Source organism: Dermacentor variabilis, chromosome 2, assembly GCF_050947875.1.
Source record: "Dermacentor variabilis isolate Ectoservices chromosome 2, ASM5094787v1, whole genome shotgun sequence".
Classification (NCBI taxonomy): domain Eukaryota; kingdom Metazoa; phylum Arthropoda; class Arachnida; order Ixodida; family Ixodidae; genus Dermacentor; species Dermacentor variabilis.
In genome coordinates this window covers 150,864,065-151,115,667 of record NC_134569.1, presented here as the reverse complement: position 1 = coordinate 151,115,667, position 251,603 = coordinate 150,864,065, and the positions used below count along the sequence as shown (strand labels likewise).

At 46.9% G+C, this 251,603-nt stretch overlaps 11 protein-coding genes and 1 long non-coding RNA gene across 12 annotated transcripts; 4 read left to right on the top strand and 8 right to left on the bottom strand.

Moving 5' to 3' along the window:
- Nucleotides 1–1,270: 1,270 nt before the first annotated feature.
- LOC142571027 (uncharacterized) lies at nt 1,271–3,561 on the bottom strand. Its single transcript, XM_075679327.1, has 2 exons — nt 3,357–3,561; nt 1,271–1,741 (listed from the first exon to the last, which is right to left on the bottom strand). Exons 1-2 carry the CDS (start codon nt 3,516–3,518, stop codon nt 1,445–1,447), a joined length of 459 nt encoding a protein of 152 aa, XP_075535442.1. The 5' UTR covers nt 3,519–3,561; the 3' UTR covers nt 1,271–1,444.
- A 19,094-nt stretch (nt 3,562–22,655) lies between these two features.
- On the top strand, nt 22,656–24,404 carry LOC142570500 (solute carrier family 22 member 6-like). Its single transcript, XM_075678882.1, has one exon. The coding sequence runs from the start codon at nt 22,656–22,658 to the stop codon at nt 24,402–24,404; it is 1,749 nt and encodes a 582-aa protein (XP_075534997.1).
- Nucleotides 24,405–56,062: 31,658 nt separating this feature from the next.
- LOC142570499 (solute carrier family 22 member 6-like) lies at nt 56,063–57,688 on the top strand. The gene has a single exon (XM_075678881.1). The coding sequence runs from the start codon at nt 56,063–56,065 to the stop codon at nt 57,686–57,688; it is 1,626 nt and encodes a 541-aa protein (XP_075534996.1).
- A 5,274-nt stretch (nt 57,689–62,962) lies between these two features.
- LOC142570498 (uncharacterized) lies at nt 62,963–109,313 on the bottom strand. Its single transcript, XM_075678880.1, has 6 exons — nt 109,137–109,313; nt 106,491–106,649; nt 105,580–105,761; nt 100,763–100,936; nt 99,124–99,346; nt 62,963–63,193 (listed from the first exon to the last, which is right to left on the bottom strand). Exons 1-6 carry the CDS (start codon nt 109,311–109,313, stop codon nt 62,963–62,965), a joined length of 1,146 nt encoding a protein of 381 aa, XP_075534995.1.
- Nucleotides 68,702–69,824, bottom strand: LOC142572855 (uncharacterized). Its single transcript, XR_012826149.1, has 3 exons — nt 69,519–69,824; nt 68,878–68,961; nt 68,702–68,784 (listed from the first exon to the last, which is right to left on the bottom strand). It is a non-coding gene; the product is annotated as an uncharacterized LOC142572855 (long non-coding RNA).
- On the bottom strand, nt 71,224–75,056 carry LOC142573349 (BEN domain-containing protein 5-like). The gene is made up of 4 exons (XM_075683002.1): nt 73,839–75,056; nt 71,837–71,967; nt 71,574–71,741; nt 71,224–71,262 (listed from the first exon to the last, which is right to left on the bottom strand). The coding sequence occupies exons 1-4, from the start codon at nt 74,029–74,031 to the stop codon at nt 71,224–71,226; spliced, it is 531 nt and encodes a 176-aa protein (XP_075539117.1). The 5' UTR covers nt 74,032–75,056.
- Nucleotides 109,314–110,942: 1,629 nt separating the features above from the next.
- On the top strand, nt 110,943–112,694 carry LOC142570497 (solute carrier family 22 member 6-like). The gene has a single exon (XM_075678879.1). The coding sequence runs from the start codon at nt 110,943–110,945 to the stop codon at nt 112,692–112,694; it is 1,752 nt and encodes a 583-aa protein (XP_075534994.1).
- A 3,206-nt stretch (nt 112,695–115,900) lies between these two features.
- On the bottom strand, nt 115,901–144,344 carry LOC142570496 (uncharacterized). Its single transcript, XM_075678877.1, has 6 exons — nt 144,168–144,344; nt 141,516–141,674; nt 140,605–140,786; nt 135,791–135,964; nt 134,129–134,351; nt 115,901–116,194 (listed from the first exon to the last, which is right to left on the bottom strand). The coding sequence occupies exons 1-6, from the start codon at nt 144,342–144,344 to the stop codon at nt 115,964–115,966; spliced, it is 1,146 nt and encodes a 381-aa protein (XP_075534992.1). The 3' UTR covers nt 115,901–115,963.
- A 1,631-nt stretch (nt 144,345–145,975) lies between these two features.
- On the top strand, nt 145,976–147,727 carry LOC142570495 (solute carrier family 22 member 6-like). The gene has a single exon (XM_075678876.1). The coding sequence runs from the start codon at nt 145,976–145,978 to the stop codon at nt 147,725–147,727; it is 1,752 nt and encodes a 583-aa protein (XP_075534991.1).
- A 3,213-nt stretch (nt 147,728–150,940) lies between these two features.
- LOC142570494 (uncharacterized) lies at nt 150,941–166,172 on the bottom strand. The gene is made up of 3 exons (XM_075678875.1): nt 166,002–166,172; nt 164,344–164,566; nt 150,941–151,171 (listed from the first exon to the last, which is right to left on the bottom strand). Exons 1-3 carry the CDS (start codon nt 166,136–166,138, stop codon nt 150,941–150,943), a joined length of 591 nt encoding a protein of 196 aa, XP_075534990.1. The 5' UTR covers nt 166,139–166,172.
- Nucleotides 166,173–170,696: 4,524 nt separating this feature from the next.
- On the bottom strand, nt 170,697–207,947 carry LOC142570492 (uncharacterized). The gene is made up of 6 exons (XM_075678874.1): nt 207,912–207,947; nt 204,458–204,639; nt 199,697–199,870; nt 198,039–198,261; nt 171,660–171,818; nt 170,697–170,930 (listed from the first exon to the last, which is right to left on the bottom strand). The coding sequence occupies exons 1-6, from the start codon at nt 207,945–207,947 to the stop codon at nt 170,697–170,699; spliced, it is 1,008 nt and encodes a 335-aa protein (XP_075534989.1).
- Nucleotides 207,948–209,316: 1,369 nt separating this feature from the next.
- On the bottom strand, nt 209,317–249,358 carry LOC142570491 (phospholipid-transporting ATPase ABCA3-like). Its single transcript, XM_075678873.1, has 8 exons — nt 249,349–249,358; nt 241,226–241,380; nt 239,434–239,589; nt 236,412–236,584; nt 233,470–233,683; nt 231,718–231,877; nt 215,551–215,808; nt 209,317–210,010 (listed from the first exon to the last, which is right to left on the bottom strand). Exons 1-8 carry the CDS (start codon nt 249,356–249,358, stop codon nt 209,613–209,615), a joined length of 1,524 nt encoding a protein of 507 aa, XP_075534988.1. The 3' UTR covers nt 209,317–209,612.
- Nucleotides 249,359–251,603: the final 2,245 nt, after the last annotated feature.

Sequence of the window (251,603 nt, the reverse complement as noted above, 5' to 3'; positions counted from 1 at the left end):
AATGGGAGAAGTCGAGCGAGCGCTGAGCTAAATAAAGCGCGGTAACTGAGCGGACCAAACCTGCCAGGCTCGAGAAACCCAGCAGGCGTCAATCGCCCTCGCTCTTCGCAAAACAACCCACCATAGTCGGAATATATAGCCTTGTCAGACCTTGGCCGCAAGGGCAAAAAGGAAAGTTTCCACGCATTTACTACTCGTCTGTGAGCAGATGCTGAGCGCTTCGCCGCGAATGTTCCCCCACTTGCCTTGCAAACCTGCCTCCAGCGTACGGCGTAGGAGGCAGATTCCGCGTACGAGGCAAACCTCTACAGCGGTGATCAAGGCAATGGCTGGCGTTCAAGGAAGTAAGAAAAAAAAAGAAACGTGTATTTTCTACTCACATTGAGCGTCAGAAGGAGGCATTTTGTCTCCACATTAGAATACGCCATCTCTCTCTCTCTCTTCTTTTTTCGCAATTCACAGAGCCGTTTGAAACACAGGTTTAATTATTCACACAGGTTTAGCGGCGATGCTGGACGTGCCGGAATGAGCGCGAGTACCGCGGTCATAGAATCACTTACGACCTCCACGCGGACCGCTACAAACAGTAACAAAAAGGCTTATTCAAAATCCTATCAACGAAGACTATTCTGGAAAAACTGAAATATCATGGCACAGAGCAATCTGTAATGACGAATTCGATTGACTTTTGTTTTTCAATTTGCAATCCCCTTGCCTCCCCTGTTCCCATTTTCGCAAGCCGTGTCGAACCTCTTTGCCGTGGTAGCTCGATCAGTGACTAGTGTAATGTTTCTGAGCACGCGGTCGCGGCTTCGATCACGGCTGCGGCTGATGCATTGAAATGGAGGTTGAAACCAAAAGAAGGTCGTGTATCCTGCATTGGGTGCACAATAAAGAAATCAAGGGGGTGAGAATTACTGCGAAGCCCCCCCGCTACAGCTGCCTCGTAACTCACTGCGCAGCTTCTATCCATTTAGTTAGTTTGTAACGAGTCAGCGCACAAAAATTTTCACGTCAGGCGTAAGTACTCTCGCAAATTCATGATGTCAAATGGGGAGACGCAACCCTCACGTGTTTAAACAAAAGACGCGTGAACTTTACACATGGTTTTACGTGTATAAAAAGGAGGAGATTGGTTTTTGGCGCTGATCGACGATGTGCCCTGACTGACTGATGCGGTGGCCACTTTAATGACTGCCAATTTTCGTGTGGTCGTCGCCGCGAGCAAGAAGCCAGTAGTAAATGAAAGCACTCGAGCAGAATTGCCGATTTCATAAACTTTACTACTATTTTGACAAACAAATTATTTCGAAGAAAAAGAAAAAATCCGAGACACCTGACCGCTGATGGCGCGCAAGCTCGCGTAGGCCAAGCCTTTTTAACCATCTTGACCATGGCAGGTCGCGTCGCGCCAGCAGCCGCGGCGGCGGTCCCCTGCTGCATCCTAGTAGGTGCCGTTCCCGCGCCGAGGCATCGCTCTACCGTCCAGGCGGGAACCCCTGATTCCGTAGGCGGCCATCGCCAGCGTGAGCCCGATCACCAGGCTGAAGACGAAGACCAGCAGGGGGCGCCAGCAGCCCGGGGATCGAGCGAGCGCCAGAATCTCCGCGCGCAAGCGCTGGCGGTCACTGTTGGTCCTCCGCCTCCTGCGGCCGCCATTGTCGCCGCCGTAGCCGGACGATGCGAGTGCGCGGCCGGGCGTTGCGTACTCTACCGACGGTGGCGACGATGGCGCCAAGGCCTGAAAAAAATTGGAAATGACTGTCGTGCAACGGCGAGACGTTTGTTTCGCTTTATGGGATATCGATTTGCCGATTCGCATGTTCTAAAGACAAGTGAAGCAGGAAAATAGCTCATTTATACGCGTGTTCACGGAGTGCGCGCATAGCCTCAAATGTTTTGATGTGCTACTTTGATTAATTTTTTTACCCGTCAAAAATTATTACCGTTTTTCGTGTACAGAATTTCTTCCTTCTTGTTCAGAGATTGTTTAGGTAGTTCTTACACTTTTCATGAACTCATTCACGCAATCATGCACATACAAATAAAAACCTAGCCAAACAATATTAGCCTGCATGATGTTTGTAGACAACACCAACACAGCTCCGTAATCTATGAAAGGTGAACGTGCCATGCAAGCACGTGCCAAGTGCTCCTTACATTCTCAAAAGCACTTTCAGGCTAAGTGAGGACACAGCCTGAGGAGCGGGATAGAAGGAAAGCTGTTAACTACCGGGGGATCCAACCTTGCAAAGAAATGCCGGTAATTGGTCCACCCGAGTGCTTGATTTTAACGTGATAGCGTGAAATGCCCCATGTCACAGAACACCCGGCGTGCGGCGTTCAGCGTCGGATGTCGTTTCGACAAAATGATTTTCGAACCACTCATACCCAGGCCCTTCATGTGGCGCAAGGAAACTGCTACACTAATTGAATTTCTCAAGCTAAAATACCTAGAAAAATCGAAAAGTACGACTGACGCACAACATACAGATATGATAGCGTTGGATTGTAATTTGACTATACGAGAAAACATAATTCTGTTACGCGAAACGTCAAATAAACCCCTTTTCCAGCGTTTCAGCCATACATAGACCGGCCACAGCGTCCGTCATTAGCGCGCGCCGGCGCGTGAGTATTTTGGAGGCCACGGAGCGACGAGCCCGGTTCCTTGCTATACCTCAAGATGGCACTCACCTCCGCCGCATAGCGGCCCACGCAAGAGGACGCGTTTCTAGCAGAAAGCCCGCCTTCGTGTACAGCGTTCGCGGCCAGCGTTTCCCGGTAAACATTATGGTTACGCACGCTAGCGTTACCGGGAAGCATGAGAAACAGTCAGGTATCTTGGTATACTATCGCGTTCCGCTCTTTAAGGCGAAGTTTAGGCGCCCCCAATCTTCTCACTTCTGTGAGATAAATACGCCACAGAGTTACGTGTGGCGTATCATGACACTTATAGCTAGCTAGCATTGTTAAAAGAAGAAGGCGGCCAAACGGAGCAAAAGTAGGCGATGCCGAGGCCTCTCGACATTGGAGTTCTATTGAAAGCATGCATGCCCTAGCCGAATGATCACCTGCTCCCAGAACAATTGAAGGGGCCACGTAATCTGAATTATATCGGATCTGGGCACAGCTTCTAGCTAGAAGGTGAAAACGCGTCCGAGTGCTCCAGGGTAAAACGCAGCGCTCTGAATGAATTAGGGTAATGTCTTCCGATCGTTCGATTTCGACAAGTGGAATGCAAACCGCAGCACGAGAGCGTCCTACAGCGACCGAAAACTAACAGTCGAATGTATCATTACATTCCGCCCTTACACCATGCAGTGTTGTGCTCGAGAACAGCATCGAAAACTTACGACCAGCGCGCTGCTGTACAGCACTGGTTGCACTGTCACCGGAGGACCTTGGGGCTTCTGGCGGCGCCCAGTCGGTGCGGCAGCAGGTGGCGCAGTGCTGCCGATGGAAGCCGCGGCATCTGCGTCGCCTGTTCGTAGAGGGGATTCAACCTCGAAGGACATCGTGAACGGGCTCGTGAACGATTCAATGACTCGCAGGCGACACTGTTCTTCGTCTTCCTTTTCTTTTCGCTTAGGATCTACATCTACATCTCTTTCAGGTAGGAAATGCTCAGATGGACTTTATATAGCTTGTGCATAAAAGAACCCACAATCACTAATTAGAAATCAGACCCAGATAATAGGCAGATGATGCTAAGGTAAGTAAGCATTGTTATTTTTAAACAATCGTGCATCTTCTTGGATGCGAGCTGCACTTGCGAGAAGCTCCTTGCGCGAAGCACGCGCAACTTTCATGTGGAAAACAAATCCAGTAAACGTCTGTGCAAGTGCTGGAAATTTTGAAGAAAATGTTAGAAATAGAGAGAGAGGGAGAGAAAGAAACAAGTGGTTGAATTAGCAATGCAAACTCGCGGATACAAGCAATATTTTGAGGCAACAAGAAGAACATCGACACTGTGACGCAGTTTTCTGGCATAGATCCGCCTGCAGCGCCGTTTACTATGTCACCTGGCAAAAAGGATCGCACCTTAAAGAGGCCCTGAAGCGATTCTCCAACTAATCGTAGAATGGCGTCACTATAAAACTACTTGTCGCACGGACATTATGCGGCAGGAAACTTTCAAATCCTTCATCTATAAGTGGAGTTATCGCACATACACCCGACTTTGTCTCTCGTTTCACCTCCGCTAACGCGCTGGAAACTACACAGCGGAAAAGCTAAGAGGGCCAAGCCCCGGCCAGAAGCTGAGTGTCGCAGCGGTGAGTGGGCTCGTGGCGACCGCGGTAGACTACGCCACGCCGCATGCCACTGCCACTTCCCAGGTAATGCGCAGAATACGGAGCTACGCGCAGCGCAGAGATGAAATAATTTATTTCTTTTTGAGATCGCAGACATATATTTCTCATTTATTGATTTTTTTTCATTTTTCATATATTATTCAAGCCCGAGCGTGGTCTCTGAAACAAATCGCCTGCAGGTGGGCGCGAACGCCGCGAAACGCGCCATGCGGCAACCGGACTCCTCTCTCGCACTTCTTTCTGGGCACACTGCGCCATCTAGTGGCGCTGCCGAGAAGTCCGTGTGTGGCCTCCGAGACGAGAAGCATGGCGCGCCGGTGACTGCGAACGCTGAGGATTGTTCATTCGCTTCCCGCACACTCAGGGACACACATTGAGCGACCCACGTCGGCGAGAGGTTCGTTGTGCACATCTGTACACATTGCCTCGTACTCAGTGACCCAATTTGGCCAGATAGGCGGTGTTGAACTTTGTTCCCTCAACACAGCAACCATATGCGCTACCGATTCCACCATGGTGACCACGTAGGCAGGAAAACGAATTAGATACGTATATACATAGATGTCGATAGTTGGGCTCCCGAAAGTGCGTGCAGCGCCCTATAAGAATGCTAACGCATCAAAACATTGCGGTATTCCAGGTTGATCTTTGTTGTAGAGAAGCTATAGAATAAGGACGAGAATTTTCGTATTCATTGTATATGCGGTGTTTGAAGAAAAGGCGTGCTTTTTTATTGAGTTGGGAAGATAGCATTTCAGCCTGGAGGTTATACATCAAGAAGGTAGCTAAGACGTTGGCATGAGGTGACAGGAACACAGTCGCAAGTACGCTTTCAACCAGCAGCTATGGAACATTTTGTACCAGCGCTCCGTCGAGTGATCACAACAGACGAAGAAAGTGAAAAACCCCAACGCACCAACTAGAACATAAGTTTGCGAAGACATGTAGAATAAGTTGTGACTCCTATTGCTGAGTGCATAATAACCATGTTCTGTTCCGGCGCGTAGCTGAAGCGAACTAAAACTGGTATTTACCTACTTTGGTGGCTCAGTGGCTATTTTTTCATGCTATGCACGAGGTCGCGGGCTTGATTTCACGATGGACGCAATTTGCTGGAGGCGAAATGTGAAAGCGATCGTGTACTTACACTTAGGTGCAAGTTAAAGACCCCCAGGCGGTCAAAATTATCCAGGAGTCCTCCACTACGACGTCTCTCACAGACCTGGGACGTTAACAACCGTGAATCGGTCAATTAGAGTTGTATTTTACATTAGTAAGGTGGTTACCCTTAAAGGGTCCCTGAAACGGTATGGACAAATTTTGTGGACGCGTAGGGTACAGCTACAGTAAAACTTTGGAGCCACAATTTAGGCGAAACAACTTATATTAAAACAGCTACGGACGATTACATGTTACCCTCCTTCCTAGCCACGGTTTTTCTCCTCGACTCGTTCGTCGAGTCGAGGGCTAAGCTACGCCTTCACTGGTTCTGCGTCATGACGTGACGTCGTGTCGGCTGCTTCCGGTCGTCTTGGAGCCAACGCGCGAAGCCTGTCAACCTCTCCACTAGCCGCCTAGCTGGCCGTCAATCCCCCGCGACAGCTATCCAAGCAGTGTGCGTTGTGACATTCGGTCGGACCGTTCACTTGGTTACTGCTATATTAGCTGTGTATTTGTCTGGTTGAGCTATATGCCACCAGGTGGCTACACCAAGGAGGCCGTTCACGTTTGCGCCTCCGCTCACCCGGTCATCACGAATAAAATTAATTCGGACTGCGGGGTTTCAGTCTATTGTAGTAAGTGTGGGGGTTTGCTGGATTTAGAACACATGCTCTGGCGCTGCTTGGCGTTGGCCGGTGATGGTTCTCGAAGTGAAAAGTGGTGGCAGCGCATGCTGCACAGTGAAGTGCTGGCGGACCAACTCAGGGCTGTCCAGAGGGCCCGTGTGACGGCAGAGGGGCTCGGCCTCTCTGTACCGACGTGGGAACGGCCCGCATCAGCCCCAGACTGATCCCTCAGGACCTAAATAAAGTTCTTCATACCATACCATACCATACCATACTATACCCGGTAAAAAGCCGAGTCCGCTTGAGCTAACGTTTACCCGAATACCGGACACGCTAAAACTTTCTATTGGGGTAGTAATCCTCCGGCTTGAAGTGGCGGCCGCGAACGCGTAGATGATGGCGCCGATCGCATACCGACACAGCGATGCGCTGTAGCCACTCCGCTCGTCTGCAGCCTTGCAGAGGGACACGATGTGGCAGCTTTACATGTCGCCGATCGCTACGTTCGCAGCCCCCAACGCAACGAGGGCGTACCATGGTGCTCGAAAAAAGAAAGCTCGAGACCAACACTTATCGCACAGCACGCGTCAACGGGCCACACGTTGTAACACGAGCAGACGACACTTGCTGTGTGCCGGAAGTGCTTGAGCGTAGTGATAAATTGTCGTTGTGTACTCTCTTTCTGTTACTTTTTTATAGAAACAAATTAGCCAGCATTCCAACTATTGCGAACAACACTTGTTCACCATGGAGTTGGAAAAATTATCGATGACGCGACCTGGCTAGCCAATCGGAAAGCTCGTCCAATTGACGTCAGTTGAACCGAACGCGTGAATTGGGGTGGGACGGCTGAAAATTCAGGGGAGCGGCGCCACTGCGATCGCCAGCGGTGCACATATGTTCAAAAGCTTGTGATAAGTTACACGCTTTACGCGGAGTGCTTAAATGTGTCACTTAATGATAAGAATCCCGTACCCTAATGACCATGTGCGTCTGTATAACATAATCAAAATCATTTCAGGGTCCCTTTAGCTATTTTAGTGTTTCTTGTTAACCTTGACGTCAGGCTGAGAAAAATGTATCAAGGATGAATACGAACTTTTGGGGCTCTATGTACATGGCTCTGGTGCACAGGTTGTTTATGCTTAACTTTTTTTATATGCTTGTCATATTCGCCTGCAAGAGTCATTTGAGTCGTGCAAGGAATACTGTAAAGGAAAGAAGAAGGAAAAATCGTCTGCCCTAAATGTCAGAGTGTCGGGCTGTTCGGCTGTGAAACGTCAGTTCGATCCCGTTCGGAAAATTTTGTTGCCATTTTGCAGAGGCCCTAAAGAAAGCGAGAAAGGAACCTACCATTTATACCTTTGTTTGCCTGGCACCAGGCTTCGCATTAAAAACGTATTGGACATTACCTGGTCCGTATATCCCATGACCTACATGCCAATGCCAAGAGGGCTAACCCTTTTTCGGTGGCTTCACTGCAGCACAAAGGGAAATTTACTCCTAGACGGTTATGGAGTTATTGCTCCCGACTAGAAGTATTTTGTGCGTGTGATAGATAAAGTACCTCGAAACACTGTTATGCTTTGCTCCATCAACACAAAACAGTTCTAGAAGAATAAAGTCCGAAATTGCATTATTCAAGATAAATTGTGTAAGCCCCGTAGGGTGTGAAATTTATTACTACTGAAACACAAGGTAAGCTCTGAAGAGTGTGAAACTTTGTGCTTTTGAAGCAAAAAATTTTGCACCTTTCAGGACTTTTCGCTTAAGAGGCGCAATATCTCTTGAGTGCATTTACTTTCTTCAGCGCTGTGTGCCTAGTACTTTTTGATGAAGAATGCAACGGGCACGTTATCGTGACATAGCGTTCTTGATAGAAAAGTAGCGCGCGGATAAGTTAATAAAGGAAGCTTGTACTTGATGAATATTATCGAGTGAAACGCCGTAAACCCCTAGCGATGTAATTTTTTGTTCACAGTGTAAATACAATTCTTTTGGAGTAAGAGCGGCAACTCACCCTACGGTATGGCATGGTATGGTATGGTATGGTATGGTATGGTATGGTATGGTATGGTATCATGAACTTCATTTAATGTCCTGAAAATCAACCTTTAGATTGACGCAGGCGGCTCCCACGTCGGGACAGTCAGGTTTAACCTTACCGCCGTATCATGGGCTTTCTGGACGGCCTGTACTTGATCGAAAAGAACTCCACTGGGTAGGACTCGCCGCCACCAATCTCTCTCCTTGTCACAGTCTGTGAAAGTCACAGGACACTGCCAAAGCATGTGATCCAGAGTAATGATGCCATTGCACTTCTCGCAATTGATTGGTATCTATCTTTCAGGATATATCTTGTTTATAAAGTTTGGACTTGGATAAGTTCCTGTTTGCAACAACCTCAGAGTCACCGCTTGAGCTCTATTGAGCTTAGCGTGTGGCACTGGGAATTCCCTTCTGTTCATGTAGTAATGCTTCGTGATTTCATTATATGTAAGTAATTGGTCCCTGTTCTCCTCCTGTATATTATTAAGGTCCTGGTCGCGTAGTGCACGGATAGTAAGTCCTCGTGCAGCTGCGTTAGCCATCTCGTTTAAATTCTTCCGAGATGGATCGACTGACCCCATGTGCGCAGGAAACCAGCGGATTTCGATCTCTTGGCTGTCCAACTCACCGATCAGCTGGGCAGCCCTTTTGGTTACAAAGCCATTGATAAAGTGTCTAATAGCCATCTTAGAGTCACTGTAAATCTTCGTCCACTTATTATTCCTTAAAGCCAATGCTATCGCTACTTGTTCCGCGACTATAGTGTCTTTAGTCATGATTGTAATAGCATCCCGAGTGAGACCATCTGCATCTACTACTACTGCCGTAAAGGCTTTCTTTCCTCTGACCCACGCAGCATCTACAAAAGCCGCATGTTCTCTGTCGTGTTCTATCTCTTGCAGGAGAGCTTTGGCCCTTGCCTTTCGTCTTTCCAGGTTGTCCACCGGGTGCATATTTCTGGGGAAAGGAGTCATCTTGACTATCTCTCTTATGCTATCTTTTAGTTCTACTGTGCCTTCACCTGAAATTTTGGATTCGGTTGGGCACCACTCTACCTCTTCTAGTATTGCTCTATCTGGTCTTGTTCCAGAGAGCCTCTCTCTATGGGCAATTTGCTGAGCTTCAATTATCTCGGCTATTGTGTTGTGGATCCCCATTTTCATTAATTTGTTATCCGGCGTTTTAATCGGTAACCCCACTGTTGTTTTGACTAGCCTTTTAATTAATCTGTTCAACTTGTTTAGCTCTGTCTGTGTCCAACTGAGCATCCCAGCTACATGTGAGAAGTGACACAAGGCGAAAGCATGGACCAGTCTCATGGCGCTCTCCTCTCCCAGTCCTCTGTGTCTGTTAGTGATTCTCCTTAGCAGTCTTATTACCTCCACAGACTTGCTTGTGATGTGTCGTCTTGTTCTTCCGTTTGCCCCGTTTGCCTCCCGGAATAACCCTAAGACTCTAATGGATTCTACTTGCTTAATAGGTTCGCCTGCCTTCGTGGTTAGCACTAACCAGGGTTCTTCCTCGGGAACGTATAACCTCGGTTTTCTACCCCTTCTTCTGTTCTTGGGTACAAGGAGTTCAGACTAATTAGCAGAGAATTTGAGTCCCATGTCTTCTAAAATAGACTCAACCTCATAAATGCTCTTCTGAAGTCTGTTTTCCGCATGTCCCATTTCCTTGAGCGGTCCATGTAGTCACATCGTCTGCATAAATGGTAAAGTGAATGTACTCTATCCCTTTTAATCCCTTTGCCACTTTTGACATGGCCAGGCTGAAAAGCATAGGTGACAAGACCGACCCTTGTGGCGTCCCTCTGTCACCGAAATCCATCTTCTTTGATTTAATATCCCCGAATCTAAGGTGAGCTGAACGATTGCCAAGAAAGGTTTTGACCACTTCATAAAGTTTTCTCCCCAATCCCAGTTTGGAAATCACTTCAAGTATTGCTCTATGCTTAATTCTGTCAAAAGCTTTTTCGACATCCAACCCCAAGAGAGCTCGAGTGTTTTTTGGTTTAGCTAATAGCAGTTGATGCTTGATTAACAACATTGCATCTTGTGTGCACAAGCCTGATCTGAAACCAATCAGATTGTACGGTAGGATGTCATTGTCCTCCACATATTTCGTTAACCTGGTCTATATGACATGCTCCATTGCCTTCCCTAAACATGATGTTAACGAAACCGGCCTCAGATTATCCAAGTTGCGTTGCTTGCCCGGCTTTGGTATTAAGACAACATTGGCCGTCCTCCATTCTTCTGGATATAGCCCATCTTTCCATAGTGCAATAATGTTTGTGGTCAGATATTTTATTGATTCGTCGTCCAAATTCTTAAGCAATCTGTTAGTGATGCCATCCGGGCCAGCTGATGACCTACTATTCAGATCATACAGTGCCGTGCGTACCTCACTTTCGGTGAATTCCTGATCCATATATTTCCATTCTACCTCTAAGTAATCGGAATAACTCACATCCTGATCCTATTTCCTGAGAGGCAAGTATTTAGTAGCCAATCGCTCTATTATGTTCTCTGCGCTTGCAGTCTGACTTTCCTGGTGTACGAGTTTCACCACTGCCGTACGCCTATTCGATTTAGTGCCTTTTTCGTTGAGCAGACACTTGCGCAGACTCCAATTCCCTCCACGTTTTATCCTTCCGTCTACACATTTACACACCTCATCCCATTTTTGTACTTGCAAATATCGTGCGTGTTCCTCTATATTCTTATTGAGCTCACAGTAGCTATTTCATTTTTAAACTTGCAGGTACCTCGTTCATTTCGGCTGATCAATGCCACGTGCCACATGCCCTACTCGTGCATACTAGCTTGCGCGCACGCGGTCACAATCGAAGAAGAAGCAAGCTTCAAGGATGGCCGCACACCACGGCCAACGGGCCACGACTCCATTATCTGTGCCCGGCGAATCAGCCATGGCGAAGCAAGCGCCAAAGCGGTTAGGGAAGGAGCTGCCGTATGGGTACGGCGCCTACCAAATGATACACGCATTCGGCGCAGTCATCACACTCTACAACTACGGGCTGCACTACGAGAGCTTCAGGCTAACAGCTGGCGTAATGGATCACTGGTGCAGGCGGCCCGATTCCATGAAGAACCTCAGCGTGGACGAGTGGAAACAGCTGGCCATACCGGTGGACGAGAAAGGCGAGCACAGCCACTGTACAATGCGCGACCCCCCGGACGGTGGCCATGCGGCTCGCATCGTGCCTTGCGCATCGTGGGAGTTCAACCTCGACCAGTACGGGAACAACATCGTCAGCCACTGGAACCTAGTGTGCGACAGGCGCTGGCTCATCGACGTCGCGAGGCTCGTGTACGCGGCTGCCAGCATGGCCACACTGCCCGCAGTCGGAGCGCTCGCGGACAGCGTCGGTCGCAAGGCGGTGCTCTTCTTCACCGTACCCGTAGTCCTCATATCGGGCACCGCTAGTGCCGTGCCGAATGACTTCCAGTTCTTCGTGGGTGTGCGTGCCGTCGTGTCAGCCTCCACGAGTGCCCTCGTGGCACCTATGTACGGGCTGATTTATGAAGTGTCACCGATTGAAAAATATCCTGATTACATAATCGTGATCGCGCTATCTGCATTGATGCTATCACCGATCACGCTGTTTACCGCTCAACTAGTGAAGGCAGGATGGGCGACGCTGCAGCTGATACTGATGGTTCCAACGTGCCTTCTACTGCTACTTTATTACACCGTCGATGAGTCACCCAGCTGGCTTTTGGAGACCGGCAACGTCAAAGAAGCCGAGCGGATCGCTTTGCGTGCGGCAAGTATAAACAAGGTCTCCCCAGAGCACTGCCGAGATCTCATGGCAGCTCAGGCAGCGGCGATTAAGGCTCGTAGTCGGGAGGCTATAAATAGCAGCGGTATCTGCAGCCCACGGTTCAGAACTTGCACCATTACCATGTGTTATATGTGGACTGCGATAAGCTACGCCTTCGACACCTTCGTAATTAAAGACGGTGTTCCCGTCGGGGAAATCACAACCACGCTGAGTTTCATCGTGTCCTCATTGTGCTCGTCGTCTCGGCGCCGTTCGTTGCTACATTCGGCTTCAGGAAAACCGTGAGCACCTCCGCACTCATCTTTGCCGTAACACTGACCATCCTGGCCACTGACCTACAGAAGCAGACTGCGATGTGTGATTCGCTCGTAATTATAATGCGCGCAACTGGAACCACCTGCTTTACGTTCTATCTCATCATAGCCGTAGTCGCGTACCCGGCCATGACCCGCTGCCTTAGTGTCTCCGTGGGTCTCGCCTTCAGACGATTGGGCGATACCTTGGCCCAGATGAGTCCAGCGCTGCTTGGTGGCCACCGTACAACGTTGCAGCTTGCCATTGCTGCAGCCTTTATGTCACTTTTCGTGGTGGGTGCCGAACTTGTGCCCTGTCACATTGACGTTAGGCAGCAATACCAATTAGCGCCCAGCAAGAGCCCCGGCCTCGTGACAAGCGAGGATAGGAAGCGCGCCATGCAAGAGACACTGGTGCGTCTACCAAGGGAGCCCGTGAAGCGCCGGGGAGCCCCCATGATGGACAGAGCAACATCAAGCGACTTACCAATACGAACAACTCCCGAAAAGACATACTAGAACTTTCTGCGCGCACATGAGATACATATCCCTTGTACACCACGCCATCGTTTCTGTGGCATTTAGGAGTTCAGAATTTTGCCACAGTTTGTCACACGTTCGCGTTACTAGACGTTCAAATAGAGTATTTCTGGTATATTAGCTTTGTAGAACTTTGTCTTGTTCCGCTGCTGCAACTGTTTGAACTTGCAGAGACGGCCGGTTCACTTGGAGTGTCTGTTTCTATGTCCCAGCCGTTCCAGTTTTCTACGTTGTACCTCGGCCGGCCTCGCGTTCGCGACGACGCGATTCCATTGATACTGCCAGAAACTTTTTTCTCCTCTACGTTTTCTTTTATTTTTCTTAGACCTAAATGTCCAGGTAAGCGAAGCGCCAGGATTTCGCGCCGTGCTGTCACTCGGTCTCTATTCGGAGAAAAGAGTGCAATGGCCAACTGAACAAGACGCTTCGTATGGACCGACTTTGTGACACCTGTGTACGTGCACTCGTGAAAGGTGTTGCCGATTGGAAGAGTATGCGTAACGTTACTCAAAAATATTGGTGACGTATTTATAACACGTAAAATATATATGACTGTCTTGCAACTGTAGGCGTGATTACCCATAAGTAGTTCTTAAAGCGCAGCTTTCTTTTCAACCCCTCTCAGGATTTCTTGGCCGTTATAGGTGCTTCTGCTGCTGCAGTCCGGAAGCACTAAAAAAAAAAAATTCTTGGGTATTACGTGCCACCATATTATTTTTGGCCGCCTCGGGTTCTTGTTGCGGCTCGAGGTGGCGTTTGGACCAGGAATACACCAAGCCCAGCGACGAATACGTCCATCAGCAGGCATGAAGGAAAAACGGTTTGTTTTACATCATTTACGCTGGCTCCAGATACGGGAGCCCACTCCATGCAGGAGCATATTAAACGTCCGAGTTAACATCAGAGCACGTCAGCACCTCTCACTGTACCAATGGTCTCCGTTTTAATACCTTCGTCTTCTCTAGGTGTCTGGACCAGGGAATCTGATGACGGCGTCGCGGCCAACCGCAATCGTCGAATTGGTAGCCATATCCCGCCCATGATATCGTACCATTCCGCCAAGCTCCGCCTTCGATGTTGTACCTTCGTCCCCGCATATTTAGCAACATCGGAATCCGAGAGCAAAGCTGTTCCCACGGTAATATTCGATGTTGGTAGTTTTCACCAGTTAGTTCAGGTTGTCAGGTTCAGATGGAGGGATCGTTTGTTGACCTGTCAACAGGCGGCGTCAACGCTGTGTGCATTTCTCGATAGGCGCTGATGAATGCGTGGGTTTGCTTCGTGGTAAACGTTGAATTAATACCCATGGCCATGATGAGACGTAACACTTTATAACGTGCAACGTGCCGCGGCCAGGAGTCTCGTCCAATATATATATATATATATATATATATATATATATATATATATATATATATATATATATATATATATACGGGCATATCTAAAACACACGGATCTGGTTATAGAATGGCTAATTATATTTCAAGCATTCTTCAATTTACTTTCTTTGATGTGGTCATTCGGCATGTGCCACTGGGGGTGTGCAAATTCTTAGCCAATGCTTCAGAACTGTCCCACTCCGGCACAAGAGGCAAAACAGAATCCGTTAAAATGTTGCTTGCTACGTGTCGTGCTTCTTTGTGCACACGCCTGTCATCACTAAATTGTACTTTACTTGAGCTTCCCTTATCATTGATTCCAGCATGAGCGTTGCAAGTGCATTCATCTTTTACTCTTAGTGCACCAAGCACGTTAACAGTAGGAAACTGGTCATCGCCATTTCCAGTGCACCCATCATATTACAAGTGGAAAAGAAGTCGCCCTTTTTCATGGATGGGTGAGTCCGCTACCCTTGGATGTTTTCGCATGCAATGGCACTGTTGTGAAGGTGCGGTAGCGAAGAAACCATGCTGGAATATTATTTAACTAGTCTGGTTTGTACACAGCTCTTTTGAACGTCTGAACTGTAAAAAACAAAGGACTAAGGAAGACAGACAAGGACTCTCAACAGCGACGTGATTATTTGTCTTCCTTAGTACTTTGTTTTTTGTTTGCAGATATGCGGTTCTAAACTCAGCTTGGCCGAGCTGGCTGCGAGCACTAGCACTGAGGTAACCATGAAGCATGTCCTTACATGTTGTTAGGAGCTTTATATTAGGTGGTGCTGTTATGTAATGTCGAATGAAGCAACACTCCTTTCTGTGGCTCAAATGGTTTATCTAAGTATCGGGCGGCCATAGACGTCCTTATTCTTGATTTTGGTTTCCGTGTTTTTGTCAATGTGAGTATTACAGCCTGAGGGTGATGTCTAAAACTACACGGGCAGGGCTTTTTTGCTAAATCTTTGGACAGTATCTATTCCCTCTCACAACCTACTTTTGCAACTTTTGGGAAATAATGGAAAGCTGTCGCAGGGATGAGGGCTCATCAGTTCTAAGGATTTCATTATTTGAAAGCAGTTCTGTTGAATTGTTATTACATTGTTAGTTTCCAGCCATTTGATTTGTCCCTTTCATTACCAAATTTTTCCTGCTCTTTCTTTGTCAAAACTAAGTGAACTTTTTTCCAGTATCACCCGAATCTTGGTGGATCCCGCATTGTGGATATGTGCCATCATCAAATAGAAAATAAATACGGCCGCTCTTGTCTTTTCAAGGCCGCTTACGCAGCGGTGATGCGCCTGCGTAAGTTGCTTGGGCCCGAAGCTGCTGAAGCTGACGTGGCTTCTTCAAGTCGCTTTGCCAACACCCGTCGCGGTGGCTTAGCGGCTATGGTTTTGCGCTGCTAAGCACGCAGTCGCGGGATCGAATCCCGGCTTTGGCGGCCGCATTTCGACGGGGGCGAAATGCGATAATGCCGGCGTCACATGCATGGGGGCACGTTACTAATCCTCTGGCGGTGAAAATTAACCCGGAGTCCCACACTACGGTGGGCCTCATAATAAACTCGTGGTTTCCGCACGTGAAACTCCAGAATTTAATTCAGCTTATCAGCACTGACGAGACCAGAGCGCATCACACTGCTGCCAGAGAACTGTTTACAGCTGAGCGATCAAAAGGGTCCCGCAGAATTCGCAAAAGTCCGAGAACTCAGTAAAGAACGCTGATGAACACGCACACCGGCGTTAGTACTGAAATGATGGTAACACATATTGAACTCGTACGCTGTTTACTACACAGATCTGAAATCGAATTCCAAGCGTAGAGGCAATCTTCGACTTGTGGTGCGCCTTTGCCTTGACCGCCTTAGCTGCTGCCTCGCTGGCCTCTTTCCGCGTCACGCTGAGGAAGATCTGCTCCAGCGACGTGTCCGTGTTGAAGAAGTCTTGCAGCTTGAAGCGCTTCTTCACCCGAGCCATGTTCGTGAACATTTCGCTCCACAGCATTTGCACGCGAGACATTCGAAACTCGAGCAGGCCCTGCACGAGTGACCAGTGTGCAGGACTTCAACAGCGGTGCCGTTATTACGCAAGAAAGACAGACGAGTCGACCGCGGCGGTTGACATCGAAAGAAGACAAGGATCTATGAGCCGCATTAGTGGACCATCTGCGGTGTTGTCCCATGTTTTTCCATGTTGGCAATACGAAAGGGAAGAGAGGCTACCCCGGAATATTTTTTTCTTTCATGTCAACCGCTGTTGAGCCACCTTGACGTCACCTCTGTCACCTCAACGAGATTTATTACCATATTACTCTTACATAAAGTCCTTTACTAAACGTTTACATTACTTTATTTTTATAACACCAGCATCGTCCCACAGTTATTATTTAGTAACGACAAACCTTTAAAAAGCGCGTCAGTGTTTCGTTCGGGAATTTTTTCGCTATGTACGCCTTAATTATTGCGACTCAGTACATAATCTTACGCTAATTTGTGGCGTATTATTAGTTCCAAGATTCATTTTGACTTTTCTGGCGATGTTTATTTTTATCTCGGGATTCTGGCCTTTGAATGTGAAATCAGTGCGCATCCAACGCCATAATTGCTCATGAATTTCTCGGAACGCAAACGCTCTAGAAGTAATATAAAAACGTTGCCCTCTAATTCTAGTGTCTTCAATTTAGTATATACAAGTATATTAACTACCTATAAATTAACCATAAACATATTAGGTAATATATACTATATATACATACAACAATCGCGGAATGTAACATGGCACATGACACACGTCGCTGTACAATCAAGCGAGGGATCGCGTTTGTTTATAGAGCAGTTTATTTAGGCACATAGGGATGACTCATCAAAAGCTGCAACCTTCCGCTGTCTCAGCCGTAGAGAAATATAGGTTTCGTAATTACCGTTTGGCCGCAATTGGTGTGAAAAGAAAAAAACATAGATACGAAACGAAAACGAAAAACTTGCAGTATAAAGGAAATGTTGCTGGTCTGTGGGAAGAGATGCAAGGCGCTATTTCTTACCCCAATGCTATTCCTAAAAGTGCAGTGGCCGCAAAACCGGTTTACGGTATCTTAGATACCGATCCTGCGGTTTCTTCGAAAAAGGATGCAGCAACATAACTGTTCAGGTGCTCTGTTCCAACACAGGTGCTCTTTTCCAACACAGCTTCCCCTTCCTCTGCCAGTGCCGCTGAAAACCCTCCACAAACACAATTACCTCCATCTCCATCTTTTTCACTTCACTACCGTTTCTTTCTCGGTCTCTGCGGACTCGCCATCTACATCCCATCGCGCTGTCGACAGCCACACACACGGAAATCACTATTTAACGCCGTATATGCAGAATATCCCTTAGAAAATTTGCACAAAGTTCTGTGGAAGTGATTCTTTATAACGTCTGTGCAACCGTGTGCACCATGCTTGCAAGATGGGCTAATGAACCGGTCGCCTCCTTACCTGAGACAGGTCGCGAAATATGGAGAATCCATCAATGAAAGCGTCGCCGCCATGCGGAAATATTTCTGCGGTCAGAATCTTAAACGTGGTAGTCTTTCCCGCCCCGTTGACGCCAAGGAGACCGAAGCACTCGCCAGACGGCACAGTGAAGCTCAGGCCCTACATCGCCATCAGCGATAAATGATATTAGCGTCGTACGCCGTCACCCTGAACATGCAATTCTGGATGCCCCGCGTACGGCGTAAGGTGAAACAAAAAGCAGACCGGCAAAACGTAAACAGCGTAGAATAGTTGTACACAAAGAAACACTGCAGAGTATTGGGGCGCACTCGTGACAGAACTTACTCTAGAGCAGTTAAAGATGACATTATCTGAAAGTAGTGGAGCCACTGTGCCAGCATGTTGCACACGAAGACACTTTCGAGATCCGGTTCCGGGGTACGTTGTTATGACTCGGGCGCCTCGCAGAGGGTAGCTTGTCGACGCCGCCGGAGCGTCAAAGCCATGGTAGCTGGCCTGCGCTGTACTGGGGCGTCGCACTCAGCTAGGCGAACTCACGCCGTCGTCCGCCTCAATCGCCGAGAGTTCCTTGTTGGTGAGAGCATGAGAGGGAGCTTGAAGGAAACGCATCGGTTCATTTTACATATTTACAACTCACTACTGGCTCCATGCAAATAGGAGCACACGTTCTGTCGGAGCAATTTACATGTCTGATCCCACTAAGTGTCTCGGCAGGCTACACAAAGCATCCACAATCCACTTTTTAAGCCGTCTTTCCCACGTCACTTGACGAGGGAATGCCATTACTTTCTCCCCGCCAATCAGAAGGGTCGAAGTGTTCGCGGCATTCTGCCCACGATGTTGCACCAATTTCGCGACTCCACCCCTGTTGTTACGCAAGCAATGACTGGACAGTCGGAAATCGGGGATCAACGCTGTTCCCACGCCAGTCGTCGACGTCGGCTCCTTGCATTAAAAAGGCGCTTCGCGACAATCAGTATGTAGCGATTTGAGGAACCTGGCATTGGCAGCTGCTACTGCTTTCAGAGAATGCGGCGGTTGGTGTCACCCCGAAGGGAGCGTCCCCTCCGTGGAAATCAGCGTGCGCACGCTGTAGCCCGAGCTCATGCCTCCCGGGCGCCACAAGAGAGGGATACGGCCGCCTCCATGGAGCCTGTACCTTTACAATCCAACGCCATACTACAACACCACAGATTGAACAGACGACAATAACCGCCTCCACACAAGACCCTCTCACGTGAAGACGCCGTAACATGGCGAATACTACAAACCAACACATACCCCCATCTAAGCAGACTACACGCAATACACCCTACACTATATTCATACAAATGTACCCTTTGTAATGATTACGCCTCCCTATATCACACCACATGGGCGTGCCCCAACGTGAAGGCGGCCCCGCAAATACCCAACCCCACACCCGAGCAGTGGGAGGCCGTGCTGACTAGTTCGGACCCTCGTAACCAGCAGCAACTGGTGCGGCGGGCCCGGTAGACAGCAAGAGCCGCAGGAGCCCTGGACTAAGGGCGCCTCCCGCACAAGCAGAAAGACACCTGCTTGTCCTTTCTTTTTAATAAATGTTTCTCCTCCTCCTCCTCCTCCTCCTCCTTTCTTTTTCTTTTTAATAGTGAGCGCCGGATGCCGTCGTCGTCTACGCGGGTGCTGGTGAAGTGCTCGCTTCGTGGAAAGCATACAAAAAATGCCCTCACGGTTTTGAGACGGAACAGTGCATATTCAGCAGCACGGACAGACTGGGGTCAATTTCTGGTCCAGCTAGATGTTATGAGCTATGACCTCTATTCTTTCGAGAAACACTGATACACTGACAGGTCGAAACTCCGACTTGAACCGCAAAATGCCAACCTAAAAAATTTCTGGATGTGAAAAAAACTGGATGCTACTCTTCGCAAACGCCCCATGACGGGTTTTGCATTGTTTTCGACACTGTTCACAAAATGGAATTGAGCAGGATTGCGGCTTGCGCTTGTTGGTGTGTCGTCATGAAGAAGTTCGGTGCAGCGCCCCTACTACATGGACACAGAAAGAACAGGGCACTCAGAGTGCCGTGTGGGCGTTCTCCTCTTACTCCATCTGTATCCGATGTTCGCGTAGCAGTTAAACTAAACTGAACATCTTCGGAACGAAATGAACCAAAAGTGCGCGGCACGGCATGCTTTTCATGTCGTATAAAAGCGTCATTGGGCCGGTAATCACCATGGCGAACGCAGTAGTCGAACAGGGTGATGTGCGAAAGTGCATGCATCCTCGCGAGTATTTCAAGTACTGAAGGCCACACTGTGCCACGCGTAATGCTGTAACTTTCAACTTACTTTCCTTTATTATTATTTTTGAGCAGTCATAGACTGTTCTTTAAACGTTCTCTAAACGTTCTATAACTATTCCTAGTTCGGAACACTTTTATCGTCTCTCGTTATTTCTTTGAACATCGACTGTTTGTTTTATATTTGAGCTGAGAACTATGAACACTGCCACCATGTAATATGCAAAAAAAGAATACATCATCAAGTTATATATAACACGCTAGCTCTAGCTCTCTTGTACCGCATATTTATACACGCTATTTATTTGACGCTTAGCAGTGGACGTCAAGTAAGCCGATTCTTTGCAGCCAATTCTCTACCGAAGCATCGTTGTCTGCAAAATTCATATATTTAATGCCTTAATTCTTTAAAAATGCCGATATACAGTAAATGGGTTCCTAAAGTAATATCCATGTCTTTGTATTCACGCGACCGCTGTGTTAAATTCCTGAGTACAAGAAGTTACAATCATGAAGAAACAGACAATGAAGCCAGGAAAAGCATAAAAGAGAATAATTACGTTTAACTGAAATCTAGAATAAGGACAACAGATATGACAGTAAATAAAGAGACAATTTCATTGTTACGCGTGCGGTGCTTTACGAATTAAGCTACAACAGAGGGCATCCTCCCCTAAACCTTCTCGTGTATTTGTGTAGTATATGCAAAGCTCAGCACTACGAGTGTTCCAGTTCCCCTCACCTCATTGGCGGTGTGAGGTGCAACATCTGCCGCCATTTCATATGTGTTTATTTTTTAATTCACCTGACTAACGAAAAAAAATCGAGGCCCTGGAATTTCCTTATCGTTCTCACTGTGCAGAGAAAAGTACCGTGACGACAGAGACTTGCCCGCAACACTACGTTGGTGTCCGTATAGCCGTATGCTTTTTGCAGGCGGCAAACCATCAAGGCTGGCTTGACTTCCTGAGGTGGTTGCTGGTAGATTAGACTGTTCACCAGTTTGTCCTCGTTTACCACATCGGTGTCCTCGTACTTAGCGGCCTGCAAACGTCGGCATGTTCTCATATTTCAGTGTGTATTTTCCTCGCCTCGAGTGGTTTTTATTATTTCATATTCAGTCGACGAAACATTGTGCTTAACTAAGTCAGAGAATTCGAGCTGGCCAGTCGTGTAACAGGACGTAGAAGAAGCTTCAAAAGTGTGATCCTCTAGGTTTTCATTTTGTCAATAATTTCACTGTTCAATGATTGCCCGCTTCGCGCAGTAGCTTATTTTCGCACATGTAGCTTTATGTATTTAAAGACACTACTGACACGGATCATGTTCTCACAATGATGTGCCATAACTAACAATGGCGTTTGTTATTATGCAACTGCAGATCAGTTGCTGGGGAGACGAGAGAGTGATTTACCATAGCTATGTTGAGAAACTGTTGTGTTAAAGTTTGTTACGGTCAGGCTACATGTGTTCTTCAGTGTTCTCTTAGAGATAGTTTATAATGTTTGTTCGCACAACATCATCGCGTCGTACGCTTTCATGTGTCGCAGCGTACTTTATTATGCAGCATGCAAGTGGGATTTGTCATGCGCTTGAAGAAGCTGACGTTAGCTTGCAGCGTGTTCACTTGTCTCGCACTCAGGAACCGCCACTGAGGCAGCTCGGTATTAGTGTTTTTTTTTCATATAGCTGTTGACATTGATTTGCTATATTGTCACAAGCTGTCATGAACCACGTCTGCCGCGCAGACAACCAGAAGAAAGAAGAGAACGACGTTGGCCAAGCTGCCGCGAGACCGCTCTTCAACAACCGCGCCTATCAACCAGATTCATCTGGTTCTGCGTTAAACACCTCGTGTGTAGCAATATGAAGGCACACCGAATGCGTATAAAATAAATGACGTGCTAATAAAGCACACGGCGCCGACCGAGGTACAGTATATTGCGTCTACAGGGCACGAGATCAACTAGGATGACGTGTATATCATCTCCACCGAAACAAAAAAGATTTCACGCTTGCACGTGGTATCTTTAATCATTTTTAACTATGCGCACACGCTTAATAGAAATACTGGTACTCCCCCTCCCCGTATATGCGCGATACCTGCAGCACGCGATAACACGTACTTAAACGAGTGTACTTCGCCGTTTGCTGTTCTTGTGAACTAGGCTCCCATGCGAGAGCCGAAACGTCTTTTATTTTAATATACTGTACCCTGGTAGGCGCCGTCTGTTTTATTGACTATGATCTTCCCCGACTAGAGGGGTTTCCGTAAGACCCTTGATTTTATAAAATATGCCATTTTCGCAGAGAAAAGAGTCCTCAGCTCCGCAAAATCAAAACGCGTCATTTGCGAGGGTCACTTCATCTCCGCTCTGTAGCTGACGCTCAGAGGCACATTAAACCATTTGATGCTCAATCTGATGCTTTGATGCTCATTTGGATGCTCTTTTGTCTGTCTCCCTTGATGAAGGATATTATCGAGTGGAACGCCGTAAAGCGATCTAATATTTTTGTAGTGTAAATGCAATTATTTTGATGTAAGAGCGGCAACTTAGCCTACAGTAGCTTTCTCATTTCTTAAAGTGCAGGTACCTCGTTCATTTCGGCTGATCCATGCCACGTGCCACATGCCCTTGGTCGTGCATACTAGCTTGCGCGCACGCGGTCACAATCGAAGAAGAAGCAAGCTTCAAGGATGGCCGCACGCCACGACCGACGGGCCACGACTCCACTATTTGTGCCCGGCGAATCATCCCTGGCGAAGCCAGCGCCGAAGCGGTTAGGGAAGCAGGTGCCGTATGGGTACGGCGCCTACCAAATGCTACACATATTCGGCGCAGTCATCGCACTCTACAACTACGGGCTGAACTACGAGAGCTTCAGGCTAACAGCTGGCGTAATGGATCACTGGTGCAGGCGGCCCGATCCCATGAAGAACCTCAGCGTGGACGAGTGGAAACAGCTGGCCATACCGGTGAACGAGAAAGGCGAGCACAGCCACTGTACAATGCGTGACCCCCAGGACGGTGGCCATGCGGCTCGCATCGTGTCTTGCGCATCGTGGGAGTTCGACCTCGACCAGTACGGGAACAACATCGTCAGCCACTGGAACCTAGTGTGCGACAGGCGCTGGCTCATCAACGTCGCGAGGCTCGTGTACGCGGCTGCCAGCATGGCCACGCTGCCCGCAGTCGGAGCGCTCGCGGACAGCGTCGGTCGCAAGGCGGTACTCTTCTTCACCGTACCCGTAGTCCTCATATCGGGCACCGCTAGTGCCGTGCCGAATGACTTCCAGTCCTTCGTGGGTGTGCGTGCCGTCGTGTCAGCCTCCCCGAGTGCCCTGGTGGCACCTATGTACGGGCTGATTTATGAAGTGTCGCCGATTGAAAAATATCCTGATTACATAATCGTCATCGCGCTATCTGCATTGATGCTATCACCGATCACGCTGTTTACCGCTCAACTCGTGAAGGCAGGATGGGCGACGCTGCAGCTGATACTGATGGTTCCAACGTGCCTTCTACTGCTACTTTATTACACCGTCGATGAGTCACCCAGCTGGCTTTTGGAGACCGGCAACGTCAAAGAAGCCGAGCGCATCGCTTTGCGTGCGGCAAGTATAAACAAGGTCTCCCCAGAGCACTGCCGAGATCTCATGGCAGCTCAGGCAGCGGCGATTAAGGCTCGTAGTCGGGAGGCTATAAATAGCAGCGGTATCTGCAGCCCACGGTTCAGAGCTTGCACCATTACCACGTGTTATATGTGGACTGCGATAAGCTACGCCTTCGACGCCTTCGTCATTAACGACGGTGTACCCGTCGGGGAAATCACAACCACGCTGAGTTTCATCGTGTCCTTCATTGTGCTCGTGGTCTCGGCGCCGTTCATTGCTACCTTCGGCTTCAGGAACACCGTGAGCACCTCCGCATTCGTCTTTGCCGTAACACTGACCATCCGGGCCACTGACCTACAGAAGCAGACTGCGATGCGTGATTCGCTCGTAATTATAATGCGCGCAACTGGAACCACCTGCTTTACGTTCTATCTCATCATAGCCGTCGTCGCGTACCCGGCCATGACCCGCTGCCTTAGTGAATCCGTGGGTCTCGCCTTCAGCCGACTGGGTGATACCTTGGCCCAGATGAGTCCAGCGCTGCTTGGTGGCCGCCGTACAACGTTGCAGCTTGCCATTGCTGCAGCCTTCATGTCACTTTTCGTGGTGGGCGCCGAACTTGTGCCCTGTCACATTGACGTTAGGCAGCAATGCCAATTAGCGCCCAGCAAGAGCCCCGGCCTCGTGACAAGCGAGGATAGGAAGCGCGCCATGCAAGAGACACTGGTGCGTATGCCAAGGGAGCCCGTGAAGCGCCGGGGCGCCCCCATGATGGACAGAGCAACATCAAGCGACTTACCAATACGAACAACTCCCGAAAACACATACTAGAACTTTCTGCGCGCACATGAGATCCATATCACTTGTACACCACGGCATCGTTTCTGTGCCATCTAGGAGTTCAGAATTCTGCCACAGTTTGTCACACGTTCGCGTTACTAGACGTTCAAATAGAGTATTTCTTGTATATTAGCTTTGTAGAACTTTGTCTTGTTCCGCTGCTGCAACTGTTTGAACTTGCAGAGACGGCCGCGTCACTTGGAGTGTCTGTTTCTATGTACCAGCCCGTACCAGTTTTCTACGTTGTACCTCGGCCTGCCTCGCGTTCGCGACGACGATATTGCATTGATACTGCCAGAAACTTTTTTTCCTATACGTTCTTTTTTAATTTTTCTTAGACCTAAATGTCCAGGTAAGCGAAGCGCCAGGATTTCGCGCCGTGCTGTCACTCGGTCTCTATTCGGAGAAAAGAGTGCAATGGCAAACTGAACAAGACTCTTCGTATGGTGCGACTTTGTGACACCTGTGTACGTGGACTCGTGAACGGTGTTGCCGATTGGAAGAGTATGCGTAACGTTAGTCAAAAATATTGGTGACGTATTTATAACACGTAAAATATACATGACTGTCTTGCAACTGTAGGCGTGATTACCCATAAGTTCTTCTTAAAGCGCAGCTTTCTTTTCAACCCCTCTCAGGATTTCTTAGCCGTTATAGGTGCTTGTGCTGCTGCAGTCCGGAAGCATTAAAAAAATAAAATTCTTGGGTATTACGTGCCACCATATTATTTTTGGCCGCCTCGTGTTCTTGTTGCGGCTCGAGGTGGCGTTTGGATCAGGAATACACCAAGCCCAGCGACGAATACGTCCATCAGCAGGCATGAAGGAAAAAGGGTTTATTTTACATCATTTACGCTGGCTCCAGATACGGGAGCCCACTCCATGCATGAGCATATTAAACGTCCGAGTTAACATCAGAACAAGTCAGCACCTCTCACTGTACCAATGGTCTCCGTTTTAATACCTTCGTCTTCCCTAGGTGTCTGGACCAGGGAATCTGATGACTGCGTCGCGGCCAACCGCAATCGTCGAATTGGTAGCCATATCCAGCCCATGGTATCGTACAATTCCGCCAAGCTCCGCCTTCGATGTTGTACCTTCGTCCCCGCATATTTAGCAATATCGGAATCCGAGAGCAAAGCTGTTCCCGCGGTAACATTCGATGTTGGTCCTTTTCACCAATTAGTTCAGGTTGTCAGGTTCAGATGGAGGGATCGTTTGTTGACCTGTCAACAAGCGGCGTTAACGCTGCGTGGTAAACGTTGAATTAATACCCATGGCATGATGAGACGTAACACTTTATAACGTGCCGCGGCCAGGAGCCTCGTCCAATATATATATATATATATATATATATATATATATATATATATATATATATATATATATATATATATATATATATATATATATTACAGACCATTGAATGCTTTACATGTATGTCGAGTTCTGTACTGCGTAATAAAATAACATCCCTCTACATAAAATCTGGACGTGTAATGTTGGCTCACGGGCATATCTAAAACACACGGATCTGGTGATATGATGGCTAATTATATTTCAAGAATTCTTCAATTTACTTTCTTTGATGTGGTCATTCGGCATGTGCCACTGGGGGTGTGCCCATTCTTAGCCAATGCTTCAGAACTGTCCCACTCCGGCACAAGACGTAAAACAGAATCCGTTAAAATGTTGCTTGCGACGTGTCGTGCTTCTTTGTGCACACGCCTGTCATCACTAAATTGTACTTTACTTGAGCGTCCCTTATCATTGATTCCAGCATGAGCGTTGCAAGTGCGTTCATCTTTTACTCTTGCTGCACCAAGCACGTTAACAGTAGGAAACTGGTCATCGCCATTTCCAGTGCACCAACCATGTTACAAGTGGAAATTATGTCGCCCTTTTTCATGACTGGGCGACTCCGCTACCCTCGGATGTGTTCGCATGCAATGGCACTGTTGTGATGGTGCGGCAGCGAAGAAACCATGCTGGAGTAGTATTTAACTAATCTGGTTTGTACACAGCTCTTTTGAACGTCTGAACTGTAAAAAACAAAGGACTAAGGAAGACAGACAAGGACTCTCAATCGCGACGTGCTTGTCTGTCTTCCTTAGTCCTTTGTTTTTCGTTTGCAGATATGCGGTTCTAAACTAGCACTAGCACTGAGGTAACGATGAAGCATGTCCTTACATGTTGTTAGGAGCTTTATTTTAGGTGGTGCTGTTATGTAATGTCGAATGAAGCAACACTCCTTTCTGTGGCTCAAATGGTTTATCTAAGTATGGGGCGGCCATAGACGTCCTTATTCTTGATTTTGGTTTCCGTGTTTTTGTCAAGGTGAGTGTTTGAGCCTGAGGGTGATATCTAAAACTACACGGGCAGGGCATTTTTGATAAATCTTTGGACAGCATCTATTCCCTCTCACAACCTACCTTTGCAACTTTTGGGAAACAATGGAAAGCTGTCGCAGGGATGAGGGCTCAGCAGTTCTAAGGATTTCATTATTTGAAAGCAGTTCTGTTGAATTGTTATTACATTGTTAGTTTCGAGTCATTTGATTTGTCCCTTTCATTACCAAATTTTTCCTGCTCTTTCTTTGTCAAAACTAAGTGCATTTTTTGTAGTATCACCCGAATCTTGGTGGGTCCCGCATTGTGGATATGTGCCATCATCAAATAGAAAATAAATACTGCCGCTCCTGTCTTTTCAAGGCCGCTTACACAGCGGTGATGCGCCTTCGTAAGTTGCTTGGGCCCGAAGCTGGTGAAGCTGACGTGGCTTCTTCACGTCGCTTTGCCAACACCCGTCGCGGTGGCTTAGCGGCTATGGTTTTGCGCTGCTAAGCACGCAGTCGCGAGATCGAATCCCGGCTTTGCCGGCCGCATTTCGACGGGGGCGAAATGCGATAATGCCGGCGTCACATGCATGGGGACACGTTACTAATCCTCTGGCGGTCAAAATTAACCCGGAGTCCCACACTACGGTGCGCCTCGTAATCAACTCGTGGTTTCGGCACGTGAAACTCCAGAATTTAATTCAGCTTATCAACACTGACGAGACCAGAGCGCATCACACTGCTGCCAGAGAACTGTTTACAGCTGAGCGATCAAAAGGGTCCCGTAGAATTCGCAAGAGTCCGAGAACTCAGTAAAGAACGCTGATGAACACGCACACCGGCGTTAGTACTGAAATGATGGTAACACATATTGAACTCGTACACGGTGTACTACACAGATCTGAAATCAAAGTCCAAGCCTAGAGGCGATCTTCGACTTGTAGTGCGCCTTTGCCTTGACCGCCTTAGCTGCTGCCTCGCTGGCCTCTTTCCGCGTCACGCTGAGGAAGATCTGCTCCAGCGACGTGGCCGTGATGAAGAAGTCGTGCAGCTTGAAGCGCTTCTTCACCCGAGCCATGTTCGTGAACATTTCGCTCCACAGCATTTGCACGCGAGACATTCGAAACTCGAGCAGGCCCTGCACAAGTGACCAGTGTGCAGGACTTCAACAGCGGTGCCGTTATTACGCAAGAAAGACAGACGAGTCGACCGCGGCGCTTGACATCGAAAGAAGACAAAGATCTATGAGCCGCATTAGTGGACCATGTGCGGTGTTGTCCCGTGTTTTCCATGTTGGCAATACGAAAGGGAAGAGGGGCTACCCCGGAATATTTTTCTTTCATGTCAACCGCTGTTGAGCCACGTTGACGTCACCTCTGTCACCTCAACGAGATTTATTACCATATTACTTTTACATAAGGTCCTTTACTAAACGTTTACATTACTTTATTTTTATAACACCAGCATCGTCCCACAGTTATTGTTTAGTAACGCCAACCTTTAAAAAGCGCGTCAGTGTTTCGTTCGGGAATTTTTTCGCTAGGTACGCCTTAATTATTGCGACTCAGTACATAACCTTACGCTAATTTGTGGCGTATTATTAGTTCCAAGCTTCATTTTGACTTTTTTGGCGATGTTTATTTTTATGTCGGGACTCTGGCCTTAGAATATGAAATCAGTGCGCATTCAACGCCATAATTGCTCATGAATTTCTCGGAACGCAAACGCTCTAGAAGTAATATAAAAACGTTGCCCTCTAATTCTAGTGTCTTCAAATTAGTTATACAAGTGTATTAACTACCTATAAATTTCCCATAAACATATTAGGTAACATATACTATATATACATACAACAATGGCGGTATGTAACATGGTAGAGAGAGAGAGAAATAAACTTTATTATGAGACCAGGCTTCTTGAGCCCAAAAGTGGGTGGCCTCCTCTGTCCAGGTATTTGTCAATGCAGTATTTGCGTAGTTAGCATAGTGCTTTTTAATAATACTATTTATTTATTTATTTATTTATTTATTTATTTATTTATTTTCACATACTGTTAGCCCTTCCGGGTTGTTACAGGGTGGAAGCTTAACGTTGAGTACCCTGCATATGAATTGAAGCAATCGCGGCAAAGGTTCAGGGTTGCCAGTTGTGTAATTTTATTATTTAGAGCCTTTATGTAGCACCTCCGCAGATGACACCTACACCTGGTAATTCACGGACGGGACGCAAATGCCGCCATGATGGTTTCTGTGCTAAAACCACTACACGAGGTTTCCGAGCTTTTCAACGCTTAGCCGGGGCCACCTAAGCCTAATATTGGAGAGTCAAGTTGAGGAGCAGTGTTGGACCCATATATATTAACAAAAAAAAATGTAGGCTAGAATTGTTTCTAAGGAAGCATTCCAGCCAATCGTGAAGCATTAGCGATAGCGGCTGACCAGTAGCAAACATCACTTAGGAGCAACAAGTTTAGCGAATTCGTCCGCTGCATGTCCGCGTCTTGTGGTATATTTGAAATGAGTGCGGAACTATGATGGTAACACTAGGAGGAGGATAACAGGACAAGCGCTGTTTTCTCGGTTGAAGGTTTATCCTTCAGGGTCGTACGTTACTTCAGGAGAATGGTAATGGCGGCGTTTTCTGTTTTTACAGCGAAGCTGCATGTGGCTAGGCCATTACCGTCGCCCCCGAACAACCCGCGAACTAGCTCGTTGGAGCACCTCGGCGCAATCGCGCGAACGCGCTCGTGCCACTGCTGACGCGTTCATCGTCGTCGTCTCCTTCCACACTGGCTCCGTTGCCGCTCAGTGCTTAAAGGGACACTAAAGCCAAATATTAAGTCAAGATACAGTGATGGATTACTGCACGAGAATCTCTAAGGCGTCATTATTATCGCGAACAGAGCCTCAACAGCCCACAAATTGATGTAAATGCAGGTCGTGATTAGAGACTCCCACAGGACATTCAAGTACTCGCCCGATGACGAAAGCACTCCTCAGTTAAATTCTGTCCCTAGAACTGAACCACCCGTTGCAAAAGCCACCCTTGTATTGTACTATCAGACGACATAAAATGCTACTTGACCAGTTCTATTTCACATTCAGGGGTGCTATGCAGGATGCGCCGAGTTTGGCGAAACTCGGGATCTTCACGAGCTCTGGCGACACCCCAAGATGAAAGCACGAATGGTACCGAGACACATTTTATCTTTCGACAAGCCTCCAGTTTCATTGGTTTATCTAGATTCACTCTGGCTGGCTATCATTCCTTGGGCGTTGCCTTCTGGGCGGTCGACAAACTGGGGCTCACGTGATCATACCGTCGGTGCATGGTCTTGCCTTCTTTCACTTGTTTGTCGTTCCACCGAGTGCATTACATGCACAAGCGAGTTATAAAACAAACGCATTTAGTACAATATTATTAGTTAGTTTAACGTGGTTTAGAAGCATTTTAAAGCTTACAACATGTACACTGAATGTGCATTAGACTAATTTGTAATTTAGTACGCTTCGCATTATACCACGAGGGAACGCTGTGGTGGCGTCATCACATCCATTCACCGGGCGAGCATGGCGGCTAAACATCGAAGAGGCCCAGTGTAAACAAACTCGAGCTTGCAGTGCGCGACTTAGTGATCAGGCTCGACGATGACCACTATTTCTTGGATAGTTCTGTTCCTCCGTCAGCAATCTTTCCGTGCACCCCGTAAGACTCCCAATAGCTTCGGCGATTTTACAGATCGCAACGCGCACCTACTGTTCACGACGCAGTGCTGAAGAAACAACTTGTCCGGTGTTGCTTCTGCGAGTGCGCAGAGTTCCTCCAATCTGCGTGACCGCGAGCGTCACGAACATTACATAGTGTGGGCAAAAGGCAGACAGCCTATATAGCTACGATGCGACAAGGAGGTGGTAGCGACGATAGATCTCGCTACCAACACAGTGAAGGAGACATCGACAAACTGCAGATAAGTATATTTCTACTGTTTCATATTTAGCATAATAAGAGTGCACGGATTAAGTCACTTTCGTAGTAACGAACTGAATGTCCAGCAGTTTAAAGAAGGCAGTGAGCACCAATGAGTGTTCGTGCTTTTACATGCAAGTGGGCCCGCGAAAATATGGAAAAGATGAAGGTAACCTTCACTAACTTGGTGAGACAACAGAAATTCATGAGTGACATTAAGCCCGCAAAATTTATGAAAGAGCATCTTTATCCAGGTGAAATATCAATAGCAGGTACTGATATAAAGCAGGAAACTTATACAAATCGTGACTGCCACGTTACCGATATCCTTGAAAAAAGTTTAGAATCATTGCATTCTACCGGTTATGCAATATGGGACATAAACCCGGAGGTTAACAAAGAAACTTGAGATGTCAAGGACTCTGCAGAAAGCGAAGTAACAAAAATTGTTGGAGATAGCATTAAGGCGGGAAGACAGTGGCGTAGTAAACCGTGGCAACTGATATGCTAGCTGAGATAAGGAAAAAAGAAAAAGGAATCGGCAGGCAGGCCATGCACGTATTCGATCACTTGTTGCCAATTCATAACAGGTGATTACATAAGCATGACAGAATGGATGTCAAGGAGAGAGAACTACAGCCGAGGATGGCAGAAAATTGCGTAATGGGACAAAAATATGATGTTTGTAGGCATAGGATGCAATCATCTCGTATAAGACGGGATTGTAGGGTGAGGCATTTGTTCTGCAGCGAACAAAAATAGGTTTGTGGTGCCGACAGCAGAGACTCGTGAAGGTGCGGGGCCACCTCAGCTGCTGGCACACTAATCGACATGACAATTGGCTCTGAAAAATAAAACCCCAGTGATGAAAAATAAAGCAATGTTGTCCCGACACATTGTTTTATTATAAATACTACATAAAGGTTTCCACAGTTAAGGGCACTTAGTACTAATAGTGCAATGAGCACTTTTCTTTGTAAATAATGGTTTGTATGCGGCTGATTCATTCCAATACACTTTTTTTGCAGCAAAACATTCTGCTGCTGGAGGCACTCAACTGCCTGGTGGCAGTAGGCGAGCGCCAGGCACGTGCTCATGAGTGTGTGGCAGAGGTCCAAAGGGCTGCTCTGCAACAGTAGTATCGGTGCCCTCACTGCTCTCCTGTTGAAACCACAAAAGGCACCTTATAAAGGAGCTTTCAGTTTAATATTTTGCTTATTATTCAAGAACAAGAATAAAATTATTGCAGTAAACATTGTGCTGTGCATATTAGGAGACTTGTAACATGCACTTGGTGTCCCTTCAAAATAGGCAAAAGCATAAGACAACCTGTGCCACTCTTGGACCATGTAAATAAAAAATACACTAATGCAGCATACACATTGTGCTGTTTGTTCTTTCTATGTGCAAGAATACAGTGTGTGTTGATTAGCCACAAGATGAACGGTGCGTGTAATTCACAATGAAGCCAGGAAACGGCAGGAGCTTAATAATGCTATCACCTATAGACTGTGCATATGACTGCAACACTCCCCGATTCAAATGTGCCATTACATGCATGTTCGATACCACATATTCTTTAACATTGTCTTATAATTGCATGTACTATATTTCACACATCTTAAGCCCTTCCATAGCACACTTCTGATGTATCCATTTCATAGGCCAAATAATTGTACACTTTGTCCTTTTGTGTTGTATGAAAAGCAGCATCCTTTACAGTCGGATAAAACTTCAGAAGACAAGAGAGGCCCCGCCCAGATGACCAAAGCGCAGCAGCTGATTGCCTCCACATCTAAAGAAATAGTCCCTCTCCAACGAGCAGGTATTAGTCTGTCCGGCGACACGATGTCAGTCTAGACTGCGTGCCCATTGGTGCAAGCTTGTGTTCACCTGCCTTAAAGTGCAGATTCCGCAGCCTCCTAAAGTTGTATCCGACTATAGAAACACGTAATGCCTTGCACCAGTTGCATAGACTTCTGCAACTTGATAGCACACAATGATCAGGAGCAGAAATCTATAAAGGCATCCCAGCAAAGCTGGCTGGCCACACTTTCATTATGAGGGGCTGTAAAAAGGTCTTGCCAAATATTACCATGACGTCCTTGAAAAAGAGGTGGTGTTTGACACTTCTTTAGAATCAAAAACAGATTACAGTGAATGTTGTGTAGCACGTCAAAACAAACTGAGCTTGGTTATCTGCACAGCATGTAATGGGAGGTTGTGCTTCACATAGGATACAAACTGCTCTGTCCAGTACAATTTTGAGGCCGGTATGGCACCTATTATGTCAACAGCGTCAATATACAAAATTACACTTTTCACAGGCCATTGATTTCACCATTATTTTTGTATGATGGTTCTTTCAATCAGTGCTTGTATTGCATGAGCAGGTGGATTTGAAAGCAAAGCTTTGTTTGCAAACCTTCCGACTTCCATAATTGTGTGGCAAGGCACTGGCATGTTATCGAATAGCTCACACTTCCTCGGTCCTGCACCAAAGAAGCCAAATGCTATATTTGAAGTTGGATCGCACAATAATTCAACGGCACACAAAGAAGAGTAACACACACAGCAGAGCATTCTGCTGTGCACTTTTCTTCTTTGTGTCCCATCGAATTGTTGTGCAATTAAACTTCAAGCTTCCATACCAATACACCCAGTCTTCAACCTCACCAATGCTCTAGTTATTAGGCCACAATGGTGCACATCTTTGAAATTTCCTAACACAAATTAGCTCTCCAAAAAATCACAAGTGTTAAATTTTGCAGCACAGGTGTATGTACGCACGTGTCATATTCTTTACCACTAAACTCACAGGAATCAAAGGGGCAAGCATTAACCAGCCTTGCTGCTGCCATTACCATTATCATCATGACACCAATGGAAAGACAGTGCCACGTTTCAGTAAAGGGAGTGCGAAGGGAAAGGTGTGACAGCGAGGGCTTACAATAAAAATAACGGTTACGAGACATGTTCAATGCCAATATATGCTGCATGTCGCTCATCCTAGTGTGGCACTGCGGTGAGCATTTACTCGTTTGAGCATATCACGTTTTGTGTAATCATTGCTCTAAAGCTGTACAAATGGTCTATTTGCTCTGCAATTTTTATATTTATCATGGTGGGTTAAAGACCCACTTTTCATTGGCATCTGCACCACATTTCTCCCGATATGTAATTTTGCCTTGGTGGTTAATGACATCTTCACGTACAGAGAGTTCTGCAGAGCATTGGATGTGCGTTGCTCTACTGCTTAAGAACTAGAGCCCCAGTATGAGACGAAAATATACAATTTATCCATCCAGAATAATGCCGCCCCCCCAAAAAAAAGAATATACACTGAACCTCTGGCACATGCATCGACAGTGAACAGAGCAAACAATCTGAAGTATTCTCTTCATGCAAGCCAACACACTAAGATTCTCAATGCATTTTCATTTTGCCACACATGCATAGGCACAACCGGCTTGGTGCAACATCCACATCTCGCGCTGCAACAAATTGTGCAATGCCTCGTTGTTTCATAGTGCGGCTGATAGATTACGCATAACCAAAATTCAGCATTGTGCATACTAAGTAATTTCACCAATGAAGAACCCCAAGTTCTTTATGAGATTAGGGTTCATAGGTTACTTCACACAATTTGTGATATCCATTTATCTATTTGTACTTAATTAACCTCTTTCCCAAGAAAATGAGCCATTTGGAAGGCACCCTGACAGACAAGTAGTACAATCGGCAAAAAGTCACCAGCGAAAAAGTTAATATCATAAGCAGCCGCATGTGAGATGTCGCTAACACAAAATTTAAGTCGGCTACACAGAACTGACAAATTTGGCAATATGGCGTGTCTAAACATTGCTTGAATGTTAATCACAGTAACGCTGACACTGAAGGCGCCTTAATTCCTACGTACGTTCCGTCGACACACCCGACTACGTTCGTAATGTTCCCACGAAGTAGGAAGCATTCTTTTATATATGCCCGCTCAGCCGCAGTATTCTGGAAAGCTAGCCACCGCTTACGCACTGCCGCATCGATAAGCGCGTCAGACACATCTCTGACACAGTGGCTAACAGTAGTTTGATGGTGTCCAATGCAACGCTCGGCGCCGACGCTTCCCTGAAAACTCGCAGTCCCGTAGAAACGGAGGGCACAGATGACTTGCTCTACGACGGTGAGCGAATGAAGCCCGTGTTTGGATCTGACTGCTGGTACGATCTGTTGGGAACTCGGCGCTGACGCCCGTGGTTGTACCTGGGTCGCAAGCCCCAAGGGTAGCGTTGGCCTGGCGGCCTGGGGTACAACTGGAAGCATCCGAAGGTCCCGGCAAAGCATGAGTCGACTGGTAACAACGAAACAACTTGTTTATTTTAACATCGCAAAGAGTTGGCGGTCAGGTTTGACCGAAGTAGAGAGACGGGAGAGCACTTCACTCAACAGAAGAAATCGGAGCCCTCCTCTTGGCGTCCGGGGGCAGCTGTTTTTATACTCTCGCAGTTGAGGGCAAGAAGGAACCCCTCAAAAGACGAGCACGTGAATGTACAATGGGCTAATGGTGACGCACACTGTCGTGGCGCTGCGCACGATCTCGTAGCACCTGGTCGTGGCGCTGCGCACGATCTCGTAGCACCTGGTCGTGGCGCTGCGCACGATCTCGTAGCACCTGGTCGTGGCGCTGCCGGTCGGACACAATGACTGTAACGAGAAGATGGTCCCTGCTTTGGCATCGCCTGTTTCGGGCACAATGACTGGAACGAGATCCCTGCTTTGGCATCGCCTGTTTCGGGCCCAATAACTGGAATGAGATCCCTGCTTTGGCATCGCCTGTTTCGGGCACAATGACTGGAACGAGATCCCTAGGCGGTCGCATCGCCGCAGACGCGCCTGGAAACACCTGGCGATGAGTGTTGCGGCGACGACGATCGGGCCAAAATGTCTGCCGCCCCGCCGCAGTCGCGCCGGCAAAACCACGTGTCGCAGGCGAAACGCAACAGACCGCCCCGCCGGGGGAAGGAGATCCCGATGGACAGGGGACTGCATCCGCTGTCCGGAGGGATGTCGCTCGATGATGCTCATAACCGAAGTCGGGCGTCCCTCGACGTTTCTTGAGCGCAGCGCACAGAGAAAGCCTCGTTCTCTTGTTCAGGTTCGCACGGGGCACTGCAAAGTGACTTCGGGAGAGTTCACATTTTTGTTCTCGTTCCCGGCAAGCGTTAGAACTACGCTGAAAACTCAACCGCTCAGTCAGCAAGCACGGCACAACCCTCACTAAGCCCTGCCAGGCTCTTTCCGTTCTTTACGTTCACGCTCTTCTTTTTCTTTTGCAGTCTCCCTCTCTTCAATAGTCTCAAGGCATTCCGACAGCTCGTCATCCTCAGCCTCCAACTCAAGAATAGCCTTTAGCAGTTCTGGTTTTCTGAGTTTGTCCGAGACATCCAGACCCAACTCTCTTGCAAGCTCCAACAATTTCGGTTTGCGCAACGACTTCAAATCCATGGCTGCTCTGAATGCTGCTTTCTCTACTGCTTACTATTGTCTTGCCGCAAACTAACCCGGCAGCAACGACAACCACAATTACCAGCTCTGTTTCTGACACTAACAAAAGCCTGGCAAAGCTCAGAAGAAGAAAGTCCCGCACTCACCAAACCTCGCAGGCAGGAATTCCGCGCAGTCGTTCCGCTGCAGGCAACCAGTCGTCACACAGGGCTCGTTGCACTGCTCCCGGATCGTCGTTGAGCTGCTCAGCATACTGTCAACTGCATCTCTTTGCTGCTGGCCTCCGTTGTCGCGATCTCGCCGCTGGCAGACCGTTGTTTGAAGTCGTAGGCGATCTCACCGCTGCCAACCAGATGTTTGGATCTGACTGCTGGTACGATCTGTTGGGAACTCGGCGCTGACGCCCGTGGTTGTACCTGGGTCGCAAGCCCCAAGGGTAGCGTTGGCCTGGCGGCCTGGGGTACAACTGGAAGCATCCGAAGGTCCCGGCAAAGCATGAGTCGACTGGTAACAACGAAACAACTTGTTTATTTTAACATCGCAAAGAGTTGGCGGTCAGGTTTGACCGAAGTAGAGAGACGGGAGAGCACTTCACTCAACAGAAGAAATCGGAGCCCTCCTCTTGGCGTCCGGGGGCAGCTGTTTTTATACTCTCGCAGTTGAGGGCAAGAAGGAACCCCTCAAAAGACGAGCACGTGAATGTACAATGGGCTAATGGTGACGCACACTGTCGTGGCGCTGCGCACGATCTCGTAGCACCTGGTCGTGGCGCTGCGCACGATCTCGTAGCACCTGGTCGTGGCGCTGCGCACGATCTCGTAGCACCTGGTCGTGGCGCTGCCGGTCGGACACAATGACTGTAACGAGAAGATGGTCCCTGCTTTGGCATCGCCTGTTTCGGGCACAATGACTGGAACGAGATCCCTGCTTTGGCATCGCCTGTTTCGGGCCCAATAACTGGAATGAGATCCCTGCTTTGGCATCGCCTGTTTCGGGCACAATGACTGGAACGAGATCCCTAGGCGGTCGCATCGCCGCAGACGCGCCTGGAAACACCTGGCGATGAGTGTTGCGGCGACGACGATCGGGCCAAAATGTCTGCCGCCCCGCCGCAGTCGCGCCGGCAAAACCACGTGTCGCAGGCGAAACGCAACACCCGCCACGCTGTCTCCGCAGACGAGAGTCTTCGCCTTGCTCGTCACACAGCCAGCGCACTGATGTCTTCGACAGGCGAAAATGACGCTGAAACTCCCCGTCGGTCATGTAGGTGAACGGGTCCGGACGGTCATACTGCCGCTTGCTGCCGCTGGATGCAATGAAACAGGCTGCTGCTGCCGCCGCCATGTTCCCGAGTTGAACTCGGTGGGGGTTTCGCGATGTACGAGTTTAGCACGAGTTCGCCTGTCAATGAAAACCAGAGGTCACGCCCCGCGCGAGGCGTGTAACTCTTGTGCGCGCACCCACTACAGTTGGGCCACGCCCAACTTATCTTCCGGCAACAGCGACGCGGTGTCGAGCTGAGAGGCATCAACAATCTTGACCGCCGACATAAAACACGCACAACGCATTGTCATCGGTGATGTACTGAGCACCATTATCAAAAACAAAGCGTTGACTGTCGCTGGCTTAAGCATACATCTTCTCGGGCTGAGATGGCCCCACAACACGGTTTCATTGCCTGCATTGTGGCGCGTAGCACACACTAAATAATTATCGGCACGTCACTGTAGCTGCTTGCAAGGCGTCGATGCGCCGAGGGGGACGACGATGCTGAGGAGTGCGTATTGCAGCAGTCGTTTGAGATGGCTGGGTGATGAAACGGAGCCACAGCGTCGTAAACACGATCAGCGTCCGAGAATCACTCGCTCTCCTAGACCCAGTGCAATGGCATTTCTTCATCACAAGCACTGCGCACACAACAGTTCCAACACCTTTCTCCGTTCGAAGTCTGATTTCATAACTGCACACAAGAGCCCTCACCTGCCAAAATGCGAGTGCTGCGGTGTCGTTACGATATCCATCTGCGATCGCTGCTGGCTCCAGCAGAGGTATTCCGCAAGCACCTTCGACTGCACAACACACTCATATACTGCGTACATGCGCTCAGAGGCACCTTCACTGGGCAAGCGATGACAAGCGATGAATTGTGTCGCTGGGAAGCACGCACTTGTCGCAAAGTATCGCAGAGGCTTCGCGCACAACGATAAACTGGTACATTTTCACTGAACTGCGTCACTACGCACTCTAAAATAACATGCCGCCATTTTGCAGCGGCAGCCGTTGTGTCGTTTTTAGTCGGTAAAGCGGGGGCCTTAATAGCGTAGTGAAGCGCCTGCGATGAACAGCCGCACCGCGGCGCTGCGTGTCTGTTCCCCTAATAGAGAAAGAGTGGCCATGACCCTCCATGGATCATGAACGACTTTATTGAGAATAGCACTGCAGCGCCCCTAGGCGACTTATCCCCGTATGAACGCCCTCGTGCGTGCGACCTGCTTCAATGTACCGCTTCTAAGCTTTCGCCTCACTGTCGCCACTCGCGGCAAGAAGTGCAAAATTTAATAATTAGCTCGATCTCCATTTGTCATCACAAATTTCTAGCATTGAAAACGAAAAACAGATACCTAAAGAAATAAAAATGTTCGTTACTTAATTTGTTGTATTTTAACGTATTCGTTTGAGCGGAAGTGTAGGTGGAAAAATGCACCGCATGTACCCTGTTCGCATTCGAGAGAGGAAAGAAAGATAGCACCAGAAAGAGGAGGCACGCCCTTGACGCGCCCGGGAAAGGCGTGGCAAGCGGCTCACGGCAAGTGTGCAGACATACAGCGGGACAGTCACGGAATCGCTAAGTTGCGATAATCCGTTGATAACAATACGCGGCGCTGGCGCGTTTCGTTGTGCAGCCTTCTGCGCTTGAAACGTGGAAGCAGTGTGCCGCGCAGGGTGCGCTCATAGTGTCATACGCGGCTTTTTGTCTACATATTTTTTTGCCTGCAGCTTCGGCGCGTTTCACGCTATCTCCGTTCACTGACTGCCGTCGAGCAAACTCGGGTAAAACTCGGGTGAACGAGAAACTCGGCGCATCCTGCATAGCACCCCAGGAAGCAAGAATTTATCGAAATTACCCTTGACAACGACGCGGTCGCTCGAAAGATTTCGTTTTCGCTCGACTACGCGCCGCCCACGGTTTCGCGTTTCATTATTTTCGTTATCGCGTAATGCTGTGCTGGTTTTGCTGGCTCGCGAAACTCGCACAAATGGCAAGTAGCAGAGAATTCAACTTCCATGGGATTTCGCGGGATGCTCGAACGGTCTACGCAACTTTATCAAATAGCAGCTGCTGCGGCGAATCCACCGCTCTTCTTGGCTCGGTACCGCCGTCTCTCGGATGCCGTTTGACTCACTGACGGCAGGAAAGGGTGGTGATGGCGTATGCAACGTCACCACTCCCCCGATTGGGTGGCGGGAGATTTCAAATCCGAAAAAGCTATTCGGACCATTAAGATGCAATTTTCTCGTGAACCAAGTCTTTTCTTGGCACGTAACAAGCGTAGCGAGGTTTCTGGAATGGTGGTTAAACAGTCCACGTCGGCTTAGCATTTACATTTAGTGTCGCGTTAAAGGGGCATGAGCCATTCATTGGCAAGAGGAAGCTATCGTCGTCATCATCACCAACAATCATCGCTCGAGCATCGGCGTCTTTTTTCACAGCTGCCTCCGTTGCCGCTCACCACCTGGAATCAAACGAAATTCTACGCTTCCTGCGTAGAATTTAATTTCTCTTCTGTTGTCGTAATAGGCAGGCTGGGTTAATTTTTTTTTATTTACGGTGGTATGAACCATTCCTCAAATGGCCATGAAACAGTTCCGCAAAATTTTATAGACGTGTAGGATACAGCTAACATTATTCGTTCGCACCACAGTTTGTGTGAAGCGTTTCATATTAGGAGAGCTACGGACGATCACAAGTTACCCTCCTCCATACCATGCATTTTCTCATCAACTAGTTCGCCGAGTGATCGGGATAAGTTCCGCCTTCACTGGTTCTGCGTCATGATGGCACGTCGTGTCGTCTACTTCCGGTTCTCTTCGAGCGAGCACGCTAAGCTTCTCCAACCTCTCCGCCAGCTGCTTGGCAGTCGACCCCAAGCGACAGCTATGAAGCAGGGTGCGTTGCGAGCAATCTGTCGTAGCGCGAAAAGTGTCTGGTATTCCGGTAACCATAGGCGAGCTGGGCATTTCGACGGATGGCTGGAAGCATAAACTCAAGCTGATGAAGGAACGTTAGCGCAGGCGTACGTGAGCTGCCTGGTCGGTCTGCACGATCCAGCCACCCGTTGGCGCAGAGCTTAACCAGCCAAATAAATAGCTAATATTGCTCTAACCAAGTGTAAATCATTTTAAACATTTACAAAACAACGTTTTAACGACTATGCTCCTGCAAAAAAGTTACACCAGCAGCTAAGAATACACTTCGTTACTGCTACGGTGTTTGGTTGAGCTCTCTGCCACCAGGTGGCTGCACCATGCAGCCCTTTCATGTTTCTGCTTCTGCTCATCCCGTGAAACGGCAGGGTCAAACGGCCAGGCCCTGTCCCCTTGCGCTTGCGTTTACCCCAATGCTGGGCTCGCAAAACAATGTTGTGGTAGTAATCTTCCGGTGTAAAATGACTGGGGGTGGGGGGGGGAGCAAAACGCGCCAATCCTGAGGTCAATCGGATAGTGACAACCCGATGCGCTGCAGCCACTCCGCTCGTCTGCTGCCTTGCAGAGGGACATGATGTCACAACGCAACAAATTCGAATCATAGTGCTCGCGAAATGGCTGAGACCGACTCTGACTGCAGAGCTCTCGTCAAAATGGAGCACGTTGTAACACAAGCAGATGACGCTTGCTGGGAGCCGGAAGTACTTAAGTGTAGTGCGAAATTATTATTGTGCATTCTCTTTCTGTTACTTTCTTTTTATAGGAACAAATTAACTAATATTCCAACTATTGTGAACAACATTTGTTCACCATAAGGATGGAAAGATTATTGAGTACGCGCCCTCGCAGGCGGTCGGATAACTAGCCCTACTAACGTCATTGGGGCAAATGACGCCAAATTGGTAGGGGCGGCTTAATATTCAGCCGAGCGATGTGATGCGATCGGCAGTGATGTACATATTTAAAACCTCATAATAAATTACTCGTTTTACGCGGAGCACTTAGATGGGCCAAATAATGATCAGAAGCACCTACTCTAAGGACTCGGTACGTTTCTACAAATGTTCAAAATCGTTTCAGGGTCCCTTTAAGGGGGGTATGAGCCATTCATTGTCTTATGTAACGGACGAATTTAATAACAGATCTGACGCAAGAAGTGACGGTAGAGAGCATCTGTGTTTTCGGCTGTTCCACTTTTCTGTAGCTTTTTAATTTTGTGTGTACACAGTGATCGCGTCGTCCTTCGGGATGGCGGGCACACGTCCCATGCAGCTTCCCGTCGACGCAGTTGACCCAGCTGCTGCTCGGCCGGTTGGTGCCCTCTGTGCTACGGCCGTCACCGACGTGGAGCTTCCAGATTCGGCAGATGACTCCAGGGTGACTGCGATGGATTCCGACAGTAGCAGCTTCACGCCTGTGGAATCGCGCCGCCTGAAAAGGAAGTTGCGCCGGACATCAACAGCTGGTGAGTCGACTACAAAGACTGTTGACAAACTTGGCGCGTTACGCCGGACACCAGCAGCGAGGGAGTTGCCTGCAGAGAACGTTGACGCACCTGACGGGTGCTCTGTGGCTTTCGTATCCACAACGGAGACGGCTAATTTGAATACCATCAACAGACAGCGGCTGTCCCAATTCTTCGACCAGCTGATTCCGGGACAAGTCCAAGAGGTCAGAATCAACGCTTGGAAGAATGTCCTTACGGTAGATGTGAAATCTCGGGCGTCCGTGGACAAACTGAAAGAAATTGGAGTGTTAGGCGGTATGCCGGTCCGCCCCTATCTCTCTCACGGAAAACGGACTTCCGCTGGAGTTATTACAGACGTAGACCCTGAAATAACGGACAGCGACATGCGGACACTCATCAAATCTACGGCCAAGATAGTCGACATTCATCGTTTCGGCCGATCACAGTGTGTTAAAGTAGTTTTTGAAGCCGACTCTATCCCATCCCACGTCAAGGTGGGCTATGTGCGGCATCCTGTCCGTCTGTATGTTCCCAAGCCTGTTCAATGCCACAAATGCAACAGGATTGGCCATGTGAGTGCTGTTTGCAGAAACGAAATATCCTGCCGTCGATGCGGCGGATCACACCAGCATGACACTTGGAAGACGGAGACAGTCAAGTGTACCAACTGCTTCGGCGCTCATGAGGCGACGGCTAAAGACTGTCCTAGGATGAAGAACGAGAGGCTTATCCTGAAGAAGATGGTAAAAGACAACTCAAGTCACCAAGAAGCGGCCGCGTCTATTCGTTGCCGCAAACGTCGTTCCCGACACCGACGCCCAGAGTCTCACGTCACTAGTCTGTCTCAGCCGCCGTCACAGCAACTCTCAGCTCCGTTGCCTCAACGTATTGAGCCGCAGAATGATAAGACGCCGCCTGCTGCAGCACCCCATATTACCACGGTGGTTCAGAAAGATGCGGGTACATTATCCACCTCCTCTGATGTGGAATGGCCTGCTCTGTCATCCAAAGTCGTCGAACCAACGCGTCCATCATTCTGTGCCGGTCCAGCGGACAATAAGGACAAGCCGGAAGGCCAGCAGGTGAACGTTCTTCTGAAACAACTTTTACATTCCATGCGCACGCTGCTTTCAGGCCTCAATACGCCAACAGCAAGGGTTGTTGTTCAGTTTTTGGATGCAATTGAGCCGCTCTTGGCGGCACTGCAGTGATTCATTATGGCGCTACCACACAACCCATCCTCTGTGTCGATGCACATACGTCGCAGTGTAGTGATGCAGTGGAATGCCCGAGGCCTGCGTGGTCGCCTAAGTGACTTCCGACAGCGCGTCCAGAAATGCCGCTTCCCCGTGATTGTTATATGTGAGCCCAACATGCCTTCTGCTTTCCGCCTTTCTGGATATGTATTGCTGTGGTCTCGAGAAGCTGATGAAACCAGCAAGGTATTAATGTGCATACGCCGAGATATTCCACACTACCGCCTTGTCCTCCAGCACCATAACACGAACCACTACATTTGCTTGACGTTAACGCTTAAATGGCCGGGTCTTCTCGATACTCGGCGGCTATATTCCACCCAGAGATCCCATTGATTTCTCGTACCTGTCCTCAGCAATCCAGAGTTGCACAGCTCCCCATATTATTGTGGGCGACTTCAATGCTCATCACCCCCAATGGGGAAGTACAGTAATGAATAGCCGAGGCAAAGCCTTGTCCGACTTTATGCACTCACAGGATTTCGTCAATATTAACGATGGCGCTCCTACGTTTCTGCTTGGCACGTCCTATAGTAGCTGCTTGGACCTGACGTTTGTTTCCTCACGACTACAGTCTTCTATTAGCTGATTCAGTGATGTGGAAACACATGGCAGTGATCACATACCAACGTATATCTGCGTCAAGTGGTTCGCACCTACCACTTCGTCTCATGTGCGGTGCACTGACTGGCCCACATTTAAGACATTCGTGGAGAATTCCAATGCGAATCTCGAGTCACCACCGCAAATAGAAGACTTGATCACGTCCGCCCTCGGTGAGGCCACGCGGACCATATGTGCACCTTCACCGGGGTCTCCTATCGACGTGGAATTCGAGAGGTTGCGCGCAGTCCGACGGCGTGCTGAAAGGAAATATAGAAGGACGAAATGCACGTACGATCTCGCCCTTTGTCGCCGAGCTCAACGACAAATAAAGCGCCATCTCGAGAAATTAGGAAGGAAGCGCTGGAGAAAGTTCTGCTCATCACTAGATCCTCGCAAGCCGCTGTCACGTATTTGGCATGTAGTCAGGAGCCTACGTTTTCCCCCACAAGAAAGGTACCCTTTCAGTGCTCTGGCCCTTTACCAACGCCGCAATAATGTAGAGGTAGCGGACGATTTCTGCAAAATGATTGTGGGCACAACTCAACCAGCCTCAATCCAATTCGAAGTTTTTGCGCCACCTTCCTCAAGTGACCACTACGACTTGCTCTTTACGATGCCCGAATTAGAGGCTGCTCTTGCGTCGTGTCGGCATTCATCTGCTCCTGGCCCTGACGGGATCTCGTACTCGTCTCTGTCTCACCTTGGCAGGGCTGGTCGCACTGCACTGCTCAATTATTACAACGACACATGGGTCTCCGGTATTGCTCCGCAGCAGTGGAAGATCAGCCGCCTGGTTGCTCTCTTGAAGCCTGGAAAGACTCCTTATGAGCTTACCTCATACCGCCCAGTTGCATTAGCCAGCTGTGTTGGCAAAGTTATGGAACGAATGGTCCTGGCGAGGCTCGAATGGTTTCTGGAAAGAAATGATCTTTATCCGAACATGATGACCGGTTTTCGGCGGGGTCGTTCTTCAATTGACAGCGTCATTGACCTCGTTACTACAGTGGAACATGAAAAACATCAACGCCGACTCGTCGCCGCTGTTTTCTTAGATATCAAAGGGGCCTACGACAACATCCTTCATGAAGCCATTCTCGATGCCCTAGATGACTTGGGTATTGGCGGCCGGCTCTACCTGTGGCTTGTGAGCTACCTCAGCGGCCGTTTCGTTTATATGTCCACGCCTGACGGAGACACTAACCGTCATCAGGTATGCCGTGGAGTTCCTCAGGGAGGAGTTCTCAGCCCAACATTATTTAATGTGGCACTAATTGGCTTGGTGAGCGAGCTTCCACCTCACATCCACATCAGTGCATATGCAGATGACATCTGCATCTGGGCTTCTGGTACAACACGCCCACAACTACGTGCGAAATTACAACGGGCTGTGTCATCTACTTCACGATACATACGGCTTCAGGGTTTGCGCTTAGCTGCCGAAAAATGTGCTGTGGTTGCATTCACGCGCAAATCCGTCTGCCGCTACCCGATCTCCATTAACGGTGTCATAATACCTTATGTCTCTCACCACAGATTCTTGGGCATTATCATCGACCGCGATTTGTCATGGACGAGGCATGCTAATATGTTGCAGCAAAAACTTAATCTGTTTTGCCATGTTCTTTGCTTCGCAACAGGCATGAAATGGGGCCCCACGGAAGGCTCATTACTAAGACTTTATCAATCTCTTTTCGTAGGCTACATTCGATACAGCCTTCCGATACTCTCAAACTTGAGCATTTCCTGCTTACGGACATTAGAGAGCGTCCAAGCGCAGGCACTCAAAATATGCCTCGGGTTGCCACGGCGTGCCTCCAACAAAGGCACAATTGAGGAAGCCCACGTATGCCCATTACCGATATACCTGTCCCACGAACCACTTCGTGTGTATTTACGCTTACTGACACGACACCATTGCCATCCATTGACGTCGGTTCTACATGAGCGACCGGGCAGCAGTTTCACAAGTGCACTCCGCTGCCATCTACCCCACATAACATCAGGCTATGCCCTTCCACATCGCCCCGTCAAACCACCATGGGTGATGGTTCCACCTTCCGTATGCGTACATGTCCCCGGCATACTAAAGAGATCATTGGTTCCCGTCAGTGGACTACAACAGCTTGCTCTCGCGTACATCTGGTCAGAATACCAGACATATGTTCATGTTTACACAGACGGCTCCGCGTCACCTAAGGCATCGACAGCAGCTGTGGTGATACCAGCCCAACAGATGACTCGTGCTTTCATACTAGACCCTAATTCAACATCAACCGCTGCAGAGCTTGTGGCTATTCGGGAAGCGATTCGCCACATTTGCGGGGAAAGACCTCAAGAGTGGTGCATTTTTACGGACTCAAAACCCGCGCTGCAAATTTTGGGATGCTTCCTGCGCCACACCGCATATCAGGTTCTGGTCCTGCATATCACCGAGCTACTTTCATACGCTCAAGAAAAACACCACCGCATAGTGTTCCAATGGATCCCGGGACACTGTGGGCTCAACGGTAATGAGATGGCCGATGCTGCAGCAAGGCGCGCCCTCAGCAATGGCCTGCGAACTGTAGTGCCATTCTCCAGACCGGACATAACATGCCTCCTGTCAGAATTATTGAGGAGTGCGACGAGAAGATACTGGGCCCAGCCAGACGCTCGTCATGTCCGCCTAAAAAGCCTGGATCCCGATATGAAATTTCCCATTCTGCGTGGAATTCCACGCCCTCATACATGCCTGATACACAGACTGCGATTAGGCGTCGCCTTCACGCGCAAATATTTGCACATTATTGGACGGACAGACTCCCCGGACTGTTCAGTGTGTGGCGCTGTAGAGACTATAGAACATGTGCTCGTGGTGTGCCCTGAGTATGCGCTAGAAAGACTGACATTGGCAGATACATTGAGACATTTACACAATGGACCACTGTCGGAGGACCTCTTGCTAGGCGCGTGGCCACAGAGTTGGCAGACGACAGAGACAATGCGTGCACTTTCACGTTTCCTAGGTGACACGGGCTTGGACGCACGCCTGTGATACCAGTTGTGTAATGTGTCATTCACCTCGTTCCTCCCATTATCATCCCCCATTGTGACCCTTTTTCTTCCCCTCTTCCCCTTCCCTTACGTAGAGTAGCAGGCCAGATGCTCCATTATCCGGCCGACCTCTCTACATTTTCCAATCATTAAACTACTCCCTCCTCCTGCGAGAATGTGTGTGAATACCTACCATCACGATCACCAATGATCAGGACAATAAATATGTTCGTACCTTTGTTCAAAATTCTATGTCATGCCTGTGCCGTGAGCTAAAGAGCTTCACTGGTTATCAACATTCACAAAGTGGAACGGCTCATTTTTTTTTCAATTTGGCATCAGACGATTATTCTTACGAGCTTTTCGTCACGTAGGCGGTCGTATACATCACTGCGTAATGCTTTGCAAACTGGTTGATCTACAGCTCTAATCTACAGGATCTGAAATTAGGCATTTTAAGAAGCCTAAATGCCATTGTCATTGGTGTGTAAACGTATATCTATATTTCTTGTCAATGCTGACTGAGTCTGTTTCATTGTAGTTTATTTGGCTTTAAACTAAGCTCTAACGTGGGCAATGGTTCTGGCGTTCATCAGGCACTCCAGATTTGACAGAGCGTCCTCACTCGAAAAACCATGTAGCCCACTAAAATAAAATTTCTCAGTTTACGCCGAGAGGTGAAGCATCGATTGCAGTAGGAAATTATTAGACAGCAATACTATGTAACGATAATATGTTTCTTGGCCGTATAACGTTGTAAACATTCGTTTTCCTGCAATAAGCATGGTGTCATGCGCGCACATTGCAGACATGAACACATCTCACTCAATGACGTCAAACGCTCGCTCTCAAAACGCTGGCGTGAGGAAGAGCGGCAGCAACAGCGAGCGAATTGCCCTTCGCGTTGCATCTCGCTTCAACAACTAAGCGGCGAGAACACAAGCTACACAATGCCATCAGCCCTCGACGCGCCTAGACTCTGTACCTACCGTAGACCGCTTTCAAGATCGAGGCCACGCGGCCAAATCCAGCCGTGCCGTATACAGCCGCCGCCGGAGTTGAACGATTCCCTGCGACCTTGCCCGCGATGGAAGACGGCACGCTTCCTCCGCGCCTTCCTCCCTCGCGCGTGCGACATCGAGCCCCCAGGCTTTTCCGTTTACCATCGCACGCTTTCACTTGTAAACACAGCATGCGGCATGCTGCCGTTATCGCACTTGGGCTTTATACGGAATATCATTTAGGCGGCGACAGCGACGCCTACGGCGAAAATTCCCTTGGAGTGTACATATAAATCATATCGCAAAGCAAAAAAAAAAAAAACTTTCATTCTATATATCAGCCTGCATTCGACGGCGTCTCAGATTTCAACTGTAATCGCTTCTCAGGTGTTACTGTGGCAAAGTGCGCATATATAAGGGCTGGAAATCTGACGACTGGGCGTTGTGCCCAAGGTGGCCTCTATTTTGGTAATAAAGTTGGTTGGGACCTTGCCACACAACCAAACAGACACCGTCACCTAAACCTATTTTGTCACTGTAGACGGAGAATTTACGTGGCCGTTCTGAGCAAGCCATCGATTCGAGAACTGGGCCGCGGTTTCTGTAGCCTAACACCCAGCTATCGCTATTTCACGAACTGATGCATAAGTGGAGCAAAATACACGACAATCATTTGCAGAATGCTACAGGTACGTTCGCCGATTCCAAGATGCGCTACGTAGCTCTTTAACAGACACGCACGAAGAAAGACGCACATACAGACAGGATGATTCTCGAGCTAACAGTTCTAATCTAAGTTGGTAGTTTGCGCACCATCTCGCTTAGTTCATAGAACACACCGCAGGCGTCTCACATAACGCATGATAACAGGGAGAAAACGACGGCTAAGTGATTATTTCTAAAGCTCGTAATTATTCAAGGAAAGTTAACGTTTTGCTACACATGGCACATGACACGCCCCCAATTTTCACCAAGTATGAACACTGCGTATGGTAGTGTTCTCGGGACATTGGGAAACATACAGGAGACAGGCGCATAACGGTTCGAGCACTACATAACTTACAAGGGCTATAATCATAAAGGCTGTAATTGATGAAGATACATTTAACTATGCATGCACCTTTGCTATAACGTACCCCCGTACTCCTCCTTTATATTAAATTTTGTCTCGATTTCAGCTATTGGAAGGGAGACTAAACTAAATGTTGCGCCACTCGCAAAACACACTTATCAAGTTCCGGAGTACTTGCACACGTAAATGACTCGAAAGGGCGCAATGACCCACCTACTCTGAACTTTGCGGACACATTGCACATTCCCTTCCCCCCTTATTAAGAAGTCCGTCATTTAGTTCACCGAGGTCACCAGGGTGCATATCGTTCCTCGCGGAACGCATGAAAATACGGAGGAAACAACCGAGTATTGCGAAATTACTTGCAATGATTGTAATTAGGCCAGAAAAGTTTTTAGAAAATTTTATACACAGAGTCTAATATGGGCCCCCATTTCCATTGTATAAGAATTTGATGGGACGTACAATTATCCTAAGAACATGGGAAACAGCGAAGAACTGCTTACTATGGCTTTCAAGCTCCCGCTGAAGCAATTTTTTACAATGGCTAGAATTTAACAGCAGGCGTTTACCTTCGGATGTTGAGTGGCCATAACCTCCACCCCCTCGCCACCACCACCCCCGCCCCTTTCAAAAACCGTTCGTGTTGGCAGTTGCAGTTCCCACGGTACAGTGAGCTAAATTTTGCTCCATTCGTTAAACATCCCTGAAGCGTTCCGGAGCACTTGGATACGTAAGTTATTGCAAAGACTGTAATTAACACATATAGTCTGTACTTCGCCTACACATTAACCGTAGCATTCCCCTTATTTTGACGACGTTTACACATGTTATGCTTCAATTCATTCCTCGAAAAACACCGGAGAGACCGACAACGAACCTCGTATAAGACGTGAAGATATGGATAAATTGAGGGTTTAGTATCTATTTCCTCATGTTAATAGTTACAGAAGAAACGCTAACGTTTCACCACACATTAAACTTTATATGCCCTCATGTTTTTATCAACTATAAACTGTGACGCAGATTTCTCCGGGACACGCGGAAACATATATCTGATAACGGCCATATAACGCCTTCGAGGACCTTTTTCGAGTCGTTTTTCGTGAATCCCATATAATAAACTGACGCTCTCATAACATCACCCACGAATCAGGCATACTGCGCCCCTTATTCGCTCAGAATGTCAAATTGTGGAACGTTGAGCTCCTTCAGGACACTGGGCAAACTTCCAGCGAGCTTCATAAAATGTGCTTCTGAAGCTTTCGGTATACACCCCACAATTCTCTGCCAATTCTCTCCGAATATAGAATTCATACCGCGAGTAGTTTTTTCGAGGCAGCGCGAAAACACAGTGAGAGTTTTAATAACGTGTCTGCACAGGCATAACACGAAACTTTATTACGTGTTATTTATACCTTAATTACGCAACACGCTTTAAAACCTTTCTATGCATCGCTGCTAACATTTCTCGTTTTCCCTCGAAATATAGCTTAGTTAAAAGTAGCGCACTTGAAGAAAACACGGAAACGCACACGCACTCACACAAAAAGGAAGCACTGAATAAATTTGGCACTTGCTGCATGCCCTGATCTTTATTTTTTTGTCCACGATTTCTTTAAGTGCGCCGCTAAATAATCAAGTCATTAATTATCAACTAGCCCATCAGTGCAGCTTAATAAAGGGAACCACTATAGAGAAACAGTAAATAAGATTATATAGATAAATTATACAGGAATAAGTTTATTTTCGTTATTTTGCGCCAGTAACCCAGGGCCGGTATATCTGTGCTACGTCGTGGTTGTAAATGTGTTATCTGAATTGCGCCGTTTTCGTCGAACCGAAAATTCTCGAAACTTGCAAAGATCTGTTTTTGGCACATTTAGGATACAATTGAGTCCGTGTTTAGTGATAAAAATTTAACTAGCCCTGAGCAGACGCTGTCGAAATCCTTGACGTTACGGACCAGTTGGTTGGGGAGTGCTGCCGCGTAAGCGGCCGATTTCAATATGCCGTTTCGTCTGCGAAGCAGCTCCTTCCTGCTGCTGCCGGCAGGTGGCAACACAAGTCTGTGCCAGGGCCGGCTTTTCCGATGTAATTCTTCCCTTAGGGGAAAACAGTTTCTCATATTTGTATTAAAAAACAGGCGACTAATCGTGCCAAGCCTTATAATAAACGATGTCGACAACAAAATGCGATCGTTCTGCGAAATTTGAGCAAGAACAGTGCAGCGGTGAGTACAAAATCTTTTTTTGAACACGCGCAGCGGAATATTCAGGATCATGTATAGAAACCATGCATCATCTAGTTATCTCAGTGTTATCTATTCGATAGCCCCTGTGTGAAGATTGCTTTTGTTTTTCCAAACAGTGGGCGTAAATCCGCATGCGCTGCAATGCAGGGCTAACAATCCTTATTTTCCATTCTTAACATTATTCGCATGTTTACGGAGACAATCGTCCAGACAGCTGCCTGCCTGACCCACGCTGTATGCGTTAGATTTCAAGGGGTTTCCATACACAACTACCTGCACACAAAAGTAATCTTCACAAACAGGGACGATCGAACGCGCGTAATCATTGAATCGGCTAGATGGCACGTGAAGCTTGGATGACTTACTTATGCCCATGCATAAGTAAGCCATCCCTGGCCTTATAACGAAGGGAGTTGGCATTCTTGGGCGATGGCAACGTGACCAGTGAGCAGTGATGACCTCCTTGTTATATACATATATAGGGTATATATATATATACCCCATAGGGAGCGCGTTTTTTTTTTAGCAGTCATCGCCGGATCCCGTCGTAGTCTAGGCGGGTGCTGGTGAAGTGCTCGCTTCGTGGGAAGCATACAACAAATGCCCTCACCGTTTTTAGACGGAACAGTGTATATTCAGCAGCACAGACAGACTGGGGTCAATTTCTGGTCCAGCGAGATGTTATGAGCTATGACTTCTATTCTTTCGAGAAACAATCTTATCCGTCAGAGAAAAAATTACCGACGATTACGTTACTTCCTAATGCGAAATTTGAGCGCAGCAAATAAGCTGTTTCACCTTTTGGATAGATTGAGGCAAAGAAATCGAGCAACACATGTATGCGCTATCACATAATTTTTTTTTATTTTTCACACCTATTCCTTTAACAAAGACTCCACTAACAGTTCTTGGCAGTCATGAAGGAAGCTTTGTGGTCGGAGAAATAGACTGATATATGTTCGACTTGGTACACCAATGCTTGATTCTCAAAGACGAGATCTATACAAGTGCCTCGCGAGGTTGTCACAGCCGTGGGGGAAGCAGAGGCTAAGCGCCGCCGCCGAGAAGACCCTGCAGTTCGCGCCGCCGAAGCGGAGGCTCATCGCCGCCGTCGAGAGCAACCAGCAGTAAGCGGAAGCGGAGGGGGGCGGCGTGTACACCCAGCGGCAAACGATGGGGGCAGAAGCGCGCGCAGCAAGCGGACAACACGATAAAGGGAGGAGGGAAGAGATAGCAGCGACTGACTGATGCCGCTGACGGCGATAGTGAGTCAACCCCAGCTATCCGCCACACAAGAACAGGGGGGGGGGGGGGGGACCCTTTCCTCCTCTTTCTGCATGGCGGCGACGGTGTTCTATGCAGTCACGTTATCTTGACTCTCTAGCGGCGTCAGCGGCATCCAGCGGTATCAGTCGGTCGCTGCTAGCGCTGGGGGGATGAAAGGGGGGCGGAGCTGGTTACGAGGCCGACGACGACGCCGACGACGACGACGACGACGACGCGAAACCCAGGAACGGACGCCAAAGAGCTGCGCTCTAAAAAAAGCAAAAGAAAACTTCTGCCGATGGGCATGTTGCTGTTTCAGAGCGATACACTGACAGGTCGAAAATATGCTATAACTGGCCTACGACTACGCTCGATATTTGTAAACTCCGACTTGAAGCGCAAAATGCGAACGTAAAGAAATTTCTGGATGTGATAAAAAATTGAAGCTACTGTTCGCAAATGCCCCCACGACGGGTTTCCCATTTTTTTTCGACACTGTTCACAAAATGGAATCGATCAGGATTGTGGGTTGGGCTTGTTCGTATGTCGTCATGAAGAAGTTCGGTGCAGCGCCGCTACTACATGGACACGGAAAGAACAGGACACTCACAGTGCCGCGTGTGTGTTCTGCTCTTACTCCATCTGTATCCGGTGTTCGCGTAGCAGTTGGGCTAAACTGAACATCTTCGGGACGAAATGAATCAAAAGTGCGTCGCACGGCATGCTTTTCGTGTCGTGTAAAAGCGTCATTGGGCCTGTAATCACCATGGCGAACACAGCAGTCGAACAAGGTGATCTGCGAAAGTGCATGCATCGTCGCGAGTATATCAAGTACTGAAGGCCACACTGTGTCACGCGTAATGCTGGAACTTTCAACTTACTTTCGTTTATTATTATTTTTGAGCAGTCATAGACTGTTCTTTGAACGTTCTCTAAACGTTCTTCTATAACTATTCCTAGTTCTGAACACTTTTATCGTTTCTCGTTATTTCTTTGAACATCGACTGTTTGTTTTATATTTGAGCTGAAAACTATGGACGCTGCCAGCATGTAATATGCAAAAAAAGAATACATCATCAAGTTATATATAACACGCTAGCTCTAGCTCTCTTGTACCACATATTTATACACGCTGTTTATTTGACGCTTAGCAGTGGACGTCAAGTAAGCCGATTCTTTGCAGCCAATTCTCTACCGAAGCATCGTTGTCTGCAAAATTCATATATTTAATGCCTTAATTCTTTAAAAATGCCCATATACAGTAAATGGGTTCCTAAAGTAATATCAATGTCTTGGTATTCACGCGACCACTGTGTTAAATTCCTGAGTACAAGAAGTTGCAATCATGAAGAAACAGACAATGAAGCCAGGAAAAGCATAAAAGAAAATAATTACGTTTAACTGAAATCTAGAATAAGGACAACAGATATGGAAGTAAATAAAGAGACAATTTCATTGTTACGCGTGCGCTGCTTTACGAGTTAAGCTACAACAGAGGCCATCCTCCCCTAAACCTTGTCGTGTATTTGTGTAGTATATGTAAAGCTCAGCCCTAGGAGTGTTCCAGTTCCCCTCATCTCATTGGCGGTGTGAGGTGCAACATCTGCCGCCATTTCATATGTGTTTATTGTTTTAATCACCTGACTAACGAAAAAAAATCGAGGCCCTGGAATTTCCTTATCGTTCTCACTGTGCAGAGGAAAGTACCGTGACGACAGAGACTTGCCCGCAACACTACGTTGGGGTCGATATAGCCGTACGCTTTTTGCAGGCGGCAAACCATCAAGGCTGGCTTCACTTCCTGAGGTGGATGCTGGTAGATTAGACCGTTCACCAGTTTGTCTTCGTTAACCACATCGGTGTCCTCGTACTTAGCGGCCTGCAAACGTCGGCATGTTCTCATATTTCAGTGTGTATTTTCCTCGCCTCGAGTGGTTTTCATTATTTCATATTCAGTCGATGAAACATTGTGCTTAACTCAGGCAAACAGAGAATGCGAGCTGGCCAGTCGTGCGGAAGAAACATCAAAAGCGCGATCCTCTAGGGTTTCATTTTGTCAAAAATTTCACTGTTCAATGATTGCCTGCTTCGCGCCGTAGCTTATTTTCGCACGTGTAGTTTTCTGCATTTAAAGACACTACTGACACGGATCATGTTCCCACAATGATGTGCCGTAACTATACAACCAGTTTTATTACGCAACTGCAGATCAGTTGGTAGGGAGACGAGAGCGATTTTTCATAGCTACGTTGAGAAACTGATGTGTTAAAGTTTTTTACGCACACCCTACATAGGTTCTTCAGTGTTCTCCGGCAGGTAGTTTCTGACGTTTGTTCCAATAGCATCATCGCCTAATACGTTTTCAATGGCGCAGCGTATTTTCTTATGCAGTGTGCAATTGGGATTCAGTCAGGCGCTTGAAGAAGCTGACGTTATCTCGCACCGTGTTCGCTTGGCTCGCACTCAGGAACGGCCCCTGAGGCAGCTTGGTATTAGTGTTTTTTTTTATATATATAGCTGTTGACATTAATTTGCTATATGAAGGCACACCGAATGCGTAAAAAATAAATGACATGTGTCAATAAAGCACACGGCGCCGACCGAGGTACACTATATTGCGTCTACTGGGCACGAGATCAACTAGGATGACGTGTATATTATCTCCACCGAAACAAAAAAGATTTCACGCTTGCACTTGGTATCTTTCATCATTTTTAACTATGCGCACACGCTTAATAGAAGTACTGGTACTCCCCCTCCCCGTATATGCGCGATACCTGCAGCACGCGATAACACGTACTTAAACGAGTGTACTTCGCCGTTTGCTGTTCTTGTGAACTAGGCTCCCATGCGAGAGCCGAAACGTCTTTTATTTTTATATACTGTACCTTGGTAGGCGCCGTCTGTTTTATTGACTATGATCTTTCCCGACTAGATGGGTTTCCGTAAGACCTTTGATTTTATAAAATATGCCATTTTCACAGAGAAAAGAGTCCTCAGCTCTGCAAAGTCAAAACGCGTCATTTGCGGTGGTCACTTCATCTCCGCTCTGTAGCTGATGCTCAGAGGCACATTAAACCATTTGATGCTCAATCTGATGCTTTGATGCTCATTTGGATGCTCTTTTGTCTGTCTCGCTTTATTTTACACTTGATGAAGGATATTATCGAGTGGAACGCCGTAAAGCGATCTAATTTTTTTGTAGTGTAAATGCAATTATTTTGATGTAAGAGCGATGATGATGATGATGTCCTTGATGAGTTTGGCGCTTACCCACTCGCGGGAATTGGCCAAGAGTCGGGCAGACTTTGCTTAAGTGTTCAGAAAATGGAGGTAACACGGCAACTTAGCCCACAGTAGCTTTCTGATTTATTAAAGTGCAGGTACCTCATTCATTTCGGCTGATCCATGCCACGTGCCACATGCCCTTGCTCGTGCATACTAGCTTGCGCGCACGCGGTCATAATCGAAGAAGAAGCAAGCTTCAAGGATGGCCGCACGCCACGACCGGCTTGGCCAATCCCCCATCGTGGGTAGGAGCCACACGCATCACAGGCCACAACAACAACAACAACAACAACGACGGGCCACGACTCCACTATTTGTGCCCGGCGAATCATCCCTGGCGAAGCCAGCGCCGAAGCGGTTAGGGAAGCAGGTGCTGTATGGGTACGGCGCCTACCAAATGCTACACATATTCGGCGCTGTCATCGCAGTCTACAACTACGGGCTGCACTACGAGAGCTTCAGGCTAACAGCTCGCGTAATGGATCACTGGTGCAGGCGGCCCGATTCCATGAAGAACCTCAGCGTGGACGAGTGGAAACAGCTGGCCATACCGGTGGACGAGAAAGGCGAGCACAGCCACTGTACAATGCGCGACCCCCCGGACGGTGGCCATGCGGCTCGCATCGTGCCTTGCGCATCGTGGGAGTTCGACCTCGACCAGTACGGGAACAACATCGTCAGCCACTGGAACATAGTGTGCGACAGGCGCTGGCTCATCGACGTCGCGAGGCTCGTGTACGCGGCTGCCAGCATGGCCACGCTGCCCGCAGTCGGAGCGCTCGCGGACAGCGTCGGTCGCAAGGCGGTACTCTTCTTCACCGTACCCGTAGTCCTCATATCGGGCACCGCTAGTGCCGTGCCGAATGACTTCCAGTTCTTCGTGGGTGTGCGTGCCGTCGTGTCAGCCTCCACGAGTGCCCTCGTGGCACCTATGTACGGGCTGATTTATGAAGTGTCGCCGATTGAAAAATATCCTGATTACATAATCATGATCGCGCTATCTGCATTGATGCTATTACCGATCACGCTGTTTACCGCTCAACTCGTGAAGGCAGGATGGGCGACGCTGCAGCTGATACTGATGGTTCCAACGTGCCTTCTACTGCTACTTTATTACACCGTCGATGAGTCACCCAGCTGGCTTTTGGAGACCGGCAACGTCAAAGAAGCCGAGCGCATCGCTTTGCGTGCGGCAAGTATAAACAAGGTCTCCCCAGAGCACTGCCGAGATCTCATGGCAGCTCAGGCAGCGGAGATTAATGCTCGTAGTCGGGAGGCTATAAATAGCAGCGGTATCTGCAGCCCACGGTTCAGAGCTTGCACCATTACCACGTGTTATATGTGGACTGCGATAAGCTACGGCTTCGACGCCTTCGTCATTAACGACGGTGTACCCGTCGGGGAAATCACAACCACGCTGAGTTTCATCGTGTCCTTCATTGTGCTCGTGGTCTCGGCGCCGTTCATTGCTACCTTCGGCTTCAGGAACACCGTGAGCACCTCCGGATTCGTCTTTGCCGTAAAACTGACCATCCTGGCCACTGACCTACAGGAGCAGACTGCGATGCATGATTCGCTCGTAATTATAATGCGCGCAACTGGAACCACCTGCTTTACGTTCTATCTCATCATAGCCGTCGTCGCGTACCCGGCGATGACCCGCTGCCTTAGTGTATCCGTGGGTCTCGCCTTCAGCCGATTGGGCGATACCTTGGCCCAGATGAGTCCAGCGCTGCTTGGTGGCCGCCGTACAACTTTGCAGCTTGCCATTGCTGCAGCCTTTATGTCACTTCTCGTGGTGGGCGCCGAACTTGTGCCCTGTCACATTGACGTTAGGCAGCAACCCCAATTAGCGCCCAACAAGAGCCCCGGCCTCGTGACAAGCGAGGATAGGAAGCGCGCCATGCAAGAGACACTGGTGCGTATGCCAAGGGAGCCCGTGAAGCGCCGGGGCGCCCCTATGATGGACAGAGCAACATCAAGCGACTTACCAATACGAACAACTCCCGAAAACACATACTAGAACTTTCTGCGCGCACATGAGATCCATATCACTTGTACACCACGGCATCGTTTCTGTGCCATCTAGGAGTTCAGAATTCTGCCACAGTTTGTCACACGTTCGCGTTACTAGACGTTCAAATAGAGTATTTCTTGTATATTAGCTTTGTAGAACTTTGTCTTGTTACGTTGCTGCAACTGTTTGAACTTGCAGAGACGGCCGCGTCACTTGGAGTGTCTGTTTCTATGTCCCAGCCCGTTCCAGTTTTCTACGTTGTACCTCGGCCTGCCTCGCGTTCGCGACGACGATATTGCATTGATACTGCCAGAAACTTTTTTTCCTATACGTTCTTCTTTAATTTTTCTTAGACCTAAATGTCCAGGTAAGCGAAGCACCAGGATTTCGCGCCGTGCTGTCACTCGGTCTCTATTCGGAGAAAAGAGTGCAATGGCAAACTGAACAAGACGCTTCGTATGGACCGACTTTGTGACACCTGTGTACGTGCACTCGTGAACGGTGTTGCCGATTGGAAGAGTATGCGTAACGTTACTCAAAAATATTGGTGACATATTTATAACACGTAAAATATACATGACTGTCTTGCAACTGTAGGCGTGATTACCCATAAGTTCTTCTTAAAGCGCAGCTTTCTTTTCAACCCCTCTCAGGATGTCTTGGCCGTTATACGTGCTTCTGCTGCTGCAGTCCAGAAGCATTAAAAAAAATAAAATTCTTGGGTATTACGTGCCACCATATTATTTTTGGCCGCCTTCGGTTCTTGTTGCGGCTCCAGGTGGCGTTTGGACCAGGAATACACCAAGCCCAGCGACGAATACGTCCATCAGCAGGCATGAAGGAAAAAGGGTTTATTTTACATCATTTACGCTGGCTCCAGATACGGGAGCCCACTCCATGCAGGAGCATATTAAACGTCCGAGTTAACATCAGAGCACGTCAGCACCTCTCTCTGTACCAATGGTCTCCGTGTTAATACCTTCGTCTTCCCTAGGTGTCTGGACCAGGGAATCTGATGACTGCGTCGCGGCCAACCGCAATCGTCGAATTGGTAGCCATATCCCGCCCATGATATCGTACCATTCCGCCAAGCTCCGCCTTCGATGTTGTACCTTCGTCCCCGCATATTTAGCAACATCGGAATCCGAGAGCAAAGCTGTTCCCACGGTAACATTCGATGTTGGTCCTTTTCACCAATTAGTTCAGGTTGTCAGGTTCAGATAGAGGGATCGTTTGTTGACCTGTCAACAGGCGGCGTCAACGCTGTGTGGATTTCGTGATAGGCGCTGATGTATGAGTGGGTTTGCTTCGTGGTAAACGTTGAATTAATACCCATGGTCATGATGAGACGTAACACTTTATAACGTGCGACGTGCCGCGGCCAGGAGTCTCGTCCGATATATATATATATATATATATATATATATATATATATATATATATATATATATATATATATATATAGATATATATATATACATATATATATATATATATATGTATATATATATATATATATAACATCGAATGCTTGACATGTATGTCCAGTTCTGTTCTGCGTAATAAAATAATATCTCCCTACATAAAACCTGGACGTGCAATGATTATTATTATTATTATTATTTGTTTTGAACACATATACACATATATACAGTTAACAGGAAAGGGAAGGCGAGGAGCAGGCTGGCAACTGCCACCGGAAGGGGCACAACGCCTGCCAACTCTTCTGAAGGGAGGTGACAGCAACACAGAAATGGAAGATAGGAAGGAAGGGAGGAAAGAGGAAAGGAAGAGCAACAGGACAAATCTAAAGACTAAAGTAGAACACAGTACACTAGCTCGTTGTTCCGCCGAGTTTCGACTCTGCAGCCGGAATTAAAGTGACGCCGCATCGAACAGCCTCCACAATTATCAATCACATCCATGGCTAGTTTGCTAAGCGGCTAATTGTGCGCTCCACGATGAGACGCCATGTATAGCTGCACGCAATCACCGTTTCACTGGTAGTCGGTTCACAATATACACTACAAGGTGTTTAAACCCGCCACTTCCCATCTTCGAAGGAAGAAGCGTTAGGACACAGTACAGATCACACACAGTAGGGCCGGTCACTGACGGTCACGCTACTACAGAATGTTGAACGTTCACGCTACAAACGTGAACTTAAGTTAGTTAGCTCCAGAAAGGTTAGTAGGGCGCGATGGGCCTGATCGCGTTTAGATGCACAACCACTGGGGTATAAGCATTCCTCGAGTGTCGCACACCGCAGGCCAAGGAGGTGATAGTTTCTCACTAGCGACATGCGCTGCGCACTGAAAGCGGGACACTCAAGTATGAGGTGCTGAAGTGTCTCGTAGCAGCCACAAGACGCACAGAATGGACTTGCCACACGCCCTTGTCTGTATAAACGTTCGTGCACGTTCACGCAACCAACCCTCAGCTTGAGCAGTTGTGCTCTAGCGCGACGAGGCAAGCCTCGACCACGAACACGGGGCGGGAACGTTCCATTTGCGACACGCTGATCTGGATGCTGCTTAAGTAGGTGGCGACGTATCAGGAGACGAGCGTCATCAAGCTTGCACAGAATTTCTGGGCAGTCACAGTTGTTATGAGCGCAACTTGAATCGAGCCGATCAGCTTCTTCATTTCCGGCGATTCCTACGTGTGAAGGTATCCATTGAGCGACGACAGATACCTCACGTGATGTAATTTTGCTCGCAGAGTCAGTAATGCTGCGCACAAGTGGGCAATCAGGCTCACTGCGTTGTAACCTGCTAAGGGCAGCACGGGAGTCCGTAAAGATGACAACCTTCGATGTAATTAACTCCTCTTGCACGTATTTCAATGCAACATTAATCGCTGCTAGTTCTGCAGTTGTTGACGAAACTGGATGAGGTATTTGAAATATACGTCGTACTTTAGTTGAAGGGCAGAAAAAAGCTGCAGAGGCGCCTTGACCGTCGTTGTGTACAGATGCATCTGTGAAAACTTGAAGACAATCTGGAAACTTTTCGAACATGTGAGACTGAGCCAATTGGAATATTGCCGAAACAGACATATCAGACTTTTTGTGCATGTCAGGGATTGTGAGGTAAATGGGAAGTACGTGTTTCGTGATACCTTTTGGAGGCGGAGACGTATCTGAAGCAGCATGTTCAGAAATGGTAGTGATATTCATAAATAAAGCCGCCATTTTTCCCATGCGAGATAACGGGCGGTTAATGAGACGATCAAGGAGCGATTGACCATTCGATGCGCGGTGCAGACGCTCAATATGATACAGAGCTCTCTGATCTGCTTGCAGCCTCAGGGGTAACTGATGCGCTTCAGTGAGTAATGCAATAGATTGCGCCTCACGAGGTAATCCAAGCATTAGTCGAAGGGCAACGCGATGATCTCGCTCCAGTTGGGACATCAAACTATGTGGTATGTTCAAAATTGGTAATGCGTACAGCATGCCTGAGAGTACAGATGACTGGTACACCTGAAGAGCCGTTGTTTGGTCGCAGCCAGCACAATGATGGCTCACAGGCATATCTAAAACACACGGATCTGGTTATAGAATGGTTAATTATATTTCAAGAATTCTTCAATTTACTTTCTTTGATGTGGTCATTCGGCGTGTGCCACTGGGGGTTGTGCCCATACTTAGCCAATGCTTCAGAACTGTTCCACTCCGGCACAAGAGGTAAAACAGAATCCGTTAAAATGTTGCTTGCTACGTGTCGTGCTTCTTTGTGAACACGCCTGTCATCACTAAATTGTACTTTACTTAAGCTTCCTTTATCATTGATTCCAGCATGAGCGTTGCAAGTGCATTCATCTTTTACTCTTGCTGCACCAAGCACGTTAACAGTAGGAAACTGGTCATCGCCATTTCCAGTGCAACCATCATGTTACAAGTGGAAAAGAAGTCGCCCTTTTTCATGACTGGGCGAGTCCGCTACCCTTGGATGTGTTCGCATGCAATGGCACTCTTGTGATGGTGCGGCAGCGAACAAACAATGCTGGAGTAGTATTTAACTAATCTGGTTTGTACACAGCTCTTTTGAACGTCTGAACTGTAAAAAACAAAGGACTAAGGAAGACAGACAAGGACTCTCAACAGCGACGTGCTTGTCTGTCTTCCTTAGTCCTTTGTTTTTTGTTTGCAGATATGCGGTTCTAAACTCAGCTTGGCCGAGCTGGCTGCGAGCACTAGCACTGAGGTAACCATGAAGCACGTCCTTACATGTTGTTAGGAGCTTTATATTAGGTGGTAGGTGGTGCTGTTATGTAATGTCGAATGAAGCAACACTTCTTTCTGTGGCTCAAATGGTTCATCTAAGTATCGGGCGGCCATAGACGTCCTTATTCTTGATTTTGGTTTCCGTGTTTTTGTCAAAGTGAGTGTTTCAGCCTGAGGGTGATATCTAAAACTCCACGGGCAGGGCTTTTTTGCTAAATCTTTGGACAGCATCTATTCCCTCTAACAACCTACCTTTGCAACTTTTGGGAAACAATGGAAAGCTGTCGCAGGGATGAGGGCTCAGCAGTTCTAAGGATTTCATTATTTGAAAGCAGTTCTATTGAATTGTTATTACATTGTTAGTTTCGAGTGATTTGATTTGTCCCTTTCATTACCAAATTTTTCCTGCTCTTTCTTTCTCAAAACTAAGTGCATTTTTTTCTAGTATCACCCGAATCTTGGTGGGTCCCGTATTGTGGATATGTGCCATCATCAAATAGAAAATAAATACTGCCGCTCCTGTCTTTTCAAGGCCGCTTACACAGCGGTGATGCGCCTGCGTAAGTTGCTTGGGCCCGAAGCTGCTGAAGCTGACGTGGCTTCTTGACGTCGCTTTGCCAACGGGCTTAGCGGCTATGGTTTTGCGCTGCTAAGCACGCAGTCGCGGGATCAAATCCCGGCTTCGGCGGTCGCATTTCGACGGGGGCGAAATGCGATAACGCCGACGTCACATGCATGGGGGCACGTTACTAATCCTCTGGCGGTCAAAATTAACCCGAAGTCCCACACTACGGTGCGCCTCGTAATCAACTCGTGGTTTCGGCACGTGAAACTCCAGATTTTAATTCAGCTTATCAACACTGACGAGATCAGAGCGCATCACACTGCTGCCAGAGAACTGTTTAGAGCTGAGCGATCAAAAGGGTCCCGCAGAATTCGCAAGAGTCCGAGAACTCATTAAAGAACGCTGATGAACACGCACACCGGCGTTAGTACTGAAATGATGGTAACACATATTGAACTCGTACGCTGTTTACTACACAGATCTGAAATCAAAGTCCAAGCCTAGAGGCGATCTTCGACTTGTGGTGCGCCTTTGCCTTGACCGCCTTAGCTGCTGCCTCGCTGGCCTCCTTCCGCGTCACGCTGAGGAAGATCTGCTCCAGCGACGTGTCCGTGATGAAGAAGTCGTGCAGCTTGAAGCGCTTCTTCACCCGAGCCATGTTCGTGAACATTTCGCTCCACAGCATTTGCACGCGAGACATTCGAAACTTGAGCAGGCCCTGCACGAGTGACCAGTGTGCAGGACTTCAACAGCGGTGCCGTTATTACGCAAGAAAACAGACGAGTCGACCGCGGCGGTTGACATCGAAAGAAGACAAGGATCTATGAGCCGCATTAGTGGACCATGTGCGGTGTTGTCCCATGTTTTTCCATGTTGGCTATACGAAAGGGAAGAGAGGCTACCCCGGAATATTTTTTTCTTTCATGTCAACCACTGTTGAGCCACGTTGACGTCACCTCTGTCACCTCAACTAGATTTATTACCATGATACTTTTACATAAAGTCCTTTACTAAACGTTTACATTACTTTATTTTTATAACACCAGCATCGTCCCACAGTTATTCTTTAGTAACGCCAACCTTTAAAAAGCGCGTCAGTGTTTCGTTCGGGAATTTTTTCGCCAAGTACGCCTTAATTATTGCGACTCAGTACATAACCTTACGCTAATTTGTGGCGTATTATTAGTTCCAAGCTTCATTTTGACTTTTTGGGCGATGTTTATTTTTATGTCGGGACTCTGGCCTTTGAATGTGAAATCAGTCCGCATTCAACGCCATAATTGCTCATGAATTTCTCGGAACGCAAACGCTCTAGAAGTAATATAAAAACGTTGCCCTCTAATTCTAGTGTGTTCAATTTAGTATATAGAAGTATATTAACTACCTATAAATTAACCATAAACATATTAGGTAATATATACTATATATACATACAACAATGGCGGAATCTAACATGGTAGAGAGAGAGAGAAATAAACTTTATTATTAGACCAGGCTTCTTGAGCCCAAAAGTGGGTGGCCTCCTTTGTCCAGGTATTTGTCAATGCAGTGTTTGCGTAGTTAGCATAGTGCTTTTTAATAATATTATTTATTTATTTATTTATTTATTTATTTTCACATACTGTTAGCCCTTCCAGGTTGTTACAGGGTGGAAGCTTAAGGTTGAGGACCCTGCATATGAATTGAAGCAATCGCGGCAAAGGTTCAGGGTTGCCAGTTGTGTAATTTTATTATTTAGAGCCTTTATGTAGCACCTCCGCAGATGACACCTACACCTGGTAATTCACGGACGGGACGCAAATGCCGCCATGATGGTTTCTGTACTAAAACCACTACACGAGGTTTCCGAGCTTTTCAGCGCTCAGCGGGGGCCACCTAAGCCTAATATTGGAGAGTCAAGTTGAGGAGCAGTGTTGGGCCCACATATATTAACAAAAAAAATTTAGGCCAGAATTGTTTCTAAGGGAGCATTCCAGCCAATCCTGAAGCATCAGCGATAGCGGCTGACCAGTAGCAAATATCACTTAGGAGCAACAAGTTTAGCGAATTCGTCCGCTGCATGTCCGCGTCTTGTGGTATATTTGAAATGAGTGCGGAACTATGATGGGAACACGAGGAGGAGGATAACAGGACAAGCGCTGTTTTCTCGGTTCAAGGTTTATCCTTCAGGGTCGTACGTTACTTCAGGAGAATGGTAATGGCGGCGTTTTGTGTTTCTTTTTTACAGCGAAGCTGCATGTGGCTAGGCCATTACCGTCGCCCGCGAACAACCCGCGAACACGCTCGTGCCACTGCTGACGCGTTCGTCCTCGTCGTCTCCTTCCACACTGGCTCCGTTGCCGCTCAGTGCCTAAAGGGACACTAATGCCAAATCTTAAGTCAAGATACAGTGATGGATTAGTGCACGAGAATCTCTAAGGCGTCATTATTATCGCGAACAGAGCCTCAACAGCCGACAAATTGATGTAAATGCAGGTCATGATTAGAGACTCCTCCGGGAAATTCACGTACTCGCCCGATGACGAAAGCACTCCTCAGCAAAATTCTGTCCCTAGTACTGAACCACCCGTTGCAAAAAACATCCTTGTATTGTACTATAAGACGATATAAAATGCTACTTGCCCAGTTCTATTTCAAATTCAGGAAGCAAGAATTTATCGAAATTACCCTTGACAACGACGCGGTCGCTCGAAAGATATCGTTTTCGCTCGACTACGCGCCGCCCACGGTTTCGCGTTTCAGTATTTTCGTTATCGCGTAGTGCTGTGCTGGTTTTGCTGGCTCGCGAAACTCGTACAAATGGCAAGTAGCAGAGAATTCAACTTCCATGGGATGTCGCGGGATGCTCGAACGGTCTACGCAACTTGATCAAAAAGCAGCTGCTGCGGCGAATCCACCGCTCTTCTTGGCTCGGTACCGCCGTCTCTCGGATGCGGTTTTACTCACTGACGGCAGGAAAGGGTGGTGATGGCGTATGCAACGTCACCACTCCCCCGCTTGGGTGGCGGGTGATTTCAAATCCGAAAAAGCTATTCGGACCGTTCAGATGCAATTCTCACGTGAACCAAGTATTTTCTTGGCACGAAACAAGCGTTGCGAGGTTTCTGGAATGGTGGTTGAACAGTCCATGCAGGCTTAGCATTTATCTTTAGTGTCCCGTTAAAGGCGCATGAGCCATTCATTGGCAAGAGGAAGCTATCGTCGTCATCATCACTAACTATCATCGCTCGAGCATCGGCGTTTTTTTTCACAGCTGGCTCCGTTGCCCCTCACCACCTGAAATAGTCAAACGAAATTCTACGCTTCCTGCGTAGAATTTAATTTCTCTTCTGTCGTCGTAATGGGGAGGCCGCGTTAATGTTTAACGCGACAGCGTTAAGGAGCTCGTGTCGCAGAAAAGCCGGTGTCGTCGGCGTCGGTGGCGTTGGCTGTGAGCGATAAATGCCGGGAGGCACTTCATGAATAAAAAGAACTTTCAAGGTTGGCTGGGTGGAAACAGGGTCTCCGGAGTGTGAGACGGAGACGCTACCACTCAGCCACGAGTTGGATGCTTCAAAGCGGCACAAAAGCGCTTCTAGTGAATGCGGTGTTGCCTTAGAAACGAGCCGTAGAAAGTTATACTGCGGTGTATATCGGTAATTATGAACATGTAAATTACAGAAGTCGCAGTTGCACGAGTAGCGAAGTGCGTTTCCGCCACATTTCTGCTGCGCTTTCCGCACACGCAGAGCCATCTTGCGGCAAACAATGAAGACCCCCTCCTCTCAATGTACGGCGCTGCCCCGACAGGTGGCGCGCCACGCGCGCATAGGGGCTTTGTGGGGACCGGTGCGAAGCGCGTCGCGCCGCGGACTCTCTCTCCCCTGACGACGCTTCGCCCTGCTCCCTCACGGGTTGCAGAATCAAGCGTCCTTCCTTTCTTTAGATCACTCTCTGTCCATCTTTCTGCCCCTGCCGATCACGGCGTTTGGCTGGCGTACATCGTTTCACTCTCCGAGACACCGAGTTCTTCGGTTCGTTCCGCTTGCTCAGGCGTGTGTGTGTAGTGATTTTTAGAAGAAAGGAAGAGAGAAGTGCAGTGCCGTAACTGTCTCTCAAAGGAGGACACCTCAACAGCACTGCACAGGGTAAGGGGAGTGGGGAGAAAAGGATCAGGAAGAGAAGGAAAGAAAGCGGCAAAAAAAAAAGGACAAGGTTGAAGAAGGAGCGATGCGGGGCTTATAGCCGCGCTCTCAGCTGCGTTTCGCAGCAAAAGTCAAGGAGAGCAGCAAGCACTCTTTTGACGATAGAGGCGTGCGCTGCGGGAAACAGAAGGGCTCCCTCCGTGTCGCAAGGCAGACCCACGCGACGATACGAGGCACAAAGCGCAGTGCGCTCAACATCAAAGGATGGGCAATGCAACAGGAGGTGCTCGAGAGTCTCTTCTTCGCCGCATTCCACACATGCGGGGCTGCCAGTTCCGTGCAGTCTGTGCAATCGGGCGGCCGTGCTGTAGCAGCCGACGCGCAACCGCAGGAGAAAGGAGCGGTCCCAGCGGGAGAGGCCGGCGCGGGGGAGGAGTCGAGGGGGAGTCCCCGCAGCAACACGTGAGTCAGAATGATGAGCGCGGAGGGTGCGTAGAATAGCCGTCTTCGCCACGTCGAAGCGAGTGACAGAGGTGGCGAGGGGGAAGCGAGCCGAGAGAGCTTGCTTCGCAAGGGTGTCGGCTGCTTCGTTTCCCGGGAGGCCAATGTGCGCGGGGACCCACTGCAAAACCAAGTCGCAGCCCTGATCTACGACGTGGCGCAGTTTCGATCCCACGCGCTGCACAAGTGGGAGACCGGCGTAGTCTTTCTGCAGCATAGACAGAGCCGCGCGCGAGTCTGTCAGGATCGCAGCAGACGAAGCACCGCACTCGTGAAGAAGGTCAGCCGCGAGGTCGATGGCCGCGAGCTCGGCGACTGTCGATGAGGCAGGGAAACGGAGACGGCACTGCCGGGACGCAGAAATGTCCGGTGCCGTGCACGCGGCAGCAGCGGAACCATCGCTGCCCAGATGGAAAAAATTTCCAGTTCCAGGTGTATTATTGAACCGGAAATCCTTCCCAGCTGGAAAATGTTCCAGTTGGAAACGACTCTTTCCAGCCGGGATTGAAACTTCTGATCCAGCTGGAACTTGCTCCTCTTCCAGCTGGAAATTGCTCCTCTTCCAGCAGGAAATCACTCCTCTTTCCAGCTGGAAAGTGCTCCTATTCCAGCTGGAAAGTGTCCCTGTTCCAGCTAGAGAATTCTCTCAATCTAGCTTGAAAGGGTTCCTGTGATAACTGGAATCGAAGCCGTTTCCAGCTGAAAATGAAGCAATTTCCACTTGGAGTCTCAGCTACCGAGCTGGAAATGTCCTTCTGGTAGACAGAATTAAATCAAGCCGAGTTCTGCACTGGAAAAAAAGTTTAACAGGATCGATTACGTTTCACACTACCATACAGTGCTTTTCTTCCAAGGAGAAGGGCATATAGCTGGTTGTTTTGAGCAACCACTCAGCCATATGCATAGAGGACAAAACTCCAGCAGTCAAAAACACAATGTACATATATCTAAAAATATTTACAGTGGTACTCTAGTACTTGACAGCACTTTCTCAGTGTGGAAGGCGAAGTTTTCTTTTTACATCTTGAATTTTTTCACTGAGGGTCCTTGGCAGAGCACGCTCCGCAGCGCCGATGTCCTGGTGGTGTATCTGACCCCAGTGCCGCAGACAAGCTATAACGAAAATAATGTATCTCAAGAGATGATCACAGTGATCAGCTGGAAAAATGCATACTCTTTAACAAACCTTAAGCAATAAGTACCTACCATAAACAACCTCCACCTTTGCAGGCGTCAGCTGCTTGGATGGCTGCTCGCTGCTGCCACTTTTTGTTGGTGCGAGTCTGCCGCTGACACTTCTTTTTGCCAATAGTTCATTGCCCCAGATCACTTGGGCCGTGTCTCTCACAAGGATGCTTGGCTTTTTATTTCTGAACAGTTTTTCCGCTTGCTCAGGCATGACAAATTCCACCAGACAAGTGGGACTGGAAGAAAGCGAAAAAAAGGTGTTTATTGCTATATACAGCGTCAACTAGTATTACAGCACTAGAGGCAACTGCTGCTTATAACACATCCATGTGAAGAGCTTGAAGAACAAGTTTTATTTGGATTTGGGTGCTAACGATAAATTTGTGGTATAGGTGAGCAACAACCATACTCACACGTCCATCAGATGTGGCCACAAAGTTGCCGTCCTGGCATCCTTTCGTATTGTCTAAGGCGTCTGGCACAGACAAATCTGGTGCTAAAGCAGCAAATGTGAGACAGACAATAAGTATAATTAAAATAGGTTCACATCAAAATTTCGTTCAATTAACAATGTTGCAAGTACATTCACCGTCTTCGATAAAAGCAGCCACTCGTTGAGGCTGCTCTGTAGTAGGTGCCACTAGTGGTGCTTCCAGATTTTGTCGTCTCTCACCTGTACAATAAAAAGTTTGAGATACATATGCATTTGGTCACCATAAATGTGCAATGAGTGGTATTGCTGGTACACTTAGTACTCTTACGGCCAGTGGCCATTTGAGACTAGCTGTTGGACCAGCGGCAATACAACTGCTGTTGCAGTCTGTGCTGGCTCACACCTGTGTAATGAAAACTTTGAGTTGTACGTGCAACCATACACTTGAGTTGCTTTGACCTGCGCTGATGTGCCTGTTTGGAAAAAAACTATGTATTCTTGGTCTTTAGCTTAACTGCTGTTATCCCATACAAATGTCCATGCTGTAATTCCCCATGCAAAGCTTTCTCTTCTCTCTTATCAGAATACTTAACAAAAATAGTTGGCTACACAAACACAATGCATACTGTAGAGAATGCTTGTTAAATACACCTGCAAACTTGCCACAAGACTGCAAATAAGTTGTTTTATTAAATGTTGCAGGAATATAGCTTCAGAAGTGACACTTTGATGAGCACTTGATAATACAGGATATTAGGTACCTTACAGCTGACAGTGCTGCATTTATGACTGCTTACCTTCACATCTCTCGCTTCTCTGCATGTCAAGTATTTGGGCAACTAGGAAAACATGAAAAGTGGTCATTGTTAGACAGCATATAATACACTCAATTACAATAAAAATGAAGTAATGCTTACAGTTGTTCAGCTGTGTTCTAATGTTATTTTCCAAAAACTCTATGTGTTTTTTCAATGATGCATTGTGCTCCCGCTCAATGCGGCACTGCATTTTCCAGTATTTTGCATCTTTTCGTGCAGTTATTAGCTCTTTTGAAGAAACCAGCGATTCATCGTCTGTTGAATCGCTGGTTTCATCATACAGCTTCCTTTTGACCTGTGCAAAAAAAAAATTATGAGGTGCATACACTTTTTCCATGGAACACTCCCACAACAAAATTGGGGTATGCACCAAGATTGTGGTAGTAGCAGCATTTCTGGGGCTCCCTATATTGTATCTCGGTTAGCGCCAAATTTTCTCAAACTGCAGCAACTTTACACCCATGTTTGATCAAAGTGACTAATAAGAAAGATATTTGGCAGAGACGTGGGTGCTAAGCTGGGTAGCAGGGGGACCTTCCACGTAGTTTATTGTGATGCCTTTATCATCCACAAAAAGCATTAGCAACACCATTGTTTTTTTCTGTAGGCCATGGTTTTGTGTCTTCACTCTCAAGCTGATCCTAAAATGCACATCAAGTTTCACACATCACATTCAGTATGCCAAGACGTTTTTGCTATTTGTTGGTGTATTGTTCAACAAAATTGCACTTAAGTGTGCACACTTTAGTGCTGAAATATCCTATTTTAGAAGAACAACTCAAACAGCATGTACTATGTAAAATAAAGAAAGTGTGACTGTCGTGGCACCCCAGAACTCAAAGATGATGTGGTGCAGTGTACAGCATCAGACTACTGCTTATCATAAATTCTTTTGATCTCTGGTTTGCCATGATCTCTGGTTTGCCATTTGGCAATCCCATGGATTGCCAAATGATTTATCGGTGATGCGGGAGATAAATTTCAAATCTTCTATCAAAGTAAGAGTACTGAAACAAGTCTTATTATTTGGTCATGCCATGTGGGTTTGTCTCAAGGGGCACAAATTAATGCTAGCCAAAGCGGAAGGTAACAGAGAACAAGGTTGCCCATACATGAGATCGTTACATGACATTCTTCCAGCCACAGGGAAACAGTGGTAAGCTTAAAGAAGCCAATAAAAATAGTTCTTAATGGTAAAAGTTTGTGCAATGTGCAAATCATTTTCTAGAATAAGAAAGCAGAAAAAGTGTCTTTTTTCTCATCTGTACTTCTTTGTTTCCGTAAAACCATTTTCATGCTGCATAAGATATGACTACGTGCTGCTACCAAGTTGCCCAACGATTTACCCTTATTGGCATTTACAAATTCATGATATCGCAAGTTGACAGCGACTCAATGGTACCTTACAATTATGGTCACATACCAGATACCCATTACAAATGTGAAGACACAAGACTGTGGGCACTTAAATAATTAAGTGGGCAAGAACCTCCAGATACTCGTCATTCCATTTGTTTCCCAAATTTTGCTACATCAGAGAGAAATAGGCTGCCAAAAGGGTATGCAACGTTGTGCCACATACTGACTACCGTACTGGTTTATATGCCAGCTTTTATGCATTAGTAATTGCTCCTCAAAGTGTACCTAAAGTCACCCACCTGTATCTTATACCTTTCTGCATAAGTCAACACTTAACGAAGTCACTTTCTGCTGATGCCTCAACCTACATTTGCAGCATGTATGCAAAAGCATAAATTTGTGCATCTCAGTCAATATGGGGTTTTAATAATGCAGTGCAAACACAACATAAGCAAAATAAGGTGTGAATCAATTTCCTGGCTCATTGCTTTCAGTTTAAAAAAAGACTGCATGCATGACCACTTCTTCCAGCATATCGTGACAAGGTGTTCGCAAGTTAGCATGCCATCAATGCAGTAATACCTCGCAGCACAAGAAAGGCACGTCAGAAGTTAACATTGCACAGCTGTGTTGGTCTTTCAGACACTGCAAGGTACTTGTTTCTTTTCTACATACTTGTGACCCTCGTGACTGTTTGGTGGAGGTGCGAGGTGTGGGCAATGGTGCAGCAGCTTCCTTAGCAACATCAACATTCTTTAGGGCATGTGCCATGTGCTGTCGGAGAACAGCCTCGTACTGCTGCTTTCTTGATGCAGCCTGATTTGCCTGCTTGGCCTTGTCCTGCTATAATGGATGACAATACTGGAAATTAGTGACACTGTTGAAAACTTAGTAGTCTGGTGTTTGCTGTGTATAGACAAAGCAAAATATGCATGTACCTGTCTTATGTTCTTCTTTTTAGCATTCACATCCCCTTCAGAGAGGGGCAAGTCCTCCACATCTGACAGCCTGATCGGTGGAATGGGCACTCTCTTGTTTTTTGTTTCTCTTGCCATCTCTTCCCTTGTGGCTGCAAAGAGTATAAAACAACAGACATGTTTCATTGACTGCATTATATTTGGAAACCTATATATCAAGAAACGCTAGTAACCCTCAATATATTTAGCATAGATACATTTCCGTGGACACATGGCTTTATTGTCAAAAGTGTAATTATCCGAGTCCCGATCAAGCGAGGGCATATTGAGTGGGCAACAGCCATTTCACCGCCGTCAGACTGTGCCGGTATCGTGCAAAGAAGGATCATATTCAAGCGGTAGTAAGTAGCAAGTATAAGCGCACCGTTATTTAACATGCTAGGCAGTTGGTCCATGCCACTGCAAGGTCAGTGGCACAGGCTTGCCGTTCCGCGATGTGCCTTTGGCATGCTCGCTTTTTTTCCCAGGCTTTAGCGGCGCGCGCTCGCCCACCCACCGCTGTCACCAACTTGTAATTTCTGACGGCTTCGTCGAAGCCATAATATTAATGATGAAATAATGCCAATTAATGAGGTCAAAGCGCCGCAAAACGTCCCCTCGCACTGCCTGCCAGTTGCCAGCTGAATTCGAAACATTGCATTTCAAAGCGTAAAGTGTAGGGGAGTGGATGTCGTCGAATGTTCCAGACTAATCGTTCGGACCCGCGTGCCTTCCACAAAGTTCTACACCATTCGCGTCCACTCCCCTACACTTTACACTTTGAAATGCAATGTTTCGAGCAGCATATTAATTTGCCGAGCCCTGAAGAGGAAGCTTTAGCTCGGGTGCTCCTATCTAAATACATGTAAAAGGAGAATTCGTTTTTCTCGGCAACCACAGCACCAAATTTGACGGGGTTTGTTGCACTTAAAAGAAAAACTTAAAATCTAGTGACTGTTGGTTTCGAATTTTCGATTTAGGTCGTCAATTTTTTATTAAAAATTGGCAAAAATCGAAAATTTTTAGAAAACGAAACTATCAAGTTTACAACTCTGTAACTCAGCAAGAATAGGTGATATCGCAATTCTGTGAATTGTACTTAATAGCACATCTAAAGCGGACAAATTTGACATCTTATGCATGAATCTCAAAAAATTTATTAATATGTAATTACAACTTTTGCAGAACCCTCGTAAACAACGTAACAAACTCACGTAAGATGTAAAATGACATACGAAATTTGTCCGCTTTGAATGATCTAATGGGTGCCGTTTACAGAACCGCGATATCTCTTTTTGATGCAGAGCTATTAGTTTGTAAACTTCGTGCTTCTATATTTTCTGAAATTTTGTAAATCTTTTTAACAAAATGCAAGCCCTAAATCAAAATTCCGCTTCCAACAGTCACTAGAATTTAACTTTCTCTCTCAAAAGCAACTAATTTCGTTAAAATCGGTCCAGGGGTTATCTCAGAAAAACGTTTTTGCGTTTTTACATGTATTTGAATAGGCCGCGTCGCAGTTGGGCCCGAGCTAAAGCTTCCTCTTAAATACGTATCTTTAAAACAATATACAAGTATTATAAGTGCGTGCTCAAATTGTTACAAGTTTATGCGCAGCCAGTATCCTTATTCTATTACACTCAACCGACAGGCAGTAATTTCCAGAAAAGTCGGTGCAGCTAACTTTTAGCTCCGGTGCTCCTATCTAAATACATGTAAAAGGAGAATTCGTTTATCTCGACAACCATTGCATCAAAATCTAGGTTTGTTGCACTTAAAAGCAAAACTTAATATCTAGTGAATGTTGGTTTGTAATTTTTTTACTGCGGTTGTCAACTGTTTATTTAAAATTGTCGAAAATTGAAAAGTTGAGAAAACGAAACTATGAAGTTTAGAACTCTAACTCGGCAGTGAAAAACGATATCACAATTCTGTGAACTGCACTTTTTTTTTAACCAGCAGGGCACTCTAACAAAGTATTTACCTGCGAGCTTGAGAATCTGTACGACGTATACGCCACTGTTCTCCTCGTTGTCTTCGTCCCGCCAGTATGCGTCGTAAGGCATCGTATTGTCAAAATCCAATTCATTTTCGGGATGGAAGTTCTTGACATCGGTTACCGGTATAACATATCGTTTGTCTGTCTTGTCTTCAACAAATCGCACAAGAGCAAACATCGCGCTTACTGATACGATGCACGCGTGCGAAACGATCCACAACACAAACGCGGCACCCACCACGAAGCCAAATGACACTCGCACCGCTCGCACCACGCGCTCAGATGCGCGGACTGCGGAGGAACACTATTGGCCTTCTCACGCTCTGGAGCTCTGCGGAGGGTTTGGAACGCCAACATGTAGATCGCGCATGTGCGTAAATTAAATGGTAGTACATTTTTAATAAAGGGTTTTTGTTCATACTTCTTAACATGTATTATTGTATATTATTCATTTATAAACAATATGTCACTCTTTACCAAAATAGTTTGTAAATTGCACGATTGCGGAGCATTTGCGGTGCGGGGTATAGCACAAAAGGTTGTGGTAGATTTTAGTCCATGCGCATGTGGTCCGCGCTCTCGACGCTCTGTTTGTCCGTGGATCAAGAGCTCTATCTCGTTCGCGATTACATAGCTGTACTTGTCTTGGATACCAAATGGCACCGCGAAAAAGGCGTAAAGTCTATCTCGACCCTGGATCAAGCAGCAGCATGCCGAAGTCAACAAAGTGGCTCCTTCACCATCCACTTGGCGCCGCTCCGCGAACACCAAAAGGTCACAAGTCGCCTATGACATCAACGAGATCGCCAACATCGCCAGCAAACTCTCTCGAGGACCAAATCTGTGATGAGTCTACATACACAGACTTAACCCGAGAGAAGGACAGTGATGAAGACTGCAGTGACTTTAGTGATGGTGAACACCCAACTTCCGATGCATCTTTCTCCCAACCGGTGTCCGCGGACGAAGACTGTTTGCCGGGCGAACATAGTGCGTGTCCGAGCGGTGATCCGAAAGATATAGATGCTGATGAACTCTGTGAACCATTCATTGAAGGTGGAACAGTCACCCGAGGAGATGCCTATATGCTGCTGTTGGACTTGGCAATTAAATTTGGCCTATCCTGGGCTGCAATTGAAGAGATTCAGAAGCTTTTCAACAACCTCTTGGAGAAGAAATGTTTTCCGGAAAGCAAATACCTCTTTAAGAATTTTTGTGGAATTGATATGAAGGATGTGATTTTCAATTTTTACTGCGCAGATTGCAAGCATCTGCTTGCTAAAACAACGGGATGCCTAGAGCAGCGTCAAAAACTTGAAGTCAAATGTACAGTCTGCAACACAAAATATGTAGGCCGTGATCTTGTGCGCACAGGCAGCTTTTTTGTAACTTTGCCAATTGAGAAGCAGCTGATGGCAATTCTTTCTAGCAAGACAGCCAACACTGCGCTAGCAGCAAACCTCAGCCGGCCACAGAGCAGTAATGGCTTAATGACTGACATCTTGGATGGCCATCAATACCGCACTGCACGTGAAAAGGTTGGGATGGCTACTCATGATTTAACATTGACTGTGAACAGTGATGGCAGACCTGTGTTCAAGTCGTCAAAGTACAGCATATGGCCTGTGCAAATAATTTTAAATGAATTACTACCCCGGCTGCGTTGGAGCAATCTAATGGCACCACTCCTGTGGTATGGGCATCAGCATCCAAATATGCCAATGCTGCTGCAGGCATTTGTGCATCAACTGGAGCAGCTAAATGCAACTGGTATCACGTGGACACTTGCTGGCACACAAGTACGCTCCAAGGTAAATGATCCCGAACAGAAAATTTTAACACATTTACGACACAACTCTTGAGTATATATTCACATGATATTCCATTATCCTGCAGGTTTTCTGCATATGTTGCTGTGCAGATGCACCTGCCAGAGCTGCAATGCAACAAATGGTCCAGTTCAACGGTTACTTTGGTTGTAGCTGGTGCTACCATCCAGGAACCAATGTACAAGGCAAGTCCTATGCCACTCTTGGCTCTTTTGCTGTGGTCAGAAGCTGGACCAGTTAAAATACATGCTACCACTGCAAAAAAATGTGCCAGTCTATGTGGCTGAGTATTCGGCACATTTTATCTCTAGTATGGATCAGTGTAAAGGGAAGTATGATTCAGTTACCGTAAATTAAACTTGCTGTGTGTATACTTTTGCTTTTTTTAACAGGTACTATCAAATACTGCTTGGATCAGCTCTACCCTGATCGCACTGACGAAGAAACTTTGGTGGACATGAAGGCGGCTTGTCGTACTGGCACTACTGTACATGGAGTCAAGGGCCCATCTCCACTTATTAACTTATCAGGTTTTAGCCCTGCTTGGTCATGGTGCCCAGATTACATGCATTGTGTTCTACTTGGTGTCGCAAGACAGTTGACAGAATTGTGGCTCTCTGATACAGGAGCAGATTATTACTGTGACATGCCCTCTACTGTGAGGGTTATAAATGAACGGCTTGGTGAAATAAGAATGCCTGTATGTGTTAGCCGTCAGCCACGACCGCTGCAGGTTAGAAAATATTGGAAGGCCTCAGAATGGCAGTACTGGTTGCTTTATTACAGTGTACCTTGTCTCACTGGTGTGCTTGAGGACAAGTATGTGACTCACTGGAGCCTTCTTGCATCAGGTGTATTCATCCTGCTAAAGGATTCTATTTCACGTGCAGATGTAGACCTCAGCACACAACTACTTACAGAGTTTGTCGTTGGTGTTGAATTTTTGTACGGCCGGAGCAACATGACGTACAATGTGCACCAGCTTTTACATTTGCCAAAGTCGGTTGTTTTGTTTGGACCTCTGTGGGCACATTCTTGTTTCTCATTTGAAACAAATATGGGCAGGCTCTTGAAGCTAATAACATCTGCCAATGGAGTGGCCTTGCAGATTGCTAACAGGCTTCTCTTGCGCAGCAGTCTGCTAGCCCTGAAAGCACGTGCAAGCAACTATGCACTTTCGCTGATCAAAGAAAGTGCTGCAAAAGAATGCTTGGAAAACATTACTTCTCTAGGCAAACCTGAGACAGTTCATGATGATTTTTCTGCCCATACAGAACTACAGGGAAAGCAAATAGTTGAATTTCGTAGGATGAAGGTTGGGTGCACTGTAATTGCATCAGAGCGGTACAGCAAACATGTCAGAACAAATAGCACTGCTATTGTTTTTCCAGGTGGCACATATGCCAGGGTAAAAAGAATATTCTGCTCCAGAGAACCATCTGGAGAACACTTCTTTATTATTTCCGAAGTATACACTGTTGACTCTGTCCTGCCAAGTGAGCACATTAAGAACGCAAAAAAACGAGGTGATGAATGTCTGCTCAAAATTGGTGCACAGATACGACCATGCATATATTTTTGTTTTAATAACCACGAGTACTTTTGCGATTTAGTTAACTCTTATGAATGGTTTCGATGACCTAATAGCTCACAATAAAAAAATTCTGGCACCAAAGTTTTTAATGTGAAGCATTAGGATTGGCCCCTGGTTTATTCTTGTCCAGCCAGATAGCGTCAAAAATAAAATGTACAGTGGTAGACTTCGAACACTGGTCCATCAGTGCTGCAGTAGGTATAAGGCTCTCTTCATCTTTAGAAAGATGTTGCCATATGCAGAATATTGGTCAGGACAGGGTAACAAATTAAGAAATCCAATTTGATGATCTGCTAGTTAGGCTATAGTAGCATGTGCTGCCAGCAGAGTAAATAACCTCATGAGTTTATTTTTCGCAATCACTAGCTCTTTGAGCTGCTATATGATGTTCAACTAACTTCAGTACCAACCAAGTAGGTTCAAGGTGCAACACCCAGCAGCTGCTGTCAAGTGAAACTAGGAAGGTTTATGAAAACCTTAGCTAGGAAGCTGTCATGAATCAAATAAAAATTAGTCATCTTCAGTAATTCCTTGTGCTTGCAAGTACTCTTGCTTTCTTTGTGTTTTGTTTTGTACTCCTGACGGTGCTTGGCATCTTTTAATTGCAGTCTCCATGATGCATCAACGAAACCACTTGTAAGCAGGTGTTTGAGAGATGAAAAGTTTTCCTTCCTCTGTTTGCCGCATGCATGTGAAGCACTTCCTTATTGTGCTAGTGTATTGTACTTGAGATAGTAATATATCTCTTACTACACGTAGCAGGACATTTTGCATCCAAGTCGTGCTGCATAAGACCAGCTGCTTACAGGGTATCCGTTAGTCTGCTTCTGACAGCCACTTAGCAAGTCAGATGCTTTGCTTTAGCATAGATTCCCACAGCACTTGCGAGGCTTACTTAACTGCCTTTTCTGTATGTTGTGGTTGTTTGATGTTGCAAGAACTTCAATTTTACTCTTCTATTATGAAAATATTGAATATCATGCAGGCTTTGTACCAGCAGGTATGTGAAAATTACTTAAGGTGGCTATATGTATACCAGTGTTATACCTTGGTCTTTTGGCTTGATTACAAAGAACAGATGCACTCATTGGTACTACATTGTGATTCAATACGCCACAACTATGTGTAATAATTTAGGATTGTTTTCATATAAAAGTAATGCTAAGCTATCCAAGCATTCTCCTGCATTGTCAGCAGTTTAAGCAATTTTTATACATTGATGTGTTCGACTCTGAGTCATGTAGTCTTAAAGTGTACGAACTATGCACTTAATACTCTTGCATGTCTCATAAGCTCATGATTCAAGACATTTAGCCACATGTTCAATTCATGTGTGCATGCAGCCTGGTATTACGTGACACATCTTTTTTCCTGCAGTAACCTTACTTTGAAGCATAACAAATACAACTACACAATTAAGTAAACAAGACTAAATGAGTGCAACATGCAGGACGAGCACTCATCCTGTCTGGTTTACCTTTGATGTGTAGTTGTCTTTTTCTTACGATTCGAAGTACCTTCAGGGAACCTTACAACTCACTTAAGTTTTTGTTCTGCTAAACCTTCAATTTACAAACTGCTGACATTATAAAGCTGGATTTTAGTCAATGTGTGATTAAACGTACCTAATTTTGCAAGCACTTCCAGGTTGCCTTCAGCACATTACATGACCACGAGATACTTGCGGAAACTAAGCAGCTAATCTGCTTCTAGTCCTTTTGTAGCAGACAGTGCACATATTTGTTTGAAGCTGTATTTACCTGTTTCTTTATATATATATATAAACGAATAACGATTGTCTGCACTGTGTCTGCTCAATCGAGAAGGTTGCATGTTTAAAAGTTAGTGACTTTTCAGAACTTATGTAAAACATAGTAATGTTCACTGCTATGATACTTGCACTGTCATCAATACTATGCAGCGAAGGGACAGCAGTTTTTCTTATAGTTTGTGGCTTCGTAGATTGCTGCACAAAGAAAACTTTGCAAGGGCATGGCATTGTGTTGTTGTGTTCACTTGTGCTCCTGTGTATACACATTCTCGAGCTACTGTGCAGGTTCTATCCTACAAGTAATCAGCGAATCATTCATGCAGCTGGAAGTAAAGTGATCCCCTAATGTAAATGCTGAAACTGAAAAATGTTGAATATGGTGTAACCAGTGAAACTAGGACAAAGCAAATGCACTAGCTATCATTTTTATTATTGGATCATGCATACCTTGGAAATGAACATTGTACAATATACCGAATGGTTGAAAATAAGCATGTTGGCAAATCTTCAAACTTATAAAATGGAGCGCTGATAGAGGAGTTCAGAAAAAGAACAACACATGGTTCCATCCGTATGTTGTCCTTTTTTGTCCTGCCATTTACTGATCCCCCTAATAAGTTGCAAAATATGTGTCGCAGCCATTCTGTATGCTTTGAACAGACATACTTCAAGCTGTTCGCTAGTTCCATTTATAAGGTGTCATTTCCCACACATATTTTTGCCTGTCAATTGCAATAAAAAAATTGTTCATACGACCGATTTTATTATTTTCTTTCAAGAGATTATATTTTAGGTAGTGTCGCACACTAAAAGCATATATCCACATATGTGCTGAAGGGACATATATTTCTGAAGCACATCATATAGAATGGAGTCAGTCCTGTATCAAATACTAGTGTCTTGAAAATGAATTACAATCTAATTTTGTACCTTAATCATTTCTGTTGCCTATAAGGAAACAGAAAAGCAGGACAGTAAATTATGAGCCTGGAACCAAAAACTTGGTCTCAAATGTTTCACTCTCACAACTCTCGAATTTCCTGTACAAGGCACAACAAGCCCATCAGAACAAAATAATTGTGTATTAGAAAGAAAAAGAAAACTTTCAGGATTTCAGAAAAAGTGCTAAGCCTTGCCTAGCTTTCAAGTTAGTTAACGTGTACTAGGGAATGCAAACATACTCACTTTTTCACAATTCGCTGCAAACTAAAACCAGGCAGTTGTTTTACTTTTTAATGAAACCAACATCATCTGAGCTTTTGATGCTGCATGCCTTCATCTAAATATTGTGCAGCTCTTTGCCATAGTCATTTTAAAAGTAAGAATTCTATTCAGTACATGACTTTCAAGAGCTTCATTTACCCTTTTGCTCAATAGTACAGTCATACTCCTGAAAATTATTTTCCATCCACATTCTGTGATTGAGCATTTCCAGCTGGCAGCTGAACTATCGTCCAGCTGGAAACATTCCTAGCTGTTTCCAGCTTCAGCTGGCAGCCCATCCAGTCTAGCGATCATTTTCCAGCTGGACCATGTCTGGCTGGAAACTGGCCCAGCTGGATAATGTGATTACCAGCCGCATTTGCAGCTGAAAAACTTTCATTCCAGCTGGTATTGAAAAAGCCAGCTGGAAATGAAGCTGGAAAACCCTTTTCCAGCTGGAAATTGACCTCCCATTTTCGTCTGGGTGGAAACGGAGCCGTCAGTGTAGACGAGGAGGCGGTCGCGTAGGTGTTCGTGAATCAATGCAGCCGTCTCCTGCTGCATGGCACAAAGTGCTGTTCGGCGCTTGCTCGTAACGCCCGGGACGCTGATGTTAACGTCAAGCAGCGGGGAAGCGTGCGGCGATGGCGGCAAGGGAAGGAGTTGCGGCAGAGACGCGATGCGGGTGCTGAAGTCGGTGGCATGCTGACCCATGCCCGAGCCCTCGAGGTTGTGGAGGCGGCACACGAGACGCTGGCCCTGTGGCGACCGTTGCAGACGCTCGATGTGGTGAAGGGCCTGTTTCCTCGCACGAAGTGAGGGCGGCCAGTTTCCCGCTTCGGCGAGAGTTGCCCCCACTTGTGAGAAGCGGGGAAGCGCGTACATCTGGCGAACTGCAGTGCGGTGTTCGACGTCGACGGCCCTCCAGTTGGCTGCACTGGCGTTGGTAAGAGGCAGCGCGTAGAGCGCTCGCGAAGTTGCAATCGAGTTATAAACTCGGAGCGCAAGCTGCGGTGTGCAGCCACGGCCACGGGCGAGCAGGGAGCGTGCGGCGCCTGCGACTTTCCTGGCATCCCTGCAGAGCTGTGTGGTTGCCGCATTAAAGTTCAGGCGGCAGTCGATGTGAAGGCCCAGGTAGCGAACTTCTTTCCGCCACGGGAGGGGGCTTCCGCGCAGCGAGAGAGTGGGCACTTCGGAGCGAGCACGGCTAGCACGGGGGTGAATCATTAGCGCCTCGGTTTTTGACGCCGAGAGCTGAAGCCCCACGCTGGTGAGGTATTCGTCCACGGCGTTGATAGCAGACTGCAGTGATTGCCGCACTTGGTAGCCATAGTCCGTGGGCCCGGAAGCGAAAAGAGCGATGTCGTCGGCGTAAATCGCCACACGTACTTCGAAGGCTGTTCGCTTCGGGATGAAATCGGGGAGGCTTGCAAGCGCCAAGTTGAATAGAAAGGGGCTAAGAACACTGCCCTGAGGAACACCAGCGGTCACGCTACGGGGGGTGCTGAGCGCGTCGCCAACACGCACTCTGAGTGTTCGGTCGCTAAGAAAGGCCGACACATAGTCCAGTAGGCGGCCGGTGATGCGCAGCTCGTGAAGCGCTTGGATGATGGTGCCGTGCGGGAGGCCGTCAAACGCGCGTTCAACATCGAGCAGCACCAGGTATGCGGCTTCGTGGCGGCTTGCAGCGTGCTCGAGAGTGGCGACAACGTCCGCGATGGAATCAGCTGTCGAGCGGAATCGGCGGAAGCCACTTTGTTCCGGGGCAAGAGCGTCGAGGGCGGTGGCGATCCATTCGAGTCGGTTCAAAGCCATCGACTCCATCGTTTTGCCGGGTACCGAGGTCAGCGATACTGGGCGATAGGAGCTGATGTTCGAGGCTGGTTTGCCGCGCTTCAAAATGGGAACGACGATCGCCTCTTTCCAGTTGGCGGGGATGATGCCGCTGCGCCAGACGGAGTTGAAAACCTCGAGAAGTGAGGGAAGTTGAGCTGCGTCGATGTTCCTGAGCACTTGATGAGTAACGCCGTCGGAACCGGGAGCGGAGCGGCGTTTGTGCTTGTTCAAGACGATGCGCAACTCGCTGATCGTGAACTCAGCAGAACACAACACTTCTACATGCTCCATAATTGCGCTCGTTGGGAAATAGCGCAAAGGAGCGAGGCGTTCAACCATGTTGTGCGGCGGAAGTTCGACGGCGGCTGTGACAGGGCACACAGACGGCGGGGCGAACGTATCCGCGAACAGTTCGGCCAACTGCTCGGCACTCAAGCCCTGAGCCACAGCGATGGAGAGTGCAGGGCGGCGGGGGATCTTGGGACTGAGCAGGGCGGCGAGGATGCGCCAGGGGCGGGCTTTATCGCGAGTGTCCTCCAAGGAGAGGCAGAGACTTTGCCAGCTCTGATTGCGGCGCTGCCTGGCATGACGACGGCACGCGGCGTCAAGGCGGTTGTAAAGAGTCCAGTGCTCCACCTTGTCGCTTTTGATGGCGCGGCGTTCGGCGCGTCGTCGTACTGCGCGTAAGTTCAAAAGTTTCATGTCGGGCGCCGGCGTTCCAGCGGGCACCGTACATGACCTGGTCGCGGCGGCAACGCAGCTTGAGATGTGCGAAAGGAAGTCAGAGTTGACAGGAGGAGGCGTGGCACACAGCGTCCTGAAGAGAGACCAGTCCGTGATGCGGTAGGTGCGGATCCGGTCGCGGCAGAGGCCGAGAGGATCAAGCGAAATCGGATAATGATCCGATCCTTGCGTGTCAGGGCTGCGTACCCACTCGTAATGGCACCGTTCGCTCACCAGCGATAAGTCTATCACACTCCCGCGCACATTCCGACGCACGAAAGTGGGACTGCCGGTGTTGATGATCAGCAGACCAGAGGAGGTGATAGAGTTCAGCAGGTTCCTGCCGTTAGGCTCACAGCGGCTGCTGCCCCATGCCGTGTGGTGAGAGTTAAAGTCGCCGCACACAACACAGTCACCGTCGATGCGCGCGGTGAGGCTCTCCACGAAAGAGGTATCCCATCGCTGCACGGGCTGGACGTACACGCTGGCGACACAAGTGTCGACCCCCCCAACGCGCACAGTCACAGCCACGCACTCCACGGAGGTGGGAACGATGTCGGACACAGAGACGGCGGCTTGACCAAGGCGCGCACGCACATAAACAGACGCTCGAGAGCGGCCGGGTGGGTGGAGTGGATCGCGGCACGGAACATCGGCACAAGACTGAAGTTCGCACGTGACGGCACTGTGGTAGGCGACGAAGCCCGGAAGGTTGCACTCCCCGTCGCGTACGTGTGTCTCCTGCAACGCGAGCACATCGTACTCGTGCAGGAGAAGAAGCTGGCAAAGCTCCGGGTGCCGGCGGCGCATCGAGCGGACATTCCACTGCAGTATGCGCGGCCGACGTTTCGCTGCTCGGCTAGCCATGACGAGGCAGGGACTGCTGTGCGACCAGGGCCGCGGTGCACATCTGTCGCACGGTGTCGTCCATGTGCGGGGTGGTCTCCATGAGCGCCCGCAGAGCTGCGGCGAGCGCCGCGATCAGGGCGTCCCTCGGGTCGCCAACAGGGGCAACTGCGGGAGGCGGCGTGGTTTCCGGCGCGGCGGGATTGACGCTGCGGCCACGTAAAGCATCGCTGAACGACACGCCAGCTTGTACCGTCGCTGAAGGGCGGGGCACGTTCTGCTGATGCTGACGATGCTCAGGTTGCGCGGCGCGAGCTTTGGCCAGCTCGAGCGCCTTCTTCCGAGTCATGGGCTGCTCGGAGGAGACTAGCAGGATGGCTGCTTTCCTTTCGAGCTGCCAGTGTGGGCAGCGCGGCTCGGTGGCTGCATGGCGGCCTTTGCAGTTTATGCACGCGGGGTGCTGCGCGGCGCAGTCGCTTGTCGCGTGACCACCTCCGCAGCGGAGGCAACGGGCGTCGTAGGAGCAAGTGGCGCCGGCATGGCCGTACACACCGCAGCGGTCGCACTGGAGTGGGCGTGGCAGACGAGGTCGCACGAGCCGTCGTTGCTTGAAGAGAAGTACGTCCGTGGGGACGACGTTGCCGGCAAAGGTGACGCTCACGTTTGCGCCGTTGCGGGAACAGGAGAGAACGGGAACGGGAGCCTCTATGTTGTCCCTCAGTGTGTCGTTGTCAAAGGAGCTGTCAACGCCGAAAAGGACGCCGACGCAAGAGTGCTTGCCGAGAGCTTTCGCCTTCACTGGTATGTCCGCTATGGCCCGTACATCCAGCAAGCGGGACAGGTCCGCACCGGGCACAGAGTCTGCCGCAACCACGTTACGGCGAAAGTTGACGCGCACGCGTTTTTGACGCCATCAATGCGGCAAAGTTGGGCGGCGATAAGGTCACTAGACAGCTTCAAAAAGTTGTTTTTGCGGCCGATGGGACGGAAGAGCACAGTGTCGGCGGCATTGTCAGGGGAGGCATGTGCGTTTTGCGACGCATCCGTGATGAGCTCGGCAAACTGGCGGAAGCGTCGCTTCCTTTTTGGGCCGGGCTTAGACGCGGCTGAACGCCGAGAGAGCACTGCGGCGGCGTTTTCGTCTGCGGCAGCTGGCGTCTGTGACAGTTGGGGTGCAACGACGGTCAGTGGTGCATTAGAGACGACGGCTGTTACACGGGTGGCAGGGCCGGATGGAAGTTGGAGCTCGGAGACGGCGCAGGAGGGAACGCTCGGCGGCTGCTTGCGTGGCCCGGCAGGTTCGTCATCCTCGCTCTCGCGGGCGCGTTTCCGAGAACTGGTCAAGTCCATTTCTTCGTCGTCCGAGAGGGGAAGCGGCATCTCAGCGTGGGTTTCCTGCACGCAAGGGCCGTTCTCGGATGGCGCCGAAGTTGCCGCTGGGGCTGCCGGTGCGGTCGTAGGCACGGGGGGAACTGCAGGGATCTTCAACGAGGGGGCCCGTACACGTATCCACTCGCCCAGCATGCGAGTGGCGCGACGCTCGAGGTCCTCCCTTGCCCGGAGCTCATCGAGGGTCGCGGGGCCGAGTATCACCCGGCTCAAGCTGGCATGGCGTCGATGGCGGACGCGTAGCGGCGGCTCGCCGGGTGGCCGAAACTCCATGCTGTGCTGCCGAGGCCTCTTCTCGCGTGCGGGAAGAAAGCCGAAAGCAGCGAAAAGCGCGGCAACGTGCTCCTAAGCGGGCGCAAACATGGGCGACGCCGAAACACGTGGTGGCAATCGAGGCGAAGTCGTCAGAGCGAGGAGCAACGTGACCTTCTCCGATCGCAGCTCAGACGCGACTGCTTGCTCAGGCGCACGTTTCGCTGCCTCGCCGAACGCTGCGTTACTCGACGCTCACCGCGTGATTGGTGGGTGCAAAGTCCGATGCGGGGCACCTCGTAAGTGATCGCTGCGCCGTAGCGCATTCTCTTACACCCCGTGATGGGTCGACGGGAACGCTGTCGCGTTCCACTCTTGAAGGCGAAGCTTAAGCGTCCTCCAATTTTTTTTTATTTACGGTGGTAGGAACCATTCCTTAAGTGGCCACGAAACAGTTCCGGAAAACTTTATAGACCTCTAGGATACAGCTAATATTAATCGTTTGCACCACAGTTTGTGTGAAGCGTTTCATATTAGGAGAGCTACGGACGATCACAAGTTACCTTCCTCCATACCATGCATTTTCTCATCAACTAGTTCGCCGAGTGATCGGGATAAGTTCCGCCTTCACTGGTTCTGCGTTATGATGGCACGTCGTGTCGTCTACTTCCGGTTCTCTTGGAGCGAGCACGCGAAGCTTCTCCATCCTCTCCGCCAGCTGCTTGGCAGTCGACCCCAAGCGACAGCTATGAAGCAGGGTGCGTTGCGAGCATTCTGTCGTAGCGCCAAAAGTGTCTGGTATACCGGTAACCATAGGCGAGCTGGGCATATCGACGGATGGCTGGAAGCATAAACTCAAGCTGATGAAGGAACGTTAACGCAGGCGCACGTGAGCTGCCTGTTCCGTCTGCACGATCCAGCCACCCGTTGGCGCAGAGCTTAACCAGCCAAACAAAGAGCTAATATTGCTTTAACCAAGTGTAAATCATTTTAAACATTTACAAAACAACGTTTTAACGACTATGCTTCTGCTAAGAAGTTACACCAGCAGCAAAGAATACACTTAGTTACTGCTACGGTGTTTGTTTGAGCTCTCGGCCACGAGGTGGCTGCACCATGCAGAGCTTTCATGTTTCTGCTTCTGCTCATCCCGTGAAACGGCAGGGTCAAACGGCCAGGCCCTGTCCCCTTGCGCTTGCGTTTACCCCAATACTAGGCTCGCGAAACACTGTTGTGGTAGTAATCTTCCGGTGTAACATGACTGGAGGGGGGGCGCAAAACGCGCAGATCCTGAGGCCAATCGAATAGTGACAGTCCGACGCGCTGCAGCCACTCCGCTCGTCGCTGCCTTGCAGAGGGACACGATGTCGCAGCTTTTCTTCTTGCCAGTCCCTACGCTTGTAGTCCACAACGCAACAAAGTCGAATGATAGGGCTCGCGAGAAGGCTAGGACCGACTCTGAATGCGGAGTTCTCGTCAAAATGGAGCTTGTTGTAACACAAGCAGATGACGCTTGTTGTGTGCCGGAAGTACTTAAGTGTAGTGCGAAATTATTATTGTGCATTCTCTTTCTGTTACTTTCTTTTTATAGAAACAAATTAATATTCCAACTATTACCAACAACATTTGTTAACCATTAGGATGGAAAGATTATTGATGACGCGCCCTCGCAGCCAATCGGATAACTCGCTCTACTACCACATTGGGGCAAATGACGTCAAATGGTTAGGGGCGGCTTAAAATTCAGCCGAGCGATGTGCTGCGGTCGGCAGTGACGTACATTTTAAAACCTCATAATAAATTACTCGTTTTGTGCGGAGCACTTAGATGGGCCAAATAGTGATCAGAAGGACCTACTCTAAGGACTCAGTACGTTTGTACAAAATGTTCAAAATCGTTTCAGGGTCCCTTTAAGGAGGTATGAGCCATGCATTGTCTTATGTGACGGACGCATTTAATAACAGAGGTGATACGAGAATGTGTGTGAATACCTATCATCACGATCACCACCGATCAGAACAATAAATATGTTCGTACCTTTGTTCAAAATTCTATGTCATGTCTGTGCCGTGTGCGAAAGAGCTTCGCTGGTTATCCACCTTCACAGAGTGGAACGGCTCATTTCTTTTCTTCAGTTTGGGCATCAGGCGATTATTTTTACGAGCTTTTCGTCATGCAGTCGGTCGTATACATCACTGCGTAATGTTTTGCAAACTGGCTGGTATATATCTACAGGATCTGAAATTAGGCATTTTAGGAAGTAGACATACGTTTACACACCAATGACAATGGCATTTTAGGAAGCCTAAAATGCCATTGTCATTGGTGTGTAAACGTATGTCTACACTTCTTGTCAATGCTGACTGAGTCTGTTTCATTGTAGTTTATTTGGCTTTAAACTAAGCTCTAACGTGGACAATGGTTCAGGCGTTCATCAGGCACTCAACATTTGACAGAGCGTCCTCACTCGAAAAGCCATGTAGCGCATTAAAATAAAATGTCTCAGTTTACGCCGACAGGTGAAGCATCGATTGCAGTAGGAAATTATTAGACAGCTATACTAAGTAACGATGATATGTTTATTGGACGTCTAAAGTTGTAAACATTCGTTTTGCTGTAATAAGCATGGTGTTATGCGCGCACATTGCAGACATGAACACATCTCACTCAATGACGTCAAACGCTCGCTCTCAAAACGCTGGCGTGAGAAAGAGCGGCAGCAACAGTGAGCGAATTTCCCTTCGCGCTGCATCTCGCTTCAACAACTAAGCGGCGAGAACACAAGCTACACGAAGCCATCAGCCCTCGACGCGCCTAGACTCTGTACCTACCGCAGACCGCTTTAAAGTTCGAGGCCACGCGGCCATACCCAGCCGTGCCGTATGCAGCCGCCGCCGGAGTTGAACGCTCCCCTGCAGCCTTGCACGCGATGGAAGACGGCACGCTTCCTCCGCGCCTTTCTCCCTCGCGCGCGCGACATCGAACCGCCATGCTTTTCCGTTTACCATCGCACGCTTTCACTTGTAAACAGAGCATACGGCACGCTGCCGTTATCGCACTTGAACTTTATACGGAAAATCATGTAGGCGGCGACGGCGACGCCTACGGCGTAACATCCCTTCGGTTATTCATATAAATCATATCGCAAAACAAAAAAAAAACGCTCTAGACAAAATTTTCATCCTATATAAGAACCTGGTTTGGACGGCACCTCACATTTCAACTGTAATTGCTTTTCAGGTGTTACTCTGGCAAAGTGCGCTTATATAAGGGCTGGAAATCTCACGACTGGGCGTTGTGCCCAAGGTGGCCTCTCTATTGGTTATAGAGTGGGTTAGGACCTTGCCACACAACCAAACAGACACCGTCACTTAAACTTATTTTGTCACTGTAGACGGAGAAATTAGGTGGCCTTCCTGAGCAAGCCATCGCGATGAGAACTGGGCGGTGGTTTCTGTAGCCTTACACACCTACCCAGCTATCGCTATTTTACAAACATGATGCATAACTGGAACAAAAATTGGAGGACGCTTAAGCTTCGCCTTCAAGAGTGGAACGCGACAGCGTTCCCGTCGACCCGCCAAGGGGTGTAAGACAATGGGCTACGGCGCAGCGACTACGCGCCCCGCATCGGACGCGGTGAGCGTCGAGCAACGCAGCGTTCGGCGCGACAACGAAATGTGCGCCTGAGCAAGCGACGCTCGCCTGAGCCTTAGAAACAGCTCGTTTCTAAGGCAACACCGCGTTCACTAGAGGCGTTTTTGTACCGCGTTGAAGCATCGAACTCGTGGCTCGACTCCGCGTTCGGCTTTCGAGGAGGAAGGACGCGTGTTGGCTCGCTCCGTGCGAGGTTCTTTGGCGGCCGCCTTTGGCCGCGGTGACAGGTTTTCTTCTGCACCCTCGGATTATAGGATGTTGCTGCCAACATTGCCTTCAGGCGAGAGCATGCAGCAGTGCGTTTTTTGCACGGGAACCTGGCAAGAAGACCATATCGGCTGGAAGATTTTCGCGAGCCATTGGAGGACGCTGGTATCATCAAGAACATCACGGGTATTGGAGCCTACCAGATGAATCACGTCTGGCTAGTCAAGTTGCGCAGCAAGGCGGACAAGGATGCTCTGGTGAAAACGGGTGGACTTCAGGTCAAGGGCGGCTTCTGCGCTGTCATTGACCCCGTCCATCAAGACGTCACCGTGAAAGTGCACTGGGTCGACTTTGCTGTCCAAAGTGAGAGCTTTCGGCAAGCGTTGAGCAGCTTTGGTGACGTCCTTGACGTGTCGAACGACAACTGGTCCGTCGCCGGTTTTGAACATGCGACATCCACGACGAGAGTCGTGCGAATGAGACTTAAGGAAGGTGTTGAGCTTGATGACCTGCCTCATCTTTTCAAGTTGGGAAGTGGCACCGTCCTTCTTGTGGCCCCGGGCCGGTCCCCGCTATGTTTGAGGTGCCGCAGGCAAGGACACATTCGACGGGACTGCCAGACGCCACGTTGTGGTGTGTGCCGGGCGTTCGGACACGAAAGTAATGACTGTGCAAGGAGCTACGCCAGAGTAACTAAAACCGTTCTCCCAACAGAAGAAGTACAAGAGAACATAATGGACGCGGAGGAGGCCGAAAGGTCTGCCCCGAACAGCAACACCAAGGAATGCGAAGACAAGGCCCGGGAGACTGACGCCGAGAAAACTGGAAGGACGACACCTGACAGTCGGGACTTGACGAAGGCAACTGAGGAACGTGCCGAAATAAGCTGCACGCAAGAGTCACTGCCCTTAAGTCAAGCAAGTGAAGAGGAAGACATGAGCGACAGCACCGAGATCACTACGGCCGAATATCAAGCAGACGCTACAGGGGCGACCGCGGGACGCGGGAAGCGTCCCAGAACAGGCATTCCGAAGTTGACGGAGGACAGCACCGAACGCAAGGTTAAACGCCTGGAGCGTCAGTGGCACCGCGTTGCTGGCGCCAAGGGTAAAAAATATGTCCCTGAAGTCCGGTCGGCGTCATCGTCGCCGGTTCGGGGTCAGGGACGCGATAAGTAATACCCTGGTATTCCCACTGCAGGGTAGAGCCACGGTTAGCGTTGTACTGGTGGTTCGCGCTTACAATCACCATGATTAGTATACCTGCACCATTACGCGTCGGTACGCTCAACGTACGGGGTCTAGGGGCTAGTCGCAAGCAATATCAAGTTAAACGCATAATGCAAGAAAGAGACCTAGATTTGCTTGCGGTCCAGGAGACGAAGGTTAGCAGAGAGGAGGCGACCGAAGGCTTGGTAGCAAAATTTTCTTTGAGGTACAATGTATGCGTGAGCCATGCGGTGGGAACATCAGCCGGGTGTATGTTGTTTGTTAAAAATTCAATTGGCATTGTCGTTGAAACGGTTACAAGTTGCTTGCAAGGACGCTTTGTTTTGTGCGATCTTTCTTACGGGGAAACGAAATTTAGAATTATTTGTGTCTATGCACCTACAAAGCCGCATGAAAGATTTTTGTTCTTTCGCGAATTGAGTATGTATTTTGATTGTGAGAGGTGTTTGATTGTGTTGGGTGACTACAATTGTGTCCTTAATCAGGAAGACCGTTCAACCACTGCTTGTGTAAATGAAGAAAGTGCTGCGTATCTTAAAGAATGCGTGAGCAAATTCTCTTTAAATGATGTGGCACAGTTCGCAAGAGGTGGAAGTCGCCAGCATTTCACACACTTTCAAGGCACCAGCCATGCACGACTAGATCGAGTGTATGTGTGTTCGGAGATTACGCCTTTGTGTCAGAACTACGATGTTGATGCTGTTTCTTTCAGTGATCATTGTTTAGTGACCTTCGAGATCGGCCAAAAGCAAAAAAGGAAGCTTGAATGGGAAAGATAGAAATTGAATGCCAAGCTTATCAAGGATGACGTGTTCATAGATGAAACAAAAAAAGAAATACATCATTTTTTTTAATGACACACTACGCATTGCCGCAGAGAAATGGGAGTTATTTAAACAAAGGGTAAAATTGAACGCAATAGAAAGAGGTGGGCATATGAAGTATCAGGCTCAAAAACATGAACAGATGCTGCGGCAGGAGCTCGAAGACTTGGTGCGAATCGAAACAGCTAATCCGGGTTTGGTGACGCAAGAACTGCAAGTCATTAAAAGAAAACTAGAAAGCTTAGAGGAGGATAAATACAGAGGTGCAATTATACGAGCACGAGCCGAAAAATATCTCGCGGGGGAAGTACCTACAAAGCGAGCTTTGTCAGATGAAAAGGTGTACGCTCGAGGAAATGAAATACTGGAAATAGAATATAATGTTAGGATATTCAGAGAACAGAAAATTATCATGACGGCATTTGAAAGTTACTATAGAGATTTGTTTGCTTGTCGTGAGCCAAAGGCGCCGGGCTACGAGGATGACTTTCTGGCAGAAATGCCGACGCTAGGCAAAGAGGAAACGAATTTATTAGAAATGAATATTAGTATGGAAGAGATTGAGAGGGCTATTGAGGAACTGAGCTCGGGCAAATCTCCTGGTCCGGATGGGATTACCGCGGCATTTTACAAGGCGTTCAAGACGGACATGGCAACAGCATTGCATGAAGTATTTTCAGAGGCACTCGAGCGGGGGACTTTACCACCATCGTTCAATCGTGCGCACACAGTACTAATCCCAAAAGGCAAAGAAAAATATATGCTACGTAAAGTAACGGGATACAGGCCAATTACGTTGACTAATGTTGACTACAAGGTTTTCATGAAAGTTCTTGCAGCAAGGCTGCAGGGAGTTATATAGAAGTTAGTTGGGCCGCATCAGACATGCGGCATCAGAGGTAGGAAAATATTTACAAATATTCATACAGCTAGAAGCATTTTAGAATATTGCGATAGCGCTCTCCTCAAGGTAGCGATGCTGCAAATAGATCTACCTAAGGCTTTTGATATGGTACCACATAGTGTTCTCTTGTTATTAATTAATTATGTAGGGCTTGGTTCCGTCATGTGTAAAGGCATCAAAATGGCATATCAAAGCTCATGTACCAATTTAATTGTTAATGGTGAACTATCACAACGCATACAAGTACTCTCTTCCGTTCGACAGGGTTGTCCGTTAAGTCCTTTACTTTTTGCTTTATTTTTGGAGCCGCTTTGTAGAAAAATAGTTAATAGTACAGAAATCAGGGGGTTTAAGATACAGTCCTGTGAAGTACGTGTTCTAGCTTATGCCGATGACGTTGCCCTATTTGCTGCAGATAGGGAGAGTGTTAGCTCATTATTAAGAATTACTGAAAGGTTTTGCGAGGAAAGCGGCAGTGAAATCAATAAGCAAAAGAGTATTCGTCTCTGGAATGGCCATTGGAATGCCACGCCCGGTGTTTTTGAAAATATTCGGTGGCTCACGACACCTAGCACTTACCTGGGGGTACCTTTGGATGGGTATCGTGAGAACGAGTCGCTTTGGCTCGAAAAAACGGATCAAATGCGTGCGATGGCCGAAGCATGGGGTGGACGTGAGTTATCGATTTTTGCACGTGCCACTATTTGTAACGTTTTTCTCGTTGCGAAAATTATGTATCTTCTGCAGGCACTGTATTGTACACGTAAGCATATTCAAAAATTTCACCGAATATTTGCCACGTTTATCTGGTGTTCACGTGGGAGCGAACATCAAGGACGAATTTGTTTCGTCAAGTAAAGAAAGGGGGTCTGTCGGTGTGCCACTTGTTTCTTCAGCAAGTTGTATCACGTTTCATATTGATAAGGGACGAAAGAGACCCGTTTCTGTGTTGTTTTTTTCAAACCATGTTAACAGTTTCTATGCCTGATTTTTTTGTTTCTTCAGCCATTGGCCCTCACTACACAATTTCAAGGTTCTTGCGTGAAGTTGTAACGTCCTATCGTTTCCTTAGGGCGAGATTTTCCCTTGAGTACCTCTCCAATGTAAAAAGAAAGTGTCTTATGAAGGATGTCATTGAAAGTGTGTTCCCTGTTCCATTATCTCGGTTAATTTTTCAACATGGGCCTGGACAAGACGTACTTAAAAGGGTAAAAAAAATGTGTATACCGGCGAACGTTAAAACATTCTTTTTCAAGCTTCACACGGGAACCTTGCCTGTTAAAACGTGGCTAGAGGAAAGAGGGATTTATGTGCCATGGGGAAGCAGATGCTTTCTGTGCAACAAAGCTGAAACAATTGAACATGTTTTCATCGAGTGTAATAATGCCATATTCTTTTGGGATATATTACAGAGATCGTTAAAGATAGACCTACCCCTCAATCCACATGGCATTCGTTTTTTACCGCCTGAACGCGATTTTGAACAGATGGATGTCATCTTTTTACTTGGACTGCACGCATTATGGCGTAGTCTGTTGGCATATAGACATTGCGATGTTAAAGGCCGAACTGTGTATGAATATTTTGTGGAAATGGTTGTGAAGGTACGTCACGTGTACAAGATGAATGACTGTGATGAAGCTGTGGTGTCAATGCTTGATACTTTGACACATATAAAACGAGCGTGATCTATGATCACAAACACTTTTGAGGCTTGTAGCCAAGCTGGAAATAAAGAAGAAAAAAAGAACTCGTGGCTCAGTGGTAACGTCTCCGTCTCACACTCCGGAGACCCTGGTTCGATTCCCACCCAGCCCATCTTGCAAGTTGTTTTTTATTCATGAAGTGCCTGCTGGGATTTATCGCTCACGGCCAACGCCGTCGACACAGGCTTTTCTGCGACACGAGCTCCTTAACGCTGTCGTGTTAAAATACACCATACTCATTTGAAGAATGCTACAGGTACGTTCACCGATTCGAAGATGCGCTACGTAGCTCTTTAGCAGACACGCACGAAGAAACACGCACATGCAGACAGGATGATTCTCGAGCTAACAGCTCTAATCTAAATTGAGAGTTTGCGCACCATCTCGCTTAGTTCATCGAACACACCGCAGGCGTCTCACATAACGCATGATAAGAGGTAGAAAACGACGGCTCAGTGATTATTTCTAAAGCTCCTAATTATTCCAGGAACGTTAACGTTTTGCTACACATGACACATGACACGCCCACAATTATCACCAAGTATGAACAGTGCGTGTGGTAGTGTTATCGGGACATTGGCAAACATACCGGAGACAGCCGCATAACGGTTCGAACACTATATAACTTACAACGGCTATAATCATAAAGGCTGTAATTGATGAAGACACATTTAACTATGCATGCACCTTTGCTATAATGTACCCCCGTCCTCCTCCTTTATAATAACTTTCGTCTCGATTTCAGCTATTGGAAGGGAGACTGAACTAAATGTTGCGCCACTCGCAAAACACATTTATCAAGTTCCGGAGTACTTGCACACGTGAATTACTCGAAAGGTCGCAATTGCCCACCTACCCTGAACTTTGCGGACACATTCCACATTCCTTTCCCCCCTTATTATCAAGTCCGTCGTTTAGTTCACCGAGGTCACCAAGGTGCATATCGTTCCTCGCGGAACGCATGAAAATAGGTGGGAAACGATCGAGTATTGAGAAATTACTTGCAATGATTTTAATTAGACCAGAAATGTTTTTAAAAAATTTCATACACAGCGTGTAATATGGGCCCCCATTTTCATTGTATAGGAATTTGATGGCATGTACAATTATTCTAAGACCGTAGGAAACAGCGAATAACTGCTTGCTCCCGCTTTCAAGCTGCCGCTGAAGCATTTTTTTACAATGGCTACAATTCAACAGCAGGCATTTACCTTCATATGTTCAGTGGCTATAACGTCCACCCCTTCGCCACCACCACCGCCACTCCTTTCAAAAATTCGTTCGTGGTGGCAGTTGCAGTTCCCACGGTACAGTGGGCTAAGTTCTGCTCTATTCGTTAAACATTCCTGTGGCCTTCCAGTGCACTTGGATACGTAAGTTATTACAAAGACTGTAATTAACACATATACTCTGTACTTCGGCTACACATTACGCGTAGCATTCGCCTTATTTTGACGACGTTTACACATGTTATGCTTCAATTCATTCCCCGAAAAACACCGGAGAGACCGACAACGAACCTCGTATAACACGTGAAGATATGGATAAATTGAGGGTTTAGTATCTATTTACTCATGTTAATAGTTACAGAAGAAACGCTAAAGTTTCACCACTTAATAAACTTTATATGCCCTCATGTTTTCATCAACTATAAACTGTGACGCAGATTTCTCCGGGACACGCGGAAACATATATCTGATAACGGCCATATAACGCCTTCGAGGACCTTTTTCGAGTCGTTTTTCGTGAATCCCATATAATAAACTTACGCTCTCATAACATCACCCACGAATCAGGCATACTGCGCCCCTTATTCGCTCAGAATGTCAAATTGTGGAACGTTGAGCTCCTTCAGGACACTGGGCAAACTTCCAGCGAGCTTCATAAAATGTGCTTCTGAAGCTTTCGGTATACACCCCACAATTCTCTGCCAATTCTCTCCGAATATAGAATTCATACCGCGAATAGTTTTTTCGAGGCAGCGCGAAAACCTTGTGAGAGTTTTAATAACGCGTCTGCACAGGCATAACACGAAACTTTACTACGTGTTATTTATACCTTAATTACGCAACACGCTTTAAAACCTTTCTATGCATCGCTGCTAACATTTCTCGTTTTCCCTCGAAATATAGCTTAGTTAAAAGTATTGCACTTGAGCAAAACACGGACACGCGCACGCACACACACGCACACACACACACAAAAAGGGAGCACTGAATAAATTTGGCACTTGCTGCATGCCCTGATCTTTATTTTTTTGTCCACGATTTCTTTAAGTGCGCTGCTAAATAACCAAGTCATTAATTATCAACTAGCCCATCAGTGCAGCTTAATTAAGGGAACCACTATAAAGAAACAGTAAATAAGTTTATATAGATAAATTATATTGGAATAAGTTTAGTTTTGTTATTTTGCGCCAGTAACCCAGGGCCTGTACATCTGTGATACGTCGTGGTTGTAAATGTGTTATCTGAATTGAGCCGTTTTCGTCGAAGCGAAAATTCTAGAAACTTGCAAAGATCTGTTTTTGGCACATTTAGGATACAATTGAGTCCGTGTTAACGATAAAAATTTAACTAGGCCTGAGCAGACGCTGTCAAAATCCTTGACGTCACGGACCAGTTGGTTGGGGAAGTGCTGCCGCGTAAGCGGCCGATTTCAAGATGCCGTTTCGTCTGCGAAGCAGCTCCTTCCTGCTGCTGCCGGCAGGTGGCAACACAATTCTGTGCCAGGGCCGGATTTTCAGACGTCATTTTTTCCATAGGCGAAAACAGTCTCTCATATTTGTCATAAAAAACAGGTGACTAATCATGCCAAGCCTTATACTAAACGAAGTCGACAACAAAGTTCGATCGTTCTGCGAAATTTGAGCAAGAAGAGTGCAGCGGTGAGTGCAAAATCTTTTTTTGAATGCGCGCAGCCAAATATTCAGGACGCTGTATAGAAACCATGCATCATCTAGTTATCCCAGAGTCATCTATTCGATCGCCCCTGTGTGAAGATTGCTTTTGTTTTTCCAAACAGTGGGGGTAAATCCGCATGCGCTGCAATGCAGTGCTAACAAAGCTTATTTTCCATTCTTAACATTATTCGCATGTTCACGGAGACAATCGTCCAGACAGCTCCTGTCTGACCCACGTTGCATGCGCCACATTTCAAGGGGTTTCGATACACAACTACCTGCACACAACAGCAATATTCACACACAGGCTCACACACAGGGACGATCGAACGCGCATAATCATTGAATCGGCTAGATGGCTCGTGAAGCTTGGATGGCTTACTTATGCGCATGCATAAGTAAGCATAAGTTAACTAAGCATATATATACATATATATATGTATATATATATATATATATATATATATATATATATATATATATATAATTATCGAGAAGGGAGTTAACAGAAGACAGGCCCAATTTTTATTAATCCTACCATAGGCAGCCAACGAAGACACCGTCGACAACACAGGGGAAATTACTCGTACTTACTGATTGAAAATTATCAATTAATTATAAATTAAAGGAATTGAAAGTGGATGAAAGAAACTTCCCGCTGGTGGGTAATGATCCCACGTCTTCGCATTACGTCTGCGATGATCTATCAATTGAGCTACCGCGGCGCCGTCTTCCCATCCACTTTCGGGGTATATGCATTACGACTAGAACTAATACTGGCAGTGTTAGCCAGCGCCACCACTCACAAACCTTGGTGGTGGATGTGGAACGTCCTTTCTGCCACCGGAGCGACGACTACGTGATCTTTTGGGGTGAAGGCACCTGGTCTATAAACCCGCATGTGCTACCAGAAGGCATCAATGTTGCCGGATTCGAGACCCTGGTTATGTAATGAACGAGAAGGAAAGGGTTTAAGCGAGGAGCCCGATTTTTATTATTCATATCAGACGCGGGATCGTTCCCCACCTGCGCCAAGTTTTTTCATCCACTTTCAGTACCATTGAGGTATAATTTCTTTATTTCAGGAAGTAAATACAAGCAATTTCTCCCGTGTTGTCCACGGTGCCGTTCTCTGTCGGCGTCTTACGATATATATATATATATATATATATATATATATATATATATATATATATATATATATATATATATATATATATATATAATGTCGTTATCCCTCTGTTTCTTCTATATAGCACCTTTTATCACTCACACAAATTTCAGTTGGCACTCAGCGTTTGTCCTCGTTTCTTTCTGTCTCCCCTGTACAGCTAAGTGCTGCACCACGCAGTCTCATGGAAAACCAACCAGCCCAAACCATCACCCTAGTAAGTTAAATGCAAAAGCTTTCTTTTGAATTGAGCTCTACACCAGACTTCATCGAGGTCAGCTAGCAACAACACGGCTTTTCTGAGTTTTAAAAGAAAAGCCCAGATGAAATGAAATTCACATTTCATTGGCATTAACCTGCAACAAACGCCTTATCACGTTTATCGCGTACGAGTCTGGAGGGTCTATGTTAAGAGGAAGCTTTAGCTCCGATGCTCCTATATAAATACATGTTAAATGAAAATTTGTTTTTCTCGGCAACTACAGCACCAAATTTGACGAGGTGTGTGACAATTAAAGGAAAAACTTAAGATCGAGTGACTGTTCGCTTCGAGTTATCGATTTCGGTCGTCAATGTTTTACTAAAAATTGGCGAATTCAAAATTTTTCAGAAAACGAAACTATCAAGTGTACAACTCTGTAACTCAACTTTAAAAAATTATAGCAGAATTCTGCGAACTGCATCTCATAGTACATCTAAAGCGGACAAGATTAATGTGTTACACTAAAATCTGCCAAAATTGAGCAATACGTAAATACAGATTTTGCAGCACCCTTGTAAAGAACGTAAGAAACTCACGTAAGATATAAATTGCTATATCAAAGTTGTCTGCTTTAAGAGATCTAAAGGATACCGTTTACAGAACCGCGATATCTGTTCCTGATGCAAAGCTATGAATTTGTAAACTTTGTGCTTCTATGTTCTTTCGATCTATCGTATTTTTGAAAATTCTTGTAATAAAATTCATTCCCCAAATCGAGATTCCGCTTCCAACAGCCCCTATAAGTTACATTTCTCCCTCAAATGCAAAAAATTTCAGAAAGATCGGCCCAGGGGTTAGCTCATGAAAGCGTTTTTGTGTTTTACATGTTTTCGAATGGGCCGCGTCGCAGTTGGTCCGGAGCTATAGCTTCCTCTTAAGGCTTCTTCTTTTGATTTGGAGCACGGTATTTGACTTACGCACTCCCAAAGCGATGCTTTCACAGTTTTCTTAAAGTAAAGACTCACCTCGTAGCTGTACACGAGCTCCGCCTCGGGGAAGTTTGCACGCACGGCATTAGCGATGGCTTGGTGGTAGGAGAAGTCCAGCTGGCGGTCTGGGTACGTATTTACCGTGATGGTGTAGCCCTTCCCAAACTTATTCTTCAAGTGTGCCAGCGACCCCAGGCACTGCAGCTTGCCGTCCCCCAGGATGGTGATGCGGTTGCACAAGAACTCCACGTCCGATAGGCTGCACATTCCGTAGAATAATGATATGGACAACAATTTGAGTTTTTGTATACATCAACAAACTATGAGCATCGAAGGGCCTTTAAAAATGCTGCAGTTTCACCAGAAAGGTGAAACATCCATTGGGATAGTAAATTATTAGAGAGCTAAACGAAGTAAGGATAGTAGTTTGGCCAGCCATATAAACTTATAAACGTTCGCTTACAAACTAATAACAAGCATGGTGCCATGCGCGCAAGCAAACATGAACACATCTCACTCGATGACCACGGAAACTTGCTCTCAAAACGCTGAAGTGAGGAAGCGTGGCAGCAACAGCGAGCGAATTGACTTTCGTGCTGCAACTCGCGTCCCACTAAGCCGCGAAAACACAGCTCATGAGGGACTCTGTCCCCGTCGCAGATTGCTTTCAATATAGCGCGGCCCGGGCGGGCGCGCGCTGCTTCGCAGCAGCCGCCGCAGTAGCATGCGGCCATACCGTCCCCTTCCTCCGGAGGTGTGAGCGCGGCGGAAGACGGCGGCCTTCCTTCCCGCTTCCCTCCCTTGCTCGTGAGGAGATTGAGCGGCGATCGCCGGCTCACCCTCGCACGCTTTCACTCGCGCAAACAACATAATTCGCGCGGCGACGACTTTATCGCCCTTGAACTTTATGCGGGACCTAGCGGTGACAACGACATTGCGGCAGAAATGCGCCTGGAGTTTCCATATAATGGCAATCGCAATAATATGGCAACTGACTGGCGGTCATTAACTTACCGAGCATCAGCCGTCGAATACAGAGACGCCGTATTCAAGCGGTTTGAAGCTGCAGCTTATTTTTGCCACCTGGGATTCATTACGATGCACTAAATTTATATACATAAGGCCGAGTTCGTATTTTATGTTCTTCGAGTACGGCTTCTGCTGGTGCTAGTCGAAGCCATTTCCACTCCACAGTGACGGAACCATAAAGGTGGTTTCTATCAATATTCTAAAATAGCACTACTACCATTACTCTAATGCCATAAAGCATTACAAACCTCCCTCAGCACTACTAGTGCTGGTTTTCAACAGCTTCGCTGGACACCCGCTTTCGCAACGCCGGGATGACTTTTTTTTTTGTGCGTTTCTATTTGCTGCTTGTGCGCTGTGCATTCACTTCATCGAATACGATCATCTGCTTAAAGGGAGACTAAGTGGAAATATACTAATTTAAGCAAGACTCGCACATTTTCTTGCTCAAAGAGTAATTGTGACGCTTAAAGAGTTATCTCTCGTATAATGCTACAATAGGACAGATAAAGCGTTAATAAAGTAATAGTTACTTTTATACCAATTTTTGTTTCCTTTATCTGAGCATTCAGCTGGACTTGACTTTCTTATAGAGTGTCTACTTAAAGAGAGAGTGGTCGGCGCTGTGAGCATACGGGCCACGCACCTGTGAGAGGTGAGCACGATGGCAATCTTGGCAACATGCTGCAGAGAGTTGATGTATTTGGCGATGCGCTTCCGCGATGTCGTCTCGACACTGTCGTACGGCTCATCCAGCAGCAGCACCTTAGGCATGCCGATCATCGAGATGCATATGGAAAGTTTGCGCCGATTGCCGAAGCTGCGAAACAGTGCCATCCGCGTTACGGCAAAGGAAGCGTGCCGTTTTTCTTGTCAAACGCACGTTTACACGTGATCAAGTATGACTGCGAAATGAACATCTCAGCATACCATTGGCGAATAATTACAGTTGTTATATATATAGAAGAAAGAAAACAGGAGAGGAAAGACATCACGCAGAATAAATACATTGACGAATAACGCTAATGTACGTATTTCAACCGCTAGACAGGCGCTGTTAGGGAACTGTCAGCTCTGACGCCAATGTATCTGGTAGCCCATTTCAAGCACCGGTGTGTGAAAAACGGTGCTTCTAAAGATTTGTGCTAAGCAGACATGGCGTTACCACTGCTCGGCATCAATTTTGAATTTGTAGCATATGTGATAGAGTGCATAACCAAAAAGGTAATTAGTGCGTGTATTCATTTTGTTTTCTAGATACTGCAGTTTCTCCGACGGGTAATGTAGGCCCTTTTTAAAAAAATCAACCTGCAAAGGTTGACCGGCGCTGTTATAGAGTTGGACGGTTTATTTCCGTGCCTACTAACAGCCGAGTGGCCTGCTCGACAGTGCACGATGTCATAAAGAAGTCGCAATCTCGTTTGAAAGGCGAAGCATCGATTGCGATAGCAAATTGGTAGGCGGCTATACGAAGCAATGACATTATCTTTATCTCCTATATCCTTGGAGACATTCGCTTAATAAATAAATGAACAAACGTGGTGTCAGCGTGCACAAGCACACGTAACACATTCCCCTCGGTGACCGCGGACACTCGCTGTCAAATCGCTGGCGTGGAGAATTGCGGCAGCAGGAGCGAGCGACGTGACCTTCGTGCTGTCTATCGCTTCAAGGCAAACTGAGCGGCGATAACTCAGCACACGCAAAGGTTTGAGCCGTCTGCTGATCGTTTTCAAGAGAGGACGCGCGCGGCCCCGTAGTACGCGGCTGCTGCCGCACCAGAACGCCGCCCCCCCCCTTCCCTGCCGCTGCCTCCTCGCTTTCTTTCCTTGCGCGCGCGAGATTAAGCAGCGATCATCGGTTCCCCTTGCGCGCGAAATATGCTATTACTGACGAACAACGCCTCACCCCTCCTCCCTCTCTTCCCAGGCCCCCACGGCCTTTCGCGCGACGGAAGACGGCGCCTTTCCTCTCAGGTTTCTCCTCTCTTTGCGCGCCTGATTGAGTCGTGATCGTCGGCTCCCCTCGCGCGTTTTCACTCGCACACGGAGCACACGGCACGCGGTGATGGTGTTATCGCCCTTGGACATTATACGGAACGACACTGTGACAGCGCCTGCAGTGAAATTGATATCGCAATAATACATTTTAGAGCGTCGCTGTTGTCCGTTGTAACCGAGCGAACGACTACGGGGACGGATCAAGGCGAACGCGGAGCACGGCTGGGGATGAAAGTCGGGGATAGTGAAACGAGCGCCAGGAGCAAAGCGAAGGAAGAGGATGAAAAGCCCAATACCGCGCAAGACGGGCTTTGTGGAGAGAATGCTATGAGATGGCGCTAGAGTAGCGCGCGTCGTTTGTGTGGAAACAAAGCGCTGCATGAGCGGAGGTGTGTCTGCGGCGGCTACTGTGAATCGCACCTACGCGTCACCCACGTGCTGACTCTCGTGATCTCTCGATTAGCGAGGCAGTCGCGCCACACTTCGCTCCTACGTGCCGCACGAGATAGATTGTCCACGAGGTCATGGGATCGAATCCCGGCTATGGCGGCCGCATTTCGATGGGGGCAAAATACGCAAACACCCTTGTACTTAGATTTCGATGCACGTTAAAGAACTCTAGGTGGTCCGAATTTCCACATTCCTCCACTACGGCGTGCCTCAACCAGATCGTGGTTCTGGCACGCAAAACCCTATAATGTAGTTTTAGTTTATTGTCCGAGCCAGCCAGTACATCGCGAAATGAAAATTTCATTTCGCTTTGGGGAATACCGTAGTCATCAGCGAATATTTTTTTTCGCGTAAATTGAAGGGCATGGTGCTTTTTGATTTTAAGCGCCCCTTTTAAGCAGTCAGTAAACATTAAATAGAAAAGAAACACGGTTTCTCAATAATGTCAATTAAATAACTCGTCGGGAAAGTATGATCAATTGTAAGTGTTTTGCAATCTAGTCTTTGCAGAAACGGATATAAAATCCTGGTGGAATGTGTGTTTATACTTGCGCGTATTGCCACACGAAACATGAAAACCTAGCGGTGACCAAAGTACATCACAGCCAAGCGTACCAATCAGTACGTTACGAGAAATTTTATACCACGCGCAAGCCTTCTATCGGACACGTTTCCAAGCTCGAAACTCCTCTAAATACAACTGTAGCTGTAGAACCGTCGGCACCTGATATACCTTCTATATACAATACGTACAAAAGTTCTCTCCTTCAATTAGGTCACTAAACGTGGGAAACAGCGAGCTACGCATCACAGATGCGAACACAAGACATGATCAATGGAGTATCACAACACATTACAGTTTTCGAAGCATTTTTTCGTTATACGTGAATTCCCACCAAGAACACTTGACGCTAGGTTGTGACACATACAAGCGAAAATCCAAACTACAGCTGACGTCAACACCAAGGTCCCATACACGATAAAACCATTGTACATTTCCGCCAGAAAGATAATAGTCAAAAGATTAAGCAAGCAAGCTGTCTGGTGAGCGAAATCACCGAAGTATTTTTCAAGTTCAGTTGAAGTTTATTTGCACACGCACCATTACTCGACTGAGAGGCCGTTGTTCTGCAGTAGCTGACAATCACGCAGGCTTTCAGTATTTGTAATTTTGCGTCTTCAGCAAACCATAATGTCTTTGTGTTTTCTAAGAGTAACGAAAAATAATTAATAATGATTAAATTAGCAGTGGGCCAACGTTAGGACCTTGAGTCATACCTAAAGTTATTTAATCTGTTCAGACAAGGCATAAAAAATTAGTTTTTGTAAAAAACTAGAAAAAATTTGTAAGAAAACTTAGTTTCTACCGATTTTTCAACTCACTCTCCAATCATGCACTGTAAAGTGTACATATTCCGTAATGCTTCAGAGTTAGTATTTGGTGTTTTGGCGTAAGACTTTATCGAAAGCGTTGGGCGTAACGAAATAAACTGCATCTATCTGACTATGGTTAAATTTAAATACTCGGGTTTTCCTTGCCAAGAACCACGATCTGATTATGAGCCACGCCGTATTGACTCCAGGTTAATTTTGACCCCTGCAATTTTTTAACGTGCACGCAATGCACGGTACACGGGCGTTTTTGCATTTCACCGCCACCGAAATGAAGCCGCCACGGCCGGGACTCGATGCCGCGACCTCGTGCTTAGCAACGCCACAACATTGCCGCTAAGCCACCGCTGCGGGTACTGGGGTTAAATGCAATGGGCCTGTTGCACTCATGAAAGGTTTGTTTCCACCGGTCTCCTTTTGACAAAATCATCTTGTGAGGCTGAAATTTCTCGCTTAAAGTAATGATGCAAGCGGTCGCACATTAGCATCTCAAGAACTTAAGAAAAATTAAGAAGGTTTGACGAAGGGTAGCGATTCTTCGTGTCACAAATGATTCCCTGCTTAAATATTGGGAGTACGGTCGCAACTTTTCACTGAGAAGGGAATAATGCATTCATCAAGGACAAATAAAACAAATACGTTAAAAAAGGAACTAGGGCGACAGCGCAGCCTTTGATAACAAAATTATGAATACCATGAAGACTTGTAGATAGTTTCGACCTATGTTCCCATCCCAATCCTGGGTAGCTGGTAAGTGCTGCTAGGAAACGGAAACCCGCGGGTTGAGCAGGCACTGGTCCGTCAGGCCCGCAACATCGCCATGGTCATTGGAGCCCTGGACTAAGGTCTCCAATCCTTCTGGACCTTCTGGACCCCACGATGCAGATAAAAATTATTTCTCTCTGTCTCTTCGCTACCATAATTAAGCAGCTCTTCATCGGCTACTGTTACATATGCTAGACAGTCAGCCTGTTCTGCCAATTATGATAACCGGAAGCACATTGCTCGCTTATAGTTAATTTGTTGATTTGTTCGAGCTAATGAAAATAAAAAATAGAGCTAACGAAAATAAAAAAAAATAATCATGTCGCACATTTTCCACGGCTTCCATTGTGTAATAGCATAGATAGTGTTAGTTTAGAACCCTTCTTCATCTATTTCTCGTTTTTTGTGATTTCGTTGAAAGTTGTTTCTCTTTGCTATCACGTCACATTAGAGGCTGACATGATCGTGTAGATGGATGAAATAACATCGATGTATTGCCTAACCAGGGAAAATACGGGTTGGGACTTGTGCAGCTAGCTGGAGACACTGCGGGTCGCGCCATCTTAATTGTAGCTAGTGCTTCTGCTTATTTGTTTTTTGGTTGGCTTTATTTCCAACGTAAGTTTAGGATAGTTACATAACCGTCACGCAAGTCCTATTCTTCGCAAACAAAAGCTCATTACTGAATGACAGAAACCGAGCAATGCAAGAAAGCAGACGGCCACTCCCCACCGCTGTATCGCCTAATTGCACGCGCTGCTGTTCCACCTCTGTTGCCTGTTGTCGATAAACCATCGCGAGGAGCTAGTGGACGGATCGTATTCTTAGGCTCACTGAAGCGCGTAGCGATGCCAACCTGTAGGTTCCCACGAGCTCATCGCCGATTTCGTCCAGGTGAAATATGTAAAGCAACGTGTTGAGGTACTCGCTGGTAGGCGAGACCCCACGCAGTCGAATGTAGAGCACTAACGTCTCGACGCCTGTCAGCCAATCCAGAAGTCCGCCGCGCTGCGGACAATAGCCCAGGTAGCGATGAATCTGCGAGTCGTCGCCATCCCAGCGGTAATTCGTCAAGACGCACGTCGTTGTACAATCAAACGAGGGATCGCGTTTCTTTATGGAGCAGTTTATTTAGACACATAGAGATGACTCATCAAAAGCTGCAACCTTCCGCTGTCTCAGCCGCAGAGAAATATAGGTTTCGTAATTGCCGTTTGGCCGCTATTGGTGTGAAAAGAAAAAAAGATAGATATGAAACGAAAACGAAAAACGTGCAGTATAAAGGAAATGTTGCTGGTCTGTGGGAAGAGATGCAACGCGCTATTTCTTACCCCAATGCTATTCCTAAAAGTGCAGTGGCTGGAAAACCGGTTTACGGTATCTTAGATACCGATCCTGCGGTTTCTTCTAAAAAGGATGCAGCAGCATAACTGTTCAGGTGCTCTGTTCCAACACAGGTGTTCTTTTCCAACACAGCTTCCCCTTCCTCTGCCAGTGCCGCTGAAAAACCTCCACAAACACAATTGCCTCCATCTCCCTCTTTTTCACTTCGCTACCGTTTCTTTCTCGCTCTCTGCGGACTCGCCATCTACATCCCATCGCGCTGTCGACTGGCACACACACGGAAATCACTACTTAACGCCGTATATGCAGAATATCCCTTAGAACAGTTTGCACAAAGTTCTCTGGAAGTGATTCTTTATAACGTCTGTGCATCCCTATGCACCATGCTTGCAAGATGGGCTAATGAACCGGTGGCCTCCTTACCTGAGACAGGTCGCGAAATATGGAGAATCCATCAATGAAAGCGTCGCCGCCATGCGGAAGTATTTCTCCGGTCAGTATCTTAAACGTGGTAGTCTTTCCCGCCCCGTTGACGCCAAGGAGACCGAAGCACTCGCCAGACGGCACAGTGAAGCTCAGGCCCTACATCGCCATCAGCGATAAATGATGTTAGCGTCGTACGCCGTCACCTTGAACATGCAATTCTGGATGCCCCGCGTACGGCGTAAGGTGAAACAAAGAGCAGACGGGTAAAACGTAAACAGCGTAGAATATTTGTATACAAAGAAACACTGCAGAGTATTGGGGCGCACTCGTGACAGAACTTACTCTAGAGCAGTTAAAGATGACATTATCTGAAAGTAGTGGAGCCACAGTGCCAGCATGTTGCACACGATGACACTTTCGAGATCCGGTTCCGGGGTACGTTGTTATGACTCGGGCGCCTCGCAGAGCGTAGCTTGTCGACGCCGCCGGAGCGTCAAAGACATCGTAGCTGGCCTGCGCTGTACTGGGGCGTCGCACTCAGCTAGGCGAACTCACGCCGTCGTCCGCCTCAATCGCCGAGAATTCCTTGTTGGTGGGAGCATGAGAGGGAGCTTGAAGGAAACGCATCGGTTCATTTTACATATATACAACTCACTACTGGCTCTATGCAAATAGGAGTACACGCTCTGTCGCTGCACTTTACATGTCTGATCCCACTAAGTGTCTGGGTAGAGTACACAAAGCATCCACAATCCCCTTTTTAAGTTCCCCACGTCACATGACGAGGGAATGCGATTAATGTCTCCCCGCCAATCAGAAGGGTCGAAGTGTTCGCGCCGTTCTGCCCACGATGTTGCACCAATTTCGCGACTCCACCCCTGTTGTTGCGCAAGCAATGACTGGGCAGTCGGAAATCGGGGATCAACGCTGTTCCCACGCCAGTCGTCGACGTCGGCTCCTTGCATTAAAAAGGCGCTTCGTGACAATCAGTATGTAGTAATTTGAGGAACCTGGCATTGGCAGCTGCTACTGCTTTCAGAGAATGCGGCGGTGGGTGTCACCCCGAAGGGAGCGTCCTTTCTTTTTTTTTTTTAATAGTGAGCGCCGGATGCCGTCGTCGTCTAGGCGGGTGCTGGTGAAGTGCTCGCTTCGTGGAAAGCATACAAAAAATGCCCTCACGGTTTTGAGACGGAACAGTACATATTCAGCAGCACAGACAGACTGGGGTCAATTTCTGGTCCAGCTAGATGTTATGAGCTATGACTTCTATTCTTTAGAGAAACACTGATACACTGACAGGTCGAAACTCCGATTTGAACCGCAAAATGCCTACCTAAAAAAATTTCTGGATGTGAAAAAAAATTCATGCTACTCTTCGCAAACGCCCCATGACGGGTTTTGCATTGTTTTCGACACTGTTCACAAAATGGAATTGATCAGGATTGTGGCTTGGGCTTGTTGGTGTGTCGTCATGAAGAAGTTCGGTGCAGCGCCCCTACTACATGGACACTGAAAGAACAGGGCACTCACAGTGCCGTGTGGGCGTTCTCCTCTTACTCCATCTCTATCCGATGTTCGCGTAGCAGTTAAAGTAAACTGAACATCTTCGGAACGAAATGAACCAAAAGTGCTCGGCAGGGCATGCTTTTCGTGACGTGTAAAAGCGTCATTGGGACGGTAATCACCATGGCGAACGCAGTAGTCGAACAGGGTGATGTGCGAAAGTGCATGCATCCTCGCGAGTATTTCAAGTACTGAAGGCCACACTGTGCCACGCGTAATGCTGTAACTTTCAACTTACTTTCCTTTATTATTATTTTGAGCAGTCATAGACTGTTCTTTAAACGTTCTCTAAACGTTCTTCTATAACTATTCCTAGTTCTGAACACTTTTATCGTTTCTAGTTATTTCTTTGAACATCGACTCTTTGTTTTATATTTGAGCTGGAAACTATGAACACTGCTACCATGTAATATGAAAAAAGAATACATCATCATGTTACATATAACACGCTAGCTCTAGCTCTCTTGTACCGTATATTTATACACGCTATTTATTTGACGCTTAGCAGTGGACGTCACGTAAGCCGATTCTTTGCAGCCAATTCTCTACCGAAGCATCGTTGTCTGCAAAATTCATATATTTAATGCCTTAATTCTTTAAAAATGCCGATATACAGTAAATGGGTTCCTAAAGTAATATCCATGTCTTTGTATTCACGCGACCGCTGTGTTAAATTCCTGAGTAGAAGAAGTTACAATCATGAAGAAACAGACAATGAAGCCAGGAAAAGTATAAAAGAGAATAATTACGTTTAACTGAAATCTAGAATAAGGACAACAGATATGGCAGTAAATAAAGAGACAATTTCATTGTTACGCGTGCGGTGCTTTACGAATTAAGCTACAACAGAGGGCATCCTCCCCTAAACCTTCTCGTGTATTTGTGTAGTATATGTAAAGCTCAGCCCTAGGAGTGTTCCAGTTCCCCTCATCTCATTGGCGGTGTGAGGTGCAACATCTGCCGCCATTTCATATGTGTTTATTGTTTTAATCACCTGACTAACGAAAAAAAATCGAGGCCCTGGAATTTCCTTATCGTTCTCACTGTGCAGAGGAAAGTACCGTGACGACAGAGACTTGCCCGCAACACTACGTTGGTGTCCATATAGCCGTACGCTTTTTGCAGGCGGCAAACCATCAAGGCTGGCTTCACTTCCTGAGGTGGATGCTGGTAGATTAGACCGTTCACCAGTTTGTCTTCGTTAACCACATCGGTGTCCTCGTACTTAGCGGCCTGAAAACGTCGGCATGTTCTCATATTTCAGTGTGTATTTTCCTCGCCTCGAGTGGTTTTTATTATTTCATATTCAGTCGACGAAACATTGTGCTTAACTAAGTCAGAGAATTCGCGCTGGCCAGTCGTGTAACAGGACGTAGAAGAAGCTTCAAAAGTGTGATCCTCTAGGTTTTCATTTTGTAAATAATTTCAGTGTTCAATGATTCCCCGCTTCGCGCACTAGCTTATTTTCGCACATGTAGCTTTATGTATTTAAAGACACTACTGATACGGATCATGTTCTCACAATGATGTGCCATAACTAACAATGGCGTTTGTTATTATGCAACTGCAGATCAGTTGGTAGGGAGACGAGAGAGTGATTTTTCATAGCTATGTTGAGAAACTGTTGTGTTAAAGTTTGTTACGGTCAGGCTACATGTGTTCTTCAGTGTTCTCTTAGAGATAGTTTATAATGTTTGTTCGCATAACATCATCGCGTCGTGCGCTTTCAATGTCGCAGCGTACTTTATTATGCAGCATGCAAATGGGATTTGTCATGCGCTTGAAGAAGCTGACGTTAGCTTGCAGCGTGTTCACTTGACTCGCACTCAGGAACGGCCCCTGAGGCAGCTCGGTATTAGTGTTTTTTTTCATATAGCTGTATTTTTTCAATTTGCTATATTGTCACAAGCTGTCATGAACCACGCCTGCCGCGCAGACAACCAGAAGAAAGAAGAGAACGAAGTTGGCCAAGCTGCCGCGAGACCGCTCTTCAACAACCGCGCCTATCAACCAGATTCATCTGGTTCTGCGTTAAACACCTCGTGTCTAACAATGTGAAGGCACACCGAATGCGTGTAAAATAAATGACGTGCTAATAAAGCACACGGCGCCGACCGAGGTACAGTATATTGCGTCTACAGGGCACGAGATCAACTAGGATGGCATGTATATCATCTCCACCGAAACCAAAAAGATTTCACGCTTGCACTTGGTATCTTTCATCATTTTTAACTATGCGCACACGCTTAATAGAAATACTGGTACTCCTCCTCCCCGTATATGCGCGATACCTGCAGCACGCGATAACACGTACTTAAACGAGTGTACTTCGCCGTTTGCTGTTCTTGTGAACTAGGCTCCTATGCGAGAGCCGAAACGTCTTTTATTTTTATATACTGTACCTTGGTAGGCGCCGTCTGTTTTATTGACTATAATCTTCCTCGACTAGATGGGTTTCCGTAAGACCCTCGATTTTATAAAATATGCCATTTTCACACAGAAAAGAGTCCTCAGCTCTGCAAAATCAAAACGCGTCATTTGCGAGGTTCACTTCATCTCCGCTCTGTAGCTGACGCTCAGAGGCACATTAAACCATTTGCTGCTCAATCTGATGCTTTGGTGCTCATTTGGATGCTCTTTTGTCTGTCTCGCTTGATGAAGGATATTATCGAGTGGAACGCCGTAAAGTGATATAATATTTTTGTAGTGTAAACGCAATTATTTTGATGTAAGAGCGGCAACTTAGCCCCCAGTAGCTTTCTCATTTTTTTAAGTGCAGGTACCTCGTTGATTTCGGCTGATCCATGCCACGTGCCACATGCCCTTGCTCGTGCATACTAGCTTGCGCGCACGCGGTCACAATCGAAGAAGAAGTAAGCTTCAAGGATGGCGGCACACCACGACCGACGGGCCACGACTCCACTATTTGTGCCCGGCGAATCATCCCTGGCGAAGCCAGCGCCGAAGCGGTTAGGGAAGCAGGTGCCGTATGGGTACGGCGCCTACCAAATGCTACACATATTCGGCGCAGTCATCGCACTCTACAACTACGGGCTGCACTACGAGAGCTTCAGGCTAACAGCTGGCGTAATGGATCACTGGTGCAGGCGGCCCGATTCCATGAAGAACCTCAGCGTGGACGAGTGGAAACAGCTGGCCATACCGGTTAACGAGAAAGGCGAGCACAGCCACTGTACAATGCGCGACCCCCCGGACGGTGGCCATGCGGCTCGCATCGTGCCTTGCGCATCGTGGGAGTTCGACCTCGACCAGTACGGGAACAACATCGTCAGCCACTGGAACCTAGTGTGCGACAGGCGCTGGCTCATCGACGTCGCGAGGCTCGTGTACGCGGCTGCCAGCATGGCCACGCTGCCCGCAGTCGGAGCGCTCGCGGACAGCGTCGGTCGCAAGGCGGTACTCTTCTTCACCGTACCCGTAGTCCTCATATCGGGCACCACTAGTGCCGTGCCGAATGACTTCCAGTTCTTCGTGGGTGTGCGTGCCGTCGTGTCAGCCTCCACGAGTGCCCTCGTGGCACCTATGTACGGGCTGATTTATGAAGTGTCGCCGATTGAAAAATATCCTGATTACATAATCGTGATCGCGCTATCTGCATTGATGCTATCACCGATCACGCTGTTTACCGCTCAACTCGTGAAGGCAGGATGGGCGACGCTGCAGCTGATACTGATGGTTCCAACGTGCCTTCTACTGCTACTTTATTACACCGTCGATGAGTCACCCAGCTGGCTTTTGGAGACCGGCAACGTCAAAGAAGCCGAGCGCATCGCTTTGCGTGCGGCAAGTATAAACAAGGTCTCCCCGGAGCACTGCCGAGATCTCATGGCAGCTCAGGCAGCGGCGATTAAGGCTCGTAGTCGGGAGGCTATAAATAGCAGCGGTATCTGCAGCCCGCGAATCAGAGCTTGCACCATTACCACGTGTTATATGTGGACTGCGATAAGCTACGCCTTCGACGCCTTCGTCATTAACGACGGTCTACCCGTCGGGGAAATCACAGCCACGCTGAGTTTCATCGTGTCCTTCATTGTGCTCGTGGTCTCGGCGCCGTTCATTGCTACCTTCGGCTTCAGGAACACCGTGAGCACCTGCGCACTCGTCTTTGCCGTAACACTGACCATCCTGGCCACTGACCTACAGGAGCAGACTGCGATGCGCGATTCGCTCGTAATTATAATGCGCGCAAGTGGAACCACCTGCTTTACGTTCTATCTCATCATAGCCGTCGTCGCGTTCCCGGCCATGACCCGCTGCCTTTGTGTCTCCGTGGGTCTCGCCTTCAGCCGATTGGGCGATACCTTGGCCCAGATGAGTCCAGCGCTGCTTGGTGGCCACCGTACAACGTTGCAGCTTGCCATTGCTGCAGCCTTCATGTCACTTTTCGTGGTGGGTGCTGAACTTGTGCCCTGTCACATTGACGTTAGGCAGCAATACCAATTAGCGCCCAGCAAGAGCCCCGGCCTCGTGACAAGCGAGGATAGGAAGCGCGCCATGCAAGAGACACTGGTGCATATGCCAAGGGAGCCCGTGAAGCGCCGGGGCGCCCCCATGATGAAGGACAGAGCAACATCAAGCGACTTACCAATACGAACAACTCCCGAAAAGACATACTAGAACTTTCTGCGCGCACATGAGATACATATCTCTTGTACACCACGGCATCGTTTCTGCGGCATCTAGGAGTTCAGAATTTTGCCACAGTTTGTCACACGTTCGCGTTACTAGACGTTCAAATAGAGTATTTCTTGTATATTAGCTTTGTAGAACTTTGTCTTATTCGTTGCTGCAACTGTTTGAACTGATCATTTGGAGTGTCTGTTTCTATGTCCCAGCCCGTTCCAGTTTTCTACGTTGTACCTCGGCCTGCCTCGCGTTCGCGACGACGATATTGCATTGATACTGCCAGAAACGTTTTTCTCCTATAAGTTTTTTTTTTATTTTTCTTAGACCTAAATGTCCAGGTAAGCGAAGCGCCAGGATTTCGCGCCGTGCTGTCACTCGGTCTCTATTCGGAGAAAAGAGTGCAATGGCAAACTGAACAAGACGCTTCGTATGGACCGACTTTGTGACACCTGTGTACGTGCACTCGTGAACGGTGTTGCCGATTGGAAGAGTATGCGTAACGTTACTCAAAAATATTGGTGACGTATTTATAACACGTAAAATATACATGACTGTCTTGCAACTGTAGGCGTTATTGCCCATAAGTTCTTCTTAAAGCGCAGCTTTCTTTTCAACCCCTCTCAGGATTTCTTGGCCGTTATACGTGCTTCTGCTGCTGCAGTCCGGAAGCATTAAAAAAAATAAAATCCTTGGGTATTACGTGCCACCATATTATTTTTGGCCGCCTCGGGTTCTTGTTGCGGCTCGAGGTGGCGTTTGGACCAGGAATACACCAAGCCCAGCGACGAATACGTCCATCAGCAGGCATGAAGAAAAAGGATTTATTTTACATCATTTACGCTGGCTCCAGATACGGGAGCCCACTCCATGCAGGAGCATATTAAACGTCCGAGTTAACATCAGAACACGTCAGCACCTCTCACTGTACCAATGGTCTCCGTTTTATTACCTTCGTCTTCCCTAGGTGTCTGGACCAGGGAATCTGATGACTGCGTCGCGGCCAACCGCAATCGTCGAATTGGTAGCCATATCCCGCCCATGATATCGTACCATTCCGCCAAGCTCCGCCTTCGATGTTGTACCTTCGTCCCCGCATATTTAGCAACATCGGAATCCGAGAGCAAAGTTGTTTCCACGGTAACATTCGATGTTGGTCCTTTTCACCAATTAGTTCAGGTTGTCAGGTTCAGATGGAGGGATCGTTTGTTGACCTGTCAACAGGCGGCGTTAACGCTGCGTGGTAAACGTTGAATTAATACCCATGGCCATGATGAGACGTAACACTTTATAACGTGCAACGTGCCGCGGCCAGGAGCCTCGTCCAATATATATATATATATATATATATACATATATATATATATATATATATATATATATATATATATATATATATATATATATATATATATACAGACCATTGAATGCTTAACATGTATGTCGAGTTCTGTTCTGCGTAATAAAATAAAATCCCTCTACATAAAATCTGGACGTGTAATGTTGGCTCACGGGCATATCTAAAATACACGGATCTGGTTATAGAATGGCTAATTATATTTCATGAATTCTTCAATTTACTTTCTTTGATGTGGTCATTCGGCATGTGCCACTGGGGGTGTGCAAATTCTTAGCCAATGCTTCAGAACTGTCCCACTACGGCACAAGAGGTAAAACAGAATCCGTTAAAATGTTGCTTGCTACGTGTCGTACTTTTTTGTGCACACGCCTGTCATCACTAAATTGTACTTTACTTAAGCTTCCTTTATCATTGATTCCAGCATGAGCGTTGCAAGTGCATTCATCTTTTACTCTTGCTGCACCAAGCACGTTAACAGCAGGAAACTGGTCATCGCCATTTCCAGTGCAACCATCATGTTACAAGTGGAAAAGAAGTCGCCCTTTTTCATGACTGGGCGAGTCCGCTACCCTTGGATGTTTTCGCTTGCAATGGCACTGTTGTGAAGGTGCGGAAGCGAATTAACCATGCTGGAATAGTATTTAACTAGTCTGGTTTGTACACAGCTCTTTTGAACGTCTGAACTGAAAAAAACAAAGGACTAAGGAAGACAGACAAGGACTCTCAACAGCGACGTGCTTGTCTGTCTTCCTTAGTACTTTGTTTTTTGTTTGCAGATATGCGGTTCTAAACTCAGCTTGGCCGAGCTGGCTGCGAGCGCTAGCACTTAGGTAACCGTGAAGCATGTCCTTACATGTTATGAGCTTTATATTAGGTGGTGCTGTTATGTAATGTCGAATGAAGCAACACTCCTTTCGGTGGCTCAAATGGTTTATGTAAGTATCGGGCGGGCATAGACGTCCTTATTCGTGATTTTGGTTTCCGTGTTTTTGTCAATGTGCGTGTTTCAGCCTGAGGGTGATATCTAAAACTACACGGGCAGGGCTTTTTTGCTAAATCTTTGGACAGCATCTATTCCCTCTCACAACCTACCTTTGCAACTTTTGGGAAACAATGGAAAGCTGTGGCAGGGATGAGGGCTCAGCAGTTCTAAGGATTTCATTATTTGAAAGCAATTCTGTTGAATTGTTATTACATTGTTAGTTTCCAGCCATTTGATTTGTCCCTTTCATTACCAAATTTTTCCTACTCTTTCTTTGTCAAAACTAAGTGAATTTTTTTCCAGTATCACCCGAATCTTGGTGGATCCCGCATTGTGGATATGTGCCATCAACAAATGGAAATTAAATACTGCAGCTCCTGTCTTTTCAAGGCCGCTTACACAGCGGTAATGCGCCTGCGTAAGTTCCTTGGGCCCGAAGCTGCTGAAGCTGACGTGGCTTCTTGAAGTCGCTTTGCCAACACCCGTCGCGGTGGCTTAGCGGCTATGGTTTTGCGCTGCTAAACACGCAGTCGCGGGATCAAATCCCGGCTTCGGCGGCCGCATTTCGACGGGGGCGAAATGCGATAACGCCGGCGTCACATGCATGGGGGCACGTTACTAATCCCCTGGCGGTCAAAATTAACCCGGAGTCCCACACTACGGTGCGCCTCGTAATCAACTCGTGGTTTCGGCACGTGAAACTCCAGAATTCAATTCAGCTTATCAACACTAACGAGACCAGAGCGCATCACACTGCTGCCAGAGAACTGTTTACAGCTGAGCGATCAGAAGGGTCCCGCAGAATTCGCAAGAGTCGGAGAAATCAGTAAAGAACGCTGATGAACACGCACACCGGCGTTAGTACTGAAATGATGGTAACACGTATTGAACTCGTACACGGTGTACTACACAGATCTGAAATCAAAGTCCAAGCCTAGAGGCGATCTTCGACTTGTGGTGCGCCTTTGCCTTGACCGCCTTAGCTGCTGCCTCGCTGGCCTCTTTCCGCGTCACGCTGAGGAAGATCTGCTCCAGCGACGTGTCCGTGATGAAGAAGTCGTGCAGCTTGAAGCGCTTCTTCACCCGAGCCATGTTCGTGAACATTTCGCTCCACAGCATTTGCACGGGAGACATTCGAAACTCGAGCAGGCCCTGCACGAGTGACCAGTGTGCAGGACTTCAACAGCGGTGCCGTTATTACGCAAGAAAGACAGGCGAGTCGACCGCGGTGGTTGACATCGAAAGAAGACAAAAATCTATGAACCGCATTAGTGGACCATGTGCGGTTTTGTCCCGTGTTTTTCCATGTTGGCGATACGAAAGGGAAGAGAAGCTACCCCGGAATACTTTTTTTCTTTCATGTCAACCGCTGTTGAGCCACCTTGACGTCACCTCTGTCACCTCAACGAGATTTATTACCATATTACTGTTACATAAAGTCCTTTACTAAACGTTTAAATTACTTTATTTTTGTAACACCAGCATCGTCCCACAGTTATGGTTTAGCAACGCCAACCTTTAAAAGCGCGTCAGTGTTTCGTTCGGGAATTTTTTCGCTAAGTACGCCTTAATTATTGCGACTCAGTACATAACCTTACGCTAATTTGTGGCGTATTATTAGTTCCAAGCTTCATTTTGACTTTTTTGGCGATGTTTATTTTTATGTCGGGACTCTGGCCTTTGAATGTGAAATCAGTGCGCATTCAACGCCATAATTGCTCATGAATTTCTCGGAACGCAAACGCTCTAGAAGTAATATAAAAACGTTGACCTCTAATTCTAGTGTATTCAAATTAGTATATACAAGTATATTAACTACCTATAAATTACCCATAAACATATTAGGTAACATATACTATATATACATACAACAATGGCGGTATGTAACATGGTAGAGAGAGAGAGAAATAAACTTTATTATTAGACCAGGCTTCTTGAGCCCAGTGGGTGGCCTCCTCTGTCCAGGTATTTGTCAATGCAGTATTTGCGTAGTTAGCATAGTGCTTTTTAATAATACTATTTATTTATTTATTTATTTATTTATTTATTTATTTTCACATACTGTTAGCCCTTCCGGGTTGTTACAGGGTGGAAGCTTAACTTTGAGGACCCTGCATATGAATTGAAGCAATCGCGGCTAAGGTTCAGGGTTGGCACTTGTGTAATTTTATTACTTGGAGCCTTTATGTAGCACCTCAGCAGATGACACCTACACCTGGTAATTCACGGACGGGACGCAAATGCCGCCATGATGGTTTCTGTGCTAAAACCACTACACGAGGTTTCCGAGCTTTTCAGCGCTCAGCGGGGGCCACCTAAGCCTAATATTGGAGAGTCAAGTTGAGGAGCAGGGTTGGGCCCATATATATTAACAAAAAAAATTTAGGCGAGAATTGTTTCTAAGGGAGCATTCCAGCCAATCCTGAAAGATTAGCGATAGCGGCTGACCAGTAGCAAACATCACTTAGGAGCAACAAGTTTAGCGAATTCGTCCCCTGCATGTCCGCGTCTTCTGGTATATTTGAAATGAGTGCGGAACTATGATGGTAACACGAGGAGGAGGATAACAGGACAAGCGCTGTTTTCTCGGTTCAAGGTTTATCGTTCAGGGTCCTACGTTACTTCAGGAGAATGGTAATGGGGGCGTTTTCTGTTTGCCGCATTTCGATGCGGGAGAAATGCGAAAACACCCGTGTACTTAGATTTAGGTTCACGTTAAAGAACCGCAGGTGGTCAAAATTTCTGGAGCCCCCCACTACGGCGTGCCTCATAATCAGAAAGTGGTTTTGGCACGTAAAACCCCATATATTATTAATGTTTTTTACAGCGAAGCTGCATGTGGCTAGGCCATTACCGTCGCCCGCGAACAACCCGCGAACTAGCTCGTTGGAGCACCTCGGTGCAATCGCGCGAACACGCTCGTGCTACTGCTGACGCGTTCATCGTCGTCGTCTCCTTCTACACTGGGTCCGTTGCCGCTCAGTGCTTAAAGGGACACTAAAGGCAAATATTAAGTCAAGATACAGTGATGGATTAGTGCACGAGAATCTCTAAGGCGTCATTACTATCGCGAACAGAGCCTCAATAGCCGACAAATTGATGTAAATGCAGGTCATGATTAGAGACTCCCCCGGGACATTCAAGTACTCGCCCGATGACGAAAGCACTCCTCAGTTAAATTCTGTCCCTAGTACTGAACCACCCGTTGCAAAAAACATCCTTGTATTGTACTATAAGACGATATAAACTGCTACTTGCCCAGTTCTATTTCATATTCAGGAAGCAAGAATTTATCGAAATTGCTCTTGACAACGACGCGGTCGGTCGAATGATTTCGTTTTCGCTCGACTATGGGCCGTGCATGGTTTCGCGTTTCAGTATTTTCATTATCGCGTAGTGCTGTGCTGGTTTTACTGGCTCGCGAAAGTCGCACAAATGGCAAGTAGCAGAGAATTCAACTTCCATGGTATGTCGCGGGATGCTCGAACGGTCTACGCAACTTGATCAAAAAGCAGCTGCAGCGGCGAATCCACCGCTCTTCTTGGCTCGGTACCGCCGTCTCTCGGATGCCGTTTTACTCACTGACGGCAGGAAAGGGTGGTGATGGCGTATGCAACGTCACCACTCCCCCGATTGGGTGGCGGGTGATTTCAAATCGGAAAAAGCTATTCGGACCGTTCAGATGCAATTCTCACGTGAACCAAGTCTTCTTGGCACGAAAAAAGCGCTGCGAGGTTTCTGGAATGGTGGTTAAACAGTCCACGTCGGCTTAGCATTTACCTTTAGTGTCCCGTTAAAGGGGCATGAGCCATTCATTGGCAAGAGGAAGCTATCGTCGTCATCATCACTAACTATCATCGCTCGAGCATCGGCGTCTTTTTTCACAGCTGGCTCCGTTGTCGCTCACCACCTGAAATCGTCAAACGAAATTCTACGCTTCCTGCGTAGAATTTAATTTCTCTTCTGTAGTCGTAATGGGGAGGCCGCGTTAATTTTTAACGCGACAACGTTAAGCAGCTCGTGTCGCAGAAAAGCCGGTGTCGTCGGCGTCGGTGGTGTTGGCTGTGAGCGATAAATACCGGGAGGCACTTCACGAATAAAAACAACTTTCAAGGTTGGCTGGGTGGAAACAGGGTCTCCGGAGTGTGAGACGGAGACGCTACCACTCAGCCACGAGTTCGATGCTTCAAAGCGGTACAAAAGCGCTTCTAGTGAATGCGGTGTTGCCTTAGAAACGAGCCGTAGAAAGTTATACTGCGGTGTATATCGGTAATTATGAACATGTAACTTACAGAAGTCGCAGTTAATTGCACGAGTAGCGAAGTGCATTTCCGCTACATTTCTGCTGCGCTTTCCGCACACGCAGAGCCATCTTGCGGCAAACAATGAAGACCCCCTCCTCTCAATGTACGGCGCTGCCCCGACAGGTGGCGCGCCACGCGCGCATAGGGACTTTGTGGGGACCGGTGCGAGGCGCGCGCCGCGGACTCTCTCTCCCCTGACGACGCTTCGCCCTGCTCCCTCACGGGTTGCAGAATCAAGCGTCCTTCCTTTCTTTAGATCACTCTCTGTCTATATCTCTGCAAGTGCCGATCACGGCGTTTGGCTGGCGTACATCGTTTCCCCCTCCGAGACACCGAGTTCTTCGGTTCGTTCCGCTTGCTGAGGCGCACGTTTCGCTGCCTCGCCGAACGCTGCGTTGCTCGACGCTCACCGCGTGATTGGTGGGCGCAAAGTCCGATGCGGGGCACCTAGTAAGTGATCGCTGCGCCGTAGCGCATTGTCTTACACCACGTGGTGGGTCGACGGGAACGCTCTCGCGTTCCACTCTTGAAGGCGAAGCTTAAGAGTCCTCCAATTTTTTGTTATTTACGGTGGTAGGAACCATTCCTTAAGTGGCCTCTAAACAGTCCCGGAAAATTTTATAGACCTGTCGGATACAGCTAATATTAATCGTTTGCACCACAGTTTGTGTGAAGCGTTTCATATTAGGAGAGCTACGGACGATCACAAGTTACCCTCCTCCATACCATGCATTTTCTCATCAACTAGTTCATCGAGTGATCGGGATAAGTTCCGCCTTCACTGGTTCTGCGTCATGATGGCACGTCATGTCGTCTACTTCCGGTTCTCTTGGAGCGAGCACGCGAAGCTTCTCCATCCTCTCCGCCAGCTGCTTGGCAGTCGACCCCAAGCGACAGCTATGAAGCATGGTGCGTTGCGAGCATTCTGTGCAGCGCCAAAGTGTCTGGTATTCTGGTAACCATAGGCGGGCTGGGCATTTCGACGGATGACTGGAAGCATAAACTCAAGCTGATGAAGGAACGTTAACGCAGGTGCACGTGAGCTGCCTGTTCGGTCTGCACGATCCAGCCACCCGTTGGCACAGAGCTTAACCAGCCAAACAAAAAGCTAATATTGCTCTATCCAAGTGTAAATCATTTTAAACATTTAAAAAACAACGTTTTGACAACTATGCTTCTGCGAAAAAGTTACACCAGCAGCAAAGAATACACTTCGTTACTGCTACGGTGTTTGGTTGAGCTCTCTGCCACCAGGTGGCTGCACCATGCAGACCTTTCATGTTTCTGCTTCTGCTCATCCCGTGAAACGGCAGGGTCAAACGGCCAGGCCCTGTCCGCTTGCGCTTGCGTTTACCCCAATTCTAGGCTCGCGAAACACTGTTGTGGTGGTAAACTTCCGGTGTAAAATGACTGGGGGGGGGGGGCGCAAAACGCGCAAATCCTGAGGCTAATCGGATAGTGACAGTCCGATGCGCTGCAGCGACTCCGCTCGTCGCTGCCTTGCAGAGGGACACGATGTCACAACGCAACAAAGTCGAATCATAGTGCTCGCGAAAAGGCTGAGACCGACTCTGACTGCGGAGTTCTGGTCAAAATGGAGCACGTTGTAACAGACGCAGATGACGCTTGCTGTGAGCCGGAAGCACTTAAGTGTAGTGCGAAATTTTTATTGTGCATTCTCTTTTTGTTACTTTCTTTCTATAGAAACAAATTACCTAATATTCCAACTATTAAGAACAACATTTGTTCACCATAAGGATGGAAAGATTATTGATGACGCGCCCTCGCAGCCGATCGGATAACTAGCCCTACTAACGTCATTGGGGCAAGTCACGTCAAATGGGTAGGGGCGGCTTAAAATTCAACCGAGCGATGTGCTGCGATCGGCAGTGATGTACATTTTTAAAACCTCATAATAAATTACTCGTTTTACGCGGAGCACTTAGATGGGCCAAATAGTGATCAGAAGGACCTACTCTAAGGACTCAGTACGTTTGTACAAAATGTTCAAAATCGTTTCTGGGTCCCTTTAACGAGGTATGAGCCATTCATTGTCTTATGTGACGGACGCATTTAATAACAGAGGTGATACGAGAACGTGTGTGAATACCTATCATCACGATCACCACAGAACAGACCAACACGCCCTAACCTACGCTCTTTCAAATAAATATGTACGTACCTTTGTTCAAAATTCTATGTCATGTCTGTGCCATGTGCGAAAGAGCTTCGCTGGTTATCCACCTTCACAAAGTGGAACGGCTCATTTCTTTTCTTCAGTTTGGGAATCAGACGATTATTTTTACGAGCTTTTCGTCATGCAGTCGGTCGTATACATCACTGCGTAATGTTTTGCAATCTGGCTGATATACATCTACAGGATCTGAAATTAGGCATTTTAGGAAGCCTAAAATGTCATTGTCATTGGTGCGTAAACGTATATCTACACTTCTTGTCAATGCTGACTGAGTCTGTTTCATTGTAGTTTATTTGGCTTTAAATTGTGCCCTAAAGTGGACAATGGTTCTGGCGTTCATCAGGCACTCAACATCTGATAGAGCGTCCTCACTCGAAAAACCATGTAGCCCATTAAAATAGAATGTCTCAGTTTACGCCTACAGGTTAAGCATCGATTGCAGTAGGAAATTATTAGACAGCTATACTAAGTAACGGTAATATGTTTATTGGCCGTCTAAGGTTGTAAACATTAGTTTTGCTGTAATAAGCATGGTGTTATGCGCGCACATTGCAGACATGAACACATCTCACTCAATGACGTCAAACGCTCGCTCTCAAAACGCTGGCGTGAGGTAGAGCGGCAGCAACAGTGAGCGAATTTCCCTTCGCGCTGCATCTCGCTTCAGCAACTAAGCGGCGAGAACACAAGCTACACGAAGCCATCATCCCTCGACGCGCCTAGACTCTGTACCTACCACAGACCGCTTTAAAGTTCGAGGCCACGCGGCCATACCCAGCCGTGCCGTATGCAGCCGCCGCCGGAGTTGAACGCTCCCCTGCAGCCTTGCACGCGATGGAAGACGGCACGCTTCCTCCGCGCCTTTCTCCCTCGCGTGCTCGACATCGAACCGCCATGCTTTTCCGTTTATCATCGCACGCTTCCACTTGTAAACACAGCATACGGCACGCTGCCGTTATCGCACTTGGACTTCATACGGAATATCATGTAGGCGGCGACGGCGACGCCTACGGCGAAACTTCCCTTGGATTATACATATAAATCATATCGCAAAGCAAAAAAACACTCTAAACAAAATTTTCATCCTATATATGAACCTGGTTTGGACGGCACCTGACATTTCAACTGTAATTGTTTTTCAGCTGTTACTGTGGCAAAGTGCGTTTATATAAGGGCTCGAAATCTCACGACTGGGCGTTGTGCCCAAGGTGGCCTCTCTATTGGTAATAAAGTGGGTTGGAACCTTGTCACACAACCAAGCAGACACCGTCACTTCAACTTATTTTGTCACTGCAGACGGAGAAATTACGTGGCCGTCCTGAGCAAGCCATCGCGACGAGAACTGGGCCGTGCTTTCTGTAGCCTAACACACCTACCCAGCTATCACTATTTCACAAACATGATGGATAAGTGGAACAAAATACACCATAATCATTTGAAGAATGCTACAGGTACGTTCACCTATTCGAAGATGCGCTATGTAGCTCTTCAACAGACACGCACGAAGAAACACGCACATACAGACAGGATGATTCTCGAGCTAACAGCTCTAATCTAAATTGCTAGTTTGCGCACCATCTCGCTTAGTTCATCGAACACACCGCAGGCGTCTCACATAACGCATGATAACAGGGAGAAAACGACGGCTCAGTGATTATTTCTAAAGCTCCTAATTATTCCAGGAACGTTAATGTTTTGCTATACATGGCACATGACACGCCCCCAATTATCACCAAGTATGAACACTGCGTGTGGTAGTGTTCTCGGAACATTGGGAAACATACCGGAGACAGCCGCATAACAGTTCGAGCACTGGATAACTTACAACGGCTGTAATCATAAAGGCTGTAATTGATGAAGACACATTTAACTATGCATGCACCTTTGCTATAATGTACCCCCGTCCTCCTCCTTTATAAGAAATTTCGTCTCGATGTCAGCTATTGGAAGGTGGACTAAACTAAATGTTGCGCTGTTCGCAAAACACACTTATCAAGTTCCGGGGTACTTGCACACGTGAACTTTGCGGACACATTCCACATTCCCTTCCCCCCTTATTATCAAGTCGGTCGGTTAGTTCACCGAGGTACACCAAGGTGCATATCGTTCCTCGCGGAACGCATGAGAATAGGCGGGCAACGATCGAGTATTGAGAAATTACTTGCAATGATTGTAATTAGACTAGAAATGTTTTTAAAAAGTTTCATACAGAACGTGTAATATGGGCCCCCATTTCCATTGTATAGGAATTTGATGGCATGTACAATTATTCTAAGACCGCGGGAAACAGCGAATAACTGCTTACTCCCGCTTTCAAGCTCCCGCTGAAGCAATTTTTTACAATGGCTAGAATTCAACAACAGGCATTTACCTTCGGATGTTCAGTGGCTATATCGTCCACCCCTTCGCCACCACCACCACCGCTCCTTTCGAAAATTCGTTCGTGGTGGCACTTGCAGTTCCCACGGTACAGTGGGCTAAGTTCTGCTCTATTCGTTAAACATTCCTGTGGCGTTCCGGAGCACTTGGATACGTAAGTTATTACAAAGACTGTAATTAACACATATACTCTGTACTTCGCCTACACATTACCCGTAGCATTCCCCTTATTTGGACGACGTTTACACATGTTATGCTTCAATTCATTCCCCGAAAAACACCGGAGAGACCGACAACGAACCTCGTATAACACGTGAAGATATGGAGAAATTGAGGGTTTAGTATTTATTTCCTAATGTTAATAGTTAAAGAAGAAGCGCTAACGTTTCACCACGCGTTAAACTTTATATACTTCCATGTTTTCACCAACCATGAACTAATTAGTGTGACGCAGAGTTCTCCAGGACACGGGGAATCACATATCTGATAACGACCATATAACGCCATCGAGCACCTTTTTCGAGTCGTTTTTCGTGAATCCCATACAATAAACTGACGCTCTCATAACATCACCCACGAATCAGGCATACTATGCCCCTTATTCGCTCAGAATGTCAAATTGTGGAACGTTGAGCACCTTCAGGACACTGGGCGAACTTCCAGCGAGCTTCATAAAATGTGCTTCTGAAGCTTCCGGTATACACCCCACAATTCTCTGCCAATTCTCTCCGAATATAGAATTCATACCGCGTGTAGTTTTTTCAAGACAGCGCGAAAACATTGTAAAAGCTTTAATAACGCGTCTGCACAGGCATAACACGAAACTTTACTACGTGGTTTTTATGCCTTAATTGCGCAACACGCTTTAAAATCTTTCTATGCATCGCTGCTAACATTTCTCGTTTTCCCTCGAAATATAGCTTAGTTAAAAGTAGCGCACTCTAACAAAACACAGACACGTGCACGCACACACACATATAAAGGAAGCACTAAAGAAATTTGGCACTTGCTGCATGCCCTGATCTTAATTTTTTTGTCCACGATTTTTTAAGTGCGCCGCTAAATAACCAAGTCATTAATTATCACCTAGCCCATTAGTGCAGCTTAATTAAGGGAACCACTATAGAGAAACAGTAAATAAGTTTATATAAATAAATTATACAGGAATAAGTTTAGTTTCGTTAATTTTGCGTGAGTAACCCAGGGCCGGTACATCTGTGCTACGTCGCAGTTGTAAATGTGTAATCTGAATTGAGGCGTTTACGTCGAAGCGAAAATTCTAGAAACTTGCAAAGATCTGTTTTTGGCACATTTAGGATACAATTGAGTCTGTGTTTAGCGATAAAAATTTAACTAGGCCTGAGCAGACGCTGTCAAAATCCTTGACGTCTCGGACCAGTTGGTTGGGGAAGTGCTGCCGCGTAAGCGGCCGATTTCAAGATGCCGTTTCATCTGCGAAGCAGCTCCTTCCTGCTGCTGTCGGCGGGTGGCAACGTAGGTCTGTGCCAGGGCCGGATTTTCAGATGTCATTTTTTCCATAGGCGAAAACAATTTCTCATATTTGTCTTAAAGGGACCCTGAAACGATTTTGACGATTTTCTACAAACGTACTGAATCGTTCGAGTAGGCCATTCTGATCATTAACTGACACATCTAAGTGTTCTGCGTAAAGCGTGTAATTTATTATAAGGTTTTAAAAATGCACATCGCTGCCGATCTCACCCCACTGCTCGGCGGAATTTTAAGCCGCCCCTACCCATATGACCGAAATCACCCATATGACGTCAGTGGGGCGACCTATCCGATTGGCTGACCAGGGCGCGTGATCGATAATTTTTCCAACTTTATGGTAAAGAAATGATGGTCGTAATAGTTAGAATGTTAGTCAATTTGTTTTTATAAAAAGAAATTAACATAGAGAGAATGCACAAGAACAATTTTTCAGTACACTTAAGCACTTCCGGCACACAGCAAGTGTCGTCTGCTTGCGTTACAACGTGCTCCGTTTTTGACGAGAGCTCCGCCGTCAGTATCGGTTTGTCTTTTCGCGAGCGCTTTGATTCTACTTTGTTGCGTTGTGGACTGCAGAAGTAGGGACTGGCAATATGCCAAGCTGCGACATCGTGTCCCTCTGCAAGCCAGTACACGAGCTGACTGGCTGCAGCGCATCCGACTGCCACTATCCGATCGGCGCCAGGATTTGTGCGATTGTGGCCGTCACTTTGCACCAGAAGATTACTAACGCAATAGCGTTTCGCGAGTCCGGTATTAGGGTAAACTCAAGCGCAAGGGGACAGGGCCTGGCCGTGTCCCCTTGCGTGTCGTTTGAGGTGAGGAACAGAAGAGCAAATGTGAATGGTCTGCACGGTGCAGCCACCTGGTGGCATAGAGCTCAACCACACACAGTAGCAGTAACAAAATATATTCTTCTTTGCTGCTGGTGTAAATTTTTCGCAGGAGTGTAATCGTTCACACGTTGTTTTTGTAAGTGTTTAAAATATTTTACACTTGGTTAGAGCAATATTAGCTCTTTCTTTGGCTGGTTAAGCTCTGCGCCAACGGGTGCCTAGACCGTGGAGGCTGGCACCCGTATCCGGCAGCTCACGTACGTCTACGCTAAAGTTCCTTCATCAGCTTGAGTTTATGCCTCCACAGTTCCGTCGAGATATTCAGGTAATGTGTGATTACCGGAATACCAGACACGTTCGGTGCTACGACAGAATGCTTGCAACGCACGCTGCTTCGATAGCTTTCGCTTGGGGTCGACGGCCAACCGGCTAGCGGAGAGGTGTCTCGCGGTCGAGGGCGGGCTCCAAAACAACCGGAAGTGGACGATGTGACGTCGCATCGTGACGCAGAGCCAGTGAAGGCGGAGCTTAGCCCCGATCGCTCGGCGAACGAGTTGAGCAGGAAAAGCATGGCTAGGAAGGAGGGTAACTTGTAATCGCTTGTAGCCCCATTAATACGTAACACTTCACTTAAATTGTGGTGCGCATGTTCTACTTAAGCTGTACCCTACGCGTTCACAAAATTTGTCCGAACCGTTTCAGGGGCCCTTTAAATAACAGGCGACTAATCGTGCCAAGCCTTATACTAAACGAAGTCGACAACAAAATGCGATCGTTCTGCGAAATTTGAGCAAGAACAGTGCAGCGGTGAGTGCAAAATCTTTTTTGAACGCGCGCAGCCAAATATTCAGGACGCTGTATAGAAACCATGCATCATCAAGTTATCTGTGTTACCTATTCGATCGCCCCTGTGTGAAAATTGCTTTTATTTATTTATTTATTTATTTATGGTACCCTCAAGGCCCGAAGGCATTACAGAGAGGAGTGGGAAAACGGGAGGTATAACAATAAAGTACGGTAAATAAACAATACAGTGTGTTAGTAATTACTAATTATACAATACTACGTAATATCTTGCCCAAAATTTGTAAGTACGACACACAATGTAAAAAAAGTAGCATGTTGATAATTCCTGTTATTACAATGTTAATCAGTGTCGACCTTAGTCGCTTGTAAGTACGGCAAGTAAATGAAATAACATGTTAATAATTCCTAATTATACAATGTTAGCTAAAGCCTTACGAAACAGTTTGTTGTCGACAATAGATACAATTTCACAGGGAAGGTGGTTCCACTGCCGTGATGATCTGGGAAAGAAAGATTGACTGAAAGTGTTAGTGTTGCCTGTTTGAAGTCTGACCTTATGGTGATGATCGATGCGGCTCGATAGGTAATGAGGTTGAGAAATGAAGTTACTGTGAAGGGAGGAATGGTAATAAAATTTGTGAAACAGTGTCAAGCGTGCTATTGTTCTACGAGATGCAAGTGATGGAAGAGATAGATTGTCTTTCATTGATGTTACGCTAGCGGTACGGTTATAATTTGAAAATATGAATCGGACTGAGTTATTTTGGACAAGCTCGAGTGAAGAAATGAGGTTTTCATGGTATGGGTCCCACACAGCTGCAGCGTATTCTAATTTAGGACGCACTAACGACTGGTAAAGTAGTAATTTTAAGGATGATGGAGCTTTGGAAAACTTGTGGCGTAAGTAACCGAGCATGCTATTAGCTTTACTTATTATGTACTGAGTGTGAATGTTCCAGGTTAGTTTTGCTGTTATATGAACACCTAAGTATTTGTATGAGTTAACGGGTTCTAGAGGAATATTATCTAGATAGTAAGTAGGAAGAGTACTGGTGTTCCTCTGCACGCGCATAACTTTACATTTATTAATATTAAGTTCCATGAGCCAAGTGTTACACCAATCAATCACATAGTCCAAGTCAGACTGAAGAGCATTAGTGTCGTCGTTAGTAATTATTTCACGATATATCACACAATCGTCGGCAAACAAGTGAATATGAGATGTCAATGAAGAAGGTAGGTCATTAATATAAATCAGGAAAAGTAGGGGCCCTAGTACTGATCCTTGAAGCACACCAGAACGAACCTCAGTCAATGATGAATCATAATTATTCGCAGTAACAAATTGATGACGGTTAGTAAGAAAACACTCAATCCATTTCAGCAGGTTACTGTCAAGGTTTAAAAGACTCAGCTTGAATAGGAGCAGTTTGTGGCAAACCTTGTCGAATGCTTTACTAAAGTCTAAAAATATACAGTCGGCACAGGAGGCGCGGTCTAAAATACAGTGTAATCTATGAGTGAAAGATATTAGTTGGGTTTCACATGAGAATGTTTTGCGAAAACCATGTTGAGCAGAGGTAAAAAATGTGTTCGAGTCAAGAAAGTTAACGAGATTAGTGAATATAACATGTTCAAGAAGTTTGCAACATGTGCTGGTAAGCGAAATCGGGCGGTAATTCAGGGGTGAGTTTTTGTTACCAGACTTATGCAACGGAACCACCTTCCCTATTTTCCATTGAGCAGGCAGAGTACAAGTGTTTATTGATTGCTGGAAAATATTAGCAAGTATTACAGAACAGTATGTGTTAGTGTTTTTCAAAAACTTACTATTAATGGTATCATAACCGGGAGCTGAGTTTAAAGGCAAATCATCAATCAGCCTAGCAATACCTGCAAAGTCAAGAGCTATGGGTTGCATAATGAGATAGTTGTAGTGCTCTGTGTGTGGTTGATCAATGTGCGATGAAGTGGAAAAATTATTTGCAAATGATTCACAGAGAATGTTTGCGCAAGCTTCATTTGGAATAAATTCACCAGACTCATCTTTCAAGGTGATCGAGCTATCAGAAGACGGGTTAATGACGCGCCAAAACTTTCGGATATCTGTCGTAAGCATGTCAGGTAATGTATGGGATAAGTAATGGTCTTTAGCATTTTTTAGCGCAGTTAAGTATAGATGATTGGCAACGTTATAGGTTTTCCAAGTTCTTTTACTTGCAGATGATTTAGCTAAGCGATAGAGACGTTTTTTTCTGTTAGATAGGCGCTTTATATAAGAGTTATACCAAGGAGATTGAGGATTAGAAGTGATGATGCGATTAGGAATGAACTTTTCAGTTAATAGGCGTACTTGGTCTACAAATATATCCCAATTTGACTGGACCGTACGGTTCTCAAAATCAACAAAAAATGTTTGAATAAATGACGATAGTTCATTGTTAATGGCTTCAAAGTTGGCTTTCTTGTAATCGCGTATTACTTTCTTAACTTTTATCCTTTTGGGATAGCAGACTTTTAAACCGAATGTCAGTAAGGTATGGTCGCTAATACCAGGTAGGTATGTTATAGAGGAAGCAATTTCTGGTCGATTAGTTAGGATTAAATCAAGCGTATTAGCGGTTCTGACTGATGATCTGGTAGGCTGAGTCACAAGTTGGGAAAATGAAAATAGGAAACACAGTTCACAGAAATCTTTAGCCTGAACGGAAAAAGGCTTTACGGTGGGTGGATGCGTATTCCATATTAAATCTGGAAAATTAAAATCGCCGAGCAAGAATAACGGTGTTGTAGGAAAACGGGAAAAAATTAGATTAATAGCATCGTGTAGCTGTTCAGTGAAAGTGGCAGATGACGAGGGTGAGCGGTAGCAAACGCCGACGATTATCTTTGTGTGACCGAGAGTTAGGCAAGCCCACGTGGTTTCAAGTTCAGTGTTAATATTTATATGAACTGATGGAATATCTTTAGAAATTGCGAGAAGGACGCCTCCTCCTCGACGTGCAGATCGGTCACAGCGGTAGACAGCGAAATTGCCGGCGCCACAGAAAGTATCATAATCGCGCACATGTTCAGGAAGCCAAGTTTCTGTCAAGGCAATAATTTTTGCATCGCATGTGTCGATTGCCGAAGATAAAGAATGAAATTTATTTACAAGACTTCTTATATTTGTAAAAAGAATAGGCAAGTAAGGTAAAGCTTTTTGTGATGTTAGGCCACTACCCCTTACGCTTCCCTATTGTAATGCACGTAGTGGAACCGAATGATTCTGTAATGTGCCAGATGCACTCTGCGCTCTTTCACGGACGCTATCGGTAGATGCGTCGTAAATATAACATTTATTGTTCAGAAACAATTTATTGTAGCGGAGTTTAAACTTAGGGGAACCGGGTTGACTGGTACCGAACTCGATTAACTTTTTGCGAGCAACGCGGGTGGGAACCGAGAAGTCTTCGCTAATAGTAAGGTTATTTTGTTTGAATTGATCGCGCAGCGCGAACACTTTCTCCCGGGTTTTCGAATGTGAAAACTTTGCAACTATGGGGCGACACTTGTTAGGATCGAAAGGGCCGAGGCGATGTGCGCGATGGAGGGCGTCATCAGGAAATGTATCGAAGAATGATTTAATCGTTGATATTAGCTTGGTCTCGGTTACTTGCCATGATTCTTTTGTGTCAGGGATACCGCGAAATATTAGGTTATCACGGCGCGATCTGTCTTCAATGTCAACGAGGTGTAAGTCAAGCGCTTCCAAGCGACAGGTCGTACTGTTTACCTTGTCATTTACTTCTGAGATTGCTTTGGTTACTTGGTCGACGGTTTTAAATTTTTCTTCAAGTAAATCTAAGCGATTTTGGAGACCGGTAATTTTTGTTTCAATGTTTTTCTGGCCATTTTTGATCGACTTTGCGTCAGCAGCTAGTTCGGCTTGTGTTTGGAATTTTGAAGCGATCGAGTGTGCAGATCCTTAAGCAGTTTGAATAAAACGTTCATTTGTTCTGAAGGATCAGAAGGAAGCGATTCAATATCAAGCAGAGATTCAGAACGTGTGTTAGGTCCAGGGTTAGTCTCGACATCCCCCGAACGTAATAACAGTAGGATAACAGAAAAACATTCGTGCACTGTGTCAAATAACACCTGTGGACACGGGAACAGTACCAGGTAGCGGTTATCAGATTTTTTAGCATGAAGAGAGGCAATTATACGCACCTGCATAGTGAAAACAAGGCGATTGGATTAGGCGTGGTGCCACAAGCGCTGTTCCCGTGTCCACTGAAGTGTAGGTCGATGGGTCGGCAGCTTAAATCAGCCTCTCCTGGTGATGGCTGTGTCGATGTGGCTGGCAGGCCGAAGGAAACGTCGAGCGAATAGGTCGGTATATCGGCTGGCGTATCGCTGAAAAAGGCTTCGTTCATGTCTGAGGCTGGCACAAGTAAATGGGACGGTGCGGGTTCACGGGATAAGCAGGACGACCATCCGAAGATGATAAAAAGCAAGACCTGCATAGTGAAAACAAGGCGATTAGGCGTGGTGCCACAAGCACTGTTCCCGTGTCCACTGAAGTGTAGGTCGATGGGTCGGCAGCTTAAATCAGCCTCTCCTGGTGATGGCTGTGTCGATGTGGCTGGCAGGCCGAAGGAAACGTCGAGCGAATAGGTCGGTATATCGGCTGGCGTATCGCTGAAAAAGGCTTCGTTCATGTCTGAGGCTGGCACAAGTAAATGGGACGGTGCGGGTTCACGGGATAAGCAGGACGACCATCCGAAGATGATAAAAAGCAAGACCTGCATAGTGAAAACAAGGCGATTAGGCGTGGTGCCACAAGCGCTGTTCCCGTGTCCACTTTTGTTTTTCCAACCAGAAGGGTAAATCCGCATGCGCTGCAATGCAGTGCTAACAAACCTTATTTTCCATTCTTAACATTATTCGCATGTTCACGGAGACAATCGACCAGACAGCTCCTGTCTGACCCACGTTGCATGCGCCACATTTCAAGGGGTTTCGATACACAACTACCTGCACACAAAAGTAATCTTCACACACAGGGACGATCGAACGCGCATAATCATTGAATCGGCTAGATGGCTCGTGAAGCTTGGATGGCTTACTTATGCCCATGCATAAGTTAAGTAAGCATATATATATATATATATATATATATATATATATATATATATATATATATATATATATATATATATATATATATATATATATATAATTATCGAGAAGGGAGTTAACAGAAGAGAGGCCCAATTTTTATTAAGCCTATCATAGGCAGCCAACAAGGACACCGTCGACAACACAGGGGAAATTACTCGTACTTACTGATTGAAAATTATAAATTAATTATAAATTAAAGGAATTGAAAGTGGATGAAAGAAACTTCCCGCAGGTGGGTAATGACCCCACGTCTTCGCATTACGTCTGCGATGATCTATCAATTGAGCTACCGCGGCGCCGTCTTCCCATCCACTTTCTGTGGTATATGTATTACTACTAGAACTAATACTGGCAGTGTTAGCCAGCGCCACCACTCACAAACCGTGGTGGTGGATGTGGAACGTCCTTTCTGCCACCGGAGCCACGACTGCGTGATCTTTTGGGGTGAAGGCACCTGGTCAATAAACCCGCATGTGCTACCAGAAGGCATCAATGTTGCCGGATTCGAGACCCTGGTTATGTAATGAACTAGAAGGAAAGGGTTTAAGCGAGGGGCCCGATTTTTATTATTCATATCAGACGTGGGATCGTTCCCCACCTGCGCGAAGTTTTTTCATCCACTTTCAATACCATTGAGTTATAATTTCTTTATTTCAGGTAGTAAATACAAGCAATTTCCCCCGTGTTGTCCACGGTGCCGTTCTCTGTCGGCGTCTTACGATATATATATAATGTCGTTATCCCTCTGTTTCTTCTATATAGCACCTTCTATCACTCACACAAATTTCAGTTGGCACTCAGCGTTTGTCCTCGTTTCTTTCTGTGTCCCCTGTCCGGCTTAGTGCTGCACCACACAGTCTCATGGAAAACCAACTAGCCGAAACCATCACCCTTGTAAGTTAAATGTAAAAGCTTTTTTTCGAATTGAGCTCTACACCAGACTTCATCTAGGTCAGCTAGCACGAACACGGCTTTTCTGAGGTTTAAAAGAAATGCACAGATGAAATGAAATTCACATTTCATTGGCATTAACCTGCAACAAACGCCTTATCACGTTTATCGCGTACGAGTCGGGAGGGTCTATGTTAAGAGGAAGCTTTAGCTCCGATGCTCCTATATAAATACATGTTAAATGAAAATTTGTTTTTCTCGGCAACTACAGCACCAAATTTGACTAGGTTTGTGACAATTAAAGGAAAAACTTAAGACCTAGTGACTGTTCGCTTCGAGTTATCGATTTCGGTCGTCAATGTTTTACTAAAAATTGGCAAAATCAAAATTTTCCAGAAAACGAAACTATCAAGTGTACAACTCTGTAACTCAGCTTGGAGAAATGATAGCAGAATTCTGCGAACTGCTTCTCATAGTACATCTAAAGCGGACGAGATTAATATGTTACACTAAAATCTGCCAAAATTGAGCAATACGCAAATACAGATTTTGCAGCACCCTTGTACAGAACGTAAGAAATTCACGTAAGATATAAATTGACATATCAAAGTTGTCTGCTTTGAGATATCTAAAGGATACCGTTTACAGAACCGCGATATCTGTTCCTGATGCAGAGCTATGAATTTGTGAAAATTTGTGAGCTATGAATTTTTGAAAATTCTTGTAATAAAATTCATTACCAAAATCGAGATTCCGCTTCCAACAGCCACTATAAGTTACATTTCTCCCTCAAATGCAAAAAATTTCAATAAGATCGGCCCAGGGGTTAGCTCATGAAAGCGTTTTTGTGTTTTACATGTATTCGAATGGGCCGCGTCGGAGTTGGGCCGGAGCAAAAGCTTCCTCTTAAGGCTTCTTCTTTTGTTTTGGAGCACGGTATTTGACTTACGCACTCCCAAAGCGATGCTTTCACAGTTTTCTTAAAGTAAAGACTCACCTCGTAGCTGTACACGAGCTCCGCCTCGGGGAAGTTTGCACGCACGGCATTAGCGATGTCTTGGTGGTGGGAGAAGTCCTGCTGGCGGTCTGGGTACGTCTTTACCGTGATGGTGTAGCCCTTCCCAAACTTATTCTTCAAGTGTGCCAGCGACCCCAGGCACTGCAGCTTGCCGTCCCCCAGGATAGTGATGCGGTTGCACAGGAACTCCACGTCCGATAGGCTGAACATACCGTAGAAAAATAATATGGACAACAATTTGAGTTTTTGTGTACATCAACAAACTATGGTGCATCGAAGGGCCTTTAAAAACGCTGCAGTTTCGCCAGAAAGGTGAAACATCCATTGCGATAGTAAATTATTAGAGAGATATACGAAGTGAGGATAGTAGTTTTCCCAGCTATATAAGCTTATAAACATTCGCTTACTAACTAAATTAACAAGCATCGTGCCATGCGCGCAAGCAAACACGAACACATCTCACTCGATGACCACGGAAACTCGCTCTCAGAACGCTGGATTGAGGAAGCGTGGCAGCAGCAGCGAGCGAATTGACATTCGTTCTGCAGCTCGCGTCAACGCTAACTAAGCCGCGAAAACACAGCGCATGAAGGACTCTATCCCCGTCGCAGATTGCTTTCAATATAGCGCAGCCCGGGCGGACGCGCGCTGCTTCGCAGCAGCCGCCTCAGTAGCATGCGGCCATACCCTCCCCTTTCTCCGGAGGTGTGAGCGCGGCGGAAGACGGCGGCCTTCCTTCCCGCTTCCCTCCCTTGCGCGTGAGAGATTGAGCGGCGATCGCCGGCTCACCCTCGCACGCTTTCACTCGTGCAAACAACATAATTCGCGCGGCGACGACTTTATCGCCCTTGAACTTTATGCGGGGCCTAGCGGTGGCAACGACATTGCGGCAGAAATGCTCCGGGAGTTTCCACATAACGGCCATCGCAATAATATGGTAACTGACTGGCGGTCATTAACTTCCCGAGCATCACCCGTCGAATACAGAGACGCCGTATTCAAGCGGTTTGAAGCTGCAGCTTATTTTTGCCACCTGGGATTCTTTACGATGCACCTAAATTTATATACATAAGACCGAGTTCGTATTTTATGTTCTTGGAATACGGCTTCTGCTGCTGCTAGTCGAAGCCGTCTCCTTGCGCTCAGCAGCAGAACTCCACAGTGACGGAACCATAAAGGTGGTTCTTATCAATACTCTAAAATAGCACTACTACCATTACTCTAATGCCCATAAAGCATTAGATACTTCCCTTAGCACTTGTAGTGGTGGTTTCCAACAGCTTCGCTAGACATCCGCTTTCGCAACGCCGGGATGACTTCTTTTTGTGAGTTTCTATTTCCTGCTTGTGCGCTGTGCATTCACTTCATCGAATACGATCATCTGCTTAAAGGGAGACTAACTGGAAATATACTAATTTAAGCAAGACTCGCACATTTTCTTGCTCAAAGAGTAATTGTGATGCTCAAAGAGTTATCTCTCGTATAATGCTACAATAGGGCAAATAAAGGGTTAATAAAGCAGTTGTTACCTTTCTACCAATTTTGTTTCCTTTTTCTGAGCATTCAGCTGGACTTGACTTTCTTATAGAGTGTCTATTTAAACAGAGAGTGGTCGGCGCTGTGAGCATACGGGCCACGCACCTGTGAGAGGTGAGCACGATGGCAATCTTGGCAACATGCTGCAGAGAGTTGATGTATTTGGCGATGCGCTTCCGCGATGTCGTCTCCACACTGTCGTACGGCTCATCCAGCAGCAGCACCTTAGGCATGCCGATCATCGAGATGGATATGGAAAGTTTGCGCCGATTGCCGAAGCTGCGAAACAGTGCCATCCGCGTTACGGCAAAGGAAGCGTGCCGTTTTTCTTGTCAAACGCACGTTTACACGTGATCAAGTATGACTGCGAAATGAACATCTAAGCATACCATTGGCGAATAATTACAGTTGTAATATATATAGAAGAAAGAAAGCAGAAGAGGAAAGACATCACGCAGAATAAATACATTGACGAATAACGCTAATGTATTTCAACCGCTAGACAGGCGCTGTTAGGGAACTGTCAGCCTTAACGCCAACGTATCTGGTAGCTCATTTCAAGGACCGGTGTGTGAAAAATGGCGCTTCTAATGATTTTTGCTAAGCAGACATGGCGTTACCACTGCTCGGCATTAATGTTGAATTTGTCGCATATGTGATAGAGTGCATAACTGAAGAGGTAATTATTGCGTGTATTCATTTTGTTTTCTAGATACTGCAGTTTCTCCTACGGGTAATGTAGGCCTTTTTTTAGAAATCAACCTGCAAAGGTTGACGGGCGCTGTTAGAGAGTTGGACGGTTTATTTCCGTGCCTATTAACAGCCGAGTGGCCTTCTCGACAGTGCCCGATGTCATAAAAAAGTCGCAATCTCGTTTGAAAGGCGAAGCATCGATTGCGATAGCACATTGGTAGGCGGCTATACGAAGCAAGGATATTATCTTTATCTCCTATACCCTTGGAAACATTCGCTTATTAACTAAATGAACAAACTTTGTGTCAGCGTGTTCAAGCACTCGTAACACATTCCACTCGGTGACCGCGGACACTCGCTGTCAAAACGCTGGCGTGAAGAATTGCGGCAGCAGGACCGAGCGAAGTGACCTTCGTGCTGTCTATCGCTTCAAGGCAAACTGAGCGGCGAGAACTCAGCACACCCAAAGGTTTGAGCCGTTTGCTGATCGTTTTCAAGAGAGGACGCGCGCGGCCCCGTAGTACGCTGTTGCTGCCGGACCCGAACGCCGCCCCCCCCCCTTCCCTTTCGCTGTTTCCTCGCTTTCTTCCCTTGCGCGCGCGAGATTAAGCAGCGATCGTCGGTTCCGCTCTCTCACGAAATACGCTGTTACTGTCGAACAACGCCTCACCCCTCCTCCCTCTCTTCCCAGGCCCCCCGGACTTTCGCGAACGGAAGACAGCGCCTTTCCTCTCAGGTTTCTCCTCTCTTTGCGCGCCAGATTGAGTCGTGATCGTCGGCTCCCCTCGCGCGTTTTCACTCGCACACAGTGCACACGGCACGCGGTCACGGTGTTATCGCCCTTGGACATTATACGGAACGACACTGTGACAGCGATGCAGTGAAATTGATATCGCAATAATACATTTTAGAGCGTCGCTGTTGTCCGTTGTAACCGAGCGAACGACTACGGGGACGGATCAAGGCGAACGCGGAGCACGGCTGGGGATGAAAGACGGGGATAGTGAAACGAGCGCCAGGAGCAAAGCGAAGGAAGAGGATGAAAAGCCCAATGCCGCACAAGACGGGCTTTGCGGAGACAATGCTATGAGATGGCGCTAGAGTAGCGCGCGTCGTATGTGTGGAAACAAAGCTTTGCATGAGCGGAGGTGTGTCTGCGGCGGCTACTGTGAATCGCACCTACGCGTCACCCACGTGCTAACTCTCGTGATCTCTCGATTAGCGAGGCAGTCGCGCCATACTTTGCTCCTACGTGCCGCACGAGATAGATTGTCCACGAGGTCATGGGATCGAATCCCGGCTAAGGCGGCCGCATTTCGATGGGGGCAAAATACGCAAACATTCTTGTACTTAGATCTAGATGCACGTTAAAGAACTCTAGGTGGTCCAAATTTCCTCATTCCTCCACTACGGCGTGCCTCAATCAAATCGTGGTTCTGGCACGTAAAACCCTATAATTTAGTTTTCATTGATTGTCCGAGCCAGCCAATATATCGCGAAATGAAAGTTTCATTTCGCATTGGGGAATACCGTAGTCATCAGCGATTGTTTTTTTTTTTCACGTAAATTGAAGGGCATGGTGCTTTTTGATTTTAAGCGCCCTTTTTAAGCAGTCAGTAAACATTAAATATAAAAGAAACACGGTTTCTCAATAATGTCAGTTAAATAAGTTGTCGTGAAAGTATGATCAATTGTAAGTGTTTTGCAATCTCGTCTTTGCACAAACGGATATAATATGCTGGTCGAATGTATGTTTATAGTTGCGCGTATTGCCACACGAAACATGAAAAGCTAGCGATGACAAAAGTACATCACAGCCAAGCGTACCAATCAGTACTATACGAGAAATTTTATACCATGCGCAAGCCTTCTATCGGACACGTTTCCAAACTCGAAACTCCTCTAAATACAACTGTAGCTGTAGAACCGTCCGCACTTGATATACCTTCTATATACAATACGTACAAAAGTTCTCTCCTTCAATTAGGTCACTAAACGTGGGAAACAGCGAGTTACGCATCACAGATGCGAACGCGAGACATGATCAATGGAGTATCACAACACATTACAGTGTTCGAAGCATTTTTTCGTTATACGTGAAATCCCACCAAGAACACTTGACGCTAGGTTGTGACACATACAAGCGAAAATCCAAACTACAGCCGACGTCAACACCAAGGCCCCATACACGATAACCCCACTGTACTTTCCCGCCAGAAAGATAATAGTCAAAAGATTAAGCAAGCAAGCTTTCTGGTGAGCGAGATCACCGAAGTATTTTTCAAGTTCAGTTGAAGTTTATTTGCACACGCACCATTACTCGACTGAGAGGATGTTGTTCTGCAGTAGCTGACAATCATGCAGGCTTTCAGTATTTGTGATTTTGCCTCTTCAGCAAACAATAATGTCTTTGTGTTTTCTAAGAGTAACGAAAAATCATTAATAAAAATTTAATTAGCAGTGGGCCAACGTTAGGACCTTCAGTCATACCTAAAGTTATTTAATCTGTTAAGACAAGGCATAAAAAATTAGTTTTTGTAAAAAACTAGAAAAAATTTGTAAGAAAACTTAGTTTCGACCGATTTTTCAACTCACTCTCCAATCATGCACTGTAAAGTGTACATATTCCGTAATGCTTCAGAGTTACTATTTGGTGTTTTGGCGTAAGACTTTATCGAAAGCGTTGGGCGTAACGAAATAAACTGCATCTATCTGACTATGGTTAAATTTAAATACTCGGGTTTTCCGTGCCAAGAACCACGATCTGATTATGAGCCACGCCGTATTGACTCCGGGTTAATTTTGACCCCTGCAATTTTTTAACGTGCACGCAATGCACGGTACACGGGCGTTTTTGCATTTCACCGCCACCGAAATGAAGCCGCCACGGCCGGGACTCGATGCCGCGACCTCGTGCTTAGCAACGCCACAACATTGCCGCTAAGCCACCGCTGCGGGTACTGGGGTTAAATGCAATGGGCCTGTTGCACTCATTAAAGGTTTGCTTCCACCGGTCTCCTTTTGACAAAATCATCTTGTGGGGCTGAAATTTCTCGCTTAAAGTAATGATGCAAGCGGTCGTACATTAGCATCTCAAGAACTTAAGAAAAATTAAGAAGGTTTGACGAAGGGTAGCGATTCTTCGTGTCACAAATGATTCCCTGCTTAAATATTGGGAGTACGGTCGCAACTTTTCACTGAGAAGGGAATAATGCATTCATGAAGGACAAATAAAACAAATACGTTAAAACAGGAACTAGGGCGACAGCGCAGCCTTTGATAACAAAATTATGAATACCATGAAGACTTGTAGATAGTTTCGACCTATGTTCCCATCCCAATCCTGGGTAGCTGGTAAGTGCTGCTAGGAAACGGAAACCCGCGGGTTGAGCAGGCACTGGTCCGTCAGGCCCGCAACATCGCCATGGTCATTGGAGCCCTGGACTAAGGGCTCCAATCCATCTGGACCTTCTGGACCCCACGATGCAGATAAAATTTATTTCTCTCTATCTCTTCGCGACCAGAATTAAGCAGCTCTTCATCGGCTACTGTTACATATGCTAGACAGTCAGCCTGTTCTGCCAATTATGATAACCGGAAGCACATTGCTCGCTTATAGTTAATTTGTTGATTTGTTCGAGCTAATGAAAATAAAAAAATAGAGCTAACGAAAATAAAAAAAAATAATCATGTCGCACATTTTCCACGGCTTCCATTGTGTAATAGCATAGATAGTGTAAGTTTAGAACCCTTCTTCATCTATTTCTCGTTTTTTGTGATTTCGTTGAAAGTTGTTTCTCTTTGCTATCACGTCACATTAGAGGCTGACATGATCGTGTAGATGGATGAAATAACATCGATGTATTGCCTAACCAGGGAAAATACGGGTTGGGACTTGTGCAGCTAGCTGGAGACACTGCGGGTCGCGCCATCTTAATTGTAGCTAGTGCTTCTGCTCATTTGTTTTTTGGTTGGCTTTATTTCCAACGTAAGTTGAGGATAGTTACATAACCGTCACGCAAGTCCTATTCTTCGCAAACAAAAGCTCATTACTGAATGACAGAAACCGAGCAATGCAAGAAAGCAGACGGCCACTCCCTACCGCTGTCTTGCATAATTGCACGCGCTGCTGTTCCACCTCTGTTGCCTGTTGTCGATAAACCATCGCGAGGAGCTAGTGGACGGATCGTATTCTTAGGCTCACTGAAGCGCGTTGCGATGCCAACCTGTAGGTTCCCACGAGCTCATCGCCGATTTCGTCCAGGTGAAATATGTAAAGCAACGTGTTGAGGTACTCGCTGGTAGGCGAGATCCCACGCAGTCGAATGTAGAGCACTAACGTCTCGACGCCTGTCAGCCAATCCAGAAGTCCGCCGCGCTGCGGACAATAGCCCAGGTAGCGATGAATCTGCGAGTCGTCGCCATCCCAGCGGTAATTCGTCAAGACACACGTCGTTGTACAATCAAACGAGGGATCGCGTTTCTTTATGGAGCAGTTTATTTAGACACATAGAGATGACTCATCAAAAGCTGCAACCTTCCACTGTCTCAGCCGCAGAGAAATATAGGTTTCGTAATTGCCGTTTGGCCGCTATTGGTGTGAAAAGAAAGAAAGATAGAAACGAAACGAAAACGGAAAACGTGCAGTATAAAGGAAATGTTGCTGGTCTGTGGGATGAGATGCAACGCGCTATTTCTTACCCCAATGCTATTCCTAAAAGTGCAGTGGCCGGAAAACCGGTTTACGGTATCTTAGATACCGATCCTGCGGTTTCTTCTAAAAAGGATGCAGCAGCATAACTGTTCAGGTGCTCTGTTCCAACACAGGTGTTCTTTTCCAACACAGCTTCCCCTTCCTCTGCCAGTGCCGCTGAAAAACCTCCACGAACACAATTGCCTCCATCTCCCTCTTTTTCACTTCGCTACCGTTTCTTTCTCGCTCTCTGCGGACTCGCCATCTACATCCCATCGCGCTGTCGACTGCCACACACACGGAAATCACTACTTAACGCCGTATATGCAGCATATCCCTTAGAACAGTTTGCACAAAGTTCTCTGGAAGTGATTTTTTATAACGTCTGTGCATCCCTATGCACCATGCTTGCAAGATGGGCTAATGAACCGGTGGCCTCCTTACCTGAGACAGGTCGCGAAATATGGAGAATCCATCAATGAAAGCGTCGCCGCCATGCGGAAGTATTTCTCTGGTCAGTATCTTAAACGTGGTAGTCTTTCCCGCCCCGTTGACGCCAAGGAGACCGAAGCACTCGCCAGACGGCACAGTGAAGCTCAGGCCCTACATCGCCATCAGCGATAAATGATGTTAGCGTCGTACGCCGTCACCTTGAACATGCAATTCTGGATGCCCCGCGTACGGCGTAAGGTGAAACAAACAGCAGACGGGTAAAACGTAAACAGCGTAGAATATTTGTATACAAAGAAACACTGCAGAGTATTGGGGCGCACTCGTGACAGAACTTACTCTAGAGCAGTTAAAGATGACATTATCTGAAAGTAGTGGAGCCACAGTGCCAGCATGTTGCACACGATGACACTTTCGAGATCCGGTTCCGGGGTACGTTGTTATGACTCGGGCGCCTCGCAGAGGGTAGCTTGTCGACGCCGCCGGAGCGTCAAAGACATCGTAGCTGGCCTGCGCTGTACTGGGGCGTCGCACTCAGCTAGGCGAACTCACGCCGTCGTCCGCCTCAATCGCCGAGAATTCCTTGTTGGTGGGAGCATGAGAGGGAGCTTGAAGGAAACGCATCGGTTCATTTTACATATTTACAACTCACTACTGGCTCCATGCAAATAGGAGCACACGTTCTGTCGGAGCAATTTACATGTCTGATCCCACTAAGTGTCTCGGCAGGCTACACAAAGCCTCCACAATCCACTTTTTAAGCCGTCTTTCCCACGTCACTTGACGAGAGAATGCCATTACTTTCTCCCCGCCACTCAGAAGGGTCGAAGTGTTTCGCACCACTCTGCCCAGATGTTGCACCAATTTCGCGACTTCTCCCCTGTTGTTGCGCAAGCAATGACTGGGCAGTCGGAAATCGGGGATCAACGCTGTTCCCACGCCAGTCGTCCACGTCGGCTCCTTGCATTAAAAAGGCGCTTCGTGACAATCAGTATGTAGCGATTTGAGGAACCTGGCATTGGCAGCTGCTACTGCTTTCAGAGAATGCGGCGGTTGGTGTCACCCCGAAGGGAGCGTCCTTTCTTTTTTTTTTTTAATAGTGAGCGCCGGATGCCGTCGTCGTCTAGGCGGGTGCTGGTGAAGTGCTCGCTTCGTGGAAAGCATACAAAAAATGCCCTCACGGTTTTGAGACGGAACAGTACATATTCAGCAGCACAGACAGACTGGGGTCAATTTCTGGTCCAGCTAGATGTTATGAGCTATGACTTCTATTCTTTCGAGAAACACTGATACACTGACAGGTCGAAACTCCGACTTGAACCGCAAAATGCCTACCTAAAAAAATTTCTGGATGTGAAAAAAAATTGATGCTACTCTTCGCAAACGCCCCATGACGGGTTTTGCATTGTTTTCGACACTGTTCACAAAATGGAATTGATCAGGATTGTGGCTTGGGCTTGTTGGTGTGTCGTCATGAAGAAGTTCGGTGCAGCGCCCCTACTACATGGACACTGAAAGAACAGGGCACTCACAGTGCCGTGTGGGCGTTCTCCTCTTACTCCATCTGTATCCGATGTTCGCGTAGCAGTTAAACTAAACTGAACATCTTCGGAACGAAATGAACCAAAAGTGCTTGGCACGGCATGCTTTTCGTGACGTGTAAAAGCGTCATTGGGCCGGTAATCACCATGGCGAACGCAGTAGTCGAACAGGGTGATGTGCGAAAGTGCATGCATCCTCGCGAGTATTTCAAGTACTGAAGGCCATACTGTGCCACGCGTAATGCTGTAACTTTCAACTTACTTTCCTTTATTATTATTTTTGAGCAGTCACAGACTGTTCTTTAAACGTTCTCTAAACGTTCTTCTATAACTATTCCTAGTTCTGAACACTTTTATCGTTTCTAGTTATTTCTTTGAACATCGACTCTTTGTTTTATATTTGAGCTGAAAACTATGAACACTGCTACCATGTAATATGAAAAAAGAATACATCATCATGTTACATATAACACGCTAGCTCTAGCTCTCTTGTACCGCATATTTATACACGCTATTTATTTGACGCTTAGCAGTGGACGTCAAGTAAGCCGATTCTTTGCAGCCAATTCTCTACCGAAGCATCGTTGTCTGCAAAATTCATATATTTAATGCCTTAATTCTTTAAAAATGCCGATATACAGTAAATGGGTTCCTAAAGTAATATCCATGTCTTTGTATTCACGCGACCGCTGTGTTAAATTCCTGAGTAGAAGAAGTTACAATCATGAAGAAACAGACAATGAAGCCAGGAAAAGCATAAAAGAGAATAATTACGTTTAACTGAAATCTAGAATAAGGACAACAGATATGACAGTAAATAAAGAGACAATTTCATTGTTACGCGTGCGGTGCTTTACGAATTAAGCTACAACAGAGGGCATCCTCCCCTAAACCTTCTCGTGTATTTGTGTAGTATATGTAAAGCTCAGCCCTAGGAGTGTTCCAGTTCCCCTCATCTCATTGGCGGTGTGAGGTGCAATATCTGCCGCCATTTCATAAGTGTTTATTGTTTTAATCACCTGACTAACGAAAAAAAATCGAGGCCCTGGAATTTCCTTATCGTTCTCACTGTGCAGAGGAAAGTACCGTGACGACAGAGACTTGCCCGCAACACTACGTTGGTGTCCATATAGCCGTACGCTTTTTGCAGGCGGCAAACCATCAAGGCTGGCTTCACTTCCTGAGGTGGATGCTGGTAGATTAGACCGTTCACCAGTTTGTCTTCGTTAACCACATCGGTGTCCTCGTACTTAGCGGCCTGAAAACGTCGGCATGTTCTCATATTTCAGTGTGTATTTTCCTCGCCTCGAGTGGTTTTTATTATTTCATATTCAGTCGACGAAACATTGTGCTTAACTAAGTCAGAGAATTCGAGCTGGCCAGTCGTGTAACAGGACGTAGAAGAAGCTTCAAAAGTGTGATCCTCTAGGTTTTCATTTTGTCAATAATTCCAGTGTTCAATGATTCCCCGCTTCGCGCACTAGCTTATTTTCGCACATGTAGCTTTATGTATTTAAAGACACTACTGATACGGATCATGTTCTCACAATGATGTGCCATAACTAACAATGGCGTTTGTTATTATGCAACTGCAGATCAGTTGGTAGGGAGACGAGAGAGTGATTTTTCATAGCTATGTTGAGAAACTGTTGTGTTAAAGTTTGTTACGGTCAGGCTACATGTGTTCTTCAGTGTTCTCTTAGAGATAGTTTATAATGTTTGTTCGCATAACATCATCGCGTCGTGCGCTTTCAATGTCGCAGCGTACTTTATTATGCAGCATGCAAATGGGATTTGTCATGCGCTTGAAGAAGCTGACGTTAGCTTGCAGCGTGTTCACTTGACTCGCACTCAGGAACGGCCCCTGAGGCAGCTCGGTATTAGTGCTTTTTTTTTCATATAGCTGTATTTTTTCAATTTGCTATATTGTCACAAGCTGTCATGAGCCACGCCTGCCGCGCAGACAACCAGAAGAAAGAAGAGAACGAAGTTGGCCAAGCTGCCGCGAGACCGCTCTTCAACAACCGCGCCTATCAACCAGATTCATCTGGTTCTGCGTTAAACACCTCGTGTGTAACAATATGAAGGCACACTGAATGCGTGTAAAATAAATGACGTGCTAATAAAGCACACGGCGCCGACCGAGGTACAGTATATTGCGTCTACAGGGCACGAGATCAACTAGGATGACATGTATATCATCTCCACCGAAACAAAAAAGATTTCACGCTTGCACTTGGTATCTTTCATCATTTTTAACTATGCGCACGCGCTTAATAGAAATACTGGTACTCCTCCTCCCCGTATATGCGCGATACCTGCAGCACGCGATAACACGTACTTAAACGAGTGTACTTCGCCGTTTGCTGTTCTTGTGAACTAGGCTCCTATGCGAGAGCCGAAACGTCTTTTATTTTTATATACTGTACCTTGGTAGGCGCCGTCTGTTTTATTGACTATAATCTTCCCCGGCTAGATGGGTTTCCGTAAGACCCTTGATTTTATAAAGTATGCCATTTTCACACAGAAAAGAGTCCTCAGCTCTGCAAAATCAAAACGCGTCATTTGCGAGAGTCACTTCATCTCCGCTCTGTAGCTGACGCTCAGAGGCACATTAAACCATTTGCTGCTCAATCTGATGCTTTGATGCTCATTTGGATGCTCTTTTGTCTGTCTCGCTTGATGAAGGATATTATCGAGTGGAACGCCGTAAAGCGATATAATATTTTTGTAGTGTAAATGCAATTATTTTGATGTAAGAGCGGCAACTTAGCCCCCAGTAGCTTTCTCATTTTTTTAAGTGCAGGTACCTCGTTGATTTCGGCTGATCCATGCCACGTGCCACATGCCCTTGCTCGTGCATACTAGCTTGCGCGCACGCGGTCACAATCGAAGAAGAAGTAAGCTTCAAGGATGGCGGCACACCACGACCGACGGGCCACGACTCCACTATTTGTGCCCGGCGAATCATCCCTGGCGAAGCCAGCGCCGAAGCGGTTAGGGAAGCAGGTGCCGTATGGGTACGGCGCCTACCAAATGCTACACATATTCGGCGCAGTCATCGCACTGTACAACTACGGGCTGCACTACGAGAGCTTCAGGCTAACAGCTGGCGTAATGGATCACTGGTGCAGGCGGCCCGATTCCATGAAGAACCTCAGCGTGGACGAGTGGAAACAGCTGGCCATACCGGTGGACGAGAAAGGCGAGCACAGCCACTGTACAATGCGCGACCCCCCGGGCGGTGGCCATGCGGCTCGCATCGTGCCTTGCGCATCGTGGGAGTTCGACCTCGACCAGTACGGGAACAACATCGTCAGCCACTGGAACCTAGTGTGCGACAGGCGCTGGCTCATCGATGTCGCGAGGCTCGTGTACGCGGCTGCCAGCATGGCCACGCTGCCCGCAGTCGGAGCGCTCGCGGACAGCGTCGGTCGCAAGGCGGTACTCTTCTTCACCGTACCCGTAGTCCTCATATCGGGCACCGCTAGTGCCGTGCCGAATGACTTCCAGTTCTTCGTGGGTGTGCGTGCCGTCGTGTCAGCCTCCACGAGTGCCCTCGTGGCACCTATGTACGGGCTGATTTATGAAGTGTCGCCGATTGAAAAATATCCTGATTACATAATCGTGATCGCGCTATCTGCATTGATGCTATCACCGATCACGCTGTTTACTGCTCAACTCGTGAAGGCAGGATGGGCGACGCTGCAGCTGATACTGATGGTTCCAACGTGCCTTCTACTGCTACTTTATTACACCGTCGATGAGTCACCCAGCTGGCTTTTGGAGACCGGCAACGTCAAAGAAGCCGAGCGCATCGCTTTGCGTGCGGCAAGTATAAACAAGGTCTCCCCGGAGCACTGCCGAGATCTCATGGCAGCTCAGGCAGCGGCGATTAAGGCTCGTAGTCGGGAGGCTATAAATAGCAGCGGTATCTGCAGCCCACGAATCAGAGCTTGCACCATTACCATGTGTTATATGTGGACTGCGATAAGCTACGCCTTCGACGCCTTCGTCATTAACGACGGTGTACCCGTCGGGGAAATCACAACCACGCTAAGTTTCATCGTGTCCTTCATTGTGCTCGTGGTCTCGGCGCTGTTCATTGCTACCTTCGGCATCAGGAACACCGTGAGCACCTCCGCACTCGTCTTTGCCGTAACACTGACCATGCTGGCCACTGACCTACAGGAGCAGACTGCGATGCGCGATTCGCTCGTAATTATAATGCGCGCAAGTGGAACCACGTCCTTTACGTTCTATCTCATCATAGCCGTCGTCGCGTACCCGGCCATGACCCGCTGCCTTTGTGTCTCCGTGGGTCTCGCCTTCAGCCGATTGGGCGATACCTTGGCCCAGATGAGTCCAGCGCTGCTTGGTGGCCACCGTACAACGTTGCAGCTTGCCATTGCTGCAGCCTTCATGTCACTTTTCGTGGTGGGTGCTGAACTTGTGCCCTGTCACATTGACGTTAGGCAGCAATACCAATTAGCGCCCAGCAAGAGCCCCGGCCTCGTGACAAGCGAGGATAGGAAGCGCGCCATGCAAGAGACACTGGTGCGTATGCCAAGGGAGCCCGTGAAGCGCCGGGGCGCCCCCATGATGAAGGACAGAGCAACATCAAGCGACTTACCAATACGAACAACTCCCGAAAAGACATACTAGAACTTTCTGCGCACACATGAGATACATATCACTTGTACACAACGGCATCTTTTCTGTGGCATCTAGGAGTTCAGAATTTTGCCACAGTTTGTCACACGTTCGCGTTACTAGACGTTCAAATAGAGTATTTCTTGTATATTAGCTTTGTAGAACTTTGTCTTGTTACGTTGCTGCAACTGTTTAAACTGGTCATTTGGAGTGTCTGTTTCTATGTCCCAGCCCGTTCCAGTTTTCTACGTTGTACCTCGGCCTGCCTCGCGTTCGCGACGACGATATTGCATTGATACTACCAGAAACGTTTTTCTCCTATACGTTTTTTTAAACCTAAATGTCCAGGTAAGCGAAGCGCCAGGATTTCGCGCCGTGCTGTCACTCGGTCTCTATCCGGAGAAAAAGAGTGCAATGGCAAACTGAACAAGACGCTTCGTATGGACCGACTTTGTGACACCTGTGTACGTGCACTCGTGAACGGTGTTGCCGATTGGAAGAGTATGCGTAACTTTACTCAAAAATATTGGTGACATATTTATAACACGTAAAATATGCATGACTGTCTTGCAACTGTAGGCGTGATTACCCATAAGTTCTTCTTAAAGCGCAGCTTTCTTTTCAACCCCTCTCAGGATTTCTTGGCCGTTATAGGTGCTTCTGCTGGTGCAGTCCGGAAGCATTAAGAAAAATAAAATTCTTGGGTATTAAGTGCCACCATATTATTTTTGGCCGCCTCGGGTTCTTGTTGCGGCTCGAGGTGGCGTTTGGACCACGAATACACCAAGCCCAGCGACGAATACGTCCATCAGCAGGCATGAAGGAAAAAGGATTTATTTTACATCATTTACGCTGGCTCCAGATACGGGAGCCCACTCCATGCAGGAGCATATTAAACGTCCGAGTTAACATCAGAACACGTCAGCACCTCTCACTGTACCAATGGTCTCCGTTTTAATACCTTCGTCTTCCCTAGGTGTCTGGACCAGGGAATCTGATGACTGCGTCGCGGCCAACCGCAATCGTCGAATTGGTAGCCATATCCCGCCCATGGTATCGTACCATTCCGCCAAGCTCCGCCTTCAATGTTGTACCTTCGTCCCCGCATATTTAGCAACATCGGAATCCGAGAGCAAAGCTGTTCCCACGGTAACATTCGATGTTGGTCCTTTTCACCAATTAGTTCAGGTTGTCAGGTTCAGATGGAGGGATCGTTTGTTGACCTGTCAACAGGCGGCGTTAACGCTGCGTGGTAAACGTTGAATTAATACCCATGGCCATGATGAGACGTAACACTTTATAACGTGCAACGTGCCGCGGCCAGGAGTCTCGTCCAATATATATATATATATATATATATATATGTATATATATATACAGACCATTGAATGCTTAACATGAATGTCGAGTTCTGTTCTGCGTAATAAAATAAAATCCCTCTACATAAAATCTGGACGTGTAATGTTGGCTCACGGGCATATCTAAAACACACGGATCTGGTGATAGAATGGCTAATTATATTTCAAGAATTCTTCAATTTACTTTCTTTCATGTGGTCATTCGGCGTGTGCCACTGGGGGGTGTGCCCATTCTTAGCCAATGCTTCAGAACTGTCCCACTCCGGCACAAGAGGTAAAACAGAATCCGTTAAAATGTTGCTTGCTACGTGTCGTGCTTCTTTGTGCACACGCCTGTCATCACTAAATTGTACTTTACTTAAGCTTCCCTTATCATTGATTCCAGCATGAGCGTTGCAAGTGCATTCATCTTTTACTCTTGGTGCACCAAGCACGTTAACAGTAGGAAACTGGTCATCGCCATTTCCAGTGCACCCATCATGTTACAAGTGGAAAAGAAGTCGCCCTTTTTCATGAATGGGCGAGTCCGCTACCCTTGGATGTTTTCGCATGCAATGGCACTGTTGTGAAGGTGCGGCAGCGAAGAAACCATGCTGGAATAGTATTTAACTAGTCTGGTTTGTACACAGCTCTTTTGAACGTCTGAACTGAAAAAAACAAAGGACTAAGGAAGACAGACAAGGACTCTCAACAGCGACGTGCTTGTCTGTCTTCCTTAGTACTTTGTTTTTTGTTTGCAGATATGCGGTTCTAAACTCAGCTTGGCCGAGCTGGCTGCGAGCGCTAGCACTTAGGTAACCGTGAAGCATGTCCTTACATGTTATGAGCTTTATATTAGGTGGTGCTGTTATGTAATGTCGAATGAAGCAACACTCCTTTCGGTGGCTCAAATGGTTTATCTAAGTATCGGGCGGGCATAGACGTCCTTATTCGTGATTTTGGTTTCCGTGTTTTTGTCAATGTGCGTGTTTCAGCCTGAGGGTGATATCTAAAACTACACGGGCAGGGCTTTTTTGCTAAATCTTTGGACAGCATCTATTCCCTCTCACAACCTACCTTTGCAACTTTTGGGAAACAATGGAAAGCTGTGGCAGGGATGAGGGCTCAGAAGTTCTAAGGATTTCATTATTTGAAAGCGGTTCTGTTGAATTGTTATTACATTGTTAGTTTCGAGTCATTTGATTTGTCCCTTTCATTACCAAATTTTTCCTGCTCTTTCTTTGTCAAAACTGAGTGAATTTTTTTCCAGTATCACCCGAATCTTGGTGGATCCCGCATTGTGGATATGTGCCATCAACAAATGGAAATTAAATACTGCAGCTCCTGTCTTTTCAAGGCCGCTTACGCAGCGGTAATGCGCCTGCGTAAGTTCCTTGGGCCCGAAGCTGCTGAAGCTGACGTGGCTTCTTCAAGTCGCTTTGCCAACACCCGTCGCGGTGGCTTAGCGGCTATGGTTTTGCGCTGCTAAACACGCAGTCGCGGGATCAAATACCGGCTTCGGCGGCCGCATTTCGACGGGGGCGAAATGCGATAACGCCGGCGTCACATGCATGGGGGCACGTTACTAATCCCCTGGCGGTCAAAATTAACCCGGAGTCCCACACTACGGTGCGCCTCGTAATCAACTCGTGGTTTCGGCACGTGAAACGCCAGAATTCAATTCAGCTTATCAACACTAACGAGACCAGAGCGCATCACACTGCTGCCAGAGAACTGTTTACAGCTGAGCGATCAGAAGGGTCCCGCAGAATTCGCAAGAGTCGGAGAAATCAGTAAAGAACGCTGATGAACACGCACACCGGCGTTAGTGCTGAAATGATGGTAACACGTATTGAACTCGTACACGGTGTACTACACAGATCTGAAATCAAAGTCCAAGCCTAGAGGCGATCTTCGACTTGTGGTGCGCCTTTGCCTTGACCGCCTTAGCTGCTGCCTCGCTGGCCTCTTTCCGCGTCACGCTGAGGAAGATCTGCTCCAGCGACGTGTCCGTGATGAAGAAGTCGTGCAGCTTGAAGCGCTTCTTCACCCGAGCCATGTTCGCGAACATTTCGCTCCACAGCATTTGCACGGGAGACATTCGAAACTCGAGCAGGCCCTGCACGAGTGACCAGTGTGCAGGACTTCAACAGCGGTGCCGTTATTACGCAAGAAAGACAGACGAGTCGACCGCGGTGGTTGACATCGAAAGAAGACAAAAATCTATGAGCCGCATTAGTGGACCATGTGCGGTTTTGTCCCGTGTTTTTCCATGTTGGCGATACGAAAGGGAAGAGAAGCTACCCCGGAATATTTTTTTCTTTCATGTCAACCGCTGTTGAGCCACCTTGACGTCACCTCTGTCACCTCAACAAGATTTATTACCATATTACTGTTACATAAAGTCCTTTACTAAACGTTTAAATTACTTTATTTTTGTAACACCGGCATCGTCCCACAGTTATGGTTTAGTAACGCCAACCTTTAAAAGCGCGTCAGTGTTTCGTTCGGGAATTTTTTCGCTAAGTACGCCTTAATTATTGCGACTCAGTACATAACCTTACGCTAAATTGTGGCGTATTATTAGTTCCAAGCTTCATTTTGACTTTTTTGGCGATGTTTATTTTTATGTCGGGACTCTGGCCTTTGAATGTGAAATCAGTGCGCATTCAACGCCATAATTGCTCATGAATTTCTCGGAACGCAAACGCTCTAGAAGTAATATAAGAACGTTGGCCTCTAATTCTAGTGTATTCAAATTAGTATATACAAGTATATTAACTACCTATAAATTACCCATAAACATATTAGGTAACATATACTATATATACATACAACAATGGCGGAATCTAACATGGTAGAGAGAGAGAGAAATAAACTTTATTATTAGACCAGGCTTCTTGAGCCCAAAAGTGGGTGGCCTCCTTGATCAGGTATTCGTCAATGCAGTGTTTGCGTAGTTAGCATAGTGCTTTTTAATAATATTATTTATTTATTTATTTATTTATTTAGTTATTTATTTATTTATTTATTTATTTATTTATTTTCACATACTGTTAGCCCTTCCGGGTTGTTACAGGGTGGAAGCTTAACGTTGAGGACCCTGCATATGAATTGAAGCAATCGCGGCAAAGGTTCAGGGTTGGCAGTTGTGTAATTTTATTACTTAGAGCCTTTATGTAGCACCTCAGCAGATGACACCTACACCTGGTAATTCACGGACGGGACGCAAATGCCGCCATGATGGTTTCTGTACTAAAACCGCTACACGAGGTTTGCGAGCTTTTCAGCGCTCAGCGGGGGCCACCTAAGCCTAATATTGGAGAGTCAAGTTGAGGAGCAGGGTTGGGCCCATATATATTAACAAAAAAAATTTAGGCGAGAATTGTTTCTGAGGGAGCATTCCAGCCAATCCTGAAACATTAGCGATAGCGGCTGACCAGTAGCAAACATCACTTAGGAGCAACAAGTTTAGCGAATTCGTCCCCTGCATGTCCGCGTCTTGTGGTATATTTGAAATGAGTGCGGAACTATGATGGTAACACGAGGAGGAGGATAACAGGACAAGCGCTGTTTTCTCGGTTCAAGGTTTATCGTTCAGGGTCCTACGTTACTTCAGGAGAATGGTAATGGCGGCGTTTTCTGTTTGCCGCATTTCGATGGGGGCGAAATGCGAAAACACCCGTGTACTTAGATTTAGGTTCACGTTAAAGAACCCCAGGTGGTCAAAATTTCTGGAGTCCCCCATTACGGCATGCCTCATAATCAGAAAGTGGTTTTGGCACGTAAAACCCCATATATTATTAATGTTTCTTACAGCGAAGCTGCATGTGGCTAGGCCATTACCGTCGCCCGCGAACAACCCGCGAACTAGCTCGTTGAAGCACCTCGGTGCAATCGCGCGAACACGCTCGTGCCACTGCTGACGCGTTCGTCGTCGTCGTCTCCTTCCACCGCTGGCTCCGTTGCCGCTCAGTGACACTAAAGGGACACTAAAGGCAAATATTAAGTCAAGATACAGTGATGGATTAGTGCACGAGAATCTCTAAGGCGTCATTATTATCGCGAACAGAGCCTCAATAGCCGACAAATTGATGTAAATGCAGGTCATGATTAGAGACTCCCCCGGGACATTCAAGTACTCGCCCGATGACGAAAGCACTCCTCAGTTAAATTCTGTCCCTAGTACTGAACCACCCGTTGCAAAAAACATCCTTGTATTGTACTATAAGACGATATAAACTGCTACTTGCCCAGTTCTATTTCATATTCAGGAAGCAAGAATTTATCGCAATTGCTCTTGACAACGACGCGGTCGGTCGAATGATTTCGTTTTCGCTCGACTATGGGCCGCGCATGGTTTCGCGTTTCGGTATTTTCATTATCGCGTAGTGCTGTGCTGGTTTTGCTGGCTCGCGAAAGTCGCACAAATGGCAAGTAGCAGAGAATTCAACTTCCATGGGATGTCGCGGGATGCTCGAACGGTCTACGCAACTTGATCAAAAAGCAGCTGCAGCGGCGAATCCACCGCTCTTCTTGGCTCGGTACCGCCGTCTCTCGGATGCCGTTTTACTCACTGACGGCAGGAAAGGGTGGTGATGGCGTATGCAACGTCACCACTCCCCCGATTGGGTGGCGGGTGATTTCAAATCGGAAAAAGCTATTCGGACCGTTCAGATGCAATTCTCACGTGAACCAAGTCTTCTTGGCACGAAAAAAGCGTTGCGAGGTTTCTGGAATGGTGGTTAAACAGTCCACGTCGGCTTAGCATTTACTTTTAGTGTCCCGTTAAAGGGGCATGAGCCATTCATTGGCAAGAGGAAGCTATCGTCGTCATCATCACTAACTATCATCGCTCGAGCATCGGCGTCTTTTTTCACAGCTGGCTCCGTTGCCGCTCACCACCTGAAGTCGTCAAACGAAATTCTACGCTTCCTGCGTAGAATTTAATTTCTCTTCTGTAGTCGTAATGGGGAGCCCGCGTTAATTTTTAACGCGACAACGTTAAGCAGCTCGTGTCGCAGAAAAGCCGGTGTCGTCGGCGTCGGTGGTGTTGGCTGTGAGCGATAAATACCGGGAGGCACTTCATGAATAAAAACAACTTTCAAGGTTGGCTGGGTGGAAACAGGGTCTCCGGAGTGTGAGACGGAGACGCTACCACTCAGCCACGAGTTCGATGCTTCAAAGCGGTACAAAAGCGCTTCTAGTGAATGCGGTGTTGCCTTAGAAACGAGCCGTAGAAAGTTATACTGCGGTGTATATCGGTAATTATGAACATGTAACTTACAGAAGTCGCAGTTAATTGCACGAGTAGCGAAGTGCATTTCCGCTACATTTCTGCTGCGCTTTCCGCACACGCAGAGCCATCTTGCGGCAAACAATGAAGACCCCCTCCTCTCAATGTACGGCGCTGCCCCGACAGGTGGCGCGCCACGCGCGCATAGGGACTTTGTGGGGACCGGTGCGAGCCGCGTCGCGCCGCGGACTCTCTCTCCCCTGACGACGCTTCGCCCTGCTCCCTCACGGGTTGCAGAATCAAGCGTCCTTCCTTTCTTTAGATCACTCTCTGTCTATATCTCTGCAAGTGCCGATCACGGCGTTTGGCTGGCGTACATCGTTTCCCCCTCCGAGACACCGAGTTCTTCGGTTCGTTCCGCTTGCTGAGGCGCACGTTTCGCTGCCTCGCCGAACGCTGCGTTGCTCGACGCTCACCGCGTGATTGGTGGGTGCAAAGTCCGATGCGGGGCACCTAGCAAGTGATCGCTGCGCCGTAGCGCATTGTCTTACACCACGTGGTGGGTCGACGGGAACGCTGTCGCGTTCCACTCTTGAAGGCGAAGCTTAAGAGTCCTCCAATTTTTTTGTTATTTACGGTGGTAGGAACCATTCCTTAAGTGGCCTCTAAACAGTCCCGGAAAATTTTATAGACCTGTAGGATACAGCTAATATTAATCGTTTGCACCACAGTTTGTGTGAAGCGTTTCATATTAGGAGAGCTACGGACGATCACAAGTTACCCTCCTCCATACCATGCATTTTCTCATCAACTAGTTCATCGAGTGATCGGGATAAGTTCCGCCTTCACTGGTTCTGCGTCATGATGGCACGTCATGTCGTCTACTTCCGGTTCTCTTGGAGCGAGCACGCGAAGCTTCTCCATCCTCTCCGCCAGCTGCTTGGCAGTCGACCCCAAGCGACAGCTATGAAGCATGGTGCGTTGCGAGCATTCTGTGTAGCGCCAAAGTGTCTGGTATTCTGGTAACCATAGGCGGGCTGGGCATTTCGACGGATGACTGGAAGCATAAACTCAAGCTGATGAAGGAACGTTAACGCAGGTGCACGTGAGCTGCCTGTTCGGTCTGCACGATCCAGCCACCCGTTGGCGCAGAGCTTAACCAGCCAAACAAAAAGCTAATATTGCTCTAACCAAGTGTAAATCATTTTAAACATTTAAAAAACAACGTTTTGACAACTATGCTTCTGCGAAAAAGTTACACCAGCAGCAAAGAATACACTTCGTTACTGCTACGGTGTTTGGTTGAGCTCTCTGCCACCAGGTGGCTGCACCATGCAGACCTTTCATGTTTCTGCTTCTGCTCATCCCGTGAAACGGCAGGGTCAAACGGCCAGGCCCTGTCCGCTTGCGCTTGCGTTTACCCCAATTCTAGGCTCGCGAAACACTGTTGTGGTAGTAATCTTCCGGTGTAAAATGACTTGGGGGGGGGGGCGCAAAACGCGCAAATCCTGAGGCTAATCGGATAGTGACAGTCCGATGCGCTGCAGCGACTCCGCTCGTCGCTGCCTTGCAGAGGGACACGATGTCACAACGCAACAAAGTCGAATCATAGTGCTCGCGAAAAGGCTGAGACCGACTCTGACTGCGGAGTTATGGTCAAAATGGAGCACGTTGTAACAGACGCAGATGACGCTTGCTGTGAGCCGGAAGTACTTAAGTGTAGTGCGAAATTTTTATTGTGCATTCTCTTTTTGTTACTTTCTTTCTATAGAAACAAATTACCTAATATTCCAACTATTAAGAACAACATTTGTTCACCATAAGGACGGAAAGATTATTGATGACGCGCCCTCGCAGCCGATCGGATAACTAGCCCTACTAACGTCATTGGGGCAAGTCACGTCAAATGGGTAGGGGCGGCTTAAAATTCAACCGAGCGATGTGCTGCGATCGGCAGTGATGTACATTTTTAAAACCTCATAATAAATTACTCGTTTTACGCGGAGCACTTAGATGGGCCAAATAGTGATCCGAAGGACCTACTCTAAGGACTCAGTACGTTTGTACAAAATGTTCAAAATCGTTTCAGGGTCCCTTTAACGAGGTATGAGCCATTCATTGTCTTATGTGACGGACGCATTTAATAACAGAGGTGATACGAGAATGTGTGTGAATACCTATCATCACGATCACCACAGAACAGACCAACACGCCCTAACCTACGCTCTTTCAAATAAATATGTACGTACCTTTGTTCAAAATTCTATGTCATGTCTGTGCCATGTGCGAAAGAGCTTCGCTGGTTATCCACCTTCACAAAGTGGAACGGCTCATTTCTTTTCTTCAGTTTGGGAATCAGACGATTATTTTTACGAGCTTTTCGTCATGCAGTCGGTCGTATACATCACTGCGTAATGTTTTGCAATCTGGCTGATATACATCTACAGGATCTGAAATTAGGCATTTTAGGAAGCCTAAAATGTCATTGTCATTGGTGCGTAAACGTATATCTACACTTCTTGTCAATGCTGACTGAGTCTGTTTCATTGTAGTTTATTTGGCTTTAAATTGTGCTCTAAAGTGGGCAATGGTTCTGGCGTTCATCAGGCACTCAACATCTGATAGAGCGTCCTCACTCGAAAAACCATGTAGCGCATTAAAATAGAATGTCTCAGTTTACGCCTACAGGTTAAGCATCGATTGCAGTAGGAAATTATTAGACAGCTATACTAAGTAACGATAATATGTTTATTGGCCGTCCAAGGTTGTAAACATTAGTTTTGCTGTAATAAGCATGGTGTTATGCGCGCACATTGCAGACATGAACACATCTCACTCAATGACGTCAAACGCTCGCTCTCAAAACGCTGGCGTGAGGAAGAGCGGCAGCAACAGTGAGCGAATTTCCCTTCGCGCTGCATCTCGCTTCAGCAACTAAGCGGCGAGAACACAAGCTACACGAAGCCATCATCCCTCGACGCGCCTAGGCTCTGTACCTACCGCAGACCGCTTTAATGTTCGAGGCCACGCGGCCATACCCAGCCGTGCCGTATGCAGCCGCCGCCGGAGTTGAACGCTCCCCTGCTGCCTGCGCGCGATGGAAGACGGCACGCTTCCTCCGCGCCATTCTCCCTCGCGTGCTCGACATCGAACCGCCATGCTTTTCCGTTTATCATCGCACGCTTCCACTTGTAAACACAGCATACGGCACGCTGCCGTTATCGCACTTGGACTTCATACGGAATATCATGTAGGCGGCGACGGCGACGCCTACGGCGAAACTTCCCTTGGATTATACATATAAATCATATCGCAAAGCAAAAAGACACTCTAAACCAAATTTTCATCCTATATATGAACCTGGTTTGGTCGGCACCTGACATTTCAAGTGTAATTGTTTTTCAGGTGTTACTGTGGCAAAGTGCGCTTATATAAGGGCTCGAAATCTCACGACTGGGCGTTGTGCCCAAGGTGGCCTCTCTATTGGTAATAAAGTGGGTTGGAACCTTCTCACACAACCAAGCAGACACCGTCGCTTAAACTTATTTTGTCACTGCAGACGGAGAAATTACGTGGCCGTCCTCAGCAAGCCATCGCGACGAGAACTGGGCCGTGCTTTCTGTAGCCTAACACACCTACCCAGCTATCACTATTTCACAAACATGATGGATAAGTGGAACAAAATACACCATAATCATTTGAAGAATGCTACAGGTACGTTCACCTATTCGAAGATGCGCTATGTAGCTCTTCAACAGACACGCACGAAGAAACACGCACATACAGACAGGATGATTCTCGAGCTAACAGCTCTAATCTAAATTGCTAGTTTGCGCACCATCTCGCTTAGTTCATCGAACACACCGCAGGCGTCTCACATAACGCATGATAACAGGGAGAAAACGACGGCTCAGTGATTATTTCTAAAGCTCCTAATTATTCCAGGAACGTTAATGTTTTGCTATACATGGCACATGACACGCCCCCAATTATCACCAAGTATGAACACTGCGTGTGGTAGTGTTCTCGGAACATTGGGAAACATACCGGAGACAGCCGCATAACAGTTCGAGCACTGGATAACTTACAACGGCTGTAATCATAAAGGCTGTAATTGATGAAGACACATTTAACTATGCATGCACCTTTGCTATAATGTACCCCCGTCCTCCTCCTTTATAAGAAATTTCGTCTCGATGTCAGCTATTGGAAGGTGGACTAAACTAAAGGTTGCGCTGTTCGCAAAACACACTTATCAAGTTCCGGGGTATTTGCACACGTGAACTTTGCGGACACATTCCACATTCCCTTCCCCCCTTATTATCAAGTCGGTCGGTTAGTTCACCGAGGTACACCAAGGTGCATATCGTTCCTCGCGGAACGCATGAGAATAGGCGGGCAACGATCGAGTATTGAGAAATTACTTGCAATGATTGTAATTAGACCAGAAATGTTTTTAAAAAGTTTCATACACAGCGTGTAATATGGGCCCCCATTTCCATTGTATAGGAATTTGATGGCATGTACAATTATTCTAAGACCGCGGGAAACAGCGAATAACTGCTTACTCCCGCTTTCAAGCTCCCGCTGAAGCAATTTTTTACAATGGCTAGAATTCAACAACAGGCATTTACCTTCGGATGTTCAGTGGCTATATCGTCCACCCCTTCGCCACCACCACCACCGCTCCTTTCGAAAATTCGTTCGTGGTGGCACTTGCAGTTCCCACGGTACAGTGGGCTAAGTTCTGCTCTATTCGTTAAACATTCCTGTGGCGTTCCGGAGCACTTGGATACGTAAGTTATTACAAAGACTGTAATTAACACATATACTCTGTACTTCGCCTACACATTACCCGTAGCATTCCCCTTATTTGGACGACGTTTACACATGTTATGCTTCATTTAATTCCCCGAAAAACACCGCAGAAACCGACTACGAACCTCGTATAACATGTGAAGATATGAAGAAATTGAGGGTTTAGTATTTATTTCCTAATGTTAATAGTTAAAGAAGAAGCGCTAACGTTTCACCACGCGTTAAACTTTATATACTTCCATGTTTTCACCAACCATGAACTAATTAGTGTGACGCAGAGTTCTCCAGGACACGGGGAATCACATATCTGATAACGACCATATAACGTCATCGAGCACCTTTTTCGAGTCGTTTTTCGTGAATCCCATACAATAAACTGACGCTCTCATAACATCACCCACGAATCAGGCATACTATGCCCCTTATTCGCTCAGAATGTCAAATTGTGGAACGTTGAGCACCTTCAGGACACTGGGCGAACTTCCAGCGAGCTTCATAAAATGTGCTTCTGAAGCTTCCGGTATACACCCCACAATTCTCTGCCAATTCTCTCCGAATATAGAATTCATACCGCGTGTAGTTTTTTCAAGACAGCGCGAAAACATTGTAAAAGCTTTAATAACGCGTCTGCACAGGCATAACACGAAACTTTACTACGTGGTTTTTATGCCTTAATTGCGCAACACGCTTTAAAATCTTTCTATGCATCGCTGCTAACATTTCTCGTTTTCCCTCGAAATATAGCTTAGTTAAAAGTAGCGCACTTGAACAAAACACAGACACGTGCACGCACACACACATATAAAGGAAGCACTAAAGAAATTTGGCACTTGCTGCATGCCCTGATCTTAATTTTTTTGTCCACGATTTTTTTAAGTGCGCCGCTAAATAACCAAGTCATTAATTATCACCTAGCCCATCTGTGCAGCTTAATTAAGGGAACCACTATAGAGAAACAGTAAATAAGTTTATATAAATAAATTATACAGGAATAAGTTTAGTTTCGTTAATTTTGCGTGAGTAACCCAGGGCCGGTACATCTGTGCTACGTCGCAGTTGTAAATGTGTAATCTGAATTGAGGCGTTTACGTCGAAGCGAAAATTCTAGAAACTTGCAAAGATCTGTTTTTGGCACATTTAGGATACAATTGAGTCTGTGTTTAGCGATAAAAATTTAACTAGGCCTGAGCAGACGCTGTCAAAATCCTTGACGTCTCGGACCAGTTGGTTGGGGAAGTGCTGCCGCGTAAGCGGCCGATTTCAAGATGCCGTTTCATCTGCGAAGCAGCTCCTTCCTGCTGCTGTCGGCAGGTGGCAACATAGGTCTGTGCCAGGGCCGGATTTTCAGATGTCATTTTTTCCATAGGCGAAAACAATTTCTCATATTTGTCTTAAAGGGACCCTGAAACGATTTTGACGATTTTCTACAAACGTACTGAATCGTTCGAGTAGGCCATCGAGTAGGCCATCGTTCGAGTAAGCCGCCCCTACCCATATGACCGAAATCACCCATATGACGTCAGTGGGGCGACCTATCCGATTGGCTGACCAGGGCGCGTGATCGATAATTTTTCCAACTTTATGGTAAAGAAATGATGGTCGTAATAGTTGGAATGTTAGTTAATTTGTTTTTATAAATAGAAAGTAACATAGAGAGAATGCACAAGAACAATTTTTCAGTACACTTAAGCACTTCCGGCACACAGCAAGTGTCGTCTGCTTGCGTTACAACGTGCTCCGTTTTTGACGAGAGCTCCGCCGTCAGTATCGGTTTGTCTTTTCGCGAGCGCTTTGATTCTACTTTGTTGCGTTGTGGACTGCAGAAGTAGGCACTGGCAATATGTCAAGCTGCGACATCGTGTCCCTCTGCAAGCCAGTACACGAGCTGACTGGCTGCAGCGCATCGGACTGCCACTATCCGATCGGCGCCAGGATTTGTGCGATTGTGGCCGTCACTTTGCACCAGAAGATTACTAACGCAATAGCGTTTCGCGAGTCCGGTATTAGGGTAAACTCAAGCGCAAGGGGACAGGGCCTGGCCGTGTCCCCTTGCGTGTCGTTTGAGGTGAGGAACAGAAGAGCAAATGTGAATGGTCTGCACGGTGCAGCTACCTGGTGGCATAGAGCTCAACCACACACAGTAGCAGTAACAAAATATATTCTTCTTTGCTGCTGGTGTAAATTTTTCGCAGGAGTATAATCGTTCACACGTTGTTTTTGTAAATGTTTAAAATATTTTACACTTGGTTAGAGCAATATTAGCTCTTTCTTTGGCTGGTTAAGCTCTGCGCCAACGGGTACCTAGACCGTGGAGGCAGGCACCCGTATCCGGCAGCTCACGTACGTCTACGCTAAAGTTCCTTCATCAGCTTGAGTTTATGCCTCCACCGTTCCGTCGAGATATTCAGGTAATGTGTGATTACCGGAATACCAGACACATTCGGTGCTACGACAGAATGCTCGCAACGCACGCTGCTTCGATAGCTCTCGCTTGGGGTCGACGGCCAAGCGGCTAGCGGAGCGGTCTCGCGCGGGCGGGTGCGGGCTCCAAAACAACCGGAAGTGGACGATGTGACGTCGCATCGTGACGCAGAGCCAGTGAAGGCGGAGCTTAGCCCCGATCGCTCGGCGAACAAGTTGAGCAGGAAAAGCATGGCTATGGAGGAGGGTAACTTGTAATCGCTTGTAGCCCCATTAATACGTAACACTTCACTTAAATTGTGGTGCGCATGTTCTACTTAAGCTGTACCCTACGCGTTCACAAAATTTGTCCGAACCGTTTCAGGGGCCCTTTAAATAACAGGCGACTAATCGTGCCAAGCCTTATACTAAACGAAGTCGACAACAAAATGCGATCGTTCTGCGAAATTTGAGCAAGAACAGTGCAGCGGTGAGTGCAAAATCTTTTTTGAACGCGCGCAGCCAAATATTCAGGACGCTGTATAGAAACCATGCATCATCAAGTTATCTGTGTTACCTATTCGATCGCCCCTGTGTGAAAATTGCTTTTGTTTTTCCAAACAGTGGGGGTAAATCCGCATGCGCTGCAATGCAGTGCTAACAAACCTTATTTTCCATTCTTAACATTATTCGCATGTTCACGGAGACAATCGACCAGACAGCTCCTGTCTGACCCACGTTGCATGCGCCACATTTCAAGGGGTTTCGATACACAACTACCTGCACACAACAGCAATCTTCACGCACAGGCTCACACACAGGGACGATCGAACGCGCATAATCATTGAATCGGCTAGATGGCTCGTGAAGCTTGGATGGCTTACTTATGCCCATGCATAAGTTAAGTTAGCATATATATATATATATATATATATATATATATATATATATATATATATATATATATATATATATATATATATATATATATATATACATAATTATCGAAAAGGGAGTTAACAGAAGAGAGGCCCAATTTTTATTAATCCTATCATAGGCAGCCAACAAGGACACCGTCGACAACACAGGGGAAATTACTCGTACTTACTGATTGAAAATTATAAATTAATTATAAATTAAAGGAATTGAAAGTGGATGAAAGAAACTTCCCGCAGGAGGGTAATGATCCCCCGTCTTTGCATTACGTCTGCGATGATCTATCAATTGAGCTACCGCGGCGCCGTCTTCCCATCCACTTTCTGTGGTATATGTATTACTACTAGAACTAATACTGGCAGTATTAGCCAGCGCCACCACTCACAAACCGTGGTGGTGGATGTGGAACGTCCTTTCTGCCACCGGAGCCACGACTACGTGATCTTTTGGGGTGAAGGCACCTGGTCAATAAACCCGCATGTGCTACCAGAAGGCATCAATGTTGCCGGATTCGAGACCCTGGTTATGTAATGAACTAGAAGGAAAGGGTTTAAGCGAGGAGCCCGATTTTTATTATTCATATCAGACGTGGGATCGTTCCCCACTTGCGCGAAGTTTTTTCATCCACTTTCAATACCATTGAGTTATAATTTCTTTATTTCAGGTAGTAAATACAAGCAATTTCCCCCGTGTTGTCCACGGTGCCGTTCTCTGTCGGCGTCTTACGATATATATATATATATAATGTCGTTATCCCTCTGTTTCTTCTATATAGCACCTTCTATCACTCACACAAATTTCAGTTGGCACTCAGCGTTTGTCCTCGTTTCTTTCTGTGTCCCCTGTCCGGCTTAGTGCTGCACCACACAGTCTCATGGAAAACCAACTAGCCCAAACCATCACCCTTGTAAGTTAAATGTAAAAGCTTTCATTCGAATTGAGCTCTACACCAGACTTCATCGAGGTCAGCTAGCAACAACACGGCTTTTCTGAGTTTTAAAAGAAAAGCCCAGATGAAATGAAATTCACATTTCATTGGCATTAACCTGCAACAAACGCCTTATCACGTTTATCGCGTACGAGTCGGGAGGGTTTATGTTAAGAGGAAGCTTTAGCTCCGATGCTCCTATATAAATACATCTTAAATGAAAATTTGTTTTTCTCGGCAACTACAGCACCAAATTTGACGAGGTTTGTGACAATTAAAGGAAAAACTTAAGATCTAGTGACTGTTTGCTTCGAGTTATCGATTTCGGTCGTCAATGTTTTACTAAAGATTGGCAAAATCAAAATTTTCCAGAAAACGAAACTATCAAGTGTACAACTCTGTAACTCAGCTTGAAGAAATGACAGCAGAATTCTGCGAACTGCATCTCATAGTACATCTAAAGCGGACGAGATTAATGTGTTACACTAAAATCTGCCAAAATTTAGCAATACGTAAATACAGATTTTGCAGCACCCTTGTACAGAACGTAAGAAATTCACGTAAGATATAAATTGACATATCAAAGTTGTCTGCTTTGAGAGATCTAAAGGATACCGTTTACAGAACCGCGATATCTGTTCCTGATGCAGATCTATGAATTTGTGAAAATTTGTGAGCTATGAAATTTTGAAAATTCTTGTAATAAAATTCATTCCCAAAATCGAGATTCCGCTTCCAACAGCCACTATAAGTTACATTTCTCCCTCAAATGCAAAAAATTTCAAAACGATCGGCCCAGGGGTTAGCTCATGAAAGCGTTTTTGTGTTTTACATGTATTCGAATGGGCCGCGTCGGAGTTGGGCCGGAGCAAAAGCTTCCTCTTAAGGCTTCTTCTTTTGTTTTGGAGCACGGTATTTGACTTACGCACTCCCAAAGCGATGCTTTCACAGTTTTCTTAAAGTAAAGACTCACCTCATAGCTGTACACGAGCTCCGCCTCGGGGAAGTTTGCACGCACGGCATTAGCGATGTCTTGGTGGTGGGAGAAGTCCTGCTGGCGGTCTGGGTACGTCTTTACCGTGATGGTGTAGCCCTTCCCAAACTTATTCTTCAAGTGTGCCAGCGACCCTAGGCACTGCAGCTTGCCGTCCCCCAGGATGGTGATGCGGTTGCACAGGAACTCCACGTCCGATAGGCTGAACATACCGTAGAAAAATAATATGGACAACAATTTGAGTTTTTGTGTACATCAACAAACTATGGTGCATCGAAGGGCCTTTAAAAACGCTGCAGTTTCGCCAGAAAGGTGAAACATCCATTGCGATAGTAAATTATTAGAGAGATATACGAAGTGAGGATAGTAGTTTTCCCAGCTATATAAGCTTATAAACATTCGCTTACTAACTAAATTAACAAGCATCGTGCCATGCGCGCAAGCAAACATGAACACATCTCACTCGATGACCACGGAAACTCGCTCTCAGAACGCTGGATTGAGGAAGCGTGGAAGCAGCAGCCAGCGAATTGACATTCGTTCTGCAGCTCGCGTCAACGCTAAGCCGCGAAAACACAGCGCATGAAGGACTCTATCCCCGTCGCAGATTGCTTTCAATATAGCGCGGCCCGGGCGGGCGCGCGCTGCTTCGCAGCAGCCGCCGCAGTAGCATGCGGCCATACCCTCCCCTTCCTCCGGAGGTGTGAGCGCGGCGGAAGACGGCGGCCTTCCTTCCCGCTTCCCTCCCTTGCGCGTGAGAGATTGAGCGGCGATCGCCGGCTCACCCTCGCACTCTTTCACTCGTGCAAACAACATAATTCGCGCGGCGACGACTTTAAAGCCCTTGAACTTTATGCGGGATCTAGCGGTGGCAACGACATTGCGGCAGAAATGCGCCTGGAGTTTCCACATAACGGCAATCGCAATAATAAGGTAACTGACTAGCGGTCATTAACTTCCCGAGCATCACCTGTCGAATACAGAGACGCCGTATTCAAGCGGTTTGAAGCTGCAGCTTATTTTTGCCACCTGGGATTCTTCACGATGCACCTAAATTTATATACATAAGACCGAGTTCGTATTTTATGTTCTCGGAATACGGCTTCTGCTGCTGCTAGTCGAAGCCGTCTCCTTGCGCTCAGCAGCAGAACTCCACAGTGACGGAACCATAAAGGTGGTTCTTATCAATACTCTAAAATAGCACTACTACCATTACTCTAATGCCCATAAAGCATTAGATACTTCCCTTAGCACTTGTAGTGGTGGTTTCCAACAGCTTCGCTAGACATCCGCTTTCGCTACGCCGGGATGACTTCCTTTTGTGAGTTTCTATTTGCTGCTTGTGCGCTGTGCATTCAGTTCATCGAATACGATCATCTGCTTAAAGGGAGACTAACTGGAAATATACTAATTTAAGCAAGACTCGCACATTTTCTTGCTCAAAGAGTAATTGTGATGCTCAAAGAGTTATCTCTCGTATAATGCTACAATAGGGCAAATAAAGGGTTAATAAAGCAGTTGTTACCTTTCTACCTATTTTGTTTCCTTTATCTGAGCATTCAGCTGGACTTGACTTTCTTATAGAGTGTCTACTTAAACAGAGAGTGGTCGGCGCTGTGAGCATACGGGCCACGCACCTGTGAGAGGTGAGCACGATGGCAATCTTGGCAACATGCTGCAGAGAGTTGATGTATTTGGCGATGCGCTTCCGCGATGTCGTCTCCACACTGTCGTACGGCTCATCCAGCAGCAGCACCTTAGGCATGCCGATCATCGAGATGCATATGGAAAGTTTGCGCCGATTGCCGAAGCTGCGAAACAGTGCCGCCCGAGTTACGGCAAAGGAAGCGTGCCGCTTTTCTTGTCAAACGCACGTTTACACGTGATCAAGTATGGCTGCGAAATGAACATCTAAGCATACCATTGGCGAATAATTACAGTTGTAATATATATAGAAGAAAGAAAGGAGAAGAGGAAAGACATCACGCAGAATAAATACATTGACGAATAACGCTAATGTATTTCAACCGCTAGACAGGCGCTGTTAGGGAACTGTCAGCCTTAACGCCAACGTATCTGGTAGCTCATTTCAAGGACCGGTGTGTGAAAAATGGCGCTTCTAATGATTTTTGCTAAGCAGACATGGCGTTACCACTGCTCGGCATCAATGTTGAATTTGTCGCATATGTGATAGAGTGCATAACTGAAGAGGTAATTAGTGCGTGTATTCATTTTGTTTTCTAGATACAGCAGTTTCTCCTACGGGTAATGTAGGCCTTTTTTTAGAAATCAACCTGCAAAGGTTGACCGGCGCTGTTAGAGAGTTGGACGGTTTATTTCCGTGCCTATCAACAGCCGAGTGGCCTTCTCGACAGTGCCCGATGTCATAAAAAAGTCGCAATCTCGTTTGAAAGGCGAAGCATCGATTGCGATAGCACATTGGTAGGCGGCTATACGAAGCAAGGATATTATCTTTATCTCCTATACCCTTGGAAACATTCGCTTATTAACTAAATGAACAAACTTTGTGTCAGCGTGCACAAGCACTCGTAACACATTCCACTCGGTGACCGCGGACACTCGCTGTCAAAACGCTGGCGTGAAGAATTGCGGCAGCAGGAGCGAGCGAAGTGACCTTCGTGCTGTCTATCGCTTCAAGGCAAACTGAGCGGCGAGAACTCAGCACACCCAAAGGTTTGAGCCGTCTGCTGATCGTTTTCAAGAGAGGACGCGCGCGGCCCCGTAGTACGCTGTTGCTGCCGGACCCGAACGCCGCCCTCGCCCCCTTCCCTTTCGCTGTTTCCTCGCTTTCTTCCCTTGCGCGCGCGAGATTAAGCAGCGATCGTCGCTTCCCCTCTCGCGCGAAATACGCTGTTACTGTCGAACAACGCCTCGCCACTTCTCCCTTTCTTCCCAGGCCCCCACGGCCTTTCGCGCAACGGAAGACAGCGCCTTTCCTCTCAGGTTTCTCCTCTCTTTGCGCGCCAGATTGAGTCGTGATCGTCGGCTCCCCTCGCGCGTTTTCACTCGCACACAGAGCACACGGCACGCGGTGATGGTGTTATCGCCCTTGGACATTATACGGAACGACACTGTGACAGCGCCTGCAGTGAAATTGATATCGCAATAATACATTTTAGAGCGTCGCTGTTGTCCGTTGTAACCGAGCGAACGACTACGGGGACGGATCAAGGCGAACGCGGAGCACGGCTGGGGATGAAAGACGGGGATAGTGAAAGGAGCGCCAGCAGGAAAGCGAAGGAAGAGGATGAAAAGCCCAATGCCGCGCAAGACTGGCTTTGCGGAGACAATGCTATGAGATGGCGCTAGAGTAGCGCGCGTCGTATGTGCGGAAACAAAGCTTTGCATGAGCGGAGGTGTGTCTGCGGCGGCTACTGTGAATCGCACCTACGCGTCACCCACGTGCTGACTCTCGTGATCTCTCGATTAGCGAGGCAGTCGCGCCACACTTTGCTCCTACGTGCCGCACGAGATAGATTGTCCACGAGGTCATGGGATCGAATCCCGGCTATGGCGGCCGCATTTCGATGGGGGCAAAATACGCAAACATCCTTGTACTTAGATCTAGATGCACGTTAAAGAACTCTAGGTGGTCCAAATTTCCTCATTCCTCCACTACGGCGTGCCTCAATCAGATCGTGGTTCTGGCACGTAAAACCCTATAATTTAGTTTTAATAGATTGTCCGAGCCAGGCAATATATCGCGAAATGAAAATTTCATTTCGCATTGGGGAATACTGTAGTCATCAGCGATTGTTTTTTTTTTCACGTAAATTGAAGGGCATGGTGCTTTTTGATTTTAAGCGCCCTTTTTAAGCAGTCAGTAAACATTAAATATAAAAGAAACACGGTTTCTCAATAATGTCAGTTAAATAAGTCGTCGTGAAAGTATGATCAATTGTAAGTGTTTTGCAATCTCGTCTTTGCACAAACGGATATTATATCCTGGTCGAATGTATGTTTATACTTGCGCGTATTGCCACACGAAACATGAAAACCTAGCGGTGACAAAAGTACATCACAGCCAAGCGTACCAATCATTACTATACGAGAAATTTTATACCACGCGCAAGCCTTCTATCGGACACGTTTCCAAGCTCGAAACTCCTCTAAATACAACTGTAGCTGTAGAACCGTCGGCACCTGATATACCTGCCAAACGGTCACTAAACGTAAGAAACAGCGAGTTACGCATCACAGATGCGATCGCAAGACATGATCAATGGAGTATCACAACACATTACAGTGTTCGAAGCATTTTTTCGTTATACGTGAAATCCCACCAAGAACACTTGACGCTAGGTTGTGACACATACAAGCGAAAATCCAAACTACAGCCGACGTCAACACCAAGGTCCCATACACGATAAACCCACTGTACTTTCCCGTCAGAAAGATAATAGTCAAAAGATTAAGCAAGCAAGCTTTCTGGTGAGCGAGATCACCGAAGTATTTTTCAAGTTCAGTTGAAGTTTATTTGCACACGCACCATTACTCGACTGAGAGGACGTTGTTCTGCAGTAGCTGACAATCATGCAGGCTTTCAGTATTTGTGATTTTGCCTCTTCACCAAACAATAATGTCTGTGTTTTCTAAGAGTAACGAAAAATCATTAATAAAAATTAAATTAGCAGTGGGCCAACGTTAGGACCTTCAGTCACACCTAAAGTTATTTAATCTGTTAAGACAAGGCATAAAATAAGTTCACTTAGTTCCGACTGATTTTTCAAGTCACTTTCCAATCAAGCACTGTAAAGTGTACATATTCCGTAATGCTTCCGAGTTAGTATTTGGTGTTTTGGCGTAAGGCTTACTCGAAAGCGTTGGGCCTAACGAAATAAACTGAATCTATCTGGCTATGGTTAAATTTAAATACGCGGGTTTTCCGTGCCAAGAACCACGATCTGATTATGAGCCACGCCGTATTGACTCCGGGTTAATTTTGACCCCTGCAATTTTTTAACGTGCACGCAATGCACGGTACACGGGCGCTTTTGCATTTCACCGCCACCGAAATGAAGCCGCCACGGCCGGGACTCGATGCCGCGACCTCGTGCTTAGCAACGCCACAACATTGCCGCTAAGCCACCGCTGCGGGTACTGGGGTTAAATGCAATGGGCCTGTTGCACTCATTAAAGGTTTGTTTCCACCGCTCTCCTTTTGACAAAATCATCTTGTGAGGCTGAAATTTCTCGCTTAAAATAATGATGCGAGCGGTCTTACATTAGCATCTCAAGAACTTAAGAAAAATTAAGAAGGTGTGACGAAGGGTAGTAATTCTTCGTGTCACAAATGATTCCCTGCTTAAATATTGGGAGTACGGTCGCAACTTTTCACTGAGAAGGGAATAATGCATTCATCAAGGACAAATAAAACAAATACGTTAAAACAGGAACTAGGGCGACAACGCAGCCTTTGATAACAAAATTATGAATACCATGAAGACTTGTAGATAGTTTCGACCTATGTTCCCATCCCAATCCTGGGTAGCTGCTAAGTGCTGCTAGGAAACGGAAACCCGCGGGTTGAGCAGGCACTGGTCCGTCAGGCCCGCAACATCGCCATGGTCATTGGAGCCCTGGACTAAGGGCTCCAATCCTTCTGGACCTTCTGGACCCCACGATGCAGATAAAATTTATCTCTCTATCTCTTCGCGACCAGAATTAAGCAGCTCTTCATCGGCTACTGTTACATATGCTAGACAGTCAGCCTGTTCTGCCAATTATGATAACCGGAAGCACATTGCTCGCTTATAGTTAATTTGTTGATTTGTTCGAGCTAATGAAAATAAAAAAATAGAGCTAACGAAAATAAAAAAAAATAATCATGTCGCACATTTTCCACGGCTTCCATGAGTAATAGCATAGATAGTGTAAGTTTAGAACCCTTCTTCATCTATTTCTCGTTTTTTGTGATTTCGTTGAAAGTTGTTTCTCCTTGCTATCACGTCACATTAGAGGCTGACATGATCGTGTAGATGGATGAAATAACATCGATGTATTGCCTAACCAGGGAAAATACGGGTTGGGACTTGTGCAGCTAGCTGGAGACACTGCGGGTCGCGCCATCTTAATTGTAGCTAGTGCTTCTGCTCATTTGTTTTTTGGTTGGCTTTATTTCCAACGTAAGTTGAGGATAGTTACATAACCGTCACGCAAGTCCTATTCTTCGCAAACAAAAGCTCATTACTGAATGACAGAAACCGAGCAATGCAAGAAAGCAGACGGCCACTCCCTACCGCTGTCTTGCATAATTGCACGCGCTGCTGTTCCACCTCTGTTGCCTGTTGTCGATAAACCATCGCGAGGAGCTAGTGGACGGATCGTATTCTTAGGCTCACTGAAGCGCGTTGCGATGCCAACCTGTAGGTTCCCACGAGCTCATCGCCGATTTCGTCCAGGTGAAATATGTAAAGCAACGTGTTGAGGTACTCGCTGGTAGGCGAGATCCCACGCAGTCGAATGTAGAGCACTAACGTCTCGACGCCTGTCAGCCAATCCAGAAGTCCGCCGCGCTGCGGACAATAGCCCAGGTAGCGATGAATCTGCGAGTCGTCGCCATCCCAGCGGTAATTCGTCAAGACACACGTCGTTGTACAATCAAACGAGGCATCGCGTTTCTTTATGGAGCAGTTTATTTAGACACATAGAGATGACTCATCAAAAGCTGCAACCTTCCGCTGTCTCAGCCGCAGAGAAATATAGGTTTCGTAATTGCCGTTTGGCCGCTATTGGTGTGAAAAGAAAAAAAGATAGATACGAAACGAAAACTAAAAACGTGCAGTATAAAGGAAATGTTGCTGGTCTGTGGGAAGAGATGCAACGCGCTATTTCTTACCCCAATGCTATTCCTAAAAGTGCAGTGGCCGGAAAACCGGTTTACGGTATCTTAGATACCGATCCTGCGGTTTCTTCTAAAAAGGATGCAGCAGCATAACTGTTCAGGTGCTCTGTTCCAACACAGGTGTTCTTTTCCAACGCAGCTTCCCCTTCCTCTGCCAGTGCCGCTGAAAAACCTCCACAAACACAATTGCCTCCATCTCCCTCTTTTTCACTTCGCTACCGTTTCTTTCTCGCTCTCTGCGGACTCGCCATCTACATCCCATCGCGCTGTCGACTGCCACACACACGGAAATCACTACTTAACGCCGTATATGCAGAATATCCCTTAGAACAGTTTGCACAAAGTTCTCTGGAAGTGATTCTTTATAACGTCTGTGCATCCCTATGCACCATGCTTGCAAGATGGGCTAATGAACCGGTGGCCTCCTTACCTGAGACAGGTCGCGAAATATGGAGAATCCATCAATGAAAGCGTCGCCGCCATGCGGAAGTATTTCTCCGGTCAGTATCTTAAACGTGGTAGTCTTTCCCGCCCCGTTGACGCCAAGGAGACCGAAGCACTCGCCAGACGGCACAGTGAAGCTCAGGCCCTACATCGCCATCAGCGATAAATGATGTTAGCGTCGTACGCCGTCACCTTGAACATGCAATTCTGGATGCCCCGCGTACGGCGTAAGGTGAAACAAAAAGCAGACGGGTAAAACGTAAACAGCGTAGAATATTTGTATACAAAGAAACACTGCAGAGTATTGGGGCGCACTCGTGACAGAACTTACTCTAGAGCAGTTAAAGATGACATTATCTGAAAGTAGTGGAGCCACAGTGCCAGCATGTTGCACACGATGACACTTTCGAGATCCGGTTCCGGGGTACGTTGTTATGACTCGGGCGCCTCGCAGAGGGTAGCTTGTCGACGCCGCCGGAGCGTCAAAGACATCGTAGCTGGCCTGCGCTGTACTGGGGCGTCGCACTCAGCTAGGCGAACTCACGCCGTCGTCCGCCTCAATCGCCGAGAATTCCTTGTTGGTGGGAGCATGAGAGGGAGCTTGAAGGAAACGCATCGGTTCATTTTACATATTTACAACTCACTACTGGCTCCATGCAAATAGGAGCACACGTTCTGTCGGAGCAATTTACATGTCTGATCCCACTAAGTGTCTCGGCAGGCTACACAAAGCCTCCACAATCCACTTTTTAAGCCGTCTTTCCCACGTCACTTGACGAGAGAATGCCATTACTTTCTCCCCGCCAATCAGAAGGGTCGAAGTGTTTCGCACCACTCTGCCCAGATGTTGCACCAATTTCGCGACTTCACCCCTGTTGTTGCGCAAGCAATGACTGGGCAGTCGGAAATCGGGGATCAACGCTGTTCCCACGCCAGTCGTCGACGTCGGCTCCTTGCATTAAAAAGGCGCTTCGTGACAATCAGTATGTAGCGATTTGAGGAACCTGGCATTGGCAGCTGCTACTGCTTTCAGATAATGCGGCGGTTGGTGTCACCCCGAAGGGAGCGTCCTTTCTTTTTTTTTTTTTGTAATAGTGAGCGCCGGATGCCGTCGTCGTCTAGGCGGGTGCTGGTGAAGTGCTCGCTTCGTGGAAAGCATACAAAAAATGCCCTCATGGTTTTGAGACGGAACAGTACATATTCAGCAGCACAGACAGACTGGGGTCAATTTCTGGTCCAGCTAGATGTTATGAGCTATGACTTCTATTCTTTCGAGAAACACTGATACACTGACAGGTCGAAACTCCGACTTGAACCGCAAAATGCCTACCTAAAAAAATTTCTGGATGTGAAAAGAAATTGATGCTACTCTTCGCAAACGCCCCATGACGGGTTTTGCATTGTTTTCGACACTGTTCACAAAATGGAATTGATCAGGATTGTGGCTTGGGCTTGTTGGTGTGTCGTCATGAAGAAGTTCGGTGCAGCGCCCCTACTACATGGACACTGAAAGAACAGGGCACTCACAGTGACGTGTGGGCGTTCTCCTCTTACTCCATCTGTATCCGATGTTCGCGTAGCAGTTAAACTAAACTGAACATCTTCGGAACGAAATGAACCAAAAGTGCTTGGCACGGCATGCTTTTCGTGACGTGTAAAAGCGTCATTGGGCCGGTAATCACCATGGCGAACGCAGTAGTCGAACAGGGTGATGTGCGAAAGTGCATGCATCCTCGCGAGTATTTCAAGTACTGAAGGCCACACTGTGCCACGCGTAATGCTGTAACTTTCAACTTACTTTCCTTTATTATTATTTTTGAGCAGTCATAGACTGTTCTTTAAACGTTCTCTAAACGTTCTTCTATAACTATTCCTAGTTCTGAACACTTTTATCGTTTCTAGTTATTTCTTTGAACATCGACTCTTTGTTTTATATTTGAGCTGAAAACTATGAACACTGCTACCATGTAATATGAAAAAAGAATACATCATCATGTTACATATAACACGCTAGCTCTAGCTCTCTTGTACCGTATATTTATACACGCTATTTATTTGACGCTTAGCAGTGGACGTCAAGTAAGCCGATTCTTTGCAGCCAATTCTCTACCGAAGCATCGTTGTCTGCAAAATTCATATATTTAATGCCTTAATTCTTTAAAAATGCCGATATACAGTAAATGGGTTCCTAAAGTAATATCCATGTCTTTGTATTCACGCGACCGCTGTGTTAAATTCCTGAGTAGAAGAAGTTACAATCATGAAGAAACAGACAATGAAGCCAGGAAAAGCATAAAAGAGAATAATTACGTTTAACTGAAATCTAGAATAAGGACGACAGATATGACAGTAAATAAAGAGACAATTTCATTGTTACGCGTGGGGTGCTTTACGAATTAAGCTACAACAGAGGGCATCCTCCCCTAAACCTTCTCGTGTATTTGTGTAGTATATGTAAAGCTCAGCCCTAGGAGTGTTCCAGTTCCCCTCATCTCATTGGCGGTGTGAGGTGCCACATCTGCCGCCATTCCATATGTGTTTATTGTTTTAATCACCTGACTAACGAAAAAAAATCGAGGCCCTGGAATTTCCTTATCGTTCTCACTGTGCAGAGGAAAGTACCGTGACGACAGAGACTTGCCCGCAACACTACGTTGGTGTCCATATAGCCGTACGCTTTTTGCAGGCGGCAAATCATCAAGGCTGGCTTCACTTCCTGAGGTGGATGCTGGTAGATTAGACCGTTCACCAGTTTGTCTTCGTTAACCACATCGGTGTCCTCGTACTTAGCGGCCTGAAAACGTCGGCATGTTCTCATATTTCAGTGTGTATTTTCCTCGCCTCGAGTGGTTTTTATTATTTCATATTCAGTCGATGAAACATTGTGCTTAACTAAGTCAGAGAATTCGAGCTGGCCAGTCGTGTAACAGGACGTAGAAGAAGCTTCAAAAGTGTGATCCTCTAGGTTTTCATTTTGTCAATAATTTCAGTGTTCAATGATTCCCCGCTTCGCGCACTAGCTTATTTTCGCACATGTAGCTTTATGTATTTAAAGACACTACTGATACGGATCATGTTCTCACAATGATGTGCCATAACTAACAATGGCGTTTGTTATTATGCAACTGCAGATCAGTTGGTAGGGAGACGAGAGAGTGATTTTTCATAGCTATGTTGAGAAACTGTTGTGTTAAAGTTTGTTACGGTCAGGCTACATGTGTTCTTCAGTGTTCTCTTAGAGATAGTTTATAATGTTTGTTCGCATAACATCATCGCGTCGTGCGCTTTCAATGTCGCAGCGTACTTTATTATGCAGCATGCAAATGGGATTTGTCATGCGCTTGAATAAGCTGACGTTAGCTTGCAGCGTGTTCACTTGACTCGCACTCAGGAACGGCCCCTGAGGCAGCTCGGTATTAGTGTTTTTTTTCATATAGCTGTATTTTTTCAATTTGCTATATTGTCACAAGCTGTCATGAACCACGCCTGCCGCGCAGACAACCAGAAGAAAGAAGAGAACGAAGTTGGCCAAGCTGCCGCGAGACCGCTCTTCAACAACCCCGCCTATCAACCAGATTCATCTGGTTCTGCGTTAAACACCTCGTGTGTAACAATATGAAGGCACACCGAATGCGTGTAAAATAAATGACGTGCTAATAAAGCACACGGCGCCGACCGAGGTACAGTATATTGCGTCTACAGGGCACGAGATCAACTAGGATGACATGTATATCATCTCCACCGAAACAAAAAAGATTTCACGCTTGCACTTGGTATCTTTCATCATTTTTAACTATGCGCACACGCTTAATAGAAATACTGGTACTCCTCCTCCCCGTATATGCGCGATACCTGCAGCACGCGATAACACGTACTTAAACGAGTGTACTTCGCCGTTTGCTGTTCTTGTGAACTAGGCTCCTATGCGAGAGCCGAAACGTCTTTTATTTTTATATACTGTACCTTGGTAGGCGCCGTCTGTCTTATTGACTATAATCTTCCCCGACTAGATGGGTTTCCGTAAGACCCTTGATTTTATAAAATATGCCATTTTCACACAGAAAAGAGTCCTCAGCTCTGCAAAATCAAAACGCGTCATTTGCGAGGGTCACTTCATCTCCGCTCTGTAGCTGACGCTCAGAGGCACATTAAACCATTTGCTGCTCAATCTGATGCTTTGATGCTCATTTGGATGCTCTTTTGTCTGTCTCGCTTGATGAAGGATATTATCGAGTGGAACGCCGTAAAGCGATATAATATTTTTGTAGTGTAAATGCAATTATTTTGATGTAAGAGCGGCAACTTAGCCCCCAGTAGCTTTCTCATTTTTTTAAGTGCAGGTACCTCGTTGATTTCGGCTGATCCATGCCACGTGCCACATGCCCTTGCTCGTGCATACTAGCTTGCGCGCACGCGGTCACAATCGAAGAAGAAGTAAGCTTCAAGGATGGCGGCACACCACGACCGACGGGCCATGACTCCACTATTTGTGCCCGGCGAATCATCCCTGGCGAAGCCAGCGCCGAAGCGGTTAGGGAAGCAGGTGCCGTATGGGTACGGCGCCTACCAAATGCTACACATATTCGGCGCAGTCATCGCACTGTACAACTACGGGCTGCACTACGAGAGCTTCAGGCTAACAGCTGGCGTAATGGATCACTGGTGCAGGCGGCCCGATTCCATGAAGAACCTCAGCGTGGACGAGTGGAAACAGCTGGCCATACCGGTGGACGAGAAAGGCGAGCACAGCCACTGTACAATGCGCGACCCCCCGGGCGGTGGCCATGCGGCTCGCATCGTGCCTTGCGCATCGTGGGAGTTCGACCTCGACCAGTACGGGAACAACATCGTCAGCCACTGGAACCTAGTGTGCGACAGGCGCTGGCTCATCGATGTCGCGAGGCTCGTGTACGCGGCTGCCAGCATGGCCACGCTGCCCGCAGTCGGAGCGCTCGCGGACAGCGTCGGTCGCAAGGCGGTACTCTTCTTCACCGTACCCGTAGTCCTCATATCGGGCACCGCTAGTGCCGTGCCGAATGACTTCCAGTTCTTCGTGGGTGTGCGTGCCGTCGTGTCAGCCTCTACGAGTGCCCTCGTGGCACCTATGTACGGGCTGATTTATGAAGTGTCGCCGATTGAAAAATATCCTGATTACATAATCGTGATCGCGCTATCTGCATTGATGCTATCACCGATCACGCTGTTTACCGCTCAACTCGTGAAGGCAGGATGGGCGACGCTGCAGCTGATACTTATGGTTCCAACGTGCCTTCTACTGCTACTTTATTACACCGTCGATGAGTCACCCAGCTGGCTTTTGGAGACCGGCAACGTCAAAGAAGCCGAGCGCATCGCTTTGCGTGCGGCAAGTATAAACAAGGTCTCCCCGGAGCACTGCCGAGATCTCATGGCAGCTCAGGCAGCGGCGATTAAGGCTCGTAGTCGGGAGGCTATAAATAGCAGCGGTATCTGCAGCCCACGAATCAGAGCTTGCACCATTACCATGTGTTATATGTGGACTGCGATAAGCTACGCCTTCGACCCGTCGGGGAAATCACAACCACGCTAAGTTTCATCGTGTCCTTCATTGTGCTCGTGGTCTCGGCGCTGTTCATTGCTACCTTCGGCATCAGGAACACCGTGAGCACCTCCGCACTCGTCTTTGCCGTAACACTGACCATCCTGGCCACTGACCTACAGGAGCAGACTGCGATGCGCGATTCGCTCGTAATTATAATGCGCGCAAGTGGAACCACGTCCTTTACGTTCTATCTCATCATAGCCGTCGTCGCGTACCCGGCCATGACCCGCTGCCTTTGTGTCTCCGTGGGTCTCGCCTTCAGCCGATTGGGCGATACCTTGGCCCAGATGAGTCCAGCGCTGCTTGGTGGCCACCGTACAACGTTGCAGCTTGCCATTGCTGCAGCCTTCATGTCACTTTTCGTGGTGGGTGCTGAACTTGTGCCCTGTCACATTGACGTTAGGCAGCAATACCAATTAGCGCCCAGCGAGAGCCCCGGCCTCGTGACAAGCGAGGATAGGAAGCGCGCCATGCAAGAGACACTGGTGCGTATGCCAAGGGAGCCCGTGAAGCGCCGGGGCGCCCCCATGATGAAGGACAGAGCAACATCAAGCGACTTACCAATACGAACAACTCCCGAAAAGACATACTAGAACTTTCTGCGCGCACATGAGATACATATCACTTGTACACAACGGCATCGTTTCTGTGGCATCTAGGAGTTCAGAATTTTGCCACAGTTTGTCACACGTTCGCGTTACTAGACGTTCAAATAGAGTATTTCTTCTATATTAGCTTTGTAGAACTTTGTCTTGTTACGTTGCTGCAACTGTTTGAACTGGTCATTTGGAGTGTCTGTTTCTATGTCCCAGCCCGTTCCAGTTTTCTACGTTCTACCTCGGCCTGCCTCGCGTTCGCGACGACGATATTGCATTGATACTACCAGAAACTTTTTTCTCCTATACGTTTTTTTAAACCTAAATGTCCAGGTAAGCGAAGCGCCAGGATTTCGCGCCGTGCTGTCACTCGGTCTCTATTCGGAGAAAAGAGTGCAATGGCAAACTGAACAAGACGCTTCGTATGGACCGACTTTGTGACACCTGTGTACGTGCACTCGTGAACGGTGTTGCCGATTGGAAGAGTATGCGTAACTTTACTCAAAAATATTGGTGACATATTTATAACACGTAAAATATGCATGACTGTCTTGCAACTGTAGGCGTGATTACCCATAAATTCTTCTTAAAGCGCAGCTTTCTTTTCAACCCCTCTCAGGATTTCTTGGCCGTTATAGGTGCTTCTGCTGCTGCAGTCCGGAAGCATTAAGAAAAATAAAATTCTTGGGTATTAAGTGCCACCATATTATTTTTGGCCGCCTCGGGTTCTTGTTGCGGCTCGAGGTGGCGTTTGGACCACGAATACACCAAGCCCAGCGACGAATACGTCCATCAGCAGGCATAAAGGAAAAAGGATTTATTTTACATCATTTACGCTGGCTCCAGATACGGGAGCCCACTCCATGCAGGAGCATATTAAACGTCCGAGTTAACATCAGAACACGTCAGCACCTCTCACTGTACCAATGGTCTCCGTTTTAATACCTTCGTCTTCCCTAGGTGTCTGGACCAGGGAATCTGATGACTGCGTCGCGGCCAACCGCAATCGTCGAATTGGTAGCCATATCCCGCCCATGATATCGCACCATTCCGCCAAGCTCCGCCTTCAATGTTGTAAATTCGTCCACGCATATTAAACAACATCGGAATCCGAGAGCAAAGTTGTTTCCACGGTAACATTCGATGTTGGTCCTTTTCACCAATTAGTTCAGGTTGTCAGGTTCAGATGGAGGGATCGTTTGTTGACCTGTCAACAGGCGGCGTTAACGCTGCGTGGTAAACGTTGAATTAATACCCATGGCCATGATGAGACGTAACACTTTATAACGTGCAACGTGCCGCGGCCAGGAGTCTCGTCCAATATATATATATATATATATATATATATATATATATATATATATATATATACACATACGGGCATATCTAAAACACGCGGATCTGGTTATAGAATGGCTAATTATATTTCATGAATTCTTCAATTTACTTTTTTGATGTGGTCATTCGGCATGTGCCACTGGGGGTGTGCCCATTCTTAGCCAATGCTTCAGAACTGTCCCACTCCGGCACAAGAGGTAAAACAGAATCCGTTAAAATGTTGCTTGCTACGTGTCGTGCTTCTTTGTGCACACGCCTGTCATCACTAAATTGTACTTTACTTAAGCTTCCCTTATCATTGATTCCAGCATGAGCGTTGCAAGTGCATTCATCTTTTACTCTTGGTGCACCAAGCACGTTAACAGTAGGAAACTGGTCATCGCCATTTCCAGTGCACCCATCATGTTACAAGTGGAAAAGAAGTCGCCCTTTTTCATGAATGGGCGAGTCCGCCACCCTTGGATGTTTTCGCATGCAATGGCACTGTTGTGAAGGTGCGGCAGCGAAGAAACCATGCTGGAATAGTATTTAACTAGTCTGGTTTGTACACAGCTCTTTTGAACGTCTGAACTGAAAAAAACAAAGGACTAAGGAAGACAGACAAGGACTCTCAACAGCGATATGCTTGTCTGTCTTCCTTAGTACTTTGTTTTTTGTTTGCAGATATGCGGTTCTAAACTCAGCTTGGCCGAGCTGGCTGCGAGCGCTAGCACTTAGGTAACCGTGAAGCATGTCCTTACATGTTATGAGCTTTATATTAGGTGGTGCTGTTATGTAATGTCGAATGAAGCAACACTCCTTTCGGTGGCTCAAATGGTTTATCTACGTATCGGGCGGGCATAGACGTCCTTATTCGTGATTTAGGTTTCCGTGTTTTTGTCAATGTGCGTGTTTCAGCCTGAGGGTGATATCTAAAACTACACGGGCAGGGCTTTTTTGCTAAATCTTTGGACAGCATCTATTCCCTCTCACAACCTACCTTTGCAACTTTTGGGAAACAATGGAAAGCTGTCGCAGGGATGAGGGCTCAGCAGTTCTAAGGATTTCATTATTTGAAAGCGGTTCTGTTGAATTGTTATTACATTGTTAGTTTCGAGTCATTTGATTTGTCCCTTTCATTACCAAATTTTTCCTGCTCTTTCTTTGTCAAAACTAAGTGAATTTTTTTCCAGTATCACCCGAATCTTGGTGGATCCCGCATTGTGGATATGTGCCATCAACAAATGGAAATTAAATACTGCAGCTCCTGTCTTTTCAAGGCCGCTTACGCAGCGGTAATGCGCCTGCGTAAGTTCCTTGGGCCCGAAGCTGCTGAAGCTGACGTGGCTTCTTGACGTCGCTTTGCCAACACCCGTCGCGGTGGCTTAGCGGCTATGGTTTTGCGCTGCTAAACACGCAGTCGCGGGATCAAATACCGGCTTCGGCGGCCGCATTTCGACGGGGGCGAAATGCGATAACGCCGGCGTCACATGCATGGGGGCACGTTACTAATCCCCTGGCGGTCAAAATTAACCCGGAGTCCCACACTACGGTGCGCCTCGTAATCAACTCGTGGTTTCGGCACGTGAAACGCCAGAATTCAATTCAGCTTATCAACACTAACGAGACCAGAGCGCATCACACTGCTGCCAGAGAACTGTTTACAGCTGAGCGATCAGAAGGGTCCCGCAGAATTCGCAAGAGTCGGAGAAATCAGTAAAGAACGCTGATGAACACGCACACCGGCGTTAGTACTGAAATGATGGTAACACGTATTGAACTCGTACACGGTGTACTACACAGATCTGAAATCAAAGTCCAAGCCTAGAGGCGATCTTCGACTTGTGGTGCGCCTTTGCCTTGACCGCCTTGGCTGCTGCTTCGCTGGCCTCTTTCCGCGTCACGCTGAGGAAGATCTGCTCCAGCGACGTGTCCGTGATGAAGAAGTCGTGCAGCTTGAAGCGCTTCTTCACCCGAGCCATGTTCGCGAACATTTCGCTCCACAGCATTTGCACGGGAGACATTCGAAACTCGAGCAGGCCCTGCACGAGTGACCAGTGTGCAGGACTTCAACAGCGGTGCCGTTATTACGCAAGAAAGACAGACGAGTCCACCGCGGTGGTTGACATCGAAAGAGGACAAAAATCTATGAGCCGCATTAGTGGACCATGTGCGGTTTTGTCCCGTGTTTTTCCATGTTGGCTATACGAAAGGGAAGAGAAGCTACCCCGGAATATTTTTTTCTTTCATGTCAACCGCTGTTGAGCCACCTTGATGTCACCTCTGTCACCTCAACGAGATTTATTACCTTATTACTGTTACATAAAGTCCTTTACTAAACGTTTACATTACTTTATTTTTATAACACCAGCATCGTCCCACAGTTATTGTTTAGTAACGCCAACCTTTAAAAGCGCGTCAGTGTTTCGTTCGGGAATTTTTTCGCTAAGTACGCCTTAATTATTGCGACTCAGTACATAACCTTACGCTAATTTGTGGCGTATTATTAGTTCCAAGCTTCATTTTGACTTTTTCGGCGATGTTTATTTTTATGTCGGGACTCTGGCCTTTGAATGTGAAATCAGTCCGCATTCAACGCCATAATTGCTCATGAATTTCTCGGAACGCAAACGCTCTAGAAGTAATATAAAAACGTTGCCCTCTAATTCTAGTGTCTTCAATTTAGTATATACAAGTATATTAACTACCTATAAGTTACCCATAAACATATTAGGTAACATATACTATATATACATACAACAATGGCGGTATGTAACATGGTAGAGAGAGAGAGAAATAAACTTTATTATTAGACCAGGCTTCTTGAGCCCAAAAGTGGCTGGCCTCCTCTGTCCAGGTATTTGTCAATGCAGTATTTGCGTAGTTAGCATAGTGCTTTTTAATAATACTATTTATTTATTTATTTATTTAGTTATTTATTTGTTTATTTATTTATTTTCGCATACTGTTAGCCCTTCCTGGTTGTTACAGGGTGGAACCTTAACGTTGAGGACCCTGCATATGAATTGAATCAATCGCGGCAAAGGTTCAGGGTTGGCAGTTGTGTAATTTTATTACTTAGAGCCTTTATGTAGCACCTCAGCAGATGACACCTACACCTGGTAATTCACGGACGGGACGCAAATGCCGCCATGATGGTTTCTGTGCTAAAACCACTACACGAGGTTTCTTAGCTTTTCAGCGCTCAGCGGGGGCCACTTAAGCCTAATATTGGAGAGTCAAGTTGAGGAGCAGGGTTGGGCCCATATATATTAACAAAAAAAATTTAGGCGAGAATTGTTTCTAAGGGAGCATTCCAGCCAATCCTGAAACATTAGCGATAGCGGCTGACCAGTAGCAAACATCACTTAGGAGCAACACGTTTAGCGAATTCGTCCCCTGCATGTCCGCGTCTTGTGGTATATTTGAAATGAGTGCGGAACTATGATGGTAACACTAGGAGGAGGATAACAGGACAAGCGCTGTTTTCTCGGTTCAAGGTTTATCGTTCAGGGTCCTACGTTACTTCAGGAGAATGGTAATGGCGGCGTTTTCTGTTTGCCGCATTTCGATGGGGGCGAAATGCGAAAACACCCGTGTACTTAGATTTAGGTTCACGTTAAAGAACCCCAGGTGGTCAAAATTTCTGGAGTCCCCCACTACGGCGTGCCTCATAATCAGAAAGTGGTTTTGGCACGTAAAACCCCATATATTATTAATGTTTTTTACAGCGAAGCTGCATGTGGCTAGGCCATTACCGTCACCCGCGAACAACCCGCGAACTAGCTCGTTGGAGCACCTCGGTGCAATCGCGCGAACACGCTCGTGCCACTGCTGACGCGTTCATCGTCGTCGTCTCCTTCCACACTGGCTCCGTTGCCGCTGAGTGCTTAAAGGGACACTAAAGGCAAATATTAAGTCAAGATACAGTGATGGATTAGTGCACGAGAATCTCTAAGGCGTCATTATTATCGCGAACAGAGCCTCAATAGCCGACAAATTGATGTAAATGCAGGTCATGATTAGAGACTCCCCCGGGACATTCAAGTACTCGCCCGGTGACGAAAGCACTCCTCAGTTAAATTCTGTCCCTAGTACTGAACCATCCGTTGCAAAAAACATCCTTGTATTGTACTATAAGACGATATAAACTGCTTCTTGCCCAGTTCTATTTCATATTCAGGAAGCAAGAATTTATCGAAATTGCTCTTGACAACGACGCGGTCGGTCGAATGATTTCGTTTTCGCTCGACTATGGGCCGCGCATGGTTTCGCGTTTCAGTATTTTCATTATCGCGTAGTGCTGTGCTGGTTTTACTGGCTCGCGAAAGTCGCACAAATGGCAAGTAGCAGAGAATTCAACTTCCATGGGATGTCGCGGGATGCTCGAACGGTCTACGCAACTTGATCAAAAAGCAGCTGCTGCGGCGAATCCACCGCTCTTCTTGGCTCGGTACCGCCGTCTCTCGGATGCCGTTTTACTCACTGACGGCAGGAAAGGGTGGTGATGGCGTATGCAACGTCACCACTCCCCCGATTGGGTGGCGGGTGATTTCAAATCGGAAAAAGCTATTCGGACCGTTCAGATGCAATTCTCACGTGAACCAAGTCTTCTTGGCACGAAAAAAGCGTTGCGAGGTTTCTGGAATGATGGTTAAACAGTCCACGTCGGCTTAGCATTTACCTTTAGTGTCCCGTTAAAGGGGCATGAGCCATTCATTGGCAAGAGGAAGCTATCGTCGTCATCATCACTAACTATCATCGCTCGAGCATCGGCGTCTTTTTTCACAGCTGGCTGCGTTGCCGCTCACCACCTGAAATCGTCAAACGAAATTCTACGCTTCCTGCGTAGAATTTAATTTCTCTTCTGTAGTCGTAATGGGGAGGCCGCGTTAATTTTTAACGCGACAACATTAAGCAGCTCGTGTCGCAGAAAAGCCGGTGTCGTCGGCGTCGGTGGTGTTGGCTGTGAGCGATAAATACCGGGAGGCACTTCATGAATAAAAACAACTTTCAAGGTTGGCTGGGTGGAAACAGGGCCTCCGGAGTGTGAGACGGAGACGCCACCACTCAGCCACGAGTTCGATGCTTCAAAGCGGTACAAAAGCGCTTCTAGTGAATGCGGTGTTGCCTTAGAAACGAGCCGTAGAAAGTTATACTGCGGTGTATATCGGTAATTATGAACATGTAACTTACAGAAGTCGCAGTTAATTGCACGAGTAGCGAAGTGCATTTCCGCTACATTTCTGCTGCGCTTTCCGCACACGCAGAGCCATCTTGCGGCAAACAATGAAGACCCCCTCCTCTCGATGTACGGCGCTGCCCCGACAGGTGGCGCGCCACGCGCGCATAGGGACTTTGTGGGGACCGGTGCGAGGCGCGTCGCGCCGCGGACTCTCTCTCCCCTGACGACGCTTCGCCCTACTCCCTCACGGGTTGCAGAATCAAGCGTCCTTCCTTTCTTTAGATCACTCTCTGTCTATATCTCTGCAAGTGCCGATCACGGCGTTTGGCTGGCGTACATCGTTTCCCCCTCCGAGACACCGAGTTCTTCGGTTCGTTCCGCTTGCTGAGGCGCACGTTTCGCTGCCTCGCCGAACGCTGCGTTGCTCGACGCTCACGGCGTGATTGGTGGGCGCAAAGTCCGATGCTGGGCACCTAGTAAGTGATCGCTGCGCCGTAGCGCATTGTCTTACACCACGTGGTGGGTCGACGGGAACGCTGTCGCGTTCCACTCTTGAAGGCGAAGCTTAAGAGTCCTCCATTTTTTTTGTTATTTACGGTGGTAGGAACCATTCCTTAAGTGGCCTCTAAACAGTCCCGGAAAATTTTATAGACCTGTAGGATACAGCTAATATTAATCGTTTGCACCACAGTTTGTGTGAAGCGTTTCATATTAGGAGAGCTACGGACGATCACAAGTTACCCTCCTCCATACCATGCATTTTCTCATCAACTAGTTCATCGAGTGATCGGGATAAGTTCCGCCTTCACTGGTTCTGCGTCATGATGGCACGTCGTGTCGTCTACTTCCGGTTCTCTTGGAGCGAGCACGCGAAGCTTCTCCATCCTCTCCGCCAGCTGCTTGGCAGTCGACCCCAAGCCACAGCTATGAAGCATGGTGCGTTGCGAGCATTCTGTGTAGCGCCAAAGTGTCTGGTATTCCGGTAACCATAGGCGGGCTGGGCATTTCGACGGATGACTGGAAGCATAAACTCAAGCTGATGAAGGAACGTTAACGCAGGTGCACGTAAGCTGCCTGTTCGGTCTGCACGATCCAGCCACCCGTTGGCGCAGAGCTTAACCAGCCGAACAAAGAGCTAATATTGCTCTAACCAAGTGTAAATCATTTTAAACATTTACAAAACAACGTTTTGACAACTATGCTTCTGCGAAAAAGTTACACCAGCAGCAAAGAATACACTTCGTTACTGCTATGGTGTTTGGTTGAGCTCTCTGCCACCAGGTGGCTGCACCATGCAGACCTTTCATGTTTCTGCTTCTGCTCATCCCGTGAAACGGCAGGGTCAAACGGCCAGGCCCTGTCCGCTTGCGCTTGCGTTTACCCCAATTCTAGGCTCGCGAAACACTGTTGTGGTAGTTATCTTCCGGTGTAAAATGACTGCGAAACAGTGCAAAACGCGCAAATCCTGAGGCCAATCGGATAGTGACAGTCCGATGCTCTGCAGCGACTCCGCTCGTCGCTGCCTTGCAGAGGGACACGATGTCACAACGCAACAAAGTCGAATCATAGTGCTCGCGAAAAGGCTGAGACCGACTCTGACTGCGGAGTTCTGGTCAAAATGGAGCACGTTGTAACAGACGCAGATGACGCTTGCTGTGAGCCGGAAGTACTTAAGTGTAGTGCGAAATTTTTATTGTGCATTCTCTTTCTGTTACTTTCTTTCTATAGAAACAAATTACCTAATATTCCAACTATTAAGAACAACATTTGTTCACCATAAGGATGGAAAGGTTATTGATGACGCGCCCTCGCAGCCGATCGGATAACTAGCCCTACTAACGTCATTGGGGCAAGTCACGTCAAATGGGTAGGGGCGGCTTAAAATTCAACCGAGCGATGTGCGGCATTGGCAGTGATGTACATTTTTAAAACCTCATAATAAATTACTCGTTTTACGCGGAGCACTTAGATGCAAATAATGATCAGAAGCACCTACTCTAAGGACTCGGTACGTTTGTAGAAATGTTCAAAATCGTTTCAGGGTCCCTTTAAGGGTGTATGAGCCATTCATTGTCTTATGTGACGGACGCATTTAATAACAGAGGTGATGCGAGAATGTGTGCGAATACCTGTCATCACGATCACCACCGATCAGAACAATAAATAAGTTCGTACCGTTGTTCAAAATTCTATGTCATGTCTGTGCCGTGTGCTAAAGAGCTTCGCTGGTTATCAACCTTCACAAAGTGGAACGGCTCATTTTTTTTTTCAGTTCGGGCATCAGACAATTATTTTTGCGAGCTTTTCGTCACACAGCCGGTCGTATACATCACTGCGTAATGTTTTGCAATCTGGCTGATATACATCTACAGGATCTGAAATTAGGCATTTTAGGAAGCCTAAAATGTCATTGTCATTGGTGCGTAAACGTATATCTACACTTCTTGTCAATGCTGACTGAGTCTGTTTCATTGTAGTTTATTTGGCTTTAAATTGTGCTCTATAGTGGACAATGGTTCTGGCGTTCACCAGGCACTCAACATCTGATAGAGCGTCGTCACTCGAAAAACCATGTAGCCCATTAAAATAGAATGTCTCAGTTTACGCCTGCAGGTTAAGCATCGATTGCAGTAGGAAATTATTAGACAGCTATACTAAGTAACGATAATATGTTTATTGGCCGTCTAAGGTTGTAAAAATTAGTTTTGCTGTAATAAGCATGGTGTTATGCGCGCACATTGCAGACATGAACACATCTCACTCAATGACGTCAAACGCTCGCTCTCAATACGCTGGCGTGAGGAAGAGCAGCAGCAACAGTGAGCGAATTTCCCTTCGCGCTGCATCTCGCTTCAGCAACTAAGCGGCGAGAACACAAGCTACACGAAGCCATCATCCCTCGACGCGCCTAGACTCTGTAGCTACCGCAGACCGCTTTAAAGTTCGAGGCCACGCGGCCATACCCAGCCGTGCCGTATGCAGCCGCCGCCGGAGTTGAACGCTCCCCTGCTGCCTGCGCGCGATGGAAGACGGCACGCTTCCTCCGCGCCATTCTCCCTTGCGTGCTCGACATCGAACCGCCATGCTTTTCCGTTTATCATCGCACGCTTTCACTTGTAAACACAGCATACGGCACGCTGCCGTTATCGCACTTGGACTTTATACGGAATATCATGTAGGCGGCGACGGCGACGCCTACGGCGAAACTTCCTTGGATTATACATATAAATCATATCGCAAAGCAAAAAAACACTCTAAACAAAATTTTCATCCTATATATGAACCTGGTTTGGAGGGCACCTGACATTTCTACTGTAATTGTTTTGCAGGTGTTACTGTGGCAAAGTGCGCTTATGTAAGGGCTCGAAATCTCACGACTGGGCGTTGTGCCCAAGGTGGCCTCTCTATTGGTAATAAAGTGGGTTGGAACCTTGTCACACAACCAAGCAGACACCGTCACTTGAACTTATTTTGTCACTGCAGACGGAGAAATCACCTGGCCGTCCTGAGCAAGCCATCGCGACGAGAACTGGGCCGTGCTTTCTGTAGCCTAACACACCTACCCAGCTATCACTATTTCACAAACATGATGGATAAGTGGAACAAAATACACCATAATCATTTGAAGAATGCTACAGGTACGTTCACCTATTCGAAGATGCGCTATGTAGCCCTTCAACAGACACGCACGAAGAAACACGCACATACAGACAGGATGATTCTCGAGCTAACAGCTCTAATCTAAATTGCTAGTTTGCGCACCATCTCGCTTAGTTCATCGAATACACCGCAGGCGTCTCACATAACGCATGATAACAGGGAGAAAACGACGGCTCAGTGATTATTTCTAAAGCTCCTAATTATTCCAGGAAAGTTAATGTTTTGCTACACATGGCACATGACACGCCCCCAATTATCACCAAGTATGAACACTGCGTGTGGTAGTGTTCTCGGAACATTGGGAAACATACCGGAGACAGCCGCATAACAGTTCGAGCACTGGATAACTTACAACGGCTGTAATCATAAAGGCTGTAATTGATGAAGACACATTTAACTATGCATGCACCTTTGTTATAATGTACCCCCCTCCTCCTCCTTTATAAGAAATTTCGTCTCGATGTCAGCTATTGGAAGGTGGACTAAACTAAATGTTGCGCTGTTCGCAAAACACACTTATCAAGTTCCGGAGTACTTGCACACGTGAACTTTGCGGACACTCCACATTCCCTTCCCCCCTTATTATCAAGTCGGTCGGTTAGTTCACCGAGGTACACCAAGGTGCATATCGTTCCTCGCGGAACGCATGACAATAGGCGGGCAACGATCGAGTATTGAGAAATTACTTGCAATGATTGTAATTAGACCAGAAATGTTTTTAAAAAGTTTCATACACAACGTGTAATATGGGCCCCCATTTCCATTGTATAGGAATTTGATGGCATGTACTGGATATGGTCATAAATACCAGGTTCTCTAGCCGAGTGCCATCCATGCGGTATAACCGACCTCAGATTGGTCCAGCTTGACTGATCAAATAGGGCACCACTGTAGGTTAAATGAGGCGTACAACTCCTGCGGGACCCGCCGTGGTTGCTCAGTGGTTATGGTGTTGGACTGCTGAGCACGAGGTCGCGGGATCGGACCCCGGCCATGGCGGCCGCATTTCGATGGGGGCGAAATGCGAAAACACCCGTGTACTTAGAATTAGGTGCACGTTAAAGAACCCCAGGTGGTCGAAATTTTCGGAGTCCTCCACTACGGCGTGCAAAATCAGAAAGTGGTTTTGTCACGCAAAACCCCATAATTCAATTTTTAATTTAACTCCTGCGGGGACGGTAGAGTATCCGTCTCCAGTGCAAGAGGACCGTGATTCAAATCCCGGTGCCGCGCAATTCTCCACCGAAAAATACAAAAAAAAACCGTGTGTTGAAAAAATTGCACAAACAGGCCTGGAGTGCGGCCTGATCCTGGTGACCAGAACCGGTAACGCACTCTCTCACCAGAGCAGGATTGGCCACCCTGGTGCAGTACTTGGCCACAACCTCCTATATGAATACAACAATCAAACCCCGGCCCTCAGTCCCCAGCAGCCGCGAAGCAACTGACCACGGCGGCGGTCAGATCTGTGACGCTGCAGAGGGTGCTAAGAATACCTGGCTCCGGACAGGCCGCCATTGGAATCTGAACCTCGCAACGTTTAACGTTAGAACGCTATCTAGTGAGGCGAGTCTAGCAGTGTTATTGGAGGAATTAGAGGGTAGTAAATGGGATATAATAGGGCTCAGTGAGGTTAGCAGGACAAAAGAAGCATATACAGTGCTAAAAAGCGGGCATGTACTGTGTTACCGGGGCTTAGCGGAGAGACGAAAACTAGGAGTCGGATTCCTGATTAATAAGGAAATAGCTGGTAACATACAGGAATTCTATAGCATTAACGAGAGGGTGGCAGGTCTTGTTGTGAAACTTAATAAGAGGTACAAATTGAAGGTGGTACAAGTCTATGCCCCTACATGCAGTCATGATGACCAGGAAGTCGAAAGCTTTTATGAAGACGTGGAATCGGCGATGGGTAAAGTCAAAACAAAATACACTATACTGATGGGCGACTTCAATGCCAAGGTAGGCAAGAAGCAGGCTGGAGACAAGTCAGTGGGGGAATATGGCATAGGCTCTAGGAATAGCAGAGGAGAATTATTAGTAGAGTTTGCAGAACAGAATAATATGCGGATAATGAACACCTTTTTCCGCAAGCGGGTTAGCCGAAAAAGGACGTGGAGGAGCCCGAATGGTGAGACTAGAAATGAAATCGACTTCATACTCTGCGCGAACCCTGGCATCATACAAGATGTAGACGTACTCGGCAAGGTACGCTGCAGTGACCATAGGATGGCAAGAACTCGAATTAGCCTAGACTTGAGGAGGGAACGGAAGAAACTGGTACACAAGAAGCCAATCAATGAGTTGGCGGTAAGAGGTAAACTAGATGAATTCCGGATCAAGCTACAGAACAGGTATTCGGCTTTAACTCAGGAAGAGGACCTTAGTGTTGAAGCAATGAACGACTATCTCATGGGCATCATTAAGGAGTGCGCAATAGAAGTCGGTGGTAACGCCGTTAGACAGGAAACCAGTAAGCTATCGCAGGAGACGAAAGATCTGATCAAGAAACGCCAATGTATGAAAGCATCTAACCCTGCAGCTAGAATAGAACTGGCAGAACTTTCTAAGTTAATGAACAAGCGTAAGACAGCGGACATCAGGAACTATAATATGGATAGAATTGAACAGGCTCTCAGGAACGGAGGAAGCCTAAAAACAGTGAAGAAGAAACTAGGAATAGGCAAGAATCAGATGTGTGCGTTAAGAGACAAAGCCGGCAGTATCGTTACTAATATGGATGAGATAGTTCAAGTGGCTGAGGATTTCTATAGAGATTTATACAGTACCAGTGGCACCCACGACGATAGTGGAAGAGAGAATAGCCTAGAGGAATTCGAAATCCCACAGGTAACGCCAGAAGAAGTAAAGAAAGCCTTAGGAGCTATGCAAAGGGGGAAGGCAGCTGGGGAGGATCAGGTAACAGCAGATTTGTTGAAGGATGGTGGTCAGATTGTTCTAGAGAAACTGGCCACCCTGTATACGCAATGCCTCATAACCTCGAGCGTACCGGAATCTTGGAAGAACGCTAACATAATTCTAATCCATAAGAAAGGGGACGCCAAAGACTTGAAAAATTATAGACCGATCAGCTTACTGTCCGTTGCCTACAAAGTATTTACTAAGGTAATCGCAAATAGAATCAGGAGCACCTTAGACTTCTGTCAACCAAAGGACCAGGCAGGATTCCGTAAAGGCTACTCAACAATAGACCATATTCACACTATCAATCAGGTGATATAGAAATGTGCAGAATATAACCAACCCTTATATATAACTTTCATTGATTACGAGAAAGCGTTTGATTCAGTCGAAACCTCAGCAGTCATGGAGGCATTACGGAATCAGGGTGTAGATGAGCCATCTGTAAAGATACTGGAAGATATCTATAGCGGCTCCACAGCCACCGTAGTCCTCCACAAAGAAAGCAACAAAATCCCTATAAAGAAAGGCGTCAGACAGGGAGATACAATATCTCCAATGCTATTCACAGCATGTTTACAGGAGGTATTCAGAGGCCTGGAGTGGGAAGAATTGGGGATAAAAGTTGATGGAGAATACCTTAGCAACTTGCGATTCGCTGATGATATTGCCTTGCTTAGTAACTCAGGAGACCAATTGCAATGCATGCTCACTGACCTGGAGAGGCAAAGCAGAAGGGTGGGTCTGAAAATTAATCTGCAGAAAACTAAAGTATTGTTTAACAGTCTCGGAAGAGAACAGCAGTTTACGATAGGTAGCGAAGCACTGGAAGTGGTAAGGGAATACATCTACTTAGGGCAGGTAGTGACCACGGATCCGGATCATGAGACTGAAATAACCAGAAGAATAAGAATGGGCTGGGGTGCGTTTGGCAGGCATTCCCAAATCATGAACAGCAGGTTGCCACTATCCCTCAAAAGGAAAGTGTATAACAGCTGTGTGTTACCAGTACTCACATATGGGGCAGAAACCTGGAGGCTTACGAAAAGGGTTCTGCTGAAATTGAGGACGACGCAACGAGCTATGGAAAGAAGAATGATGGGTGTGACGTTAAGGGATAAGAAAAGAGCAGATTGGGTGAGGCAACAAACGCGGGTAAACGACATCTTAGTTGAAATCAAGAAAAAGAAATGGGCATGGGCCGGACATGTAATGAGGAGGGAAGATAACCGATGGTCACTAAGGGTTACGGACTGGATTCCAAGGGAAGGGAGGCGTAGCAGGGGGCGGCAGAAAGTTAGGTGGGCGGATGACATTAAGACGTTTGCAGGGACAACATGGCCACAATTAGTACAAGATCGGGGTAGTTGGAGAAGTATGGGAGAGGCCTTTGCCCTGCAGTGGGCGTAACTAGGCTGATGATGATGACAATTATTCTGAGACCGCGGGAAACAGCGAATAACTGCTTACTCCCGCTTTCAAGCTCCCGCTGAAGCAATTTTTTACAATGGCTAGAATTCAACAACAGGCATTTACCTTCGGATGTTCAGTGGCTATATCGTCCACCCCTTCGCCACCACCACCACCGCTCCTTTCGAAAATTCGTTCGTGGTGGCACTTGCAGTTCCCACGGTACAGTGGGCTAAGTTCTGCTCTATTCGTTAAACATTCCTGTGGCGTTCCGGAGCACTTGGATACGTAAGTTATTACAAAGACTGTAATTAACACATATACTCTGTACTTCGCCTACACATTACCCGTAGCATTCCCCTTATTTGGACGACGTTTGCACATGTTATGCTTCATTTAATTCCCCGAAAAACACCGCAGAAACCGACTACGAACCTCGTATAACACGTGAATATATGGAGAAATTGAGGGTTTAGTATTTATTTCCTAATGTTAATAGTTAAAGAAGAAGCGCTAACGTTTCACCACGCGTTAAACTTTATATACCTCCATGTTTTCACCAACCATGAACTAATTAGTCTGACGCAGAGTTCTCCAGGACACGGGGAATCACATATCTGATAACGACCATATAACGCCATCGAGCACCTTTTTCGAGTCGTTTTTCGTGAATCCCATACAATAAACTGACGCTCTCATAACATCACCCACGAATCAGGCATACTATGCCCCTTATTCGCTCAGAATGTCAAATTGTGGAACGTTGAGCACCTTCAGGACACTTGGCGAACTTCCAGCGAGCTTCATAAAATGTGCTTCTGAAGCTTCCGGTATACACCCCACAATTCTCTGCCAATTCTCTCCGAATATAGAATTCATACCGCGTGTAGTTTTTTCAAGACAGCGCGAAAACATTGTAAAAGCTTTAATAACGCGTCTGCACAGGCATAACACGAAACTTTACTACGTGGTTTTTATGCCTTAATTGCGCAACACGCTTTAAAATCTTTCTATGCATCGCTGCTAACATTTCTCGTTTTCCCTCGAAATATAGCTTAGTTAAAAGTAGCGCACTTGAACAAAACACAGACACGTGCACGCACACACACATATAAAGGAAGCACTAAAGAAATTTGGCACTTGCTGCATGCCCTGATCTTAATTTTTTTGTCCACGATTTTTTTTAAGTGCGCCGCTAAATAACCAAGTCATTAATTATCACCTAGCCCATCAGTGCAGCTTAATTAAGGGAACCACTATAGAGAAACAGTAAATAAGTTTATATAAATAAATTAAACAGGAATAAGTTTAGTTTCGTTAATCTTGCGTGAGTAACCCAGGGCCGGTACATCTGTGCTACGTCGCAGTTGTAAATGTGTAATCTGAATTGAGGCGTTTACGTCGAAGCGAAAATTCTAGAAACTTGCAAAGATCTGTTTTTGGCACATTTAGGATACAATTGAGTCTGTGTTTAGCGATAAAAATTTAACTAGGCCTGAGCAGACGCTGTCAAAATCCTTGACATCTCGGACCAGTTGGTTGGGGAAGTGCTGCCGCGTAAGCGGCCGATTTCAAGATGCCGTTTCATCTGCGAAGCAGCTCCTTCCTGCTGCTGTCGGCAGGTGGCAACATAGGTCTGTGCCAGGGCCGGATTTTCAGATGTCATTTTTTCCATAGGCGAAAACAGTTTCTCATATTTGTCTTAAAGGGACCCTGAAACGATTTTGACGATTTTCTACAAACGTACTGAATCGTTAGAGTAGGCCATTCGGATCATTAACTGACACATCTAAGTGTTCTGCGTAAAGCGTGTAATTTATTATAAGGTTTTAAAAATGCACATCGCTGCGGATCTCACCACACTGCTCGGCGGAATTTTAAGCCGCCCCTACCCATATGACCGAAATCACCCATATGACGTCAGTGGGGCGACCTATCCGATTGGCTGACCAGGGCGCGTGATCGATAATTTTTCCAACTTTATGGTAAAGAAATGATGGTCGTAATAGTTGGGATGTTAGTTAATTTGTTTTTATAAAAAGAAAGTAACATAGAGAGAATGCACAAGAACAATTTTTCAGTACACTTAAGCACTTCCGGCACACAGCAAGTATCGTCTGCTTGCGTTACAACGTGCTCCGTTTTTGACGAGAGCTCCGCCGTCAGTATCGGTTTGTCTTTTCGCGAGCGCTTTGATTCTACTTTGGTGCGTTGTGGACTGCAGAAGTAGGGACTGGCAATATGTCAAGCTGCGACATCGTGTCCCTCTGCAAGCCAGTACACGAGCTCACTGGCTGCAGCGCCTCGGACTGCCACTATCCGATCGGCGCCAGGATTTGTGCGATTGTGGCCGTCACTTTGCACCAGAAGATTACTAACGCAATAGCGTTTCGCGAGTCCGGTATTAGGGTAAACTCAAGCGCAAGGGGACAGGGCCTGGCCGTGTCCCCTTGCGTGTCGTTTGAGGTGAGGAACGGAAGAGCAACTGTGAATGGTCTGCACGGTGCAGCCACCTGGTGGCATAGAGCTCAACCACACACAGTAGCAGTAACAAAATATATTCTTCTTTGCTGCTGGTGTAAATTTTTCGCAGGAGTGTAATCGTTCACACGTTGTTTTTGTAAATGTTTAAAATATTTTACACTTGGTTAGAGCAATATTAGCTCTTTCTTTGGCTGGTTAAGCTCTGCGCCAACGGGTGCCTAGACCGTGGAGGCAGGCACCCGTATCCGGCAGCTCACGTACGTCTACGCTAAAGTTCCTTCATCAGCTTGAGTTTATGCCTCCTCCGTTCCGTCGAGATATTCAGGTAATGTGTGATTACCGGAATACCAGACACGTTCGGTGCTACGACAGAATGCTTGCAACGCACGCTGCTTCGATAGCTTTCGCTTGGGGTCGACGGCCAACCGGCTAGCGGAGAGGTTTCTCGCGGTCGAGGGCGGGCTCCAAAACAACCGGAAGTGGACGATGTGACGTCGCATCGTGACACAGAGCCAGTGAAGGCGGAGCTTAGCCCCGATCGCTCGGCGAACGAGTTGAGCAGGAAAAGCATGGCTAGGGAGGAGGGTAACTTGTAATCGCTTGTAGCTCCATTAATACGTAACACTTCACTTAAATTGTGGTGCGCATGTTCTACTTAAGCTGTACCCTACGCGTTCACAAAATTTGTCCGAACCGTTTCAGGGGCCCTTTAAATAACAGGCGACTAATCGTGCCAAGCCTTATACTAAACGAAGTCGACAACAAAATGCGATCGTTCTGCGAAATTTGAGCAAGAACAGTGCAGCGGTGAGTGCAAAATCTTTTTTGACCGCGCGCAGCCAAATATTCAGAACGCTGTATAGAAACCATGCATCATGATGTTATCTGTGTTACCTATTCGATCGCCCCTGTGTGAAAATTGCTTTTGTTTTTCCAACCAGAAGGGTAAATCCGCATGCGCTGCAATGCAGTGCTAACAAACCTTATTTTCCATTCTTAACATTATTCGCATGTTCACGGAGACAATCGACCAGACAGCTCCTGTCTGACCCACGTTGCATGCGCCACATTTCAAGGGGTTTCGATACACAACTACCTGCACACAACAGCAATCTTCACGCACAGGCTCACACACAGGGACGATCGAACGCGCATAATCATTGAATCGGCTAGATGGCTCGTGAAGCTTGGATGGCTTACTTATGCCCATGCATAAGTTAAGTTAGCATATATATATATATATATATATATATATATATATATATATATATATATATATATATATATATATATATATATATATATATATATATATATATATACATAATTATCGAAAAGGGAGTTAACAGAAGAGAGGCCCAATTTTTATTAATCCTATCATAGGCAGCCAACAAGGACACCGTCGACAACACAGGGGAAATTACTCGTACTTACTGATTGAAAATTATAAATTAATTATAAATTAAAGGAATTGAAAGTGGATGAAAGAAACTTCCCGCAGGAGGGTAATGATCCCCCGTCTTTGCATTACGTCTGCGATGATCTATCAATTGAGCTACCGCGGCGCCGTCTTCCCATCCACTTTCTGTGGTATATGTATTACTACTAGAACTAATACTGGCAGTGTTAGCCAGCGCCACCACTCACAAACCGTGGTGGTGGATGTGGAACGTCCTTTCTGCCACCGGAGCCACGACTACGTGATCTTTTGGGTTGAAGGCACCTGGTCAATAAACGCGCATGTGCTACCAGAAGGCATGAATGTTGCCGGATTCGAGACCCTGGTTATGTAATGAACTAGAAGGAAAGGGTTTAAGCGAGGAGCCCGATTTTTATTATTCATATCAGACGTGGGATCGTTCCCCACCTGCGCGAAGTTTTTCATCCACTTTCAATACCATTGAGTTATAATTTCTTTATTTCAGGTAGTAAATACAAGCAATTTCCCCCGTGTTGTCCACGGTGCCGTTCTCTGTCGGCGTCTTACGACATATATATATATATATATATATATATATATATATATATATATATATATATATATATATATATAATGTCGTTATCCCTCTGTTTCTTCTATATAGCACCTTCTATCACTCACACAAATTTCAGTTGGCACTAAGCGTTTGTCCTTGTTTCTTTCTGTGTCCCCTGTCCGGCTCAGTGCTGCACCACACAGTCTCATGGAAAACCAACTAGCCCAAACCATCACCCTTGTAAGTTAAATGTAAAAGCTTTCTTTCGAATTGAGCTCTACACCAGACTTCATCGAGGTCAGCTAGCAACAACACGGCGTTTCTGAGATTTAAAAGAAATGCACAGATGAAATGAAATTCACATTTCATTGGCATTAACCTGCAACAAACGCCTTATCACGTTTATCGCGTACGAGTCGGGAGGGTCTATGTTAAGAGGAAGCTTTAGCTCCGATGCTCCTATATAAATACATGTTAAATGAAAATTTGTTTTTCTCGGCAACTACAGCAACAAATTTGACGAGGTTTGTGACAATTAAAGGAAAAACTTAAGATCTAGTGACTGTTCGCTTCGAGTTATCGATTTCGGTCGTCAATGTTTTACTAAAAATTGGCAAAATCAAAATTTTCCAGAAAACGAAACTATCAAGTGTACAACTCTGTAACTCAGCTTGGAGAAATGATAGCAGAATTCTGCGAACTGCATCTCATAGTACATCTAAAGCGGACGAGATTAATGTGTTAGACTAAAATCTGCCAAAATTGAGCAATACGTAAATACAGATTTTGCAGCACCCTTGTACAGAACGTAAGAAATTCACGTCAGATATAAATGGACATATCAAAGTTGTCTGCTTTGAGATATCTAAAGGATACCGTTTACAGAACCGCGATATCTGTTCCTGATGCAGAGCTATGAATTTGTGAAAATTTGTGAGCTATGAATTTTTGAAAATTCTTGTAATAAAATTCATTCCCAAAATCGAGATTGCGCTTCCAACAGCCACTATAAGTTACATTTCTCCCTCAAATGCAAAAAATTTCAAAAAGATCGGCCCAGGGGTTAGCTCATGAAAGCGTTTTTGTGTTTTACATGTATTCGAATGGGCCGCGTCGGAGTTGGGCCGGAGCAAAAGCTTCCTCTTAAGGCTTCTTCTTTTGTTTTGGAGCACGGTATTTGACTTACGCACTCCCAAAGCGATGCTTTCACAGTTTTCTTAAAGTAAAGACTCACCTCGTAGCTGTACACGAGCTCCGCCTCGGGGAAGTTTGCACGCACGGCATTAGCGATGTCTTGGTGGTGGGAGAAGTCCTGCTGGCGGTCTGGGTACGTCTTTACCGTGATGGTGTAGCCCTTCCCAAACTTATTCTTCAAGTGTGCCAGCGACCCCAGGCACTGCAGCTTGCCGTCCCCCAGGATGGTGATGCGGTTGCACAAGAACTCCACGTCCGATAGGCTGAACATACCGTAGAAAAATAATATGGACAACAATTTGAGTTTTTGTGTACATCAACAAACTATGGTGCATCGAAGGGCCTTTAAAAACGCTGCAGTTTCGCCAGAAAGGTGAAACATCCATTGCGATAGTAAATTATTAGAGAGCTATACGAAGTGAGGATAGTAGTTTTCCCAGCTATATAAGCTTATAAACATTCGCTTACAAACTAAATTAACAAGCATCGTGCCATGCACGCAAGCAAACATGAACATATCTCACTCGATGACCACGGAAACTTGCTCTCAGAACGCTGGCTTGAGGAAGCGTGGCAGCAGCAGCGAGCGAATTGACATTCGTTCTGCAGCTCGCGTCAACGCTAAGCTGCGAAAACACAGCGCATGAAGGACTCTATCCCCGTCGCAGATTGCTTTCAATATAGCGCAGCCCGGGCGGACGCGCGCTGCTTCGCAGCAGCCGCCGCAGTAGCATGCGGCCGTACCCTCCCCTTTCTCCGGAGGTGTGAGCGCGGCGGAAGACGGCGGCCTTCCTTCCCGCTTCCCTCCCTTGCGCGTGAGAGATTGAGCGGCGATCGCCGGCTCACCCTCGCACGCTTTCACTCGCGCAAACAACATAATTCGCGCGGCGACGACTTTATCGCCCTTGAACTTTATGCGGGATCTAGCGGTGGCAACGACATTGCGGCAGAAATGCGCCTGGAGTTTCCACATAACGGCAATCGCAATAATATGGTAACTGACTGGCGGTCATTAACTTCCCGAGCATCACCCGTCGAATACAGAGACGCCGTATTCAAGCGGTTTGAAGCTGAAGCTTATTTTTGCCACCTGGGATTCTTTACGATGCACCTAAATTTATATACATAAGACCGAGTTCGTATTTTATGTTCTTGGAATACGGCTTCTGCTGCTGCTAGTCGAAGCCGTCTCCTTGCGCTCAGCAGCAGAACTCCACAGTGACAGAACCATAAAGGTGGTTCTTATCAATGCTCTAAAATAACACTACTACCATTACGCTAATGCCCATAAAGCATTAGATACTTCCCTTAGCACTTGTAGCGGTGGTTTCCAACAGCTTCGCTAGACATCCGCTTTCGCAACGCCAGGATGACTTCTTTTTGTGAGTTTCTATTTGCTGCTTGTGCGCTGTGCATTCACTTCATCGAATACGATCATCTGCTTAAAGGGAGACTAACTGGAAATATACTAATTTAAGCAAGACTAGCACATTTTCTTGCTCAAAGAATAATTGTGATGCTCAAAGAGTTATCTCTCGTATAATGCTACAATAGGGCAAATAAAGGGTTAATAAAGCAGTTGTTACCTTTCTACCAATTTTGTTTCCTTTATCTGAGCATTCAGCTGGACTTGACTTTCTTATAGAGTGTCTACTTAAAGAGAGAGTGGTCGGCGCTGTGAGCATACGGGCCACGCACCTGTGAGAGGTGAGCACGATGGCAATCTTGGCGACATCCTGCAGAGAGTTGATGTATTTGGCGATGCGCTTCCGCGATGTCGTCTCCACACTGTCGTACGGCTCATCCAGCAGCAGCACCTTAGGCATGCCGATCATCGAGATGCATATGGAAAGTTTGCGCCGATTGCCGAAGCTGCGAAACAGTGCCGCCCGCGTTACGGCAAAGGAAGCGTGCCGCTTTTCTTGTCAAACGCACGTTTACACGTGATCAAGTATGGCTGCGAAATGAACATCTAAGCATACCATTGGCGAATAATTACAGTTGTAATATATATAGAAGAAAGAAAGCAGAAGAGGAAAGACATCACGCAGAATAAATACATTGACGAATAACGCTAATGTATTTCAACCGCTAGACAGGCGCTGTTAGGGAACTGTCAGCCTTAACGCCAACGTATCTGGTAGCTCATTTCAAGGACCGGTGTGTGAAAAATGGCGCTTCTAATGATTTTTGCTAAGCAGTCATGGCGTTACCACTGCTCGGCATCAATGTTGAATTTGTCGCATATGTGATAGAGTGCATAACTGAAGAGGTAATTAGTGCGTGTATTCATTTTGTTTTCTAGATACTGCAGTTTCTCCTACGGGTAATGTAGGCCTTTTTTTAGAAATCAACCTGCAAAGGTTGACCGGCGCTGTTAGAGAGTTGGACGGTTTATTTCCGTGCCTATCAACAGCCGAGTGGCCTTCTCGACAGTGCCCGATGTCATAAAAAAGTCGCAATCTCGTTTGAAAGGCGAAGCATCGATTGCGATAGCACATTGGTAGGCGGCTATACGAAGCAAGGATATTATCTTTATCTCGTATACCCTTGGAAACATTCGCTTATTAACTAAATGAACAAACTTTGTGTCAGCGTGCACAAGCACTCGTAACACATTCCACTCGGTGACCGCGGACACTCGCTGTCAAAACGCTGGCGTGAAGAATTGCGGCAGCAGGAGCGAGCGAAGTGACCTTCGTGCTGTCTATCGCTTCAAGGCAAACTGAGCAGCGAGAACTCAGCACACCCAAAGGTTTGAACCGTCTGCTGATCGTTTTCAAGAGAGGACGCGCGCGGCCCCGTAGTACGCTGTTGCTGCCGGACCCGAACGCCGCCCCCCCCTTCCCTTTCGCTGTTTCCTCGCTTTCTTCCCTTGCGCGCGCGAGATTAAGCAGCGATCGTCGGTTCCCCTCTCGCGCGAAATACGCTGTTACTGTCGAACATTGCCTCGCCACTTCTCCCTCTCTTCCCAGGCCCCCACGGCCTTTCGCGCAACGGAAGACAGCGCCTTTCCTCTCAGGTTTCTCCTCTCTTTGCGCGCCAGATTGAGTCGTGATCGTCGGCTCCCCTCGCGCGTTTTCACTCGCACACAGAGCACACGGCACGCGGTGATGGTGTTATCGCCCTTGGACATTATACGGAACGACACTGTGACTGCGCCTGCAGTGAAATTGATATCGCAATAATACATTTTAGAGCGTCGCTGTTATCCGTTGTAACAGAGCGAACGACTACGGGGACGGATCAAGGCGAACGCGGAGCACGGCTGGGGATGAAAGACGGGGATCGTGAAACGAGCGCCAGGAGCAAAGCGAAGGAAGAGGATGAAAAGCCCAATGCCGCGCAAGACGGGCTTTGCGGAGACAATGCTATGAGATGGCGCTAGAGTAGCGCGCGTCGTATGTGTGGAAACAAAGCTTTGCATGAGCGGAGGTGTGTCTGCGGCAGCTACTGTGAATCGCACCTACGCTTCACCCACGTGCTGACTCTCGTGATCTCTCGATTAGCGAGGCAGTCGCGCCACACTTTGCTCCTACGTGCCGCACGAGATAGATTGTCCGCGAGGTCATGGGATCGAATCCCGGCTATGGCGGCCGCATTTCGATGGGGGCAAAATACGCAAACATCCTTGTACTTAGATCTAGATGCACATTAAAGAACTCTAGGTGGTCCAAATTTCCTCATTCCTCCACTACGGCGTGCCTCAATCAGATCGTGGTTCTGGCACGTAAAACCCTATAATTTAGTTTTAATTGATTGTCTGAGCCAGCCAATATATCGCGAAATGAAAATTTCATTTCGCATTGGGGAATACCGTAGTCATCAGCGATTGTTTCTTTTTTTCACGTAAATTGAAGGCCATGGTGCTTTTTGATTTTAAGCGCCCTTTTTAAGCAGTCAGTAAACATTAAATATAAAAGAAACACGGTTTCTCAATAATGTCAGTTAAATAAGTCGTCGTGAAAGTATGATCAATTGTAAGTGTTTTGGAATCTCGTCTTTGCACAAACGGATATAAAATCCTGGTAGAATGTGTGTTTATACTTGCGCGTATTGCCACACGAAACATGAAAACCTAGCGGTGACAAAAGTACATCACAGCCAAGCGTACCAATCAGTACGTTACGAGAAATTTAAACCACGCGCAAGCCTTCTATCGGACACGTTTCCAAGCTCGAAACTCCTCTAAATACAACTGTAGCTGTAGAACCGTCGCCACCTGATATACCTTCTAGATACAATACGTACAAAAGTTCTCTCCTTCAATTAGGTCACTAAACGCAAGAAACAGCGAGTTACGCATCACAGATGCGAACACAAGACATGATCAATGGAGTATCACACCACATTACAGTTTTCGAAGCATTTTTTCGTTATACGTGAAATCCCACCAAGAACACTTGACGCTAGGTTGACACTTGACGCTAGGTTGTGACACATACAAGCGAAAATCCAAACTACAGCCGACGTCAACACCAAGGTCCCATACACGATAAACCCACTGTACTTTCCCGCCAGAAAGATAATAGTCAAAAGATTAAGCAAGCAAGCTTTCTGGTGAGCGAGATCACCGAAGTATTTTTCAAGTTCAGTTGAAGTTTATTTGCACACGCACCATTACTCGACTGAGAGGACGTTGTTCTGCAGTAGCTGACAATCATGCAGGCTTTCAGTATTTGTGATTTTGCCTCTTCAGCAAACAATAACGTCTTTGTGTTTTCTAAGAGTAACGAAAAATCATTAATAAAAATTAAATTAGCAGTGGGCCAACGTTAGGACCTTCAGTCATACCTAAAGTTATTTAATCTGTTAAGACAAGGCATAAAATAAGTTCACTTAGTTTCGACTGATTTTTCAAGTCACTTTCCAATCAAGCACTGTAAAGTGTACATATTCCGTAATGCTTCCGAGTTAATATTTGGTGTTTTGGCGTAAGGCTTACTCGAAAGCGTTGGGCGTAACGAAATAAACTGCATCTATCTGACTATGGTTAAATTTAAATACTCGGGTTTTCCGTGCCAAGAACCACGATCTGATTATGAGCCACGCCGTATTGACTCCGGGTTAATTTTGACCCCTGCAATTTTTTAACGTGCACGCAATCCACGGTACACGGACGTTTTTGCATTTCACCGCCACCGAAATGCAGCCGCCACGGCCGGGACTCGATGCCGCGACCTCGTGCTTAGCAGCGCCACAACATAGCCGCTAAGCCACCGCTGCGGGTACTGGGGTTAGATGCAATGGGCCTGTTGCACTCATGAAAGGTTTGTTTCCACCGGTCTCCTTTTGACAAAATCATTTTGTGAGGCTGAAATTTCTCCTTAAAATAATGATGCGAGCGGTCTTACATTAGCATCTCAAGAACTTAAGAAAAATTAAGAAGGTGTGACGAAGGGTAGTAATTCTTCGTGTCACAAATGATTCCCTGCTTAAACATTGGGAGTACGGTCGCAACTTTTCACTGAGAAGGGAATAATGCATTCATAAAGGACAAATAAAACAAATACGTTAAAACCGGAACTAGGGCGACAGCGCAGCCTTTGATAACAAAATTATGAATACCATGAAGACTTGTAGATAGTTTCGACCTATGTTCCCATCCCAATCCTGGATAGCTGGTAAGCGCTGCTAGGAAACGGAAACCCGCTGGTTGAGCGGGCACTGGTCCGTCAGGCCAGCAACGTCGCCATGGTCATTGGAGCCCTGCACTAAGGGCCCCACCTTCTGGACCCCACGATGCAGATAAAATTTATTTCTCTCTATCTCTTCGCGACCAGAATTAAGCAGCTCTTCATCGGCTACTGTTACATATGCTAGACAGTCAGCCTGTTCTGCCAATTATGATAACCGGAAGCACATTGCTCGCTTATAGTTAATTTGTTGATTTGTTCGAGCTAACGAAAATAAAAAAATAATCATGTCGCACATTTTCCACGGCTTCCATGAGTAATAGCATAGATAGTGTAAGTTTAGAACCCTTCTTCATCTATTTCTCGTTTTTTGCGATTTCGTTGAAAGTTGTTTCTCCTTGCTATCACGTCACATTAGAGGCTCACATAATCGTGTAGATGGATGAAATAACATCGATGTATTGCTTAACCAGGGAAAATACGGGTTGGGACTTGTGCAGCTAGCTGGAGACACTGCGGGTCGCGCCATCTTAATTGTAGCTAGTGCTTCTGCTTATTTGTTTTTTGGTTGGCTTTATTTCCAACGTAAGTTGAGGATAGTTACATAACCGTCACGCAAGTCCTATTCTTCGCAAACAAAAGCTCATTACTGAATGACAGAAACCGAGCAATGCAAGAAAGCAGACGGCCACTCCCCACCGCTGTATCGCCTAATTGCACGCGCTGCTGTTCCACCTCTGTTGCCTGTTGTCGATAAACCATCGCGAGGAGCTAGTGGACGGATCGTATTCTTAGGCTCACTGAAGCGCGTAGCAATGCCAACCTGTAGGTTCCCACGAGCTGATCGCCGATTTCGTCCAGGTGAAATATGTAAAGCAACGTGTTGAGGTACTCGCTGGTAGGCGAGATCCCACGCAGTCGAATGTAGAGCACTAACGTCTCGACGCCTGTCAGCCAATCCAGAAGTCCGCCGCGCTGCGGACAATAGCCCAGGTAGCGATGAATCTGCGAGTCGTCGCCAGCACAGCGGTAATTCGTCAAGACACACGTCGCTGTACAATCAAGCGAGGGATCGCGTTCGTTTATGGAGCAGTTTATTTAGGCACATAGAGATGACTCATCAAAAGCTGCAACTTTCCGCTGTCTCAGCCGCAGGGCAATATAGGTTTCGTAATTCCCGTTTGGCCACAATTGGTATGAAAAGAGAAACATAGATACGAAACGAAAACGAGAAACGTGCAGTATAAAGGAAATGTTGGTGGCCTCTGGGAAGAGATGCAACGCGCTATTTCTTATCCCAATGCCACTTCTAGAAGTACAGCGGCCGCAAAACCGGTAAGTTCGTGCGCTATCTTAGATACAGATCATGTGGTTTCTTCTAAGAAGGATGCAGCAACATAACTGTTCAGGTGCTCTGTTCCAACACAGGTGCTCTTTTCAAACACAGCTTCCCCTTCCTCTGCCAGTGTCGCTGAAAAACCTCCACACAAACACGATTATCTCCCATCTCCCTCTTTTTCACTTCACTACCGTTTCTTTCTCACCCTCTGCGGACTCGCCATCTACATCCCATCGCGCTGTCGACTGCCACACACGGAAATCACTATTTAACGCCGTATATGCAGAATATCCCTTAGAACAGTTTGCACAAAGTTCTCTGGAAGTGATTCTTTATAACGTCTGTGCAACCGTGAACACCATGCTTGCAAGATGGGCTAATGAACCGGTCGCCTCCTTACCTGAGACAGGTCGCGAAATATGGAGAATCCATCAATGAAAGCGTCGCCGCCATGCGGAAGTATTTCTCCGGTCAGTATCTTAAACGTGGTAGTCTTTCCCGCCCCGTTGACGCCAAGGAGACCGAAGCACTCGCCAGACGGCACAGTGAAGCTCAGGCCCTACATCGCCATCAGCGATAAATGATATTAGCGTCGTACGCCGTCACCTTGAGCATGCAATTCTGGATGCCCCGCGTATGGCGTAAGGTGAAACAAAAAGCAGACGGGTAAAACGTAAACAGCGTAGAATTGTTGTATACAAAGAAACAATGCAGAGTATTCGGGGCGCACAGTAGTGGAGCCACTGTGCCAGCATGTTGCACACGAAGACACTTTCGAGATCCGGTTCCGGGATACGTTGTTCGGAGTCGGGGGCCTCACAGAGGATAGCTTGTCGACGCCGTCGTAGCGCCGAAGACATGGTAGCTGGCCTGCGCTGTACTGGGGCGTCGCACTAAGCTAGGCGAACTCACGCCGTCGTCCGTCTCAATCGCCGAGAGTTCCTTGTTGATGAGAGCATGAGAGGGAGCTTGAAGGAAACGCATCGGTTTATTTTACATATATACAACTCACTACTGGCTCCATGCAAATAGGAGTACACGCTCTGTCGCTGCACTTTACATGTCTGATCCCACTAAGTGTCTGGGCAGGCTACACAAAGCATCCACAATCCCCTTTTTAAGTTCCCCACGTCACATGACGAGGGAATGCGATTACTGTCTCCCCGCCAATCAGAAGGGTCGAAGTGTTCGCGCCGTTCTGCCCACGATGTTGCACCAATTTCGCGACTCCACCCCTGTTGTTGCGCAATTGCCCTCGCAATGAAGCAATGACTAGGCAGTCGGAAATCAGGGATCAACGCTGTTCCCACGCCAGTCGTCGACGTCGGCTCCTTGCATCAAAGGCGCTTCGCGACAGTCAGTATGTAGCGATTTGAGGAGCCTGGCATTGGCAGCTGCTACTGCTTTCAGAGAATGCGGCGGTTGGTGTCACCCCGTAGGGAGCGTCCTTTCTTTTTTTTTTTTTAATAGTTAGCGCCAGATCCCGTCGTCGTCTAGGCGGGTGCTGGTGAAGTGCTCGCTTCGTGGGAAGCACACCAAGAATGCCCTCGCAGTTTTGACACGCAACAGTGCATATTCAGCAGCACAGAAAGACTGTGGTCATTTTCCGGTCATGCAAGAGGTTATGAGCTATGACTTCTATTCTTACGAGAAGCAATGTTATCCGTCAGAGAAAAAAAAAAGCCAAAGAAAGCTTCTGCCGATGCGCATGTTGCTGTTTCAGAGCAATACACTTACAGGTCGAAACTCCTACTTGAACCGCAAAATGCCAACCTCAAGAAATTTCTGGATCTGATAAAAAATTGATGCTACACTTCGCAAACGCCCCATGACGGGTTTTGCATTGTTTTAGACACGGTTCACAAAATGGAATCGATCAGGATTGTGGCTTGCGCTTGTTGGTGTGTCGTCATGAAGAAGTTCGCAGCAGCGCCCCTACTACATGGACACTGAAAGAACAGGGCACTCACAGTGCCGCGTGGCCGTTCTGCTCTTACTCCATCTGTATCCGGTGTTCGCGTAGTAGTTGGGCTAAACTGAACATCTACGGGACGAAATGAATCAGAAGTGCGTCGCACGGCATGCTTTTCGTGTCGTGTAAAAGCGTCATTGGGACGGTAATCACCATGGCGAACACAGCAGTCAAACAGGGTGATATGCGAAAGTGCATGCATCGTCGCGAGTATTTCAAGTACTGAAGGCCACACTGTGCCACGCGTAATGCTGGAACTTTCAACTTACTTTCGTTTATTATTATTTTTGAGCAGTCATAGACTGTTCGTTAAACGTTCTCTAAACGTTCTTCTATAACTATTCCTTGTCCTGAACAGTCTTATCGTTTCTCGTTATTTCTTTGAACATCGACTGTTTGTTTTATATTTGAGCTGAAAACTATGGACGCTGCCAGCATGTAATATGCAAAAAAAGAATACATCGTCAAGTTATATATAACACGCTAGCTCTAGCTCTCTTTTACCACATATTTATACACGCTGTTTGTTTGACGCTTAGCAGTGGACGTCAAGTAAGCCGATTCTTTGCAGCCAATTCTCTACCGAAGCATCGTTGTCTGCAAAATTCATATATTTAATGCCTTAATTCTTTAAAAATGCCGATATACTGTAAATGGGTTCCTAAAGTATTATCCATGTCTTGGTATTCACGCGACCGCTGTGTTAAATTCCTGAGTACAAGAAGTTACAATTATGAAGAAAACAGACAATGAAGCCAGGAAAAGCATAAAAGAAAATAATTACGTTTAACTGAAATCTAGAATAAGGACAACAGATATGAAAGTAAATAAAGCGACAATTTCATTGTTACGCGTGCGGTGCTTTACGAATTAAGCTACAACAGAGGGCATCCTCCCCTAAACCTTCTCGTGTATTTGTGTAGTATATGTAAAGCTCAGCCCTAGGAGTGTTCCAGTTCCCCTCACCTCATTCTCGGTGTGAGGTGCAACATCTGCCGCCATTTCATATGTGTTTATTGTTTTAATCACCTGACTAACGAAAAGAAATCGAGGCCCTGGAATTTCCTTATCGTTCTCACTGTGCAGAGAAAAGTACCGTGACGACAGAGACTTGCCCGCAACACTACGTTGGTGTCCGTATAGCCGTACGCTTTTTGCAGGCGGCAAACCATCAAGGCTGGCTTCACTTCCTGAGGTGGTTGCTGGTAGATTAGACCGTTCACCAGTTTGTCCTCGTTTACCACATCGGTGTCCTCGTACTTAGCGGCCTGCAAACGTCGGCATGTACTCATATTTCAGTGTGTATTTTCCTCGCCTCGAGTGGTTTTTTATTATTTCATATTCAGTCGACGAAACATTGTGCTTAATTCAGGCAAACAGAGAATGCGAGCTGGCCAGTCGTGTAACAGGACGTAGAAGAAGTTTCAAAAGTGTGATCCTCTAGGTTTTCATTTTGTCAATAATTTCACTGTTCAATGGTTGCCCGCTTCGCGCAGTAGCTTATTTTCGCACGTGTAGCTTTATTTATTTAAAGACACTACTGACACGGATCATGTTTTCACAATGATGTGCCATAACCAACAAAGGCGTTTGTTATTATGCAACTGCAGGTCACTTGGTAGGGAGACGAGAGAGTGATTTTTCATAGCTATGTTGAGAAACTGCTGTGTTAAAGTTTGTTACGGTCATGCTACATATGTTCTTCAGCGTTCTCTTGCAGATAGGTTATAATGTTTGTTCCCCTAACATCATTGCGTCGTACGCTTTCAATGGCGCAGCGTACTTTATTATGCAGCATGCAACTGGAATTTATGTCATGTTCTTGAAGAAGCTGACGTTAGCTTGCAGCGTGTTCACTTGGCTCGCCCTCAGGAACGGCCCCTGAGGCAGCTTGGTATTAGTGGTTTTTTTTTTCATATAGCTGTTGACATTGATTTGCTATATGAAGGCACACCGAATGCGTAAAAAAATAAATGACATGTGTCAATAAAGCACACTGCGCCGACCGAGGTACAGTATATTGCGTCTACTGGGCACGAGATCAACTAGGATGACTTGTATATGATCTCCACCGAAACAAAAAAGTTTTCACGCTTGCACTTGGTATCTTTCATCATTTTTAACTATGCGCACACGCTTAATAGAAATACTGGTACTCCCCCTCCCCGTATATGCGCGATGCCTGCAGCACGCGATAACGCGTACTTAAACGAGTGTACTTCGCCGTTTGCTGTTCTTGTGAACTAGGCTCCCATGCGAGAGCCGAAACGTTTTTTATATTAATATACTGTACCCGGGTAGCCGCCGTCTGTTTTATTGACTATTTTCTTCCCCGACTAGATGGGTTTCCATAAGACCCTTGATTTTATAAAATATGCCATTTTCACAGAGAAAGGAGTCCTCAGCTCTGCAAAATCAAAACGCGTCATTTGCGGGGGTCACTTGATCTCCGCTTTGTAGCTTATGCTCAGAGGCACATTAAACCATTTGATGCTCAATCTGATGCTCTGATGCTCATTTGGATGCTCTTTTGTCTCTCTCGCCCACACACACACGCATGCACAGACGCACAAATGTTCAGGCGCTGACAGGCCGTTAGGCTTATAGACACAAAGACTGGCTAGGGTGCAAACACGACCGGGTCTGAGGGCAGCGGACAGTAACATGTTAAGCTAAAGAGGCGTTGCTTCCGGAAGGTGGTGCAAAGGAACTCCGGAGCGAATTCCTTTCGTGTTTTATTATAGGGCTGTGGTGGAGGTACGTGCGGTCATTCACATTGCTTCCATGGTCACTCGAAGGGTAGAAGCCCAAGGTACGATGTACCTGTGTGACCACTCCTCGTGCGACGAGGCCTCTAGCGACAGGCTGGGGCAGGTGGTCGTCGCTGGACCCCGGCGCGCTCAACTGTTGGTCGAGGCGGCGCAGCCAGTAGCAGTCCGCAAGAACGAGCAAGACGAAGAGCACCGGCCCTTCGATGACGAGGGTGAGTACCTCGTTGAAGACAGAGTACGGGTGAACTTCCAGCGGAGTGATCGCGTACTGAGCCGGATCGGACTCTGTCACGTCTGCGCAGAGGTCGGAGGTCGGGAGCAACGTTAAGCGTGCGCCACGCGGTCTTACGCCCAATAAACAGCTGCGAGAAGAATTTCCTACGAGGTGAGCGCTACTGCGCGAACAAAAGCATTTATGAATCGCTACAGCCCACAGAGCTCATGACAGTCCGCAGCCGGAAACTATGTGCCGGCCTTTTGGTGGGATGCTGACTGATGCAGTGATTGTAAATGCATCGATTTCAGGGTCGGCACTTCGCGCCATAAAATACTCTCACGCAGTGCAAGACCAAGAGAAGAGGAACATGCATCATAACATTTTATGGCAGTTTGAGGGCGGGTACATTAAAGCTGGCCTGTTAGGATTCCTACAAAATTAGTTTTGCCTCAAGGATCAACGGACTTCAATGCCACTATTGCAACATCTGCCCTAAATCAATTAAATGTCAGTCATTAAGTACAGAGCGGTCCAAGTATTGATTGCTGGAAAAATAATCCATGCTATGTGGTAAGGTCACGGCATCAGGATGCGGTATCGCGATTTGTACTGGACCATGGTGACGCCACGGGATCACATGGTGCTAATAAAGGAAACCTTAGTTAACATTTTTATGGATGAAGAGCGTATTGATCTCTCATTATCGGGCAGCTACACAACACGGTGGCGGTTATTTAAATCAAATACTTTTGAACGGCTTCATGCTGCTACATTCCCGCACTTAATTTGAATATTTATGTTAGTGTTTCATAACCATGAGTAAAATTGAATGATTGAACCACTCGTTTGCTTTTTCTTCCTCTAAGGCAGTGTCTTGTAATTTCTTCAGACTTTTTTCTTGCGATCGCAGAGACAAAAGATATCTATTTGAATAAAATTGCCTTTTCTTTCGCCTGAAGATATAAGCCCCCCCCCCCCCCCGAGCAGACACTTCCTCATATACTTTCACTGAATGTACTCCAGGACGTATACTCATGACATTTACTGTTTTTCTGCTTGTGGCGATGTTAAACGTCGCAATTCGTCAATGTCGTACCTTGACGATAACACTTTAGTTATCACTATAAACAATAGAGCTCATTTAAAAATAAATGTGCAGTCTTTAAGGCGGAGCGTATGGAAGACATAATTGCGGAACCTTTTGTGATTTTCATTGAATAGTCCACAAAGATGGCGCCGATACAGAGGCTGCCTAGTAAACTCAGCGGTTACGTGCGAAATATGCAAGCTTCCTTGCGTGTACAGTCCCCAAGCATACACATCATTTGATTATCTTACAGTCAGCCGTGTGGTTGTAGAAGGGGACAGCGAGGAAAAAATTGTCGCGCTTGATAAGATTGGCCTTGGAGCTTCGGCCGAAGTGAAACAGGCGTACTGCTTGCATGCACGTGTGAACAAATAAATACGGCTATGCTCCACACACAATTTTCACTAGTCAGCCAACTAACAATTATAAATTATTCAGCTGTGCGTCCAAGCAAGCATTTACAAGATTGGCGCTGCCGTGCTTCAACCCCTGCTAACGTTAACGCTGCAACCACAGGAAGTTTTGAAAAGAAAGGGAACATTAACGGCGACCGCAGGTTCTGATTTTATAGAGAGCCAACTTTTGTGTGTAATTTATGTAGAGTAGTAAATAAAAGGTATATGAACAAGGCCGAGGTCAAAAAGAAACGATCGCGAAGGCAATTGAACGGCTTTGCAGCAACATGTGCAAAAGTCCTTCATAAACCGCGGTTTTGAAGTGGAGCAGTGTTAGCGTCTCTGCCTCACACACGATAAATGTGGACTTTACCTCCAACGTTAACTATAATGTTTCTTTTCTTGTCATTTTAGACTATCAGAAGCGTTTTAAATATATCCCATTTCACTACATTCTCTCGAACAAGGCGCGCTGCAACTTGGCGGCAGCTCCAGTTCAGCTTTGGGTGGCAGCGCTTGCTTTTCCCACTGACAGCTGCAAAAAAAAATCTTACGAGCGGAATGCACAGACAATCGCAACGTACGTATTAGAAATTTAAATGTAATAAGGTTATTATGAAACCAAAATAACACCACAAACAACTACTTAAGTGGTAGTTTGTACTTCATATACGCTCGCAGCAACGCTGCGGATCGGGCCCCGGAGGCGGCCACCTCTTTTTCGCTTCATGTAGCGCAAGACAGCGAACAAACACTATGCGTCCAGCCACCGTGTCTCCAGCTGCCGCGCAATCGTTGTTATTCGTGATAGGCAATTCGCTGCATGAGGCTTTAATGTCTGTACTGTTGATGGTGTCTGGCCGTCAATGCATCAGATGCTGCTAAGAAACCGGAGCAGGGGGGGGGGGGGCAGGGAAGTTCCCGGCTTGATACATCAATAGTTATCGCATCTTACAGGTAGAGGACCCACGTCTAGCATGAGTTCACAGATAATGACTGTGCGCACTCTGTTACCTGGATGTGCACTCGAGGGAGTACAGCCCGCTAACGTTATGATCGGCCTCTCAAGTGTGGGAAACATCCAAGCGTGCTTTCCCATGTCGAGATGATTTCCCTCATCCTCGAAATAGGTGTTATGATCAGCCTGTACTTCGACCTCTCAAGTGTGGGTAACTTTCCAACGTGCTTTCCTATGTCGAGATAATTGGCCTCTTCCCGGAAAAGCGTCACTCCTCTACGCCCTGAGCAGACACAAAGTGGAGGACCCAAAAGAGAAGACATGAAGGGGAAGAGGACGTTGACTTCGCAATCTGATATAGGCACTGACACTTGTACAAGTTCCCCAAGCTTCCCGAAGAGACATCGCCTGCCACAAGACTCTGGCGGGTTGTTAATGCCGTCTTGGTCCCCGTGATAGAACCGCTCGAGACTCGGATAGAGTCACAGCCATGTACCAATGAAGTGAATGCGTTCTTTCCCACTTTTTTTCATCATCACGATGCCCGCCTTCGTCGTCCTTGATTCTTGCGGTGTAGACCAACTTCACCCGGTCGAGATCGTATCAACGTGGAGAGCACACCGAGGTAACATCCTGCTGTACACACAAAGGACACATCCTACAGGAAAGATTAAGGTTGTTTCCTTGAGTCGTACGAAAGGATGTGTAAAGAGGCGGTACTTATAAAGTGTTGTGACTTCAAGGGACGGAAGTCAGACGAACTTGACAGCAGGGCTTACTGCCTTATTCGGCGCATCGGCTGGCGTCTAGTACAAGGCACAACTGAAGAGCACACAGATAAGGCTGCCGGCTTTTATAGCCAGCACACAAATACAACATGACCGACACGCAGATAGGTGTGCATACAGGCGGCATGGTGGCCGCACGCACTGATCTAATGAACAGATAGTGTCGAGGCCGCGCAGTGCCGAACGGCCGCATACGCCGGAGTATTCGCATGTAACATCCATTTTAAGCCAAAAGTCACATTACACAAACACCGCCATTTGTCTTTTACAAAACTAGTACACCATACGCACAAGAACAAAATATGTAATTACTCATTGCTATTACATAGTATCAATCGTACATCAGCCGGTCCGGCAGCCTTCGTACGCGTGTGCTGCGTTGAGGCGAAATTTCGGGCGCAGCATGGCTACTGGCAGTTTCTGCAAGTGTATCAGTGCTGTTACTGTTTTCAGGGAAAGCTGCCCAATCAAGTTGCACCTCTTGTTGGGTGGTGCACGACGTTTGCTGCTCTCAAATTATCTGCATGCACAAACATCATCTGCTGTTGCACACGAACCAAGAATGTGACATCAGACACAACATTAATCACTTTTAAACCATTTATTGGTTTCTCCTCTGACCTATTTTACCATGGCTGCCTCCCCCACAGATGAACATCTAGCGGCACCGCGACGTCTCGCTTAGCAGTGCTCTCAGCCCTCATTTTCGCTTTCGTTGCTTGCGTCATATCGGGTTTTAACAAAGATAGGCGCGTCCGCAATTTCTTACCAAGAAACAGTTCACTGGATGTTTTACCAGTGAAAGAGTGGGGGTCATTCGTTAAGAAAAAAGAAAATTGTCTACATTGCGCTGCATGCTTCTGCTGCAGTCGGTCTTTTGATCGACAAGTAGTGATTTCAAAAGAGCCTTTTTCACTGTCTGAACTGTACGTTCTGCAGCACCGTTTCACTGAGGGTTGTAGAGTGGAGTTAGAGTGCGCATTACACCATTTTTGCGAAGAAATTTCCGCAATTCGGAACACAGAAACTGGGGACCATTGTCCGTCACCACTTCAACTGGCAGAGCATAGGATGCGAACACAGAGCGGAGAACTTCAACTGCTTTCTGCGCTGTTGTGCTAAACATTAGTTTAACTTCCACTCACTTGGAGTGCTCATCAACCATGACCCGAAAGGCTTTGCCATCTTTTTCCGCGAAGTCCATGCGCACGCACTCCCAGTTGTTCAGCACAATGCATTGGCGGGCTAGTTGGTGCGGATCCATAAATACTTTGTTTAGCGCAATACAACGGACACAAGAAAGGCAGCAGGACAAAGCGCCCAGTTGTTGTATCAACACATCCATTGCTGCAATGGTGCGGCCGGAACCGAAGCTCGGGCGCTGTTACAAATTTCGCATTTCTTGACAGACTCCTCAAGGTCTTTGTCAATGTTAGGCCACCACACGATTCCGTGAGCAAGCATCTTCATTTTGTTAATATCAGGGTGCTCTTCGTGCAGTGGATCTAAGACGCTCTTCCACAACGAACTGGGAATTATTATGCGGTTGTTCCAAAAAAAGACAGCTCACTTCTCAAGAAAGCTCATATCTTCTGATGAAATATGGCTCTAGAGCTTAGTCGACTGCCTTCGGCCAACCCTGCCATGTCATTTCGCGAACCATTCTGAGGTGCTTGCCTTTATCAGTTTCTTTGGCTACTTCTTTAGCCGTCAGCGGAATGTCTGGAATGGGCGAAAAATAGTCCACAGCTTCCTCGGTCGCAGTCAATGGACCGACGCAGCGTCTAACTGGGGGGTCAGCTCTGAAATCAAGAGGCGCCTGCTTGGGTCAAGCGTATCAACCCCTGTCGATGAGAACCCCCTCACCTCGGTGTGTTCAGTGAAATAAAAGTGCGGAAGTGAGTCCAGCTGTGAACCCTCCCCCTCAAAGGCGGATCGACTACGATGACTCTCCCGTTGGACGAAGGTTGAACGGCCATTTTCCCTCACCTAGGGACCTAGGGAGGACAGAGGGCTTTGTGTGTGTGTGTGTGTGTGTGTGTGTGTGTGTGTGTGTGTGTGTGCGTGTGTGTGTGTGCGCGTGTGCGTGTGCGTGTGCGTGTGCGCGTGTGCGTGTGCGTGTGCGTGTGTGTGCGTGTGCGTGTGCGTGTGTGTGCGTGTGCGTGTGCGTGTGTGTGCGTGTGCGTGTGCGTGCGCGTGTGTGTGTGTGTGTGTGTGTGTGTGTGTGTGTGTGTGTGTGTGTGTGTGTGTGTGTGTGTGTGTGTGACACGGGAAGCGCGAACGATGAGACTTCATCTTAGACGGCACACGCACTGACACAAAAGACACATACGCTCGCACAAACTCTCTGCATGCACACGCGTGCGCCGAGAGAAAGAGAAAGTCTCACGTGCGCAGCACCGCTGCAGCGACAGCCTCGCCTCCGAGACCTTGGCGTGACAAGCCGACTCGAGCACTTGACCTCCGATGCGACAGATGGAGTTCTCGGAGGCCAGCTGCAACAACTTCGTCATTCCTCGGGAGTATGAGAAGGAAGGCAGGAGTCGCAAGAGTTGCACAATTGTCGTGGTCAGCATGGTCAGCGGGAAACTCTCCAAAGTGTCAGCATAGTGCTCCATAAACACCGATGTCATGCAACCTAACATAGCTGCAACGAAAAGTATGAAAGGTAGTTGCATGCGCAGGAACCAAGGAAGAGAAACGACAAGTATAGTAATACGTTAGAAGATTGCCAAACTTGACGGGCCAGAGATTGATTGGAGTGGCCGATCCGTGCGGTTCTGGCCAGCAGTTAAAGAGGTTCATGCAAAGTGCCTCGAGCGGCCAGTCACGCGGCAATTTTGCGTGCATTTGCGGGCTTCTTTCACGCTCGGAAAAACACTTTTATGTAGCCCGTACTGAGCAACAGATAGGCGTACGGGGAGTTTTTCATGTCGCTCTACTGTTTTCTCATTGACACTTTTCTTCTAATTCTAATAACTGAGAAGAATTTATTAGAACAATTATCTAATTAGGCGGAAGTTAAAAAATAATGTGAGCATCTCCAAGCGATGGCAAGCAATATTACCGTGGTTCTGTCCAGCTACGTGGCATTCGAATATTTTTAAACTCTGGCTAAAGTTAGCCGAGACACCCTGTAAATCGCGCACATTCTCTCAACACCAGGGGGCGGCAAATAACAAACGACAAGTTATCTTGTATGCCACAAAAGTAGAAATTTCATTTTCGCATGATATAACGATACAGATGTTTGACTAACACAAGCTAGACCAATGATATGAATATGATATGCCCTTAGCAGTTCATGCGCGGTTTTAGCTATACTACCACCAAAATCCTCACCTCAGAAAAAAGTGGCTCACAGCAGCGTGATCTGCAATGCGCAGAAAGATGCGCGTTTATATCCCTTTATTTTAATTGTTGGCGTTTTCCCTCACTCAGTCGTTCCCACAACGGCCGGTCTACCCGACGTAGGTTTTTCCGTAACTTAGCGGCACCTGGAAGACCACTCCAGTGCACTATAAAATAATTTACACCCTAAAACTGAAAAAGGTTGTAAATGTGTCTATAACTCACACCCTAATGGTGCGAGTTATGCACACATTTACAGCCTTTTTCACTTTTAAGGGTGTAAATTATTTTACAGTGTGGCACACTGCACGTGGTGTTTTGCGTACTTGACTTAGCCCGTATGCACAGCGCGTCGCGTGATTCGGACGCATAGGCGAGCTAGTCTTTTCGGGGCGGAAAACGCAACAGGTACCACATACATGTTCGCCACCTTCTTCAGTTTGTGGCTCATCTTGTAAAAATTAGGTACCGCTAGTGCGTTTTTTCAAGAAGGCTGCTCACCTTCCTCGCCCAGCTTGGGATTATTGCTACGTTTGACTTTCTGAAGCAAGGTTTCTACCACCGAGATGATAACCTAACGAGAGAATCTGGCATTTAAAAGCCGCTGGATCTGATGTTTAAAGCTAGATTCCAGCTGGTGGACACATACGACCTTCAAAGCACGGACCGTAGGCAGAGCGCCGCGATACCTCTTTTAACAATTTGTGGGTGCGTAGAGCGGTCTGGAACAGTTGTTTTCTTGCTCGACGTGAATAACGCTAGCAGACATGTTTATGTCTGCTGGTGTTTTTGTTGTTGTGGACATACGGAGAATGCGACGCACTTTTAATTCAGAAACAATCAAGGTACCGCTACGACTTCCTTTTAAGCGAGGTCGCTCGCAGGGTTTGACGGGCGCGTTAACTAAACCAGATATCGCGAATTTCTGAGTGCAATTTTCACTAAACAACGTCTCACTAAACAGCAACGCACGCGGCCACGTAGACCTTTGTCACGGTCAGCTTCAAACGTCCGTGGGACGCAGCCTAGCAAAGGGAGCAGATTTCAACAGCAGTGGTGGTAATCACTGAAATAAGCGGGCGTGAAAGGCGGGGAAAATTATGTTTGAAATCATTTGCACGGCAATGGCTTGTCCAGTCGATAAGTATGCACACGTTTGAACATTTGGTATCCTCAGAATTCCACGAAAAAAGTGTTTCAAGGAATTTGGTGCACAAAACCTTCACTTTTCCAGCACCAAAAAAGCGCCAGACTTTACTCGAAGACTTGAATCCAAACCTTTGCGCTGAAGCAAGACTAACGGTTCAAACCGCCGTATTTGGACGTGAAGTTCTCTCTAAAATCGGTCAGAGGAAGTCGCTTGCTAAAAACCACATGTAACGAAAACATGTTTTAGTATTATCGCTTATATTTTTGCGACCGCAATATCCACGTGTCTAACTTTAATATCGTTGCGTAGAGAAAAGAAGCCATTACTCGACCATGCATGTGTCACGTGCAGAGATGGCGCCGTTGTTTCGCCACGCATGATGCAATCGGAGCTGAATTTAGCCTATTCCTCGGCGTTCAGAGAGCCATAGGCCGGCAGTACCTCTGTCAATCCGTGCGAGAGTGCATGGTTGCGTTTCAGAGAACTTACTAAATCATAGTAGACCTAAGCCATCAAACTCCCAGCTGTGCTCATCAGGAATTATAAGACCTACAAGTACGCAATTATTTTGCACAACATTCACGCTTGCTCGGTTTTGACGCCCCTTCGTTTGACATGCAGGTTTCAGAAATGGCCCGCAGAGACTCGCGCAACAACACCTGAGGGACGCCAATTCGCACTCATCCTCTCCTATTCCGCCGTGATCATGGCCGGCCCCCTACGAATAGGAAGCGAGCACGACTGCATGATTAGACCGTAGGTCCCCCACTAGTTGTATCATGAGTTGACCTTGTAGGCTTTCAAGCGCATGAACATGACATGCGCTTTACTTCTGTGTCGTTATTTACAGAAAAGTCATTACTTGAGCAAGCACGTGTTGCATGCGTAGATGGCACCGCTGTCGCGCCACGCATGACGCAATTCGAGATAAATGTTGTCTCGCACGCGGCGTTCAAAGAGGTGTAGTTCCGCAGTACGTTTTTCCATCCCAGTAGGGATGGCCGCGTACGCTCTCCTTACCATCAAACTCAAATAGGCGCTCATCAGGACATATAAGGCCCTCAAGTGTGTAATTTGTAGCAGAAATTTCCCGCTTGCTCGCTATGGCCCCCACCCCCCATCTCCCGTCCCTTTGTGTTTGACACGTAGTGTACAAAAGTGGGGTGAAGGCACTCGGGCAGCAATGCAGAGGGATATCCAATGCCTTTGACCACGGCGGAACGTTTCCGCCTCCGATCAAAAAAAAAAAAAAGAAGAAGGCGCAAGCACAGGAGATTGAGGCAAAATCGGGAGCCACAACCAAATTCGAGTGTGACGGTCTGAGGCGCCACCACAAGGTGGGTCATTTCTTTACCTTTGTTCCCACGTACCTTCTGCAAAACAGAAAGGCCGAGTACGAATAGGTAGATTGCAAAATTAGACCGTAAGATCACCGCTAGCTGCAGCATATACAAGTAAGCAACGTAAGCTTTAAAATCTCTATGGATTGAAAGTTTGCTTAATCTAATTCTGGTAGAAGTCCTTCCAATTTCTTTTTCTTTTGGGCCTCCTTCTGAAAATGTTCGCCTTGATTTCTGCATGGTGAGTGCATTTATGCTAATAAAGTTGAAACTATCATACATTAATAAATTTAACTTGTATAATATTTGGTTACGCCATTTCTGTATACCCTATAGTGCCCACAGAGCCTCTACAACATGCACAAGGCGTTTCACGTATATACCCCACTGCGGCTGGGTCCCCGATACAGCCTACCGGATTTTGTTTTCCATTAATGCAGTAGAAGTATTTACGTCATGCGTTGCGTCGAATATTAAACATCACCTCTGACCTTCGGCTGTAATTCGCATGGAATACAATCCCTCAATTATTTTCACGTGTAACAACGAACATGATCAATGCTACCATACATTTCCATCAACACTTCTAGTGTTTTGTTTTTCTGTGCGACTGATGATCATACTTACCTATGGCAAACATGGACATGGCAAGCGTAGAGAATCCGAAACCAGGGTTGTCGAAAAAGAAGGAGCATATGTAGATGAACGGTAGAGCGGCTAATCCATGCAGTATATTCATCATAAAGATTAATTCTGCGAAAGAACACAGCATACAAACGTTCTCTCGTAAACTTGCTTTGCCATTAGCTTGACGTAAAAGCAGCGGCGTTCTCTTCAAGTTCGCGAGCAATGCGCAGAGCATCGGGCGCCACTGGCTCGCCGGCTGCAACGCCCATAAGAAAGAAATATATCTTCCGCTCAACACTAACTACCATGCGGCGCTGTTGCAATTAAAATTGAATACATTATTTCACTCCCATTGCCACCGTTCACTGCCAGTGCGACAAAAAAAACTCGACAGAGGCCAAATACACAAAGGTTTTCTTTCGTACACGCGCTGTTCCCCCTCCCCCCCCCCCCTCCTTGCCGGGCCGCCCTCGATAATAGTTTGTCCATCAACCCGAATGCATGTATTCTGCTGTTACAAAAATTCCTAGTGCATGTTTGTGTGCATCTGAATATAGACTCAGGTTAGCATACAGAGCGTTCTCTCTGTTAACATAGTTTCTTGTATATAACGCAACATCCAAATGCTATTTGTAAGGAGGTCTGCAATAGGCTGTAACATTCTAGACTCTCGCAGCTGGAACGGCAAGAAGAATTAAAGGGACACTGCGGAAAAACATTAGTTCAGATAAATTAGCAGCAAAAAGTACTAATACCAAAACTACATGTCCTTAAAGAAAGCCTCTTTTGTCGTGAGAGCAGCATAAGCATGTGTGATAAGTCGCAAAAATTAAAGACGTGTGGCGACTGTTTTATCAGTTGCCGCATCAATTGGCCGTGACGGCATGAATTTTGACGGCATCTGCTTCAAGCTGAATTGCTCTGTATTTTAAGATACATAGAAAATGAACTTAGTGAGTTGCAGCCAGAATACAAAAAGAAATGATTTGAAATCTTTGACGTTGAATTTTCGTACCAGCGCTGAGGGTTGCGGCGCGAAACACAATAAATGAAACTTTCACTTTATTATCTCGTTCTTATCCACGTATGATGGTGAAATTAAAATGTTCTAAGAGTATCAGTATAAACCGAGATAGTGTTTCTATTTATCGTCTCTGTCCATAGTGTTTCTAGTGATATAGTGTTATAGTGTTTCTATTTAACGTCAAATGTCCACGTGGTAACGGACCACGTGACTGGAAGGATACGAAATGACAAAGCTTCTTGCAACGCGCTACAGAATCGACTAAGAGCATCGATGGTGGGGCGACGCAGCGCATGCAGGAAGCGCTGTAAAAGGTGTTAGATTGCTCACGTATGAAGCTGTAGTTCAGCGTTCTCTTGTGGAAAAATGCGATTGGTGGCAGAACAAAGACGGCGGTCCCCATATAAAACATGAAGTCCCAAACGAAGCTGAAAGTCCAGTAGAGGAATGGCCCGACTCCTGCTATAGCATGCAGGTGTTTTACCTGCAGAGAAGAATTACGCCCGACTGTAAAAAAGTGAAGAGCAAGGGCTTAGAGGGAAGAATGGATAAAGCAGTTCGTGGGTTAATGTATGGTGCACTGGAATAGGGCAATGTGTCGTCCGACGGCGAAAGCGTGCCTCCTTTAGCGATGACGGCAGGGGGTGCTGGAGCACGGATATATGGACGGAAGACAGGAGCGTCTGGTCTACTGAAGCGCCACCTGTCTGTGCAGCTTGGAGTCACTGCTGGAAAGAAGAAAAATAAAGGTGCAATACAGGGCCTCCGGGATTCGCAGTTATGGTTGTCACGGACGTCATGCATGTATACGTACGGAGTTCGCTGATTGCTTGCTGTGGTTTTTCCTGCTGCGTTCGTGCATTCTTTATGTGCGCGGGAGGCGCTGGATTTCTAAATATATATTTGTGTGTGTATGTTTGTGTGTGTGCATGTGCGTGCACTCGTGCGAGCGTGCGCGTTTGTTTGTTTTGTTCTGTGAAGCCTGGCGACCGCCTTGATGGCTGACGCAACATCAAATGAATCCAATGCAACCCACCAGGTACAGTGTAGGTGCTCCTTCCGCGCTTCTTATCGTCGTGTGTTTCGAAATACTAAAAGCAAACGCGTGCTTACTGAACGGTACGAGGAGACGAGTGTTCGTTTGTCTTCTGCGACCGAAACGCTGAGCAGGCGATCAGAAACACGACATGATCTCTGGTCGGGAACGTGCAAGCTTAGACGCCGTTTCGATGTATTCTACAGTTCGTGGTGTTTAATTCTTGTGACATTAATTTCAATTGTTTTGTGAGCATTTTAGTTTATAAACGCAGAAAGTTTTGCACAACATATTTATATATCGCACACTAGGCATGCCGCTCGATCGCGGCGCTCTACTGGTGGCGTCATCGCAGAAGCGTCCTCAGTTCTGCCATTGTTTTGCTGTACAGACGACACGCTGTCCCATTCCAGTACACCATAATTAATGTACGCCAATGTAGTCGCACGTCGAGGCGTGATTACGTATTGATGAGCGCAATTCTTAACGAGAATTATTTGTGTTACAGTTCTCTCATGACATGATAGCTCACTGAAGTGTACAGATACATAAATCAATGATTGGAGTCGCCATGATCATGATGAGGCGATTCACTTAACCGGCTATGACATCGTCGTCTATGTTATTCTAAGCTTATCATCTTACCTGAGTGCCAGTATGGTCAAGCACACAAAATACTAGGCTCTCAGCGCAGATTGTAAGCCAAATTTAAATTTGGAATCGCTGCATTTTAACCTTTTCCACGAACACATGCCGTCATTTCTACAAGTCCTGAAAACGCGCTTGGTCGTATTTCTTGTCACTGGAAAAATTTCATGAAACACCATTTTCGTATTTCATTAATGAATGTACTGATTCAAACATGTCGACACTTTAAATGACGTACAAAGCTGACCGGGGGCATGCTTCAGTTTTAAGAAATATAGTACGTCTACGATAACTGCGCGCCGGTTTCAATGACGCTTTCTCCAATTAGCGTGTTTAACCTTTCCGATAGGTCGCTTTAGCGACTTTTATCGGGCTTGTCGTAGTGCTGTATCGTCCGTATTAATCATTCGCTAATGATTATTGAATGAATGCACTAATCCGCTGCGTTCCACACGCCGCATTTTTCTGGGCAGAACTGGTTTTAGCCAGCTTTAACCACACGACCAGGTAATATCGGCTATAATTCAAACACGAACAAGTTGAAAACTTCTCGAATGCGTTGTTGCGTCCCCAGGTTCGCCTACCATTTCTAACACTCGCTTAATTCAAACTTGAGGCCGGAAATGTGGGACAACCCTATGCTTATAGAAACCGATAACAGAGCGATCAAATGGCATACCTTCACGGCATTACGCTAAACGAGCGTTCTCATCAGCCATTTTCTGCTAACGATTCAATTTATGCAGATGCTACCGTATTTTCCTGACCCTAACGCGCACTTTTGTTTTCGGGAATGCACATGTGGGACTAAAACATTGACACTACTAAAACATTGATATGCGCGTTAGGTACGAGCAGAAAAGAAAAAAATGCAGTATGATGACAAGATAATATAACCTAATCTAAACGTCGCTGCAGCTGCGTGAGCTGCGGTAGGTTTATTCCCGCTATGTTAGTTCATTAGACTATAGTGTTATACTATTCTAGACGCTATAGTTACGTTGCCATACATAGTACACAAGGTGTTTAGGAAATGCGATATTTGAAATCCGCGAAGTCTGCGCACAGCTTCAGAATAGTGTTTGCCTGAGCTCGATGGCTGCACATAGCACAATTCGCTTCCATTGCGTGTCGTCGTCCCTTTCTGTCCGTGTCAGTGCGTTCTGCTGGAAACCAATCGTGCTCTGCGCATGGCCTCCGAAATTCGTGGCGCACCGGTGCGTGCGAATCCTGAGAAACGCGTCATGCGGCAGCCGGCCTCCTCTATCGCGCTCCTTTTTCTGGACACACTGCGCTATCTAGCGGCACTGCTGAGAAGCCCGCGCGTAGCATCCGAGACGAGAAGCGTGGCGCGCGGGTGTCTGCGAACGCGGAGAATTGTTCCCTCGCTTAGCCGCACACACAGTGGCACATGCTCAGCGACCCAAGTTGACGAGAGGTTCATTGAAGAGTGGCACATACCCGCAGCGTTAATGGCGCAGCATTAATGGCGCAGCTCGGTGAAGCGATGGCGAGAAAAGCCTTCATTAAAAAGCGGCATATACCCAGTGGATTTGTGGCGCAGCCTGCTAATGCATCGAATTGCTGTCCTTGAGGAGCCCTTGAGACGTGGGCTTGTTTCCACTCAGCATCGGAGAAATTTAAGGGAAATTTTAAAGCGAAAGCATTAAATGGAGCATGAGGCGGAAAATCCGGCGTTGTCGGCGTGGCCAAACGGCAGTCCAAAAAGGCTACGAACACTCAACTTTTGGTGGGAGTCGAACCCATCACCTTATAGTATTAAGGCTAGGAACCCTTCACATTTGGTGGGAGTCGAACCCACGCCCTTTGATATTAATTAGGCCGAAAACCCGCCGTGGTTGCTTAGTGGCTGTGGTGTTGGGCTGCTAAGCACGAGGTCTCGGGATCGAATCCCGTTTGAAACAGAACAGCGCGTATTTTGACAGGGACAAGGAGGGAGACACGACACGGACGGGCGCTGACTTGCAAGTGAAGTTTATTGCTTGGAACGAAGAATATATAACAGCTTCAAACAGGAGAAACCAAAAAACATACATAGATTCACCGTCAATCATAGATGCTGCACTGAACAAGGGAGATAACTGTTCTCATCATATCCCTCCCCCTGCTAAAATAGACAGTTCTTTGGACGTAATCGATAAGGAGAGGCTACTGACGCACGCGTCTTTTGACCAGGCGATGTGCGCTGCTTTGATGATTCCACGCGTAATTTGGTTACTATGCTTACTTAAAACCTCTCTCCGAGCGAAGTCAGGGTGGCAAGCTTCGCTCTCGCAGTCTCTACAGTGGATGCCAAGATGCCTTTTAACACTATTATGCACATTGTTGTGCTCCTTCGGATGTTCATTACGGCATCTTCCCGTTTGACCGGCATAAAGCCTGCCACATGACAAGGGAATGGCGTAGACAACTCCCTCTTTACAAGAGACGAATTGATTTTCATGTTTGATGTTGCACTCTCTTGGAACGAAATCGGTACTAACCATTTTGCACATCCTCCAAAGCTTATGCGGAGCCGAGAAAATGACTTTGACACGCTCGGTTAGCTATCTTTGTTATTCTGCGGGAGACATGATGAATATAACGCACTTTTTTTTCTTTTTCCTTACGTGTCATCGCATCTAGCCGTTGTTCTTTTCTGTTTTTGCTGGAACTACTGAGCGTAGTTTGTGACACTAATACTAGCAGCTGCTTGGGATAACCAGCCTTTAAGAAAACGACTTTGACACATACTCTGTTAGCTATCTTTTTTTTTTCTGTGGGAGACATGATGACTATAAGGCACTACAGTGGTTTTTTTTTTTCTTTTTCCTTACGTGTCATCGAATCTACCCGTTGTCCTTTCCTCTTTTTGCTCAAACTACTGAGGATAGTTTCTGACACTGACACTAGCAGCTGCTTGGGATAACCAGCCTTTACCAGACGATCTGTTTGATGATTGAATCTATCTTGCATGAAGTGCATGCAATATTTGTTAAGCGTGTTCTGATAGCATTATTGTCAAAATAAGCGCTGTTCTACTTCAAATATGGCTTACCAAATCGCTCAAACTTCCGTTTTATCGAATCCCGCCCACGGCGGCCGCAGCTCGAGGGCGCGAAATGCGAAAATACTCGTGTACCTAGATTTAGGTGCACGAGTATTTCCGCAGTCCACCACTATGGTGTGCCTCATAATGAGATCCTGGTTGTGGCACGTAAATCCCCATAATTCAATTATTGCGAAGTTAATTAAAGCACAGTTAATTAAGAAATAGTTAAGGCACTCGAACCCTCGACCTTGCGTTGTGATATAATGTCTTAAGCATCGCGCGATGGTCGCAATGCTTTCGCGTTCATCTACGTAGGGATAACTAAGTGCCCCTTGAACATTTTCTTCATTGTATAGCGGCACATTCCCCGTGGCACATACCTAGTTATCCAAGTTGGCATCAATGAGATTGACTGGAAACCAGCGCAGAACGAGTGGCATATACCCAATATTTCAAGTCGGCGTCAAACAATTTCCCGAAACAGTAGTACCTTACCCAGTCCCGCGTCTACCCATGTCGGCGTGACAGAGGTTCATTGAAGAGCGGCACGCATGTTAGCATTGCCACATACTCAGTGACCCAAGCTGGTCTAGTTTGAGCTCTGTTACCAATTACCAATTCGAGCGATTCGAGCTCTGTTACCTCTACACAGCACCCTGATGCACTCGATCGCTGGCTACCCAGCGACCCATGTTGGTGTGCAAACGGTTGCATAAAAACAAAGATACACAGATAGCCACCGAAAAGTGCGTGAAGTACCGAAAGAATGCTAATGCATTAAAACTGAATTTGGCCAAGCCATTTGATGCGTAGGACAGATAAGCGGTGGTCTATTAGAGCTACTTAATGGGCACAAAGAGAAGGGAAGTGCGTTCGAGGAAGGCAGAGAATGAGGTGGTGTGATCAAATCAGGACATTTACAGGCATAACTTGGGATCAACGAATGCGAGGCAGGGGTAATTGCTGATTGCTATAGGAGAGGCCTGCGTCCTAACCGTAGACACAAGAATGGGATGATGATGATGATGATGATGATGATGATGATGACGACGACGACGACGACGATGATGATGATGATGATGATGATGATGATGATGATGATGTGTTTAGGGCAATATCCACATCCAACCGCCCACCTCCAACGCCCTCTCGGTGATGGGCAGTAGCACAAAATTGCTGCACATCAAGCTGGACGCCAGCGGCAGTAAGATGGAGCGCAGCACCTTGGGCAGCAGCTCGCGGTGGGTCTTCGCGACGTTCACGTTCTCGTCCTGCTGCTCCGCGCCGGTGCCGTAATGCAGCTGCGTCACCTCGAAGCGAAGCTGGGCGTCCTTCACGCCGCTGACGAAGCGCAGGCGCGCCTCGTTGTAGAGCGACACGACGAGCAGCGCGCAGTGCTGTATCTCGCCGTTGTACCACAGCAGGGTGCTGCGAAAGTCCAGAGCGAGGCCTATGTAGTGGATTATTGCTGTTTTCTCAGCTACCGCTGCGTTTTCAAGAGGTTGCCTCAAGCAGGGGTATACGTATCGCGCTCACATGTTTATGTGGCTAGCACGCAGGTTACTGTTACTATGTGCCTTGAATTGTCTTGTACAAAACTAACGCCCATAACGAAGTTGCAATTAATAGTATATACCTAGGTCTTGCTGCTCTTGAGACAGGTTCTTTAACGCCTGCCTGCATCAGTTAAAACTTTTTCTCAAGTTAAGCGTAAGTTGTGTCGGTGAACCTACTAAATATGCTCAATGTGCGGTGCAGTATTCAAGGATCAAATGGACAAACTTCACTGATGATGAATAGCTTAGCAATGAAACGGTTTGTATACCTGCTTTTATTTTTGGCGAGCTCAATTCCGAAGTGCAGATTGAGTATGTAGAAGCGCAAATTGTTCTTGGCTTCGAGGAGGACTTCTGTTGTGACGTCCAGGCTTGGATCCATCATCCTCACGCTGAATGAGTGCGGTTGCTGCACCAGAGGCTTGAGGTAGTCGTGAAAGAACTCATCTTCCCAGTCCTGCCATTTTACGAATCCCTGCAGTGCGGCCACGCGTTGTAGAAGAGACAGCAGTTATAGGTTTCCTCTTCTTAATGCGACACGCAAATGCATATTCTAAGAGCAATAGTTGCCACGTGTTCTTTTGCTTACAATGACTTTAATGTGATAGCAATTCTATGGGCCCTCCAGGCGAACTTCCGCCGTCGTTGCCGGCTTCGCCGTGAGGTTCCGTAAAAAGAATACAAGTGCGATAAGATCTCGGCCGTGCGCCGCATGCTGGAGGCGTGAGGGAAAGCATGCTAGGGTGACCCGAGAAGGATGGTGGCTTGCTGCGGCAGCCTGGAGGAAGGAAACAATGAGGAGAGTCCCTACCCAGTGCACGCGCTAGAAGAAAAGGGTGGAGGTAGTCACGTGGTATTTTTTGCTGTAGAGACCATGTTGTCGGGGCACTATGGCAGTTTTCTTATGGTGGTGTGTGCTCATGCGTATGCTGCTCCGTAGGTCCTGTGCCGTGGTCCAAGGCATCGCGTGTGCAGGTTTGCGTTAGTAACTCTGTTGTTTTGGTGTGTTATCTAGACTGTACTCTTCCGGCTGTTATTGTAGCTAGCCGGGACTGGAAGTAAAAAGCGTGGAATCGGCGCGCATGCAACGCCGTACATCGCGAAACACGTCCCGGAGGAGGGGCGTGTTTGCTGGGAGCATATTTGCCTTCTTCGATGGATTCGTGCCAACGTGCCATTACAGCGCGAAACCGCTGTTCTTCAGCATATGTGCGATAAACGCCTCGCAGGTCAATGACAGCTGTGATGTGTTCCTGCTTTTGACAGCGGACGACGCAATTGTGGCACGCAAAACAGCCATGTGGAAGGATGGGAAAGAAGCAGCCGGCGTAATTAAAGGACGAGCACTCCTTACTGCTGATAGATTATCGGTGTGTCCGAGGGGCGCAGGGAAGTGAACGTGGGTGGCTGCGGTGCAAGAGTGAACAAGGGTCGACAGAAGAACGGACGCCTGCGCGCCCAACAAACGGCTGATCGCGCGGTGGCCCGATCAACGCGCTCGCGCGCCGTACGCATACGTACGAACGTACGGTTCGACGCCACGCGGCAGATACCACAGAACGTTTCTTTGAAGCTTCACTTACCGGGAGAACAAGATACCTGAGGCCGCCGTCAAGTGTATCTAATCGCGAAATGACGTTCTGGGGGCCTCCAAGACGGCGCTCTGTGCATCTACGTGGTGCGTGACCGCCCGTTAATTGTTCAATAAAGGAAAGCGATTCCGCGAGCCACGACCACCATTAGTACGCGTTTGTATTCATAAACATGCCGTTTGGCTAGTCATACGTTGATTCGTCGTGATGTGCGTCTAAAGCGTGCTGCCATTCATCCCCTGTGCGTTCTTGTACTGCAGTGAGAACGCGCACACTTATTTTCAGAAAAGCCGGAACGGGGACCGACCGCGCGGTCTGATTTGCGAAGTTCATCGTGAAGTTCTTTCAACGATCGAGTACAATATACTCAGACTAAATGACTCTGACAACGGTATCGTGAACACGCACCGCGACTGAACACTAAATGTCGCGGTGGAAGGCGGGTCTCGCATACCTGTCCCCTGCGCAGCACCCCCGGAAAGGTGTAGGAGAGCGTGTCGCCCGAGCGTTCGACGTCCCAGTCACTACCGCGCAAGGCTACGTGCTCGAGGGAGAAAAGCAGCGTCAGGAGCAACGGTGGCAGCAACCAGCTGAACAGCGGCTGCTTCTTCTGACGCCAGACGCACGTGGCACGCTTGGCCAGCACGGCCCACATGCGAGTCGCGAGGCTGGGATCCGAGGACACTGTGGTGGCCATCGCCTGCAGTACGGGCTCTGCACCAGCACCACGCGGCCACACTTTTGCTCAGAAGGGCGTTGGTGTGGACACCGTTGCGCGAAAAAAAGAAAAGAAGCACAACTCGAACACATGACTCTTAGAGACGGTTGAATTTTCGGTGCAGTCTTGTGATGGCTCCTTTATCGAGTACTTTCGAAAACATCGTAAAGTCGACGGGGAAAATGCTGGCGCATGAACGCGAGACACGTAGCCAAAAGTCCTGCCCTTCTGCAAGTGACACGCTACCGGAGAGATTCGCGTCAGCGGCTGCACAGGGGGCGCCATCTTAACTGCTTGGCTACGGGATCTCTTTATGATGTTGCGATGCCTTGTGTGCTGAAGCATTCAGTACTTACAAAACAACCAACAACAGCAAACACGCAATTAAAGAGTACCATCATTTCTACGGGTGTACGTAAGCATAGCGTATACAGACGGTGGTTCTCAAGCCTTGTGCTCTTATTATTTTCGCTGAATAAGGTTTCGAAACGCTCTAACGAGGGCTAGCTTGTAGGGCATGGCCTTATGTTGTAAGTAGCGCTCCTTAGGTGACACACACGGAAATTGACGTGCAAGCACATTGACACGTGAACACGAAACGCGCAAAGTCGTTGTCCGTTTTGCGTTTACATATCAGTGTTCCTACATATGTCACATAAGCAGCACAACTTACATGGTAAGATCAGATGATTAAACAAGTTTTGTCACTGCTGATAACGAGAAAACATAGTTGCTTGTTCCGGTTTGCACTCGAGACAGCAAGTAGTATACAATGTTATACAGCGTTTTTTAGTTCCGTATTTTTTTTATTGACACGAGCATCGAGTGACACTCTTGTTTCTTGCGCAGCGCATCCGGTTCCCCTCCTGAGACGACCGGGGGTGAAATCGAAAATAAAAAGAAAAGTAGCACAGTACAAAATTCGTGGGTTTCATTATAGATATGACATCAGAGCATCAGTTTAGTTACAAGCTCAGTTACTGAAGTGTCTGGAACAATTACAATTAATTAGAAATCACTGATTACCACACACCAAAGCACAGAATCGTAGACTTCAGAGACCAGCCACGTGACCACGACTTTGGCGAAATTCCTGGAAACCCGGCAGTAGAAAGAGGAAGTAATGAGGTCACTAATGACGCCACACACAAGTAGGTGGCATGGCATTTAACCGGCTCATTAATGGAAAACAGTTGCATGGCATAGACAGCATCTGCCTAGCAGAGCGGATGTGACGTCACTATGCTCTCGCTTCTCTCCCAGCGCTAACCTGCTCGCTCGCTTGTTCTCAACAGCTGCGCGCGCGGGCTCGTTACGTGCTCTGACGTCAGCACGGGAGAGGGCGCGTAAGGTGCGCTTCGTGCGCCGCTCACTAGGGGGCTACGACCCGCCAGGTGGCGCGCTCGGCGCTTCCTCTTCGCCCTCCCTTGCTCCCCATCCGCATATCGTGCCAGGGGACAGACGTTCGCTCGCTTACGCTAAAGAACACCAACGTTGAGTTGCGAGTGCCACTAAGAGACGCCTAAGTCAAATATTGAGGTAGCCTACCATGTTTTTTCTCCCAAGAAGCAGACGCTGAGTTCACCAGCTCTGCTCCCACATCCTAAGAGCAAATTAGGTGCCCTCAGCTCCTTTAGTGGGATCAACTGTGTCACTGTTATAAAAGTTTATTTTCTACAATTATCCTACTTTGCCATGGGGTCTGTTAACTCTTTTTGTGGCCAAAAGTAAACGCACTCTAATATAGAAATATGCGGACCCTCAGGAGCAGAGTTAACTTGTGAAAAGCCGTTATTCTAGACAAGAGGACTTTTTGGTACTACGTTTATTATTATAGTTTACGACGTGACTCATTTTTCAAGCTGTTTGAGACGATACAGCTCACCTGCTGCGTTTAACTATTCTAGTGAAGATTGCCGGTGCGATGTCGAGTAGGGAGTAGAGCACTGACATCATATTAGACGAATTTAGTATAGTGTTTTAAGCGTTAAAAGACGACCACGTCATACGCTTGTCTTCGATTAGACCTTTAGCGAGACCGTTCCGCATGGTCACGGTAGCTAGCATGGCGAACGCGTAGTGGATGCCAAATTCGGCGGCGTCCATCATGCAGGTACACAAAAATCAAAGCAGCTCAGCGGTAATGGTGGCACGTTCTTTAGGCCAGGCAGCGTCAGAACTGACCGTTAATCTCAACAACGGCGACAGAACATCCCGAATACTTGATCCACGCTAGCCACGCCAAATCCAAAAGCTAGCATGCGTACGTAACACACAAAGCCCTTCACATATAGCGTTCAGTGCATGCATTCGCACCAGCTGCGTCATAGCGTAGGCAAGGGTTTTGCGTACGCTGTGTAATAAAACCGTCGATTGTCGCATTACAAAGGAGTCTCACGAAGCAAGCGCACGTGACACCATGGGCTCGCGCGAACCCATGATCGGGGAACAGCACGACTCACCCTGGACTTCGATCACGGAATTCTCGTCCTTTCTTGTCGCTGCCGCGCGCTGCTGATGCGCGTGCTGCTCTTCGCCAACGCGCACAAGCACGTCTTCGAGCGAGGTCACCGTCACGCCGAGCGAGTCGATGCCGAGGTCGGCGCTGCGCTGCTCCAAGTCCTGAAGAATGAAGACGGAAGCCGCAGTATTTTTTTTCTTTTGAGGTAAGGCTACAACAATGTAATAACAAGGAGGAGTGTGAGAATATTCGGCGGCCTGAAGCTCAAATGGGCTGTGAAACGGAGTAGGCTGAGCGATCTAACATATGTCTCCGTTGTGTTTTCGTGCACTCGTTTTTCATCGGAATGCTGCCACAACAACCGGAAATGGAATCCGCAACCTAGCGGGGAGCTGAACACTAACGTGAAATGGCTTGTAAGAGTGAAAACCTTTGTGAAGCTTTGAGGTGGTCGCCTGCAAGCCTCATTAGCAAAGATAGTAGTATGGCGCTAACAAATCACAGGTTCTGCAACAGATTTATACGGCGATGACCAGCTCAGAGGTTGACTTTTGCGCAATGTGGCAAATAATAAGGAAGTGCGGCGTAAAAGTTCCGGATAAGGAAATGCAGACGCACAAAACGAGGACGCAAGAACTGAAAATCACAGACGTAATTTCTCGTGTTCTGTGCTGTTTACGGCTGCCTTTTTTTACCATCGATTCCTACCAAAATGCTGCACTCTACGTCGTTCTAACGAGGAAGGGAAAACTATTCTTGCAAATTTGCAGAAAGGTAGATAGAGTTCGACAGAGGCACCTTGGTATCGCACCGTGGCACTAACGAGAGGTCTCTGAAGGAAGGATTTCTCCATCCACCTTTTTCAAGTACCGGAAACGTTTTGTTTTAGGTGCTCTTGAGGTTTAACTTTATTACGACACAAAGTTCTTGGTGTTTTTCTTTTCTGCTTTTTTGAAACTTTAATAACTACGCCCTAAGCTTGGCATTTAATGGGTGGAAACGTTCGTTAGCTGTTTTCGGGACGCTCGCATCTGAACAGCGCATGGACTTCTTTAGTGGGAATATAGCTTTACTCATCTCTATTGTACGAGGAATTATTAAGTCTGTCGAAAGTAGTCTTCGCATTATAAAGGCGAAAAAGGGGCGAGTTTGTAACCCCGAGAACAGTGGCAACGCGTCTATACTGGTCGTTGGAATCAGTCCCAGAAGCACTAGTGCGCCGCATCCACTGAGCGCGCTACTCTCCGTCGTCGTGACCTTCCTCTAATATTTCACATAGTCAGAATTAAGTTGAAATAAGCTACACAATTAGAGAGGACTGGGTGACTTAGAAAATGCTCATGATCTGTCAGCGCAGCAACAGAGAAAAACGAAAGCGTGCCTGTGACTGTCTGGCTTTTTTTTTGTTTGGTTTTGTCTCGTGTTGAGCTGACACATCATGAAGATGAAACAAGAGAAGTAAACAAACAGGGCCCAGCAGCTAGCACGCATCTTGAAATAATACGCAGAACGATACCGTCGCGTTGTAGTGAGGGTGAAATAAAAAAATAAAGCAAAGGTGGAGCTCTCGTCAATATCCGCGGTGCGCGGTTCGAGAACAATAAGCGGTTAACCACGGCCTCCCAGACTGCGGGCAGCGAGCCTTCAATCTCAGAACCCGTGGCATGATGCGTAATCCGGGCCTCGTGTTGGCAACGAGCAGGCTGAACGCATTTTCACCAACAGTTTCCGAGCACGACGCTGCGCCAATCACCTTGAACATGGTGATTATGAGGTGCGTGGCGACAATTTGTCCCAAGATGAAGACGGCCTCGTTGTCCGAGTTGCTGGTCAGCTTCGCCTTGGGGGCATACTTGCGCAGCAGGCTCTCGATGGCGGTGACGTCGCACCTACGCGACGTCTTGTTGACGAGCATGCGGTAGCCCGTGCCGAAACGCTGCTTAAGGAACGTCGGCGAACCGGCGCAGCTAGAAGTATAGCCATATCGACGCATCAAATGAAGCAAATAGTAATTCAGTAGCCTGTCACTCAATCGACCGGCCAATCAACAAAACCAAGCAGAGGGGCAGAAACCTGGGCTTGTTGGATGACATGTTCCACCGTACAGTACAAGCACTGCGTAGAACTAACACACGCGGCATCGTCTCGTCGTCCACTCTACCTTTTCACAGGGCCACTGTACAGCGGTACAATGCGTTTCTCATTTCTCATTTCACGGCTCTCTAAGTGAGCTAGTCGTACACTCGAAAAAGGACTCACTGCAGCCAAGCAAGGTATCAAACCAACCAGCAAACAATAAATGCACTACCGGTGAAAGAATTCATTTTCACTTACTCCCGTATTCAGAAATGAATCTTGATTTGAAGCCCATGCTTGACTTGACATAAACGACTCCTGTCGTGATCGCACCGAAAGAAACGCAATGAGCGTCTTGGTCGCGTTCGCACAAGGCGTCATTTATATCAAGTCAAGCATGAGCTTCAAGTTAAGTTGCATTTATTACGGGGGTTAGTGGTTCCTTTTTTATATGAAGCGCAAAGCTAAGCAATGAATCAGTTATCCATAAACAGAGTCATACAATTAGTAAATTGCAACGTCTCTCAAAGCGTGTACCAGTGACCGCGTCATCTATCGCGTTACATTAGGTGCTCCCAGACTAACGCTCTTCCGTGCAGTGTCACTTAATTGTATATATCATCCGAACAAGCATAAGCACAATTTGCTTTGGAGAACCTACGATATTTCAAATGTGTAAGCGTTTATATTTTTACCCAACGAGAAAAACCGTTCGTCCGTCCCGTAAGGCGATCACTTTCAAAATAGCCCGCGCAGCGGCAATCGAATTCACCTTTGTGTTGCCTCCCGCTTCAACACCAAATAAAGGGCGAGGACACAGCGCTCACGGAGCTCTCTGCCCCTTTCGCAGATCGCTTTCAAGGACCCGCGCGTCTATCTTAACGCTAAGTCAGCAGCGAGAACACAGCGCGCGAAGCTATTAACAGTCGGTAATCTCCGTCGGCGTCGCAGAATGCTTTCAAGATATGGCACGCGCGGCTATGCCGTACGATGCCGCCACTGGGTACGTTTGGTCACGGTTCATAATGGATCGACGTGGATGGATAAGGCGCTGAAGAACGATAACGTCTTATAACGATCGGAACGTCATCAGCGCCAGCCGGCGCCGCCACCTGCGGTACTTTGCTTGCTTCAACAATGCACTTTGCACCGCCGTCCGTGCCAGCCCGTGCCGCCGCAGCGCTGTCGTTTGTATACTGGCCGTATCAAGATTCATAACAATGATAACGACACCCGGTTGCGTGGAGATGAAAAAGTGGCACAATGCTTACGCTTACCTAGACAACTGCCAGAGTACTTTCTGCGTGCATTTTGCGTGCTCCTCTTTACTATCCAGTTTTCGATTTCAAGTCGTCACGGCTTCTATCTGCCATAGTTATCTGTCATAACTTACACCACAATGTGGTGTTTTGGTGCATACATTCAAAATACTTTCCGATATAATTTCACTGATCGGTCGTTGTAAGCACTTCATCAGCGCTGTGTTAGATGTGCGGCGCAAGTTTCACGCGCGTAGGCGGCGCTTTCGAAGCTAAAATTGGAGCCCGTGATGTGTACGTTTATCGTTAGTGTTAGTACGGGAATATGTGCAACAAAATCAGGAATATGTCCTTACGCCCTATTTTGTAAGCACTATTTTCTTTCATGGCATCCATTTCGTAGGACCCCGAGTAAAACGATGCAGTGAATCCGCGAGTTTGCCGCTATACAACTTACAACAGCGCTGGAAATCAACTGCGCCTTTATGGACATCAATGCCCGCTGCGGTGGCTAATATGACGTGCCACCGCTGAGCACGAGGTACAGCGGGATCAATTCCCAGCGCCAACAGCCGCATTTAGATGGAGGCGGATAGCGGAAGCGTTCGTGTGCCATGCTGGGTGTATGATGAAGAGCCCCTGGTGGTCCAAATAAATTTGGAGCAATCCCCCCTCCTCCCGTACGGTATCTCTCATAAACCGTGTGTTTAATTGTGACGATAAGCCCCACATTTTTTTCTTATGGACCCCGAGAGTGCACGTGGTTGATTGATTGGTGGAGTTTAATTAACGACGCGACGCTACCCATTGACTGTGAAAGATACTATAACTGGGCACTCTAGCATAATCTTGACACACCTAGGGCTGTTCGACGCCAAAACACAGTGCACGAGCGTTCTTGCGTTCCGCCGCCATGAGAATGCTGACGCTACTGCCGAGAACCGAAACAGTGACCTCTGGCTAAGCAGCAAAATGCCTTTGTCTCATTCACAGCTTCGGTGTATAGTCCGCACAAAAAAAAAAGAGGTTTTCAGGGAAGAGCCCGGCATAAATGCAATGACCCGCTGCGGTGGCTTAGCGGCTATGGTGTTGCGCTGCTAAGCACGAGGTCTCGGGATCGAATCTCGACCGCGGCGGCTGCATTTCGACGGGGCGAAATGCAAAAACGCCCGAGTCCCGTGCATAGGGAGCACGTTAGAGATCCCCTGGTGGCCAAAATTATCCCGGATCGCCCCACTACGGCGTGCCTCCTAATCAAATCGTGATTTTGGCACGTAAAATCCCAGAATTCAAGATCAACTACGAAATACAACGCGCCTTCCGCGAAGATGGTTGGTACAGAAGTAAATGGTCCACGCACCGAATCCGAGCGTTTGCCATAATGACCACGCGGTCAGCCAACACGTCCACCTCGTCCACGTGCTGTGTCGTGAGGAAAACCGAGCAGCTGCGACGGACTTTGAGCAGCAGCTCCCACATCTCGCGGCGGCTTTCCGGATCCATATTGACCGTGGGTTCGTCTAGTATGATCACCTGCGAATCGGGGCCAGTATTCACAGAAAGCGCTCGTACGCTACAAATGTTCGTAAGAGCAAATTCCAGCCAATTCTGATGCTGGGATGTTGAACTGCCAATGACACTTGAAGAGCACTAACGCACGACACTTTTGTGAATACAAAAGAAGAGAAGATTGATTGGTTAATTAAACATCTGAAATCCTTGAAAAATCAGCCTTACCGCTTGCCAGAAATCAAGAACTTGATGTTTTTGTCCCAGCGCCTTGTTAGCTCAGGACTACCTAATAGTTCATCGAGAAGCAAGGATTTCATTGCACTCTAACGGAACCAAAGACTATACTTAGTGATGTTAAAGTCATTTCTTCTAATACAGTTGAAACGCACAAACCACTTTTATATCCACGACAACATGCACGATGCCCGAAAAGTAACTACGCAGTGAGAAAATAAATAATAGCACGATGATAATTGTGAAAAACATTGAAGTTTCCCGTGCGAGACCTGTACAGTTTGCCTGACAACGTCGGGGGTGCTCTCCTAGGATGGGTGTACGAGAACAATCCTTATACACTGCAGGAGCTACAGGCAGCCATTACCCAGTTCTGCAAAGATAAGTCCAGCTACACCAAGTGTTTAACAACATGCAGCGTCATGTGCAGACATGTATTCAAGCTTGCGGCGTGCATTTCCAGATCTTCCTATAGTGATCACTGAACGACCGTAAGGAAAACTTCAACTTTCATTTCCACTGCGCAGATACTCTTTAGACACCAAGTACCACTGCACCTACGCTGTGGTTCCCGCGGGAGGATTTTAGACGGGAAATTTGGCACTTTAATTTCTCATTTAATAACCAACTTATTGAAGAGATAAAACTGTGCAGGTTAGCACTGATGCATGCTTTACCCTAACAGCGTGAAGGATTAAGAGAAAGGCGAACGAAACCAACACAAGCGCTGCATTTCTGCGCTCTCTTTTCAAAGCATAAGCATGCTTTGGCGAGCTCCTCAGCACTGTACGGTCAAAAGTATGGTGTCTTGTGTCTGCACAAAGTGCACAACTTGCAAACACATTTAATTTACGCCAGCTTAAATGTAGATGATTGGTAACTTTTAAGGGACAGGGAACAATTCAAAACGGGAACTAATATAGAGAGTACCCATAGAGATGCATAGGACTCTTTAGAATATGCATGGGGAAGCTAAAGTCGAAGTGCGCCAACTCAAGTTAGGGGATGGGCCAGCTTAAAATTTGAGGGTGGCAAAACTAAATTTGGTGATGGGCCAACTTGAAATTTGAGCATGAGCCAACTGAAATTTGGGGTGGGCCAAACGGAAATCGGGGGCTGGGCCAACTGACATTTGGGGATGGGCCAAATTGAAATCTGCGGGTGGGCCAACTGAAATTTGGGAGTGGCGCAACTTAAATTTGGGAACGGGCCAACTCAATTTTCGAGGTAAGACAACGTGAAATTTGGACGCGGGCCAACTGAAATTTTAGGGGGTACCAACCTGACACATTGTGGTGGGTCAACTTAAATTTGGGGGTGGGCTAACTTGAAATCTGGGGGTGGTCCAAATTAAATTTGGAGGTGTACCAACTTGAAACTTGCCGGTGGGCCAAATTAAATTTGGGTGTGGGTCAACTTAAAATTTGGGGAGGGCCAAGTTTAAATTTAGGGGTGGGCCAAGTTAAATTTAGGGGTGGGCAAACAAATTCGAGGGGGGAGGGCAACTCGATTTTTGGGTATGGGCCAACTTGAGACTTTGGGGTCGCCCCATGTCCACTTGAAGGCTGCTGTGCGTCCTGCGAGTTAGAACACCTCCCGGGCAAACGAGCGCGTTGAGACGCTTGGCGCGTTTTCATTGGGCCTTACCGCGCAGTCATAACGCAGGCTAGGACAGTTCTATCGCTCGCGATTCGACTGACCGAGAATTCATACTTACGACGCGCTCCTCACGCACCACGATACCGCCTCTCTCGTCTCACTTTCCCCCCTCCACGCAAATCCCTTTCCCAGCATCACTAACACTTGTGGCGCCACCTTGAGGCCCACACCCTTCTTACACACGCAGGTCCTGCCCTCCTCCACCACGGGAAGCACTCGCCGTCCTGCCGCTTACGTGACAGCTGCCGCACCGATTACGCTTACTTCTTATTTTTCTGTCCGGCGCACTTGCCCCCTGCCTCTTGACACTTAACCAGTCGCAGCAGTGGGAGGCTGCTTTGGGCAGCATCGAGCCGGATCTACAACTTTGGCTTGTGACCTGGGCAGAGGACGTCGCGACTAGGCGCGGCTTAGTCGCGACGTCCTCTCCTAAACTTAACGCGCTCCTAGATTTAAGTACATGGGTGTTTTCGAATTTCGTCCCCATAGAAATGCGGCCGCCGTGGTCGGAATTCAATCCCGCGACCTCGTGCTCAGCAGCCCAGCACCATAGCCACTAAGCAACCACGGCGTTTAAGTAGGTTTCCTGTATTGAGGCTCGATGTGCTCTTCGTCGGGTGGTTCAAGTGCATGTTCGGGTGCATGTCCCTTGAGGTCTCCTGACCTTCTCACGAGCTTCGTTTAAATGAACTCGACATTAGTGGACTGAGTCAGAAATCGAGCTAATCCTGGAAAGTCCCTACCGCGTTTGCTTGCGTCTTGCCAAGTGGGTTGGTCGGGTACGTCAACCCACACCGTCAGGGCGGAATGACGTATCCAAGTCGCATCAATTCTCACTGGGCCTAACCTGGATCCTACGACAAGTTTTAGGCCCTACGAGCCAAATTGACCGGACTTTATCGGCTTGTGATTTCTCTGGTTTGCTCAGCCGTGGCTTTAGCAGCCTGCGGACGATACTCAGTGCACCTCGGCCTCACCTTTGGCTTGGACACTATGGCCAAGGAAGTGCACAGGCGTCGCTGCTGGCCCAGGGAAAGGTTGGCGGCCAGTTTTGAACGGTGCTGCATGAGGCCCGCGTCATGCAACAGGGTGACCACTTCCAGCCGAACAGCATCGTAGGGAGTGCCCTTCATCTGCGGATCAGGCCAACGTGATCGCTTTGCACGAATCTCGTGCAGTCGCGCTCAAAGTTGTGAACGGGGCATTTCACTCCAACATTGTTCAAGCGTCGTAACAATAAAGTGGAAGCAACATTTGGCACGCCACGCGCACTTTGCTAATTCAATAATATGAAAGAGAATTCTTCGGTGCGAACGCTCGTACTCAAAAAGAATTGCTCTATTAAAGATTTCCCTTGGCACACGTCACGATTCAGAGTATTAAGCTCAATATACGAGGGGAGATCTCCGCCTCCCCCCTCCATGTCCCCTCACAAAGAAAGAGAAAAAAAGAATGACCTGCCTTCATGAAGTTTTTTGTAATTGCATTGCTCTGCTCTCCCGCTAGGTGTGCTTCAGTTAATTCAGAGTAGCCGAGCCAATGTAACCGTTAATGTCTTACGCGCTTATGGGGACAGTTTTTCCATCTGGTGTGCCACTGTTGCGAAATTGTGACGTCTATTCATGGCTGACAGTGAATCGTGAGATTTTGATTATGCTTTAAATGCTTCAAACGACGTTTATGGAGGAGACGCTATAAGCCGTACAGAAGTTTTTCGGTCATTTGAGCCGTTTCGGGAGAATAAATGAGCGTTTCATTTCATTTTAGCCTACGTTCAACCAGTCGCACCTAGGTGATCATCAAAAAAGCTCGACAGAAAGTCAAACGAAAGTCATCGCTACACAATTCACAATATTACAGCCGCTGCTGGCATAAGCTGCAGCTCTTGTGAGGGAATTTCGCCGGGGTGATTTCTCCCCAAATGCACACAAAGGACAAAAAAGAAAGAAGGACACTTGTTTGATTTTGCGCCTTGATTTGATACATCACGTTCAAAGCGACTGGTCTTATGGGTGGAGCCCGAAACCAAGCAAGTTTCAAGCCAGTTGAAAACACCTTCTTCACCAAGACCGAAAAGAAAATACGACAAGTGCGTTCGTGTGAAGACGATGATCATAGTTTTTTCTCCTTTTTCATCGGTGTTTGTGAATTACGGACCGGAAATTGGTTCCTCGGGAATATATTAACAATAAGAAATTTTACTTGGATTAGTTAAATTGAGGCTATTATGAAAGAATCTGCGACGGAAATGGAGCAAAATTCTGCAATGCAGGTGGTTGGTTTCTCCATCACTACAACGCCGCAGCTCGCACTGATTTCGCTGGCACGTGGTGTTTAGCATCTCAAGAAGGATGTACCACCCGCGCTCTTAATAAGAGCGGGCTTTCTGCGGCTTTTTTGTTTATATTTAAGCAATAATGTTCGATAAAGCAAGGATCCTTACCACTGTGCCAAGAAAATTTCGCAGGGGCCACTCAGTAGCATTGAGTTTTAGGAGCTCTAGAGTTGCTTCGAACAATTAGAAGTAAGATTGTACAAGCCAGTGAATTGACTCCATTAGACACGATTTTGAAGAGAAAAAAATGTTTTTTGATCTAGTTGATTTTTTTTCCTTTTGGAGAAAATTTGAATATCACTGGGTATGGTGCTGTATTGTCATGAATGGAGTGGAGTTTTTATTGGCCAATAAAGAAAGCCTATATAGTCAAGCAGGAAACAAGCACATCTAGATGCAATCAGGAGGCAACGAGTGCAACTAATTGGACTTACGACGGCGAAGAAGACCAAATGTTCCTCTACTGTCAGGTCATCGAAGAGAATGTTGTTCTCGGGGCAGTAACCGAAGCTTTCCCGAGCATCCTTGGTGCAGGTCGTGATGTCATAACCGCCCACCAGTATGATGCCAGTGGTGCATCTGGTCCAACCTAAAGGTGTGCGAAAATTAACCCGACATTAGGACACAAGCAATAGTTAACACCAGGCCTTCTCAACCAGACTCAAAGGACTACGGGGACAACAATGTCGACGTGTAAGCCTTTTTTGGTAAATGAAGATCTTGACCCCCTGAATTAAATAGTATTGACAAGCATCAGGGCATACTAAATATCTTGGGCTTCTTGTGCAAAATAGTGCATGTGATATTTTAGTGATATTTTTTGCAAAATAGTGATAGCTTATATTACTAAATATTTTGCTGTATTACTTCTTTCTATAAACCAGTTGCAGTTTCGGCACACAGAAGGAGCACGTACCATGACGTCATGTTACACTGGCTCGCTTCTTTGCGGCGATTACTGTGGCTGGAGCACGTGAGCGCGTCCAATACGAAACGCGTACAGCCTCTTTGTTTACTTTTTTTTTTATGAGCAACGGCATCATACCTAGCCTTATTATTACGACATCAGCAAACTTAGCTGTGTATCATGACGTCACGGTAATGTCAATGACGCATGTACGGTGTTTCGAGACCCAACGTTAGTGCAAAACAAATAGTATCCTAAAGTGCTTCCCAAACTTCACCTCTGTTAAATGTTATTGTTCTAGGCTCAAGAAGCATGTAATAGAGCTTCCACAACAGCGCAAATACGTGTCAGTGCTGGTTTAACCAATCTTCATACCGCACAATTTTAACAGCGCATCAATAAGCTTGCCGTTCCTGCCATTATCACTAATCTTGCAAAGTCTTTCCATGTACCGTTCCTCATATCTAATGAAGTGACAATGCAAACCTAATGAAATTATCCTCCACTAGTTGAATTGGGACTAAGATACCAATAGCACCAGGCTGGAGTGCCCCCAATTCTAGTCTCTTGGTAGATAGAGAGTACTGGCAAATTTTTTTTTATGGTGAGAGTAATGGCTTGTTTATATTTGACTACGCTTACTACAGGTTTTCCCGCTCAGTTTAATCCAAATGCCATTGAAAATAATCCAGGTGCCAGCCAATTTAATCTGAGCGCCAGCATTTTTAATCGCAGTGCCAATAATTTAATCCAGGTGCCACCACATTTAATCCCAGCGCCATCCGAATTAATCCGCGTGCCAACTCATTTAATCCTTGCGTCAGCCATTTTAATCCAAGTGCCACACATATTAATCCCAATGCCAGTCAATTTAATCGTGTTGTAAATTGATTGAGAAACGAATAATTCTTGCAGAAGAGCTCGTAACAGGCATCATGAATGCCGTATATTGATTGATGTGATCATTATATTGGCGTCAGCACTATAGGAGCACAGTTTCCACGCTACCGGTGTTGTCATGGTTTCTTCAGAAACACTTCCGTGTGTTATACCGCTTGCTCATTTCCTCATTTTCAAGTCGCATTTCCGAATGATAAGAGACTCACATTGGTGAGGCAGAATCGTGACGGATATTACGCGACTTGGGTTGCGATCATGACATGCGATTTCCTTCCCTATCGTCTTGCATATCGATCGACATTGTTCGCAAGGGTAAAAACTTGCTCATCATTACTCAGGCACTTGGCATAATCACTAAGCGATTCAATATAGCTCACTAATCTTGTATTTTGCATGCACTCTTATGCTTCCGTCATGCATACCAAATGAAATGCTTCTAAGAATATAACAGCTTATCCTTGAGTGACATGATTAGCTCACTTGTGACTCGCTCGACGCCACCGCCGTCGCACCTCTCCTAACCTGCCTACTAACATATCAAAGGAAATCGCTTTTAAAGCTCAAAAACATGCTCCCTATCAATGACTCAAGTGACGTGATCACTAGTGACTCGCGTGACGTCACCAGGCTTCTCACGCATGCACTATCCTAATCTGCCGGCATGCATATCAAACGAAGTGGCTTATAAAGGATAATAACCGGCTCACTATCGCCCAGCCAATGACGTGATCACTAGTGATTCCCATGACGTCATCATGGTTCTCACCCAACCATGCACTCTCCTAACCTGGCGACATGCATATCAAACGAAATTACTTTTGAAGAGCAACAACCTGCATTATCACAACGTCGAATGAAGTGATCACTAGTGACTCACGTGACGTCACCACGCTTCTCACCCCAGCATGCACTCTCCTAACCTGCCGACATGCATATCAAACGAAATTACTTTTGGAGAGCAACAACCTGCTCATTATCACAAAGTAGAAGGAGGTGATCACTAGTGACTCACGTGACGTCACTACATTCGCACGGGAGCGTCAACTCCCCTTACCTGCCGGTACCTATATCAAAAGAAATGGTTTTCAAAGGGCAGGAAACTGCTTACTATTGCTCATTTACATGACGTGATCACGAGTGACTTACAATGCACTGTTCCGAGGAACTCACTCAAGATATCGTGTTAGAGAAGAGACGCATTGACACGCGCAAACCATGTTATGATGGTGACTCGCATGACGTCACCATAAAGACTATTTAGCACGCACTCTTCATTAAGGGCTGTAATAATACAAAAATATTTTTAAAAGGCGAAATATGCGAATTGAGTCACACCTTTTTCTTACAAATGAACTATTCATTATGGAGCGGTGGTTCTAATATTGCCAGAAACATTGTCATGTTACCGACCTCGAAAGAAAATATCCTTGTATAGGCTTAAACTTTGATGGTTGACTCGCGTTAATCAAATATAAGTGGAAAATTGACGAATAGCTGAATCTCGGATGCGTGGAATTGAGTGCGCATTCTTTTCTCCTAAAGCTCGAGGATGGACTGCAAGAAGTGCAACCGAAAAAATAGCGCCGTTATGTATTTTATGGGACATCTCACTCGACACGAGATGTACAAAGATACGATGAGATATTTTGAACGAAAAGATGTAATTTATTCGATGCGGTATTTAATTTCATAAGATACCAGGGAACTTCCTGAATGGGATTATAGAAACAAACCGAGAACAACTACATGTCCTCCTCTCTAAGCGCAGCCTGAACAAAAGAAAAGTTGTGCCTATCAAATGCAGCGCAATCCACGCGTTGAACAGGTGCTATTGCGTGTTGTGCAGTATTTACAAGCAACGAGCGCCTGTGCTCCTTTTGTGTGACTCCTTGTGGAGTCACCAGCACTGCGTCGCGCCGCTCACTGAGGTACTGTTTAACTTGACATTTAAACTTGGAGAAAACTTCCTCAACGGGATTAAAAAAAGGGCTGTATGGCGGCAGGCACTTGATGGAATGGATCGAGCTGACCAGATTTGCCTGTTCTGCGCGATTGTGAGCGGGAGCATTGTCGAAAATGAATACGACCTCTGTATCCGGCTCCTCAGAGTCAACCTGGGCGGAAACGTCGGCGAGAAAGTCATTGAATACAATCCAATGGACTCTTTCGACAATTCGCCAGTGCAGCACACCGTTTGCCGACATGCAGGCGATGATGTTGATGTTCGCGCCTTTTGTCGAAGTCGTCGTCTGGAGCGCTGCCGTGCCCTTTTTTGCGGGGCCGAATTTTCTTGAGCACCATATATTGTAATTCGCTTCGTCGACGTAAAAGCGGCAAACTCGGGGCCCATTGGTTTGTAACCATTGCGCATACTCCTTGCGCTTCTTCTTCACGTCGCAGCGGTTGCGGTCTACCGGCCTCTGGGTCGCTAAATTGATGGAGTATGTGTGTGCGTCGAGGAGGCGGTCAACAGAACTGGTGGTGATTGTGAGGCCAGGTATTTCTTGTTCAACGGTTCGCTTTATCTGTTTCAGCGTGAACGCTGGGTTCTCGTCGACAGTTCTTGTTACGACGGCGACAACGTCGGCACAAAACTTTCTGATGGAGCCCCCGTTTTCGGAGACACTTCACGGTTTGTCGCTGCAATCGACCTTACAGTTTTTAGATTTATGCCCAGCGTCTCGGCGAGTTGTCTCAAATCTCCGCCGCGCCTTGAGGCATCAACGATTCTTGATCGGTCGACGTCAGACAGTTTGTTGTTTTTCCTTGGTGGCTTATTTTGATCCTTGAATGGAGGACCCCGCTTTCGCACGCGTGGTGACGTCACGCCAGTCACTAGTGTTCACGTCACTTGAGTCATTGATAGGGAGCATGTTTTTGAGCTTTGAAAGCGATTTCCCTTGATATGTTAGTAGGCAGGTTAGGAGAGGTGCGACGGCGGTGGCGCCGAGCGAGTCACAAGTGAGCTAATCATGTCACTCAAGGATAAGCTGTTACATATTTAGAAGCATTTCATTTGGTATGCATGACGGAAGCATAAGAGTGCACGCAAAATACAAGATTAGTGAGCTATATTGAATCGCTTAGTAATTATGCCAAGTGCCTGAGTAATGGTGAGCAAGTTTTTACCCTTGCGAACAATGTCGATCGATATGCAAGACGAAAGGGAAGGAAATCGCATGTCATGATCGCAACCCAAGTCGCGTAATATCCGTCACGATTCTGCCTCACCAATGTGAGTCTCTTGTCACTCGGAAATGCGACTTGAAAAGGAGGAAATGAGCGAGCGGTATAACACACGGAAGTGTTTCTGAAGAAACCATGACAACACCGGTAGCGTGGAAACTGTGCTCCTATAGTGCTGACGCCAATATAGTTATCACATCAATGAATATACGGCATTCATGAAGCCTGTTACGAGCTCTTCTGTAAGAATTATTCGTTTCTCAATCAATTTCTAACAGGATTAAATTTACTGGCCTTGGGATTAAAATGTGTGGCACTTGGATTAAAATGGTTGGCGCAAGGATTAAATGAGTTGGCACGCGGATTAATTCGGATGGCGCTGGGATTAAATGTGGTGGCGCCTGGATTAAATTATTGGCACTGGGATTAAAAATGCTGGCGCTCAGATTAAATTGGCTGGCACCTGGATTATTTTCAATGAAGTTTGGATTAAACTGAGCGGGAAAACCTGTAGTTCACTTGTTCTCCTGTGGAGTACGCTGCTCTTGCCCACACTGAGTAAGCGCATTCGATCGCGAAGTACGATAGCTCTTGGAAATATGAACGCTAGATGAGCTGCCATTGCAAAGGAGTTGCCTGCATTTGTTCTAAAAGCGAGGACCAAGAGTGTTACAGCTAAGTCGATGGCTACAACATAGAAAAAAACCGCACATGCCATCATAACATCCACATTCGATAACCAGATGTCCTCATTGGTATATGTGAGATGCCATATGATTATATGGCAGGATTATGTAAAGAGGCAGTAAAATGCCATCATAACATCCACATTCGATAACCAGATGTCCTCATTGGTATATGTGAGATGCCATATGATTATATGGAAGGATTATGTAAAGAGGCAGTAAAATTTACGATATTTTTCGCTAATAAATATTCGTATGCGAGCGAGTAAATCTTGATTACTCGCGTACGGAGACGCGAGTGGGAAGGAGCGCTTTCCCTAAACTTCCTTTGTAAGAGGCAAGGACACACTTAGAGCAGCAATTCATTATCGCGGAACTTCGCGAGAACAAACGTGGCAATATTGCGTGTAGTATCGACACGGTAAAAAACTCGCAGCTTCACCCGAAAGGCGAAGCATCGATTGCGATAGCAAATTATTAGAAAGATATACGAAGTAAGCATAGCAGTTTTATCGGCCGTATAAACATGGAAACATTCGCTTGCTATCTGAATTAACAAGCGTGGTGTCAGCGCGCACAAGCAAACACGAACATCTCACACTCGATGAGCGTGGACACTCGCTGTCAAAGCGCTGGTGTGAGCAAGCGCGGCAGCAGCAGCGAGCGAAGGGTCATTCGTACAGTGTATCGCTTCAACTCAAAAATGGCTAGAGCACAGCGCGCACACAGGTATGAGTCGTCCGCAAATCCCTTTCAAGATACGGCGCGCGCGACCGCGCGTTGCCGTGCAAAGCGCGCATTTTTTGGCAAAGTCGAAGCCGCCCCTCATCCCTTCCGCACTGCCTATCTGCTTTCTTCTAAATATGGCGCGAGATTGAGCCGCGATCGTCAGTTCCTCTTGGGCCCGGTCGCGAAATGCGCAGTTACACTGCAGGCGCTATATATGATCGAAACACTGTGCTTCTTAGTTTGCAACGCCTAAACCAGGTGAAAAGTAGTTAAGGAGCGGCAAATATTCGTGCTTTTATTATTTCGTTAAGAATGTAACCAGCTTAACCGCTCAGACACGAAGACAATTATGCGTAGTATGCTTCATGATGTAATCCAGTTAATATAATTGTGCTAGTGTTGTAGTTAATATGGTTATAAGCAAACAAGGTTTACTATTCATAAAAAGACATTTTATTGAAAACAAATTCCTTTCGTTTTATTTGCTAATGACCACAGCCAGGCGACGGTGGCAATCTAGTACTAACAAACGGTCGCGCTATTAGATGACTCTAGTCGATGGTAGATGCACCCTGAAATCAAGTGCACTGTACGTGGCGTTCGAGGAAACAACGCTAATCTCTTTGTAAAATAGTGTACTGATATACTGCGTCAACAGTTACAAGATTTGTGTTTGGTGCATGCTCCCGAGGCTACTTTCTTTCTCGTCAAAAGTGCGCTCGTTGGGCTGGTTAGACCATTCCGAAAACCATAGAAAACAGCGCGACAAAAAAAAAAAACGTATTTAGACTGAATAAATTTCACCGAAGATTACGATACTGAAATTTGAGCGCTCCTCTATAAGCGTTTTTATTTCGCGTGTCAATGCTTTGTATTGTGATTCCATAAGTACACGGTTTAAATTAGGAAGAGAAAGCTGTGAGTAGCGTGGCTGGCGCGAACAATCCGTCTCTTGCGACACATTGCAAACGGTGCGAAGTGTTGCGCGACTGCTTCGCTAATCGGGAGAACGCGAGATGCAGTGCGTGGTTGAGGCGTGGTTGACGCGTGGACACGATTCGAAGCAGCCGTCGCAGACAGACCTCCACTCATGCAGTGCTTTGTTTCCATACAGACGACGCGCGCTACTCTGGCGCCATATCGCAGCCACCGTCGGCTTCACAATCCTGCTTACGTGGCAGTACGCTTTTCTTACGCTTTCGTTCCACCAACGACGAGAGCGGCCCTTCGTCGCAGGAAAATCGTGCCACCAGTGTCACTGGCGACAATTCCCAAGGGAGCATCACATCCAGCCTTACTCGTATACGCTCGTCATCGCCCTTTGTAGGAGTAGTGACCCCCGTCACACATGTGGTACCACTGACAGACCTCAGCAGCTGACGCCTCGGACGAGCGTAGTCCTCTCCACCTCACGCCACCAGGGCTGCCGCTCGGAAGCGTCGATGAGATCAGATCGCCCACGCGGTGGCGGATACAGTGGCCGCCGGCAACTCAGCGCATGCGCAGACCGTTTCCCCTCCACTCCTCCTTCACTTTCCGCCTCATGCTTTCGCTGTAGCCCCCTCCTTCACTTTCTTCCTCGCGCTCTCCTCTTTCATCTCCCGCTGCGCTCCGCGTTCACTTTCATTTTTCGCTGTGCTCGTTCGCTCGGATAATTACGAGGTAAACGCCGAGGCACGCCGACGCTCAACGCAGGAACGGGCGCCTAAGCGCTCAGCTCATAGCACTCTGTCGTGTCTTTCGAGTCTATGGCAAGGTTTGTTTGTTTGTTAAGTTATTATTATTGTTTGCTCTTATTTTCCACGTGTTCTTTTTTCTGTCTTCCTTCACAATTGCTCGCTCTAAGCCATCAGTGTATCCAAGGACGATTCTGAATACGTTGTTGCCCCTATTTCAGCAGTGCTGGTGGTGGTGGTGATGATGATGATCGATTGGCATCCTTTTTGAAACGGGGTGATGAGCAATATAGTCACATAGCCTGCTTGATTTAATCAGTTATGCTGTGCATGTTTTTCATTCTACTGAGTTTGTATACACCTCCTTAACCGTATTTTTCGCAAAACTTCTCTATCTACCTGGTATCGCTGCCTATGCCTGCAACGGATCCGGTCATATCAATCTGGTATACTCATGTAAACAGTGACCTCACCAGTGACCATGCTCAGTAGCGTCGTCTTGCCTGCGCCGTTGTGGCCGAGTAGCACCGTGATCTGGTTCTCGAAGATTCTCAGGTTCGCATCGTGTACAGCAACCAGGCCTTCGTAGCACTGCAAATTGTTTGCACGGTATATGCTTAGCGAAGAACTCAGAAATAACACTGTGGATCAGCCTGAGCCATTTCTTATTATTTTCTTTTTGCAGGCCTACGCGAGCCGTTATACTGTAAAGAGGCGAATGGATGCCGGAGTCGATTCAACCATCTGTGTGATTTCCCTGGTTGCTCGAGAAAAAGCTTGTACCATCGGTTTTACCTTTGCGAAGTAGCACCAAGAATACATCGGCAAAAATTGTTCATTTCCTAGTTAGTCATGGTACTTGTAGTGTCTGCGTTCCCGACCTTTTCCGTTCTTGCCACGATTCTGTGCGTATTCTCTTTTCCGCCACTATTTCAAGTGCTTGCGTATCAGGCCAGGCATACCACGAGATCAGGCAATAAGTTCGACCCCCTGGTTTTTCTCCATCCTGCAGTCAAATCTACAGATATCGGTAGTGTAACGTTCCACCCTTTCAAGAGAGTATCCACAACGAATGGGACACGTGACCTTGCGCTATTGTCACTTTGGTATTGAGCAAAATGATCTAATCGCTAAGCCAATCAATGCTCTAGGTGGCCTAATAACAGTAATATATCTAGGTGCTCCCCAAATAATGACGCCAAAGTGGATAGTCAGAAAGTACCACCCATGATTTCTTTTGTCTTTTCGGTGGATACGAGTGTAACACTAGTACTTTGAAGGTGCAAACATAGAATGCAATCTAGCTCGGTAAAACGACAAGGAGGGCGCCGTGACCTGAGAAAGAATGCGGAGTAATCAATGTTTCCCGCTCACCAATGGTGAAATAAATAAATGCAAATATGCTCATTTCAAAGGTGAACCAATGAAATACCAAAAAAGTAATACAGATACGCTAGGAAAGCACTAAATCATTTCAACGCAATCATGTCATTCCAACACAATCATGTCCTGTACTTTCTGGGGCAAGAGCTACATTTAAGAGAAGAACGTCGCTTCATTACGACGTAAACACAATTACTATAGAGATAATCCTCTAGTCTTGCATTAGTTAAACGTTGTTTCACCAGAAATGGCTATGTAATTTTTTTGCTCAGCTCGAACTCGTACCATCGATTCCGTGCTGTGACGGGCCAGGGTTGCCAGATCGCTCCAACCACAGGTAGCATAAATTGACCTCCGCAGTAGCCTAAATGTAGCCAAAACCGAAATTTTCGGGTAGCCCAAAAGTAGCCAAAAAGCTTTGCCTTTTTGTGAAGTCATTTCTTAAGCACATTGGATTAATTTTCGGCAAGAATACCTGCATATTAGTTTTTCCACGCATGACTACGCAAGCCATGCGTGGTCATGCGGTCATGCGTGACCATGCGGCACAGAAAACAGATGCTGCACAAGCGCAAGAAGTGCAGAAACGCCGGCATGCAGGCAAATCCATGATAGGGCAAATGTCCTATGGGCTTGATTGGCTTCATTGAGCTTCATTGAAAATTCACTGTGCCATTGGCTTCATGGGCTTCATTGAAAATGCACTGTGTTAGTTTTCCCTGTGCACCGTGTAGGGTAGCACACTGGACTCAGTCTGGTTAACCTCCCTGCCTTTCCCTCTTCCCTTCTCTCTCTCTTCCCAGAGCACCAAAAAATCACGAAAAGAACAACACACAAATAGCGCCGCGCATTAAGCACGCTAAGCATGTGGCATGAATTTAGGCATGCAGTATTATAACTTACAGCTCAACATAATTTCGCTTAACACCACACAATGCACTGAACGAAAAACTACAAAAAAAATGCAAGACAAAGTCTAACACAATAGCTGGTGGTTGGCGCAAAATCTAGTACGATATATATACATAAAGAGCATGCTACGATTAAGCATCACGAGCTTACTGCGGAGTGGAACTGCTTGGTCCATACAAAATGTCAGAGCTGAAACAGGACAAAAATTCTTGGCCCGGTTTAAAATCCTTGCAGCAGCCTCCGTTCCTGACCAGGCCAAACTTCACGTGGAGGAGCGCTACCAATGTCTGGTTCGACATTCTATTTCGAAGGTCGGTTTTAATGAGCGAGACCTGGCTGAATACTCGTTCGACTGTGGCATTTGATACGGGTAGTGATAGCAAAGACAGGAGCAGGGTTTGGAGTAGTGTAGGGAATCGATGGCTGTGGTGGC

Bases quoted from the DNA above. Each gene is read 5' to 3' on its own strand.
- LOC142571027 (XM_075679327.1), bottom strand. From the start codon at position 3,518: ATGTCCTTCGAGGTTGAATCCCCTCTACGAACAGGCGACGCAGATGCC. The intron at 1,742-3,356 runs GTAAGTTTTCGA...AATTTTTTTCAG, and splicing joins TGTACAGCAGCGCGCTGGTC to GCCTTGGCGCCATCGTCGCC.
- LOC142570500 (XM_075678882.1), top strand. From the start codon at position 22,656: ATGGCCGCACGCCACGACCGACGGGCCACGACTCCACTATTTGTGCCC.
- LOC142570499 (XM_075678881.1), top strand. From the start codon at position 56,063: ATGCTACACATATTCGGCGCTGTCATCGCAGTCTACAACTACGGGCTG.
- LOC142573349 (XM_075683002.1), bottom strand. From the start codon at position 74,031: ATGTTTGCTCTTGTGCGATTTGTTGAAGACAAGACAGACAAACGATAT. The intron at 71,968-73,838 runs GTAAATACTTTG...TACTCTTTGCAG, and splicing joins ACAGATTCTCAAGCTCGCAG to CCACAAGGGAAGAGATGGCA. The intron at 71,742-71,836 runs GTACATGCATAT...CATCCATTATAG, and splicing joins AAAAGAAGAACATAAGACAG to CAGGACAAGGCCAAGCAGGC.
- LOC142570498 (XM_075678880.1), bottom strand. From the start codon at position 109,313: ATGAGAACATGCCGACGTTTTCAGGCCGCTAAGTACGAGGACACCGAT. The intron at 106,650-109,136 runs GCAAGTCTCTGT...ATGGCGATGTAG, and splicing joins ACACCAACGTAGTGTTGCGG to GGCCTGAGCTTCACTGTGCC. The intron at 105,762-106,490 runs GTAAGGAGGCCA...GACGACTCGCAG, and splicing joins TATTTCGCGACCTGTCTCAG to ATTCATCGCTACCTGGGCTA.
- LOC142570497 (XM_075678879.1), top strand. From the start codon at position 110,943: ATGGCGGCACACCACGACCGACGGGCCACGACTCCACTATTTGTGCCC.
- LOC142570496 (XM_075678877.1), bottom strand. From the start codon at position 144,344: ATGAGAACATGCCGACGTTTTCAGGCCGCTAAGTACGAGGACACCGAT. The intron at 135,965-140,604 runs GTTGGCATCGCA...ACTGTTTCGCAG, and splicing joins GAGCTCGTGGGAACCTACAG to CTTCGGCAATCGGCGCAAAC. The intron at 116,195-134,128 runs GTGAGTCTTTAC...TCACTCGTGCAG, and splicing joins AGCTCGTGTACAGCTACGAG to GGCCTGCTCGAGTTTCGAAT.
- LOC142570495 (XM_075678876.1), top strand. From the start codon at position 145,976: ATGGCGGCACACCACGACCGACGGGCCACGACTCCACTATTTGTGCCC.
- LOC142570494 (XM_075678875.1), bottom strand. From the start codon at position 166,138: ATGATCGGCATGCCTAAGGTGCTGCTGCTGGATGAGCCGTACGACAGT. The intron at 164,567-166,001 runs GTGCGTGGCCCG...CGGTATGTTCAG, and splicing joins ATCGTGCTCACCTCTCACAG to CCTATCGGACGTGGAGTTCC. The intron at 151,172-164,343 runs GTGAGTCTTTAC...TCACTCGTGCAG, and splicing joins AGCTCGTGTACAGCTATGAG to GGCCTGCTCGAGTTTCGAAT.
- LOC142570492 (XM_075678874.1), bottom strand. From the start codon at position 207,947: ATGGCGGCAGATGTTGCACCTCACACCGAGAATGAG. The intron at 204,640-207,911 runs GTGAGGGGAACT...GACGACTCGCAG, and splicing joins CACCTCACACCGAGAATGAG to ATTCATCGCTACCTGGGCTA. The intron at 171,819-198,038 runs GTGAGTCTTTAC...ATGGCGATGTAG, and splicing joins AGCTCGTGTACAGCTACGAG to GGCCTGAGCTTCACTGTGCC.
- LOC142570491 (XM_075678873.1), bottom strand. The intron at 236,585-239,433 runs GTGAGGCCGAGG...CCCGATTCGCAG, and splicing joins CCATAGTGTCCAAGCCAAAG to GTGATCATACTAGACGAACC. The intron at 210,011-215,550 runs GTGAGACTTTCT...ACCTCTGCGCAG, and splicing joins GCTGCAGCGGTGCTGCGCAC to ACGTGACAGAGTCCGATCCG.